The sequence below is a fragment of the Amblyraja radiata genome, chromosome 18 (assembly GCF_010909765.2).
Source record: "Amblyraja radiata isolate CabotCenter1 chromosome 18, sAmbRad1.1.pri, whole genome shotgun sequence".
NCBI lineage: Eukaryota > Metazoa > Chordata > Chondrichthyes > Rajiformes > Rajidae > Amblyraja > Amblyraja radiata.
In genome coordinates, this window is record NC_045973.1 from 33,355,450 (window position 1) to 33,626,337 (window position 270,888).

At 42.6% G+C, this 270,888-nt stretch overlaps 1 protein-coding gene across 1 annotated transcript; it reads right to left on the bottom strand.

Moving 5' to 3' along the window:
• Positions 1 to 1,827: 1,827 nt before the first annotated feature.
• gnai2 (G protein subunit alpha i2) lies at positions 1,828 to 208,643 on the bottom strand. The gene is made up of 9 exons (XM_033037082.1): positions 208,113 to 208,643; positions 108,249 to 108,291; positions 106,033 to 106,174; positions 92,734 to 92,894; positions 57,735 to 57,863; positions 25,315 to 25,444; positions 22,396 to 22,549; positions 9,939 to 10,149; positions 1,828 to 5,035 (listed from the first exon to the last, which is right to left on the bottom strand). Exons 1-8 carry the CDS (start codon positions 208,228 to 208,230, stop codon positions 9,959 to 9,961), a joined length of 1,068 nt encoding a protein of 355 aa, XP_032892973.1. The 5' UTR covers positions 208,231 to 208,643; the 3' UTR covers positions 1,828 to 5,035; positions 9,939 to 9,958.
• Positions 208,644 to 270,888: the final 62,245 nt, after the last annotated feature.

The window sequence follows — 270,888 nt, forward strand, 5'->3', positions numbered from 1 at the left end:
TCCAAACTAACCTAAGAGCGTGTGCAAGTTTCCTGAATGTGGGTTTTAATGAAGCATCAATGAAGGCAGGTACAGGATATTGAGTTGGATGATCAGCCATGATCATATTGAATGGCGGTGCAGGCTCGAAGGGCCGAATGGCCTACTCCTGCACCTAATTTCTGTTTCTAAGTAGACGACATTTGACATATTTCGCTTGGGCAGCTTACAACCCAGCAGTATGAAAATTGATTTCTCTAGCTTCAAGTAACCCCTGCAACCCTCTCTCTCCATCTCCCCCACACCGTCATTGTACTCTCTTCAGTTATCTTGTTGAGTCTCATTGTCTGTAACTTTCGATATCGCCGTCTATAGCTCTCATTTCCCTTTCTCCTGACTCTGTCTGAAGAAGGGTCTTGACCCGAAACGTCACCTATTCCTTTTCTCCAGAGATGCTGTCTGACCCACTGAGTTACACCAGCTCTTTGTCTTTCTTCGGTTTAAACCAGCATCTGCAGTTCCTTCCGCAACATTTGAGAGGACCCAGGTGAAAGAAAACATTTACATTAATCGCCTTTCACTTTTCTTTGACTTCATTCCTGAGCACACGAGGCAGTGAAACATTTTAAGTACAGTCACTCTTGTAATTTGGAAATTATCGTAGTCAATTTGTGGGAGCAAAGCAAGCTCCAACTAACAGGTAAGATTTTCTTTAGAAAGATACATATTGCAGAGGCCACCTGGGATAACTCGATTCCTCAGTTTAATATTTGAAACCTGGACATAGGTCGATAGACCTTGGTTTAAGATCTTATTGGCAAGCTAGCCCCTCACCCAGTATTGTTCTTTAGTGGCAGCCTGGGTTTGTTCTCGTGTCTCCAACTTTAAACAGCAATGTTCCAACTCGGAGGGATGTGCGTTGCCACAGTGTCAGAATGATATTAGTGAAGTCTTGGAACTCACAGCTCAAAGTGCTGGAATAACTCAGTGGGTCAGGCAGCATCTCTGACGAACATAGATAGGTGATGTTTTGGATCGGGACCCTTCTTCAGACTGCTGGTGGGGGGGGCAGATAGTTGGGCAAAGACCCCGAGGTAAAAAAAATAGGTGTGAGACAAAATAATTGAAGAAGTGTGAAGCTAGAGGAAGTAATGTAGGTGAAAGGGGAGGTGTGAGTCTAGGTGAGGCTCATGGGAGAGGGCAGGGGAAATAAGGGGGTGGGGGTACATGGGGAAAGAAGGTAGTGGGGGAGGGATTTGTAATTACGTAAAATTGGAGAATTCAATGTTCATACCATTGGGTTAGAAGCTACCCAAGTGAAATATGAGGTGTTGCTCCTCTAGTTTGCGTGTGGCTTCATTCTGGCAAGGAGGCGGCCCAGGACAGAAAGGTCAATATGAGAATGGGAAGAGGAGTTATCAATCAGGTGATCCAGTAGGCCTTGGTGGACTGAGCTCAAGTGTTAGGCGAAACGGTTGCCTAGACTATGCTTCGGCTCGCTGAAATACTGGAGACCACGCCGGGAACAACGAATGCAGTAGATGTGGGTGGACGAGGTGCACTCGAACCTCTGTCTCACCTGGAAGTACTGCTGGCTCCCTGGATGGAGGTGAGCGAGGAGGTGGAGGGACAGGTGTTACATCTACTGTGATGCAGGTGAAAGAACCTGGAGAACGGGGTGGGAAGGCATAAGTGAATCAAGGAGTTGCGGAGGGGACGGGCTCTGCAGAATGTATATCGGCAGATTAGGAACGGGTACAATGTGTGGGGTGGCAACCATGAGAATGTTCTTCAAACGGGAAACATCCCAGTGGAACAACAGCAGTAAACAAGACACAGCCGCTGCAATCCTACTAAAAAGTACTTTATTAATTTGGTCTTTTATTTGTTTTTACACCAGGTAACATATTGTAAGAAACAACGTGGTTGCAATACATTTGGCCTCAATACAAACTAAACTTAAATGTGGGTGTGTGTAAGTAACATTAAATGATGACAAGTAATAGTCAAATATTGTCAAATTGCAACCATTAGCCCACCCTGCCCCACCCAGCCTGCCCTGTGCCCAAAATGCTTAACATTACCATTAGGAAAGATGGTTGCATGTCATCCGAGTTAACACAACCCAAAAAGCTTGGCAAATATAACAAAACATTAAATGTTCTTCAACCTTCCTTCATGTACTTCAGCTTTCTCTCAGAATACACATTTTCTATTATTATATTACCGAACAATTTCTACAGGATCTATAACGCAAGCTAAGAATTACTTCATTTTTAAAAAACGCAATAAGTGAAATGAAGGCCAAAGACAGAGTTAAAAGATTTTTCTGCACAGTAAAGAATTACACATTGGAATAAAAATCAATGCATTCAAATTCTTTAAAACTGCATCACTTATTAAAATTATACTATTCAAAACCACCAAACATCTCAGACACAAATACAGTAATTCCTCTCTCCAATCAAGACTGTGGTTTTGAATTAAAATGTATTTTGATGAGTCCACAATCAAATATGCTCCTTAAATTAGCTGCTCAAACTGCACCGTCTAATCGCACATTTAATAATGAAAGCAGTACGATATTTTGCCTTTTGGATTGAAACGGTGGTGATCAGAGTTAAACTTTGAAATCTTTTGTTAAACAGAACAGAAATATTTACTTAGTATCTGGAATGTTAAAAGTGCTGCCATGTGAGGGATTTCATCTGGGTTTCTGATAATCTGTTAATCAGTCCCAATTTTGTGCTTAAATGGATGACTTTACATTAAACTTAATTTCATTAGCTACACATGACAGACTAAAATGGAATCTTTAAATCTAGAAACCCTAATTACATCCAAGTGAAGCCAAGCCGAAAACCTTCTTCTCAATTTACAGAAGTGAAACACTTAATGTTCATTTGTAACTAACAAGGAATAAATAGAGCTGGTTGCAGAGTTGGAATCGCCTGAGGAACCATGCTGAAACATCAAAAGCCCAGTATTAGTACTTACAACATGAAAGACATTTGCATTGTCTATGAAAGTTAACTGTCACAAAGAAAGCTTTTAGAAAGTTTACACAAACCGTTACAGCTGCTATCTATCTGCAGATCAGGGTCACAAGCATTTTTAATTATGCTTGGAGCTCAAAGCAAAGATTATACACAACACGCTGTAAAATGAGCAGGCAACTGTCAAGTAAAAGGCCATTGAAAGCTTCATTTTTTCAGGCACTGGGTATGATCACAGTATATGCAGCATATCCCAAATTGGTTATTATTTCAGAGGATTGCCAATCACACGATCTGACAATGATTCTGATAAATTGAGCGGTTGCAGGCAAAAGTAGTGCTCAATTGAACAAGAGGGATTAATGAATAATGACGGAAATATCTGTGAGCAAGAACTGTTGAATATCTGATATAAGGGAGCGAATTATACACAGAGGCACCCTTTGAGTCTCAAGCATAAGTTACAGCAAACAACAAACTGATCTATTACTATCATCAATTTGGAAGCAAAAAACAGCAAAGGGGTTTTCAATTTAAGAGTAGTTCATGTGATGAGGAATTTCATCTATAGGACACCTATTGAGCTTGTGTATCATCTGACAGTGTGCATTGACATTATTGTGAGAGGTAGTGGGGGAGAAAAAGACCACTAAAGAACATTTTGCTCCAGTAATTCGATCTGAAACGGTTCAGATAATGGTTGTGTGCTGGCCAGAAGGCAGAATGCAAGGCCATTAGTTGACATCCATAGTGTTATGAGCCCTCAAAACCAGTCCATCTTCAGATACTTACTCCATTAACTGACAGACAGGCGAGATGAAACTTTACACTGAAGCTACCCATTCCAACTATCGAAGACGGGGAGCAGACAACGGAAACCGTTAAGATTGGTCGCTAGAATAAGGAGAAATGATTTTGAAGAGAGCATTCCATGTCTGAATTGAGGATGAGGATCTGGCAGTGGTCAAAGACACAAATACAACAGAAAATTAACCAGATCAATGGGTCAGAATGGAAGTAGAATGGCATAGACGGTAGCTCGGCAATGGACTGACTAACCTCGTGAAAACAAATGGAGATTTGGGGAGGTTTTTTGAGATAAAAAAAGAACTTTGAGAAGGGAGTTCATCATTAAATCATGTATAAGAAATTTTTCTGCATTTAAAATCTAGACCAAGGACAAATCCGTCTTAGCACTTGGAGTTAATGGTGTAAACAGAAATTTTATTTGGGACCAAACATTCTCACGTATAAAGTGAATAGACAAGCATCTAACAGGTCCTTTGCTCATAACACCTGTCATTTGGACAAGCCAAAATAAAGTGAACTCTTCCTATCACAACTTACATGGGACAGGGATGAAATAAAAACCAAAATAAGCAGAACCAAGTTTCAACTGTAAACAAAGTTATATTCAAGGCACAAAACTTACTGCAGCAAAATTCATATCAATACATTGTAGGTTACTTACATTTTAAATATATGTTAAATGAATTTGCAGCTTCTTAGCTAATAGAGCCTTTCCCAAGCCATTTCTTAAAACACTTAAAATCATTAAGATAATGTATGCTAGTTGCGCAAATGAAAAGAAGACAGCTATAATTTACATGCAACTTGGCTGACAAACTAACTCTCTCACACACACAGGGATTTTTATTTGTGGACAGGAACACCAGTGGATTCATGACTTGTTTCTTTTTGTTAAGCCATTGTGTTTTATGCTTGAAAGTGAACCATACTTAATTTCTTACATGCTCTACACAACCAAAATGCCCATTTAAACACACGGCATTCATATGTGACATAACTGAAGAATGGAGCATTGCAGCGGCACCAGCAAATATTTGCCAGGTGATACACCAAAACAAGGCATTTTTGTAAAAATAAAATTAATTAAATAGTACAAATGTTGCATTATCAGGGGATAGAAAGATTGGATAAGATTTTGATGCATGTATGGTCTTAAGTCTCTGGAAAAAAAAGCAGTTAAAAGCAGAAAGCTGATTTTATTGATGCAGTCCTTCCTCTAGAATCCTCCACACCGTGCAGTTCAAGTAACTCTGAAAGAAAGCAAAAACATTAACTGCAAAGAGATGCAAAGTGGTCCAGTTTCATGGAGAATACATCATGCTTGTATGATACACCTGCGCAAACGTTTTTTTGCGCAATGAACTCCGTGGAAATTCCCAGCTTCAAACTCTACGGCCCAACAAGATGCCAAGAGCACTAGATTTACATAGCCCTGAGCAACCCAACAACTCGGAAAGGCCCACAGACGTCTTATGATGCAGACAAATTAAAATGGGAAACATTCTATCATATGAATAGCACAAACATCTCCAACGTCGTAAAGCAAATGTTATTTATCTCATTCAGTAAATGTAAATCTAACGTGACTGCCAAGTTCTGCTTGTGCATCACTGGCCCTGAAACCACTTGATTTATTTTGCAGGGCCAAGTATGTAATGAAGAAACAGTAGGCAATATGAACTTTTCACTGCAGGGAATGCTTTATTTTCAAGGGTTCCATATTTCAGGCTCAAGTCAATAATGCTGTTCATACACAAGCACCAGCAACATTACTTGTCATTGAGCTGAACGATTTCCCAGAGATTGTGGCTTAAAGCCCTTTGTTATTGGGGTTAAAATCTGATGTTTATAATTTCCACCTTTAACAAATAAATTGTGATGACTGTCACAGCTTCAACTAAATCTACTGAGACTACAATCCTGGATGGTTATTCACAGTGGACAACACAGTGGTGCAGCGGTAGAGTTATTGCCTTACAGCGCCAGAGACTAGGGATCGATCCTGTCTACAGATGCTGGCTGTATGGATTTTGTATGTATTCTCTGTGACTGAGTGGGTTTACTTCGGGTCTTTCGGTTTTCTCCTACATTACAGTTTGCAGGTTAATTGGCTTCTGTAAATTTTAAATGGCGTAGGATAGATCTAGTGTATGGGGTGATCGCTGGTCGCCGTGGACTTGGTTGGCCGAAGGACCTGTTTCCAGGCTGTATCTCTAAACTAAACCACTGTTGATTAATCCCAACAATCCTGCTCCACTGTACACTTCAGATGCCAACACTGATCACTGCTCCGCTGGCATCAGTGGAATCATCAATCTTGTGAACGCGTGGGTTTTCTCCCGGTGCTTCAGTTTCCTCCCACATCCCAAAGCTGTGCATGTTTGTAGGTTAATTGGCTTCTGTAAATTGTGCCTCGTGTGTAGGATAAAACTAGTGTACCAATGATCATTAGTCAGTATGGACTCAGTGAGCCGAAGGACTGTTTCCACACTGTACCTCTAAACTAAACTGAACTAAGAGAGAAGTGTTCAAAAGGGAACTGCAGATGCTGGAATATCGAAGGTACACAAAATTGCTGGGGAAACTCAGCGGGTGCAGCAGCATCTATGGAGCGAAGGAAATAGGCGACGTTTCGGGCCGAAACCCTTCTTCAGACTAAGAGAGACATGGCTATGCAGGGAATGGAATGATATGCATCATGTGTAGGCAGAAGGAATTATTTTATTTTGGCATCGTTTCGCACACTAGCACTATCCTACACACTAGGAACAATTTACATGTATACCGAGCTAATTAACCTACAAACCTGTATGCCTTTGGAGTGTGGGAGGAAACAGGAGAAAAACCACGCAGGCCATGGGGAGAATGTACAAACTCGGTACAGACAGCTCCCGTAGTCAGGATCAAATCCAGGTCTCTAGCGCCGTAAGGCAGCAACTCTACTGCTGCGCCACCTTGCAGTAAGGAAGTCCAAGTCAATATAGAGAAAGTTGAAGTTTTGTGCCTATCTTCAGTACTTGATGCTAACTTGTTCTTTGGTATACGAGAATATGCATGCTTGTTAAAAATATTAGAACTTGGCTTTCCAAATGCCAAAATCAGATAATTAAAATGTTACCGCTCAGAAACAGGTCATTTATTCAAAATCGGGTATGCGTTCAGCAGCTAAAAACACACCATCCTGCACATTTTCCTTTCCTCTCTCCCATTCTTTAATATTCCATTTAAAGCACTTTTTAAAAAAATGTTGAACATTTTATTTCAACTGCGATATAAAATTACAAATTACATCCATCTCATGTGAACATTAATCTAATGTAAAATTATTTAAATTTTATACTGCCTCCATATAGCAAATTGTTATCAACAATCTGTTAAGTACTTTGTCATAATCTTAAAGACATCGTTATATTTCCACTGAGAAAAGTTCTAACATTTAAATCTTTTTCACCACTTTTACTAAAGATAGAGCACAGCAAGCATTTCCAACACATTTTTAATACCTTTTATGAAAGTAATCAAGAACTACATAAAATATGTCCACTGATCCCTACCCAAGAATTATAACATTAGTTTTCTGCATTATAGAATATTTTAAATTCTCATCCAAATTCTCCTTTGCCATCATGCACTCTTCCCAACTCTGTAACCTCAGTCAAAACATAATGTCCACTTCAGAGCATTACAAGAATGAATCATTACAAACTATAAATAGACTGGCACTGCTTTATAAACTCCATGGAATAATAAACTATTTGCCAATTACTTAGGTTTCAAGATCACCAAAGTAATTACGCCTTCATGTTCACCATGGTACCAAGTACCACGACCAATTTACATTTATTCTCTGCTGCATACTATGCCTTTTTTTCATTCATTCAAGGGAAGTGGGCTTCAAAGGCTGAGCCGATATTTATTTAATTGCCCATCACTAGTTGCCCTTGAGAAGGTGGTGGTGAGCAGCTTTCTTGAACTGCAGTCCTTGAGGTGTGGGTATTTCTACAATGCTGTTAGCATATATCTCCAAGTCAGGATGGTATGGGACTTGGAGGGCAGCTTCCAAGTCATGGTGTTTCTGCGTTCTTGCTGCCCCTTGTCCTTCGAGGTGCTTGAGGTCGGGGTTACGGAAGGTGATGTTTAAAAGGTTGAGTTGAATTGCTGTACGACGTGCCGTAGACGGTACAATTGTGCGTCAGTGATGGACTCAGCGAAAGGTTTCGATGGGGTGCCTATCACGTAGGCTGTGATGACCTGTATGGTGTCGAGCTTTCTGAGTGTTGAATTTTGGAGTTATTGAAGGTGCAGTCATCTACACAAGCTGAGAGTATTGCATCACACTCCTGACTTGAGCCTTGTAGATGATGAACAGGCTTTATAGACAATAGACAATAGGTGCAGGAGTAGGCCATTCGGCCTTTCGAGCCAGCACCGCCATTCAATGTGATCATGGCTGATCATCCCCAATCAGTACCCCGTTCCTGCCTTTTCCCCATATCCCCTGACTCCGCTATCTTTAAGAGCCCTATCCAGCTCTCTCTTGAAAGCATCCAGATAACCTGCCTCCACCGCTCTCTGAGGCAGAGAATTCCACACACTCACAACTCTCTGTGAGAAAAAGTGTTTCCTCGTCTCCGTTCTAAATGGCTTACGCCTTATTCTTAAACTGTGGTCCCTGGTTCTGGACTCCCCCAACATCGGGAACATGTTTCCTGCCTCCAGCGTGTCCAAACCCTTAACAATCATATATGTTTCAATAAGATTCCCTCTCATCCTTAGTGTAAACTCCAGAGTGTACAAGCCCAGCTGCTCCATTCTCTCAGCATATGACAGTCCCGCCATCCCGGGAATTAACCTTGTAAACCTACGCTGCACTCCCTCAATAGCAAGAATGTCCTTCCTCCAATTAGGGGACCAAAACTGCACACAATACTCCAGGTGTGGTCTCACTAGGGCTCTGTACAACTGCAGAAGGCTTTGGGGTGTTAGGAGTTGAGTTACTTACCATATGATTCCTAGCCTCTGACCATTATATGGCTACTCCAGTTCAGTGTCTTGTCAATTCTAACCACCAGGATATCCATAAGTTATAGGAGCAGAATTCGGTTCAAGTCTACTCCGCCATTCAATCATGGCGGATCTATCTTTCCCTCTCAATCTCGTTCTCCTGCTATGAAGCCTGACACCCAGACTGATCAAGAATCTGTCAATCTCTGCCCTAAAAACATCCATTGACTTGGGCTCCTCAGCCTTCTTTGGCAATGAATTCCAGATTCACCACCCTCCTGACTAAAGAAATTCCTCATAATTTCCTTTCTAAAGGTACATCTTTTTATTCTGAGGCATTTGGTCCTCGACTCTCCCACGAGTGGAAACATCCTGTCCACATCCACTCTATCCAAGCCTTTCGCTATTCGGTAAGTTTCTTAGAGGTCCCCCTTCAGTCTTTCCGCTGACTGGGTAGTACGCAACAAAAAGCTTTTCACCGCACCTCGGTGCATGCGACAACAAACCAAACTAACTATCCCTTCCATCACTTTGCGGACGATTGAGATGCACTAAAGGGGTGGCAATTTTCTGTTTGCTCTGACATCTTACAAACAGTTGGAAACTTATTGAAATAAGTGAAAGCGAGAGAGAATATTTTCCCGGTTTCCACACCCCTAATAACCTCTACCTGCAGAATGTCAGATGTGTTGAAAGGTCACTGTGAAACTTCATTTCTTTCTCCACGGATGCAAGCTGGATCTGCTGAGCTTCTCGGGCATTTTGTTTTATTTTGCATTTCCACCCTTCAATTTTGCATTCAATTTCTTCTTGTCATTTAAAATAAAAATTAATTACAGCCAAGGAGCTATCTGGAACAACAGCCGAGTCCAAAAGTGCAGGGAAGCTGAGACGTCAGTTTCAATTAGTTCTTTCCTACACATCAATTATTAACACATCCATTTTCGGTGACTGATTACAACATAATCATTTATCACCATAGCAGCAACGTACATACACTTGAAGGGGCAGTTCCCTGACTGGAATCACCAAATATTCAAGTGGCTGAAAGGATGTTGAAATTAACTGGAAACAGTGATATTTCTTTTTTGAAAGCTTGTGGGAAAATAACTAACCCGATCTGGCAGGCGTAAGAATCAAGAAGCTCACCTTCATCCTCACTTAAGTTCTTAGAAGAGGCCACAATCCTTCAAGTTATTCTTGATAATGACATCGGTGACGGCATCAAAAACAAACTGCACGTTCTTTGTGTCGGTGGCACATGTAAAGTGTGTGTAGATTTCCTTGGTGTCCTTCCGCTTATTTAGGTCTTCAAATTTGGTCTGGATGTAACCAGCAGCTGCATCATACTCATTTGCCCCTGCGTTCAAAGGAAAGAGTTAGTGAGTCACGTGTAAAGCAGTAAGGGTCAAGATGTCTGAAATCCATGACCTCCAGGTTCAGGAAAAGTGTCTTCCCACCAACCATCAGGCTATTGAACACTACTGAAGAAGGGTTTCAACCCAAAACATCATAATTCCTTCTCTCCAGAGATGCTACCTGTCCCACTGAGTTACTCCAGCATTGTGTGTCTATCTTCACTGCTAATGCAAACTCGATTTCAAACTACAAACTGCAATGGTTGCACAAGGGACATCGGGTTTGTATGCTGTCTTGCACTGATAATTGTTTTTTTTAATTTACTGAACTTTTTTGTTTGTTTTATTCTGGTATCTATAAAGTATTGCCTTTACAACCCTGTTGTGCTGTTGCAATTTAAGGATGTTATCGTTCCATTTTGGTAGTGATGTGGGATATTCTGAAAAATTATAGGGAAGACGAGTAATTTATGTTGTCAACCCAAGAGATTATCCACAGGGAAGCACAATGGGGAAAAACGGCAACACTGTGAGGAGGATGTTAGGAGAGGCGATAAATAGATTCATTAGGTGTAAATTCCGCATGGGTCCTTTATTGCACCCATTTGTTAGGTAAATGGAGGAATTGTTTTCCAATGACAAGCAACTGGAGGTTGCAAGTTGATCAATGGCAAATTGTTTCAAAGATGTAAAATCCACATGTAACCATTGTGTTGTGGGAATATAAAAATGCGGTGGGTGTTACCAATCTTTGAAACACTTTGGGTTCTCCCAGAGCCACTGTTAGGCCTTGAATAAACATACTTGTTTGAAAAACGAACCACTGCCCGATGAGATGTTGAGTGTGTTTGTTCCCATCTCAGCAGTAATTAAGAGGGCAACTGGGTCCCACGAGAAGCAAGATTCGGGGTTCAGGTTAAACACAAAATTCCCTCCAACAGTATATATGACAATTAAACACTATTGACTCTTAACATTTGCTTCAAATCTCAAAGTATCCCTCAAACACAATCTGGAAAATTATTACTTAACTCTTCAAAGTGTCCGGTTTACCAGCAATTGGGCACACATATCTGAAACTATTTTGGAAAAGAGCAAGTAGGAGATTCTGCATGTTGCTGAATAGCTACATTAAAGATCTACAAGTGGACGGTGGAGAGCATACTGGGCACACCATGCTCTAGTTCAGTAACTCAAATGCCTAAGACTGTAGGAGGTTGCATGATGTGGTAGACAATGCTCCTGTCCAACAAGGGCATTGACGTCCCCACCACCAAAGGGATCTATCAATTCAAGAACCCAGCTGATATCAAACTCTCGCACTGCCCTGGCCACACTCTTACTTAGCTGCTACCATCGTGAAGGTGATACAAGAGCCCAAGAACCATTACCTCTAGGTTGAAGAGCAGCTTATTCTGATCAACCATCAGGTTTTGAACCATAGTGTTCAACCCACATCTCAGCACTAAGCTACTATTGACGGTACAAGGGTTGCACTACCTGCTTTGGCTTGCGTTATTCTAGTCTGATTAGTTCAAGTTTAAGTTCGCGTTTATTGTTACAGTGAAATTTGAGTTATCATACAGCCATGCTAAGTGAAAAGCCACATAAAATAAACATAAACATCCACCACAGTGGAATCCACATTCCTCACTGTGATGGAAGGCAATAAAGTAATCTTCCTCCTTTGTTCACCCATGGTCGAGGCCCTTGAACCCCATGCAGTCGCCACTGCCGACGGTCCGATGTTCAAGCCCTCTCGTCGGGATGGTCAAAACTCCGGAGTCGGGATGGATCGGAGCATGGAGCTCACCAGTCGGCCTCTTCTTACCGGAGTCCGCGACTTCACGGTGTTAAAGTCCACAGGCTCCGCGGTCGGACTCCACTGGCGACCCTCGGCAAAGGATCGCAGCTCCCGATGTTAAAGTCCGCGCCACGCCCGCGGCTTGAAGCTCCGGGCTTGTCTCCAGAAAAGGCCGCACCACTCCACGTTGTAGGCCGCAGGGGGGGACGGAGATGCAAGATGGAGAAAAATCGCATCTTCGTTGAGGTAAGTGACTGAAAAAAGTTTCCCCCGATTTCCCCCCCCCCCCCAAAACCCCCCACATAAAACAAACCAAGAAACATTCAATCATACTTTTAAATACTTAAAGTAATAAAAACAGAGTGGGGACTGACAGACTGTTGGCGAGCATAGCTGATAATTTATTGTATTACTGTTTATCATTTATCTATTTGTCGCATTGTTACATTAATATGTCTGTAAAGGTTGCAGCAAGATTTCCATTACCCTGTTTTGAGTAGATAGTAACCACTTGACTAAAAAACCGGAACAATTAAATTCTTACTCACTGCACAATTCCTGTCACATTATTTACACCAACAACAATAAATGTACAGGTACAACATCAATTTTCCTGCATCCTTGGTTCCAGAGCCTTGTAGGATTATCCATTTTGCCAGACCAACATAATAATAATAATAATTCAACAGTGCTCTTCTAACCCCTCCCATGTCTACAAAGCACCATGGAGTGCTAGAAACGTAAATAAAGAATTAACAAGTAACAAGGAAGTAAACAATGAACTCTTTCAGGACGGAGGCCCATGTCCCAAAATAGCGGGTACCACATGCAATGCTCTTGTAATTTAGTCCGGATTGAAGGAGGTGCCAAACCACCAGTTGCTGGAAAATCAGTTGACTTTCAAGGAGGAGAAAATGCGAGAGATTAAGGGGCACAGAGGGGTTGATAAATCCCCTGCGTCGGATGAGAACTCGCCAGGTTGCTAAAGAAGGCAGGGAAGGAGACAACAGAGGGAAGACTGAGATTTTTGCATCTCTAATAGCCACAAGTGAAATGCCTGTAGATTGGAGGAAAGCTAATGTTGTTCCTTTATTTAAGAAAGGCAGGATAAACTAGGTACCTAAAAGCTTTTCCTTCAGTTGCATCTATCCTGCACTCCAATTTTCAGGAGAAATGAAGATGCATAAAGTTGCGTCCACTCAGCAAAAAATGAGGCTTCAGATTGAACATCTACTGTTCAGTCTGAAGGGTGCAAACTCGAAACGTCACCTATCCATGTTCTCCAGGAATGCTACCAGATCCGCTCAGTTACTCCAGCATTTTGTGTCTTTCCTTGGTAAACCAGCATCGACAGTTCATTGTTTCTACATCAGAATTTCAAGCAATTACAATAAATGGGGCCAATATAGATGTACGGCTCAACATAGCGACACTGACCCCATTAGACAAAAGCAGTGAGATGGTATCTGACCATGGTAACTGAGAACTGGTATGCTTTGTTGTGTGTTTTGATAAATGAGGCTTGTGCCAGCGTTATGTGAAGCAACACAATGCAGGCGGTGAAGTAGTGCCAAGCTAAATGGCGGTGTAGTCGTACCAAGCTAATACACTGCAGCTATTCTTCAGGTTCAGAGAAAGTCACCTCACATCGCCACAACAAGAATCAAGCTCTGCTCTACATAATGAATAACCCTGCCTGTCTCCCCTCCTTCCAGCTGAATTTTCCTTTGCAAGCTTGCAGAGTTTGACCCTCTGAAGCCTGAAGCCAAGTACACACATGGGATTAATCACAGACCGAACTTTTAGATTACTTCAGAGCAATGTCACAAGCTGTTTCTCAATTTCATCTCATTCTTGTCACCAAATGGAAGCTTCAGGTCACCAAATTAATCCACTTACTGGATATTTACCCAAAGACTCATTTATTTTTCATTTTGACAGAAGCTTCAATTTAAAAATTAAGCGTGGTCCCAGGATTGTATCGAACCTACAAAGGAGAACAGGAATAGCCTTGCACACCACTGTGCTTGCTCTGCCATTCAATAAGATCACGATTGATTAGCTTCCTCAGCACCACATTTCTGCATCAACCCTCAATTCCCTTAAAATCTATCGATCTGTAGCTTGAATTTATGCAGCAACTGAACTTCCACAAACCTCTGGGATAGAGAACTCCAAAGATTCAGCGATCTCTGGGTGAAGACATTTCTATACACATTAATCCTGAATAGCCCAATCCTTATTTAGGTACAGACACTCCCTGTTTCCAGACACAAGTATGAAAAAGTCTGAAGAAGGGTCCCGACCTGAAACATCACCTGTCCACATCCTCCAGAGATAATACCTTACTTCAGCAGCCTGTGCTCCACATATGCAAGGAAAACATGAATTCCACATCAACCCCATCTATCCCTGGGAGAGGTCTGCACATTTCCACAAGATTGCCCTCTGATTTTCTAGACTAGAAAGTAAAGGCCGAGTCTGCCAAATCTCTCCACACAGGATGGACCATCCATGTCAGAAATTAACTCCATAAACCTTCATTCCAGTCCCTCCACCGCAGATTTTCCAATATGTTGTCTCACCTGGTCCCCACACAATTCCAAGATGTCTTCTTATGTCCTCAAATTCTCTTTCAATAAATCAAACACATTAAATAATTGCTGAACGTGCATGATAATTTATGACTTGGGCACAAGGCCACCAAAGCCTCTCTGAAGACCAACATTTTAACAACCTCTCACCACATCAGGACAACGGGCCTTAATGGCCAGGTTAAGAACTCTGCGCTTACAACAAATGGGACTTGAAAATGCCGCCAAACCTGGCGACTCTGCTATACCGTCTCAGTATACTACTTCTACACACTTGTACTGTATCTTAGATATATTTGTGTACAGTAATACTTGTACTGAACCGATTGCAAAAACAAATTTCACCGTACTTTGGTAACTATATGGAGACATAAGGCATTACAGGCTCAATCTTGCTGGATTCTTCGGTACAACACAAAGTGCTAGAGTAACTCAGCAAGCCACGTAGCATCTGTGGAGGGATTTGGACAGGCAATGTTTTGGGTCGGGACCCTTCATCAGTGCACAGCGTTTTTATGGAGTGAGCCAAATTACCACCGCAGATCATTTTGGAGAGTTGCTCACATAATGGTAGAAATCCTGAACTACCTGAGAAGACCTTGCTGCTATCATTCTAACTGCTCTGACGCAAGGTTCTGTCAGCTGAGGAGCCACATTTACCAGCAGTTTTGCTGAGAAATTAGGGTACAAATTCAGTGATTAAATTCATTTCAATGCAGAAGCAACTCCAAGGAAAATGAAATGAGTCAATTCAAATGTGCTTAACTCTTAAACTTCCGTTATTTTTGGGCAGTATATGTGGAGGGAATGAGCAGACGATGTTTCGGGCCGGGTTCCTTCTTCAGACTGAAGAAGCGTATTGAGCCAAAATGTCATCTGTTCATTTCCCTCTACAGAACCTGTAGGGCATAAAATGATGTTGTTAGAAAATAAATAAGTGTCTTGCACTGGCAGAATGGCTAGAGGTGATGAATGGTTTACTCCTGTATTAAAGCCATTTCCTTTTCACCATACAGGAGTGGTGACGTCAACATTATACAACCAGTGGGGAGCAGACAAGGCCACAGTGCTAGTCTTTATCCATTGTGCATCTCTACACACAAGCTTATATCCATCCACAGATCAACTGCACAATGTGAACACTAAGCAGCTACTACCACTGTGCATTGTATATTATATTAATATCAAAGACTTCCAAAACAGGCTCTTAGCCAGGTGCTTATGATGACACTGCAACAATTAGCCCTTTTCCAAAATGCAAACTATTTACATTAGTGCACAAGAAGTTATTAACGATTCTATTATGCATGGGAGATAGAAACTACCCTATTGATCCAATGATTTTTAATAATGCTCATCTAATAGCGGCTGGGTAATGTTGCTCATTATTAATGATGCAGAGATATCATCTGACTAGCATAGCTGCATGAACATAGTGCCTTCAATGCAGATTAAGAATATTTTTTGGTACAATTCATAACATATAACATATAACAATTACAGCACGGAAACAGGCCATCTCGGCCCTACAAGTCCGTGCCCTTAGTCCCACCTACCTGCCTGCACTCATACCATAATCCTCCATTCCCTTCTCATCCATATGCCTATCCAATTTATTTTTAAATGATACCAACGAACCTGCCTCCACCACTTCCACTGGAAGCTCATTCCACACCGTTACCACTCTCTGAGTAAAGAAGTTCCCCCTCATGTTACCCCTAAACTTGTCCCTTAATTCTGAAGTCATGTCCTCTTGTTTGAATCTTCCCTATTCTCAAAGGGAAAAGTTGGTCCACATCAACTCTGTCTATCCCTCTCATCATTTTAAAGACCTCTATCAAGTCCCCCCTTAACCTTCTGTGCTCCAGAGAATAAAGACCTAACTTATTCAACCTTTCTCTGTAACTTAGTTGTTGAAACCCAGGCAACATTCTAGTAAATCTCTTCTGTACTCTCTCTATTTTGTTGACATCCTTCCTATAATTGGGCGACCACAATTGTACACCATACTCCAGATTTGGTCTCACCAATGCCTTGTACAATTTTAACATTACATCCCAGCTTCTATACTCAATGCTCTGATTTATAAAGGCTAGCATACCAAAAGCTTTCTTTACCACCCTATATATATGAGATTCCACCTTCAAGGAACTATGCACGGTTATTCCCAGATCCCTCTGTTCAACTGTATTCTTCAATTCCCTACCATTTACCATGTACGTCCTATTTTGATTTGTCCTGCCAAGGTGTAGCACCTCACATTTATCAGCATTAAACTCCATCTGCCATCTTTCAGCCCATTCTTTCAAATGGCCTAAATCACTCTGTAGACTTTGGAAATCCTCTTCATTATCCACAACACCCCCTATCTTGGTATCATCTGCATACTTACTAATCCAATTTACCACACCTTCATCCAGATCATTGATGTACATGACAAACAACAAAGGACCCAACACCGATCCCTGAGGCACCCCACTAGTCACCTGCCTCCAACCCGACAAAAAACCATCCACCATTACCCTCTGGCTTCTCCCATTCAGCCACTGTTGAATCCATCTTGCTACTCCTGCATTTATACCCAACAGTTGAACCTTCTTAACCAACCTCCCATGAGGAACCTTGTCAAAGGCCTTACTAAAGTCCATATAGACAACATCCACTGCCTTACCCTCGTCAATTTCCCTAGTAACCTCTTCAAAAAATTCAAGAAGATTAGTCAAACATGACCTTCCAGGCACAAATCCATGCTGACTGTTCCTAATCAGACCCTGTTTATCCAGATGCTTATATATATTATCTCTAAGTATCTTTTCCATTAATTTGCCCACCACTGAAGTCAAACTAACAGGCCTATAATTGCTAGGTTTACTCTTAGAACCCTTTTTAAACAATGGAACAACATGCGCAGTACGCCAATCCTCGGGGACTATTCCCGTTTCTAATGACATTTGAAATATTTCTGTCATAGCCCTGGCTATTTCTACACTAACTTCCCTCAATGTTCTAGGGAATATCCTGTCAGGACCTGGAGACTTATCCACTTTTATATTTTTCAAAAGTGTCAGTACTTCTTTTACTTTGAAACTCATAGTATCCATAGCTACTCTACTAATTTCCATTACCTCACATAATTCAATATCCTTCTCCTTGGTGAATACCGAAGAAAATAAATTGTTCAATATCTCCCCCATCTCTTTTGGCTCTGCAGATAGCTGTCCACTCTGTCTCTCCAATGGACCTATTTTATCCCCCGTTTTCCTTTTACTATTAATATAGCTGTAGAACCCTTTGGATTTACTTTCACCTTACTTGCCAAAGCAATCTCATGTCTTCTTTTAGCTTTTCTAATTTCTTTCTAAAGATTCTTTTTACATTCCTTATACTCCTCAAGCACCTCATTTACTCCATGCTGCTTATAATTATTGTAGATCTCCCTCTTTTTCCGAACAAGATGTCCAATTTCCCTTGAAAACCAGGGCTCTTTCCAATTTTTACTGTTTCCTTTCAACCGAACAGGAACATGAAGATTCTGTACTCTTAAAATGTCCCCTTTAAATGTCCTCCATTTCTCTTCTACCTCCTTCCCATAAAACAAAATGTCCCAGTTCACTCCTTTTAAATCATTTCGCATCTCATCAAAGTTAGCCTTTCTCCAATCAAAAATCTCAACCCTAGGTCCAGTTCTGACCCTCTCCATAATTATATTGAAACTAATGGTATTGTGATCACTGGACCCGAAGTGCTCCTCAACGCATACCTCCGCCACCTGTCCCGTCTCATTTCCTAACAGGAGGTCCAACACTGCCCCTCCTCTAGTAAGTACCTCTATGTATTGCTGCAAAAAACTATCCTGCACACATTTTACAAACTCCAAACCATCCAGCCCATTTACCGGATGTGTTTCCCAGTCTATGTGTGGAAAGTTGAAATCTCCCACAATCACTACTTTGTGCTTACTACTAATATCTGCTATCTCCTTACATATTTGCTCTTCCAATTCTCGATCCCCATTTGGCGGTCTATAATACACCCCTATAAGTGTTGCTACACCTTTCCCACTTCTCAGTTCCACCCAAATAGCCTCCCTAGATGAGCCCTCCAATCTATCCTGCCAAAGCACTGCTGTAATATCTTCCCTGACTAGCAAAGCAACACCTCCACCTCTTGCCCCTCCAATTCTATCACACCTGAAGCAACGAAATCCTGGAATATTTAGTTTCCAATCACAGCCCTCCTGCAACCATGTTTCACTGATCGCCACAACATCATACTTCCAGGTGTCTATCCAGACTCTAAGCTCATCCACCTTTCTTACAATGCTCCTAGCATTAAAATATGCACATTTAAGAAACCCCCCGCCTCTTATTCTCTGTTTATTTCCTTTTTTTTCTTTCTCCTCTTGTGTCCGAGTGCTTCCCTTTTCTGCTTCCTGCCTCCCATTCTGTCTACTAGCTTTCTCTTTTTGAGTCCCTCGCCCCAACCATTCTAATTCATACATGATAACTGCATTTATTCAGTCGTTTTCAGAATAATGACATAATTGAAACTAAACACAAAGGCAAGTTCAAGGGAAAGATTAAGCAATCAGTGAAAATGCCGATGCATTCAGAAGTTGCTGCATTTCCTGCATTGCAACACTTTTTAAGTGCTTACTTGCACATATACCACTTGGGACTCCAAGAGCTTGTGCGAAGGGCTTTATAAATATAGTACAGTTTTAAAAAGAGCAACATTAATGAACATAGTGGCAAACAATGTATGTATGTATGGAGAGGGAGGAAGTGACCCCGTCTATGCCGGTAATACCATTGGCATCGAACACACAGGATGCAGAAGCAAATCTATCTCAACATAATGCAGGTCCACCATCAATGTTCTGGCAACTGATTGTCTGACACCTTCTTTCATCCGTACAAAATTACAAGACTTACTTGAAATCCTGCCCCTACAGACCCCCTGAAAATCTGGCGCCTAGGCTGGGTGAGGTGACCGATCTCAACCTCATCGGCATATGTGCGGCTTATCGGCGGGTTGAATTTGCCGTTCCCATAGCCTACTTCCGAGACCGACTTTATGGGCTGGTATCTCGGGTCCACGGCGGACCGCTCTGGTACAGTTCGACTCCCCTCTGTGTTCGTCACCTCAGTTGGTCTGGAAAAACGGATAATCCCGAAAGGCTCTGGAACCAAGGGTGTCGGAAAATCTGTGGTGGACCTGCACTTACATTTAGATTATGCCATTCACATCCCCATGTTTAGTTTAGTTTAGAGATACAGCGCGGAAACAGGCCCTTCGGCCCACCAAGTTCGGACTGACCAGCGATCCCCGCACATTAACACTATCCTACACACACTAGGGACAATTTACACATACACCAAGCCAATTAACCTACTTACTTGTACATCTTTGGAGTGTGGGAGGAAACTAAAGATCTCAGAGAAAACCCACGCGGTCACGGGGAGAACGTACAAACTCCGTACACACAGCACCCGTAGTAGAGATCAAACCTGGGTCTCCGGCGCTGCAAGCGCTGGAAGGCAGCAACTCTACCGCTGCACCACTGTGGCCGTGTCTCCCTAAAACTACCACTAGCTGTGACTGTAGAAACTCTTAGGGCATGTGGATAACATTATGACCAACTAGTTGTTTCAGGCCAAGGAGGTCCTGCCTGGCCTTGTTGGAAGACTTGCAATTTCTTTTGTGTTAATAGTTTTGCTATTTTGAAAATGGACACGAACCTAATTCAGATGAGGTAGCTCGGACTAATATGGGATGCCTCTTAGTGCCCACAAAGAAGCGTCTGTTTATTGCAAGTTCAATAAGAGACCTATTAACTGCTAGAATTAAGGTTAGCCACGAGTACTTCAGGTCAGGAATTCACTCAAATGGAAGCTTGGTTTCAATAGCTCTTGGCATTAGAAAGCCCGATCCAGACAATAATACAGCTTATTGCAATTTAACCCACTCTGTACAAATCCTGAAATCAGAAACTGCACAATCATGAATTTAATTAAATTGCCAGCGCTGAAACCAATCTCAAGTTTAAAGTGGTATTGATTGCAAATTGCAGGCAATAACTAAGATAACCAGAAGCAAAAGTACAGTGTAAGATCTGTGGGAAAGTGACACAGCCAACTTGTGCATCACACAGCAGCCACATGTTGTGTAATAGGTGGTTCACTGCTTGATGGCCCTTAATGATGGCAGCTCTAAGTTTCCATGGAAAAGGTGGGAAAACCATAGCCCATTGGTGAATCAGTATCTTTAACTGAATGCAACAGTCATGTGCATTGTGGACTCTTACAGGCACAGTGGTAGACTTGGTGCCTTTTAGCACCAAGGGACCCGAGTTTGATGTTGACTACAGGTGCTGTCTGTACAGGGTTTGTACATTCTCCCTGTGACCTCGTGGGTTTTCTCCGGGTACTCCAGCTTCCACTCACATTCCAAAGAATGCAGGTAAAATGCAGGTACTATTGCAACGTTTCAGAAACAGTTAGACAAGTACATGCATAGGATTGCAGGTCAAGCAGCACCAACAGAAAGTTAAACTGGATCAATGCTGATTCATTAAACCAAAGCATCAGCTGTTTCTCTCCACACTGAGGCCCTTGACCTGCTGAGTGCTTCTTGCATTCTGATTAATTGTTTAGATTCCCAGCGTCCACAGTTTCCAGCGGCAGCCTTATGGAGAGACCTGTGCGACAGTTACACCATGACCTACAACTCTTTCTGGAACGATGATGGACGGAACAGAATGTCGTTTTTCAGATTTACCCATCACAATGTGCAAGTATAATTTGAACATTTACAAATTAATCCCAATATCAACCGAGCATAATTTGCAAGGGGTTCTATTGTAACTGTGCAAGGTATTTTTTCTATTTGAATCATCATTTAGACGTCAATTTAATTTTGTCAATTGTGTGGCCAGTTCTTTCCAAAGAAATGTTCAATGTAAAAATGTATTCGGTATTTCTACCAGATTATGAATTGGTGCTGGGAGGTGCACTGGTTTCTACCAGATTATGAATTGGTGCTGGGAGGTGCACTGGTCATAAATAATAACAGCAGAATTAGGCCATTCGGCCATCAAGTTTACTCCGCATTCAATCATCTCTCCCTCCTAACCCATTCTCCTGCCTTCTCCCCATAACCTCTGACACCCGTACTAATCGAGAATCTACCCATCTCCGCCTTAAAAATATCCATTAACTTGGCCTGCAATGAATTCCACAGATTCACCACCTTCTGACTAACGGAATTCCTCCTCATCACCTTCTTAAAGGAACTTCCTTTAATTCTGGTGGAAACATCCTCTCCACATTCATTCTATCCAAGCCTTTCACTATTTGGTAAGTTTCAATGAGGTTCCCCTTTCATCCTTCTAAACTCCAGCGAGTACAGGTCCAGATCCGTCAAACGCTCGTCATATGTTAATCCACTCATTCCTGGGACACTGGGTGGAACAAATCCATTTACAATTGAAAGACCGGCCATTTACAGTTTCACTGCACCTGGTACACGAAGCATAATATCCGTACTTCTGGAGGGAAGGCAAGCATTAAGATCACTTCCACTGCATCTCAATTGTTTGTAATTTGAAACATGCCAAGACAAAGGCACACTTGATATGAAAAAAACATGAGTAATATGAAGCAAGAGCTGGAAATGTTAACATCAATCAGAAACTAAAATACAAGCGTAAAATCTTTTGCCTGCCGTCTGATGGGAGATAATTAATTTGATGGATGGTGACAAATGCGACTGTTCCTTCTAAAGCTGATCAACTTTGGCATTGCAGATTCTCTTATTCTCTTTAACTAAATCCACACACGACCACATACCTGAATATTCAGGGAAGCAGATAGACAAAGGACTCTTGGTGATCTTCTCTTCAAAGAGATCCTTCTTGTTGAGGAAGAGAATGATTGAGGTGTCCGTGAACCATTTGTTGTTGCAAATACTGTCAAACAGTTTCATGCTCTCGTGCATGCGGTTCTGGAAGAGGAAACAATTTTTATTTCATTCTGGCAACCACCGATATGCTGAACATGACACCCAATAACCAAAAACAAGCTCAGAATGCAACCGCATATTCTGGGTCCCTATTCAATTATGCTTATCTGTGAAGGTCAATGGATAGTTTTACGGTAGTGATTGATAGATTCTTCATTAGTACGGGTACCAGGGGTTATGGGGAGAAGGCAGAAGAATGGGTTTGAGAGGGAAAGATAGATCAGCCATGATTGAATGGCGGAGTAGACTTGATGGACTTAATAGCCTAATTCTGCTGCTATAACTTATGAAATCTTGAAATGATTTAGAGTCCTCTGCAAAATGGTGCACTTTCCATCTCTGAAGGTCAACATCAAGCTCTTGGACAAGACTACCTCCACTCCATATGCATTGGCCTCTAACTCACTTCCAAATGCAATGAGGCAATTTATATTTGCAAGCAAGAGACGCAGGCTTGTATCGAATAGAAATTTGAGTGACGTTCCCTACAAGCTGTAATGAAATTACTGACTGAAATCTACTGCAAATGATAACTTTCCAGAGAAAATTAGGATCCATGAAGTGCAATAAATTGAATCTGCTTGTTGCAATATATTTGATATTGCCATACATGGAGTTGGAGTGGGAATAAATGAGAACCTATGAATCTGGAGCAGGAGTAAGCTATTTGGCTATGCAAGCCTGCTACTCCTTTTATTAAAATCATGGTTGCAATGCCTTGAAAACATCTCTCTGCATTCTATTTCCCAAATTTCACCACCTCAGAGATTTACCAGAATTATTCTCACTTTTAAAGAGCATTTTAGAGATCGAGAGAATAACCATTTCCTGACGAGTGCTTGGGGCTAACAATTAAACCTACACCTAGCTGTTTTTGTGCAAATGTTCCACAAATCATTGATCATACCCTACTTACTATACATGAATGCTAATTTTGCTGACTAAAGCAAGTAAAATTGTAGCATCACCCCTTGGAATTGGGATCAGCTCTGCCAAGATCGCAAGAAATTGAAGAGCAGTGTAGATGCAGCCCAGTCCATCACACAGACCAGCCTTCCAACCATTGACTCCATCTACACTTCACGCTGCCTCGAAAAAGCTGCCAATTTAATGGAAGACTTGTCCCACCCTGGTCATTCCTTCTTCTGTCTGGCAGAAGATACAGAAGCATGAATGCACAGCATCGGACTCAGGAACAGCTTCTTCCCCTCTGTTATCAGGCTTCTGAATGGTCCTTCCATAAGCTCAGATACTGTCTGATTCACTTATACCCCTCGTTGAAGGTATTGGACTTTGTCTATGGAATAAGCTACAAATGCACTAAATGCTGAGAACTGTATCTTACACTCTGTATCTTCCGCTCTACTCAATCTATTTTGTTTGACTTGATTGTATTTATGTATATCTGATCTATAGAAACAAGGAAGTACAGATGCTGGTTTACACAAAAGAACACTAAGTGCTGGAGTAACTCAGTGGGACAGGCAGCATCTTGAGACAGAGAGCATGCATAGGGCGACTTTTCGGGTTGAGACCCTTCTTCAGATTGATTGTGGAGATGGGAGAGAGGAGAGGCAGGACAGAGTGACAGGTATCAACAACCCCCTTCCAAGACAAATCATCCCTTCCCACCCAAACCACCTCCTCCCCAGGTACTTTCCCCTGCAATCGCAGGAGATGCAACACCTGTCCCTATACCTCCCCCCTCAACTCCATCCAAGGACCCCAACAGTCTTTTCAGGTGAAGCAGAGTTTCACATGCACCCGCCCCCTCCCTCAACTTCATCTATTGTATCCACTGTTCCAGGTGTGGACTCCTGTATATCAGCGAGACCAAGCGTGGGCTCAGTGATCGTTTTGCTGAACACCTCCATTCAGTCCGCCTAAACCTACCTGAACTCCCGGTTGCTCAACACTTTAATTCCCCCTCCCATTCCCACATTGACCTTTCCGTCCCGGGCCTCCTCCATTGTCAGAGTGAGGCCTAGCGCAAATTGGAGGAACAGCACCTCATATTTTGCTTGGGTAGCTTATACCCCAGCGGTATGAATATCGACTTCTCTAACTTCAAGTAGCCCTTGCTTTCCCTCTCTCTCCATCCCCTCCCCATCCCAGTCTTACTGACTCCGACTACATTTTATTACTGTACCGCCCACTCCCCTGACAACAGTCTGAAGAAGGGTCTTGACTCGAAACGTCACTCATTCCTTCTCTCCAGAGATGCTGCCTGTTCCGCTGAGTTACTCCAGCATTTTGGGTCTATCTTCGATTTAAACCAGCACCTGCAGTTCTTTCCTACACAGGTAATAGGTAGATACAGGGAGGAGGATTTTTGATAGGCAGATGGTTGGAGCAAAGGCCAGAAGTTAAAACAGAAGGTGTGAGAGAGACTGAAGAGTTTTAGCCAGAGCAAGGTGCAGGGGAGGGGGAGGGGGGAAGAAAAGGTGCAAGTGCAGGTGGGGCTATTTGATCTGTAAAGATAGCATGCAAAGCAAAGCTTTTCACTGTACCTTGTGACAATAATAAACCTAAACCTCACTTTTTTTTCTGCTCACAAAGTTATTTATCTGTGAATGCTAGTTTGGCATGAACGACAGTTGACTGAAAACAGGCCAGATAAAATGCTCAATTATTGGTGATTTGTCTATACCATGCAGTTAAATATTGGAATTGGAACGGCCTTTGGAATTTAGCTCCTCAATATTTATTCATCGGACAGAGAATGATGCAACTTTCAAATTGCTTACCATCTCTTCATCCTCAGCAAGGACCAAGTCATAGGCACTGAGAGCGACACAGAAAATGATAGCAGTGACACCTTCAAAGCAATGGATCCACTTCTTTCTCTCAGACCTTTGCCCACCAACATCAAACATCCTGAAAAACAAAATTTTAAACAAAATATTGACACCAGCCCTTCATTTATTTCTACAACATCTCTTAAGAATATATTTTTTAAGCAATCTGTTTATGTGACAAAGATTCACTTCAGTGTGTGTGTGTGTGTGTGTGTGTGTGTGTGTGTGTGTGTGTGTGTGTGTGTGTGTGTGTGTGTGTGTGTGTGTGTGTGTGTGTGTGTGCGTGCCCGCCCGCGCGTGTGTACACATTATACATATATATCTTTGATTTATAGTTTGGTTCAGAAACTGACATCGTAAATGCTGTTTCCAATCATTTGTTAATCCCCAAGAAGTGAAAGTTCGATCTGAATCAACACATGTAAAATACAAAAGCAACCTAACTAAAATTTTGGATATCCATCAACTTTACTTTTGAAATGTAATGTGGAAAAAGGCTCTTCGGCCCATCGAGTCTGCGCCGACCAGCAATCATCCTGTACACCAGCACTCTCCGACACTCAAGGGACAATTTACAGAAGACAATTAACCTGTAAACCTGTATGTCTTCGGAATGTGGGAGGAAACCGGAGCACCCGGAGAAAACCCACGCTGTCACAGGGAGAATGTACAAAGGTCTATACAGTCAGCACCCGCAGTCAGGATCATATCCAAGTCTCTGATGCTAGAAGGCAGCAGCTCTACTGCTGTGCCACTCAATAAAGATCAGTGCTATACAAGTGCAAGACACACTCACAAGATTTTATTTCCAGGTTCTTGTCATACTGGTATAAAAGTCTGAGTCGAAAGAGGTCATCTCTATTCCATTGTCTTGGGGAGCAAAATAAGTTGTCTTGGTCACATAAAAAGACCACTGGGCTCAAGGTCGGCAAGAGCAATCCCCGTATAATGCTAACGGTGAACAGTAACAAGGACTACAAGCATCAACACTCAGTATCTTTAATCTAGCTTGTTTGATACTTCTCCACACAAGGGCCCGTCAAGCTGGGATAAATAATTCTGTCTTTCATTGCATCATCAGTTCATTTGTCTCAATTTAGTTTTGCAACACAGCTGCAAGCCAGAATCCCATGGAGCAGAAATACCTTGCTTACATTTGTTAAACAATATACATTCATATGGCATCTTTAACATTGATAACCAGCCCAACGATACCAAGCAAAACCACACAAAGACTGCCAGTTTAAGGGAGAGTTGAATATCACACTGCTTTGTATTTCAATTTGTCTGTAAACTTGTAACTTAGCCTATTTTGTGGACTGAGCCCAAATGTATATACTAAATATAATAAAAAGTAACTGCAGATGCTGGTTTTTACCAAAGACAGACACAAAATGCTGGAGTAACTCAAAGGGTCAGGCAGCTTCAGATTGAAGAAGGGTCCTGACACGAAACGTCACCTATCCATTTCCTCCAGTGATGCTGCCTAACCCGCTGAGTTAGTACATTGTTTTGTGTCTATCCAAATTATTTAGTGCTAGCTTTGCTTTCCATCTGTCAATGAGATGAATAGAATATGGAAAGCATCATATTTATCATTCTGGTGCATATGGGTAGCAGCATATGGGTGAGGATATACTAATGCATGCAATTGATTTACTTATTTAAAAGCGTTGTAAATCTTTCTGTGAAATCTATCTTAATTGGGTGAGCATGAATAAAATTAACTGATTATAGCAGTCTGAATACACCACTGGTAGTGGTTATATTGTGGTAGCATGTGATAAGGTATCTCCAGCAGCAAGGGTGACTGTAAAACCAATGAGTCATTAACATAGAAACATAGAAATTATGTGAATGAGTAGGCCATTCGGCCCCTCGAGCCTGCACCGCCATTCAATATGATCATGGCTGATCATCCAACTCAGTATCCCGTACCTGCCTTCTCTCCATACCCTCTGATCCCCTTAGCCACAAGGGCCACATCTAACTCCCTCTTAAATATAGCCAATGAACTGGCCTCAACTACCCTCTGTGGCAGAGAGTTCCAGAGATTCACCACTCTCTGTGTGAAAAAAGTTTTTCTCATCTCGGTTTTAAAGGATTTCCCCCTTATCCTTAAGCTGTGACCCCTTGTCCTGGACTTCCCCAACATCGGGAACAATCTTCCTGCATCTAGCCTGTCCAACCCTTTAAGACTAAGATGTCGAGCAGATCCCAGGCTTGGCTTTGATTATTTATTACTCTCAGTTCAACAGCATGTGTCCTGATAATGTGCTCTCTTTGAGAGTTCACACAGTAAGTCATCTCTGAAAGGTCACTCATTTTTAAGCAACCTTCTGCTGTGTCACTAAATGCTTATTCCCTGTGCAAGAACGAAGGCAGGATGCTTCAATTACCAATATCATTCTGGTTTCCATCACTACAAACCAAAGTTGGCCTTCATGCAGAATATAACTTTGCAGCCACCATCATTGCAAAGTGTTTAAGATCTTGAAACCCAAATTGTTCCTTTCTCCACTTCAGAAAGAATGGCAGAAATACGTGACAGAGATGAACTGACTCAGTAAACAGCTCGACATGTCATTAAATATTTACCTCACTGAAGCTTAACATTCAGTTCATCATGTCTGTGACAGTTATCTCACACATCCATACCTTCAATATGGATGAATTGAATCCATCCATACCTTCAATATTATTAAAGAGTACCCCACGTAGCACAATTTTTCCTCCCATAAAGAAATTGCGAATGCAAAAATATTAGTCTCAGAATCATTGTAATTTAAGGCATAGGGGAGCAGTTGTTCCATCATATTCACCGTATCGGATTTCCATCTCTGTAACTGAGGACCTGCAGATTCGAGGCCTTCAATTACCCATCCAGGTACTTTTGAACATGCAGTGTTTCGGCCCACACCACCTTTTCACCAAAGAGTTCTAGATCCCCATCACATTTTGGGTGATCTTTCTTAAAACAACTATCAATAGTCGCTGCTGTCACAGGGTCCATGCTGTCAAGGGAAAGGGATCCTGCATGTTCATCCTGCCAATTTTATATAACTTTACTAATCTCCTACCAGGCTCCTTTATTTCAAGGATATCAAACCAAACCTAGCTGTATTTCCTCAGTAACTGAATCCCCTCAGCCTATCAAAATGTTCATGTTTTTCCATTGCACTGTTCAAGGGTTGTAACTGTACGGAGCACTCCAGAAGTTCAGTTTTATAGCTTGGACACTCGGAAGCGAGCAATATGCGGAGTCAAACAAATTTCTTCCACTGGTGCCATCTGACTTTGCTTAAGAAATAGCAGTTAATTAAATTGATGTATGATCTTGGTTGAAGGTGATTGAAAATTCCATCATGTCCCACTTTCAGTGCAAAGTACACTAACCTCTGCTAAACCAAACAGATTTAGGACCAATGTAATAAAAAGGAACTGCAGATGCTGGTTTACAAAAGACACAGTGTGGGAGTAGCTAAGCGAGTCGGGCAGCATCTCAGAACAACATGGATAGGAGACATTTCAGGTCTTAGTTTAGTTTAGTTTTATTTTAGATATACAGCGTGGACACAGGCCTTTCGGAACATCCTCCACGCCGACCAGGGACAATTTACAGAAACCAATTAACCTACAAATCTGCACTTTTTTGGAATGTAGGAGGAAACTGGAGCACCCAGAGGAAATCCACACGGTCACAAGGAGAACGTACATGGAGCAACACCCTTGGTCAGGATCGAAGCTGGGTTTCTCACGTTGTAAGGCAGCAACTCTACCGCTGCACAACCCCAAGGGCTAAAGGGTCCATGCCAAAGAGTTGGGAATCCTTTGGATCCAGGAGCAAATCAGCTAATATTGTTCATCACCTTCTCACAGAACAACTTGGAGTGTGTTACAAACTGATACCCACAAGGTACACAAGACCGCGGAACACAGCCCACTCTCCGCTGCTTCAGGTTTATTCTCGGTGGCTTCTCGGACGGGCGGCTTCTCGAATATTCTCACGGACTCAGCCCCGCCTCTGGGGATTTATTCTCCTGCGGGTACCTTCATGGTGACTGACAGGCGAGAAGACAAATCTGCTTATCATTTTTAAACCTTCATAACTTTTGTAATCTTCCACCGATCGGAACAAAACTTAATGCGCTTGGAGCCGAGGAGAACGGTGAATACGGTGGCGGGAAAAATCCTAGCTATAAAGGGTACCGTTTTTGCGCAAATAAAAAAGCAAACCGGAAGTGGTCAAGATGAGAGTTTTTAGTAATAGTATAGATGAGATGACCAAATGTAATGCAAATTTGATAACACAAAGACTGGTTGGGTTATCAAGTTGGGGCACAACTTGCTAAGGGGGCACGAGTTAACCAGTTGGTAAAGGAAAATTAAACAGAGCAAAATTAATTATATAAATGGCGTGAGACCTCAATGTTTGCATTGCAAAATAATCTGGCAGTCCTGGTTTTATGGAACAAAGGGTTCGCATGCAGGTACAGCATGTCATTGGGAATGCTATTAGAATGTTGTGTTTTATCACAAATGGAGAAGATAATAAGAGATTCTGAAACAAAGTGCACTTGGGAGCACTGTGTACAATTTCGGCCTCAATGTAAAGAAGGAGATATTTTCATTTTAAGGCAGCAGAGAGAATGTATGGTGTTAATTCCTGGATTGAAAGGTTTATGTGTAAAAGGGAATTGAGACTATACTTATTACTACTTGAAAATTGAGAAGTAATTTTATTGAGATACGAGATTTTCAGAAGTATTGACAGGACAATCGCTGAGAGGATGTTTCTCCTAACGAGAACTAGGAGGTATATTTCAGAGTAAGGGTCACCCATTTATGACTAACAAGAGTCATATGTTCTGAGGGTTATGACTATCTGATAAAGCTATGGAAGCAGAGCCACTGAACATTTTTGCAGTGGAAACCAACAAAGATTTGAACTATGAGGCAGTCCAGCGGTATGGCAAGTAAGAAAGTTTCCATTGAGGCCAAATTGGATCAGCCTTGACCTTACTGAATTGTGGAGTAGTACAAGGGGCTGATTAGCTCAAGTAATGTTCCATGTGATTTGAACTCCCAGGGAAAAGTTTCTATGACTGCAATGGTCAATTATGGGGGCAGCAACAAATAACCTCACAATGGAGCTCCAAATGATGTTAAAGAAATTGAGCATGCAACTTATGAAAACAAAATTCTGGTGATCAGCTGGTCGTATATTTAAGCAAGATAGACAACAATCCAGTGCAGCCCATGTGACAACTTAACAACTTGTTGTAATTGTAAAATTACAACTTCCAGTTCCTCAATTGGTTTAATAACCCTAATTTCTGCACAACATTGCTAAATCAAATTCACTTTGCTCTGGAACTGTATTGAACTAATACTATTTTTTTTTAAACATAAGATGTCTGTGTTCATTCCAAATGAGCAACATCTGGCAGAAAGTCATCCGTGACTCAACATCTGCAACCTGCTGACGTTCATAAACCTTTGAAGTTTCTGCTTCTAAGTCTGCAGTGGCATCAGCTGAATGAAATTACAGGCACTGCTGCACTGTCAGCTCTTCATTGATCAAATAAGCAAGGCAGTCTTTGAAAGCTGCATGGAAATTGCAGCATGAGCTGTCAATTATTTCCACAAGAACCTGTCGAATGCAGCAACCTCGACAATAGCCAGTGATTCAGGTCAGCCCCAAATGTAAGCCAGGGTGCAGTGATGTTTGAATTATCAGAAAGGGTGTCAAAAGCATCTGTATTCAAGATAGACATAAAAAGCTGAAGTAACTCAGGAATGGGTGACCGTTTGGGTCAGACTGAAGAAGGGTTTCGACCCGAAAGCTCACTCATTCCTTCTCTCCGGAGATGCTGCCTGTCCCACTGAGTTACTCCAGCTTTTTGTGTCTATCTTCGGTTTAAATCAGCATCTGCAATTTGTTCCTACGCATCTGTGCAAATCACGTGCAAAGATTCCCTTATAGTGCCATTGTCGCAGTCTATGTACCAGCTATGGAACATTAACCCAGATAATATCATCTCCCTTCCACCACTAACTGAATCAGCTGCTTGGACCATGTTTTATGATACAAGCCTCTTTTCGTTCACATGCATTTTACGGAGTATAACTTGATTTCATTTAAAGGTATTTGTAAATGCTCTAAAATTTAATACAATTACATGCAACTTATCAAGGAAACTTTGCGCCCTATAACTCCACAACTGTCAAGTAGTTATCAAGAAAACTATTTGTGCCGTGTGAAATGTACACGGGAACAATGTGTACTTAAAGCTGCATTTTGTGAGCATCATTACTTCTGTTGCACTTTGAGTTTGATTGGGTCGATAAAGGAATAAAAGGTCCTTTCTTATTTAACGTACTCAAACTGGTCTTCTTCATTGATCTTACTTGGCCTCGGGCAGATCATCTCCACCAAAATCATGCCCTTTCAAAGGATAGGCTAGACTTCCAACAGCACAACATGAGCTGTCATGGCATTTTAGGAGCATCAATTCTAGACATCAATTCTATTGGCAAAAGGCAATGAAGTGTCAAATGGTCAATATCGTGCCACTGCATGTGGAGAAGGACTAAAATTATCCAACAATTATTTGAAATTTACACAATGCTCTACAATCATACGTCTGAGCAGAGCGAGTATGTTTTTAAAACTTAGTTCTGTCAGGAGCACTTTAACTTGTTTGAGGATGTATGGAGAGGGTGGAAGATAACAATTCTTGAGTAAGATCGTGGGAAGTTATTTACAGTATCGCAGTGGAAGAATAGAAAACTCAGCTGCAATCAGATCCTACAATACAGTCGTGAGCAGCAAATGGAGCAGTAACAAAATACAAGGTTGAAGCCAACAATTGAAGATTAAGTGTCACAAGTTTGGCTCCCCAGCAACGGTAGCAAATGGGTGGATCATAGAAATTGTGTGATTGTTACATTTGACAAAGGAGTTGCATTTTTCAGTACCTACACTTGCCAGTGGCCCCTTCTCACTGATCGTTATTTGTTAAAATAATAACAACCTGCATATCTTCTCTGCTTTTGAAGACACAGGATGCCTCTGAAAGCTTTGCAGATCACTGGGAGAATACTGGACGAACAAGCTAATAAAGAGGAAAGCCAAGATATGAAACTAAATTTATGGTCTCAGATGACGGTGCATTTTAGAAAGCACTGCGCGTTTAAAGGGCCATGCAACATCCTCTCCTAAAAAACAAAACAAATTTCACGAAATAATTGGATTTGTATAGAGAGCATTGTAAGAACATAGAACAGTACAGCACAGGAACAGGCCCTTCGGCCCACAATGTCTGTGCTGAACATGTTGCCAAGACCAACTCTTATCTGAACATAATCCTTGTCCCTCCATATCCACATGCTTCTTCACACCACTATCATATTTCCTCATCCACCATTCCCGGCTGCGCATTCCAGGCACGCACCATCTTGTGTAAAAATAACTTGCTTCTTTAAACTTTGCCCCTTTAACTTTAAAGCTATGCCCTCACTGGGGAAAAGGGACTGACTGTCCATCCTATCTATGAATCTCATCATTTTATATACATCCATCTGGCTTGTTCCCAACCTCTGGAATCGCACAGAAAACAATCCAAGTCTGGCCAACCTTCCCTTGTAGCTAATACCTTCGAATCCATGCATCATTCTGGTAAAATACAGACACAAGGAACTGCAGATGCTGGTATTATAGATTCGAAACGCCACCTTTCCATGCTGCTTGACCCATTGAATCACTCCAGCACTCTTTTTGTGCTTTTTTTCTAATCATTCTGGTCACCCTTCTCTGCACCTTTTGAAGAGCTTCAACATGACGAGTCCGAGTGCAGGAGCGAGATTAATATTCTGTTCAAGTGGTGCTCGAACAATAATCTTGTTTACAAAATTACCACGTCAACGGAGCTGATTGTTGACAAGGAAAGGAAAGAAGAGAGCCGGTGAACCAGTCTTCAATGTGGAGAGGCAACAGGTTCCAGTTCCTGTGCGTGCACATCTGATGATGTCCTGGCACCAGCATATTGATGCATCCACAGAGAATGCTCACCAATGTCTCAATTCCTCAGAGATTTGAGGAGACTTGCCACGTTGCTGAGTGCTCTATTCAACTTCTACTGATGGAGAGCCTGCTGACTCGTTGCATCGTGGTCCAGTTCAGTAATTCAAATGCCCAAGAATGAAGGCGTCTGCTGAAGGTGATAGACACTGCCCAGTCCATCACAGGTATTCACCTCTCCACCTTCGAAAGAACACACAGGAAGCACTATCTCAAGAAAGCAGCTAGTATCCAACACCCTCACCACCCTAGCCAAAGTCCCATCTCTCTCTCTCTCTCTACCACCAGGAAGGTGGTACAGGAGCCAGAGAACCATCTTTAGAAGCTTCAGAACCATCCTGTATTCCAACCACATCCCTACCTCAGCACAAGGTACTATAAAGTCTAAATACAATTGTACTGCATACTTTGGCTTGCACCATTATGGTCTGGTTAGCTAGTATAGTACCTAGGTACCTTGTATGATTGATAAATGTACAATAAGCCATGCTCATGCTGTGGACGTATAGTTTAGAATGGTTGTAAGCCTTGCCCTCCGAAATTGAATACAGTTCCTTTCTTCTCTCCCTGCACGTTCTAATTCCCAAGTATTGGCAGCATTCTGGTTTTCTGATGGGTTTTTTGTAGGTTTCTGGCAGTCCTGTAATTAGCGATTCAACAACCCTATAACATTGAACCTACTGGACATCTGAAACCAAAATGCTGTCAATGCTTGGAAATCAGGGCAGTATGTGTGAAGAGAGAAGAGTTAATATTTTAGGTCAATTACTTTTCCACACAACTGGCAATATTTCTACGCAAATCTAAAGATAGAATGTGGGAAGTACTGCAATAATATTTGAAAAAGAGAGTAAATGATAATACATAACAGGTCAAGGAAAATATGGACAAATAGAGAAGAAAATCTGAGCCCAAACTGTAAAATAAAAATGCAGAATTATTCAAAACTATTAATCTCAATTTCGAGTCCAGATGGCTGCAATGTGCCCAATTGGAAGATGTGACATACAAGTTAATTAGAACAGTTAGGACCCTGAGGACCGAGAAATTTGAGTGAGTTGCACAGGGAATTAAACTGACTGTTCGTCATAAGCTCAATGTAAGGTTTATCTTTTGAATGATGTACTCTGCAATATAATCAGTAGATGTTTATGCGCTAAAAATCTCTGAAATAGGCAGGCAAAAAAGCATAATAAAATTACAAAAAAAGCATGAAAAAGGCATATATTGACAAAAAAGGCATAAAAAGGCATTTATTAAAAAACGAAATATAAAGGTATACTACATTAAATGACCAAAGTTGCCTGGTTGCACATTACTACCAGCATTTTTTCAAATTATCCGGTGTTACATAGAAACATAGAAAATAGGTGCAGGAGGAGGCCATTCGGTCCTTCGAGCCAGCACCGCCATTCGTTGTGATCATGGCTGATCGTCCCTTATCAATAACCCATGCCTGCCTGCCTTCTCCCCATATCCCTTGACTCCACTAGCCCCTAGAGCTCTATCTAACTCTCTCTTAAATCCATCCAGTGACTTGGCCTCCACTGCCCTCTGAGGCAGGGAATTCCATAAATTCACAACTCTCTGGGTGAAAAAGTTTTTTCTCACCTCAGTCTTAAATGAACTCCCCCTTATTCTAAGACTGTGGCCCCCTGGTTCTGGACTCGCCCAACATTGGGAACATTTTTCCTGCATCTAGCTTGTCCAGTCCTTTTATAATTTTATATGTTTCTATAAGATCCCCCTCATCCTTCTAAACTCCAATGAATACAAGCCTAGTCTTTTCAATCTTTCCTCATATGACAGTCCCAGGGATCAATCTCGAGAACCTACGCTGCACTGCCTCAATCACAAGGACGTCCTTCCTCAAATTAGGAGACCAAAACTGTACACAATACTCCAGATCTGGTCTCACCAGAGCCCTATACAACTGCAGAAGAACCTCTTTACTCCTATACTGAAATCCTCTTGTTATGAAGTGTTATACTATGCCGTCTGTCAGACAGAATATGCTACAGTTGTGAAAAATGTCTTTCTACCCCAGCTGAGGTCACTGGTGCATACCTGAAACAAGCTACAAACTCTACATTCATGTCAATATCTTGTGCATTACAACTACCTTTGAGAACTTTAGCTATGTTTTGTATTTCTTCAAGATCTTTGTTAGCTAAAATCACCGTCTGACATTTTCCTTGTATGTCTTCGCCTACATCGCCAGGAACTTTAAGTGAAGATGTAAAAACCTGAGCAATAGTTCAGCTCTTTGACTTCTCCAATACTTCCGATGTCAAGAAATACTCCTTTGTTGGTTGACCTGCCTCCAGTGTACCAATTACCACATTGGCAACAATTCTCCCCACAGCATCAGATCTCGTCTATTGAGATCCATATTTTGTTGCATGCAACTTCATCTCTAATTTTCTGCACAACAATGTTGAAGTTGCTGTCAACATACTTTTTCCGTAATGATGACTCGCTTGGTATATGTTCCTCTGTGTATTTCCCTAAAAAACCTCTGAGAGATTTGTTTTCCAATTTCCACGGTGGAATTCCAGCATCAATGAATGCGTTGCACAGATCACTCGAAAACTCGGATTTGCGATTGGAGCCAGCAGTAAATGTAAATTTCCTACGTATTTCCTTGCGTATTTCCTACCTTCCTGCCTTCTGTTTCTCTGCCACCAACTTGTGTTTGGCTGTCTGTACATGCATGGAGATAAAATATTTTTTCTCACAATTCACTGCTTTCTCACATGCGTTGCAAAACAGCACACAGTTGTCTGTAGATAATATATCACTCCCGTACACGCTCACCAAATCATTCAGTTTTTTACAAGGCGTTGACTTGACTTTAGGCATTTTGACGCTTGCAGGGGTAGATCCGACAGGAGCGGGGATACAGACCTCTACAGGCAGGCCAAGTACAAGCTAAGAAGAGGAATCAGAGCTGCCAAGGAAAGGTACTCTGAGAATTTGAGGAGCAAGTTCTCAGCAAATGACTCTTCTTCAGTGTGGAAGGGCTTGCAAGAAATCACAAGCTACAAGAGGAAAACCCCCCACTCCTTGGACAATCGTCAGCTGCCCAACGACCTGAACGAGTTCTACTGCAGTTTAAACAGAAACTTAGCCCTGGTCCCCCAACCATCACTTCACACCTACTCACAGCTTAACTCCAGTTTGAAAAGACCGGACCCTTCCCCACTTACTCCTCCCCAATCACCACTTCCCCAGTGGTGTGAATTTTCATGTAAGTTACGTTAAAACGGCAAAAAAAAGATTTAGGCACTCAATCGTGAAAAAGGCATTATTTTCCTGAAATCATCAACAAAGGCATGAAAAGGCACTTATGGCAAAATCCTGGCTCTAGTAATCAGTTGGTTGCATTTGGTAAGGGCTGAGGGCCCAAATGGCAAATAGGGAGGGTTTGTATCTCCTACTCGTGTGTGGGAAGATGCTGTGGGAATAGAAGGTAATTAAGTGGGTGTTCATTCTAGGAGGGGGAGAATCAGGGTGGCCCTTTTAGAATAAACAATAGAAAGGATAGGGCAAGAAGCTTTTTTTTGTGTGCTTTATTTTGTGGCATCACAGAGATAAATGGCAGATGATGATGATCCACTTGTGCGCAAGCAAGAAACCTAATGAAAAATAAATAAAACTGCAGATGCTGAAATCAAACAAAACAAATTCTGGAAGAACTGAGCAGTTGTTGTATATATGGAAAAAGACACCAAGATCTTCGGTTTCCTCCCAAATTCCAAAGACATACAGGTTTGTAGGTTAATTGGCTTGGTAAATGTCAAAATTGGCCCTAGTGGGTGTAGGATAGTGTTAATGTGCGGGGGTCGCTGGTCGGCACGGACCCAATGGGCCTGTTTCCGTGCTGTATCTTTAATCTAAACTAGACTGATTGCAGCATTTTGATCCAGTTTGAAGAAAGCTAATTAACTAACAGTTGCAGGTACTATCGTAGCATTTGGATAGTCATGTCAAGTCAAGTCACTTTTATTTCTATAGCACATTTAAAAAACAACTCTCGTTGACCAAAGTGCTTTACATTGGTGGAGGTACTAACGTTATACAACATTGGTTCATAGATTAAGTACATACATAAATACATACATATAGCCCTCACTCAGAGGACATCAAGAAAGGCTTGAGAGCAAAGATGAGTTTTACGTCTCAACTTAAAAGAGTCGATAGAGGGGGCAGTTCTGATGGGAAGAGGGATGCTGTTCCACATGGAATAGGGTTAGAGGGATATGGGCCTAATGCAGGCTGGTGGGACGAGTGTAGGTGGGATATGTTGGTCAGTGTGGGCAAGTGGGCCGATGGGCCTGTTTCTACATTGTAGGACCCTATGACTAAGAGTATTCAGGCTTATCTCTACTCCGGTATACTGATATTGTGCATCAGGGATGTATGGCAAAGGCTATACTGCCGTTCCCCATGACAACCCGAGAGCCCAATGAACTTTAACTGTTCGAATCAATCTCCATATGAAGCAGACCCACAGACACACACACTCACACACAAAATAGGTTTCATATCAATATTATTCATCAGGATAATCATCAATATTACAGGTGCACAACCTTTTATCCGGAGTTCCGGAAACCGAAAAGCTCCGAAAACCGGACATTTTTTCCAGGATGTCGTCTGCGCACCAAAGCTCGCGTTTGGCGCCAAACTTGACCCGAAACGACCCACGGTCAACCCAGGTCTGTACTACTGTAGCGGCTGCCTCCTCCCCGGAGACCGGGGAGACACTTAAACATCTGTAAATCATTGCTTAAATGTAAGTCAGTTAGTTTGGAGTGCTTTTATGTGAAGGGGGGGGGGGGGGGGGTGAAGGGGGAAACTTTAATTCTTAGTCCCCTACCTGGTCGGAGAGACGGGAAGCGGGCAATGCCTTACCGGGTCGCTGTGCAGTAAGCTCCGGAGCGCTGTGGCCGCCGACTCCCAACATCGCGGAGCTGGGGCTGCGGGCATCTGGCCGCGGGCGGCGCCGGTTGGAGCTCCGACCCCGGCAACTCTACCCCTGGCTGCGCGGCACTCCAAATCCAGCGCGGCCCGCGGCCGGACGCCTGCAGCCCCAGCTCCGCGATGTTGTGAGTCGGCGGCCACAGCGCTCCAGAGCTTACCGCACGGAGACCCGGTAAGGCATTGCCCGCTCCCCGCTGGTATCCCAGCGCTGCGATGCCGCCGACTCCCAACATCGCGGAGCTGGGGCTGCGGGCGTCCGGCCGCGGGCCGCGCTGGATTTGGAGCGACCCGGTAAGGCATTGCCCGCTCCCCGCCTTTCCGACCAAGTAGGGGACTAAGAATTAAAGTTTCCCCCTTCACCCCCCCCACCACATAAAATCCCTCCAAACTAACTGACTAACATTTAAGCAATGATTTACAATGATTCCCCGGTCTCCGGGGAGGAGGCAGCCGCTCCAGACATTTCAAGCCGCCCGCGCTACCTACCTAATCTACGCTAAAAATCTTCTTCCGAAATCCGAAAAATTCCGAAATCCGAGAAGTGTCTGGTCCCAAGGCTTTCGGATAAAAGGTTGTGCACCTGTATTGCATTACATGGAGAATTCAAAGGACATTTGCTCTTCTGTAATTGAACGCACAGTTGAGAACATCTGACATTCCCACACAAAAATCATTAGAGTTTTACGTCAGACTGTGCGTATTTTAACATGAACATATATTCACAGAACTGAAGGTTCTCATCATTTTCTTCAGGCACAAGTTTTTTTTAAAGAAAGTTGCACTGGAGAACCAAAGAGATAACATTATGCTCCATCTATGTTGCAACAGGTCTATGCTCATTCGACACAACACTGCAATAATTAAATGGCTTACATATTTTGCACGCTATCTCAGCAAGGAATACATGCAGATTAGAGTGGAATTATTAACAAATAACTTTTTGGTAGAGGCAGAATTATATACCACAGAAACAGACCCTTTGGCCCATCTTGCCCATGCCACCTAATTCAGTAATCTGGGCTAGTCCCATTTGCCTGCAATTGGCCCATATCCCTCTAAACTCTTTCAATCCAACTACCCTTTTCCTATCTGACTTCCCATCAATAGAAAATACATATTCTTTCTCCTTGCTCTTCTCCCCTACCTCCCTCCCTAAAACACATGCGTGCTCCCACACCCGCCATATAAAACAGCCTTCATTAGGTGGAATATTTTACTGATTGCAGCAGGAGCAAATTTGAAGCCACTCCATGCATTAGGGCATTGACCGCCGTCCTTTTTCTGCTCCTTCCTTCCAGAGTTCCCCGCACATCAAATTCCGAGAATGTCATGGTGGGGTGAACGATGGAGGCCAACGAGCTGACACATGCAATAACAATCAAGTCACTGAAATTGATCCTATACACTAGGATACGGCGGCAGGAGGCCACTAAAGGTAGGACTCCACAGGAAGAGAACTAGCCTTGTGTTCACTTCCCCGGGCAGATTAAAGAGGAGACACATACACCCAAAATGGTTCTTTGATGCTAAATTTTAATCTGTTTACTAATGCTTTTTAGTTTCTGCTCTTCATCAAGCCTCTTTATTTAAAACTGCAGATGGATACAACCAGAGAACAATTTAGCAAAACCTCCTATCCATCTCTTCCCACTAGACTTCTACCTCCCACTGATAGCATAAATCTGGTTAATAGATTGGGGTTCAATTTCCACACTCTAAAACTGCCTTTAATCAGGAGCAAACATAAAAACAAAGTGACAAGGAGCGGTTAAGACCTTGATAATTCAACAGATGCCTTTGTTTACAACACGTACCGTGGAATAATTCAATATTCTATCTGAAAACCTTTAAAGGTGTAAATTAAACCGACGCATTCTTATTTCATGCTCCCAAAAGTAAATATGTCCCAATTCTACTGAGCCTTTGCATTAAAAACTACAGATTGTAAGATAAATAGCCGAAGCCAACGACCATATGATATGATTTAAAGTAGCCATGAAGTTGATCCTGCTGTTTCTCTTGTTTCTTCCCCCTCCCCCCCCCCCTTCAATTTCTCGCCCCCATGCAGACCCTTGTGTCATTTACTCGCCTTTCTGGCTTTGACTGAAATCCAATCCGACTTGTGCTGCCAAAGCAGGGGTTTTTAGTCATGTTACAAAGACTCAATTTTAATGATTTGACCTTGCTACAGAGTTGAGAAGTCTCCTGCAATTAAGGCACACTACTCATGAACTAGTAATAACACAAATATTTCCTCTGGTCCAAATTTAAGACTACAGGGCACTGTGCTGTAGCAATATCAATTGTCACAGGTGCTGGCTACAGTTCAAATTTCCTTTGCTCAGTCACACTTGTTTATTTTTCAACACTTCACAAAAATTCACAGTAAGACCAACAAATTTGGAATTTCATTTTTTTGTACTTTTTAAACAAAGTGGGAGGCCATTTGACCTACCCGGTTCCTACTGGCTCTCAAAGCATTTTGACAAGTCTGATTCCCCTATTTATTTCCAAGTAGCTAATTCCTTCTCACATGCTCATTACTCGATGAGAGAGAAAATCCACAGCCACATGAAGTACCGATACATAAAACGCCACACATACAGTACTAGAGGTCAAGATTAACCAGGCGACTGAAGTTGTGCAACAGCAACAGAAGTGCCATCCCATATCTAAAATGAAACTTCTGAAGCCCCAAGTATTCCTGGAAGTTAACTAAATAGAAGCCGACACCATGCAGTTCAGAAGCACAAGGCCAGCATTGTAAATAAATTAGACAGAGTGCCAATTTATCCAACCACCAAACATTGGGACTGAATCCAGACTGTAAATTTTAAATTCAGGACCATTTTAAACCAAATGGCTCAAAAAACCATGACATTTTGAATAGCTTATCTTCATTCTACATTCTTCAACATATGAATAATTTCCTTGGGTTAGAGAGAATCTAGAGCTCTCTGCCATGCAGTGTGGTTGAATCACATTGCATTTATGAGCGGAGACATCATGTACACATGGCATTGATGCCGTGAGATGGTGATGAGGAATTAGTGTACAGTGCCCTCCATAATGTTTGGGACAAAGACCCATCATTTATTTATTTGCCTCTGTGCTCCACAATTGAGATGTATAATAGAAAAAAATCACATGTGGTTAAAGTGCACATTGTCAGATTTTAATAAAGGGTATTTTTATACATTTTGATTTCACCATATAGAGATTACAGCTGTGTTTATACACAGTCCCCTTATTTCAGGGCACCATAATGTTTAGGACATGGCTTCACAGGTGTTTGTAGTTGCTCATTATTAAATCGTTGAACACATTAGCGACGCAGTGGTGCTGGTTTCCGACAGGCACGGTGACGGACGCACCACACATCTCTGTCCTCCATGCAGCTGGAAAGCTCCTCTTTTGTCTCTACACATGCGTCTTCCATCAACGTCTCCAGCATTGTCTTGATTGGCCGTCCCGGGTCACCTCTTCCATGGGTGGGTGGCGGTGGCAGTGACCAGCGAGCCTCATCCTTCTCGACCTGATCTCCTCGGTCAGAGGTGGAATTTCCCCGTAGAGCTGGGCGTTGGTGATGTGGTTCCTCCAACTGACATTTTGAACTTTTCTGAGCATTCGGGTGCAGGTACCATCAAGAGACTTGGACAGTGCTCGAGTGAGAGTCCATGCCTCACACCCGTACAATAATATGGTCTCTATAGTTGCATGGAAGAATCTCAGTTTGAGACCCTTAGACATCCGAGACGTTCAGATTTTTCCCATGTTATTGAGGGTTTTCCATGCCAGCATTTTCCGGACCTTGATGTCATTCTCCTAGCTCTGCATCCTCGCTCCCAGGTACTTGGTCCTCCACTTTCTTGAGAGATGCACCGCCACTGGTCTTGAGAGGCTCTTGGTCACCAACATTGTACGCCATGTACTCCGTCTTCTTGGCATTGAGGTGGAGGCCCACTTTCTCGCACTCTATCCGACCCTGCCCAGTAGCTCCTGTGCATCCCTAATCTGGTCTGACAGCAGGCCGATGCCATCAGAGATTCTTCTCAAACGCCTTGGGGTGATTGTGAAGCCGAGGTCCTCATGTTCCTTGAGCGCCTGCCTCATTGCATAATCAAGGACAATGACAAAGAGAAAGGGTGCCAGCATGTCTCTCTGTAAGACCCCCGCGAGGATCTCAAACACTTTGCTCTCGCCATCCAGGGTGACAACCCTGGCCGTGGTGCCCAAGTGCATATCCTCAATGGCTCTCAGGAGACGAGGAGGGATACCGTAAGCCTTCAAAATCCTCATCAATTCGCATCGGTGAATCGAGTCAAACACTTTCTTGAAGTCTATGAAGGTTAGAACGGCCGGCAGGTTGTTATTCTCCACCTCCTCAATGATTCTTTGAAGGGCAAGGATCTGTGTGACCGTGTTCCTCTTCTCTCTGAAGCCGTTCTGATTGTAATGTAGCTTCGGGTCGATAGCAGCCCTAATCCGTTTTAGAATCTAGCGGTTGTAGACCTTGACCAAGGTACATGCCACGATAGTTGTCAGTCTTGTTCAGGCTCCCAGATTTGGGGACAGGGATGATGTTGGATTGTGACCACTGTATTGGCTAGTCATTCGTCATTAACACTGTGTTGCAACACATGAGCATGATGTCGTTGCTCAGGTGTGTTTAATTGCCTGCTTAATGCAGACATAAGAGAGCTCTCAGCACCTAGTCTTTCCTCCAGTCTTTCCATCACCTTTGGAAACTTTTATTGCTGTTTATCAACATGAGGACCAAAGTTTCCCCAATGAAAGTCAAAGAAGCCATTATGAGACTGAGAAACAAGAATAAAACTGTCAGAGACTGTTGAAGCCAAAACTTAGGCTTACCAAAATCATTCTCCCTGTGACCGCATGGGTTTTTACCGGGTGCATCAGTTTCCTCCCATTTTCCAAAGACATACAGGTTTGTAAGTTAATTGGCTTTGATAAAATTGTCCCTAGTGTGTAGGATAGTGTTAGCGTACAAGGTGATCGCTGGTCAACGCCATCTCGGTGGGCCGAAGGGCCTGTTTCCACGCTGCATCTCTAAAGTATAAAGTTGAAGATGAAACACAGTTTTCATTACCTGCTTTGGAACTGTTATGAACTAACCCTTATTCTGAAGGGTTAACAATGACTGTTGTAAATTGGAGGCTTAGTCTATGGGTTAACAGATAACATAGCATGTTTACCTTGTAATAATAATAATAATAATAATACATTTTATTTATGGGCACCTTTCAGAACACCTTACAGTTAAAACAAGCAAATTACAAATATATAAATAAAATGAAACAAAACAACATATCCATTAATTTGATTTTAAAAATTGGAGTTACGTGGGATAGGCCAGTCTGAATAGGTGAGTTTTGAGGGAGGTTTTAAAGGTGGGGAGAGACTCTATGATACGGATGGATAGTGGGAGAGAGTTCCAGAGGCGAGGAGCAGAGGCGTGAAGTATCTGAGCCCCATCTTGGACAGGCGGGCAGATGGAGTGGAGAGCAGGGAGGAAGAAGAGGATCAGAGAGTTCGGGATGGAGTGTAAGGCTGGAACAGTTCAGAGAGGTATGGAGGAGCGAGATTGTGGAGGGCTTTGAAAGTGAGGAGGAGAAACTTAAAATCAATGCTGTATTGGACAGGGAGCCAGTGCAGTTGTTTGAGGATGGGAGTGATGTGTTCGGTGGATGGCGTTCTGGTGATAATGCGGGCAGCTGAGGTCTGGACCAATTGAAGTTTATGGATGGACTTGTGGGGTAAACCGGAGAGGAGAGAGTTACAATAATCAATACGGGAGGTGACGAGGGCGTGGATGAGAGTAGCAGTGTTGTTAGTAGAGAGTGATGGACGAAGACGGTGGATAGTGCGGAGGTGAAAGTAAGCAGACCGAGTGAGATTACTGACGTGTTTTTCAAAAGAAAGTCTGCTATCAAGGATGACACCCAGACTTTTGACCTTGTGACAATCACTCAAATTTTCTACGGATATTCTTGTTTATTTTGCAGAGGTTATACATTTGCCCAAGGCTATGGTGTGAACGCGTTCAGCAAAAAGCAGATGAATAGAAATTAAATAAATGTACTATTTAAAATTCAACACCATTATACAATTCAATCAGCTGTTAATTGCAGATGCCATCAGAAAGCTACTTTCCTTTAAAAGATGACAACAGAAGGATTGATGTATTTATGACCGACTGTAATTATTAACGGTCATGATAAAAAAGGTAATTATGGCTGTTTATCTCTATTAGCAGACATCACACTGTCAGTGGAAGCCTACATAACAGTCACACATGGCTTAATTGAAATTTCTTGTGAAAAAGCGGTAGTCTGAATATCGAGAAAGCAGACTCAGACGTGCTTGATTCAACACAATCACTGCCATGAGGGGAAAGTCATGAATGGAGCATATAGGGTTCACTGGCAATATGACCAGGGAAAGGAAATCATTGACAGAACAAGAAGCAAGGAAGCTATCAGTTTTATTATAGCGTTGCCACTTTTGCTTCCTCACCGAATGGTGAGTTTGCAAAGTTCCATTGACATTAACTATTCTTCCTTCCCGTGAACCTACAGTGCTCTCCACAAAGACAAATCATTTATTTATTTGCCTCTGTACTTCACAATTTGAGAATTATAATAGAAAAAAAAATCACATGTGGTTAAAGTGCACATTGGCAGATTTTATAAAAGGACATTTTTATACATTTTGCTTTCACCATGTAGAAATTACAGCTGTGTTTATAGATAGTCTCCCCATTTCAAGGCACCATAATGTTTGGGACACATGGCTTCACAGGCATTTGTAATTGCTCAGGTGTGTTTAAGTGCCTCCTTCATGCAGGTATAAGAGAGCTCTCAGCACCTCGTCTTTCCTCCAGTCTTTCTATCACCTTTGGAAACTTTTATTGCTGTTTATCAATATGAGGACCAAAGTTGTGGCAATGAAAGTCAAAGAAGGCATTATGAGACTGAGAAACAAGAATAAAACTGTTAGAGACATCAGCCAAACATTAGGCTTACCAAAATCAACTGTTTGGAACATCATTAAGAAGAAAGAGAGCACTGGTGAGCTTACTAATCGCAAAGGGACTGGCAGGCCAAGGAAGACCTCCACAGCTGATGACAGAAGAATTCTATCTATAATAAAGAAATATCACCAAACACCTGTCCGACAGATCAGAAACACTCTTCAGGAGTCAGGTGTGGATTTGTCAATGACCACTGTCCGCAGAAGACTTCATGAACAGAAATACAGAGGCTACACTGCAAGATGCAAACCACTGGTCAGCTGCAAAAATAGGATGACCAGGTTACAGTTTGCCAAGAAGTACTGAAAAGAGCAACCACAGTTCTGGAATAAGGTCTTGTGGACAAATGAGACGAAGATGAACTTATATCAGAGTAATGGCAAGAGCAAAGTATGGAGGAGAGAAGGAACTGTTCAAGATCCAAAGCATACCACCTCATCTGTGAAACATGGTGGTGGGGGTGTTATGGCCTCAGCATGCATGGCTGCTGAAGGTACTGGCTCACTTATCTTCATTGATGTAAAGGATACGCAACAAAATACTAAACGTGACTACTTCCATTTACACGACATTGCTGTGAACCAAACATTATGATGCCCTGAAATGGGGAGACTATGTATAAACACTGCTGTAATTTCTACATGGTGAAACCAAAATGTTTAAAAATGGTCTTTATTAAAATCTGACAATGTGCCCTATAATCACGTGATTTTTTTTCTATTGCAAATCTCAAATTGTGGAGTACAGAGGCAAATAAATAAATGACGGGTCTTTGTCCCAAACATAGAGGGCACTGTACATAGAGAGGATTGGCAGTGCACTTTACAGTGGGGGCATCACAGTCAATGTTGCTGTGCCCTTTGAAGTTTTGAGCATAATTTTAGTTGGACTCTGGAACAGGATTGGAAACTCCACCCAATTTCCCCTTTCCTACCTAAACCAGGGAATCTAGGTCTGTTAGACAAAAGTGCTGGAGAAACTCAGCGGGTGCGGCAGCATCTATGGAGCGAAGGAAATAGGCAACGTTTCGGGCTGAAACCTTTCTTCAGACTGATCCAGGTCTGTTAGGTTTGTTTTGAGCGGATGTAGCAATCTGAAATAAAACTCAGAGTCCTGAGAAATCATATCACGACTTCTGGGGGGAAAAAAGACACGCATGCTCGAGTAACTCAGCATCTCTGAAGAACATGGACAGATGACATTTGGGGTCGAGTCTCCTCTGGTAATGTTATGTGGAGAAAAAAAAGTAATCTTTCTGTGACGACCAGATTGTAATCATGCTTAGTCTTTCCGCTGACTGGCTAGCACGCAACAAAAGCTTTCCACTGTACCTCATTACACGTGACAATAATCTAAACTAAAACAACAGCAAGGGTGTTTACAGAGTACTGTGAGTACTATGTTTACATATCTGTTGTGCTGTTGCAAGTAGGAATTTCATTGTTCCGGTTCAGGACCTATGACAATAAAAAACACTGCACTCCAGCATATCCTTGTGTGCAGGAACAGGTTAATTTTCCACAAGGTAAGGAACTCTGAATTTCTTTTCTGCTTTAACAATCAGGGATAATCACAGTCTTCAATATGCAAGGAACATTCAGACGGGCTGTGAGTTTTAAAGATGAACAATGGCATCTCTGTTGGGGACGGAAAACTTTGATCCACGATCAATTTATTTTTTACACAGTCAGTGTTCTCTGACGTCAAAGGTTACGGGGTGATTGGGATTGAGAGGGAAAATGGATCAGCCGTGATCGAATGGCGGGGCTGACTCGACGGGTCGAATGGCCTAATTCTGCTCCAATGTCTCATGATCTCCACCTCCTGTATTTCCCTTAGGCTAAGATTATCAATCAGACGCTCTTCAGCCATTTTCCGTATGGGGCATGATGTTTGACGCTGCCTATTAGTGGGAATTATATTCCAGCATCACGGACCACAGTACCACACTGTGACCAACTATTACATTTCAAATCTCCAGGAACCAAGTCATGTCAGGCCAATAAATTCCACAACCAAACCAGGTTTGCCATTTGCCTTTAATTCCTCTAGCGTGTTCAAACAGTTCGACATAAGGTGATGGGATGCAGAATTCAAGTCTACTCCGCCATTCAATCATGGCTGATGTATCTCTCCGAACTCCATTCTCCTGCCTTCTCCCCATCAACCCCGACACCCATACTAATCAAGAATATCTATCTCTGCCTTAAAAATATCCATTAACTTAGCCTCCGCAGCTTTCTGTGGCAAGGAATTCCACAAATTCACCACCCTCTGACAAAAGAAGTTCCTCCTCATCTCCTTCTTAAAGGAACATCCTTTAATTCTGAGGCTCTGGCCTCTGGTCCTCCCACATTCCCCCAATTTCCCCCTAATTTTCACTTCAAAGTCCATCACAACATGGTATGCATCAATGCCCACTTATCAACCGTTCTGGTACACTAACAATGCATGTCAATGATTACATCAAAATATCCAGAGAGTGCAAATAGCAGTAATTGGCCAGGCCAGACGGCAGTCAAGGTTACCGTAGTGAATTGCTGCTACAGGTGAGGTTTAAGTTCAAGCTTTTACTGAAGATCTAAAAGCAATTCTTAATGCCAACAGGCTGGGGATGAACATTCTAAATAAGCTTGATCTGCTAGAGGAAATAAACCTGCCAAAAAGAACAGCAGAGTTTGTTGGAAAGCTCGCATACAACAATAAATAATGGCACCAAGTTAAAACAATGAAAAGCGTGGTGCTAGATGAAAGTTGTGCAAACAGATCAGGATTCTAATTCAGCTTTGCAAAGTAAAATACGAAAGCTTCTGGAAATCCTAAAACAGCAATGCTGAAAATAGACAGTTGGCTGGGCAGCATCTCCAGAATTAGAAGCAGAATTTAATATTGCAAGGTGATGGTCCTTTCTCAGAACTTCAACCACAAAATATCAAACCAAAAAGTCTCAACCCAAAACATCGCCTATTTCTTCGCTCCATAGATGCTGCCTCACCCGCTGAGTTTCTCCAGCTTTTTATCTACCTTCGATTTTTCCAGCATCTGCAGTTCTTTCTTAAACAGACCAAAACATTAGATCTGTTCAAAATATTACGTTCTGAATAACTCAGTGGGTCAGGCAGCATCTGTGGAGGGAATTGATAGACTATGTCTCAGGTTGGGACCCTTCTTATGACAAGAACCGAAACGTCGCCTATCCTTTCCCTCCACAGATGCTGCTTGCCCCGCTGATTTACTCCAGCATTTTGTGTTTTGCTCAATTGCAGCATCTGCAGGTCCTTATGTCTCCACGTTAGCTACAGATGCCATCTGGTTTACTCAGTTTTTCTAGCATTTTCTGTTTAATTCCAAATTCCAAGTCTGCCATGTAATCGTTCGTTTCATATTGCTTACTCCATTTATCTCACTACCTAGAACTGAAAAAAGGCAAACAATTCAGAACTGCAAACACTGCAAAATGTTACTGTGTAATTTCCATGCAAAAATTGAGAATTTATTTTCAGAAACTATTGCACTTCGAAAGGAAACGGTTATGGCCAAAGATGACTTTAGCAGAGTGCATCCGCTAAACACACCCACCATTGAATACTTGCCCTAATCTCAGTGCGCAGTATGAAAGCAGGCTCAGTTAGTTCAGATAGTGGACTGGCTGCACATTGATTAGAGTTCCCTTACATGTGTCCCTCATACGAGCAGAAACAAACGAAGCAGAGATCCATTATGGACATATGCCAAGGAGGCATGAGGGAAAACATAACGTTATCCAAACAAGATGAGGAAAACAGCTTGCACAGCATGGAAGTAGTTCATGCAATGCCATGATCAGGCCATTTTGGCACTTTAGCTGCTTGTAGAAGTCTACTAATCAACAATGTCAGATCCACATTGAATTACAGCTGAAGCAGTAAAATAGATGAGCAGAAGAATCATACAGCATTCAGCCATTATGCCAGAGCCAGACCTTTGAAAGAGCTATCCTACCCATTCTCTTTTCCTTAAGAAATGGAATTTTAAACATACAAATCTAATTCACAGAGATGTTGCCTCAATTGGAATTATGTGTAGAAATTGCCTACGCCGAGTTTTCCCTGGTACAAAGGGGGCCAAGGGGTAACCTGACAGAAGTACCGGTATGTAAAATTATGAAAGGAATAATCTGAAAAGGGTATCAAACTGAAATGTCACCTATTCCTTACCGCCACAGATGCTGCCTGACCCGCTGAGTTACCTCAGCATTTTGAGTCTATCTATAGATAGGATAAATGGCTAAAAGTGTTATCCCTTGGCAGGGTTATCAAAAATAGGTCATAGGCTTAAGGTGAGTTGTAAAGGGGATGTGAGGGGCAAGTTATTTAGTAGCAGGAATTGATATCAGGAATATGCTGCCAGAGGAGGTGGATACTATTTCTCATTTTGGAAGCATTTAGACGTGGGATTAGTGTAGATGGGCAAAATGATCAGCATGGACTTGGTGTGCTAATGGACCATTTCAGTACTATAAAATTCTACCGGACATTCTAAAATCATCAGAAGTTCTGCAGATTATGTTGTAGTATCACTAAACTTTCCATGCATTCTAGATCATCATAATTCAGCATGAAATAAAAGTCCCTTAATTTCAAGTCTGGAAAATTTGCAGTCCCAGTGCTCCAGGTAGATCCCACTTAAATAAGTTTCAATTACCAAGAAAAATAGGCTTTTCACCCCTGGAAGGAATTCAGAGCAAATCCACAAGGTTAATGGGTTAGGGTGGCTGTGGTTGCATAACTGGATGATGGATCTAGTGACATTAATTCAAAACCTACAAGAGCATCTGGGGATCTAAAAGAAATTAAACAATTTGGAATAAAAGCTTTGATAAGAATTGATGATCAGGAAACTATTGAATTTTTAACATAAACTCATGCAATTTACCGAGGAGCTTTCAGGAAGGGAATCTGCTGCCTTTCCTCTCTGGCTTACGTCAGACTCCAGGGTTATGTGGTCGACTAAACTGCCTTCTGGAACAGTCTGGCAAGCCACTCGTTGAGGCTGAGAATGGAACATTAAATAAAATTTGACGGAGAAGCCTACATTCTAAGAAGGTTCATTATTTGGCCAGACGCCACACAATTCTTATTAAGAATGAGCAATGTGTGAAATACACTCCTAAATTAAAATAGGAGCTGAAAGCCCTCTCCACCAGAAGCCCGAGGAAACAGAAGACAAAAGAGACGGCAGATGCCAGATCCAGACTGAAAACAAAGTAATGGAAGAACTAACTGTTTAGCAACATCTGTGGAGGCAAAAGGTGTAAGTCGACATTTTGGGTCAAGATGCCATCTCAGGATTGAGAGGAACATAAAAGGTTGGCAGTATGTAGAAGAATGAAGGGGTTGGGATAGAACTTTACTTTGCAGGACTTCATCTTGCACTAACGTTATTCCCTTTATCACATATCTGTACACTGTGCACGGTTCGATTGTAATCATGTATAGTCTTTCCACTGACCGGTTAGCACGCAAAATAAGCTTTTCGCTTTACCTTGGTACACATGACAACAAACTAAACTAAACTAAGGTGGTAGGCGAGGGTATGATGAGCAGATGGAGCCAGGTGGGGAAGGGGATGAAAAGATTGAATAAAAGAAGAAAGCTAGGTGGGCAGCTTTCGTGGGAGGAGAGCCTTGTGAAATACCTGATTGGAAATTTTAATGTTCATTGGGTTGTAAACTATCTAAGCAGAATCAGAGATGTTGTTCTTTCCAATTTGAGTTCAGCCTCTGTAGAAACGTAGAAGGCCGAAGACAGGCAGGTTAGTTGGGGGTGTGAAAGAGTTAAAAGGACATGAAACCAGATGTCGCAGAGCACAGTGCACCACGTTATGTACACAGCACAGTGTTCCACAGAACGGTCACCTCGTCTATGCACGGTTTCTCTGATGTGCAGAAGGCCACATTTTGAGCACCAAATCCAGCAGGCCATGTTGGAAGTGCAGGTGAAACTTTACCACACTTGGAATGGCTCAGATATCTGGATGGTGGTGAGGGAGAAGGTAAAGGGACAAGCGTTATACCTCCAGCAGTTGCAACCTCTCCCGATATCTTTAGCCCACAAACCCATGTAACGTCCCGGTGAATCTCTCCTGCACGCTTTCCAATTTAGTGACATTCTTCCTGTCGCTGGGCACCCAGAACTGCACACAGTAATCCAGGTGTGGGCTCACCAACAAGAGAAAGAAAGCAAGCAGACAAAGGGACAGGTTAAAGCTGTGAAGTGCATGTGTCAGAAACCTGAAGCAAAGAGGAGATTGCTGAAAATGGCCAGCAGATAAGGTACTGTCTGCGGCAAGAGAAACATTGAGTTAATCTTGCAGATAACTGTGCAGCAGAACTGGCTAGATCTGATATACAGGAAAAGGGAGTTTGCTGAAATTGGTGAATTTAATATTGACCCCTGAAGACTGCAGTGTCTAGACAGATAATGTAGTACTATTCCCCAAACCAACATCAGATTGAGGAACAGTACCTTATCTTCTGTCCAAGCTCACTGTTGCCTTTAGAATGCAACGTCACATTTAGCAATTTCAGTTGCACTGGTACCTATGGTACATGTGCTTGTGAATACATTCCCAAGGGCATGTGCTCATCAGATCAGTGCAGCAAAAGGGACTCAATGCATTCTAGAGATGCATCACAGACAGCTCTGCTGTGCCAGGAATACATTGCAAATCCATGCCCGACACATTTCTGTGTATTGTTGTAAACCTCTGCTCTCCTCTGGCACTTTCTCGCCAATAAAATCCACTCCAAGTGTTTATGCAAGAAGGCTAATTGTGACGGGTGGTGTGTGTTACAGTTGCAACAATGGAGAGGTAATGGAGTCACCACTAATAATGCATCAGTCCTAATTCCTAACCCAGTTCTTTAAACAAAATGCTATAAACTCTATATTAATCCACTGGAAATATTTACATTTAATCTGCAATTTAAGTCAGCCATTTGCTAAATTCTTCTGAATTTTACTCACATTTTTTTGAAAATCAAAATAGTGCTGATTTAAGAAAATACAATATTTTTAAAAACAGCATTAACAAGTGATGCACAGAAACTGTACCCGATTTAGTCAAATTTCTAATAGCCTACTTGAAAATAACCCAAATATATACACACACTGGTCACTAATGATTGCATCCCTACAAAAACCTTCCGAGTGTTTCCCAATCAGAAACCTTGGATGAACTTTGAGACTTTGAGATCCGCACTCTCCTGAAGTCCAGACACAGGGCATTCACCTCCAATGATACAGTGGCCTACATGAAGACCAGATACGACCTTGGTAAGGCCATAAAAAAAGGCCAAAAGGGACTTCTGCTCCAAACTGGAGGACGAGACAGATGTTCGGCAGCTGTGGCAGGGTCTGAATGCAATCACCTCCTACAAGGCAAAACCAGGAGGCAGCTCGAATGCCGGTGTAACATCACTCCCTGACGAGCTCAATGCGTTTTACGCACGCTTTGACAAGGAGAATACTGATGTGCCTTCCCGATCCCCCATTCGCTGTGATGGCATTTCAGTCTCAGTCACAGAGGCCAATGTCAGGAAATCCTTCAGAGGGGTGAACCCCCGAAAAGCACCTGGACCTGATGGTATACCCGGCCGTGTTCTAAAAACCTGTGCGGACCAACTGGCGGGAGTTTTTACGGACATTTTTAACCTCTCACTTCTGAGGTCTGAGGTCCCCACCTGCTTTAAAAGGGCATCAATTATACCGGTGCCCAAGAAGAGTAAGGTGACATGCCTCAATGACTACCGACCAGTGGCACTAACGCCGGTGGTGATGAAGTGCTTTGAGAGGTTGATCATGGAGCAAATCAACTCCTACATCGACAAAAACCTGGACCCACTGCAGTTCGTGTACCGCCACAACAGATCAACGGTGGATGCGATCTCGCTGGCCCTCCACTCCGCACTGGACCACTTGGACAACAAAAACTCATATGTCAGGCTGTTATTCATTGATTACAGCTCGGCATTTAACACAATCATCCCCTCCAAACTGGTTACCAAACTCGCAGAACTGGGTCTCTGCGCATCCCTCTGCAACTGGATCCTCGACTTCCTCGTCCACAGACCACAGTCTGTTCGTATTGGTGGAAATGTGTCAGCCTCAATAACAATCAGCACGGGAGCACCTCAAGGCTGCGTGCTCAGCCCCCTGCTGTACTCACTCTATACCCATGACTGCGTAGCGAACCACAGTGCGAACTCCATCATCAAGTTCGCTGACGACACCACTATTGTGGGGCGTATCACTGATGGGGATGAGTCAGAGTACAGAAGAGAGATCGAGCAACTGTCCATATGGTGCCAGCGCAATAACCTGGCCCTCAACACCAGCAAAACCAAGGAACTGATTGTGGACTTTGGAAGGAGTAGGAGGGGGACCCACAGCCCCATTTATATCAATGGGTCGATGGTTGAAAGGGTCAAGAACTTCAAATTCCTGGGCGTGCACATCTCTGAAGATCTTTCCTGGTTCGAGAACACTAACGCAATTATCAAAAAAGCTCATCAGCGCCTCTACTTCCTGAGAAGATTACGGAGAGTCGGATTGTCAAGGAAGACTCTCTCTAACTTCTACAGGTGCACAGTCGAGAGCATGCTGACCGGTTGCATCGTGGCTTGGTTCGGCAATTTGAGCGCCCTGGAGAGGAAAAGACTACAAAAAGTAGTAAACACTGCCCAGTCCATCATCGGCTCTGACCTTCCTTCCATCGAGGGGATTTATCGCAGTCGCTGCCTCAAAAAGGCTGGCAGTATCATCAAAGACCCACACCATCCTGGCCACACACTCATCTCCCTGCTACCTTCAGGTAGAAGGTACAGGAGCCTGAAGACTGCAAAAAACAGGTTCAGGAATAGCTACTTCCCCTCAGCCATCAGGCTATTAAACCTGGCTCGGACAAAACTCTGATTATTAGCAACCACTTTCTGTTATTTGCACTACCAGTTTATTTATTCATGTGTGTATATATTTATATCATGGTATATGGACACATTTATCTGTTTTGTAGTAAATGCCTACTATTTTCTGTGTGCTTAAGCAAAGCAAGAATTTAATTGTCCTATACAGGGACACATGACAATAAACTCACTTGAACTTGAACTTGAACTAATTTAAACCTCCTTTAAGCAATAAATATCTCTTGTTATGGTTTGATTGAAAAGACACAACAATTGATAAATGATTTGGGACAATCAAGCTACACTGGTGAATTTTTTTAAATGCCATGGTAATAGTTCTCAAGTTTCCTTTGTATTCCACTCCAGAGTCCTTAATTATTCTGAAAACTGAAGACGACCCACAATGGCAATGCAAGTTTAGATAGATCCTGCAATTACAATGAGTTGCCAGCGGGTAGTAAATGTATTGCATTATTTGCAGGACTTTACTAACTGCACAGTATTGGGAAGGACACTGGGCATTTTACCCCAGCTACTGGGCAAGGACATTACTTTGATAAAACTTCCCTCTTCTAAACATTGAGTCCCTTTTCTGCAGTGACATTTGATAATATACCCTTTGAGCAATCAGCAATATTGCTTTCCCCTGGTTCAATTATATCAGGGGCCATTTTTGTGAAGCCATTCCCACAATTGAGCCCTACTCAAACATTTGACATTATCATACCATTATTATTGAAAGAGGCCTTTTGGTAATTGGGTAGCAATACTCAAATAGAATAATTTGTTGCGAATACCGGTCCACCACCGATTTTCCAGAAACTGATGGTCCGGTGCCCTCTTCAATCTGAATAAATTCATGAGAGCGCACCTGAAATCCCCCCGAAAATGTGACGCCTAGGCCGGGTAAGGTGAGCGATCCTGACCTCATCGGAACTTCCGCGCTGATCGGCGGGTCGAATCTGTCGCTTGCGGCCGGGACTCAGGACTTCCGGCCCGGCCAGAGCTGTACCCATAACTGACATCCGAGGCCGGGCTGCTCAACACCCAGCTTGAGATCTAACTATTTCTTTGGTTTACGTTTCATTCGCAAGAAGAAGACATCCGAGGCCGATTTTGCGGGCCGGTATCTCGGTCCATTAGCGGCTCAGGTGGACTGTTCCGATAATGTTGTACTCCTCTCGGAGGCTGTGACCTCTACGGGTCCGGCAAAATGGATAACTCAGAAAGCCTCAGGAACCAAGGGTGCTGGAAAATCAGTGGTGGACCTGTACCTATTCTCTGGATATCTCTGGATATAAAACAATAATCACCAACCTGATGAGATACAGGTTAACAAGACCAGATTTAATGTATGTTGCTTTTGAAAAGGGATAAACATAAATCTTCCAACATTTGAACATTTTGATATTTAAACAAATGAAGGGAACGCCTGTCCGCCCTGTCATACGTAAATACCTCCTGTGAACCTACCAGTATTCAGCTTTTACAGGATATTAAAAAAATGAGGCAACTGACATGCCTCGGGGACAGAGGCGAGTCTGAAAACAAAGACACAATAGGGAAGATAAATATATGCAAGCGGTGAGATACTATAAAAGTTGATCCTGCCAAATTTCCTCAGGGATTTTTCATATTTCCATAAAAAGGACATCCAATCCAATTAATTACCACCCAGTATCCCAAGGTGGGAAGATATCTTCTACATAGCAGCTATATAGGCCAATTCTGTTTCGGCAGATGATTTTCAAGCACCACATTAGCAAGGAATTGGTGTCAGATAGTAGCCAGAGCAGACAAGGCTAATACATTTCCTTCCCTGATGGACATTGGGTCTTTAGGATAATCTGATAGCAACCATCTACTTTTTTTTCCAATCCTTTAATCTACCGAATTAAATGTTTATCTTCTGTACTCAAAGGATCAATGCTTAGGTGAAAAGCAGCTTTGGCAAAGACCTACCAGTGGTTTCTCTTTCACCCCTTTCGGCACAAAATTGTCCCTGACCAAGGAAGATTTAGGAAGGCGTGAACATTAAAACAAACATTTTCCAACATAAACAGCTGTACAAAATGTTGAGCAAATAACTTAAGTTAAGCAATGACAAATGAACAATGATACTTTCCTAGAACCAATGACACGCTCCTTAATAACCATTCAGATCTTGCTTCAAGGCAAGGCAAGGCAAGGCAAGTTTATTTGTATAGCACCTTTCAACAACAATGTAATTCAAAGTGCTTTACATAAAACATTATAAGCATTGGAAAGAAACACATATGAAATGACATTTAGATGTAAAACGATTATTAGATTATTCAGATAAAATAATTACAAAATTAAAAGCAATCAAATAAAATATTTTAAATAGAATAAAACCAGGAATAGAAGTTACAGTGCAATATAGGTAATTAATAAATTGTATTGTTTACTGAAAGGCAGCGGCAAACAGAAAAGTCTTCAGTCTAGATTTAAAAGAGCTGAGAGTTGCAGCAGACCTGCAGTTTTCTGGGAGTTTGTTCCAGGTATGTGGTGCATAAAAACTAAATGCTGCCTCTCTCCATGTTTAGTTCTGACTCTGGGGACACAGAGCAGACCTGTCCCAGACGATCTGAGAGGTCTGGGTGGTTCGTAGCTAAGCAGAAGATCAGAAATGTATTTTGGCCCTAAACCATTCAGTGCTTTGTAAACCAACAGTAGTATTTTGAAATCAATTCTTTGAAAGACAGGAAGCCAGTGTAAAGACCTCAGAACTGGAGTAATGTGATCTACTTTTTTGGTCTTAGTGAGGACTCGAGCAGCAGCATTCTGAATTAACTGCAGCTGTCTGATCGACTTTTTAGGGAGACCTGTAAAGACACTGTTACGGTAGTCGAGCCTGCTGAAGATAAATGCATGGACAAGTTTTTCCAAATCCTGCTGAGACATAAGTCCTTTAATCCTTGATATATTCTTTAGGTGATAGTAGGCTGACTTTATGACTGTTTTTATGTGGCTGTTGAAGTTCAGGTCTGAGTCCATGACTACTCCTAAGTTTCTGGCTTGGTTTGTTGTTTTTAGCATTACCATTTGAAGCTGGGTGCTAACTTTTAATCATTCTTCCTTGGCTCCAAAAACAATTATTTCAGTTTTTTCTTTGTTTAATTGGAGAAAAGGCATGCGAGACCATGTATCTATCTTCAGGCATGCGAGACCATGTATCTATCTTAAATATATATATTTTATTGATTTGTGCAGGGTTCTTTTGTTGTTAATCTAATCAGAAACATGAGGATTGGCGGCAAATTTAATAACGTGATTCTTACTTGAAATGTAGGTCCTTAAAAGTAAAGTGGGTCTCGACAATGCCTGTAGTTTTGACTCTTGTTCGCAATACATCTTGCTGGGTGGGGATGTAATCAGATCTTGCTATCCTTTCAAGATCATTCAGATAGCTGTAAGAGAAAAGCCACACGTTTAAGTTAATTATCCAGCGATCATGAGGCAGCATATAATAAAATAACACTCCCCATGTTTCAGAATAGGCTAATGCAAAAACAAGTTCAACAACATGATGTGTCACATGCAAGCTACAAATAACACCACTGTAGGATTGGTGGGTGGAAGAAGAGTAATTTTTCACAAGGGATTAGTCTCTTGGCATGACTGACCCACTCACTCTCATCTCTGATAATTCCAGTGCTAGCTTCTCTAACATTGGAGGCCAGAAAGGATAATATGGCCTCAACCCATTGCTCAAGGAAGTGAGAAAGGCATGGGGTCTCAGGAAAAGTCTGTAGTCTAAATTTTCTATTACCTTCTACAAGTGTTGCTTCTCAAATACCCCTTTTCATAGCTGTCCATTGGGTTAGTGAAGTAAGTGTGTGAAACAGCATTAGCATATAGTGGAAGAGTGTCCATTCTCTTAACTGTAACATCCAGGCCAATAAGAAAAGGATTGAGCAAAGATGTGCATGCGTGTCTGTACGAGTGCATGAGTATACAACGACATTTAAGATATAATTGAGGCTATTGCAGCCAGATTAGCCGAGTTAATTCCGACTCTTAAAATGGAAAACAAATCCAGCTAATTCCCACCCAATCAGCCCATATTTCTAGGGCAGTGATGAAATGTGTCATCGACAGTGCTTTGAAGCTGCACTTCCTCACCAATGACTGCTCAGTGACCAGTGCAGACTTGTAAGGACTAGTCAGCTCACAACATCATTGTAGTCTTGGTCCAAACATGTACCAAGCAACTGAGAACATGAGAAATAAGAGCAAGAGTTGACTAATTAACCTAAGTATTCATGAAGATCGAGGCCGTTATTGACACTACACCTAAATTATTGTGTAGAATTAGAACACAGGAGCAAGGAAGCTATTTAGATCACAACTGAAGCACTGTATGCCATAGTACAGCAGAGGAAAAGGCCCTTCGGCCCACAATGTCCATGCCAAACAAAATAGTTGCCAGTTGCCTCCAGAATCACCTTTTTGAGGAAGTTAGTTATTTTTCAAACTAGCTCCAATAATGCCTGTATTATCGTGATAACTTTACTTCAATACTGAATGGGCTGTGAAACGCTTTAGGATGTTTAGTTTAGAGATACAGCACGGAAACAGGTCCTACGGCCCACCGGATCCGTGCCAACCAGCGATCCCTGCACATTAACACTATCCTACACCCACTTGTTTTACATTCTGGAGCGCCCCTCCCTATACATTGCAATGGTACATAACTTCACAATCGCCTCCTCGTCATTAATATAAGCTCCCCAGCACTATTTCCAGGAGTGTGAGAATTATTCCCAGTTCACTTGCTGCCAGGAGCAAGCTTAGCATCCAGCATTAAATTGCAAGCGTTGGCCCCACGTAGAACAGTGGCTTTTCTTCACCTCAAGAGAATATCAAGCATGTACTAGTATCTAATCAGTGTTGTACACCAATGCAGATTAGTGTTGACACACCAATGCAGTAATCTGCAGTGACATTGTGTGCTGCAAAGCTGGCAAGGCTTTGAAACTAATAAAAATGAACTGCAAATACACCAGAGAGAGAGAAAATGATGGAGTAACTCAGCAGGTCAGGTAGCATCTCTGGAGAAATTGGATAGGTAACTTTTCAGGTTGGGACCCTTCTGCAGACTATTCTTTTTCTCCAGAGATGCGGCCTGACCCATCAAGTTACTCCAGCATTTGATGTCTATCCAGGGTTTTAAAACTGCTCATTAAACAGAGCAGATTCCTGCTAAAATAACAGCATAATTCAAGTCCTTGCTCGGCAAGTAATCAGACCATGAAGCCAGACTGAGTTGGGTTGTGGAAGATCACTTCCCACTCCTCTTCAAAGTGCACACCAGGGTGGAGTGGACTCCGGCCTCTAAGCCGCAGGCTCCCTGACGAGTCAACAATTTCTTAAACAAATAATCACACTCACTTTCGCATAGGACACCCAGTCAGCTCTGAGACGCCACCCCCTAGTCTCGCCCCTCCCTCCCCTGCAAAAATTATAATAGGTCTCAGCACCGTGCTGACTGCTGCCGGGGGCCCATCACGGTTCACTGGCTGAAAAAGGAATCTCGCGGGACAGATTTCACTGATTGGGGAGTTCCGGACAGTTTACATTTACTGCAAACTGTTGAGGCACTGTGCCAGTAAAAGCGCTGTCCGGTTCCTACTGCTTTCATTCTGCCTCCTCGCCCAGCTTCACAACAGCGATACGTGCTGAAGAAAGTACTTTTTACAAATTTGGAACATGCCAAGTAAATGGCGGACCGACGATCGTAGGTGAAAGTGATCTCACTGTTTTCATTGCTCATTGTAAAAAAAAATCACATTCAGGATAGCCTGACAGGCACGAGGTGTACCGATGTGTCTCACGAGAATAGCACTAACTGGGACTCTGGGTTCATTGAGATTAACAGGCATCTCTCGCAGTGCACGACTGACCTCATCGTGGAGACTGGGCTACGTGCAGTTCCCCTTGCCTCGGAAGGAGCTGTAGCTTCATCACCATAGAAACGCCCAGAATGGGAAGAGAGAAATAAAACAAATCTACACAAGCCAACGATTAACCAAATCACTGACTTTGTAGCCTATTTCTCATCCTGTCGTTTAGATGAAATACCCTTCCTTCATCTAAATTAGCCAGAAACTATCTGGAGCATTTTAACAAGTTTTGGAACTGCATTTGTATGAAGTATTTGATTATTCAGTCCAACAAGTTTTTAAAGAGATGCATCTTGTTTATATTCATACAGAAACAGGCAGCTAATTGTAAATGCAAAACATTCAAATTACATTGAAAAAATAGTAAACACTGTGTCTAATCTGATATATGGATCCATGTTTCTTTAAGACTGATTTTGTGCCACAGGCAAGGGCCATGTTTACATGTTCCTCAAACAGTGTTGGTGATGAGAGACCCAGAACTACTACAGTAGGCAGTAGGTTTATAGTAGATGTCGGTCAATAGTATGTTTTCTGTGATGGAAACGGTGAGATCTAGAAACGGTAGGGAGATGTCGGAGATGGTCCAAGTGAAATTAGTGGTGAAGTGGATGAAGTCTGAGTTCTGCATGGGTGCAGGACGTAGCACCAATGCAGTCGTCAATGTAGCGGATGTAGAGTTTGGGGATAGGGTGTACGCCTGGAAACGCTCTCTCTGCTACATTGACGGCTGCATTGTTGCTACCTCCTGCACCCATGCAGAACTCACTGACTTCATCCACTTCACCACTAATTGCCATCCTGCACTCAAATTCACTTGAACCATCTCTGGCATCTCCCTACCGTTTCCATCACAGGAAACAGACTATTGACCGACATCCACTATAAACCTACTGACTCCCACAGCTATCTTGACTGCACTTTTTCACACCGTTCTTCTTGTAAAGACTCTATCCCCTGCTCCCAATTCCTCCATCTACGCCGCATCTGCGCCCAGGACTTGTTTTTCCATACCAGGGCATTGGACATGTCCTCATACTTTAGGGAATGGGGGTTCCCCTCTACCATTGTAGATGAGGCTCTCACTAAGGTCTCCTTCGATATCGCGCAGCTCCGCTCTCACTCCCCCTCTCATAACAAGGACAGAGTCCCCCTTGTGCTCACCATCCATTAATGGAAAAAAGAGGAACAGCACCTCATATTTCGCTTGGGTAGTTTACACCCCAGCGGTATGAACGTTGATTCTCTAACTTCAGGTAGCCCATGCTCTCTCTCTCTCTCTCTCCTTCCCCTCCCCATTCCCAGTCTTCCCACTAGTCCCACCGTCTCCGCCCACTTTCTTTCTTTGTTCTAACCCCTCCCCTGACATCAGTCTGAAGAAGGGTCTCGACCTGTAACGTCGCCAATTCCTTCTCTCCATAGATGCTGCCTCACCCGCTGAGTTTCTGCAGCATTTTGTATCTACCTCCGCTTTGTACAAGATGGTGTCAAGCTTCAATAGTTGCTGGAGCTGGAGAGATGAGTTCCATTGTGTTTCAGACTGGTGCCCTGTAGATATACCTTGGATGTTAAGAGATACAGGCCCTATGGCCCACCAAGTCTGCGCCGACTAGTTAACAACCCGTACACTAGCACGATCCTACACACTAGGGGCAACTTACAAATGTATCAAAACCATTCAACCCACACACCTGTACGTCTTTGGTGTGTGGGAGCACAGAGAGAAAACCCACGCAGACACAGGGAGAATGTACAAACTCCGTACAGACAGCACCTGCTATCAGGATCAAACACGGGTCCCTGGCGCTCTAAGACCACATCTCTACCACTGTACTGCTGCCACCCATAGTAGATAGGCTTTAGGAATGTCAGGAGGCAAGAGTTACATGCTTTATGATATACAGCCTCGACCTGTCTCTCGTAGCCATGCATTTATATGGCTAGTACAGTTGAATTTCTGATCAACGATAAGGCGCAGAATACTGAGGGTACGGAACTTGAAGATAATGCCATTTAATAAAGGGTAGGTGGTTGTAGCTTACACTGCTCCATTATTCCCATCTAAATATAACCACACATCTACACATTAAATATTGGCTCCTTCAATCTGCATTCCATTGCCGTCATCGTATCCAATTATATAACTTAGCTTTGTATTAATTGTAAATGTTGAAATTCTATCTGGTCTGCACTTGCAGATTAATATTATGCACAAAGAGCAGCAGTCCCAAAACTATCTTTGGGGATTGCAATGAGCACCTTATCCAAGGGAAACAAACATTCATCATAACTCTCTGCTTTGTCCCAATTTTGCATCTATGCTGCCATTTTCCATTCCATTTCCTTTCATTTTTAAAGAACGTTTATTATGAAGTCCATTCAAAGTATTTTAAATACAGAAACCACATTTTATAGTACATTATCTCCAATACCTCTCAAAAAACAAGTTTAACCAACACAGTTTGCTTCTAACAAATCTGTGCTTGTTAAATCCTTTTTCTTGGTCAGTAACTCTTCCTTTTGTGAATCTGGTCACATTATCAGTAACCTATTGTGGAGTGGGAGTATGCAGCTAGAATTCCTAACTTTACTTCATTGGCAACATAGGATGCATTCCATCTTAACTTTCCTTCAAGTCCTGACATGCTTTTATGCGCCTTTTTGCAAGGTGTTTGGCGATGCATCCCAGAACTGGCATTAATATGCATCCTATGGTCTTGTACATATTCAGCCAAGCCCTGAAGTCCCTTCATTGCTTCCACACGACGTAACTGTCCCGTGGTATCAACAGATAGCATTTCAGCCTCCAAACTGAAGAACATCATGTCCATCACAAGAAGATGCCTCCAATTTACTGGACCGAATGAGGCAGTTACCAATAGATCTTTCTGGCTGAAAGTTTCTGTTCAATATATGCATCTGTTTGTCAACCACAGCAACATCCAGCCAGATAACAAAGGTGACAAAAGCCACCCAATAAAGGTCACAGTTTCTCCAGCATTAAACGCACAAAATTCAGCAACACAGCACCAAAACAGGTACTTCACCATTCCTTAACCGTGTCCTTTGCCATACCTTAATATTGGCCATGTCCCATTCGCCTGCATTTGGTCCAGTGCCCTCTAAACCATTTTTATTTGAAGAAATAAACGAGAGAAACTTGACAAACTGGTTTGGATTAAATAAAAATACGAACAGACAAATCATGCAAAGATAAATACAACAACCAGCCGCAGAAAGGATTCAAATGAACCATCACAGGATGGTCAGCTCATGATGACGAGAGAAAATATCCAGCAAGGAATTTGGAACAAGCAATGATTCTTGCCCAACTTCTTTGAAGGAAAAAAAAAAAAAATCTAGAAAGTGTACAGAAATGCTGGAGAAACTCAGCGGGTGAGTTTCTCCAGCATTTTTGTCTACCTTCGTTTTTCCAGCATCTGCAGTTCCTTCTTAAAGAATAGGAAGTGTACATGCTATTTTGTGCACATAAGAAAACCATTACCAAAGTGCCATTTTGACATCTACCACGTCAAATGACTGGGACTGGAACTGCAGGAAAACAGCAAATGGAGAGTTAGTCGGGATAAATCATATTAAGAGTTAATGCAGAGTGATTGGAGACTGAAGGTGCTGTCTCACAGAGTTCAATTCTAAGTACATCACTGTTATGGAAATGTTCACAGAGGGAGCAAGTAGAAAGTAACTTCCTCAGTAGACAAAAATAAAATTATAAAGTGATACTGATAATCGCAGAATGGTCACTGGGCATAAGGAGACAACAGGGCCAAGCAAGTCCTTATTAGTTACTAAATCGGTTAGTATCACTCCCATACAATCTGTTTCAATTCACAGTTATCCCGTTTCCCTTTGAAAGATAAAACTGAATCTGCTTTAACAACCCAGCAGTGAATTGAAAACTGAACCGTCAGCCCCCTCCTTCCCTGGCTTGACCTGCCCTTCGTTCTCAGCAACTTCTCTGTCCACCAATCTCCTCTTGTTTCCTCACTGCCACTCCCCTCTTCGCACCAAGTCCTGATGCAGGTTTTAACTTGAAATACTGGTCATTCTTTCCCCACAGATGCTGCTCAACCTCTCCCGAGTTCCTCCAGCAGATTGTTTGTTGTCTTTTCTCTTCCAATGAAATAACGTTGACCTGAAACACAATCATTTCTCTCTCAAAATATGCTGCCTGACCTGCTGAGTGTTTCCAGTACTTCATATTTATTTCAGATTTCCAACACCTGTGGATTATTGCCATTCTATTACTCAAACTTTCACTTCAATATGGTGTGACAAGAGGCACAGCCTACAGCCTTCATTCTGCACACAAAGGAAGGACCCAGGTGCATAAGGACGATGACCGCAGTGCTCCTTGGATGCACTGGACTGACATGTGTGCATTTTGATTGCTTTCTTTTTAATCCTAGGAGCTGGCAGCTGTTAAAGTGGGTGGCTTAACGTTTCCTGCTTCTTCACCTCCTGGAAAAGTGGATTGCAGAGATCAGTGAGTTAGGTTCCTGGGATGTCACTTCTGTCACAAATCGGAAAAGTCCAGTGTGTTTGTTTGGAGAATGAACAAATTTAATGAGGCATTTTAAATGCATAGAGGGTACAAAATCACAAAAGGATGTTTCCCTGGCAAACAAATCCAGATCTAGAGGTCTCAGCTTCAAGATAAACAGGCATGAAGAATGCCCTCACACGGAAGATGGTGAATCTTTGGAATTCTCTGCAACACCGGGCAGCACGGTAGTAGAGGTGCTGCCTTACTGCGCCAGAGACCAAGGTTCCATCCAGACTATGGGTGCTGTCTGTACGGTGTTTGTATGTTCTCCAAGGTTTTCTCCGGATGTTCCGGTTACCTCCCTCACTTCAAAGGGGTGCACACTGGTTTGCAGGTGAATTGGCTTCAGTAAAATGGTAAATTGTCCCTAGTGTGCACTCACTGGGTGATTGATGGTCGGAGCAGACTCAGTAGGTCGAAGGGACTGTACCCTCTAAAGTCAAATGGCAGGCACATTGCTAGGAAAGGGTTTGAGGTCAATGTAGGCCAAACACAGGCAAAGAGTTGCTAAGGTAGATGGGGCATCATGGTCGTTGTGGACCTGTTGGGCCAAGGTCATCTGTGCTATATGACTAAGACAGGCTTCAGCGGATGTCCTCCATTGATTGCATTCAAAGCAAAGTACTTTAGGATATTAAAGGAATCAAGGATTATGGGAAGTAGGGCATCAAAATGGTGTTGAACCGATGATCATGGAGAAGCAGAGCAGACTCGCTGGGGTGAATGGCCTACTCCTGCTCCCATTTATGTTATTATGATTTGCACATTTTCTCTTGCATGCTAATTGCGTGGAATAATGAAGCTCAATTAACACTGATCTCATTACTTAAGAGAAATGATTACTAGTTCACTCCCTGCAGATTGAGTTAGTTTACTCACCCCCAAGGCAGGAATAAATTCCATCACCTGCTGATCGAACAACTATTTATATTCAAGACAGACAGAAACCCCACCATCACTCGCAGGGAGAAGACAGCTCAATTTAATGTCTCAGGGAAAAATTATATCTGGAAATAAGTCACTTGATAGCAGTGAAGCAGAAGGATTAATTATTTCCATTTATAAAGAACAACAGCATACGGCTGCACACACACACTAGGAGCAATTTACAGTGGCCAATTAACCTATCAACCCACTTCATTAGGAAGTGGAAGGGATCAAGAGAACCCGGAAGAAACCCATGCAATCACAGGGAGGAGAAGCAAGCTCCACACCCAAAGTCATGATTGATCCTAGATCCCCGGCATTCTAGGGCAGTGGATCTCCGATCTGTGCCAGTGTGCTTCCATGATTGCCCCTGCACTTCAAAATCATTCTTGGTTCATTGGAAAAGATAACCAAAAGGTGCTGTACAAATGCAATGTCTTCTCTTGCAGTCCCTTCAGTAAAAGTGCTCTGAAATTGTCTTGTGGCTGCTTTCAAAGGGATCTGGAGGCATGTCTGAGAATAGTCCCGGATGCAATTTGCCACCTGATAAACAGACAACTATTGCGACCGGCCTTGCCATAACTCTCATCGAGTGCGGGTGGGCTTTTGCAGGCAGGCCCACTCTCAGGCCTCGCATTATTAAACCATTCCCAGCCCTGTGGGGAAAAGTGACCTTAAAAGAAAAGTACACAGTTAATCGCAAATTAATTCCCTTGGGAGTACTTTGCCTCGAGTGCTGCGAAATTGGTCTTCAGTGAAACTAGGTCAGATTCCACAGCATTTTCAACCAGAACAAATTGAGAACTGCTTTTATCTGAAGCACAGCTACACTGCAGCTAGAGGCCTCTTGTAGTACAGTTTGTCAGGGATTTTGGACGAGGCCAGTCATGATTGATCCCAGCATGAAACGGCACAACTCATCCATGCCAACTGAGATATTCCATCTAAGCTAGTCCTCTACGTTGGCCAATTCCTTCTGAACCTTTCCTATCGTTGCACCTACCAAACAAGTCTGAAGAAGGATTTCGGCCCGAAACGTCGCCTATTTCCTTCGCTCCATAGATGCTGCTGCACCCGCTGAGTTTCCCCAGCAATTTTGTGTACAAACAATTTTTAAATGTTGCTACTGTACTCAACACAACTACTTCCTCTGGCAGCTCATTCCATATATCGACCACTTTTTGTGCAAAACAATTGCCTGACAGGTTCTTATTAAATCTTTCTCACCTCTACCTAAAGACTGTATTCACCATTATATAAGATCACCTCTCAGCCTCCTACACCCCAAGGAATAAAGTTCTAGCATGCCAAAACTCTCCCTATAGACCAGGCCTTTGAGCCCCAACAACCTTCTCGTAAATCTTCTGCGTACTCTTTCCAGCTTCATGGCACCTTTATTATAACAGGGTGACCAAAACTGAACACAATACTCCAAGTGCAGTCTCACCAACACCTTGTACACCTGTAACATAATGTCTAAACTTACATACTACATTCCCTGATGAAGGGCTGTGCCAAAGCCTTCATCACCATCCCTATCTACCTACGACGCCACTTTCAGGGAACTAAGTGCATGTACTCCTACATCTCTCTGCTCTATAACACCAGAGTCCTACCATTCACTACGAAGTTCTGCCCTGGTCTGACTTCACAAATTGATTGGGCCACATTTGACGTATTGTTTGAAGCTCTGGTCGCCCCATTGCTGGAACGATGTGCAGGCTTTGGAGAGCGTGTTGAAGTCTACTAGAATGAAGCCTGGATTAGCGGATATTTGCTACAAGGAGAGTTGGACTAACTTGGATTGTTTTATCTGGAGAATTAAAGGTTCAGGGGAACCCTGATAGAAGCATATAAAATGAGGGGCATACATATGGTAAACAGCCAGAGCCTTTTTCCCAGGATGGCAATGTCAAAAGACTAGAGGGCCCAGAGTCTTAAGGAGGGAGGGGCTGAGTGTAAAGGAGATATGCAAGGCAAATCTTTTTGGTTACACAGAGGATGTCGGATCCCTGGAGTGTGCTGCCGGATGTGGTGGAGGCGACAGATACGATAGTGGTGTTTAAGAGGCTTTCAGAAAGGCACATGGATCTGCAGGGAAAGAAAGGGATATGGTTCATGTGCAGGCAGATGAGATCAGTTTATTTTGGCACTATGATCGGCACAGATGTTGTGGGCCGAAGGGCCAGTTGCTGCACTGCACTTTCTATGCATAACTTCCAAACAACCACATTTCAAGGAATTAACTATGACAGTGCTGGTGCATAAACAATATATGCACTGTTTTTTTTAATTAAAGTCCCTTGTTCCTTTCCTAAACCAAAACGTTTAGTTGCATTAATATTTCCACATCTTCCATATCCTTATTTTGAATGCCCTTGAAGAGTTAATTTTTCTTGTGTATTGAAGACATTGCAGATTTAATCTTGCTCATTGATGACATCAAATAGCATAACAGTGTACCCTTTGTTGACTACTGTTTACGACCTAATGCATGAGATGCAATTTCTGGTGATTTAGTAAAACAGCGGGATCATAATCAACACGGCTTGTCCAATATGATGTGGTCCATTCCTTAAACGTCAAAGAAAGACCGCCTTGTACAACGGGCATCTTCTCCATCTCCAATTTTTTACCATGCCGTATAAAAAAGTTTGACATTTCCAATGAAAATGATACTCTAGTTACACAACACTCTAGTCTTTATTAATAACCTCATCCACACAATGTACACAAACTTAGGCAAATCTGCTAAGCAACTCAGCATAGTATTTAAAAAATATGACAAATAAGATGTGCATTTTTTGGCTACATGTTTCACTACAATTTTCATTTCAATTTCTCGCATATGAAATTCATTGAGATAGGCTTTCAAACAAAGTGTTTTGTGCACACCACTTTTAGTTCAAGTAATCGTCCCTTTAAAATGCTTAAGTCGTTCTTAAAAGCATCGTTTCAGTGTTATGAACTAGCGCATGTGTAATCAGTCAGGGTGTATTATGAAGAACCTTTCATTAAATAAATTAGCCACAGTCATAATGAGGCAATTTCTGGCACTGCAACCTTGTAATTATAACAGCAAGCTTCAAAATGTCAAATCCCTTCATACACTGAAATCAACAGCAGCAAAAGTACAAGTTTAGAGCTGCCTGCTCACACAAGATAACTCACCAGTCAAGATATATTACACTCACTCGCTAATTATTCTTGGGATCAGGAGAAACTTGTTGAGAAATGTCAGTCTCGGTGGGATTTTTCTTCCCCTTTCCTAAAGGTATTATTACTGCTCCACATGCACTGAAAGTAACAAAGTTTTTAACGAATTAAACAAAATAAGTACAGGTCATTACCGCCATTTGGAGAATGAAACAAGGAACTGCAGATAAACACAAAAAGCTGGAGAGAAGGAATGGGTGATGTTTCAGGTTGCAACCCTTCTTCAGATTGATTTTTGGTCAATCAAAGCTTGCGAGAAAGGAGAAGCAGGACAAAGCAGATATAGGAGAGGTGTGGGGGGTTGATAGGCAGATGGTTGGACATAGGCCACAGATAAAAGCAGAAGGTGTGAGACAAACTGATGGAAGAGTTGCAGATTATAAACCCAGAGGAAGCAATGTAGATGGGTGGAAGGGGAGAAATTGGTTGAAGTCCGGGTGGAGCACAGGGAAGGGGAAGGGGTGGGGGAGAAATATGTTAGAGGTTACCTAAAAATTGGAGAATTCGATGTTGGTACTATTGGCATGTGAGCCTGCTCAGCGAGACAGAATTCATAAATTACGACCCAAGTATTTGAGATATGAAATAAAATTAATTCATGGAATTTGTGGAAAAAATAAACAAGCAATATTTTAAATTCTTGATAGATTCACAGAAAACACAGCTCCACATTACAGAAAATTATGATGCAGACTGCATTTTCCTGAAACCCAGCTCCCCACCCCAGGAAGTGGGAGTTGACTGTAAATATGTTCTCACTTTCCAAACAGGTTTCAGGAGTTCCAGCCCACACATTCAAAACAGCTTCTTCTCAATTAGTTCAATGAGTAAACTTTCATCGTGTTTATTTGATAGGATTGTAATCTTTAACTTTCCCTATTTTTAAAATTCTGCTGAGCAAATGTGCTTATAATCAGGAAAATGTTAAGTTTCTCTGATGGTGCAAATGAAATTTTTTTTTTTTTTACTCATACAGATTGCCAGGCAAGCAAACATTCATGACCAACCTAGACAGTGCTGTGGACATATTAAAAATCACCACAAAATGTGAAATGGAGTCCCATGCAGTGCAGATGGTAGAATTCCATTCTTGAAGGATGCGGATGAAAGTTTTTCAGTTTTGCAATTCTTCACCAAGGGATTATAAATCAATCTCGTGGGCATCAGTGCAATGAACAATATCAATCCTTACTCCAATTTGAGAGACTGTGTGCCAACCTCTTACCCTTGATGGATTAGTTGATTGATTGGCCTAACTTGTTTTTTGGAATTTAAACCACTGAAGGAAAAGGAAAATACTTAAGAAAATAATCTAGGATGCCGTGACAGGAATGTGGAAGGTTTTTCTTTAGTCAGAGGGTGGTGAATCTGAGGAATTCTTTGCCACAGCAAGCTGTGAAGGCCAGGTTAGTGGATATTTTTAAGGCAGAGATAGATAATTCTTGATTAGTACAGGTGTCAGAGGTTATGGGCAGAAGGCAGGAGAACACGGTTCGGTGGGAGAGGTAGATCAGCCATGATTAAATGGCGGAGTACACTTAATGGGCCGAATGGTCTAATTTTACTCCTTTCACTTATGACATGACCTTATGGCCAATGAGTCTTCTGTACTTACCATTTATTGTATGCAACAGTTTTATTAGGAAAGCCATTAGCTGCCTGGAATCCCTCTCAAAATGTATCTCCCAACACTGACGGAACTGGTAGATCCACTTCCTCACAGCACCAGAGACGTGGGTTGGATGCTGACCTTGGATGCTGTCTGTGTGGAGTATGCATGTTCGCACTGCGACTACATGGGTTTCCTTAGGTGCTCTGTTTTCCTCCCATATATCAAAGACATGCAGGCTTATAGGTTAATTGGACTCTAAATTGGCCCTACTGTGTAGGAAGTGAATGAGAAAGTGGGATAACATAGAACTAGTATGAACGGTGGTTGATGGTTGACATGCTCAGTGGGCCGAAGGGCCTGTTTCCATGTTATATCTTCCAATCCAATCGAATTTTCTACACATTTTGGCAATATTCATTTCCATATGCAAGCAATTTTGGTTTCAAACCTTCCCACTGACTTTACTGGAGAACCAATATTATACTTGAGCTTTGTAAGCACAATGGAGTTTGCCTTGGAAGAAAGATTTTAACAAGCATGTGGATGTCGTTACATGTCCATAGAGATATCAGTAATAATGGTTTTAAATCAAAAATGTGAGATGAATCTATTTCTGCATGAGTGAAACAGGCTAGTAAGAGAATGGATCATTACAAAACCATGTGTTCACAGGGAGAACAGACAAACTCAGTACAGACAGCACCCATAGTCAGGATTGAAGCCGGGTCTCTGGCGCTGTAAGTAAGGCAGCAACTCGACCACTGCATCATTGTGCTGCCACCCTTATAGAAAGTGCCAAGGATTTGTGTAGTGAGAAGCAATTCACTATAGCTTCCGATATGCTCTATCGTCACAGTTGTGCGGCCACTCCAGTTATATCTCAGATCGATGACAGAAGTCGTGTGCTTAGGGGCCAATCAAGCAAGATCCAGGCTGATCAAGCATCAGCAATATATCTTTCCCCATGAAACAGACACGATGACTGATGATTGCACAAGGTTCAATTCCATTTGCCGCACTCAGATAAAGAAGCAGTTCTTGCCTGCAAGTGGCAAGGCACAAAGCATGGACTCACAAATGGCAAGTAACAAACAATTCATGACTTACTATACATCACAAAAATAACCAGCATAGTTGCTGAACGAGCATTAGCATTCAGGTGCTGTTGATCTTGCAACTTGGCTTTAGGTGCCAGCTGAATTCAAAGCATTTTTCTTCCCCAGTTTTTTCATTGCCTATTTTCTATGATCTTGAAATTATGCTGTGGGACATGAACATCATTTTCTCAAACAGTCAGCAACTGCATTCACAGCACTGAGAGGCAACCATTGTGGTTGCAGCCACGAAAATAGCAGAGGGATTTTAGAAAAACATTCTGTGGCTATTATTCCATTAAATTATTTCTTCATGCATAATTTTGCAGGCCATGTAATTCTATGCAGCCTACTGACACAAACACTGCTCCCAGAATTTCCAGTAATGACCAGATTATTCACTGATTAAACTTGCAGAAATTACATCATAATTAGTTTTCTTGCGCAATTATCATCATTCAGCAATGTTACAGAGTGCACCGTGTTCCTGTATTACAATGCATCAGTCTCCTCCCGTCTACTAAACAATCAACATCTTACTAGTTTGCATGGTTTGCCTCTTGTGAAATGATATTTAAATTGAAAAGCTGGCCCTAAAATATTTGCTAAAATTGAAACCATAAGGCATAAACTGTGCGAATTAAAGAACTCGTGTTCAATCTGATTCGCGCTCTGATTAGCCTCCATCAGCTAGGATGGGGAAATAGTGTTCCAATCAGACTCCCCGCCAAGTACCGAATATTTCAACTCAGCGCTCTTGTGATGTAGGATTAGAACAGGTTAGCATAGAAAGTAGGTGCAGGAGTAGGCCATTCGGCCCTTAGAGCCAGCACCGCCATTCAATATGATCATGGCTGATCATCCAGAATCAGTCCCCTGTTCTTGCTTTTTCCCATTTCCCTTGATTCCATTAGCCCCAAGAGCTCTCTTGAATACATCCAGTGAATTGGCCTCCACTGCCTTCTGTGGCAGAGAATTCCACAGATTCACAACCCTCCAGGTTAAAACGTTTTTCCTCATCACAGTCCTAAGTGGCCTACCTCTTATTCTTAAACTGTGACCATTTGCCATTTGGAGGCCATTTGGCCCTTCGAGCCAGCACCGCCATTCATTGTGATCATGGCTGATCGTCCCCAATCAATAACCTGTGCCTGCCTTATCCCCATATCCCTTGACTCCACAAGCCCCTAGAGCTCTATCTAACTCTCTCTTAAATCCATCCAGTGATTTGGCCTCCACTGCCCTCTGTGGCAGGGAATTCCATAAATTCACAACTCTCTGGGTGAAAAAGTTTTTTCTCACTTCAGTCTTAAATGAACTCCCCTTTATTCTAAGACTGTGGCCCCTGGTTCTGGACTCGCCCAACATTGGGAACATTTTTCCTGCATCTAGCTTGTCCAGTCCTTTTATAATTTTATATATTTCTATAAGATCCCCCCTCATCCTTCTAAACTCCAGTGAATACAAGCCTAGTCTTTTCAATCTTTCCTCATATGACAGTCCCGCCATCCCAGGGATCAATCTCATGAACCTACGCTGCACTGCCTCAATCACAAGGATGTCCTTCCTCAAATTAGGAGACCAAAACTGGACACAATACTTCAGATGTGGTCTCACCAGAGCCCTATACAACTGCAGAAGAACCTCTATACTCCTATACTGAAATCCTCTTGTTATGAAGGCCAACATTCCATTCGCTTTCTTCACTGCCTGCTGCACCTGTTAAGTTTAGGTTGTGCTCCTCATCACACGGAGGCTCATACATGAAGCTGTGGAACCAGATCCAACATTAATCAATGTCTGCAGGACCAGGAAGAGGGGAGCACCAAAACAAAATGTCATGAAGAACTGGCGACCATGCCAGCTACTAGCTCTGAACAGGAAAATGATGGATTTTGCATCTTACATTCAGAGGGAGCCCCAGGGATGTCAGGTTGTTTGACTGGGTAAGCAATCGAGAGGTGTAAATTTGCATTTTCACCCTGTTTGATCAATCAGTCCCTGCACTACCAGGCAAGATGGGCAGCAACAACTTGCTTTTCATTTTACATCACCAAGGCTGTCCAGGACAAGAAGTGAAGCTGATGCATGGAAGCTCCACTGTGTCCAACACACCACCCTGACAGGGAGATCTTTCACTGTCACTGGTCAAAACCCTGGAACTTCTTGCACAGCAGTACTACAAGAATAGTACTTGGAGAGTCTAGGACTAGTGTCACACCCTCAGAATTAAAGGACGTTCTTTTAGGAGGGAGATTAGGAGAAATGTATTGTCAGAGGGTGGGTGAATCTGTGGAATTCTTTGCCACTGAAGGCTCTGGAGGCCAAGCCAGCAGATATTTTTTAAGGCAGAGATAAGATAAATTCTTGATTAGTATGGGTGTCAGGGGTTAAGGTGTGGAGGCAGGAGAATGGGGTTGGGAGGAAGAGCGAGATCAGCCATGATGAATGGCATAGACTTGATGGGCCTAATTCTACTACTCCTTAGTAGTAGAATGGTTAGCCAAGGATGCCTGTCAGCAACACCACATATCATACAATTTAACTTTAGGTAATACCATTTACAAAACTGATTCCAATGAATATTTCCCCCAAAAAGGGATGGAAGCACATTTTCTAAAACCTTCATTTAAAAACTCTTATTTTAGAATCCGCAAGAGTTTGCATATTCAAGTTGCCCATTACACTGCTGCAAAGCAAAAAAGGTGAACTGCACCAAGACTTCAAGCTGAATGCAAAAGCAAATTCAATCAACTACATGAAACAGGAATGCAGAATGGAAAAACTGAAATGTAGAAACAAACAACGGAATATGCTGGTTTATACCAAAGATTGACACAAAGTGCTGGAGTAGCTCAGTCTGAAGGTGGTTTCCTACCCAAAACGTCACCTATCATTTTTCGCCAGAGATGCTGCCTGACCCGCTGAGTTACTCCAGCACTTTGTGTCTACCTTTGAGAAACTGAAATGTTTTCTTTACATTGAAAATCAAAATATTTCCATATTGTTCATCGATATCTGGTTCAGGGACAGAAAAAAGGACACAGAAGACGATGAAGTTCTATCCCTCGTAATATTGCATACTTTCACCTCAGTCAATGTTGACACTCACTCATACATACTGGTAATCCCAAGCCACACCAATGTGTATTTATATTGATGACTAAATGTGGTTTGTGTTTAATAGTGGATACGTATCTCTGGCGCCTTCGCTGTCCTTTAGATGATCTGATGAAGGACAACAATCCTCTATTGCCAGTCATTCAGTGATTAAGTTACTTGTGTTGCCAAAGGAACTGTCCAGTAGGTCTTTTTTACAATGAGGATAGGAATGTGTTGGCAATATGTTAGCTTAGTTCAGAGATACAGCATGGAAACAGGCCTTTCAGCCCATAGAGTCCATGTCAACAATGGATATGAACGTGGACACTGCTCAAGTAAAATTCAAATGTTGTATGTCGAAAATAACACAAATAACAGCACTGCCAGAGCAGTTTAAAGACAATTCAGAGATATAGCAGGGAAACAGGCCTTTCAGCCTAGGGTTCATGATGACTATTGCTCACCCATTCACACTAGTTCAAAGTTATCGCATCTCTCATCCACTCCCTACACACAATAGGAGTAACTTAGAGGCCTATTAAACTACAAACCAGCAGGACTTTGTGACGTGGAAGGAAACTGGAGCACACGGTGTAATCCCATGTGGTCAAGGGAGAACATGCAAACTCCACACAGACAGCACCCAAAGTTAGGATTGAACCCAGGTCTCTGGCACTGTGAGACAGCAGCTCTACTAGCTGGGCTGCCTGATAAGCAGCTAAAGAGCTGAGCCATCAACGAGACAAGTTAGAATTCCACCACGACGGTCAAGGAATTTATCTTGGAAATATTGCATGACCCAACTTGTAAAATGCAGATCCAACAACATGTTTGGTCGCCTGACTAGGATTCAAGCCAAGTTTATTGTCGTTTTCACACCTTACCCCTCCATATATCTATCCCCTGACAGTCTGTGGAAGGGTCTCGATCCAAAACATCACCCATTCCTTCTCTCCAGAAAAAATGCTTGTCCTGCTGAGTTACTCCAGCATTTTATGACTATCTTCGGTGTAAACCAGCATCTGAAGTTCCTTCCTACAGTTTTTTTGTCATATGCCAAGTACAGTGAAGTATAAGTACAAAAAGCTGGAGTAATTCAGTGGGACAGGCAGCATCTCTGGAGATGTTGCCTGTCCCGCTGATATACTCCAGCTTTTTTTATTCTATCTTCGGTTTAAACCAGCATCTGCAGTTCCTTCTTACACAGTGAAGTATAGGTACAATGAAAATCTGATCACAGGCTCAGACAACACACAAAACACAAATTAATCACAAATTACACAAATTTTACAAGAAATTGAAAAGAAAACGTATGCAAAGAATGCAAGTGAAAATATACAATTAGATATCAAGAGGTGGTCCATACTCTTCCATTGGGGAAATTGGATTATGGTTATGCAAGTGGATACAAGAACCTGATAGTTTTAAGAAAGAATCTGTTCCTTCAGGCTTTTGTACCTCCTGCCCAGTGGCAGCAATGATAAGAGGGCCTGGTCCAGATAATTGTGATCCAGATGCTATCAAGACTTGTTACCCATCAAACCGATCACCTCCCTGGATGGGAACAATAAACTGCAGTTCACCAATGGATGTGCTGTGGGGAAAAAATATATAATAGCGACCACAGTAAAACCTTCCAGAGATATAACGTGAATTAGTGCAAGGTTAAGTCTAGTAAGTCTATTAAATTCTGATTAAAGATAGGCCGAGGGTCTTCAATGAGGTAGATAGTAGCTCAGGACCGCACTCTAGCTGTTGGTAGGATGGTTCTGCTGCCCGATAACAGCTGGGAAGAAATTGTCCCTGAATCTGGAGGCATGCGTTTGCACACTTCTATACCTCTTGCCGGATGGGAGAGGGGAAACTAGGAAGACTGGGGTGAGACTCAAAAACAGCAGGGACTCACTTATTGTAGCATACGAGAAGATGGATTTTTCACTGAACATTCACTAGACCAAGTCCTTTAACAACCTGCCCACCAGTCTGACTAACATGGGACTTCAGATATACCATTGGCTGACTCTAAAGAAAATTCCTTAGTTTAGGTGCATGAAGGGATGGAGAGAAGGGATGGTGTGGCATGGTGCTGTCTGTCTGGAGTTTGTATGTTCTCCCCCTGACTGATGCTCCTGAGTGCCCATGAGTGAATAAAACAGTACTACGATGTTTTAATAAAGGTCAGATGGAATTAGTGGGCGATGGTTTACTGAGCATCCACCGTATGGAAACCCAACTCCATGTTGAATAACCTTCAATCCCTGCAACTAGCAGAACAGCAAATCAGATGTTGTCCAACAGAGTGCAGGGACTGCCACCCTAAACCTGCACTACTGTGCCTTCTAACCACAGTTGGGTGCATGAGTAGAAAACATTATAGAAAAGGTATATTATAGGAAAGTATAGAAAAGGTTAATTTTCAAAAGTAAAAGTGATATGAATAATCTAAGTGCAATCTGGCATCTGCGTTAGTTGGCTGATCACCATGTTAGCACACAGCTTGAGGCAAACACCATGGGAGTCTGAATTTTTTTTTTAAAGCTGTAAACTTCATGTTCGGTTCTCAGTGCCCAGTTACAGAGCAGTGCTAATTAGTTACATGGACAGATCATAATGCCTCATGCAGGGAATATGATTAACTATTTCAAGGGCAGTGGAGATCAGAAAGGCAAATGGTAGAAGTAAGCTGGCAAATACTGAATGGAGGACATTGGAGTGGCACAGTGGAGCAGCGGTGTAGTTGCTGCCTTATAGCAGGGTTCGATCCTGACTACGGGTGACGTCAGTGTCGGTTTGTACATTCTCCCTGTGGCCTGATGGATTTTCGCCGGGTGCTCCGGTTTCCTCCCACACTCTAAAGACGTACAGGTTTGTAAGCTTCAGTGAAATTATAAATTGTCCCTAGTGTGTAGGATAGTGCTCGTGTACGAGGTGATCGCTGCTCGGTGCGGACTCAGTGGGTCGAAGGGCCCGTTTCCGTACTTTATCTCTGAAGTCTGAAAGTCTAAAGACATGTTGGATATGCAAAATTTAAAAACATGGCTTACAAAACACCATTAATTTTAACATGCATCAATAAATGAAATCTATATCACGAGAAGTAAAAGATTACCTAGGTTATTGAAAGTGCACATGAATTCAAAGTGTTATTTTATGCCATGAGTGAATAAGACATTTAAAGAACCCGTTTTAAACTTATGTTGTAATGCAGACAGATTGTCAATCCCGGAGTAAGTAATATTAACGTCGTCAGCATAAAGCTGGAGGAACTCAGCGGGTCAGGCAGCATGTCTCTCGTGTCTGCACTGACATTGTTAGGACAAGCATGGGTGTTAAAGTTTAATGTAGGTGAATTGGTCAAGCACGAACAGAAAACAAAATGAATGAGACAAGATCTGAATCTGACAAATAATCAAACCCACTTTTCAAAACGAGCCCGTCTGATGAATCAGGTGTTGAGAGTGGAATTAGTCATTTGGAAATCTTGTCCTAAAGCCAGAAAGTTTCTGCAAAGATGCAAGATCCGAAAATTGGCCTTGACATCCACAACACAGAATATCCATGCATTTCACAGAAACTGGCAGGAGACAAGAGTGACAGATCAAAAGCTGCTGGTATGGCAAAAGTTGTTGTGGTGGCGATGCTTTCCTTGAAAATGGATGGTGACTGAGCTATGTTTTTCAATGGCTGAAGTTTTATTTCATTCTTATTTTCTGATCTGGGAGGATGCTATTCTAGTACCAAGAGGTTGATCAGAATGAAAATAAAATAATTCTCATTATTCTACAATTAGTGAATGGCAATTTCAAACAGCTATGTCGAGAACAACATTTTCATTTACACGACACTGATAAACTACCCTTTTGCTGTCCATGTATCATTAGTGCTCATCCAGATTCCTGTCCACACCTCTGATCTCAGCAATACAGAGGTGTTAATCTTAACAACATTCCTATTTTGCTGCTGTCAAGTCTCCACCATGGAGCTGCAGCTGCCTTCATTCACAGTGTATAATCCTCAGCAGGTTTGTCTCTATGGTCACATTGCAGGAAGATTATAAGAAAGAAAGACCTCAAGGGGGATAGCCCACCAAGTACAAGTAGTATTCAACTTCTCACTCAAATACAGATGCCAAACATGACAAGTTGCGGTACTGCCACCTTTGCGGATGCCGAGTTCACCAGCAATTTAGTGCAGATTCAGCATTAGTCAAAAGAGCAATCAGATTCTTGGTTTGGATAAGCTCTTTCCAGATTCAGGCTTCCCTTGACGTATTTGCTTTTGGTGAATTATCTGTGGATTAATGCTAATGTCAAATGTATTGTTTTTTTTATTTTTATCATCTGAACAGTAGCGATAAAGTCTCTCTATCCTTGCACTCAGGAGACTCTAGGCAAGAACTATCAGCCCCCTGACAATATTCAGAGGAAGTCCAAGTGAATGAAGCCACTGAGCATTGGTGACATTCATGGTGCTCAATTTATTGGTGACATTCATCTTAATTAATGGGTCAGACTGTTTTAGCAGATTTTAACAGTTGGAAATCACTGATGCAAATAACTCTGAATTGATTTTAATTAGTTTCCATGTCTTGCTGCATTGAATAAGACATCACTACACAGCCACAAACTGTATTTATAAAATAACATAACATATTTTCTTCATTTTTGGAATGTGGGCATAGCAGACAGAACCAGTTACCGTCCGCAGCTGAATATTCAATTAAAGAGACGGATTGATCAGAGTGGATGTGGTGTTTCCACTAGTAGGAGAGTCTAGGACCAGAGGACATAGCCTCAGAATAAAAGAACGTACTTTTAGAAAGGAAATGAGGAGCACTTTTTTTTAGTCAGAGGGTGATGAATCTGCACAATTTATTACCGAAGACAGCTGTGGAGTCCAAGTCAATGGATATTTTTACAGCAGAGATCGACAAATTCTTGATTAGTAAAGGTGTCAGTGTTTATGGGGAGAAGGCAGAAGAATGGGGTTGAGAGGGGAAGCTAGATCAGCCATGATTGAATGGCGGAGTTGACTTAATGGGCCGAATGGCATAATTCTGCTCCTATCACTTATGCACTTATGAACATCAGCACCCACAGATATCCTCGTGGCTTAGAAACGCATCACCACTCCATCATGGGATCATGATCCTTCTACCCACTGGGAGCTCAGCAAAACGTAGCAGTTCAAGCTGACTGTTCATTGCTGCCTTTTCATGAGCAATAGTTGCTAGCCCTGCTAAAACTGAGTTTCGCAAGGCAATTAAGAGTCCCGTAATCAAACCACATCAACAATAGCAAACTTCCGTCTCTTGCAAATTTCTAAGGACACCATTGAATCAGATGGATCTTTATGGACTCTGGCAGTTATGTAGCCAACATACAAGCTTTTTATTATTTTAGCTTTTATTTAATTACTTCAATCTAAATCCCTCAATAGTCGTTATGAGATTCAAACGTCCCAAGACATTGATAGAAGCACGAATAAAACCCAGGACTGACCTTTAAAGAAATAATTTGAAAGTGACTAGAAACTCGGTCATAGAGCTATATATTAAGAACTCTCAGGAGAGAAGGGTAGGGTTGCAAAAAAATTAAAAAATAAATAAATAAAAAATTGCAGATGCTGGAAATCTAGAACAAAAACAATGCTGTAAGTGCCAAGCGGCACTTACAGTACTGTACAGGCCAAGCGGCATAAGTAGGGAGAGAAACTTGTAATTTTGAGACTAAACCCCTTCAGAGATGAAGAAGTGAGAAGATAATTTTTTGTGAAGTTGCTGGGAAAGAAAAGCAGAAAGGACAGCATGTGATATGGTGCAAACCAAAGTTGCCATCTAACAACTAATGTTAACAAAAAAACAGCTGGGATACATTGATACGGAAACAATTTAAAACATGAATTTAAATGGGAAGTGTGGCCACATCTGCAGAAGAAATAAATGGGAGTGGGAGGTGGGGGAGGGGAATAAAAGTGGGGTTGTTATCCCAAAATGTTCAACTGAATGCTCAGTTCTAAAGATACACACACACACAATGCTGGAATAACGCAGATCAGTCAAAATCTCTGGAGAAAAAGGATGGGTGACATTTAGGGTTGGGACCATTTTCACACTGCATTACCCATCCTTTTCCCCCAGAGATGCTGCAGTTACTCCAGCACTTTTTGTTTGGCTTCTGCATAAACCAGCACCTGCAGTTCCTTCAATACATTCAGTTCTGAAGGTTGTAATGTGTCTAATCTTGAAAGCAGGTGGTGTTCCTCGAGGTTAAATTTGGGGAAGGAAACAGAAAGATGAGAGAGCGAGTGCGACAGAGCATTTGGGTGACAAGTGGGTCATGGGTAAGGTCACCTTTGCCACTATCCGAGATTTGGTTTCTCTGATATGGAGAAGACCACATTCAAGTGGAAGCAAATCACTGCTTTAACTGGAAGGGTTGTGCATTTTTTTTAGACGGTAGGGAGAGGTAAAACATAAAGTCTTCCACTTCTTGAAATTGCATGGGAAGATGCCATGAGAGGCGATGTGTTTGGCAATGGAAGAGTGGAGCTGGTAGTCTAGGAAGGAAGAGCCTCGTTGAAATGCTAAATAAGGGAAAGGAGAGGAAAATTCATCTGGTGGTGCTGGAATTATGGAGAATGATCCATTAAATGTGGAGGCTGGTGGGGCCTTCACACTAAGCCACAAAAATAAGACAATGGAAGCAGTGTTTTTTGTAAAGTTCTGGTGAGGACAAAGTGAGAGGTTGGGAGTTGGTGTTTAGTTTAGAGATACAGCATGGAAATAGGCTCTACAGCCCACCCAAACCACACCAATCTTTGATCACCAGTTCACACTAGTTCTTTGGAAATTTTAATTGGAATCGTGAAGCTTTGAAGTGCTGGGACACTATCCTAGGTTGTACTGCGCCTTTACTTCTCTTTCCATCAACGTGTCAGTAACCATCAGGTGAGCTAAAGATCTCGTAAAACCTCTCCTGCCAGGTGCACACTGCTCCTCAGGATGTCACACCAGCATCCCCAACAGCTTAATTACCTGCAGCTACAAGTGCATTCGCCATTTTTGGCTCAGCTTCTATCTTTGACAGGCTCCCGTATTGTATAGGGCTCTGGTGAGACCACATCTGGAGTATTGTGTACAGTTTTGGTCTCCTAATTTGAGGAAGGACATCCTTGTGATTGAGGCAGTGCAGCGTAGGTTCACGAGATTGATCCCTGGGATGGCGGGATTGTCATATGAGGAAAGATTGAAAAGACTAGGCTTGTATTCACTGGAGTTTAGAAGGATGAGGGAAAATCTTATAGAAACATATAAAATTATAAAAGGACTGGACAAGCTGGTTGCAGGAAAAATGTTCCCAATGTTGGGCGAGTCCAGAACCAGGGGACACAGTCTTAGAATAAAGGGGAGGTCGTTTAAGACTGAGGTGAGAAAAAACGTTTTCACCCAGAGAGTTGTGAATTTATGAAATTCCCTGCCATAGAGGGCAGTGGAGTTCAATCACTGGATGGATTTAAGAGAGAGTTAGATAGAGCTCTAGGGGCTAGTGGAGTCAAGGGATATGGGGAGAAGGCAGGCACGGGTTATTGATATGGGACGATCAGCCATGATCACAATGAATGGCGGTGCTGGCTCGAAGGGCCGAATGGCCTCCTCCTGCACCTATTTTCTATGTTTCTATGTAAAGAAATTTCCATTCTTCAAAAAAAAAAATCTAAAAAACGATTTCACTTTGGAAGTTAACAGACTTACGCATGTTTGAGTCTGGTCCTCTAATTGGACATCTCAAGCACCATACAGATATATACAGCAAACAATGCATTCTCAAACTGTATGAAATTGCAAGAAAAATGTTGCACACTGTAAGCCACAGAAATAAGACAGAAAACAGAAATATTTTTAAAGTTCTGCAGTGTTTATTTCAGGAGTAAATTTTGGTTGGTGCACAGGCAAGTTCCTTCTTTCAGATGCATATTAAACTGTCTAGTCGCTGCTTACAAATGGATGCTAAGGTTCTTACAAACTACTTCAAAGAGCAGAAAGTTATTCCTACTTATCGCCAATATTTGTTTGCTGCCTCGCATCTAAAACAGGTTATCTTTTCATCATTTCATTTTCATATTGACGCTTGTGAGAGTTTAGGAGGCAGGATTTCAGTGTTTGACCATTTAGGATGGAAAGGAAATAGAGTTTCTTCTGCAAGGGGCTTAATCTTTGATTTGACCTGCTGTTTTCCGATGAAGAGAATTTCAATAAGAACATTTAAGCCCAAGGCAGATAAATGGTTGTAATGAGATGGAGAAAAGTTGATCTCTGTAGCCTTTTGACTCAGGGATTCATGCGGCCAGGCATTCTGTTCAAAGGTAAAAGGGTTCCGTCCAGAAATATAATCTATCCATTTTCTCCAGAGATACTGCTTGACCCGCACAGTTATTCTAGCAAATTGTGTATCTTTGGTATAAACCAGTATCTGCAGTTTCTTGGTATTGCATTCTGATCATGGGGTTGGGGAGCAAAATACAACCCAAGCATTCTAGGCCTCATTACTTTAGACTTTAGAGATACAGCGTGGAAACAGGCCATCCGACCCAGCAGTCACCCGTACACGAGCACTATCCTACACACAATGGGGACTATTTTCAATGAACAGAAGCCAATGAAGTTAAAAACCTGTACGTCTTTGGAATATGGGAGGAAACCAGAACACCTAGAGAAAAACCACGCGATCACAGGGAGAACGTACTAACTCCACACAGACAACACCCGTAATCAGGATCAAACCCGGGTCTCTGGTGCTGCAGGGCAGCAAGACTGCCACTGCGCCACTGTGCCGCCCATTTCTCGACAGCAACAGTTACCATCAATGCTCAAGTACATCGGAAAGGACCCTATCATTCTGTCAGCGATATCCAAGATCTAGTCGAGTCGACGAGTAAAAATACCTATGCAAAGACTTGGCTTATATCCATCAGCAATGGGCAAAAGAACATTCATATAGTTAGCATTGTTAGTCACTCAAAATGAAACATGTTCACGTTTTATTTTTAAATTACACCCCTTTCCACAAGTGTATTGTGTTCCAAAACACATAAGTAGCCATGCAAACACTGCTGCACAACTTAATGGTGAATTTATCTTCATTAATTCAGATCTCCAGTTACTTTATCATCATTGGGTCAATGTACAGAATTTCTAGAGTAGTTTGTAATTTTATTAGACAGTTCTAGTTGCAAAACCATTAAATACAAAGCAATTCCATCTATCAAATATTCTAGACTTCTAAAAGGAAGAAAGTGATTAACCAAAGACTAGTAAGGACTGCATTAATAGTAAAAAAACATATCCTGTTAAGGTCATTGCCACTTGGCACTGATGGCCATATATCATGAACTCAGTTCCTAATGTCCCTTCACTACTGGAAGGCAAATTTTTTGTTCAATTTCTGTTTAACCGAGCAGCTGTAAAACCACTTGAGAAGATGATATTAAGCGCATGAAATGCAATCTTTCCTGAGCCAACACAATTTGGACTTGACCCAGAATACTCAATGTCCTGGAAAGGCTTTCAATATTTACTACCCATGCCCGAAAAGAAACTCGGGCAGTAATCCACATCAGCAAACGAATCCCAGATCAGGTCAGGAGTCACAGAATCAGTTAAATCTTTTGGTCGAACAGCGCCAGGACTGCTGAAGGTTAAGAACATACAGGCCCGCTCCAATGTTTGATAGCCATCTCTGGCACCAACCTTCGTAGCTCAGATCCAAAGGACCACTGAAAATTTCCTCTCATGTCAAGACTTCTTTTTGGAAGGCAAGCACTATTACATTGAAACATCAATCAAGGTCGGAGTTTGAAAAAGGAGAAAAAACACAGGCAAAACACAATGAGGAAACATATCAAGAGAACGGGGAAAGCACAGTAGCAACAGCATTGGGTAGCAACGATTAATGAACATTTGAATCAGGCACTGGAGTTAATTTGAGCAGCAGGCAGTGACACAATTCTCATTTCACTGAAGAATGGAGTATATTATTTTACTTGGCTGACATTTTATTTATTTCTATGCATGAACTGAATTATTTTGCCAGAGTAATTATATTTCCCCCCCTTGAACATTATTTATTGCCAAAGCTTTTAGACGCAGCATTATTTAAGTAAATGTGTCCATTGTTTGGAACAGTCTGATTTTATGATCCAGCAATTTGAGGAGAGGGATTATTTGTTATTATTGAAACAATGACAATTTTCCTGGAAAAAAAAAATTGAGACAGGGTGGATTAAATGCCGCCATTTGTTCTCATACAAAATGGATTATATTTATTTACTGTGCATCTGATACAACGACACTGTGATGCAATGGTAAAGTCGCTGCCTTACAGCTCCAGGAACGCAGTTTTGATCCTGACTACGAGTTCTGTCTGTACAAAGTGTGTATGTTCTCCTTTTGACCGTGTGGCTCTTTCCAGGAGCTCAGGTTTCCTCCCGCACTCCAGACGTACAGCCACGAGTTAATATAAATCTAAAGTTTAAAGCTACAAAATTAGATCCGATTACTGTAGATTTAAGATGGTGGTCAAAAGCTAGCTATGAACGTCACAAACACTGTGGGAGTGCTTTCTGCAATTATCCAAGTACATCATTTTGGTGAAGTAGTTACCAACATTTAACATAAGAGAAGCCACTGTTTGGATAAGCGGTGACCCAACAGTTTGCATGTACTTAGAACCTTAGCTCACGAAAAAATCTTGAAGCACAGAATTAAGCACACTGTTGACAATGAACCTCAAGAAAGATGCACTGGCTTAGGAGGGAGTACAATGCTGGGGCAAAGGCTAGGTTGTAGAAACTCAGATTGTAAGACCGAGAGGTTGATATCTTTTGGTTCCGAATGGTTTATGGGATTCAACATAAATTATGACAGGAATATGGAATAGAGGGCAAAATCAGGAAGTAACCTATACAGAAAATATGGCACAAATTGAAACCATCTCAAATTCCACCCTTCGTCATCCCTAACTGCAGATTCTTCATACTTCCATTCACGATGAACTTAGTTTGAAATATGTAGAATAAGGACAAATTTCACCAAACCTTCAGCAGGTTACAAATTCAGGAAAACTGAAATATCTTTCCATGCATATCTTCAAGCACATCTTCCTCTGAATGATACATTTTCCCAACAACCTGCCATCCATTTAAACTGGAATGTAAAGTTGAAGACCAAATAGACCATCAGACTGAAGCACATTATTCTATTGACACTGGAAAAAGAAGAAGTGTAACATATTATATGGCATAGTTGAGCAGAATTGGTCTATACTATGTTCTGCAATGCAGATTGAAACGTAATCTCATTGAAACTCGAGTCTCTTGTGGAAAAGTATTGAAGTCTTGGAGCCAGCCCTTAACTCAATTAGGATAAATTGTAAGTGACCAGCTAAGTATAACGAGCTATCAATGGGCCCCAGAGCCTCAGCGGAAGACAGAAGAGCAGGCTATTGCCATGATAATAAGGTATAACTAGAGGCCTAACTAAAGACAGATGAGTAGCTAAATGAAAGGCCTGGGCATTGGATCCGTGTTGTGATAAGACCGTTGCATTAATTGTCAATGACACTTTCCTTTGTGCCTCACTGGCTCAGTACCGATAATTATGAAGCCACTTATTACTTAAGTGGCAAAAGGAAGATGATACTTTGGCAACCAATGGTCCATCTGCAACAGGTGGAAGATGGCTATAACAGGCTAGGCTTGGTCTGGACTGTTCATGTGATACCGTCTCACTGGAGAACAGAAGGGATAGCAGGATTTATATTCTTATTTTGAATGTAAATCTAGGATTTACATTTGAATAAAGGCAAGTATCATCGTCCAGAGACAAGATACTGCAGATGCTGCAATCTGAAGTAACAAACTGCCAGAAGGAAGAAAAAAAAAGGTGCTGGAGAAATTCGGCAGGTCAGACAGCATCTGTGGAAGGAAATAGAGTCGATGTTTCAGAGATCCTTCATCTGGGCAGGAGAAGGGTTTTGACCCAAAACATTGACCATACAGATGTTGCTCAATCCACCAAGGTGCTTTGCAAAGGTGGACACAAAGTGCTAGGCTAACTCAGCGGGTCAGGCAGTATCTCTGTCATTTGCTCAGCAAATTGTCGTTAAACATTTCATCAGTTGTCAGCAAAACATCTTGCAGGCAAATGTGAATGTGGCTCAACACAAAGCTATGATACAAAAGTTCCAACTCTAGAAGGTAAAGAGTTAATCACTGGCACAAGACACCTCTTATAAAAAAGCTCAGTGCTATTTCACAGCACTGTTCAATCAGTACAAAGTGCTGTCTTACCCCTTTCACAGCCAATTTCTCATCATCATCGCTCAAAACTGAACTATTGAACTGCTTATCATCATCACAGCTCATTAACCAGTTTATCATAGGAGCAATTACACACTATAAACTGCCCACAAAAGTACCAACCATTTCCAACAATCATTACATATGTGATCACTGCCCCTGAAAGTGAAGATGCAAAAACAAAGAATCAGAAAGATAGCAGTGCAGAACCAATGGGCGACTGTGGTGGGACCTTCTCACGTTGTGACAGATCCTAACAGCCAACAGCTATAAAATGAGGTGAGAGCTGTTAAAACTATGGTTTGGCAACCCAACTAATCATTGACACTGCAACATTGACGGCCCGCAAAGTCGGCCGCAGAAGTCAGCTATGGAAATGGATCCGCTGGCACCAGCCGGGCCGGAGTTCCAGAGCCCGAATCATTGACATTGGTGTCCAACTTCCAAACTCGAAGTTTTCTAAAAACTGTGCGCTGGTTTGACTCGTGCATCAATTATAACAATCTAATTACTTCTCATCAGAAATGACAAAGGAAAATCACTCAAAAAAGGTCAATGTTACAGAAAATTTATGAAAGAAAAGGTATCCATTTGTCCCTGTCTGTGGTTGTTGCAAAATAACTTTTATAATATAACTTGACCCTCAGCACTAGGTCAGTAGTTCTTAAGTTTATATGTATGCGTGTGTGTATATATACACAGGTCCACTGCTGATTTTACGGCACCCTTGGTTCCAGCGACTTTTTGGATTATCCGTTTTGCCGGACAATCAGTGGTCAAAGCCTCCGAAAAGAGTCCAACGGCACCAGAACGATTTGTCCAGGCCGCCCAGGGGCCAAGATAACGAACCACAAAGTCAGCAATGGAAATGGATCTGCTGGCCCCAGCCGGGCCGGAGTTCCAGAGCCCTGACCACAGGGGACGGATTCGACCCGCCGATCGGCCGCGAATGTCGGCTCTGGGAAAGGAACTGTCAGCTCTGGCCGTGCCGGAATTCCACAGACCCGGCCGCAGGGGGGGGAAATTCGATCCACCAATCAACGTGGATGTCCCGATGACGTGAAGATCGCCAAGGGACCCGAGAGGCAACATTTTCACACAGAAGTGATGCGTACACGGAAAGAGCTGCCATAGAGGTAGGTACAATTACAACATTTAAGACACTTGGGCAAGTGTATGGCTAGGAACAATTTGGAGGGATATGGGCCAGGCACAAGGAATTGGGACCAGCTCATTTAGGCAAACTGGTTGGCATAAATATATTGCGGTGAAGGGCCCATTTCTGAGCTGTAGAGCTCTATGACTATGAACTGTCTTGTCCACTGCAGAAAGTAGGCCAAGGCCATGAGGTACATAGGTTCAGCAATCATACCTACATTTTGTGTGGCACACCATCATACATTGGAAGCAAAACAATCTCTTATTTGTCAATCACCATTTTGGAACTCGTTAACAAAAGTAGCCGTGGTACCTCACTCAGAAGACTGCCGCAGCTCAAGAACACCATCACCACATTCCTGGTGCAAAGAGGATAGCAACACCAAAATTAAATTATTGGACTAGCTGTAGCAGCATCCTTGGACATTTATCTCTAAGCCTACTAGCAATTGATTTTTCCCAACAAAACTCATGAGCACAAATAACTATCAAGGTTTGTAATACTTTTCTTGGAGCTAAAGTTATTTAAAAGGCTGAAATACAAATGCAAAATACTGTTAATGCCGGAAATCTGAAAATAAACTTGCTGACTATGTCCAACGTTTTGTGAAGAAAGCACAAAGCAAGTACAGGGGTTGTATTAATTTCTTGAATATAGAAGAACAGGGGATGATGTTTTGTTAATTCAGATAATTCGGAGAAATTGACCCTCTTGTGGAAAGCCCTGTACAAAAGAGCTTAACCTTCAAGTTAGGGCTTGGCTGTCCAACTGTGTGTTGCGATCGAGTTGGGCCCAGTATTAACTTTGATAATACATTCAGAATTAATAGCAGGGCAAGTAAATCTTTTATATTGGCATACATATCCTTTATATTATGCTACAGACTGCATGTTTGCAGCAGCGGAAGACAGATACGAGGCATAATATAGAAGACATTTTACACCAAGTACACCACTAAATAGGGGGCCGGGGTACATACAATTGCTCAAGGGATGTATCTATTCTTTTGCTTCTTAAATTTACCTTTTATAGCACGATCAGATAAAACATATTTGACTATTTTACTGTACAGATGACACAATAATATTGCCATTACAGCACATTATGTTCATTAAAATGAGGTCAACTTTATATTACCTCGCATATCAACCAATTGGTTCCTTTGCGAGCACCATTCTATTACAGTAACATATGTCTGTAATCATGGGTGCCTCTCAATGGAAAATTGCTGCTTGTTAAGTGGAATTAGAAACCTATTCTGGCATAAACAGGATAATTCACTGAATTACTGTGTCCTACTTACGACTCGTACAGAGCTGCTGTTACCTGGATACTCAGCAGCAAATAACACTATTGTTTCGTTTAAATCATCAGTACTTTATATTCACAACGCTGTCTACATCCGAGCACCAACATTGGGGCTTCAGAATAACACGTTGCTGATAAAGTCTACCCTCAGGAAAGTGAATCAACAAATTGAAAAAAATGGTCCGTTGACCATCAAAGGGATTGAGATGAAAAGATGGGGGAAGCCTCAATTTAAGCTCTTCTCTGCCACCCAAACCCCTACCTAGCAAGGTAATCCTCAATAGTAATAAAGGCTCTACGATGTGCCCCGCCGTGGCAGAAGGCACCCGGGATGTGCCACAGAGCCGAACGACCGGTGGGCTGCCGAGAGTGACCCGGCAGGGGGCCGCCAAAACTCAAGAGGGACCCGACATGCCTCACCAAGAATAGAGGGACCGGACCCGACGTGCCTCACCAAGAATAGAGGGACCCGGCAGGGGGCTGCCAAGAACCGAGAGTTACCCGGCAGGTGGCCGCATGTGGCCATGTGCAGCAGCAGGCCTGGTTCGTCGCTGCGAGTGGATAAGACTGCACTGAGAACTTGCCGCCTTGTTGGCGCCAGAAATGTGGCGCCTCAGTGTACTGCCCAGATGAAGTCTGTTGTACGATATCACCGGATACACAAAGAATCTCACTGTACCTAGGTACATGTATCAAAGTCTCATTGAATCATTGCTTATTAGTACCACTGCAGAAAGGCTATAAAATAATATTTTCAGTGGCAAGAGGGGGAAACAATAAGCACATTTAAACAGTATAGTGGGACAGATGGCTGAATTTATGCTTCATTAATTCTGCGTGGAAAACTACCAGTGATAGTGGCAGTGCATCTTCCAGTGTGCAGATGAAAACTCCTCGCAAAACCAGAATGAGTCACCAGCCAGCCAATTCTCAGAGTTTAAGGCAGTGATCCAGGTGGTATAGCGAAGCTGGGTTCACGTATCGTACCCTGTGGAACATTTGTGCATTCTAATGCACATTGCCAAGTCTCAGCAGAATGCTGGATGCTCATGCTCATAATTACTACAGAGCAAGTTTATAATATATTTTTTAAAATAATGTACAAGCGGCTTAGATGATGCATGTCGCACTGATGAGGGATGAGAGAGTGTAGAAGAAAGGGAGAGTAATGCGAGTGTAAACCTTAAATGGCTTAATGACAAGCCAGGCAAAGTATCCCTACCACACTAAAGCGAGGAGATGCAGTCATGTAACAATTTAGCCATCCTATTGACCTGATCTTATTCTAGCGTCCCATAGCTGAAAGGAAAACAGATGTATAAGCTTTTTGCAAACTACATTTGAACAACACAACCTTGCGTTCACAGCCTTGGGCAAAATCACACAACAGCCCATTTCTCGGAATACAACCCCTCATGACACGGGTGGGGGGGGGGGGGGTGGCATTGCAACAAAGAACACTGCCATTCGTCACAATGAGAATCATTCTTCAAGTTCAAGTGGTTAACCTTGCTGCAATTGCCGGCCATCCACTGTTTATTGCAATTTATCTGGGCATTTTCATTTCTCCGAATTAATTTGAATATGGATTGCTGATCTCATCTGTCACCCTCGACACCATGCTCAAACAAGCTACTCATCTCCTTCATTCCAAGTGATTTGTATTGCTGGAGAACAATACAACACCTCACTCAAATGCTTCTTCATGAAAGCCCAGGTGGTGAGAGTAAACAGGTCTTCAGCTGAGACAGACGCAAAGTGCTGGAGTAACTCAGTGGGACAGGCAGCATCTCTGGAGAGAAGGAATGGGTGATGTTTCATGTCGAGACCCTTCTTCAGACTGAGAGTCAGGGGAGAGGGAGTCTAGAGATATAGAAGGGCAGGGGCCAGTTTAAGAATAAGGAGTAAGCCATTTAGAACGGAGACAAAGAAACACTTTTTCTCACAGAGAGTTGTGAGTCTGTGGAATTCTCTGCCTCAGAGGGCGGTGGAGGCCAGTTCTCTAGATACTTTCAAGCGAGAGCTAGATAGGGCTCTTAAAGAGTCAGGGGATATGGGGAGAAGGCAGGAACGGGGTACTGATTGGGGAAGATCAGCCATGATCACATTGAATGGGGGTGCTGGCTCGAATGGGCGGAATGGCCTACTCCTGCACCTATTGTCTATTGGAAGGGTTGAAAACGACAAATCAATGCAGACGATGATAAAGAAGTGTCGAATGGTTCATTGTTGGCTGAGGGGAAGGTGACAAGGAGGCAGTAAATTAATCAGGACAGTGAAACTAGCTGAAGAACTAGGTAGGGGGAGAGATGGAGACAAAAGGGAAACTGAGGATTACTTGAAGTTAGAGTAATCAATATTTATACCGCTGGATTGTAAGGAGCACAAGAAGCATAGATGCTGTTCCTCTGATTCGCATTGTGCCTCACTATGACAGTGGAGGAGGCACAGGACAGAAAGGTTAGTATGGAATGGGAGGGGTGTTAAAGCGCTTAGCAACCGGGAGATCGCGTAGGCCTAGACGGACTAAGCTGAGGGGTTCGGTGAAACGATTGCCGAGCCTGCGTCTGGCCTCAGCTGAGACTAGATCCAATGGAAAGCAACCCAGAGGAAGAATACCAGCCAAGTAATGCCAACATCAAAAATATACTTGCCTACCTTAACATCCAAGGTAGCATCCAAGACGCATCATACACTGCTTATACAAAACCCTTTAATTAGCAATCAGCTGTTTGTCAGCTTTTGACCATCTCTATGGTACAAGCCTAACAAAAGCCTTCCACATCTTAGATGCAAAGAAAACATTGATGTCTTTGCACATTAATGTAGAGGAAATTTTCACTACGGTTACGTACACCAGTTTCAGAATCATGAAAATGTGTAAATGAAATTCACAGCCAGAATTTATAAAGAAATTAAGTCTCTGTTCATACCATTCAGTTAAAAGTTATAAGCCTCCCAAAAGGCAGCTGATAATGTTTAAATCTGTGAGATCCCAACAAGGAGGAAAAGGAAAAGATTTTATGACTTACTATGCAGCAGAGTCATTAAGTTGGTATTCCCTGGATCGACCAAAACAAGCCTGAACTCCAGCATCAGCCCAAAGCCTCCTGATCACATTTGCCAGGTCTTCAGGCAAGATACCCTGTTCCTCAGCAGTCCCAGACAATGCAAACAACTGACGGGCATCATCCTGCAGAAAGAAAAGCAACAAACATTACAAATGTTCCTGTTATTATCAATTGTTATGGGTTTCCTTAAGCAGACAGAACACCTCATTTGTTGACATCCCGACATACCATCATGCTCCCATTTTATTATAGAGTATACTATATATTACTTCTGAATATTATAATATGGGATATGAAGATACATTTGTTCCTACGGATGCCAGAACGAGTTTTTCTTTCCACTTTTAGTTGGTCTTTATTAACAATCTTATATCATTTTGATGTCATTCACTATCATACTGTGAGAGGGACGAGATTTAATAGGAATCCAACGGTTTCGTTTTTCCACTCGGGAATAAGCTGCCAGAGGAGGTAGAAGCAGATGAAAGAAAACAGCATTTGAAAGACACTCGGATAGGGAAGGTTTAGAGGGATTTGGCCCAACTGCGAGCTAATGGGACGCTCAGGTGGGTCATCTTGGTTGACATGGATGAGTTGAGCCAAAGTGTAAGTTTACGTGCTGTATGACTCCGTATGGCTACCATATGGAGTGATTATCTTGTATATTCCAACTTAGACAAAATTGATTTATCAACATCTGTAAAAATGAAACCCATTTGGTTCTCGGGGACACCTGTATGCGAAAGTTTCTTCCTCTCCCCAACCAGCCTCAAGTTACACTTATTTTCCCAAGATCATCTTGACGTGCTACAGTATTAAGAAAAAGAGCCACAACCAAGCATCCTAAATCAAGAACTGCTCAGCCATTTGAAGATAGGATTGCTCCACCAAGAACATTGATGCTTTAATCTCAAATAGTGGTGCATCCTAACAATGCCATGATCTTCAGTTCATCAGATATTTTCTTTACCTCAGTGTGACTGCAAATTTAACTAGTAATTGAGACAAATTATGATCCCTGGTGCTGTATCTGACATTCAATCTCTCCAGAAACTAAATTCTGATTGTTCAATCCGATTTCCACTGTCTTTAATAGCCAATGGGGAAACGTGCAACATCACAGTCAAATTTTGTGTGGAATTCCAGACAAAATATTGAAGCTCCCTGCTTAAGAGAAGTGTAAACATGAAGAAACACACTCCATTACATTGAACGGTAAGAATTGTTATTTATTCGGGCATTATTAAACCATTGACTATTTTCTCCCTTTCATCTACAACTTTTTATAAAATTATTGTGAAAGAAAGAGATTTTGGTCACTGCAGATGTTAGCAGATATCTAACAGAATTAGTGACCTCAAACCACACAAGGAAGTCAAAAATGTTTAATTTCTCATCAAGGGTACACACCCAGAACATGACCGGTGTTACCCTTTTACCGGCTGGCAGACAACATTGTACATTTCATGGCACAATGTTTTTTAGCAGTTTGCTCTTATTTTGTAAGCAGCATTTCAACTAAAAGGTACTTTGACTTCGACAAATGAACTCTACTTCATAAATTTGTCAAGCTTACTTTTCATAATAGTCACACAAAATGTCACGCCTGAAAGTCTAAACTCCCCAAGAGATTCCTCAAACATTTGTACCGTTCGGAAACCTGGCACAACATCTGATTCAGGTTACGTGCCCTTTGTTCTGAAAAGGTTTGCCGTGCAGGAGATTCAACCAACATCACATTCTTTTGCATACACGCCAGATTTGACCATGGTTTTGCACAGGGAACTGGTATTTCCAACTTCACTATATTCACAATAAGAACAGGCAACCTTAATAATAGAATAAAAGAAAAATAGAACACAAAAATATTCTTTCTTCAGTCTTGTTCTGCTCTCAGGAGCATTGCTAATTTCCAACTTGTATGGAACTTTACCAACAATTGTGTTCAATTAGAATGAAGGACCAAGCACCTTTGTCATTCAGAAGTTAAACACAAATTAACTTAAATTCACAGTGGCACTGCAATGCTGTATGGGAAACAGACAAATGTTAGGGGGGGGAAAAGCTGACAGAAAAGACCACTGAACTATTTAAGCAGCTAGCATTGAGCAAGGGTAATTCGAGCAGTTAAAATGCTTTCCCTCATGAATTGCATATATGAACAAGTTTTTGAACATGTTTTAGCCCACTGCATTCTAGTTTTTATTAAATCACTTCACTTTTCGCTCATTAAGGTGAGAAAATGATTTAAGAATGGTTTAACAGCCACTGAGGATCAAATTATAATCCTCCTAAACCAGCTTGGATTTTAATAGAGCTCTAAGCAATTAGCCAGCCATATTTCAAATGCGGTCTACGTCTGCTATTAGAATAATTGCTGGATATTATTTTGTCATTGTACTCGGGCAAAATAAAACAATAAATGCAACAAGTAACGCAAATGTCAAAGATCATAAGGTATGCTGAAACAGAGCTCTCTCGGAGTAAATGGGGCAGGGTATGTTTTGGGGAGTGATTGGCAAAGTGGCAAAGTACGACAGATCCTGGAATTGATAAATTGAACAATTGAATTCAAAGCAAGGAATTTAGCCAAATTTCTGTACAATACTGTTTCAGCCACAGGTGAATTTTAGTCGTAACACTTTAGCAAGGATTTGAAGGTACTAGCTAAGGTGCAGTAACTATTTCTCACATGTTCTTAAAAGAAAGGAGGCCAATCAACCCACTGTGTCTATACTGGTTCTCAGAACAATCCCACTTGGTTCCTTTAACCCAGATTCTCTCATGCCTGATTCTCCTCTCAACCACAGGCACTAGAATTTACTTAATAAAGTAAATTGTTGTCAGAATAAAGGAGGCACGGTTGGGCAGTGACAGAGCTGCTGCTTTTCAGCGCCAGGGACCTGGGTTCGATCCTGACTGCGGGTGCTGTCTGTAGGGAGTTTGTACGTTCTCCCCATGACCTGCGTGGGTTTTCTCCGAAATCATCGTCTTCCATCCACATTACAAAGATGTAGGTTAATTGGCTTGATATAAATGTAAATTGTCCCTAGTGTTTGTAGGATAGTGCTAGTGCATGGAGATCGCTGGTCGGCGTGGACTCGGTGGGCCGAAGGACCTGTTTCTGCGTTGTATCGCCAAAACTAAAATAATGGAGTTTTATTTTCGAGGATGAGGGATGGAGGTCCAGGGATCCCCAAATCAGAAATGCAGATTCCATTTAATCTTTAAATATAAGGGTTTTAAAAAAGCTGGTGATAGGTTGCGATCAACTTGCGATGAGTTGGAACGGGGGGGACCCAGGAGAAAACCATGCGGTTACAGGGAGTACGTGCAAACTGCACATAGACAGGACCCAAGGTCAGGATCAAATCTGGGTCACCCAGTGAGACAACAGCACAGACTGAAGGAAGCATCACTGTGCCGTACTGCTGTTCAAGGATGGGGATCCAAGGAAGAGGGTACTTGATCATGAGATCAGACTGGAGAATCTGAAGTCTCTGGAGGATCCGGCAGTGGTAATTAAATTAATGAGGGATTTAGAAACAGTGCATCGGGTGAAGTATATTACATAGGCAGAAGGGTTCAATCTAATTGACAGAGAACGAAGTTGATTGCCAAAAGAACCAAAATAGACACAAGGAAAACATTTTATACAGTGAGTGGTTCAAGCCTGGAATGCACTGCCAGTAATAGAGCAGAGGCTGTTTCAACTGTAGCACTCAGAAGGGAGCTGGGTAATTATCTTAAAGAATTTACAAGACTTTGGGAGAGGAACTAGTTGATTGTTCTTACACAGAGTTGGAATGGATTCAACAAAATGCATGCCCTTTTTCTGCGCCATACCCTTTGAGGGTACCTCCAATGTGTACTTAAATTTGAAAAAAAAAGTTTCTTAATGCTTATCGGTTGGTTGCCAGAGAACCAATACTTATTACCAAATGCTGAATTTTACATCTTGCAGCACACAAACAATCACAGGTTGTCAAGGGATCAGAGAGCATCTATGGAGAGAGAAGCGTTAACCTTTCAAGTTGATTTGATTGAAACATTTTCCTGAAATTGGTTTCTTGCTCCAGAGATACGGCTCAATTTAATATTTCCAGCATTTTCTGCTGTGGTTTCAGACTTCAGGCAATGGCAGAATTTTTACTTGATTTTGTTCAAAGATTTCTCAACCCTACAAAAGATCAATCAGAAGCTGGACGTTCACTGGCAAGCATAATTGACATGGACTTACATAATTGATCAAATTTGCTGATATAAAACTGGACCAGGCTGTGGAATTAAATTTTGTTAGAACCATTTGGGTGGAACGCGTGGCAGAGAAAAGTTCCACACAATGTATAAAGCACTGCATACGTGAAACATCAAAGGGTCCATTGATGGAGCTGAAGGGCCCTGACTCAAACACCCATGATGCTGACATGGCTTGGGGTGAAGTTGTTCGAAACCCCAGACTCACTAATAGGGTGCATTAAGTTTTGAATCCATACCAGAGTTACCAAAGTCAATACAAAATCAAAACATTGCAAAAACTGAAAAACAACAATAAATACTGAAAACATGAGAAGTACCCAAGTCAGATGGCATCTGTGGAAAGAGGATACATAGACACATAGATACATAGACAATAGGTGCAGGAGTCGGCCGCTCTATGTGATCATGGCTGATTAACCACAATCAGTACCCCGTTCCTGCCTTCTCCCCATACCCTTTGATTCCGCTAGCCCAAAGAGTTCTATCTAACTCTGTTTTGAATGCATCCAGTGAATCGGCCTCCCCCACTGCCTTCTGAGGCGGAGAATTCCACAAATTCACAACTGTGTGGATTTTTTCCCCCTCATCTCAGTTCTAAATGGCCTACCCCTTATTCTTAAACTGTGGCCCCTGGTTCTGGACTCCCCCAACATCGGGAACATTTCCTGCATCTAGCGTGCCCAATCCCTTAATCATTTTATATGTTTCTATAAGATCCCCTCTCATCCTAAATTCCAGTGAATACAAGCTCCATTCTTTCATCATATGATAGCCCCGCCATCCCGGGAATTAACCTTTGAACCTACGCTGCACTCCCTCAATAGCAAGAATGTCTTTCCTCACATTAGAAGACCAAAACTGCACACAATACTCCAGGTGTGGTCTCACCAGGGCCCTGTACAATTGCAAAAGGACCTATTTGCTCCTATACTCAACTCCTCTCTTTATGAAGGCCAACATGTCATTAGCTTACTTCACTGCCTGTTGTACCTGCATGCTTACTTTCAGTGACTGGTGTACTAGGACATCAAGGTCTCGTTGCACTTCCCCTTTTCCTAACCTGACACCATTCAGATAATAATCTGCCTTCCTATTCTTGCCTCCAAAGTGGATAACCTCACATTTATCCACATTATACTGCATCTGCCCACTCACCCAACTTGTCCAAGTCACTCTGCATCCTCATAGCATCCTCTTCACAGTTCACACTGCCACCCAGCTTTGGGTCAACTGCAAATTTGCTAATGTTACTTCTAATTCCTTCATCCAAATCATTAATGTATATTGTAAATAGCTGCAGTCCCAGCACCGAGCCTTGTGGCACCTCACTAGTCACAGCCTGCCATTCTGAAAGGGACCCTACTCTTTGTTTCTGTCTGCCAACCAATTTTCTATCCATGTCATTACCCTACCCCCAAAAACCATGTGCTCTAATTTTGCCCACTGATCTCCTGTGTGGGACCTTATCAAAGGCTTTCTGAAAGTCCAGGTACACCACATCCACTGGCTCTCCTTTGTCCACAGTAACCTTTTAGGTGAAAGGCAGATTAAAGGTCAAGCTGAAATGTTATTTCCGTATACCTCAAAAATGACTGCTTCAGTTATTCTGTAGTTCCAGCATTTTCCGCCTTTATTGCACAAATCCAATCATTTACAAAATAGTTAAAACTGTAGATTGCAAATGAAGTTCGAGCTTCAAACGCACTCTGGGCTCCTTCCTAATAGTATCCTTATCTTGTAAACACTACACTGCAGCAAAAGATTCACTGGATTTAATTCTGGGATGGGAGGGTTACTGTTTAAGGAGACATTAACTAGGCGGCTGCACTTTCTTCTAAATGGAAAGGAGAGAGCTAAAATGACACGCGCTGGACGAGGAATTAAGCATTTAAAATTGATGGGGTGAAATAGCTTCACTCAGAGGTTCTGAATTTTTGGGATTCATTGTAAAGGATGGTTTGATTTTGAATTATGTTGCATGTACAAGCCAAAGAATAATAGATTTTGGATTTCAGGGGATTTGGGCTGAAGTGAAAAATAAAATTGCCATGATTTGAACAAATACCATACAGGAATGACGGACCTTGGTGCTTACTCCTACTTTTTGCTCTCAAGAACTGGCCTTAGAAACACATGAGCATTTTGCAAATATGAAAGACAAACCTGAAGAATAACTCTGAAAATCCCTTCACTTGCCCTATATTGGTATTTTGTTTAAATCAGATTTAGTACTAATATTAACAATGCTTCCTTCATGCAAACCAACCGAAGACTGGATTTCTGAGTGAATATTGGAACATTATGTTACAGTTGTACAAGACATTGCTGAGGCCGCACTTTGAGTATTGTATTCAGTTTTGGTCGCCCTGTTATTGGAAAAATGCCATTGGGCTGGAAAGAGTGTGGAGAAGATTTATGAAGATGTTGCCAGGACTCAAATAAACACGATGAAAGTTTTAATGATATATGTGGATCGGCTATTGCATGCTACCAATCATAGTGCTTGTTAGTAGTAGCCCCGCCTAATACATACTTTATAATATTGAGAATCCGCCAAGGTAGGGCAGTAGATGTAGCAGCTCGGAGATGCAACGTACTGCAGATCCTATGCTGTGTTGTATCTTTACGTGCGTTTGAGTCTTGTAATTACAATACATATATAGAGAAGAGATGGGCTAAATGCAGGCAAATAGGACCATTTCAATATGCCATCTTGATCAGCATTGACAACTTGGGCTAAGGGTCTGTTTCTGTGCTGCGTAATTATGGCTGACGCAAATAAGGCAATAGTTATGAAATTATAGAAATTATTGGATAGCTGAACAGATAAGATGAGTTAAATTAATTTCTTTCACAATAATTATCTTATAAAGATCTGCAAATAATGACAACGCAGGTTGGCAACATTTGGCACAAGGGGCAATTTACTGCTTTTGCAATCCTGCAGATCAGTCCAATCAACAGCTGTGCAAAAAAAAAAAAAAAAAGCAAATGTGCCTTCCAACCTTTTCAATAACAGCTTGCCACCAGAGCAAATGGAGTAATTTCTGCATCATCAGGAACTTCAGAATCATTTGCGGACTGTGCAAGATTCAGCTATTAGACACTTAACCAAGCGCGGTAAAACTGCTTGCTCTTTCCTACCAACATTTACTTCACTTTGGTGAACTGTCAACCAAGAAAGATTTCAGAATTCCCAACAGAATGAAATAAATCATGCAGTGGTAAATATATATTCCATAAAATTAATTAATTAATAACTTAGCTTGCCGTGGTTACTTTAGGTTTAATTGTCTTGTGACACAAGCATTATATATTAGGAAATATCACTGCTATTTCATCCTAACATCCTCACACGATTTCTTTTTGGGGGGGGGGGGGGGGGGGGGGGGGGGAAAGAAGGATATAGATGGGAGAATGTTTTTTATTTAAAAAGCAGCTGCCCACTTAGCCTGACAAATTCTATCTTGGGGAAACTGTGAACAGGTTCCATTTCAAACGACATGATTCAACAGCGCTGGCAGATGGTTCAATCCTTCTGATTTTGTTTCAAAGGGCTGGCACGTAAACAGAAACGGACAATTTCCTCTTGTGCATTTTCCCTCCACCACCTGACCATTCACCCACCTCAAACATGTCTCTTGGTCAAAGACATCCCACCACCAACATTTTTGTTCCCGCTACTCAGACTTATACAATAATACAGAGACAGACTTTTTGTGAGACCTTCCCTGAGATAGTACTATTTGCATAAATTTGGTCCATATATCCCTCTAAACCTTTCCTATTCATCTACCATCTAAATGTAATTTAAACATTGTATATGAACTTGCATCTGCCACTTCCTCTGGCAGCTTGCTCCATTTACATACCACCCTCTGTGGAAAAACCTGCCTCTCAGGTATCTTATTAATTTTACCCCTCTCACCTTAAACCTATACCTTTTAGTTTTAGATTTTCTTACCCTGGGAAGGCTTATCTATGCCCCACATGGCTTTATCAACCTCTAAGATCACCCTTCAGCTCCTTTGCTCCAGGCCACCTCGTCACTCCTGACTAACTTAAACCCACCAGTCCCAGCAACATCCTTGTGAATCCTCTCTGCACTGTCTTTACTCAAATCCTTCTGTCCCAAAATAGACCATTTTCATGCTGGCTATGGAACAGAAACTTTGATCATACGGCTACTTTTCCTTTATAAGTCGTGCTAAGTGCCAACTGGCCAGATCACGCAGAGGTAAGATTCTTAAATTCTTGAACTACAGAATAAACATACAGTGCCCTCCAGAATGTTTGGGACAAAGACCCATCATTTATTTGCCTCTGTACTCCACAATTTGAGATTTGTAATAGAAAAATCACATGTGGTTAAAGTGCACATTGTAAGATTTTAATAAAGGCCATTTTTATACATTTTTGTTTCCCCATGTAGAAATTACAGCAGTGTTTATACATAGTTCCCCCATTCCAGGGCACCATAATGTTTGAGACGCAGCAATGTCATGTAAATGAAAGTAGTCATGTTTAGTATTTTGTTACATATCCTTTGCATACAATGACTGCTTGAAGTCTGCGATTCATGGGCATCACCAGTTGCTGGGTGTCTTCTCTGATGCTCTGCCAGGCCTGTATTGCAGTCATCTTTAGCTTATGCTTGTTTTGGGGGCTAGTCCCCTTCAGCATATAAAAGGCATGCTCAATTGGGTTCAGATCAGGTGATTGACTTGGCCACTCAAGAATTGACAATTTTTTAGCTTTGAAAAACTCCTTTGTTGCTTTCGCAGTATGCTTGGGATCATTGTCTTGCTGTAGAATGAACCGCCGGCCAATGAGTTTTGAGGCATTTGTTTGAATTTGAGCAGATAGGATGTGTCTATACACTTCAGAATTCATTATGCTACCATTAGGTATGTTGCAAAGCCTACCTGAAGCGTCTTTGAAGATCTGCTGCTGAGGGTGTGCGCGATTTTGGCGCTGTTTAGAGGGGGCGGGTTTAAAACGCGATTTTCTCTAAGCTGTTCAAATCGAAGATGTTCAGCCTAGTTAATTATTAACGAAAAATCGCTGGAAGACCCCGTCGCAAAAGCTATTATTAGGTTTAAAGGCCTCGTATAATAGTTATAGTAGTTTAAAAATCAATCTCTAAACCCGCGACAGCCAGCAACCGCAGAGTCTCATAAAGCAAATAGCAGAAGTTAGGTTGTATATTTTTACATTAAAAAGGGCTTCTAAAGATCCCTTTATACAAAATTTACTATTGCGAGTAGCTCAATTTGGCCCCATTATATCGCGCAGTATTTTTCTCGGCATTTGGGGCACAAATCTACCGCAATGTGAACGTTCTAAACCAGCGCGTTCCACAGGATCCCACTAGAAAGCTGATTTAAATGGGCATTTATTTACAGCAATTGAACACTGAATTCCTTCCATTTGGCCTATTAATTAATGTAAATGAGATTTCAAAATCATGTTTTATTGTGAATTATTTGTGAATATTATTTGGACATTTAGGCTATTTAAAAATGTTAATAATTTATTAAGAAATGGATAGATGTTTAGATCTAGTAATTGAAGTCTGAAATTAGCTACAATTAGGTAACTAACTAATTATATGCTTTAATTTCAGGTCATCCAAGTAAGATTATTTTATATTTGTTTCAGAATGCTTCAATCTATGATAACTGAAAATTTCATTCAGTTCTCTTAATTTTTAAGAAAGTTATGGGCTTTTGACTGTTCACGATCACAACTTTTTTGTTATGTCCATAGAAAATCAATAGGGAACAAGATGCTCATTTCCGAGTATGAAAATGGCCATAACTTTTTAAATACTTGAGATATGAAAGTGAATTAGGTGTCAAATTAAACTTATTTTTATGCTTTATCTGATGGGATAAATTACAGACTTGATTTTTAAAATCTCAAAATTTTGTAACATTGCTACTACCATTATCAGCAGTTGTATCATCAATGAAGATAAGTGAGCCAGTACCTTTAGCAGCAATACATGCCCAGGCCATAACACCCCACCACCGTGTTTCACAGATGAGGTGGTATGCTTTGGATCTTGGGCAGTCCCTTCCCTCCTCCATACCTTGCTCTTGCCATCACTCTGATAAGTTAATCTTCGTCTCATCTGTCCAAAAGACCTTTTGCCACAACTGTGGTTGCTCTTTTAAGTACTTCTGGGCAAACTGTAACCTGGCCATCCTATTTTTGCGGCCAACCAGTGGTTTGCATATTGCAGTGTAGCCTCTGTATTTCTGTTCATGAAGTCTTCTGCGGACAGTGGTCATTGACAAATCCACACCTGACTCATGAAGAGTGTTTCTGATCTGTCGGACAGGTTTTTGTGGATTGTTCTTTATTATGGAGAGAATTCTTCTGCCATCAGCTGTGGAGGTCTTCCTTGGCCTGCCAGTCCCTTTGCGATTAGTAAGCTTACTTTCTTCTTAATGATGTTCCTAACAGTTGAAGCCTAAGTATTGGCTGATGTCTCTAACAGCTTTATTCTTGTTGCTCAGTCTCATAATGGCTTCTTTGACCTTCATTGGCTCAACTTTGGTCCTCATGTTGATAAACAGCAATAAAAGTTTCCAAAGGTGATGGAAAGACTGAAGGAAAAGACTGGAGGCAAATTTATTTCACTTGCACTTTATGTCATTTTATGTGCAAGTGACAAATAAAACTGATTGATTGATTGATTGGAAAGACTCGATGCTGAGAGCTCACTTATACCTGCATTAAGGAGGAAATTAAACACACCTGAGCAATTACAAACACCTGTGAAGCCACGTGTCCCAAACATTATTGTGCCCTGAAATGGGGGGACTAGGTATAAACACAGCTGTAATTTCTACAAGGTGAAACCAAACTGTATAAAATACCCTTTAATAAAATCTAACAATGTGCACTTTAACCAAATGTAATTTTTTTTATTACAAATCTCAAATTGTGGAGTACAGAGGCAAACAAAGAAATGATGGGTCTTTGTCCCAATCATTATGGAGGGCACTGTACATCACTCGGATATATTCACACTAACTACCAAAGAATCTGGATGGATCTTGGGCCTAGAGCACTGAATACAGAAGATAACGAGGTCCGTAATGTCTGTGCCGAACACGATGCCAAGTTAAACTGTTCTCCTCTGCCTGCACATAATCCATATCCCTTCATTCTCTGCATATCTGTGCACTTTTCTAAGAGTCTCTGAGATACCACTATCATATATCTCCTTCTACTACCAACCCTGGCAGCATGCTCAGGGCACACACCATTCAGTGCAATGACAATTTTGAAATGAACAGAAAATGCCTGAACAAAGAGCCACTAAAAATGTCAAGTATAGAGGCACGGAATTTAGTTCAAAGATTTTTCAAAAAAAATTAAATTATATCCAACAGCAAAGGCGTTTTAACTTGCAGCCTGTACTTCGGAATAAACAGCTAAAGGGTGTTGTGCGTTGGCTGCAGATAGGCAGATATGTATATGACCACAACAATCATACAAGACCAAGCATCAATTAATGTTTGATAGCAAATACTGCGGTGATCGTTTTTTTAGAGTGTTGTTGTATAGTAATTCAGTCTTGGATCGAATGTGGCCTTCTCGTATTCCATGCCAAAAATGCTTTCAACAGTATTGCTCTATCTGCTGCTTTTTAAAGAGAAGGAGGAAAATTAAACATTGTTCAGCAAGCAACAGTCAGCAAAACAAGAGGCTGTGTGATGAACTGATCTCAGGGCCAGGATAGATCAGCAATGAGAAGGACCTCATGACTGAACTATCCTGGCGCAAACTGGAGTTGGCTTCTTTAAGAGAGCCAGAAAAGATTTGATTTAAGAACAGAAAATGATGGGAGATGCAGAAATATTGAAAGACAACATTTCGGGCGGCACAGTGTAGAGTTGATGCCTTACATCGCCAGAGAACTAGGTTTGATCCTGATTATGGGTGCTGTCTGTACAGAGTTTCTATGTTCTCCCTATGATCGCATGGGTTTTCCCCAGGTGCTCCAGTTTCCTCCCACATTCCAAAGACATGCAGGTTTGTAAATTAATTGGCTTCTATTCACGTCCCTCATGTTTAGGAACGAACTAGTGTATGTGTGATCGCTGGTTGGTGTGAACTCGGTGGGTTGAAGACCCCGTTTCCATGCTGTATCTCTGAACTAATCTAGAGCATAAACTGAACAGCATGGAAATAGGCCCCTTCGGCCCACCAAGACCACACTGACCATCGATCATCTGTGCACACTAGTTCTGTCATCCCACTTTCTCATCCACCCTAGACACTGGGGTCAATTTACAGATGAATGGTTGAATGGGTTATTCATAATGCTGAAAGATTTTCATCTTAGCCCCTGCTCAAAATATTTGTAACTGCTCTGAGACATGACATTTTAAAAAAACCCTGCATATTCAAGGTGTCAGTCTGCCAAAAGGCTAGCAAATAAAAATGGGTTTAGGGGAAAGGATCAGAGCTCAAGAGAGAGTTTTGTTTCAAACAAAGGTATGAAAGAAAAGAAAGAAACAGAAAGGGAAGATAATAGGAAAGAATCATGCTAACATTTCACATTGTCAGTAATTCTGTGTTCCAAGTTCATACCTATTCAGGAAAAGCCTCCAAGAAGCACCATTATGGATTCCATATTTATCAAAATTTAGCTAGTAAACAAGGTATCCCCATGTTATACCGCTTGGGTTGTAGAAATTAACTCTTACAGAATTCACAAATCACTACCCAGAAATTTGACATCTGGAATAACATTTGCTCTCATGGAATTTTTGTGGGGAATAAAGTAAATATATCAACAGTTTGATTTTTTTCTCATTTTGCGTTTCTTGATGCATGCACAAATGACGTGGTTTTGCCTTATAAAAATCTCACAGACCATTGGCAACTTCTGCTTCCCCCACTTTCCCCACTACATTGCAGTTTGGGAGGGAAGAGTAGTCACTTGCACAAGAAACTAACGTATCCTTTGATTTTACTTACAGCTCTGCTGGACTCTCCAAAGTCAATCTTCAGGTTTCCCATTGCTTTGATGATGGCCATTATAGACTGGATGGTGTTGCTGTACACCACAGCTTTGTACTGCCTACATTCTTCTTCCGAGTATCCATCTTCATGAATAATCCTATGAAATTCATAAGAACAAGCCTTTCAGTCCCTGCTCATAGTCACCTGTTGAACAACAGATCTGGAAAGAAAATCGTGCCCCACAAATTCACTGCTTAACATCCAAGCATCTGTTATAACAGAGCTACTGCAAATGATTCATGGCAGTGAATTAATTCAAAACAAGCTATGAAGGTTGAGTGATGTAGCTGGAACAAATCAAATTACAGCTTTTTATTTTAAATCATAGATTTAGATTTCAATACTGCTCTGCACTATAGCAGTTTCTTGGAATAATTCGTATAAGAGCGCCAAACAGGTGCTGAGAAGTATAACATGATTTTGGACTAAACAGGAACTGTTACTTCTATGAATGCTTCTTTCTTCAATAATCCAGTGCAAAGCAACACTCAGTTATCATTCCAAACAATATCAAAACAATATTAAACATTCACAAGAGTTGGAAGTAAACTAGCAACATTTCTATGACTGAGCTAAAAAATATTGATGTGCTGAATTATCTTATCTGCTGAGTGAGCGCTCTGGGAACTAGGGTAGACTCCACCTGTGATCCCCAGACACCAACCTCAGTGTCACTGGAGCTAATCCCATGGCCTGTGCATCAATAAGTGGTCCCTTTCAGCAATCCAGGCTGCAGTAAGTTTTCAGATGCACGTGGATCCCTAACTAACATGACAACTCTGACCAACTAAAACCATCGGGAAAGAACTACTGGGATTTAGGTTGGGGATCAGGGTCAAGGAAGAATGGGTGCAATGGGTGCCAGGAAAAAAACACAGCACCGAGCTTTGGTCTTGGTCGGGTTCCAGAGGGCCAGTTGGTAAACTAGTGGTAAATGTGGCTGCAAACACATCCGAGAACCAAGGACCAAAGGAAGACCATGTCAGTTCAAAAGGTGTCATTACAAATCATTTGCAGAGGAAAAAAATATTTGCACCTGTAATTATGCATTCATGTCGAAAAAAGTTCATTATTTTGGGCCATTACTTAATACTTTAACAAACAGAATACTGCATGAACATTTATATGGCTGAGTTGTATAGTGTGGGAAGAATGAATACATGAACACAATCAATGATCACTGCCTTCAGATACATTGTCATCTCTTGCAGATATCATAAATTACGAAACTCGATCTTAATTTTAAAAACTAATTCAGTGACAGCTGGTTAAAAGAAAACCTACATTGGTACGATGGGAAATGACCTCCCAGTTGGCCTGAAGGTAAATAGAGATTCTTAATCTCTTGCCTTAAATCCTTGCACAAGAATTTTCCATTGGACTCATTCTGATTCCTTGCATCACTGGCAGCTATCCCTTCTGCCTCTGTAGCTTTAAACATAGCTGTAGCGTGGTCAGATTCCCCCATTTTAATTGCAGTTTGCTGTGTCGTTGAAAAGTAATTTACAATGCATGGAGGCCCACCTAAAATATACTCTACTCTCAACCAAGTGAGGAGACTCACCACCGGCATTCATGGTCAGCCAAGCCTCTAACAATAATTCATATTTGCCGCCAAAAATCACTTTAAGGCTCCTTTTGCTTCTTTCTGACCAACTCCAAGTACTCTATGCTTATTTGTTTGTGTATTAAACTAAGGTCTTGCCCAAGCTAGTCGGCATCTTGAAGCAATACTTTGAGCACCGATGATTATAAGCAAGCCCGTCATGTTACTAAGGATCAAATAAGGGCGACACAATAGCGCAGAGGTAGAGGTGCTCATTTACAGCACCAGAAACCTGGGTTCCATCCTGACTACGGTACTGTCTGCATGGAGTTTGTTTGTTCTTCCTATGATTTTTCTCCGACAGCTCCGGTTTCCTCCCACATTACAAAGACCTGCATATTTGTAGATTACTTGGCTTCTGTAAAAATGTCCCAACTGTGTAGTATAGAACTAGTGTACGGGTAATTGCTGGTCGGCACGGACTCAGTGGGCCAAAGATTCTTCTTCCACGCTAATCTAAAGACCATATTACTGTCAACTATGCAAGCACAGAACATCATTGTTGAAGGTCACAAACAGTTCATAGGCACAAGAACTCATGATTCAAACAGCAAATAATACTTACTTCATCTGTTTCACAATTGTGCTTTTCCCTGATTCTCCAGCACCTGAGAAGAGAAAAATGATAAACCGATTTCAAAGATCTCCAATTTAATCATGAAATATTATACAACTTGTTGAAAACCATACTGCAGTTAACATTTAGCAGTAGGCTCTGCTTGTATTGATTGAAGAACACTTAGGAAATGATGAATTGCACTAAATTTAATTAACTGTCTCCCCATTCCACATTCATGTTGAAGATCTAATTCTATTATAGATCAGATTACAATGTTAAAGATAGGGGGAAAAACGACCTGCCATAATCACAAAGGGCATCATATTTTCTTAAATTTGACGTTATAATGTGCATTTGGTAAATGGCATGCCATCGAAATGTTCATTGTACGGGTGAAGAAAATTTGAAACGATTTATTGGAAATTTAAAAAAAATGTAATTATGGAAAAGTGGAATAATGAAATATCTTGATAAATGAAACATTAAAGCTACCACTTTCGTCCCCAAAAGTATAATAAATCTTTCCATTGGTAGCTAAATATTAGCTTCTAACTGATTAATTGTTTCTTAAAAAAGCACAACAACATTAATTTCTCTATACCTCAAATGAATATCAATTCATACAAATCAAACACCAGGTCTCACACAATACACGCTGCAAATGTTGCTTGCTATGCTGGACTGGTGAGATGTTTTCTTCTTGTTGGACAGTGTCTTGGGCTGGAGGCTGACTTGTTTCCCTCTAATTCTTAGAAGCTAATGACTGCATGGAATTCCATTAACATGGAGGAACCATTGCATGCCAGCTAACAGTCTGATCGGAGTGAGGTCTCGCTCCAATGACAAGGAGATACATATGGCTTTGGCCCACCAATGTAGCACACACATGCTTGGACACAGACAAGATCATGCACTCACGCCCCCTTGGGCCCCTTCCACTCTGATGACCTTCCTCCTTTGGCTATCCTTCCCTCAGTCACCTTTTCCGAAGCTTCTCCCTTCCTGCTTCCTCCATCTTCATTCTCAACCTTTCTTCCCCCTTCAATTCCACTGCCCTCTGCTCATTCTCTGCTCACTCTCCCCCAGAGCAAGACTGCCCATGGCAGATAGTAATCTGTGCCCTTTGGACGTTGGTCCGAGTATTTGATTTCCTGCCTGACCAAGATCGATTCACCTTGCGGACTCCACAGCATCTTCCTCTGTACCAGAACAAGGAGGAGGAGGCCATACCCCCTTTCAAATGTGCTCTGCAATTAATCAAGACAATGACCAATCTTGTATCCCAGCGCCATTTTTCAACATAAATCCTATATCCATTGATTCCTTTAATGTCCAGAAATTCATCACTTTAATGACTTAACTCCGATATCCATCTAGAATAATTAATTCCAAAGGTTCACCACCCTCTGAGTTAAGAAATCTATTTTCAGCCTTAAACAGCCTAACCATTATTCGGGAAATGTTGTTCCTTAACCCGAGACTTCTCAGTCAGGAGAAACATCTTCCCTTCAAGTCAGTCAAGCCCTTTAAGAATGTTGCACGTTTCAAATCCTTCCAAACTCTGGAGAAGGCAATCATACTTTACTCAATCTATCCTCCAATGGCAAATCTACCCTCCTAGAAACAAATCTAGTGAATATTCACTGCACTCTTTTAAGTACATTGTTTTTCTAGCCAAGGAGACCAAAACTGTACACAATACTTCAGGTGCACTATAATAAATCCCAATTATCTTTTGTAACCCACGTTTTAATAACAATGGGGCGACACAGTGGAGCAGAGGTTGAGTTGCTGCCTTCCAGCATCAGAGACCCAGGTCTGATCCTGACTAAGGGTGTCGTCTCTACGGAGTTTATACCTGTGACCGCATGGGTTTTCCCTGGGTGCTCCGGTTTCCTCCCACACTCCAAAGACGTGCAGGTTTGTAAGTTAATTGGCTTTGATAAATTGTCTCTAGTGTCTAGGATAGTGCTAGTGTACAGAATGATCACCGGTCAGCGCAGATTAGCTGGTCTGAAGGGCCTGTTTTCGTACTGTATCTCTAAAAACTAACCAAAAAAAACTGCGTGGAAGTTGGATGTCTATTACTCCCCGAATGACTCGTGTTAAATGTTTTACTCAGTAAAGTATGGCCTAAATGGGAAAGGCTCTCGCAAATCCTAACAAGATCCTAACATTTTAATCAAGTTTACTCCTTAAACAACAGGGTGCCCCAAGTTACCATGAATTGTAGTTCATACCAGTGGAGAAGTCATTTTACCCCTGTTGGGACTTTCATTCTTTGAGAAATTCCTTCTTAGGTTTTTGATACATTAAAACTTTTTCCCTATATACTTTAAGTTGATAATGGAAGAGATATAATTCTAATTTTAAAACTGTCACATCTTACTATGTTATTGTTATTTGAAGCAAAGATGAAAATACAGATAAGCGGTGCAACTCTGATAATCTAGCATGCGCAATACTTCACTAATGCCTGATTTGCATGTTTTCTGACCTACTGGATATTATTTGTGTTAATATACCAACACATTAATTATTTTCAAAAAACATGTTATACAGCATTATTATAAATTACCCAGTGAACCAGATAACTTAAAAGGAGCACAAATGACAATACACAGCGAGTCAGATCCAAACCATAAGGATTTCCAAATGGTTGGACTTGGATTGAAGTAATTGTACTGCAGTATAAAATAAATTCAACAAGTTATACTAAAAAACAGTGTATATGTTTCTATTAGCAAGTGGTTACCCCGACTCAAAATTCCAGAAAGTGGATATTCTGTTTTTTTTTAAATAAACTGTATTAATTAGAATGTGGCAATTGTGCTTTTTGCTCAAGAATTCAAGCGTGTTAAATTGTCATATGGACCTCGGGTTTTTAGTTCACATCCATGAACTGGAACAATGAGATTCTTACTTACTGCCGGTTTACATGTACATTAGATGCACCAACAATAGCTATACAATAAACCTGACCACAATAGTGCAAACATGTACGCAGAGCAATAATAGCCATGCAAAGTCCATAATAGTTTGGTGCTGACAAAGCATTATGGTTTGGATTGCGTAGGTTGGCTCAAGATTCTGATAGTTGATGAGAGGAAGCGGTCTTTGAACCTGGAGGTAGCAGTTTTCAGGCTCCTGCACCTTCTTTCCATTGGTAGCAGCGAGAAGGGAGTGCGACCAGGATAGGGTGGGTCTTTGATAATATTAGCTTCCTTCCTGAGACAGCGTTCCTGTGGATCCCTCCAAAAGTGAAGAGGTCAATACCCATGAAGGACTGGGCAGTGAATCACTAGTTTCTACATCCTTCTTCATTATTGAGCATTCAAATTACCGAACCAGGCTGTGATGCAACCAGAGTGCTCTCATCTGTAAACCTGCATTAGTTCAAGGGAGTACTTGATGTCACAACTGATCTCCTCAAACTTGAGGAAGTAGAGGAGTTGATGAGCTTTTTTTGTGCTCGCGCCAACATGCTGGGCCCAGGCCGGATCACAGATCTGAAGAAGGGTCTCAACCCAAAGTGTCGCCCATTCCTTCCATCCAGACATGCTGCCTGTCCCGCTGAGTTACTCCAGCATTTTGTGTCCATCTTCAGTGTAAACCAGCATCTGAAGTTCCTTCCTGCAGGGATCTATGCTCCCAGGAACTTAAACCTATTGACTCCGCTGCCATCCTGCCAATGAAGGGACATGCATGATCCTTCAGCTTGCCCTCCCTAAAGTCAACAATCAATTCCTTCGTCTTATGTTTTGTTTCAATATAATGTGAGGAGATGACGAGAACAGTGAGCAAGGAATATTTGAGGGAGTTTTTAAAGAGCAAGTTTATAAAGATTCATACATGTTGTAGTTTGATTCAATGCAGCTGTCAAGCCAAGGATTACAGTCTTTTGTACAAGTCAAGCTGAAAGCCGATTCATTACTGCTCAGAATCTCTTCCCACAAGTATCTGCAAATCTTAACCCTTTGATTAATGGACCTTATAATTCATGAACTGTAACTGCCATATTGGAAGAGTCAGGAAGTTTTCCACTGAAACCCATTTTGTGCTTAATTTCCATTTGTTCTTATCTGCGCTGCAAACGTGAACATTTAATGCAGAGAGTTTTCTTCGCAGCACCAGTCTCTCGTCATCATTAACAAGTGCAGCAGTCCAAAAAAAAAAAAACAAGGAATTAACCAAAACAGATGAGGGACATTGGCGCAGTGGTAGAGTTACTGCCTCGGGTTTGATCCTGACCACAGGCGCTGTCTGTACAGAGTTTGCATGTTCTCCCTGTGACCGCGTGGGTTTTCCCCCAGGTGCTCCGGTTTCTCCTACATCCCAAAGCCTTGCAGGTTTGTAGATTAATTGGCTTCGGTAAATTGCCCCAAGTGTGTATAATAGAACTAGTGTATTGGTGATTGCTGGTCGCCGCGGACTCTGTGAGCTGTATCTCTAAACTAAACATGCCTCATCTCCTCCCATGATCATCATAGTGCTGATATTGGAATATCTGTCTCAACTTTCTAGATCCATTTGGACTGACAAATCCAAGCTGACAAGCAGTCCAGCGCAAGCAATAAATGATAGGTTTTACTTTCACAATGATACATTTTGTCCACAAGCAACTCAACAGAAAACATCAATATACCTAACTAATGGAAGTAGACCACCAAATAAAATATCCACCCACCAAAGCAGCTAGACACCTTCTTAATCACACAATGGCCTCACCAGGCACCTCAAAAATAAAACTGATGAAGCAAGTAATTCTTGATCCTAAGGGACTGCCTTAAAAGGAGTTATAGTAAACCACCAAATATTCAATTATTAGCTTCCCTTTCCAGTTTGTCATCTAGGCAAATCTTACTCCAATTACATGCTATTTTTGAAAGTGCTTATTGGCATTAGTTCAGTTGTCACGTCGACCAAGACAGTGAAAACCTTTGTGTGCCATTTTGGTCAAAGCATACTTTACATGAGCACAATCATGTCATACACAAGTACAACAGGTAATGCAAAGACAAAGACAAAGTGTACAGGATATAATGCTACAGCGTTATAGTTTAGGCAATGTTACCTCCATGCACAAGCAATGTCCTTCCATCCACTTGCGTGAATACGAGAGAGAGATTTTATGATATTCCCCCACCCCCACCCCAATTGACACGGGAGTTCTGCAAGAAAATTCATATTGAATCTGGTTGATAACTCCATCCGAGATTTCCCAGACTCTAAACACTCGAAAGACTGAATGCCATACTCGCCTCAGTAAATAGATTGTTGACTAATTACCCTCAAAAGTGGCCACTTCAGTATGAGGGACTATTCAGAGGAATAAAAAATATTTGGGTTATTAACCGAGTACTTGTTCAGCATTCAGTAGATAAGATGCTGCTTATAGGTACTTATAGGTTTTGAATTTTAACTGCAGTTCTCTTTTCATTTTAACATATGCTGACATATTTGCAAAAGACACACCAGTGTTGTAAAATACTGTAATATGCAGTTAGTGTCATGGCAGAAAAACAAGTTATTTCTAGTTCCAATTCATTGAAATACACATTTCCTCCAGCACAAACCCTCCAAGTGATGAAGGGTCTCGACTCGAAATGTCACCCATTCCTTCTCTTCAGAGTTGCGGCCATGTTATGCCAGCTTTTTGTGTCCATCTTCCATCCAAGTGACTGCTCAGTACTTAAAGCTCTGGGTATAAACAATATCCACTTCACGCTGCTCAGTTTCATCCATTTGAATATGCAGCTCTCGATTTTCTTATCTCCATTGTTTGCGCTACAAAATTAGCTAAACCTTTTGTTTGTGCATTTTAAATTAAACCAAGGTTATAATTTTCAGATTACAGGGAGTAGCCTTTGGCACAAAAGGAGCGCATTCCCTGTACCATTCAGGGAAGGAAACCTGCCATTCATGGTTTGCCGAGATGTGACTCCAGATTTAAAGCAATGTGTTTGCCTCTTAACTGCCCTTTGAAATGAACTGGAAAGCCATTCAAAGCAAAAGGCAATTTGAGATGGGGAAGAAATGCTAGATTTTTCAGTGATACCCATATCCAATGAATTAATTATCTCGGTCAATTAAATAAATTATGTTTTGACCTGCACCTTAAAGTTTTTTAATACATCCTTAAATCAAGATACAATTAGTGGCAAGCAGCTAAGACTGTCAACAACATTGATCAAAATACATATAAGGTGCAATATAATGGACCAGGGAGCGGGACATGAATAGCCAGTAGTAAATAAAGCCATTCCTCACAAGGACAGAGGAATGAAATAATGATAATAAACTGAAGGAACTCAGTGGGCTAGGCAGCATCTGTGGGTGGGGGGGAGGGGTAGAAGAGTGGACAGATGATGCTTTGGGTTTGGACTGAAGGGTCCTGACTAAAAAGGCATCTAGCCTTCCTCCATCCCCCCTCCTCTAAACCCCAGATGCTGCCTGCACCTTATTGAACTTTTTAAGATGTGACCAAAAAGGTCGATGAGGGCAGAGCTGTAAATGTTGAATACATATATCAATGATTTGGATGAGAGCATAAACGGCAAAATTATCACATTTGCAGATGATACAAAAATGGGTGGGTTTTTTTAGATAGTGAAGGTGATTGTGAAACATTGCAGCAGGATTTTGATCGATTGGCCAGGTGCGCTGAGAAATGGTTGCTGGTATTTAATACAGAGAAATTAGGTGTGGCATTTTGGGAAGTCTAACATGAGCAGGACTTACACAGTGAATGGTAGGGCTCTGAGGAGTGTTGTAGAGCAGAGGGATCTAGAACTGCAGGTGCATGGTTCCTTGAAGGTGGAGTAGATTGGGTGGTCAAAATGGCTTTTGGCACATTGGCCTTCATCAGAGAGTATTGAGTATAGAAGTTGGGAGGTCATGTTACAAGATGTTGGTAAGGTCACATTTAGAACATTGTATTCAGTTCTGGGCACCAGGCTTTATGAAAGATGTTATAAAGCTGGAAAGGGTACATAGAAGATTTACGAGGATGTTGCCAGGACTAGAGGGTGTGAGCTATAGGGAGAAGTTCATAGCACTATCTACACACTAGGGACAATTTTACAATCTTTACCAAACCCAATTAACCTACAAATCTGCACAATTTGAGTGTGAGAGGAAACCGGAGCATGCAAGAAAAACCCACGCAATCACAGGGAGAACATACAAACAGCACCCACAGTCAGGATCGAAGCAGGGTCCCTGGCACTGAAAGGCAGCATCTCTACCCTGCATCACTGTGCCGCCCAAAATATCATTTCTAGATGATATTGCATGAAGTGAGTCAAACTGGCTGAAGACTAGCTTCTGTGATGGGGGGTATCTCACAGAGCAGCCAGAATGGATTATCAGCTTAGCACATCCAGCTCAACAGGATTGCATATGCTTCAGTCTCATTTTAGCACTCACACGCCGGGCGGGTCACATCATGATCAAGGGCAGAGAGGTTTTTTCATCCCGTTTGGTGTTTAATTGTTCACCACTGGATGTACTTGGACTGCAATGTTTCAATCTGATTCACTGGCTATGAGATTACTTGACTGTCTATTGCAGTCATTCAACTATTTAGTGTTTAGCATGGATTTCATCCCATATAGCAGCTTCACTAATTTGGCATTTCATTTTTAGGTATGCCTGGCACTGCTCCTGCCATACCTTCTGCACTCCTCATTGATTGCTTCTCTATCTTGATAATAATAGGTTTGGAATATTACAAGCCATGAGGTTAAAGATTGTGGTGGTGTAAGGTTCTACTGCCACGTGGGAAACTCATCGTAAATAAAAGATAGTCACAAAGAGCTGGAGCAACTCAGCAGGTCAGTCAGCATCTCTGGAGAAAAGGAATGGGTGACGTTTTGGGTTATGACCCTTCTTCAGACTGGTCTGAAGCGACTGCTTTGATAGCGAAGTATAGTGAATGTCTTATATAATAGTAGCAATTAAATTATTCCAGACTATTGCTATGCATGCATCATGGATCGGATTTTAACTCAGTCATGCAATCACCTGTGCCCACTTGCCATGCAGGTCAATAAACTGACCTTCAATGTGCAGAACTTCAATAAGTTTAATGCTCAGTGAACATTTTTCGCCCAAACCAATTGGAGCAATGCTAAACTCCTAACCCATTGCAAATAAGTCAACCAAGCAGTTATAATTTGTCATAACAGTTTCACCACATTAAATACAGCTAATCATTGATGACTAACAGTTTGATCAAATTGAAAGTGGAGTACTGCAATCACTGGATCATGATAAATGAAAGCAATTATCAAGTCAACTTACTGCTCAGTATATTAACAGCTGAAATTTAATGTCCAATAAAAAAAATTTTTTTTAATGGTTCTTTATTGTCACGTATGCACAGCACAGTAAAATTATTTTGCACAACCACAAATGCACAGTTGCAATATTTTGGCGCCATTTCTAAAAAAAAAAACTGTCCATCAAGTCCGGTTTACGTTTTAGAAGTACTGGAGCGACCCCGTTCTAGGTAAGCCGCAGGCTGCTGCAGGCCCGCGATCAGACGTCCTTCTCCTCTGACGACTGCCTCCGTAACTCCGGGGAAGCCTCCTGCAGCTGACCTTGAAGGTGCTGGAGGCAATATCCTCGTCCCTCTCCTACCGGCCTACCCCTCCCGTCCATCGCCATCAGTGGCTCCCTTATCCTCGACTCTCCAGTCTTCGGGGCTTCAGAGCTTCTGCAGACAGCGGCCTGCTGGGTCCTTCATCGCACAGGCGAGCCAGGCCTGCCACCACACATGGCCGTTTTGTCCTCATTCTCAGCGGTCGTGGGTTCAATGTGCTCTTCGGTCCATCCTCGGCGTCTAGTCGGCTGCTGGGTCCGTTCTCGTTGGCCACTGGATATTCGCGGCGACCACTGGGTCCGATCTCACATGGCTCCACAGTGCTCACCGTGAGCTTCCCTTCTGCAGAGGACATGCTGAGCAAATAGAGACCATCGGTCAGAGTTACAGGATTATAAAGCATGGAAACATGATCTTCGGCCCAACTCGTCCACGCTGACCAAACTGTCCACCTGAGCTAATCCCGAGTGCCTGTGTTTGGCCTATAATTCCCAAAATGTTTCTATCCATGTACCTGTCCAACCTCAATCTTCCAATTTTATTTTAAGACTCAGAACTATACAGCAGGGAAACAGGGCCTTTGGCCCACCTTATCCACGCTAACCAAATTTTCACACTGAGCTTGTCCCATGTGCCTGCATTTGGCGCATAATCCTCAAGCCTGCTAATCCATCCATCTGTCCGAACGTCTTTTGAAAGTCACAATTGTTTTGACTTCCATAGCTTCCTCTGGCAGCTCATTCTACATATGGACTATCCACTGAGTGATAAGGGTGCCCTGAGGTCCCTCTTAAAATCTCTCTCCCCGAGCCTATGCATTTATTTTTTTTAAGTTGTTTGCAAAACAGCCACTCACTTACAATAAGATTTTGAAGTCTGGTCTGCATTTTAATCATTAGGGTATAAATTCATCCATTGTTCTATGTGCATAGTAATATTTCTGGAGCCGAGGGAATCTAATTCCTGAAGCAGACATCAATAAGCAAACATAACCAGATTCATAAATACAAAAAGGACGCTATTCTGTCATACAACTTATCTTGACAAATGCTGATGCCGACTTAATGGCTACCAGGATTCTGCTTTGTTTACACACTAAAATAAAACGGCAATGCAAGAAACTGGTCCATAGAATACCTCTCACATAGAACATAAATTCTGAACATCAAAACCGAAAAATTCTGTTCCAAATCCCCTGACACAAACCTTCAGCAGGGCGCAATTAACAAACTAAGACTTTTATAATAATTTAGAAATAAAATATTAATATCTCCATGCAGGTTTTTCAATATTATAATAATGAGGTTTTAACTCGTGTAATGAATAATATAAAACATATGAAAACAAAACCATGCATAAAGAAAGAAATTATGGACATAATAGACATTACAATAAAAAGCTCAAGGATATAGGGAGTAAATAGAAATATAGTTTTGAGATAGAAAATCAGCAATGATTGTATGAAATGGCAAAGAAGGCTCAAATGGGCCAGAGTCTGCTCCTGGTCACATTTTCTCTGAGCATATTATTCTATTAATTGGCAGAATGTTTGCATTAACCCTCCCGAGGCACACATCAATCCAATTTTGATACCTATAGTTGGTCCTTTGTCAGTGTCCAATTCCTGAGACTTCTTACTCAATAGCACTGAGGAAGTGGCATAGTCTGAAGGAATAAAACAAATCAAGAATGGGCCTTCTCAACGGAAATGTCAATAGGCAATAAATGAGCGTGTATTGCTTATAGCCATTTCAATTGAGGAAGTGTATCCTTAATGCTCGCCTCGCCAACACCTATAACCAACAGATGAAGAGAGGATTCGCAAGAGATAAAATTCTCTCTTATGGTACAATCAACCCAAAAACATCAGTGGTGGTTGTGGTGGTGGACGTTTACGAGAATTATCTGGTTAACTTATGATGAGCACCGGGCCTGTACTCGCTGGAGTTGAGAAGGTTGAGGGAGGACCTCATTGAAACTTACCGAATAGTGAAAGGCCTGGATTGCGTCAATGTGGAGAGGATGTTTCCACTAGTGGGAGCGTCTAGACACAGAATAAAAGGACGTACCTTTATAAAGGAGATGAGGAGGAATTTCTTAATGCCATCTCCCGCTGACAATTTCTTTAGTCAGCGGGAGGTGAATCTGTGGAATTCATTGCCACAGACGGAAGTGGAGGCCAAGACAATGGATATTTTTAAGGCTGAGATTGACAAATTCTTGATTAGTGTGGGTGTCAGGGGTTATGGGGCGAAGAGAGGAAAATGGGCTGCCTTAGAAAGATAGATCAGCCATGATTGAATGGCGGAGTAGACTTGATGAGCCAAATGACCTAAATCTGCTCCTATAACTTATGGGACAATATAGTAGACCTGTTAAACGTTTTCAAGAGCTTTGAAATGGAAACCAGTTTCTAGCTACACAGAGATTGCTAACCAGAGCCTAGAGTCAAATGCCAGAAGGGAAATACGCCGATTTTTGTTTTTAAACAACACCGATGGTCCCAATCTAGTTCCTGAAAGGATAGTTGTAACAAAATTAGAAGTAACTGTCACAAAGGATATTGCATAAATACTTGAAAGGGAAGTGATTGCCGAGAGAAACGACCGAGGAATGTGACTCATGGCCAGCGTGGGGCTCATGGACTGCTCCTGTTCTGCATCATTATTTGTGCTTGCTTAAAATGCAAGGAGTCACAATATCCCCATCTAATTTCGGATACATAATGAATGTTGTACTTGTGGACCCTTCAACAGACCACAACAGCTGGAGGCTACATCCCCTGCATTAACATGGCTGCAGTACCAATTGGTCATGCAAAGTTCAATTAGTAAATTATAAATGTCCAATGACAATTCGATCAATAAATTGAACCAAGAGACGGATCTGAATATCAGGAACATCAATAGCTACAATCAATGTTCCATCTCAGACAGGAAACATGAAGCAAAAAAATGTAGATTTGAAATAATATTTACTGGCAAATTGAGGCAATAACATTGGACTATATCTTATCTGAGTGATGAGGTAGGCATCAAAAGGAACAGTACAAACGCTACACAGAATGAGATTTCTGTTTTAACTACATATATCAGAATAGTTGATGTTTTTTTAAATGGTCTTAACAGATCTTTGCATTTATCAAGGTTGTAGCATTGACAATGGGACGGAAGAAATCAACAGATAAAATGGTTTAATGCATCTCCCATTAACTCTAAGACCTACTTTACATCAATGCACTTTTCCATTCAAGATTCATTCTCCACTCCCCGCTGGTGATCAATGCTACATCGGGCTCACCGATTTTTCCATTTTAGGGGCAGCTAAAGCTAGGTCATAAATACAAGATGCCATAAATCAAAAGGGGAAAAAAAACCTTCATCCTCTTAATAATGTGGAACTTATTACCAGGGGTAGCATTTGAAGTAACACGAATATGTTCTTGGGAAAGCTAATAAAGCACAAACGTAAAGCAGCAGGACATTGCAATAGGTTAAATACCATGGTTTGAGCAGTCACTGGGACCAATCGGAGCAAATGACCATTTTCTACACTAGTGAGGTAATTTTGTGATTTAATTCTTATTGGAGTCTGCCAGGCTGTGGATGACATTAAAATCCAATCTTAATGTGTCCTACAATTCCACGATTACTGAGGCAGATGAAAACATTTCTTGCTGCATGGTTTCTCCAGCATCAGCACCTAGCCCTGTATGATATTGCTTCTCTGTTGCCCCTATAAGTAACAACTGGAATTAATTCTTAGCATTCCAAATTTGCAATGACACTGAGCAACAATTTTCTACAATGGAAATGCAGTTAGATAGAAGAAATAGACCAAAACTGCAGATCAATTGGAATTACAGGATCTTAAAGATGATAGTCTTAAATAATAACTTACAGATCACTAGGAAGTGGCCACAGACTAAACTACCAACTAGGCATTAGATGGAAGCTGAGGATCAAAGCTGAATTGAAGAAACTTCAACTGAAATCAACCGCCACACAGCTGCTGCTTTTAAATTCTATAACAGAGAGATTATGGTAAACACACCTCAAATTTGTTGCTGTATTAAGTGCATTATACAACAAAATCACTGAAAATAAAATCATGGTCCTGATAAATTAGAAAAAGATCAATTGGAGGTTGTTAAACCATCCTGTGTTTTCCCATTTTAGGCTACTGTAGCATTTTCTGACAATTATCCTCTGCTATTGTCCCTTCCACTTCTCTTCCTTATTTCTTTACCCATCTTGGCCTTTACCATCTGTGCAATATCCTTGATTTTCATCTAATATTTCCAGCCATCAAACAGTGTCCATTTTCCAAAGCTGCACTGCACAACATCCACACACACGCCTGAACGTTATTGTTTGCATAAGTTACAGACAGCTTTCTGAATTTCATGTACCAGGGATCATTTTCCTCCCTATAAAGTATTAAGGCCGGCATGATGGAGCAGCTAGTAGAAGTGTTACTTCACAGCATCAGGAACCAGAGTTTGATTCCAACTTTGGGTGCTATCTGTGTGGAGTTTGCATGTTCTCCCTGTGATTGTATGGGTTTTCTCCTGGCGCTCCAGTCCCAAAGACGTGCAGGCTTGTAGGTTAATTAGCTGCTAAAATCGCCCCTATTGTGAAGGGAAAGGATAACATAGAACCAGTGCGACGGGTTATTGATGGTTGGCATACATGTAGCTCTAAAAACTAAAGCCTCTCCACATATGCTGCGTGACCTGCTGTGTACTTCTGGCAATGATTGTCTACATAAAATACCAAGAAACTTCATTGCATCATTACCACCCGACTCAGCAATTGCGGACTCAAAATATAAACAGGAAATTGGGTGTCAACTTCAGCATGCTCCATCAAGCCAACAACTGTTTAAAAGCAGAGGGGTCTGCTATAGTGTAAAAAAATAGATAGTCCATTTAGGCTGAGTAACTTTTTATACTTAACCAAACCATCATGGTAAACAGCAATGGAGATCGCGCAGGTAGGTCTAAACAGGGCTCTCACCTAACTTTTTTCCCCTGTTGCCAGCCGGGCAACCTTGGCAGCTTTTTAGGTTGCCAAATGACCGGTTAGGCGGTCATTTAAGACGGCTTGCAGGACGCGTGCGATAATGTGTTCGGACGAAGTGTGTAGTTACCAGTCGGAATTATGCTCAATGAAGCATTCACATATTATTTCTGCTTCAAATAAAGTCACAAACTAAACATATTCACCAATCAAGACATGATATATACCACAATGACATGCAGCAAAATTATAATAGTGTCTCAACTCTTTTTACACATTGCAATTAATGCAATTTCTATTAGTTCTTTCCACTTCCAAACAAAAATGTGGTTGGATTATTCAGCGTATGATCAACCTGTGTCAATAAATCCTGGACCATGGTAACATATATGCTTAACCATGCACACTACAGATTGATGCAAGCATGTATTCTGTGACGGACCGAAAATTACCATGGCATGGCCATAGCATGGGTCGTTATTGGTACAGAAACACTCTCGCTTCCCACATCATTTATCCATAACAAAATATACAGGTTGCAAGGTGGATAGATGACGGGGGGGGGGGGGGGGGGGGGGGGGGGGGGGTTGAGAAGGCACTCGGTGTGGAATGGATGGATTGAGGCAGGTGAATTAGTACGTGGTGGTTGGAGTATGTAAAATTGTGAGGGGGGAGCACGGGGGATGTCAGTGGTGTTGAATGGGGGGGGGGGGGGGTCAGTACAGGATGGATGGGGGGGGGGATCAGTACAGGATGAATGGGGTAGACAAAATTGCTGGAGAAACTCAGCGGGTGAGGCAGCATCTATGGAGCGAAGGAAATAGGCAACGTTTCGGGTTGAGACCCTTCTTCAGACTGTTCCCCCATTCTTCTTGAATGGGGAGATCAGTATAGGACCGATGGGGGGGGGGGGGGGGTGATCAGCGCAGGATGATGGGGGCATCAGTACAGGATGAATGGAGGGGGAGGTCAGTACAGTGTGGATCGGAGGGTCTCTGCAGGATGAATGGGGGGGGAGGTCAGTACAGTGTGGATCGGAGGGTCTCTGCAGGATGAATGGGGGATCACTACAGGATGAATGAGGGGATCAGTACAGGATGAATGGGGGGGATCAGTACAGTATGAATGGGGAGAATCAGTACAGGATGAATGGGGGTAGACAAAAGTGCTGGAGAAACTCAGCGGGTGAGGCAGCATCTATGGAGCGAAGGAAATAGGCAACATTTCGGGTCGAGACCCTTCTTCAGGCGGTTCCCCCCATTCTTCTTGAATGGGGGAGATCAGTACAGGATGAATGCGGGGATCAGTACAGGATGAATGGGGGGGAATCAGTAAAAGATCAATGGGGAGATCACTACAGGATGGATGGGGAGGATCAGTGCAGGGTAAATGGATGGTGGGTCAGTACAGGATAAATGAGGGGGATTAGTACAGGATGAATGGAGAAGTGCAGGATGGATGGGAAGGGGGGTAAGTACACGATGAATTATGGACCAGTGTAGGATGGATGGGGAGTTACAGGAGAATCAATGCGAGGTGGATAGGGTGATCAGCGCAGGATGAATAGATGGGGGTGGGGGAGCACAGGGGATGTCAGTGAGGACTGAATAGAGGCGGGAATGGGGATCAGTGCGGGTTGGAAAGGAGGGGTCTCAGGATAGGAGGGGTGGAGGGGGCGCGTACAAGAGAGAGAGAGAGAGAGAGAGAGAGGGGAGGAAGGAAAGATCAGCGCTCCTCAGGCAACATCGCCCCGCTGCCTTGGCCGTCCCTGTCCACCGCCAAAGGGGGAGGCGGTTGGGATCTCCTCGCCACCGCCTCCCCTCCTCCACCAGCAAGGTGCGGGGCCGAGCGGAGCAGCTCAAAGATCCTATAGACGGTAGAAAGAGGCCTCCCCCTCCCTCCCAGCCTCGGCGTGCGAGATGGTTTGTTTTGAAAGCGCCGTTGGCAGAGTGGCAGGCAGCAGCTGCTATCAGGGCGGGCGGGGTGCAGGAGGAGGAAGAGGTGGAGCCGCTGTCGCGGCCGCTGCTGTGCGGGGCCCATCATTCGCTCCGACCCTTCGTCACCAAGCACCTAATATCTTTGCCCCGCAATACAGCCGTCGCCAACACGAAACGTCACGTTCCTTTTCTCCAGAGATGCTGCCTGACCCAGAGTTACTCCAGTTTTCTGTGTCTATCTTCGGTATAAACCAGTATCTGCAGTGCCAAGCCGGGCAAAATGACTGCGTTTAGGTTGCCCGGCGGCACTTTGGGTGGTCATTGACACTCGGGCAACCGTTAATTTCCAGCCCTGCTAAACTGTGGTGTTAATCATATCAAACTTCCTAATACTTTGGCCATTCAGCATCTACAAGCACAAGAATTTAGGGGGATGCTCACCGTACGCATAAATTAATTATGCATCATCTACAGCTGCTCTGCAAGTTTGAAAAATTGTATATATTTTTTTTTAAGTGCTGGAGCACTTACTTTCTCCTATCTTTCCCCTGCCCTCCTCACCACCCCGATGTGCACACATTTCTCCTGCCTCCCTAGTTACCCTGCTCTTCCGTATTCTCATCTCCCAACCCCGCGTGCCGCATTTTGCCTTCATCCCCTCCCCCACTCCGTTTCCACACCCACGACCCATTCCAATCAATCCCTCCCTCCAGTTTCATTTTTCACTCTTCTTTCCTTATCTGACACCCTTTTGCATCCTTTTCAGCTCCAGCCTTACTACACCTATATCCACCTATCACTTTGCCAGGCTTTGCTCCACCCTTTCTCTTTTCTCGGTCTCTCCCCCACCCCTGCCTGACCTGCCGTGTTCCTCCAGCACTTCAGTTTTTGCTCAAGATTCCAGCATTTGCAGTCATTTGTGACTTGCTCCTCCCCGTTGGATTGCAACCTTGTCGTGGTCGGGGAGCTTGTTTGTCTCAGTGACCCTTAGAGTTATGCCAGCGGGAGATTCGTCTCCTGTTAGGGTCTCCCATGCTGGACAGGTCGAAGGGTAGAGACGAGTCGAAGAGCGATCCACTGGTCCTCCAGGTTGGAGGTTGAGCACATGGCTAACAACTCTGTCTCGTAAAACAAATATGTTATGGAACGTTAGGTCACGCTTGCTGCATGCAGGCGCATGCTGGTGGGACAGGCCCTTAAGTGACTTGCTCTAATATATGGAACACCAACATTACAGAGGTGATTGTGCTGCTAGAACACCCATTATTTCATGATATTCTGTACCAAACATTGTACAATTAAAATTTCTCTATCCTCTATTTGTGTTTACTGAAAAAATTTCACAATTTTTTAGTCTAGCAATTTATATGCCCGCTTTCAATAAGATAATTAATAACTAAAATAGCTTTGCTGCAAGTCATAAGCCCAGAACCCCATTGACTCATAATGTAGTCAATAGAAAAAAGGTATTGTGCCTTGTGGTGCAAAAAAAAGGGAAATAAATCAAAACATTGTGCACATTCAGCAAGTCAGGCAATGTAAAAAGTGTGAAAACTATCTTGATCAGCAATTTTCAGTTAAAGCTCAGGCTCTAGTTATTTTTTAATCGAAAAGGTATGGCCTGACATAAAGGATTTCCAAACGTTTCTGGTGTAGATTGGAGTATAATACAGGGCAACCAACTGCACCTAAAGATAGAACAAAATCCAATGAAGGGAGAAAAACAAAACTTCACATTAAAAAATCCTTTCTCCATACTGGATGATTAAAAATGTTCCATACGTTACTCACCACACAAACCTAGTGCCAAGAACAGAAGATAGTCCAAAATGTTGTCGGAATCAAAAATTTACATTGCATGTCCAAAATAAATGTGTTAAAAGGTCAAAGGAACTTAAGATCCTGCCCACAGTCATCTTTGAATGGCCCTGACCCAAAAAGTTGTCTATCCATGTTCTCCAGATGATGTCTGAGCTGGCAAGTTAACTCTAGCACTTTGTGTTCTACACAATTCCAGCATCTGCACTTCCTTGCGTCTCCAAAATCATCTCCATGTTTACAGCTTATGCAGCACAGCTCATTGTTCCAGTCAGTGCAGCTTCTGCCAGTTCATCCCCTTTTTGCCACATAGACCCAGAGCAAAACATGAGTAGGCTATTCCGCCCCTGGGTTCTATTCCACCATTCAATACTTTGATGCCTAATCATCTCTCACACCGTTTGATCCCTTTTATTTCCAAAGAGATCAACCTCAAATATATTCTGACACCAAATTCCATCCCTCTACCTCCACTTCATCCTGTAAACCAGGCATAGCTCTGGCAGTGATTGTGCTTTTGAGGTTTATTTGCTCCTGTTTGTGGAGCTGTGGGTTACAGATCTTTTGCATTTGGAAAGTAAAGCAATAACTCACCATCATGGCCGCTACACTTTCTGGTTACAAATTTGCAGAGTTAGAGAATAACAGTATTCAGCAAAATAAACACGTCCTGAAAATCAATCACGGAGCTGTTATAATAAAACTAATTTATTATGGAGATATCAAACAGAAAGCTTGCACTTTTAGGCAGAACTGTCGCTGACATTATTACTTTTATGTTTCTTTCTCCCCCTTCCCCCATCAATTTGGAGAATAAAGTTTTTTGCAATGGGGCTGCAAATTCTCTTCCCAATTCTTATTCAGGATTCTAGCCACCAACAGCTCACAACAACAAAACCCCCCACAATCTGGCACTGAAACTTTGTTTATTTGAGCTGGTTTATCTGAGATGCTCAATGTTCAGAAGTCGAATACAGTGATCAATATTTTATTGTTGTTATTTAGCGTTGGGCTTAGCATCATGTTCGTCATGGACACTTTGGCCAAAGGGCCTGTTCACATGCTGTTGAAAAAAAACACAATTCCAGTGCCGTGTAGTGTTTGCACATTATCCTTGTGACCGCATGAGTTTCTTACGGATGCTCCAATTTCCTTCCACATCCTAAAGACGTGTAGATTGATGGGCTAATTGGCCACAGTATTATGTCCCTACTCTGGGTGGGCAGAGCAGCTGTGTGAGGTAGAGAGGATATGGGGGGGAAAGGGGTTACAAGCAAAAATTAGAAGGGCTGCTCTGTTGAGCTGGCATAAACTCGATGGGCTGAATGGTTTTCAATATCACAAGGGAAAATTGGAAAATTTCTGCAAATATGATCTATATTACCATTTTGATTTGACTTGGGGATTTAAATCATATTTGCACAAATAAGTTGGAAATTAAAGTCAATTCAACACGGGTTATACCACAATTGAGATGGCATAAATGCTCCTAGCATGTCATTTGAACAGATCAGTGGAACGGTCTAAATTTATGGCAATAAAAGGGGATCTGAAATGACAAGAGAAGCAAAGGGAATAGATGTACAAACCACTAATATAGAGTTGCAGGTTAATAAAGTCACACAAATACAAACTAAATACTGTTCATCACTGCAGGGAGACACTTAAAAAGTAGAACGCTCGTCACGGAAATGCTACAGCCAGGAAATGGCCGTTTGACTCCTCGTCCAATTGGTTCGAAACCAAAGCAACTCACTAGTTCCATCTCCCTGCCCTGTCCCCAGAGTCTTACCATTTTTTCTTCACTATGTACTTATCCAATTCCCATTTGCCTCCATCACATCTGCAGGGAATGCACTCAAGATTCCAACCCCACACTGCATAGAAGCATTTTTTTTTCCTTCGATCACTCTTAACTCTCTTTCCCTTCATTTTATAACTATCTCATCTCCCCTCACCCATCAGCCAAGAGGTACTGAAGTGTGAAAATGCTTCGCTCCAGTTTCAGGGGGAGTTTCTTCCCAGCTGTTATCGGGCAACTGAACCACCCTATCACCAATGAGAGCAGTCCTGACCTACCTCATCTACATCATTGGAGACCCTCAGTCTATCTTTAATCAGACTTTACTGGACCTTATCTGGCACTAAACGTTATTCCCTTTATCCTGCATCTTTACACTGCAGACAGCTGGACTGCAATCATGTACAGTCTTTCCACGGAATGGATAACATGGACCAAAAACATTATTCAGTGTACCCCAGTTTTACTATTTTACAAATAGTAAAAATAGTAAAAACTGATACTAGAACTACAAAATTATACCCATCATGGAGTTCCCTTCCAATATTCAATAAAGTCTAAAATTATGCAAAACAGTGTAATAAGTCTAAGAAAAGATTCATTTGAGGTGTAACTAGACAAGGGGAAATGTAATGAAGGATTAGGCTTTATTACAAGATGGATGTCTCAGGATTAGGAGCTATGATTTCACTCTAAGGCTGAATGGGCCAAATACCCCGTTTCAATGTCATTCAAACCCCGAGAACACTTCAAATGAAATTACTTTCATAAATGAAGAAAAGGATCTGAAATTTATTTGAGAGCAATCCGCATCTTTATGTTGTTTAACTGCTGACACTGGTTTGGATTTGAATTTATATGATCACATATTGTAGACTTCCTCTTGTAATCTTCGCAGATGAAACGCTAAGCAACTCTGGTGTGGCACTTCCGTTGTGGGAGAAAACAAAGGCTTGCTGTTTAAACGGACTATTGTCACTAAACATTTCAAAAATGCAGATACTTGAATCTGAAATTAAAACCTAATCTGCTGTTGATAGCATTTTATGTGACATTCTTAGAAAGAGAAACAGTTGACATTTCAGGTCAAAAACCCTTCACCGGTTCAAACTGTTGTGGGGCAATAAGTCAAATGGAACTTACCACTGTGATGGAATTCTGGCAGCTAAAAAGGGAATTACTTTTTGTTAAATGAGGAGCATAAAATCTGGGCCCAGAGATAACTTACTCAATTTTGTAAATTTTCTGCAAATTTGTGTTTTGTCTGCAAAGTTTTTAAACTAGTCAAACTGCAAAGGATAGAAGGTACACAAAATTGCTGGAGGAACTCAGCGGGTGCAGCAGCATCTATGGAGCGAAGGAAATAGGCGACGTTTCGGGCCGAAACCCTTCTTCAGACTGATAGGGGGTGGGGAAAGAAAGAAGGACAAAGGGAGGAGGAGGAGGAGCCCGAGGGCGGGCGGATGGGAGGAGACAGCTAGAGGGTGAAGGAAGGGGAGGGGGGGAGGGGGGACAGCACGGGCTAGCCAAATTGGGAGAATTCAATGTTGATGCCAAGGGGACGCAAGGACCCCAGACGGAATATGAGGGGCTGTTCCTCCAATTTCCGCTGTTGCTCACTCTGGCAATGGAGGAGACCCAGGACAGAGAGGTCGGATTGGGAATGGGAGGGGGAGTTGAAGTGCTGAGCCACCGGGAGGTCAGGTAGGTTATTGCGGACTGAGCGGAGGTGTTCGGCGAAACGGTCGCCCAACCTACGCTTGGTCTCACCGATGTAAATCAGCTGACATCTAGAGCAGCGGATGCAGTAGATGAGGTTGGAGGAGATACAGGTGAACCTTTGTCGCACCTGGAACGACTGCTTGGGACCTTGAATGGAGTCGAGGGGGGAGGTGAAGGGACAGGTGTTGCATTTCTTGCGGTTGCAACGGAAAGTGCCCGGGGAGGGGGTGGTGCGGGAGGGAAGGGAAGAATTGACGAGGGAGTTGCGGAGGGAGCGGTCTTTGCGGAAGGCAGACATGGGGGGAGATGGGAAGATGTGGCGAGTGGTGGGGTCACGTTGGAGGTGGCGGAAATGGCGGAGGATTATGTGTTGTATTTGCCGGCTGGTGGGGTGAAAGGTGAGGACCAGAGGGACTCTGCCCTTGTTGCGTGTGCGGGGATGGGGAGAGAGAGCAGTGTTACGGGGTATGGATGAGACCCTGGTGTGAGCCTCATCTATGGTGGCGGAGGGGAATCTCCGTTCCCTGAAGAACGAGGACATTTCCGATGCCCTGGTATGAAATGTCTCATCCTGGGAACAGATGCGGCGTAGGCGGAGGAATTGGGAGTAGGGGATGGAGTCTTTACAGGGGGCAGGGTGGGAAGACGTGTAGTCCAGATAGCCATGTGAGTCAGTGGGTTTATAATGTATGTCGGTCAGGAGTCTGTCCCCTGCGATGGAGATGGTGAGGTCAAGGAATGGTAGGGAAGTGTCTGAAATCGTCCAGGTGTATTGGAGTGCCGGATGGAAGTTGGTGGTGAAGTGGATGAAGTCAGTCAGTTGTGTGTGGGTGCAGGAGGTGGCACCAAAGCAGTCGTCAATGTAGCGGAGATACGGTAACGGTGGCTCAGCACTTCAACTCCCCCTCCCATACACTGCAAAGGATAGAAGATCAGTTGCTGACATTTATTTACTACATTTAGTTATTATTCGTTACAACATTTTGGCAACCTTGAAATTTCACCTTTCTGGCTTCTTAACTTCCACCATTCTGTCACAAATTAACTCAAGATGCTCCAAGTGAGCAACAGATGGAAGGTAAATCTTTGCATCTGTTTCAACTGATGTAGCTAAATCCTTCCAATAAGGTTATTCTATGCCACAGTAAAAGACAATGCAGGACAAGCAAGAGGCATGAGTGGTTTACCCAAATATCAGTGATAACTTGGGAAGAAAGAACAAGACACATCTGCTCAATGACACAAAAACTGCAAATGAGGACATGCAGAGTCCAGCATGAACATTCCCGATACAACCACCACTTTCTTACAACTAGTACAAAAACAGGAATTATTTCCATCAAAATGTTCTTAGTTCAATTTCTCCAACTCCACAATTCAACCCCTGAGCAGCCCTAAAATACTTTCAGGAAACACAATAACCCCAACGTTAATTAATCCATCAAAATATATCCAGTTTTTCAAGTTTTTCAATATGTTAGCTGATTTTCTGGGGAAGTGTAGATAGAGTTATCCATGAAAAATGTGTTTTTGTTTCCTTTTCATCACCAGCCACATTTCATCCACAGCATAGAGCTGAAGGCTCCCAGGTCCCAACCATACAGAAACTAACCACTGGCAGTGCACTGCACAACTTTCCCTCAGAATTCTTCTCACAGCAAAGCAGCAAACTTCCACCACACACTTCCAAAAAAATCAGTACAGGAATACTTAGAACAAAATGCTGGCACTCCGTTTTCATGCCATTTTGTTTCTGCATCACGCAAGACCTTTCAGTTCCTAAACCAGTAGGTTGTGCAACATGTTACTGGGCTGCATCCTCCTGTGCAAATTCAATCCTCCCCTCCCCAGCAACCTCATAGCTTTGGTTGACCAAACCATGGACCATCCTGGCTTTTAGCCACAGTGAAGCTCTGTAGAAGAGTGCAGACAATTATGTGCGCCAGATTCCATTGCTCCTATGATAACTACACAAACAGTCTTGGCACTGAATGGACTGCACTAAACACGGTCAACATTTATTGTTAAACTGGAAGCCTCTGGATAAGTAAACTTATCATAAAGATTCTGTTCCATTTCAACTATTTTCCATTCACCAATACCGAAGTCTTAAGAAGGGTCTCAACCGAAACATCACCCATTCCTTCCCTCCAGAGAATGCTGCCTGTCCCGCTGAGTTAAGCCAGTATTTTGAGGATTTGGGGATGGGGGTAGGAGGGGAGAAAAAGAGTAGAAGAAACTAATAGGCATATATCGGTATGAAGGTACAAATGATCAGATGATTGATCAATCTTTCAATGATTAACACTATCACCTTGTTAAAGCTGAAAACAAAGGCAGCAAAGACCAGTCCCAGTTGATTCGATCCATGTCACATACACATTACCTGTGTATTATTTGAGGAATATAGGACAATAACGTCATAAAAATACTTGCTAATTCTGACACATAAAAATTTCATTGCATGGAATCCATTAAAGTCTAATATTTGGGTTAATCCCATTCTGCAATCTGCCATGTACTAATGAAAGCAAAACTATAATCTTTGCACAACACATCAGTACAAGTGTCAGAGCATTTTGTCATGTTTTTAGTCTCTCTATGCCAATTCCTTGAGCAACTCTGACAAACAATTATGGAATCATTGACATTTATGACCCAAGGCCATATTTATGACACAAGGCCACATGGTCCTTTGTATCTAAGGGACTCAATTAAGCCTTGATAGGGAGGCATTTCAATCTCTCCAGTTCAGTCCAAGCTCCCATACAGGTGCAGAGAAAAGGAGAAACTATGTTGTGATATCACACACTTCAGTGGTTAAATTACTGGACTTTTAATCTAGAGCAGAGATGAAAATAAGTCAGTACAATTCAAATGACAAATTGGCCAAAGCTACGTTTTCATTGTAACCATACCAGCGAAAACATTACATGATCATATCACTAAGAAATTTCTTACTTTCATCCCTGATAGAGGCACAACGTCAAAAAGTACTGGGATATTTATATTTAATTTAATAAATCTGGATGAACAAATTGGAGGTAGACACAAAATGCTGGAGTAACTCAGTGGGTCAGGCAGCATCTCTGGAGAGAAGGAATGGGTGACGTTTCGAGTCGAGACCCTTCTTCAGACTGATGTCGGGGAGGGGGCGGGACGAAGATAGAACAAGCTGGTATTAGTCATGATGAGCACAAAAGAATGGTTAAAAAATGGAGAATGGTAAAAAAAGACTTGTTTCTAGGAAGGATGTGCTAACTTTGCCCATTTTTTTGTTCAGTTTAGTTTATTGTCATGTATACCGAAGTACCATAAAAAGCTTTTGTTGCTTGCTAACCAAACAGTTGAAAGACAATGCATGATTATAATTGAGTCACCCGTTTTTGTTCCAGATCTATAAATGCAACTGACGTCATTGATCAACAAGGCACCCAGTTCAAAGGCAGACATCAAATCCTGGCCTGTCCTGCAATGGTCACATCCCAAGTAGGAATGTAATGAAGGAATTCCCTAGAATGTTTCCATTTAGCAGTTCAAAGGTGGGGAACTTGGAAAAATGGAAACCACCTCTCACTCCCAAACCCACCCCAACATTAATGCACTGGCAGTGGTTTTGCAGAGGCTAATGTTGCATCTTGCTACTCCAACAAATATATGCAGAAAACAAATCCACTTCTATTTCCAAGCTCAAATGGTTTATAGTATTTGCCTGCAGCTGCCAGTTTCAACAAATCAAAGCTTTTAATTTTTGTTTCCCTTTATTAAAAAAAGACAACAATCCTTTGATTGTCACAGCATGAGCATGTCTTTCATGCCACATAAATCTACCAGCAGTCAAGTAATAAACAGGGAGGTAAAGCAAAAACACTATTCCACTTTTGTCAACCAGTGAACAATGGCGCATGTGTTACTGATTTTTGCTAAAGGAGGATCTCCCCTCAGAATGATACAAAACAATCTATTTTAGTCCAAATATTATAATCCCATGAAGACATCTCAGGTGACTGTATGGTACAGAGCACCAGGTTATAGTGGACGATGTAGCTGCTTGAGATGTGAATGGAGCCAACTATGCAAATCCACAGGTTCCAATCAAGCTACAATTTTAACTAGATGGAAAATTGAAAGTGCAATGAATCCCATTTCTTATATAAACAGTGAAGTGCCTCCGAGAAAGGATTAGTAACACAAAATCATTGGGCACGAACGTTCGAGAACACAGCATGTCACATCTACATTATATCACCCAAACATCAAACAGAATCACAGACATTTTCAAGAAATTAACTGGAGGTCCTTTTTGTGTTTATGCTGATCTCAAAGAGCTACCTAGCTTATAGCCACCTGCATGCATTGGGTTGTAGCCCTGCAGATCATAACATTGTCCAGGCACATTAAATGGGGTCTGAAGAAGGGTTTCGACCCAAAACGTTGCCTATTTCCTTCGCTCCATAGATGCTGCCTCACCCGCTGAGTTTCTCCAGCATTTTTGTCTACCTTCGATTTTCCAGCATCGGCAGTTCCTTCTTAAAAACTTTAAATGTGGTGATAGTTTCTATCTCTGACACTTTTCAGGGAGGCAGTGGCGCAGCGGTAGAGTTGCTGCCTTAGTCACGGCACCACAATCATGGGTTCGATCCTGACTAAGGGTGCTGTCTGTATGGAGTTTGTAAGTTCGCCCTGTGATTGCATGGGTTTTCTCCGGGTGCTCTGGTTCCCTTCCACACTCAAAAGACATGCAGGCTTGTCGGTTAATTGGCTTCTGTAAAATTGTAAATTGTCCCTAGTGTATAAGATAGTGTTAGTGTATGGGGAGATCGCTGGTCGGCGTGGAATTGGTGGGCCGAAGAGCCCTTTTACACGTTGTATCTCTAATGTCTAAAACTAGTTCCAGACTCCAACTATCCTCCAGATGAAAATGTTTCCTCGTCTCCACACCCCATCCCTAATCCTTCCATTAAATTAATTTAAATATATGCCCTTAACGTTTTGACCACTCAATAGGTCCTTCCTATTCACTCTATATAGGCTGCTCAATTTTACACACCTCTATTATGTGTATCTCAGCCTCCTAGTTCAAATGAAAACAACCTTAACATGCATTTTTTCCTCTGAGCTAACATTTTCCGATCCTGGCAACAGCTAATGAATTTCCTCTGCAATGCAATCATCAGCACCATTCTAAAAATATAAGCTGCACCTTAAATACTTATTTTTTTAAGTTATCCATCACTCTGTTACAAGCTTAGAGTCTTGCCCTTGATATTTTTTTCAGCAGCTAGTTAGACATTGCCATGACTGTTTGTTTCTTAAGTTTAGGGAACCCATACACATAGCCAATATTTAACAACACAGAGTACAATTCACAGTGTTCCATTTATACAACACTTTCAAGGTGATAAGATATCCCAAAGTGCTTTACAAGATAATTTACAATAGACTCATGGCAAAGATGACATTAGAATGGATGACCAAACCCCATTTTCAGAAATGTCACAAAATAAGAGGCTGGGAGTTATTGAAAGAGAACACCAATGTTTGGACTTCAACATTCCAGCCACGGGAATAATATCCCCCCTGTGATTTAAAGCAAGTGCTGTTACTTGATTTTTCCAATGATAAAGCAAGAATAAATTTGGTTTAATTAAGTCCAGTACAATTCAAAAGTATTTTATCTCAATGTTAGTTTGAAATAATTTACTTTGTTCAGTACTACTCCCCCTTACGTAATAAAAATACTGAACAGATCACCATGTCCCATCAGTAAGACATGTTATTTGATAAAGATCAAAATGACATTTCACTATCAGAAACGCCAGTTTGGCAAATGTTTGCCTGGTCGCTTTCTTCTTCTTGCCTGGCGGATCTGGTTGACATTTCTGGACTAGGCTGATGCAATTTCTTTTTATTAAATCTTTATATTCAGAGTGTAAAAGAATTCATAACATAGAGTTCAGAAATACAGCGCAGAAACGTGCCCATCGGCCCACCGCGGCCACGCCGACCAACGACCCCCATACACCAGCACTATCTTGCACACAAGGGACAATTTACAATTTTTAATAAAAGCCAATTAACCTACAAACCTGTACGTCTTTGGAATGTGGGAGGAAACCGGAGCTCCCAGAGAAAGCATACACAGTCACGTGGAGAACATACAAACTCCGTACAGACAGCACCCATGGTCAGAATTGAACCGAGGTCTCTGGTGCTATAAGGCAGCAACTCTGCTGCTGCGCCACACACAGTGCAGCCCCAATTTCTCAGTTCATTGGTGCTAATCAATTACCTTGACAAGTTAAAGCATTAAAGTAACATCGGGTCTACAAAGAAAAACAAAACTAGTGTTTTAAACAGCAACATACTTGACATCTTTTAAAAATATGCAAATACAATTTGCTCCAATGAACACAGCATTTAAAAGTAACTCTTCTTTCCAAATCCTTTGTATGGTAACATGGACTTTAAAAAACTGTCAAAACATACCACAGGCCCAAAGATCACTAAAATAACCAATCAAGTATACTTCATGGGAAAATGATTTGGATACATATGATGCTTCTCAATTTCTTCAGCATTTTGATAGGCCAATCAACTCCTGCACCCGTCTGCAAGATCAGTTTACTGATCATGAATGCACTCCAAGAAAAATAGTGGTTCGAGCAAGTGCCCAGGTTCAGCCTCTGCACTAAGCAACCTCACACTGGCAGTTTTCTTTGCCCATTACACCGAGTTTACTATAGTTCTGTCATCACTTCTCCCTGTACGTAAGCTGCTAACCCACTCAACACACATTCACTTGAGTATGCTAGTCCTTAAGGCCTTGTGACTCACCATCAGAGATTGGCCCATTTCTGATCAATCTCTAAGCCCCAGACAAATCTCTTCTAACTCCAATCAGGGAGCCCTCTTTGCTACCCAAGCCTAGGTGTTACTGAAATGTCATCAGTTCACCTTGTCACGTTTTTCTTCCATTAAGTCCCCTAAAACTTGTTTCAGACTTAAGTTCAGATCATCTGCCCCCAAATCACCTGTACGATAATACATGATAGAACTTTATTTATCGCCGGAGAAACATTGATCTGCCAACAGTCATAATACACAAAATACATGAAATGTGAAATTTTACTTCGGAGTCACGTGAGTGACTACGTGAAGAACCCCACCAGGACGCATGCGTGTCAGATCGCTACACGCATTGCAACAAGTCACAGCAGGGGGAACGACGTTCCCCTAGCGGTAAAATTTGAAAGCCAGGAACAGCAGGTAAGGAGACTCTGCGTTCCAGAATTTGAAAGTCGGGAACAGCAGGTAAGAAGACTCTGCGTTCCTTTCCACTTACCTTTTAGGTGGAGACATGGACCGGATCCATGAAGGCTGCGGGAAAGCTGGCGGGGGAGAACCGCGGAGTAGCAGGCAGCCGGCAGCAGCAGCCAAAGGCACGCTAATCTCTCGTAATGGGAACAGCTGTGCCCGACTTTCGCTCCCGACTCGCTCCCGCACCGGGCCCGGCCGGGCGGGAGAGGGAAGCAAAAATTAATGTTCCCCGCGCTGGTTTCACAGGGGGGGAAGCTGGACAAAATAGTGTCCACAAGTGCTGCTAGGAAGCTGGCTGGGGAGGACCGCGAAGTTGCGGGAGCCAGCAGCAGCTGAAGGCACAAGCCCCGTAAGGGATCAGCTGTGCCGACTTTTGGTCCCGCGCCGGCCAGAACACCACGGCCGGGCGGGAGGCTATTTAAAGAGGGCCGTTGACTTTTGGACAAGTCAATAACGGCAGCAGACGGGGTGGAATGACGTTCACCCGTAGCAACAATTTCAACCTGGACCTGCAGGTAAGAGCTGCGGTCTTTTTGTGTTTTACCATGCTGATTTCAGGTGGAGAAACCAACGGGCTGCGACAAAGCTGGTGGGCTAGATGGGATCAGCTGTGCCCGATGTCGCCTCCACACCGGCCATATCCACTCCACGGAAGGGCAGTAAGAACAAAGCTGGAGAGGGAGGACTGCGGAGCAGCGGGCAGCCAGCAGCAGCCAGCGGCACTCGGATCACCGATAGTGGGATCAGCTGTGCCCGATGTCACCTCCGCACCGGCCAGATCCACGCGGCCGGGCGGAAAGGCTAGACACAAAACAAACAAGGTCGTGGACTCAGAGGAGTCCGACTTTGAACAACCGCGGGCCGCCAGCGCCCGAGAGCGCTGGAGCCGGAAGGAGCAGTGTATGGAGCTTTGCTCCAACGACTCCGGGAGATGGAGTCGGGTCACTGTGGGCCCTATGATAAACCCACAGCAGTACCTCTTGAAGGGCTGCACAGTGCTTCTACCTCATCAGAGGGGAGCACTGCGGGTCAGTTCTGGGCTGACCTGGAAGAGGGGTCCGCAGAAGGAAAGACAATTGTGCAGGGGGTGCAAGAACAAGAGAACCTACTGGAACCCACTACGGCCAAAGACAGCACCCCCACGCACCCACCAGCAGAACTGGTGCAAGCTCGAAGGTCCGGTACCCAAAACATGAGTCTTTTTAGGCCATGGCCCAGGCCGGCTTTCTTGGAAGATGCGGGGACCTCCAACGCCAACCAAACCGAAAATCCAAACCCCAGCGCGACAACAGCAGCAAAGAACCTACAAAAAGTAAACCTACCACTGGTAACTATGGAGGTAGGTGGGTCTGGTTCCCTACAATATACAGGGATCACGGAGGTTGGGTGGAGATTACACTCTTTCTGAATGCATGAAGCATGATAACAACCGATGCTTACATCTTAAGCAGTATCCAGTGATATACAATAGAGTTTATACACAAGTACAGCCCTCCAGTTCAACATATACTGAACCGAATGTTCGTGCCTTCTGATAAAGGAATATCAAAAGCGCAAGCTGAACTGAAGCGGCTTTACATAAAAGGTGTAATTGAGAAAACTCAACACGAACCATTAGAATTCATGTCCAATATATTTATCAAAAACAAAAAAGATGATGGTTATCGCATCATCATAGATCTGACAAAATAGATACCTTTGTTACTCCTTAACAATTAATTTCCAAAGGTTACTTCAATGGCCAGCATCGATTTAAAAGATGCTTACTATTCAGTGCCTATGCGAGGTGAGCACAGATGTTACTTAAAATTCAACTGGATGGGACAACTCTGACAGTATAAAGCACTGCCAAATGGGTTATCATCAGCCCCAGGCTGTTCACAAAAATTTTGAAAACAGCCCTAGCGTTTCTACGGAAACGTACTCACATGGTCATGGCATATTTAGATGACATACTCATTGTGGGCAAAACTTTGGAATTGGCCAAACAAACTGTAACAGCCACAAAAAAAAAGTTATTTGGAAAACTGGGATTCATTTTCCATCCAGTTAAATCTAAACTAACGCCTTCCACTACTATGGACTACCTGGGGTTTCACCATTGACTCAGTTCACATGTCGGTGACTCTGCCTAAGGGAAAGGCTAGAGATTTAATAGAGGCTTGCAATAACCTCACTGACATCAGCAAACCATCCATCAGATTGGTAGCAAAGTAATTGGCATAATGATGGCTGCCTTTCCAGCCACACAATTTGGACCTCTACATTACCAAAACTTACAGAGAGCAAAATACAAGCACTCTAAATTATGCAGGTCACTTTGACAGATCTATGAAACTACCAATCAAGCTAAAATGGAACTAAAATGGTGGATAGATAACATCTGGCTTTGTTCCAATCCAATCATTGTCAGTAACCCTTCCATGGTACTACAAACTGATGCCAGTGCACTTGGGTGGGGAGCCACCAATACCATCAGCAGCTGTGGAGGTAGATGGGCTGCCCAGGAGGCATCATTATTACTCACACTGGGCATAAACTACCTGGAAATGTTGGGGCATTACATGGCCTAAAGTCATATTGTACTGGGTCATATCACCAGCATGTTAGACACAGATAGACAATACCACCGTGGTAGCATACATTAACCACAGGGTGGAAACAAATCGACATCATGTGACAATCTGGCTATACAATTTGGCAATGGTGTATCCAGAGAGATATTTGGATATCAGCCACTTACCTACCAGGAACACTAAATTCAGTGGCAGACACCAGGTCACGCAAACTTAATGAAAACACCAAATGGATGTTGAATAAAATAGTATTTGCTGATATCACAGCAAAATATGGAACACCAGTTATCGATTTATTCGCATCTAGACTTAACCACCAGTTATCAAATTATGTTTCATGGGAACCAGACCCTGGGGCAGCGGCGACAGATGCATTTTCGCTGCATTGGGGGGGGGGGGGGGGGGGGGGGGGGGAATAGTTTATTTACGCATTCCCTCCTTTTCCTGTCTCATCAGTCGGGTATTAAGGAAATACAACAAGACTCTGCATCTGGTATTGGTAGTACCCGATTGGCCTACACAACCATGGTTCCCAGTGGTATCAAACATGGTATTAGAACCATGTATCACCATCCCTCATAGACCAGATTCATTGCTACAGTCTATATCAGGGAGTGGGCGATGCTCTGCCATAAAAACAACATCACCTACAGAGACATGAACATCCCGTCTGTTCTGGAATATCTGGCAGGCCTCCACTATGATGAGGGGCTCAGTTACAGTGCCATCAACTGCGCCAGAAGTGCCCTATCGACTTACCTATGGCAGGGGACAGAGCATTACACTGTTGGGACTCACCCACTGGTACAAAACTTATGAGGGGAATTTTTAATACTATCCCCCAAGAACCAGATACTCCCAATTATGGGATGTAAGAATTATCCTGAAGATGCTCAGGAATTGGTCTCCAGCAACAGTTCTGTCCCTACACAGACTGACATTAAAACAGTCATGCTAATGGTATTGGTCACGGCACAGAGGATACAGTCACTGCAAAAACTAGACTGGACAACATGACTTCCTCAACAGAAAATATTACGTCTCATATTTATGAGTTAGTAAGCAGAACAGAAAGGGATCAGCAGGCCTCAATATACAATTAGGTCATACCCAACAGATGACCGTCTGTGTATAGTAAGACATCTGTCGTTATTCATGGAGAAAACGAAAATCCTAAGAGGCAATGAAAAGGCACATTTTGGTCAGCCACTAGCAACCACACCAAGAGTGACGATCCAGACCATCTCAAGATGGCTGAAACAGGTGCAAACACAGGCTGGGGTGGATACTAATATTTTAAAATCTCTTTCCACCAGGGCTGCAGCCACATCGGCAGCGATACAGTTGGATGTACCAATGGACCAAATCCTCACGGCAGCAGGATGGTCTAGGGAAAACATTCCAATTATTTTATAATAAACCAGTAATGAAACCTGGAACGTTTGCAGAAACAATTTTAAGTTCTGTAAATTAATTTAAACCCATAAAAAGGGGTTATAAATTTGTGTTAACAAATTTTATGATTTCAATGTCGAATTCATGTCCAAATTATGTTAACACAATTCCTCCTACAGTCAAGGCAGACGTGATGCATGGACTCGTTTCCACGGCATGAAATCACAGAGCTTTAAAATCTTCACGTAGTCACTCACGTGACTCCGAAGTAAAATAGTAAGATTAAACGAGAACTTACCAGTTTGAAGTTTGATCTGTATTTTATGAGGAGTTACGATGAGGGATTACGTGCCCTCCGCTCCCACCCTGGATCATATACTTAACTGGTATCTCTTCTCTAATCTTACTATGTTTAGTCATTACAGTTATCTGTGATTTCACACCGCTGCTTTGAAGAATGACACGCATGCGCCGTGGCGGGGTTCTTCACGTAATCCCTCATCGTAACTCCTCATAAAATACAGATCAAACTTCAAACTGGTAAGTTCTCGTTTAATCTTACTATTAAAGTGACGAGTGGAAAGGATTGGAGATGTGCAAAGATTGGGGGGGGGAGTCAGTCTACCCCACGACAGAAGGGAAGAAATATTGTTGCTCACCAACATTCTTGTAATGCACCACAGCATATTTTGCATTTATGTTAAGAGCTGTTCCTGCTATGAAGGAAAAAACAAGTCCAGAGCAATTCTCTACTCCATGAACCCACTTTTTCAGGTTCTCAGGCAAAGAACTGTCAAGGACACCAGAATTTCTAGTAAGACTATCCTTGATTTACATTTCTTTTGGCAGTTTCCTTTTCATCCAGTGGTCACAAGGCCATCTGTTTCATCTTAAGTACATCAAATCGGTTCTGGAAACCTGAGTAGGGGTGGAGGAGTGATCGGGTGGGTGGAGAAGGGGGATGGTCTGGGACGGTGACATATTAATTAGAACTTCCGCTATGGATTAATCTGTTGTATTATAGCTACAATTCCTATAGTATTTTGCTCTGAAAGCAGCTTTTTATAATTTATCTCGGGTTACATTTATACTCATTGAGCCTTTGCTTTGATACACTTTTAAATAAAAATCATCATGGCCATTCAAATAGGATATAGTTCAATAATCTTTTAATCTCCCTTAATCACCATCAGCTGAGGCAAAAGGTCAATGCCTTCCAAGTAAATATAAAAGCAGCTTAATGCATTAGAAATGGCCAGTGCAAGTTTTACTAAATTGAAAAATGTCATAACTTCGATGACATAATTGTCTCACATCACATTATCTTGATCAATGCAATGAATGCCAGACAAAAACAAAAGTACATGATTCAGGGAACACTACACTTTTCTTGTCAATCATTGTTCTAACCTTGAACCACAGGATGCGCCCAAAGGGCCAGGAACGAATGTAATGCCTTGCAGACAGAACTGACCCAAAATCAAATGATCACCCTATACACCAGCACTATCCTACACACTAGGCACAATTTACACTTGTACCAAAACCAATTAACCTACAACCTGCACGTCTTTGGAGTGTGGGAGGAAACCAGAGATCCCAGAGAAAACCCACGTGGTCACAGGGAGAACATACAAACTCTGAAGGTAGCCACAAAATGCTGGAGTAACTTAGCGGGACAGGCAGTATCTCTGGAGAGAAGGAATGAGTAACATTTTGGGTCGAGACCCTCCTTCAGAGATGCTGCCTGTCCCGCTGAGTTACTCCAGCATTTTGTGTCTACCTTCGATTTAAACCAGCATCTGCAGTTCTTTCCTACACATACAAACTCTGTACAGACAGCACCCATATTAGGATCATACTCTGCCGCTGTCAGGCAGCAACTCCACCGCTGTGCCATTATGCCTCTCCATTCGCAAGTAAAACGATTTCTCCACCTTTGCAAGTAAACTTTTTCTGAAGAATTGGCATTTCCATTTGAACACATTTTTTCAGTGAGCTGATGTTACATGTTATCACACATAAACATGGAATAATTCTTACTTTCTAAAAACATTATCTGAAAGATAATTTTAAGAGTTAAGTTAGTTAAATTTAAAGCAAATCGATTTTTAAAGGAATTCCAAAATTAAGATACTTTGGAGTTTCATAATTGATCATTGCAGATATGATAATCACACACAAAAAAACTTTACAATATGTGAAAAGTAAAAGCTTCAACAGATTAACCCAAATTTAACCCACACTACATCTTCAGGGAGTGCCAATTTACAAAATGTCTGGACTATCCACAAACAAGGTGAATTCAGCAAATGTTCAAGGGAAGTCTGTGCAAAGCCTTCACATTCCACATCCATACAGTAGTTAAAATAACAAGCATCCCGGGAGCACAGGGCAGCCAAGGCCATTCAAACACACAGATCTTTATGCCATCGTATATGTTGAATAATAGTTATCTGTACTGCATTAAGGTGTGGCCCAAGTCTGTGCTAATGTCTGGAAGCCAGCACTATTCTCCCCCCCCCCCCCCCCCCCCCCCCCCCCCTCCCCAACCTCAAGATTAAAAGGGAATCCCAAAAACTGAACAAGACCTCTGGTACGCAACAGATCATTTGACTAAAGGCCCACACTCAATATATTTCACAGTACATCCCTCCAGCCTTGACCAAACAATCATTTGATCATATGATTTAATTCCCTCAGCAGATTCAACACATGGCTGCGATTCAAAATATGACGTTATTTTAATAAGCTCCATGAGAGAATGGGGGTTAGTCGAACTGTATACATCTCAGAATCAAGAGTCATTCTCTCCACGATATTTAACCTCTCCACCACTAAACTTTTTCAGAACTCCCCCCTCTTTCGGACACGACCTGATCTCTGCTGTATGTGTTGACTGCACATACAAACTCCTGGAATGGAAAAAGTTAGCTGCGATCAGACTACATTGTCGGCCGTATAAAGCAGTCCAGGACATTCATAATTTGATCATCTTGTTTTACACACCAGAGATACAAGGGAATGCAGATGCTAAAACCAACCACTTTATCTGGAGAAAACGTCTCTCATGATACAAAATTTTAAGATATGGAATAAAATTAGCTCCAACAGAATATGTGATAAGGTAAATAAATAGAATTTTTATTAATTTCTTGATGCTTGTGCAGATGGTGTGACTTTGTGTTAAGGCAAATAGCGATACAACGCAGTGGTCGCCTGCACTGCTCATTTCACTCCAGCTGAAGAGAATGATCAGTGCCTCGGCTGGTTTTCCTGACTAAAAAAGGCTGACAAAACATAAATTTGTAGCGGTGAAATACTGGGGGGAAGGAAAGAGGAGAAGAAAGCACATCAGAAGATAGGGGGAGTAGCAAAGCAAAAGTAGAAATGGCTGTGGGACCAGGTCAGGAGAGAAGGGTCTGTGGCGGGTATGGGATGGGAGAAGAGGGATGGCGAACTCTGATTGTGATCAAGTCTCAGGCCAGGACCAAGTCCAAAATAAAATAAAAATACTGGTAAAAATCTGAGGTTGCAGCAACTGTGGAAAGATTCACAGTTAACGGTTCCAGTCAAAGATCCTTTTTCAGAACTGAGGGAAGAGCAGTAGTCTTTGAACAAAAATATTAAAACATTAATTATTTCTCTATCTGCAGATGCTACCTTCCTACTGATGGTTCTCTCCTGATTTATCTCTCCCTCCTAACCCCTTTCTCCTGCCTTCTCCCTGTAACCCCCGACACCCCTGACGTACGTCAACTAATTGAAATCAGAACTAATCAAACTATATCAAGAAACCTGACAGTGTACTTTTAGTTCATTTCTACCAAATCTTGTGAAAAATTGGTTGCCCGGAGAATTCACCATCTGCCCGATTATATCTCAGCTCTCATACAAAGGAACTCCATCATTCCAATTATGACAACCAATCATTTGAACATGCATTTCAAACTTCAAGATAATTATTCTATCAGATGTGGGTTGTGACTAACCAAAGGAACCCCCCCCCCCCCCCCCTTTCATTCTATTCTATGTTTTTGCCTTATTTTAGGTCACTTTTAAATACCATTTATGTTCTGTTTTATTCACTATATGATGGTTCATACATTTCCTCAACTTTATTTGGCTTCCTTACCTGCTTAAACATTATTAAATAATGTGCACCTGTCCACAAACACAAGAAAACCATTCACAAGAGGCAAGATTAACAAAACTAGCTTAAAGGCAACCTTAAAATGAACCAATGCAATGCAGACTGTAGGTACACAAAAATGCTGGAGAAACTCAGCGGGTGCAGCAGCATCTATGGATCAAAGGAGATAGGCAACGTTTAGGGACGAAACGTTGCCTATCTCCTTCGCTCCATAGATGCTGCTGCACCCGCTGAGTTTCTCCAGCATTTTTGTGTACCTTCGATTTTCCAGCATCTGCAGTTCCACAGTGCAAGTATTTTGATACGGTCTAAAAAAACAGAAGTATGTGACCACAGTTGAGTGACATCTGTTTCCCCGAGTGCTCAACCCACTAAAAGGCAAGATCACGTGATGAGTTAAGTATCAAAGGGTCTCAGAATATGAGGGGGAAAAAAAGATATCTTATGTTGAAAACATTATGTGCATGTGATAATGTCACTCTGGCAGTGTAAAGCATTTCAGTGTTGACCTGGGGCCATGCTGGAACAGCGAGGGATATTGAATGTTTTTTTGTTTTATTCGTTGTACAAACTACCCTATTTCCATCAAGCCTCCCTCACTAAGTAAACATTGCAACCCAAGTCAGGTAATTTAAGCTGCAGTTTGAGTTAGGATTAGATTAGGTAAAATTAGTTTTCAAATTCTACTTTTTGCTTTTGCCTCCAAGTACACCTTCAATGGGTTGCACACCAAATGGACAGGAACACATGTTGTTTAGCAAACAGACCCGAGAGGGTTCCATCTCCATCATTGTTGAATAATGCATTTATGGATCACCCATCACGTTCTCAGGTCACTGTTCATTCCAAACCCAACAAAAGTAGGTTTAAAATATAACTCGCGTCTTAAAGTCCATTTAACTTAATGGAAAAGATAAACGTTGGCCAGGGATAAATGGGCTTCTTTTTATGCACGGTATAATTAGCACCCTGAAGATGGACAGAATTTCATGTGCAGAACACAGACAATAAAGCACAGGAACACAGGAGCACAGGCCTCTACGAGGCCTATCTTGTGTGCAATGGTCTGTATCTTTCCAATCCCTGCCTTATCACATGTTTATCTAATTCTAAAGCCTCTTAAATGTCACGATCATATCTGTTTCTATCTTCACTTTTGGTGCTTTCCAGGCACCTTTCTGTGTTTAAAAAAATCTTGCCTCCCATATCTCCTTTGTACTTTCTCCTTCTTACCTTAAACCTGTGCCCACTAGTACTTAACAATTCCACCCTGGGATAAAAAACTTTCTATCCTGTCTATGCCTCTCAATTGTATATACTTCTATCAGGTCCAATTCATCTTATACCCTACTGCATCCATTGACAACCTTCCTCATCTGCCAAAGGCTTAGTTAGCCAAGATTTAAGTGTTGGCATTGTCCAAAAACGTCATTGGTCACTCTGAACAGGGAAGGAAAAGCATCAAATTGACTTGGCGAAAATGTATCACAGCTGTCATTTTCCCTCCCTCCATCAGTCTGATATTGCGGAAAGAGAAAGAGTGTATTGCATTACACAAATTAATGCTTTATTCACCACATGGTTAACGTTAACAACTGCAGAAAATCCACTTCATCAAAATGCCATATATTCAATATCATTATATAAAAACCTAGTTTATTGGGTAACAGGATATTATTTTGCTGCACGTATTGCCTCATAATGAAGGCGCCTTCATTGAAAGTTACTGTGAAATCATATCTTTCTTTAAAATAACTACATTTGTGAAATCTTTCCACTTATATTTCACTAATTAAATAAATCCAAAACTCTAAATAGATTTCCAGTTAAGCCTGTGTCATAATTGACTGTATCTCTCAGATGTTGAGCCACTGGTTCCCAGGAGACACATATAGCATGTTAAAGAGTTCTATCAGTACACTGCAGAACATCCATTCTCCTGCTAGATTTTGCAGCAAGTCATGGTCAGCCTTCATCATTAAATGAACCAGAGGAAAGCTTCCAGGACATCAAAGGACAATTTCACCTCCAATTGTATATCCCATCTTCACCAATATCTCTCATTCTTTGCTGCCAAAGACTTAGCCAAGCATTTGATGCACCGAGCTTTTACAATTCCGTATCCCATTCCACAATTTTCCACTCATCCGAAACACAATTGCCCAAATCCCGAACTGCAGTGAAGTCTTGCTCACCCATTGACCCTTTATTCACATGGCTACACAATCTGACATTAAATAATGCATTTGTTGGAAGTGCCTTGGAACATTTGTGCACATTTGCTGGGCAATAGACAAAGAGCATGGGAATAATATTTACGGGATTCCACTTCAAGGAGCTGGCAATGACAAAATGGCTGAATTACCGCCAACTTTGCCAAAACAATTCTATAATTAATAGCAGTACATAAATAATTTCATTTTGCAGATTTGCTCCAACTTTACAAGTGTAGGCAGATGTTTATAGACTGCTATTTGAATTCACGAGAGGCCAAAACAATTATTCATGTTTAATATGACCATAACTTGCATTGCACACTTCAAGCGTGAGCTTATCTCAGTTCCTGTACGTATTCCCCATTTAGACTGCAATTAAATTTATGCCTTTCAATTAAATTTAGGCCTGTTCAATTTTTCACCGTACCAACCAATTCAATTCAAACTTTAATCAAAATATACTTTTGCTAAGAATGGAATTTTGGACGAGAGAAACGTGGTATATTTTATTTCTAACCTGTTCATGTCCAAGGTCATTTGGCTTCTTTCAATAGGTATTTCAGCAGAGATTTCATGAATGTACTTGCAAAGAGGCGAATTTGTGTAATTCGCAGATGTTTAGTTAAGAATCTTGTTGACCCCTTCTTCATGTTCAGTTGTGGCAAGTTAACTGCCACATTGATCTTCCCACCCAGCTGCTTTACAGCTGGAATTCAAATATTGAGTTAGATTTCGCTCAGCTGCACGGAGGCGGAGAGGAGAGCTCTTCAGCGCGTCGTCCACAGAGCGCAGAAGATTATTGGGACACCGCTACCAGCCTTGGAGGGCATCTACCACACATGGTGCCTCAGGAAGGCCGTCAGCATCCATAAGGATTCCTCACACCCTTGTAATGGACTGTTCGAACTACTTCCCTCCGGCAAACGTTACAAGGCCTTCTACGCCCGCACCTCCAGACTCAGGAACAGCTTAATTCCCAGAGCTATAGCGGCTCTGAACCGGCCCTGCTGAGTGCCCCCCACTCCCATAGACTGTCTCCCTCGGATGGTCACGTCGCACAAACACATCTGCACTTTAGTCTGTTTGAACTGTTTTGACTATTTTACTGTTGTAATGTTCTTTTTACAAACCATGTTCTCGGGGTATCTAAATCTAAATTTTATTCGTTATTTAAGTTATGACATCGGATGGAAGCTGCATACCAAATCTCGTTGCACTTATGTGCAATGACAATAAAATATATTATTATTATTATTATTTAGCTCTTAGGGCGAAAGGAATCAATGGATATGGGGGAAAAGCAGGTACTGATTTTAGATGATCAGTCATGATCATACTGAATGGTGGTGCTGGCTCAAAGGCCTAATGGCCTACTCCACCTATTTTCTATGTTTCTATGTATCTATTGCTAAATTTATAAATGCTTCCATAGCTTTATTTTGATCAGTATGATCATCAAATATGGATAACAATGAAATAGAAACAAGAATAAATTTTGGATTGGGATCAAGGATTACATTCAATTTAAGAACATTTGGCCATCTTCTGGAAGTGCAGGAATCCAATTGTAATAGAAGTGATTTGGGAGCTACTTTAGAAACTACACACAAAATCAGGTAAGCCACGCTGAACATTCAAATTAGGAAGGTTTGCATGATAACCAGAGACAAAGAATTTGAGATAATTTAAATTTAAACTATGTAGCGGACAGAGATTTCATGATGCAGTTGGCCAGCTGATCAAGTAACATATATTCTCCTTGCTCACTCCACATGATAATTTTGACTTCCTTTCTCTACGTAAGGAAAAGCCTGACCTTGAAAACACAAATTGCTACACTGACTAATAGCCCTGTCCCAAGGTGCGAGTTCATTCCAAGAGCTCTCGAGTTTAAAAAAAATCAAACTCGTGGTAAGCACGGAGAATGAACGTAGCGGGTACGTCGGAGCTCGGGGACGTCTTTTAGCGCTAACGGAAGACTCGCTAACGGCAGGTAAGCACGGGAAGACTCGTGAAGAATTTTCAACATAATAAAAAATGTCCACCACTCTCTGAGTTCGAATCAGGGCAAACTCGGGAGAACTCTTGGAATGAACTCGTACTGTGGGACAGGGCTTTTAAACTAACACAGTGGACAAGAATAGTCTTCCCTTATGCTCATAAGCAGCCAATTTTTATCACCCTTTAACATTGCAATAGTTGGACGGCAGTACAAATGCAAATAATTGTTATTGAAGATGGACTGTTCTCACCTAAAGTTAATTCCATCTCCGGAGTTGAAGTTTCTACAAGTCTAAGTCTTTTAATTTCTCTAATACTCACGATCAGTTTTCCATACACCAGCCTTGACAAATAAATGCCATTCTTTGGCACATTATTACCAAGCTGTCTTCATTCTGTTGTCAACTTTTTCAACAGACAACGTGGAATACAATGCCACAGGAGATCAGTCAGAAGCAATAATCAGATCTGAAAGTGTGGCTGTTTTCTCACTTAGGAAGGTCTCAGCCATCCTGAAATAGGGACATTTAAAAAAAAAAGAAATTCCATTGATGAAAATCCATCGTATCCTATAACTTTCAAGAAAAACATTACTAGCAGGCACAAAATACAGCAGGAAGCTGTCATTAGGAAGGTTCATAGAATCAACGGATTTGTAATCGGCATTCAATGAAAATCCAACAGACCTGAAAAAGCCATTTTAAACATTGACACTTAAGATTCCAGATTTAAAAAATCACAACTCACACTGTTCAACACGAGTGGTGTGACAGCCCATTCAAACAAGTTTCCATTCTAATATTGACACCAAACTCTCAGTTTTGCTACCCAAAGTGGATAAAGTCATTTGCTAATCTCCTTCTGAAAACCTCAAACTCTGAAACATTTGCTCTACTCGCCGTACTGCAAAACCAATTTAACTATACCCAGCTAATCGGCAGCTGCAGCTTTGTTCAATTTCAAACTTGGCCCAACCGCATACACAAATTCAAATATAGTCCTTATTACATGCACACTAGGTGCACAATGATTCACAGGAAATTACTCTTTGCAAGACAAAAAATTATTGTCCATCTGTCTATGACCCACATACAATAGAAAATGCTGGAAGATCTCAGCCAGTCAAGCAACATCTGTAGAAAGAGAAGCCATGTTTCAGGTCAGAGACCTCCCACAACTGGGCGAGAGTGTGGAGGGGTTGCAGTTTTGAAAACAAGACTGGAGACTGGAAGTGGAAAACAAATCGTTGAATAACACTAGGTGGTGGCAATGAATCACCATCTTGAACCAAGCGCAACAATTCTAGAACAACTGAGTGCCCAGATCACACATTTCAACAGCAGCAAATCTTAATAACACTGTGGATTTGGAGTCACATTGGAGCTTGTTTACGAACAGATTTGCTTCCCAGAAAGCGGTTTGTGAAGATGATGGTTCAGAACAATCCAGTCGTTTCAGATAGCAGCTATTTCTTTCCAGATCTATTTTGTAGTAGCACAAGATGGTTGTTGCATACTTAATATGCAATTAATGGCAAGGTGCTTCACAGCATTGATGTACAGAGGGATATCACAGTTCAATACAATGGCTCCATGAAAACAGCTACACAAGTAGAAAGAGTGATAAAGAAGGCATGTGATACGCTTACCCTCGTAAGTCAAGGTAACAAGTACAAGAGTCAGGAAGTCACGATGAAACTTCATAGGACTTTGTTTAGGTTGCATTTGGGGTATTGTGTGCAGTTCTGGTCACCTCATTTTAGGAAGGATGTGGGGGCTTTGGATTGGGTGCAGGTGCTTTACCAGAAATGGTGCCTGGATTTGAGGACAGTACCGATAAAAAAGAGGTTAGATAAACTTGGATTGTTGTCTCTGGAGCATCGGGGAGGCTGAGGGGAGACTTGGGGTGGGAGATTGCAACCTTCACGTGGTCCGCCCTGTTTCGACGAATGCAATCAACTTGGTGTGCACAATCAAATAAGATCAAATAGAACATGTCCTACAACTTTAGGCTGTGCACGCCATACGCAAGAAGAAGAAGGGGAGACCTGATAAATGTTTATACAATTAAGAGGCATAGATAGGGTAGGTAGTTGGAATATTTTACCCATGTTGGACGTCAAGAACTAAAGAGCATAGATTTAAGGTGGCGGGGGGCAAAGTTTATACACCAGAGTGGTGGGTGTCTAGAACATGCTGCCAGAGTTGGTGGTGGAGGCATTTAAGAGACTTAGGATATTTAATAAGGCACATGGATATGCATGGAATGGAGGGATATGGATCATGTGAAGGCAGGAGATCAGTTTAATTTAGCTTCATGTTTGGCAAGGCAATTGTGGGCAGAATGGCCTGTTACTGTGCTGTTCTGTCTAGGATGCCATTTGCCATTTTCTTCATATGCAACTTAATTTTCATGCCACAAGAACCTCTCTGCAGGCATGCAAATGTTTCCTCAATGTATATTTATCCAACTCCCACCAAGGCCATGACAGAACATTCCTTCATCACATCAGTAGACAGTGCATTCCTGATTCCTACCACAGGCTGCAGGGAAACATTCTTTATGTCACTCTTAAGCCTCCTCCTTTTTCTATTATTTCAGAGACTTCTAGTCCCCGACTGCTCCAAAGGGATTAGCCTCCTACAATCCACTCTTCGCAGATGCCTCATCTTTGTATATTCTTCTATTAAATCTTCCCTCAGCCTGTTTTCCAGAGAACAGTCCTTCAAATCCATTTCTGTAATACTTCCCTATGTAGGAACTGTTCTCCATTCTTTTCCCCCCAAACTTGTCAAATGCTGTGAAAACCTTCCTATAATGAGGCAAACAGAATTAAAGAATGCCTCAGCTGAGGCCAGATCAGTTTTTTGTAAATTCTCAGCAGACCTCCCCAACTTTTGCACGCCAAACTAAATATGCTTTATTAACCACTTTGTTCCAACCTGCTCATTCAGTAATTTGTGCACCCATACCATCAGATCACTAGTTTTGTACTCCTTTAAGAGCAATATCATTTCCTCCATATTGTTTCTCCTCATTCTTAGTTCCAAAATGTACCACTTCTCATTAATGCCATGCATTTGTCCAATCCACCTATATATATTTTACAGCCATTTATCACTATGTCTCTGTCACCATAGGTTAATTTACATCAGATATGAAAATTACTTGTGCAAATAACACAGCTAGCTGAGATAATGAACACTGAATTCTCTTAAAATATTTTATGCTATTTATAAAGCCTTAAACAAATTTAATTCAGAAATTCAGTAAGCCTTCTGAATTGAATATGACAGCATGAGGCTGGTTTGCTGATGTGATGGGCTGCATTCACAACTCTGTAATTTCTTGTGATCTGGGGCAGAGCAGTTGCCAAACCAATCTGTGATGCATCCCAACACGATGCTCTCCTTGGTGCATCTATAGAAATTGGTACGTGACAGTTTGGACATGCCAAATTTCCTTAACTCTTCTGAGGAAGTAGAGGTGTTAATGTGCTTCCTTGGCCATAGCATCAATGTGGTTGAACTAGGAGAAATTATTGGTGAGATTTACACCAATAATAATAATAATAATGGATGGGATTTATATAGCGCCTTTCTAATACTCAAGGCGCTTTACATCGCATTATTCATTCACACCTCAGTCACACTCGGTGGTGGTAAGCTACTTCTGTAGCCACAGCTGCCCTGGGGCAGACTGAAGGAAGCGTGGCTGCCATTCTGCGCCTACGGCCCCTCCGACCACCACCAATCACTCACACACATTCACACACAGGCAAAGGTGGGTGAAGTGTCTTGCCCAAGGACACAACGACAGTATGCACTCCAAGCGGGATTCGAACCGGCTACCTTCCGGTTGCCAGCCGAACACTTAGCCCATTGTGCCATCTGTCGTCCCAAAGGAAGAAGAAGCGCTCGATCATCTCCATTTCAACACCATTGATGCAAACTAGTGAGTGTATTCAACCAACTTCCTGAACCTTATGACTAGCTCATTCACTTTACCGATATTGAGGGGTTGTTGCCTTGACACCTTCTTACTAACCTCTCTATCTCTTAAATCATTGGCTGGCTCACAGCATAAGTTCTCAACTTCACCATGGCTCTTTTGTGAATCATCTTCAATTCTTTGTCCCCTGGTTATCAAACATACTGTCAATGCAAGTATTTTCTCCGTATCTAGACATTCGCAATTTTCTACATTTAAATTCCTCCCTAATCACTGCTCTGAAGGAAAATCAAGTGCCCACCCTCTATAAATAACCTCCTTCTTCCAATGGTAACATTCCAATAACTCTTCCACACCATTCTAAGACCTTGAGATCCTTCCGTTCCGTCGTGTCCTGAACTGCGTGTTACTCAGAGAGCACAACTGATAAATGAATTTTTTAAGTACCGTATTTCCCGGCAGAGAAGATACTGTTTTTTACCCGAGAATAGGCCCAAAAACTTACCTGCGAAGTAGAAAACTTGGCTGGGCCGCCAGGGGTAAAGTTGCGGGGAGGGCAGGAGCGTTGAGAAGGAGGGGATCAGGGATCATGCCAGCAACTCACTCAGTAGCTCGGGTGGCTGCGAGCGGCCACCGGGACCGGTCAGCGGAACCGGCCGCCGCCTCAGCGCCTTCTTCCAGCCCGCTTGCCAACCATCCACGGTGTCCTTCGGCACAGGCGCAACCTGTGGAGGTGGTGGTTGGCGGGTAGCTACTGGGCTGCTCCATCCCGGGCTCGCTCGCTTTCTCCCCGTTTTGTGATCTCCCTGAGCCAGGAAGTCCCCGTCCCTCAGACCTGAACCGTACAGTGCATTGTGGGACAGGAAAAGATGGAGGCTCCCCTGTCCTCACTGCCTCTTTGAAGGTGTATCACATCTTCCTTTGTACTGACTAAACCAAACCCTTGATCCTGTCCCGCCAACCTTTTTACAAAATTTTGCAACTCAAAATGGGGGTGCGTCTTCGAAGTAGGTGCATCTTTGACGCAGGTGCGTCTTCATTGCCTGGAATTACGGGTACTTACCTTGGTAACGTAAAAACTAACGATCCCACGTTTTTTCCCCCCCCCACTAAAACTGACAACTTGCTCTGCACCCTACTCCTAATTAAATTGTATTCTTTCACAATATAAACACCTTGGGGTAGGTATGCTGGAGAATAGACTTTCTCACCATGTACATTTGCAGAATAACTTTTTTTCTATTTTTAGTTTAGAGATACAGCACGGAAACAATGTACCTCGGTGACTGCCAATCACCCCCCCCCCCGGACACTCCTCCCACAGGAAAAACACTATGTCTGTATACATGTAAAAATATTTATTTATTGAAATCATATTCTATGTCGCTCTTCCAGGGAGATGCTAACTGCATTTCGTTGTCTCTGTACTGTACACTGACAGTGACAATTAAAGTTGAATCTGAATCTGAAACAGGCCCTTCGGCCCACCGAGTCCATAACAACCTGCGATCCCCGTACACAAACACTATCCTACACACGAGGGACAATTTACAATTCTACCCAGCCATTTAATCTACAAACCTGTACATCTTTGAGTGTGGGAGAAAGCTGGAGCACCTGGAGGAAACCCATGCAGGTCACGGGGTGAACGTAGAAATTCTATGCAGACAGCCTCCATAGTCCAGATTGAATCCAGATCTCTGGTAGCAAATCTACCACTGCGCCACCATGTCATCCACATCTGACATAAGTAGTAAAGTTTCCAAACATAATTTAAACTCCATGGGGCAAGTTAGACGTGGGCTCAAAATGTAAAATGATTTTATTCTGTTGCATTATACATTGGGCTGAAACATGTGGGCAGCGAGCCAATGGCTCTGCAGAAAAGTGCTTGATCCCTGCAATGCATATTAGCACGTTGCTGAATTCTGTGCAGAACAGAAGATCAGACTGGGGGTCAGATGGTGATGTATCAGAGTTCTTGAACTCAATGAATCTGGGAGCAATTACAGAGCTGGACAGATGCATTTTCAATCTGATAGAACAGATCCACATAATCATGGCTGGCTCAACTCAATTAGGCCTCTCGTGTTTAAAGGGGGTCACAAAACCTTACGTGAAGTAAAGACTTCCGTGTTTTAAAATTATTTAACACAGTCACAGAATGTTAGCATGGCTGGGAACACCCGATTAGAAATGACTGTGGCCAGGGCAAGTGTGATCATGTTCACTGTAAATCACACCATCCACACAATGGAAAACTGCAAGCCTACAATGGCGGCCACAACATTACATTCCCAGAAGCATTCCATTTCATGATTTTCTGTAATGTGTCCTCCGTGCATGCGTTAAGAAACAAAAATTGAATAAAGATAAATGTGTTGATTTATTTATTTTCATTGTGTCTCCATTTTTGGGTAGCAGTGTACTTGCAAAATCCACAAGAGCGAATTCCATATGGCAAATTATAGTAACCCAGAGCCATAACAACAGGGCTGCTTTCACTGTTAAAGCAATTCTAAAAACCCCTTGCATAAACGACGATGCAAGATCCACCACAATGAAGTATGCATCTTAAAGCACGAACAGAAGCCGTGATGTTTAGCTGCGGAGATACAAGCAAAAGATTGGTTTATCTGAGTTGTGACCAAGATGCATTTATTTTCTGTTTAAGAAGGAACTGCAGATGCTAGAAAATCAAAGGTAGACAAAAATGCTGGAGAAACTCAGCGGGTGCAGCAGCATCGATGGAGCGAAGGAAACAGGCAACAAACTTTTCGGGCCGAAACTCTTCTTCAGTCTGAAGAAGGCTTTCGGCCTGAAACGTTGCCTGTTTCCTTCGGAAGGGTTTCGGCCCAAAACGTTGCCTATTTCCTTCGCTCCATAGATGCTGCTGCACCCGCTGAGTTTCTCCAGCATTTTCGTGTACCAGCCTCTATTTATCTCTCCTCCTCCACCCATTTGCAGCAGAGAAGATAACTCACCTCAGGGGAGTTCAGATTTGACTGTGCTTTTTAAGGTAATCTTGTCTATTGCAATCAATGTGGCAACTAGTATTTTGTTAAAGCATTGTTATTGTAGCAGAAGAGGCAGGTAAGCATTCTTAGACATTGAGTTCTGATAGAGTGGACAAAAATTAACGGCAAGGCTCTATGCAAAAGAGAACAAGGAGTCATTTTGAAAATGAGATTATCCCCAGCAAAGGTTGGGGACACTGCACACATTTTACAAATTAAGTCCATGCTTTTGGACGTAAACAAAAGGAGCCTGGAAATGAGGATGTGTCTAATATTGCTTGGAAAAACAGAAAGCCATTGATTTTTTTGGAGTAAACATCTGCAAAATAAGGTTGTCTTGGAAACAATAAAAATCTCAAGGTCAAGAAAATTCTACTGGCTTTTAAAAAACAGAAAATGGAGCATAAACAAAAACAGATGGTGGCCATTGGCTCAGAGGGCCAAATGGTCTCCTCCTGCACCTATTTTCTATGTTTCATATACCCACTCTGCCATTGAACATCATAGGTGAGATTTTACCACTGTGCACTTTCCAGTTCTCCCCGTATCTCTCAATTACAACATCAATAACCTCTGTTGCCATCCTGAATATACTCGGCCAGCCTGAATATATTTCCAGAGCCCCCCTTGGGTTGAGAATTCCAAAGATTTATTCTGGGGAAAAAAAAGGGATTTTTTAAATTTTATATAAAACATGGATATCCGGAAATTTTCCCCTGCATAAGAATTTGCTGGCGTTTATGTAAGGTGAGAAAGGGAAATCATGGAATAAGTAAACTACCTTAAAACTAGACAAGGAACTGGGAAATGCCAGTTTAGAAAACAAAGACAGTGCTGGAATAACTCGTAAAAATGCAAGTTACTCCAGCCCTGTGTGTCTTTTTTAGCTTAAAACTAGAATCTCTAATTAAGGACAGAATGACTGAAGTTGAAAATCTTCATGTAATCAGAGCAGAAAGAATCTGTGAAGAGTATTGATGAGTCCATTTAAAATAAAGGCTAGTGGATGAGGCCAAGCCCATTACATGGACATAAGGCATTTAAAATCATTCACAATAGACCATTAGCTACAGTTGAAGTCAGCAGAAGCCAACGCAAATTATTGACCTGGCGTAATGACCCTGGTTTTATGGCCAAATTCTCAAAATGGCAAAATACAACTAGTTGTTGCTTACACCGATCTGTATTGGAGCCACAACTATCCTCTGAATTGAATCAAACTTGGATGACAGCATGAAAGGTCATGCACCCTGTTTGTTGAGGATGCAGCGGCAACACTGCGCCATGGAATGTCATGCTTCCATTTACAAAATTATTAATATGCCAAACAAACCACAAACAGAGCCATAGAGTGATACAGTGTGGAAACAGGCCCTTCAGCCCAACTCACCCACACGGGCCAACATGTCCCAGCTACACTTGTCCCACTTGCCTGCACTTGGTCCAAACCTGTCCTATCCATGCAACTGTCGAACTGTTTCTTAAACGATGGGATAGTCCCAGCCACAACTACCTCCTCTGGTAGCTTGTTCCATAGACCCACCACCCTTTGTGTGAAAAAGTTATCCCTCGGTAACTATTAAATCTTTTCCCCTTCACCTTGAACCTATGTCTTCTGGTCCTCGATTCCCCTACTCTGGGCAAAAGACTCTGTGCATCTACCCGATCTATTCCTCTCATGATCTTATACACCTCTATAATAATAAGTCAGTAATAAATGGACCAGCAAAGGGCGCAACACTGCACTTCCTAAATGGTGAAAAGCCAGAAGCAGTTAAGATCCAAGAGTCGTGGTACCCCATGTTGATTGATTGTTAAAATATCAAGCGTTCAAAACTAGGGTCAAAATGCTGCTGAAATACTGGCCTTTCAATCTTGAGTACAAGTGCTGGAAAATATACTAAAGTCATGCAAAGATAGTTATTGGTGTTGGATTACTATCACTTTAAGGGCGGCAAGGTGGCGAAGCGGTAGAGTTGTTGCCTTACAGCGCTTGCAACGCCAGAGACCCGGATTCGATCCCGACTACGGTTGCTGTCTGTACAAGGTTTGTATGTTCCCCACGTAGGTTTCCTCAGAGATCTTCGGTTTCCTCCCACACTCCAAAGACGTACAGGTTTGTATAGTATCTGTTTTCCATTTATTCAATCATCAGGATAAGGGCATCTCTGGCAAGATCTGTATTTATTTTCCCATACTGAACTGCTCTTGGGAAGGTGGTGGTCAGATACCCTTTTAAATCACTGCCAGGATTTCAACTCAGAACTGCGGGTTAGACAAATTTGAAATCAGTGTGATGTGCCACCTGGAGAGGAATCTGCAGAAGATGGTGATCATACGTGCCTAAGGCCATTGTCATTCTTGGTGATGGAAGTTGCAGGGTTTAGAAAGTCTTCTCTGAGAACCCTATGCAAGCAATTGCAGTCCAGAGGAAGTAACCGTTTAATATGGTAGGTGGACTACCATTAAAACAGCCTGCTTTGTCCTGGTGACTTCCAGCTCCTTTATTGTTGCTGGAACTACAATCAAACAAGAGGATGATCATTCTATCATACTCATGATTGGAGCCAAGGGCATGCTGTGCCAAGAGGTGGGTTGCACGCTGCAGGATGTCCAGCCTCTTGGAGCTGTACAGCATAGACACATACCTTTCTTGTCCACACTTCTGAGCTAATCCCATTTGTCTGTATTTTCCCCTTCACCATGCAAACTTTTTCTGACCAAATATCTGTCCCAATGTCTTTTTAATTGTATCTGCTTCTTTAGCAGCTTGTTCCAGATACAGACTAACAGTGAAAAAGTCCCTGTTATTTCTCCTCTCTCACTTTAGAAATGCCTTCTAGATTAGAAACCTCTACCCTCAGAAAAAGAGTGTTCACTTTATTCCAGCCCCACAAAGCCTTGCAGCTACAATGTTAGTGTGGCTGGTCCAGCTGACTTTCTGGTTAATAGTGACCTCAGGATGCCGACGGTGGGTGACTCAGTTTATATCAAGCGTAACGATTAGATTCTCTTTTCTATGGAATGACCATTGTCTGGCACGTCAGTGGTGTGAATATTGATGTTTCCACAAGTGGGAGTCTAGGACCAGAGGCTATAGCCTCAGAACAAAACGACATACCTTCGGAAATGAGATGGAGGAATATTTTTAGCCGGAGGATGGTGAATCTGTGGAATTCACTGCCAGACAGTTGTGGAGAGGGTCATTGGGTATTTTAAGTCAGAGATTGACAGACACTTGATTGGGAAGGGTGCCAAGGGTAATGGGGGAGAAGGCAGAAGAATGGAGTTGAGAGGAAAAGATAGATCAGCCATGACTGAATGGCGGAGTAGAGCTGATGGGGCGAATGGCCTATTTCTGCTCCTATGATTAGGTCTTCCTGCATAGATTACTTCATTTTACGAGTTCAGAATGATGAATATTATGTCAACAATTGCCAAAATCCCTGTATTGGACCTTATGTGGAACTGAAGATGGTTCCAGAACAATGACCCGAGCAACTCCTGAGGTGATGGCCTGGAACTGGAATGATTGACTAAAACAAACCCAACCATCTTCCTTCCCCAAAGTATGATGGCAAGCATTGGTGTGCCTTTCCCTCGACGTGTATAAAAATTTGTTTTAGAACATTTTAGATTTTTGGAATAAGGGTGTTTATTTTATAACCAAAAGACATGTACATCATTGAAGAGCAAAAACTGCAGATGCTGTGAAATCAGAAATAAAAACAGCAAATGCTGGAAACACAGGTCTGGCACCATTTGTAAAAAAGAGCCGAATTAATGCATCAGATTGATGGTTTCCATCAGAAGTGGGGAATATTATAAGAAGACATGATTTTAGTAAACGGGGAAAGGTTTTTGAGAGATCGAAGGTAATGTCTAAAACAGGATGTGGACACCCAGAGGGAAACAAGTTTTTGATTCTCAGTACACGCTATAATAAACCAATACCAAGTGTGCAAATGGCATAGCTGCTGGCAGAGAAAAGGTGGTGAAAGATATATTATTCAAAGCTGTTCTCTCTAGAGAAGATGTTCATAGGAGATACGCAGGGACAGAGAGAAAACAATATTGGAATCTATACAAACCATTGCTGGAATTATGAAGTTTAACAAGAAATCACTGCTGGAAATATCTGCTGTGGAAAGTAAAAAATCTGAGTTATCAAGTAATGATCTTTATTAGAACTGGCCAGTCAAGATAAACTGGAAAGGATGGTGAACCAAAACAGTTCAATTCAGGTTCTGAGGGTTGTAATGTGCTCGGTTGGAAAATGAGCAGACAGTTCCAAAGCTTACATTGGGCTTTTTTGGATAGTATGATAGTCAGGGATAGGTCAAGCAGGGAGGGAGCAGATTAGAGAATTAAAGTCACCATTAAAGTAACGACAAGCTCAGGGTCAAATAAAGTGCTATTCTGTAAAAGCAATACAAGTCTGGATTTGGTTTATCCACTGTCGAGGCCATTGTAAGCACTGCAAGCTACTTGCAACATTTGAAGTTCACCTCATTGTTGCTTCACCTAGCAGTGTTGAGGTCCCTAGACGTTGGGAATGGAACAGATGAAAGAACAAGTGTGGTAACCCAGTTTCATGGAATAGTGATATGAAAAGTGGGTTCTCAGTCAAATTAAAGAATGAACTGAATTCTAGAGTAAACAATCTTTTGAAATGTTGATCAAGAGTCAGGGAAGGCTTCTCTGGTAATGGTGTTCCTTTTTTAAAAATAGCGCAAATAACAAAACAATCCACTGAATACTGAATATGCTAAGGGCAAGGGAATATTATCCTTGCTCTGGTTCAGAGGAGTGGGAACATGCATGCAGGAAATAAAACAGATGTGCTCTAGAGGGTCTGTAAACTATGGTGAGAAGACAAAATTTAAGTAAAAGACAATCCATAGGGGGTGGGGTAGGTGATGTACACCGTGGTTTGAATTATTTTATTATAGCACAATTTTTCACATTAATATATGTTGACATCTATAAAAGGCACACCACATTATTGGAAAATATTGCAATATACAGTTACAGTAATATGGAAGTTAATACTAGTTCAAAGAAAAAAAACACTGAAATACAAATCTACTCCAGCACAAATCCTTCAGTCATTTGGGAGTTTCCAATGTTGCAGATACAAATTATTTCGGCTCCAGCCTGGAGCTTCACAAATATGAATGTACCACATGAACTTGTGCTCTTCATCACGTGCACTACAACAGTAGTCGGCAACCTACGGCGCACGGGCCGCATCTGGCCTGTAACCCAAAATCATCCGGCCTGCAGGCGTTTTTCTTCTCAATTAGTTTTCACAACCTGGGAACTGCAGCCAGACCCGGGGCACGCAGGCGAGCTGGGAACTACAGCCAGTCTCGGGGCACGGAGGCGACTTGGGAGCTGCAACTAGCCCCGGGGACGTGAGGGACCTGGGAACTGCCGAAAACTAATTGAAAAACACGCGAAAGCTAATGCGAAAAACAACACCTAATGTCACACTAGTTAGTATGGATTAGTAGTATGTATTATTAATTTATGCATTATTAGTATGTATTATTACTAATTAAGTTAGTATGTATTGTTATTACCTCCATTTATTATCTATGGCGATGGATGTGGCCCGCCATCTGCTCACAGACATGGGTCCTGGCCCCTATGAAGAACAAGGCTGCCAACCCCTGCACTACATTTTGCCACACCTTCAGACTTAAACACTTAAGCATTAATTAACTGCCTTTAGTAGAATATTGAAGTCAGGCAGTCGTTCACCAGTGTCCATAAGGGACAGATGTTTGTCTAAATGCAACTAAAGGCAATTCCAGACGTCCTGCATTGTCATCACACTTGCCCTCTGAAATGGCGATTAGTAATGGGGAAGAAATTATTTAGAGGGGAATATTTAGAGATATGCAGATCCCATTAACTACTGTATTTCCCGGCAATGAAGACGCTATTTTTTACCCAAAAATAAGGCACAAAAAATCACCTACGTCTTGGTGGCCGAAGGTTAGGTTGTTAGCAAAGAAAGATAGACTTGGCTATCCCTCAGTATAGCAACATCAATAACGATGTTGCTGTACTGAGGAATAGCCAAGTCTATCCCTCATTGCTGGCAGCTGATGGGAAGCGGCTGTAAAGTGCGAAGCGGCTGCAAAAGGACAGCTCTGCTTGGGGGGGGGGGGAAGAGTTCCTTTCACAGTGTGTGGGGAGTCTGGCCCAGGTCAGCACTGGCAGGAGCGTTGAGAAGGATGGGTTTGGGGATCATGCAAGCAACTCACTCACCGTTGACAAGGCACTCCGGACGCGAAGCCACCGCATTGTTGCCGGGGAGGGAAGTAGCTCGGGTGGCTGTAAGCGGCTGCCAGGACCGGACAGCGGAACCGGCTGCCACCTCAGTGCCTTCTGCCGGCCCGCTCACCTCTGGCAGTGCTCTCCGTCTGAACACTTCGCTCCTGTCGCTCGCCGGCCTCGCTCATGTCAACTGCTTCCCACAAATTCTTAAATTCCGACTGCCGCAGGGGAGGGAAGTAGCTCAGGTGGCTGCAAGCGGCCGCTGCGACCGGACAGCGGAACCGGCTGCCACTCCAGCGCCTTCTGCCGGCCCAGGGATGCTGCCTTGTCAACAGACGCAGACAAAAGCAGTTGGTATTAGTTTTGAAATTCTCGTTATCCCTATTATTGACCTGGCTCGGAGACCGGACAGTGAGGGGACCAGCTCAAGAGCAAAGATGATAGAGAGTAGCGGGTCAGCGGGCGATGGATAACAGGACAGCGGGTGGTGGAACTCACTCCTGTGTCAGGTCACTTAATCTCGCTGACATTTAAGGATTTGTGGGAAGCAGCTGACATGAGCGAGGCCGGAGAGCGGCAGGAGAGAGGTTCAGACGGAGAGCACTGCCAGGGGTGAGCGGGCCGGCAGAAGGCGCCGAATCTTTACCAAGTTCGTTATAATTTGTTTGCAAAATTCAGTTACAAGTGTTTGAAATGGGATTTGTACTTAACATTTTGTTTTAATATGTACTAGTCTTGCAATATTTGTGCATTGATCTCTGCCTCAGAAATTGTATTCACCCGACTCCAATATTGGAATTCATGTTTTAACCAAGATGCCCATCTATGCTAATCCCCTTTCTATGCATTCAGCTCACATCCCCTTAGATCTTTCCTGCCCCATGGACTTGTCCAAATGTCTTTGAAATGTTGCAACTGTACCTGCCTCTATCACTTCCTCTGGCAGCTTGCCACACCGTGTGAAAAATTAACCCCTCAGATCTCCTTTACGTCTTTCCCCTCTTACCTACACTTTGTTTTAGGTTTTCCTACCCTGGAAAGACATCTGACCATCTGCCTTATCCATGCTCTTCATGATTTTAAATCACTGTAAGGTCCCCCGTCAGCCTCCATCGTCACAGAGAAATCAGTCCCAGCCAATCCAGTCTTTCATCATAACTCAAGCCCTCCAGTCCCAACAACATCCTTGTGAATCCTTTCTGTATGTGGGATGATGCAAGTTCCCAGCAGAACAGTGGGAGGGCAGGGGTTTGTGCACTTGAATCACCCGAATGATCGCACTCCAAGGCTACATCACATCAAATCAGTGCTCTGTGTAGTAACATCAAGGAGGACACCAAAGACATGTATGAAGTGCGAGAGTTTACCTTTGAACAATATTTCTCAACTTGGATAGGCACATGGATAGGAAAGGTTCGGAGAGATATGGGCAGGTGCATCCAATTTGGACTAGCTTGGTTTGGCGACTTGGTCAGCTGAGACAAGTTGGACTGAAGGGCTTGTTTCTATGTTGTTTAGCTCTATAACCAACACCTATACACAAGAAATGGGTTGCGATGTGAAGTAATAACATTTCCATATACTTATTTAATATTAGCAATAAAATTTCTTCAAGGTTTCTTCATTTTGTGTGCTTCATACATAAACATAAAAGGCCATGTAGAGGTTACCTGGACATACAACAGCCAAAACAACCGACCTAAAAGAAATGATAAAGAATCACTATGCAACAACACAAAACAGGTTTCACTGTGTTACGAAGATGTCACAACTTAAATGTATCATAACAATGCAAGGACAAAGGTTTGTCCTCTTCAGTTCTTGCCTCATTCTGCAATTATAGCCATGGCTAATAAGATTTGGATGTAGTTAGATATTTTGCTTCCAGTAAAAGAGTACAAACAGTCAAGTACAAATCATTGTCCAATACATTCAGAGAGAGATTACGAAAATCAAAAGGTCACAATTTAGTCTACCTGCAATAATGATTTGCATCAGTTATGCCTCTTTGCGGGATTACATACGTGACCCACAAACACATGTGGGGAACACCCGAAGAATTGAAATCCCACTGTTGGAGAATGGACTCTTCCTTACATATTGAAACTCTGAAGGGCCTGTCCCATGTGGCGATTTTTTCGGCGACTGCTGGCGTCATATCAGTGTCGCCAAAAGATTATGAACATTTCAAAATCCAGCGGAGACAAAAATGTTGCGACACTTGAAAAAACACCGCACGTCATACGTCATCACGCCGCATCACCGCTGCGTCATACGTCAACACGCCGCATATTTTTCGGTTATACGTCAGTCAATGATGCCGGCAGTCGCCAAAAAATAAATAAAAAATCACCAAGTGGGACAGGCCCTTTACCATGGTAAACCACAGTTCACAAAGACATGGAATTACTTGGCATGTGCATAACAGCGAGGTTTGAAGGAAAGACTGCAAAACTACCAGGCAGCTGTTCAAGAATAGCCAGGGTCTGGAATAAAAACTCCACTAAACCAAAAAACTATACTCTCATGACTGCATCCCAGCCAAACCAACAAGACGACACCAACTGTGGTCAATGATCTACAGTCCAGATGCATATGGGCAGGAACTGTATCGAAGGATGTGCTAGCATTTTCCAACTAGCCATCTTGAATCAGCTGTAAAGTACACCAGAAATAATTTCAGCAATGTCAAATAAATTCAGCTCCCTTGAAGAATTAGTTTTGGAAGATTGAAAATCTTTTTTTTTTTTTGTTTAAACAGTGCAATGGACTGTTGCGTAGAACCTGAAATTGTGTGTTGTCAGTAATGGACAGCAGAATGGTTGGTACTATGCACCAGATCATAAATTCTATGGAGACTGCAACATGCAAAGGATGCACTACATAAATAAACCACACACAAAAGAGAAAAATACAAAATCGATAAATGGAAACTATTAAAATGCAATAAGCTTGGAGATTCAGACTGCTAATCCATCAGAAAAGACAGCACTTTATAGCCATTTGGAATCAATGTGGAGGTCTAGTTTTGCTTTTATGCGACTAACTGTTCATTAAAAATGTTTACAATATGCATCGGTGCATTACAGCTTCAACACAAAACTAATCAATCTTCTCTGACAAATCATTAAAAAAAATTAAGTGTTAGCAGATGTATAAAAGTGTAACAACCTCGTACTACAATTAGCCATTTCACCATCCAGCAGTCAATGAAAATGATGGCTCGGTGAAAGTGGGTCGGTACTGAGCAGTGAGATATTTCAACTCCAAAGATTGAAGCACTGAATGAAATTAAGGCAGTCATCTGTCTCACTGGGAGCTTAGTACTTTATAGCCCTGCCCTTCCTGTTGATCTATCATGCAAATTTAATCACAAATGTAATCTTAACTTTTCGAACCATTTCGGCTGCAGCTCAAAATGGAATCACAGCACAACCTAATATAGGCTAGGGTTATAACATATTATAGAGTCAGAGTCAAGCGAGTCAAGAATATTTCATTGTCATATGTTCTGAAAACAGACCACTAAAATTCTTACTTACATCAGCAGAATAGATCTGTAAACGTAGTACTCATATATTTTTTTAAAGTTTACATTTCAGTGCATAAGAAAATCTCAAATCCCCTGTGCAACCCAGACAGTCCGTAGTTCAGCTGGTGTTTGCGTTCAAGAGCCTGATGGTAGTTGAGAAAAAGTTATCCATAAACGTGGAGGTCACGGCTTTGGGATTCCGACATCACCTTCCTGATGGCAGGAGTGAAATGAGAGCATGGCCATGTGGTGTATGACCTTGACGATGCTGGCTAATTTTTGAGGCAGCACCTCCTATAAATCCCTTCAATGGTGGGGAGGTCAGTCCCTGTGATGGACCAGGTAGTGTGGCCACAACTGTTTCCTAATCGTCTTTTGATCCTGAGCATTTGATTTGCCGAACTAGGCCGTGATGTAACCAATCACTTTGCTCTCTACCATAGACTTGGAGAATTTCAAAGGAATACTCATCGCACACCGACTCTCCTCAACCCTCGAAGGAAATAGAGACATTAGTGTGCTTTCTTTATGATTGCATCAATGTCCTAAACTCAGGTCAGATCTTCAGAGATATATACACCCCAAAACCCGATGATCTTGACTCTTTGCGCCACTGATATGTCGTTGAAACCTGGTTCATCCAGCTCTATAGTTGTACAGTATGGAAACAGGCCCTTCAGCCCAACTCATCCACACAGATCAAGATGCCTGCTGAGCTAGTCCTATTCGCCTGTATTTGACCCATATCCCTCCAAGCTTCCTAACCACGTACATATCGTCCTTACAACCCGACGATATGATCATCAGCTTCCAAAGGTTTTATTAACATCCCCCATCCCTGTGTACACCTCTCAACCCCCCCCCCCCCCCCCCCGGTGCTCCCAACATCCCCCCACTTCCCTTTCCATCGCTACCCCTTCCACTCGCTCTACAATTCACTCTTCTTTTCTAATATGGCACCCTTCTAACTTCTTTTCATCTCTAGCCTTCGCCACTTACTCCACCCATCTGACAATCAATCCCCCACCCACCTATTACTTGCCCCGAGCTTTGTCCCGCTCCCACTTCTTTTTCAGCTTTCTCCCCGCTACTACAATCAGTCTGAAGATGGGTCCCAACTCGAAACATCGCCTATCTATTTCTTCCACAGATGCTGCCTGATCTATATTACTCCAGCACTTTGTGTAGTGGATGTGGTAATAACTGTTGCCTTCTTAGTCAGTTCCTCAGGATCAAGGAACACTTGTGTCCACTTGGTTTTGAGATTTCCACAATGTCCATTGAAACCAATGTGTGAACCACTTCAACAGATCCGGCAATAAGGTGATCTGTTTCCGGTGGTGGTGAATGAGACAAATATTGGCAATTATTTGAAAGATAACGTCCCAGATTTTCTTCAAAACAAAGATAAAGGGATGTATCTCAACCACTTTGGAGATGGGAGCTTGGTTTATTGTTTCATTCTGAACTTGCACATTTCAACAGTGGTTAATTCTGGTTGTTGATGAGACGTTTGCCTGTCCACAAGCTCATTTATTCTCTTTTATTATCCTGTTGTGTTTCTCAGTACAACAGTGAATTTACGAGAGTATGACCACAGAGATTTCAGTGACTTCTGGAAGGGCGCAATATTCTCTGGTATCAAACTGCTAAACTACTGAGGGAGAGTCAGCCTAGGCTTTGTGGGGAAGTGTGTTGGCAAAATTACTGTCATTTCCCCAGCGAACACTAATGGGATTTCCATTCATGTGCACATAAATGCAGAAGTCCCAACCTTGCTGGTGGGGGTTTCCTGCTGTTTCCCCCCCAAATGGTCTTCAGGATGTTGGATTGCTCATGAACTTCAGCATGGGTAGGGGAAGTTGTGGATATAACCCATGACTTAGAGGATAAGCAGCAGAACCCTGCTTCACTGAATGCTTCCCATTCATATTAATGGAAGGCCTGACTGTGAAGGCCTAAATATTAGTTTAGAGATGCAGCATGGCAGCAGGCTGCATCTAGTCGACCCACCTAGTTCCTGCCGACCATTGACTACCCATTCACATTAGTTTTATGTTATCCCACTTTCTCCTGAACTCCCTACACAGTAGGGGCAATTTACAGAGGCCAGGTAATCTGCAAACCCGCATGTATTTGTGTTGTGGGAGCACCTGGACAAAACCCAACGCAGTCACATGGAGAACATGCAAACTCTCCACCGACAGCAACCAAAGTTAGGATCGAACCCTGGTCTCCTATGCTGTGAGGCAGCAGCTCTATCAGCTGCGCTACTGTGCACTTGATTTATTTTAATGTGTTTTGATCGATTTCTATTTTAATTTTAAATAAATTAATGCGTTGAGTAACTTCCCAAGAAAGTCTGAAACAAGTGGTTCGTCTACTTGAAGAATAATAAATGCTGCCCTTGCCAGAGACGTCAACATCATATAAATGAATATTTTAAATATTTTCAACCTGTTGATCCAACTCGGATGTTAAATACTGTTGGTATATTGTTTGATTTTGGGGGGGAGGGGAGGGGGGGGGGGGGGTTCCTTCTTACCATGTATTCTAATTACACTATCCCACATTGCTGGTCATGCTAATTTTTGTTTCTCTGGAGGGGGTGTGGGGTGAAGAAAAACTAATTAGTTGAAAACCTTGCATATGCCTTAAACAGTCTGAACCCATTCTACCAGACTCCGTGTTGAAGAGGAGATGGATATTGTGCCAGAATTGAAATTAAGCTTAATAAAACATGTTTACAGATCAATTAAAAAGGGCTTGTTTTTAAGAAAACCTATGTACCAAAATGAAGCTAAAGCCTATTTTAAGAAAACCCATGTACCAAAATGAAAGTAAAGCTTTGAAATGTAGCAGGCTTCTCTTTTGGATCAATGCAATTCACTTGAGCTTGTTCCCAGACCAAAATACAACTTCCGAGTGAAGTGGACATAATACTACTGAATTTGTGGGGGTGGACAAAGTGAGGTGAAGGGAAAAAGAAAGCACAAGGCACACGCACACACATGCACAAAGAGAGTCAGGAAATGAAAGATAAAAAAGGGAAATCTTGGCAACGTTGACCATGGTGTAACACTGTGGCGAGTTATAAAAGACTGTATTGCAACACAAGCAGAATTCTTATTTTGATTCTTTTCCTATTTGTTAGGCAGCCATTATTAGGAAAAGTTTGAAAGAGTCGTTGAAGCCACAGAACACGACCAAGCCAAGTCGCAGCCATTTACAGAGCACTGGATCCACCACCATGCATCTCAATTACACTGTGCGCATGTTAACTATAATTCAGTTTGCCAATGTGTTTGTCATGAGCATTGTACAATATTTGGAAAGTTGCTGAGAAAAGAAATTAGCCAAATCCTTTGATTATAGAACGTCTAAACTCAACACACTTATTTGGCCTATTGTGTCCATATTATTCAAAAAAATATAGGCTAACCCCGATTTCAAATTGTCAGTCTTAAACACTCAGTTTGGCATCCTTCCTCTGCTTATCATTAGACCCAACCACTGATACTAATTTCAAGTAGACCCAAGAAACTGCAGATGCTAAAAACTTGAGCAATAAATAAAATATTGAAATAAGTCAGCAGGCCAGACAGCATCTCTGGAGAACATGAATAGGTCAGGACTCTTCTTCAGACAGTCTATAATATGGGGGAGAAAGCTGGAAGAGAGGTGGAGGCAGGACAAAGCCAGACAAGTGACAGTGGAAAAAGGTGAAGGTGGTTGATTGCCAAATGAGTGGACAAAGGAGAGCAATAAAAGGCTATGAGAAAAAATGTGAATTGTGAAGGAGGGATGCAGACTTGAGAGGACAGGAGAAATGAAAGCGGAAGATTAGAAGAAATTGGTGTGCATCCAGGTGGGGCACAGGGAAGGGGGGGGGGGGGGGTGTGCTTGGAGAGAAAAATGGGGGGTGTTGGTTAATTACCCAAATAGGAGAATTTAATGGTGGGTTCATTCATACCATTGGGATTTAAGCTACCCAAGCGGAATACGAGTCAATGTTCCTCCAATTTGCATGTGGCCTCACTCTGCAACGACAGAACGCAGCCTGCCAGGTAAAAGGTGGATACAGGTGAGTGGGGGGTTTAATAGGTAGATTGTAGGACAAAGATCACAAATGAAAAAAGTACAGGTATGAGACAAAACGATTGAAGAGATCGGGGGCGGGGAGGGGGTTGGGGGGTTAAATGGTTGGCAACTGGGAGATGCAGCAGGCCTTAGCCCAACGTGTTCAAGTGTCCAATGGTGGCTCTCCTGCACCTCCTGCGACCAAGGAGTGAAGAACAAAGATTGAAAGGAAGAATGACTTCAGTGATTTTAACGGTATAGGCACCATGGCCAAATGAACACATGGTATGACATCAGCAATACCTATTTTCATAACCGCCTCAAGTAGATTTGGTCTCCAACATAGTCAAGGGACAATGGCTGACCTTGTTCTTAAGTCACTGTTTTCATTTCTATGCATTCCCAAATATTTTTTAAATGTTTAGGTATTAATGTTTTCATCTACAAGCATTTGTTTTCAAAATTAAAATGTACTGCAAACACAACTCCTGCAAATAGCAGCTCTAAACCATGGAGTGGGATTAACGTAAACTTCACAGGAGGTGGAGCGGAACAGATATCACACGTTGCAACTGCAAGCAAAGCCACAGAATGCTTCAGCACCCTGGACGGCACAGATATAACCTGCCCATTCCAAAGCAAAGAGGCTCTTTTCTATCAATCACGTCACTGACCATCTGGAGATCTGCATGGGGGAATCATCCTTCCTGCACACCCCTTCCAAAGAGGGATAGGAAATCATTAAAAACTAGATTGATTTAATTCAAATACAAAAAAAATGAACTGCAGATGATTTATACTAAAGATAGACACAAAATGCTGGAGTAACTCAGCAGGTCAGGGAGCATCTCTAGAGAAAATACACAGGCGATGTTTCGGGTCAGAACCATTCTTCACACTTTTCATTTGTAGAAAGGTCCCAACCTGAAACGTCACCTATCCATTTTCTCTAGAGATACTGAATAGTGAAAGGCTTGGATATAGAGTGAATGTGGAGAGGATGTTTCCACTAGTGGGAGAGACTATGACCAGAGGCCATAGCCTCAGAATAAAGGGACATTTGGGAATGAAATTAAATTTCTTTAGAGGATGGTGAAGCTATGGAATTCATCTCTACAAACGGCTGCGGAGGCCAAGTCACTTGATATTTAAGGCAGAGATTGATAGATTCTTGATTAGTAAGGGTGTCAGGGGTCATGGGGAGAAGGGGGTTGAGAGGGAAACATAGATCAGCCATGATTGAATGGCAGAGTAGACTTAATAGGCCGAATGGCCGAATTCTTCTCCTAGAACTTGAGACAAGTTGCATTCCCAAGTCACAACATTCTGAAATTTCCTTCCCCAAAACCCATCTCTCTGGCCAACCTTGATCAATGATTGAAATATTGCTAGTCTTAATTTTAATTTTAAGCTGGTGGCACCTCAAACATTTCCGTTCAGTTTCACATGTTTATAAAGTTGCTTAATTAATATTTACAACATTAAGAGACATTTGGTACATGGATAGGAAATGTTTAGGGTCAAACATGGGAAGAGCATTTTAGTCGGCATGGAAGAGATGAGCCAAGGGGCCTATTTCCATGCTGTGTGACTGTGACTCTTTTAGATATTATTATAGTCATAGAGTGATACAGTTTGGAAACAGGCCCTTTGGCCCCACTTGCCCACACCAGCCAACAATGTCCCAGCTTCACTAGTCCCACCTGTCTGCGCTTGGTCCATATCCCTCCAAACCTGTCCTATCCATGAACCTGTCTAACTGTTTCGTAAATGATGGGATAGCCCCAGCCTCAACTACCTCCTCTGGCAGCTTGTTCCATACACCCACCACCCTTTGTTTCAATTTATGTTTCAGAATTAAATGACTGTAAAAGTCATTATGTTAGATAGAGATTACCCAAAGTTATATACTTTACCTAAAGTTATACATTGCAAATTCAGAGCAGTTTTGGGCATGAGTCTAACAATTCAAGTTTTCCTTCATTTCAAAGGCTTCAAGTATCAACAGCTTCCAAAAAAAGCACATTACTTATTCTAATTTTCAAGATTTAGTTATCAATGCAAAAGTCAACATCCTATGGGCCGAATAAATAACATGCTTCTCACACGTACGTTTGAAAAAAAAGTCCATTCAGAACTGAAACAGGAAGTGTGACATTTTCCACTGTACCCCACATGGCATCAAGTGCACATCATTGCACTTTATCTCTTACCTCAGACATGCAAGGAAACCACACTGGAACAGCAATTGGAGTCATAGGCCAGGAAATAATTTGAATTCTAACTCACATGAGCAAAAAATAACTGTGCTATCTGCCACTTACTCTTCACATGCATCAATCTTAAACTCATTGCAGGCAACTGACACAATATTTTAAAGCCAAGGAAAGCAAAACACTGACAAGCCCAGTAACTGCTGTGGCAATTGTGAACCAGAGGCAACTGGGTAAGAGACCAACACTTATGCACATGGGGAGAAAGGGAAAACAAGTGAACAGATCAAGGTCATTCTTGCGTACATCAAGCTGTTATTCAGGCAGATCTGCTTGAGCTGAAACCGCACCAATCCTGCTGCCCAGTTCCCCTTCCCACCCCATCATGGCAAAGTGTGTCATATCCACTCTGCAAAAGTATTCCATAACTTCTTGGGCAGTGTTGCCAACATTTTCACCTCTAACTGAAGAAGGGCCTCAACCCGAAACATCACCCATTCCTTCCCTCCAGAGATGCTACTAGTCCTCCAACTTGCCCCTTATTGTCAAAACACAACAGACCGTTTTGAACTGGAAACATGCCCATTCATTCGTGGCCACTCTGTCAATACCCAGGACCTTGTTATCCAACACAATACTGCAATTCCAAGCAACAGCATTTTTCAAATCCAGAACCATCTGGTGAACAATAAAACCCAGCCTTCCCAGCGATTAAATGCCTTGGCGGGCAAACAAAATGTTTGAAATGAGATTGATATTTGGAGATCAGGAATCCATCCGTAGCATATTAGTAGATGTCTGTTCAAGAGTGTGATAACAGCAAGGAAGAAGCATAATCTTAAAACTGCTTTCAAGCTTGTGTATTCCATAATAATGGGAGGGGTGAAGAGAAAATGGCAGATGTGAGAGTAGTCCTTGATTATGTTGGCCACTTTCCTGAGGCAGCGTGAAGTATAGATGGATTCGATTGTGGGGGCGGGATGAGGCTAATTGGCTTAAAAATGAGCTGTGCACACAACTGCAATTTCTTAGGCATAGCAGTTGCTATACAAAGCTGTTATGCATCCAGACAGGTACACAAGATTGCTGGGGAAACTCAGCGGGTGCAGCAGCATCTATGGAGCGAAGGAAATAGGCGACGTTTCGGGCCGAAACCCTTCTGGATGCTTTCCATATAAATTGGTAAGAGTCACTGGAGACATTCAGAACCTCTGGCCTTCCAAGTGTTTCCATGGCCATGGCATCAGCGCAATTGGACGAAGCCAATTATTTGGTGATATTTACATTTTGGCACTTGAAGGCAATCCCACTTCAGCACCATTGACAGAGTAATTCATCCTCGATTCAATTGTTGTGGCACACATTGCTTTCCCTCGTGCCCATTTGTTTTTTTACAAAGGTTTAACGGAATACGTTCTACAAGTAACCTGCTAAATTGGCAGCGAAGTTAACGTGATCTCTCACGCACTTGTTCCTGCCCTTAGAACATTTACATATTTAATGCAAACTGGCTACCCACAGTAATAATTTAGAACAATTCCTCTCCAACAGCTGCTCAGCTTCTTAATAGGCATAATTTGAGAACACAATGGGACCACTGTTTGGCATATATTCAGCAATAGAAGTGCATCACTGATTCAATGGGAATCTACAGATAGATGGTGTGGGAAAGTGCAAACTTCACTCTGATGTGGCTTAAGGCATTCTTTTCAAGTCAAGAATAGTCAATGCGGTTTTGTCAGTATGCTAAAGAATTTTACTTGGCCAAGTACAGCATGGAGTTTACTACCAACCCCTCATCCCAGTGATAGAATTCTTGCTCAAAAGCACAAATATTTGGGATTGAGTTTCTGTATACTCTCATCATGAAATAGTTCAACTCTATAAATATGGCCTCTGGAAATAATTGTCAACTTGGCGATCCACATGTTGAGTTAAATTTTGGAGATGCACAACCCAAGACACTTCTTCAGACCATGGAGATAGGTCATTCAGTCCTCCACGACCATGCCAACCAGTGGCCATCCGTCCTTATTAATCTCATTTACCAGCACTTCCCACAACCTTCGATGCCGAGATAATTCCAGCACTCATCTTGACCATTTAGTGCTGTCAGAGTCACAGTCGACAAAGTATTCATTGCTATCACAACTTTAAACATCATGTTCATTGATTGGGAGGTTTATCAACCACAATTACATTGATAACAATAAGCCAAAGTGATCTTGTCACAGAACAAGAGAACAGTACATACAGCTCTTTGCAAATGTGTTGGATCCTTCCTCCCAAGATATAATGATGCACATTGTGGTATTGAATGGTGTTTCTCTCTCAATACAATCAGCAAATGGTAATTAAACATACAAAAATCTACTACGCAGTGAACAAGCACTAATTGCACAACGATGCATCCACCCAGATTCTGGTCCCAGCCAGTTATCACATAGGTTATGCTCGGACTGTAGTCGTAAACTGCAAAGTTCAGATAACTGCTTTCATACTAAGATGTACAGACTCTGAAGTATCTCACCCCATTGAGCAATGGAAATTAAACCATTGCAAATGGTCAAAACATTAAATAACAGAAAATATTAGAAGCACTCATGTCAATTGGCATCTCCAGACAAAAAGACTGGCTGATGTCAAAATTAAAGTTTTAATCTGAAGAAGGGTCCCAACCCAAGCCGTCACCTATTAGTGTTTTGCAGAGATGCTGCCTGACCTGCCGAGTTACTCCAGCATTTGCCGTTTTTCGTAAACCAGCATCTGCAGTACCTTGCTTCTACAGCACAGTGATGCCAAGTTGTTGGAAGCATTATCTGTATGTTTGTACATGCACGCCAAATCCTCCCTCCCTTTCTCCACCCCTCCTGCCCAGAGTTGTAACTCTCCCATGTAAGGGTCTAGGTCTCAAAACGAACTCAGCCTTTCACTGAATTTCTGGGACCTCCTTCTGCATAAACTGTGGCCCATAAATGGTGACTACACAAAAAGAAATCCAGTTAAATGGCTGCAAAGCTGTATGTTTAAAAAATGCAATGTATAATTATAAACCGTTTTTCTGCTGCCCCCTCTCTCATTCAGGGTGCCCTTAAGCGGTCTCATCTCAATACTGCGAGTTCTACTCAAACATTAAATGTACACTGTAATATAACAGGACATTGTTTGAGAAATTACAATTTTAATAATTTGATTACAAATAATTTTACTTTATATTAAAACACATAACATGAATAGCCATGCTCACTCATTTAACTCAATAATAAATTTGCAAATTGATGTTAATGGAGTTCTTTTAAAGGTTTTTTTTCCTGGCAGCAGCATGAACACATCAGTGCTTGTATTTATTCCCACTTCAAAGACAAATCTACAGCATATTAAATACCTCGACAATTAATGACAATCTGTGACTGGTGCAATTTTCTCTCATGCGTACATAAACACTGCAGTATTCATTTTAAAACTGTAATGTCATCCAAATTTCAAAGTTATAAAAGGTTTCTATTTTTAAGGAACTGCCATTCTGAGTAATTACTTGTGTTCAAATGCACTGCGTCCTGGAGTGGGTAGAATGCACATTCATCCATTTTTTTATTAAAATAGTCAATTATAAAGTAAAGTAGAAAACACAAAGGTGCAGCAGTGATGTCACACTCAGTCCTTATGGAAAGTTAAATTTGAGACACAGGAAACTGCAGATGCTGGAGATAGACAAAGTGCTGGAGTAACTCAAGACAGTTAAGAATCAAGATTTACCTGTGTCTTGGAGGCCGAAGGTTAGGCCGAGCAATGCCACTCTCGTAGCGACTGCTCCGCGGAACCTGCCACGCCTTTAACCCTGGAACTGTGTGAAGGGGGAAGCGGCTGTAAAAGGACAGCACCGCCGGGGGGGGGGGGGGGGGGAGAAAGAGTTTCTTTCCTCAGCGTGTGGGGAGTCCCACCCGGGCTGCACAAAGTGGCGGGGAGGGCAGGAGCGTTGAGAAGAAGGGATTGGAGATCATGCCAGCAACTCACTCACACAACTGCCGCGATGCGGAGCCACTGCATTGTCACAGGGGAGGGAAGTAGATCGGGTGGCTGCGAGCGGCCACCAGGACCGGACAGCGGAACCGGCCGCTACCTCAGCGCCTTCTGCATACCAGCCATGGTGTCCTTTGGCACAGGCAAAACCGGTGGAAGTGGTATGAAGTTGGGTTTCGGCCCAAAACATTGCCTATTCCCTTCGCTCCACAGATGCTGCTGCACCCACTGAGTTTCTCCAGCATTTTTGTCTCCCGGTGGAGGTGGTGGTTGGCGGGTAGCTGCGGGGCGGAAGACTGGCTGCTCCATCCCGGGCTCTCTCTCTCTCTATGAGGGTGCGTGTTCAGCGCAGGTGCATCTTCATTGCCAGTGACGGACTGGACAGTGTGCACAACCTTTTGCAGTCTTTTCCACTCCCGGACGTTCAAGTTGCCGAACCAGGCAATGATGCAACCAGTCAATATGCTCTCTGTGCACCTGTAGAGAGGTTCAAGAGAATCCTCTTTGACATACCGAATCTCCGTAATCTCTTCAGGAAGTAGAGGCGCTGATGTGCTTTCCTTATAACTGCATCAGTGTGCTGGGTCCAGGAAAGATCTTCAGATATATGCACGCCCAGGAATTTGATGCTTTTGACTCTCTCCACCATTGATATAAACAGGATTGTGGATCCTCATCCTTCCTCTTCCAAAGTCCACAATCAGTTCTTTGTTTTCACTGATATTGAGAGCCAGGTTGTTGTGCTGGCACCATTTGGTCAATCGGTCGATCTCACTTCTATACTCTGACTCATCATCATCTGTAATTCGTCTCACAACTCAGCGGATCAGGTAGCATCTCTGGAGAAAAAGGACGGGTGATGTTTCTAGTCGGGACCCTTCTTCAGCCTGAAATTAAAGGGGAGGGAACTGGAAGTAAGAAAAGGCCAGAACAAAGCAACAGATGACCAAGGAAGGGCAGAGCCCATAATGCCCATTGTTGGCAGGGAAATAGGTGATAACAAAGGGATAAAATTATGTAAACAGTGGAGTTAGTAGGATGACAAGGGTAGTGAGAAAAAAGAGAGGGAATACTTGAAATTAGAGAAACTAACGTTCATACCGCTGGGTTGTAAGCTTCCCAAGCGAAATGCAAGGCAATGTTCCTCCAATTTGTGTATGGCCTAATTCTGACAGTGGAAGAGGGTCAGAACAGAAAGGTCAGTATGGGAATAGGAAAGGGAATTAAAATGTTTGGAAACTGGGAGATTGTGTAGGCCAAGGTAAACTGCAGAGGCAGATGCTGGAATCTCAAGTAAAACACAGGAGAACCTCAGCGTCAGACGGCATTGGCGGAGAAATGGACATTTCAGGTCAGAACCCTTCATCCAGCACTACTTTGCTTAGGAAAGTTGCGTAAGATTGCTTGCCAGGCAAGACAAGTTCCAAAAAGCTTATAGACACAAGGAGGTGTAGATGCTAGTTTACACAGGGCACAAAAAGTGTGGAGTAACTCAGTGGGTCAGGCAGCAACTCTGGAGAGCATGGATAAGTGACATTTCGGGTCAAGACATTTCTTCAGTCTGAACATTTGTCCTCAGCCAAAACGTCACCTATCCATGTTCTCCAGGGATGCTGCCTGACCCACTGAGTTACTTCAGCACTTCTCCCACACCCCCCACCAAAAAAAGCAAGATATTATCTGTTCTGTCAGAACACTCACCAACATTCAGTTCATAAGGCTGGTATCGAACAGTGAATTTTAATTGACCCGTTAACATATCAGTCTGACCATCTTGGAGTTCACACTCCCTACGAGCATCAGATGACCCTGGCAACATTCCAACTTTTCCAGAATCTACTAGGAGTGAAGTCTACTGACCTTAAACAAGCAGGGAAATCCAAAATTATAATGATTCCTCTAGCTTGTTTCAGAGCATCAGGCCCAATAATCTCATAACCTGATCTATCTGCAATTCTCTTCAGTACATTAGATACCCCGTATCCTTTTTCTTGTTGTCAACCGATTTCTAGCCTGAAGCATTGAATGAGTGCTGCCAATTTTTCAGTTTCAGAGAACAAATTTTAATTTATAAACCTCAAATACAAAGTTCTATTTTATTAATTTCCAGGTTTTAACACACAAAACAAATCCTTTGGGATGCACCAAAATGTGTTTTTCAGGGGCTAACTTTATTTTACTTGAAGCCAAATGAGATGTCAAAATGAAGAATGAAATGGACTACAGCCAATTCAGTGGAGTTCCTGCAATACGCACTTGTGTTCCATTGAGTACAATATCAGATGGAAGCAGACAAGCTACACAGTTTTTCCCATGATCAAAAAGGGAATCATTATCCATAAACATTTTTTTTTGCTTACTTCCCATCTGTTAAAAAATCCATGGTTGATGTTAAAGGCAGACACCAAAATCTATCAGCTGATTCCAATTGGTCAACCTGAAAATTACACCAAAAAGTCAAACTTTCAAGAGTCTTGAATGCTTACCAAGATGGCACCGAGCGTGGCGACTTTGCATGCTGGTCCCAGACGACTACCTGCTTTCACACGTTACAACCATACTTCCAAACAGTGGGCTCCAATATCGTTTGGGGGGAAAAAACTCTCAAAGCCTTTTGTAATAAGGGAGGATATATCTGTACACTTCAATTCTAATGCTATATCTGCCTATTTGTTGTGCTGCTGCAAGTAAGAATTTAGTTGTTCTATTTCATAAATTACAGGAACAGAATTATGCCATTCGGCCCATCATGACTGATCTATCCTTCCCTCTCAACCCAATTCTCATGCCTTCTCCCCTTAACCCCCAACACCCACACTAATCAAAAATCTATCAATCTCCACCTTGAAAATATCCATCAACTTGACCTCCACAGCCTTCTGTGGCAAAGAATTCCACAGATTCACCACCCTCTGACCAAAGAAACTCCTCCTCATCTCCTTTCAAAAAAAGGTATGTTCTTTTATTGAGGCTATGGCCTCTGGTTATAGCCTCTCCCACTAGTGGAAACATCCTCTCCACATCCACTCTATCCAGGCCTTTCATTATTCTGTAAGTTTCAATGAGATCTCCCCTCATCCATCTAAACTCCAGCGAGTGCAGGCCCAGTGCTGTCAAACACACATCATGTGTTAACTCAATCATTCCTGGGATCATTCTCGTCACAGAACATATGACAATAAAACTCTCTTGACCAGATGATCACCAGTTCCACAGCTCAAAACCTACACAGTTTCTCACCACCATCAATTGGAACATAAAAAAGCATTCAAAATTGCAAATACATTTTTTGCTACATTAAGAATTACAGCAAAAAAAAATGCAAAAATTACTGTAATTTTACCAATTGTCAGTGCATCTTTAAATTGTGAAACGCTGCGTTGATGCATGTCTTCCCAGTAGAAGTGCGAACATGCTCCTCTCATGTTCTTTCAATATTTACATAAATGTTTCAATGTTAAATATGGATACATTTGGTAACAGGCCCTTTAGCCCACCGAGTCCGCACTGACCAGTGATTCCCGCATATTAACACTATCCTACACACACTTGGGACAATTTACACTTATACCAAGCCAATTAACCTGCAAACCTGAACATCTTTGGAGTGTGGGAGCAAACCGAAGATCTCAGAGAAAACCCACGCGGTCACGGGGTGAAGGTACAGACCAACACCCGTAGTCGGGATCAAACCCGGGTCTCTGGTGCTGCAAGCGCTGCAAAGGCAGCAACTCTACCGCTGCGCCACCGTGCCGCCCCAATGTTGCGTGCAAAGGCAGAACAAAAAGCAGACAGGTAGGAAGATTCATGGACAGCAAGTGTGCCACATTCAAAATTAACATACACACACACAAACCTTATATCAAATTATTCAGCTGCAGAGACCCAAAACATAGAAACTCCACGAGTCGATAAAAATACGGATTACAGTATCTTTTAGGGAACTAATGCCTTCAGTGCAGCAATTTCAAAAGATCCTTCGATTTTGGCTAGCTGCTGTATCTGAAACAAAAAGAGACTGCTGGAAATATGGCATCTATAGAGGGGGAAGAGAGCTCTACTCGTTTAGATCAATGATCTTCCATCATAACCGGTTAACCACACGCTTTCCAGAATTTAAGAGTTACTTGAAATTAGAGAAATCAAGATTCTATCACTGGGTTGAAATCTGCCCAAGCAAAATATTAGCTTCCTTGTTTCTACTTAGGTTACTTCTAATAAATCAACTTCACATGTGGCTTTGAAGCAGTTTTCCTTCAACGCAGAATGTTATAATATGCGATGCTTTCAGCCCATCACCTTCACATCTGCATTTTACCAGATCAACCAATTTTCTCAGCCATATTATAGTCATGAAGGCAAAGGCAGAACTAGCTCCAACACACTGCAGATAGCAACAATATGGGGCAATGCTTCTTCTTCTACTGTCATTCTTTATTCTATTCACCTCTACACCTGGGATATTTCTTGTTTGGACCCCTCCCTGCTCGGAACAATAGCACCTACGTACAAGGAAAATGGACTACAATCTTCAATTTTCCCATCAATTCCATCTCCCATATGAGCTTACCAGGGTAATGATTGGCATCACTGCATAAAATAACTTGCACACTTTAATTCTGTTTGGGCCAACTGTAACCTCTTATTTTAGTAGCTATTCACTATTGTGACGTTCCTTTCTGATCCAATCTGGAGAGATCATTTATTTCCCATAGCTAAAGAAACACAGGCCAACATTGTTTGAACAAACCTAATGTATATCACCAGATTGCTCGCAGGCATCAATACACAAGATTTATTTCAAGTAACATTATTGCAGGATTAACAAAGTAGTCGATGACTTTACAGGATCTCTGATACCATATGTACACAAAGAAAATGATAAATAAATCATGGAAACCTGGTTTGATAAAGTTACAATGCTGAGTTAATACAGAATTTCTGGCTCTGCCTCACTGTTTTACAAAAACATTGTGCTCACTCAAAACTAATTTTACTTACTGAACACCATACAATGGCTTTATAATTACCTGCCAAAATAATCCATTCCAAACTTTCTTAAAAAGTTTAACATTTCAAATTTGCAAACAATCCAAATTTTCATCCACTTCAATTGACAACCACAAGCATGATTTCATCTTTCCATCTCCTGCCAATATATCCTGAGTCGTCATCCAATTTCTCTGGACCCACGTCTTGGCTCCCATTGTCAATTTTAAATCATTTATCCCCCCCCGCTGCCTATTCAGTCAGAGTTCTTTAAATTTAGATGAATATCAGGCAAATATAATGAGGCCATATTTTAGACTAGAGATACAGCTTTGAAACAGACCCTTCGGCCCACCAACCCCACGCTAACCAATGATCACCTGTACACTAGTTCAATCCGACACACTGGGAATAATTTGTAGAAGCCAATTAAGCTACAAACGTGCAAGTCTTTCTGAATGTGGGAGGAAAGAGGAGCACCCGGAGAAAACCCATGCAATCACAGGGAGAACATGCAGACTCCATACAGACAGCACCCATAATCGGGATCGAAGCCGGGTCTCTGGCGCTATAAAGCAAGTCACTCTGCCGCCGCTCCACAGTTCAGTCGGATCTTGTCATTTAGATGAATCTCATGTTTTGTAATTGCCTGTCAAAAGCCATCTAGCTCTTCCTTCCAAGATGCTGCAGATAAACCTACCTCAGTGACCCAAACTTTGAGTAACCTAATACGTACTCATGTGGGTTGGAAAAATGTTCTTGTTAAATACCACTCTTAAGGGGTCACAGGACATTTACTTCTTCAAAGGCATAATAAGAATTGTTGGGACTTTAGCTGTTAGCATTAAGCATACTCCTGGAAAGTCATTTAACGTACAATAAATATATAGACCTTTGGACAATGCCAGCTGCAATTTCACCCAGAACAAGCGGCACGTCCCTATATAATGGTACTATCACTTCATGTCATACAAGTCGACCACTGATTTTCCTACAACCGTTGGTCTGGCATCCGCTTTAATACGATCAAAAGTACGAGAGCACACTTGAACTTCCCCCGCCCCCCCGCCCCCCCCACAAGTCCTTCTGAAAATGTTGTGCATTAGCCGGGAGGGGCAGCCAATTTTGACCTCATCGGGACTTCCGCAGCTGATCAGGTTTGACCTCTGTGGCCAGGACTCTTAGACTCCGGTCCGACCAGAGCCGGCGAATCCATACCAGACATCGCAGGCGACTAAACAGATAATCCAGCAAGGCCCTGGAACCAAGAGTGCCGGAAAAAAAGGTGGATGACCTGTATTAGAAAGTTACCCAGTAAAGTTGTTTTTATAATATTGGGCACAGTGCAATGACTTGTTTGAATGGAGACTTTAAATTCAATTGAGTAACTGTAGGACTGAGATATGCATAAATAGCATTTTTACAAAAGAACAGTGATTATTACTAATCACAAGAAATTCATAACAAAATCAGAGTAAATTTCACAGTAAAACACAAACGAAAGCCAAGTAGCTGGAGTAACAATGAGAGACCTGCAATTGGTCTCTCTCTGCCTTGGGACGAGGCGACCTTGTTCAACTCTTCCACTCAATTCCTGCTATACAATATATACACATCTGCTGAAGATAGACCTGGCCTGTTTGGTGGTGCTGGTCCATGGAAACACCCATGTGCCATGGGACCTGATTGCAACAGTGTTGCTGACTTGGCCAACATTGTTATTGTCTACCCCTAATGGCCTTGAAATGAGTTGGAGTTGCAGTTAACAGGCAATCGCACTGCTGAGAGAGAAACACTCTGCCAGATCAGATAATGCTCGGAGAACAAGATGAGCCTTTACAACACTCGACCAGATCCATGGTCACCATATTCGATGCCTCGTTTCATTCCAGTTATTTACTTAATTGATTGAAAATATCCCCAGAAGCCATGAAGGGACTCATCAAGAATCCAAATTTATGGATGGTACTCCAGTATCCTTTTGTGCTCCAGAACCTTGTATACCATGCAGCGTTGACTAAATATGCCACTTTGTCACTCCCTCTTTTATTCTACATTTGATTTTTTTTTTAATAAGAATGGACTTAAAAATAAGGCCTCTGCCAGTTCAATGAACAAACAATGCAGCTTTGCTCATATCCCACAGCACAAATGCTAGGAATGTAGAAAATGATGCATCTACCACTAAACATCCAATCAATTTGCAGAGGAATTGCTTCAGCCTCTCTTTGTAACGCAGAATGCTTAAAGCTTGCAAGTGAAATACATCATTCAGATCCCACTCAGCTATTCATTTGATAGATAAGATCTGAAAAATCTAAGATAGCCTAGAAAGAATAAACAATAAACTCCATATCTGTTGGAAGAACTGCTGACGTTAAGAGCAGATTTTGTAGCCCAACAGGCTCCTTACAGTTCATTATACTAAATCAACCACAGAATACCATAGTCACACAAACTCATTAAAAAAGATCATCTCCGTTCAGTGGACAGTGAACTAAAAAAAATCTGATCCATGTGTCAGTATGGATTTGTAATTGTTAGGTTATGTCTAGCCAATCTAATGCAAGGACAAATTACAATATTTATATGATTTTTTTTTAAAAGGTGCTTGATAAGGTTTCACACACGAGACTGTAAAAATGATGGCTCATCAAACTGGAGACTTGGTCATGGATTAAAATGTTTATGGAAGGAAATAGAGTGATAGGGTACATGCTCCAACTCACTCGCAGTAGCATCTGAAAGAGTTGTTCTTGGTGTTTCTACATTGATTAATGGACTAGAATAAGCAGCAACATGTTGTGAACTCTTGATGGTGCAATATGTGGTGCACATGAAGCAGCAAGCTGCAAAGTAACAATAAAGTGGGCAAAATTGGAGCCTGGTGTGGAGAAAAGTGATTTCAAACTCTTGAGAAGCTATTAACTAAGCCAATTTAGGAACACCAACACTCAAAAATGGAATCCAATTCTTCTCACCAACAATGTTTCTAAGGGCAGGAAAAATATATATATATATCTACAGTATTTCCTGGCAATCAAGACGCACCTGCTTCGAACACGCACCCCCATTTTGAGTTGCTAAATTTTGAAAAAAAGGCTGGCAGGACATAGAATTTCTCACACTCAAAAAAAAAAAAAAGAAAGAAAGTAACAACTCAATTTGCCCAAGGCTTCCAGATCTCCTCCATTCTGAATGACTGAATGGGTGGGGGATGGAGGGTGACGGCAAGTGGAGAGATGGTGGGAAAAACGGGAGCACACCGGGACAAGTTGATTCAGTTGTGATCTTATTGAATAACAATATTAGTTCAAGGGACCAATTGGAGGGAGAGCAATTGGAAGGAGCGAGCTATTTACCTCCCCGGCCACAATGCGGTGGCTCCACACCCGGAGCACCGTGGCGAGTGAGTGAGTTGCTGGCATGATTCCCAACCCCCTCCTTCTCAGCACTCCTGCCCATGCTGACCCAGGACAGACTCCCCCCACGCCCCAGCAGCACTGTCCTTTTACAGCCGCTTCCCACTTTACAGCCGCTTCTCATCAGCTGCCAGCAATGACGGATAGACTTGGCTATTCCTCAGTACAACAACATCGTTCTTGATGTTGCTGCACTGAGGGATAGCCAAGTCTATCTTTCTTGGCTAACATCCCAACCTTCGGCCTCCAAGGAGCAGGTATATTTTCGTGCCTATATTTTGGGTAAAACATAGCGTTTTCATTGCCAGGAAATACAGTATACAATCAAGATAGTAAATAGACTTGGGCACCGAACAAGCATGATATAATTGGCAGAACAAGGTCCTGTTCTTATCGAAAAATATCAGCCATTATATCTGCACTATGCCAAAATAATTTCCAATTATTTCATAATACACTAAAAATGCAATTGATTTTGGAAGGCTGCAGGATAACTAAGATGTCCTTAATTTATATGTGATGGTCATTAACACAAAATGCCAACTCTTTCTCTCTTCACAGATACTGCTTTGCCTGCTAAGTGTCATCAGCAATCCCATTTTAATTTCTGATTTCCAGTATCTGCAGTATTATGCTGTGGGCCGAGGAGCTTTTTCGTCCAAGGTTGTGACCCAACTCACAGAACTACCTGAATTTTTAAAATATTATATAAATCGTACCTGAAACTCGTCAAGACCAAAACCTGCACATTTTTTTGAAATATGGGAAAAACTTCCAATTTTCCGAGTAGTAATTGTCCAATCAATGCACGTTTGACATTGGTCGATTTGCGTCGGACGGCAATCCCGCGCTTTGTTTTATGGTCGCTAGACAGCGACGACCCTGGGATCATGGCTGCCTCCTAATTACATCAAAACAATAACAAGGTTTTCAAGGATGAAAAGTAATGCTAACCTTGCTGATAATTTTGTTTTTTAATTATCTTAATAAGTTATGATGTGAACTGTTAAATAAAAATGATAAATAACAAATGTAGAGCTAGGATTAGGATTAAGATTAGAGTCAGGGTCCATCGGTAGATGGTGCGAAGGGTCGGTCGGGCTGTCGGTAGGCCGGCGGATGCTGCGAGGGGTTGGTCGTGCTGTCGGTAGGCCGGTGGATTCTGCGAAGGATTCGTCGGGCTGTCGGTAGGCCGGTGAGTGCTGCGTGGGGTCGGTCAGGATGTCGGCCAGCCGGTATTGCAGCGAGCGTGCGGGCGGACTGACGGAGCCGGCGCTATGGGGGTGCTGAAGGTGGCCCGGGCGGCTTGCAGGGCAGTGCTGCTCCCCACCATCATCACCATGATGATCCAGAAGGGCATGCTGGCCGAGGTGGACTCGCTGAGTGGCCACACGTACGGAGCCTGCAGCCGGTCCCAAAGAGGTTCCATCTCTAGTATTGGGCAGCTCTGGAAGGGGGGGGGCAGTTAGGGTTAAGCATTTTCCTCTCAGTGGAAGATGCCTTAGCCTTCCCCCAGCCTGGAACTGCCCCAGTCCCACTCTGGCCTTGACCCCCCACTCTGCACACTGGCAGTCAGTGGGGTTCAGTAGACGGGGAAGCCCAGAAGAACTGCCCTCACTCATTAATTAGGCTGGTTCAGGAGCCGGACCTCTGCGGCAGTCTCATTCAAAAAACACTCACAATTATATTCATTATATTATTTTTATATAATACACGTATGTGTGCATGCGCGTGTGTGTGTGTGTGTGTGTGTGTGTGTGTGTGTGTGTGTGTGTGTGTGTGTGTGTGCGTGTGTGTGCGTGTGTGTGCGTGTGTGTGCGTGTGTGTGTGTATATATAAATGTTATTTATTTAGCGAATGCAAAGTCCTTTAGCCAAGCAGTTGCCTCTTGATCTGCTGTATGAAGGGTGACAAGTCCTCCTTTGAGTCTTTGTTGAGGGCATGCTTCAATGATGTGTTGCATTGTTTGCTGCTCTCCACTATATATAATATATATATATATAAATATAATATATATAAATAAATAGATTACACCACGGAAATAGGCTCCCAATGGTGTAATATGGGCATTGGAGACTAGATGGCGCTTACTGCTTCGGTCTCATATTCTAATTAGTTTAATTAATAAATGTGCAACTTTTGGCACTGACGAGTTATGACTTCCTTCTCAATTATATTTTATCTAAATCTGTGCAAAATTTCATGTAGTACCGAGACATGGGTCACGAAAGTTGATTTCTAGACATATTTTTGATGCTGGGCCCACAGCCTATATTTTGATTTTCAACTAAAATCACTTGGGTATCAGTCTGAAGAAGGGTCTCGACCTGATACGTCGCCAATTCCTTCTCTCCATAGATGCTGCCTCATCCACTAAGTTTCTCCAGCATTTTGTGTCTACCTTGGGTATTAGTTGAGCTGCCTACATCAAGAAGACCAAGTAATTGAAGAAACATCCCTTAAGTTAAAAACAATCTGGGTGAGCTTGGCCCCAATATCTTGCAATAATAAATATATTTATTACATCCTCATTTCGGGCTTAACTACAAATCGTTCAACCACAGATCCGCAGATCTTCATGTCCATTTATCATTCAATATGCAAAGAGGTTAACTGCTCATGTGTTCAAGCCTTCCATGCTAGGATCGCATTTACAGATCAGCACGTTGAACTAACAAAAAGGTGGGTGTAATTAATCCCAAGTGAAATATTTCAAGATACAAAAACTTGGATTGATGAACAATCCAGAACAACGTCAGCATATTTAACAAGCAACTGAAGATACTTTTTTGTGCCACACACCCATTCCATTGAAAATGCAGTCCAGCTGGAAGTCACACGGACACCCTCGTCCCCGTTCCAAAAAAAACATCAATTAAATTCAGGGGAGAGAACAGCTTCTGTTTCTTCTCAAACTATTTAGCCAAGGTCCCCTGCTAAAAGCTGGACCGACATCCTGACTCTGCTAAAATAATCACACATCACATCTTCAAAAGTAAACCGGGGGAAACTCATTGTGAAGGGCAAGCATCGGATTTCTAGAAACGTCAGAAAAAAAATTTGAAGGAAGTGAGTCAGTGCTACACAGGAAGGCAAAATAATTGCTCCCTCGTTTTACAGCAGTTTAGTCTCTGCAAGATGCAGCTTGTCTGCTCTGTTACCAAAAGTAATCAATTACAGTTGCAAGCCATTTACACCTTCGTCAATAATTAATTTTTGCTTAAAAGCATTACACTGTAAATGCAAAAGGTCAGATATAGATTAGGTTGTTAGTATTGTTATAGCCATGTATCCATTTTTTCATTATGGGCAGACTGCATTGAGAATCTCATTTGCAAATAATTTGAAAAATTATTTTATTCCAGTGTTCAAAGCACCTTACATCTTATGCAATATTCTATTCAAAATATATCAATTATGGAAACGTTCTTTAAAATTCTCTCCATTAATGTTGGATGATAGAAAAATGAGCCTCTGGCTAAAAGCTACATTTGTATTACCCAAGTGCTCACATTTAAAGTGCTTAAATACTTAAAAGGGATGTTGGATAGTTTGAGACTCTGATCACGAGATCTCAACGTGTACAAGTGGGTCTATAGGGCAGGATCAATTTAGATCCCTCCACTGATTGAATCATCCTTCCAACCTTCTCCAACCCACAATCTTCTACGATCTCTACACTCTTACAATTTTGGAGCCTCGTATTTTGATTTTATTCACCCCCATCTCCAACAATTATGCCTTCCTGTTCAAACCCCACAGTTTAGCATGCCCCTTTAAACTTCAAAGCTTCACTACCCCTTTCCTTTAAGATGCTCCTTAAAATTGATCTTTTTCTTAACTTCAATCTATCTCCCCTAATTTCTGGATCTAGCTCAATAACTGATTTTGTACATTTCTGGGAAACTCAGAATTTTTGCAATATTGAAGAAGTGATATAGAAACTTGGTATTTCTAGACAGACTGAGGTTTCATAATGAAGCCGCTAGTGTCAACGGTCTGGGCTGTCAGTTGGCCCGGTGGCGGTTGAGCTTCTTCTCCGCGCTGGCTGTGGGCCTGGGGCTGCTGATGTCGTCGGTCCGGGGCTGACGGTTGGCCCGGCTGGGGTTGGCTGAAGAATTCCATTGCCTTGAAATTAGCAGAACAGTAAAATTCGACTCAGAAACTATCATTGCGCTCCAGTCTGGAATACAATAATTTTCCTATAATGTAACCATGCAGCACCCATGTTCCTCAGATTAAATATATTTTTACACATAAATTATGAATAAAAATAAGAATTTATACACAGTTTCTTCAGCTAGCACTTCATTCGCTTTTTCTTTACAGTGAATGACCTTTGACAAATCTTATGATCCCTTACGGTTTTCAGAATATCAAATTTGCTTATACTGATAGAATATATTTACTGACAAATTCAATTCAGGAGCCCGTTACTGTATTCTTTACATATACAGACCTCTGTGTAAACACAAGACCAACAGTTTTACTTTATATCCTCAATTCAAAGATTTCACTCTGCAATCCATGAATCCACCTTGGCATCACAAAACCAATGCAAATTAAGTTCAAGTGCTCATGAGATCAGATCCCTCCTCCCACAACTAGCATAGTCTTTTCTTAATCAAGCTACCATTCAAAATGCTCATCAGCCGTTTAATTACAGCAAAACCAAATCCGCATCTCTCCTCCCCTTCCCCCCCCTTTAAAAAGGCAGGAAACATTATTTAAGGACAGGAATTTAAATTAATCTAAAATACTTCCAGATTTTGCATTACTACAGGGCTAATGAGACAAGCAGAAGTAAACAATTTTTGGAGCAAACTTTTCTCTTTACAAAGATTGCTTCTATTTGGGTGGAAAGATGTCTCGGCAGTTCAAGTCTGTGTTAGCAGCATCAAATTCATCTTCACCATTGACTTAATACAACTTCTGCAGAATGTCTCCACCAGCAGTCATACACACTTTCTAATAGCTACATCATTCACCTTTGCAGGCCGTTGAGCAATAGTCATAATTGCTAACTTATGTTGCTGGTAGTAAATCCTCTGCCCAGAATCTAATTTCACTTTGTATAATTAGCATTGGAAAGGACCGGTTTCTTCCCACTTACTTCAGCTGGAAGCGTGCCACAGTGCTAGCAGTGAAAGGGCAGTATTCAAAATACAATGCAATGGAAAACTGGCCCCAGGAGTCAAGCTGCACTAAAACAGAGACGTTACTCAAAAAAAGGAAGAGCCAGCTAAAATAAACACAAATTTAATTTAACAAAAGATTGCATATGCTGGAAATACTCTGCAACATCTGGCAACAATGGTAGAAAGGGAAATGGTTAACATTGTACTTTTAAGACAATAGTGCCAGAACTGAAGATTTGCAGCTCCTTCAACACCTCCAGATACGAATCAATTGCCGGTGCTGACAAAGCAAGCTGATATTATAATAAGTGCTTTAAGCACCTTTAGTTATTATAAGCATGGCCCAATCACCCCGTCAACTCCACGCCAGTTCCTATATGACAAACTATTCAATCCATTTCCTCTGCAGTGGCCTTCCAATTCCCCTTTGAAATCTCTGATTCGTTCAATACCAACTTATCTGACGTGTTTGCCTACTTCCTCAAAATGTGCCAGTACTCTTCATCACCCATATTTAAGTAGTCTTAACTAAAAAGGGCTGAAATATTGGACTGTACAGACAAACCCAAGGTCCTAGTAGGGTTTAGAAGAATACAATTGATCACCTTTCTCCAAGTTGAAAATCCACAAGTCACAATTATCATTTCATAATAGACAACAGACAATGGGAGCAGGAGTAGGCCATTTGGCCCTTCAAGCATTCAATGTGATCATGGCTGATCATCCCCAATCAGTACCCCGTTCCTGCCTTCTCCCCATATCTTTAAGAGCCCTATCTAGCTCTCTTGAAAGTATCCAGAGAACCGGCCTCCACCGCCTGGCAGAGAATTCCACAGACTCACAACCCTCTGTGAGAAAAAGTGTTTCCTCGTCTCCGTTCTAAATGGCTTACCTCTTATTCTTAAACTGTGGCCCCTGGTTCTGGAATTCCCCCAACATCGGGAACATGTTTCCTGCCTCTAGCGTGTGCAAACCCTTAATAATCTTATATTTCCTGTACTTAAGTATCGCCCCTTCCTACGCAGTCTTTCCATGATTAGCGTATCAAATGGCACTTACCAAATACCTATTGCGAGCCCTTTTATAAAGAGCACAATCCCTTCATCAACCTATTCGCCTCTAAAACTCAATGGTTAGTTAAAGAAGTAAGATTTGCTTTAAATAAATCTCTTCTGGAGTTTATTAAATGCTAATCAATATTAATCATTTCAGCCCTTATTGTTTCTATCTTATATTACCCTTTTATTACTCATATTCGTATACAAGAATTACTTTATCAATTTGACGTCTGCTCTTAGTCTTGGGAATTTTTTTTTAAATGAAAATATTCCCGCAGAGCTTCCTATTCCTGGAATAATTCTACTATGTAATCAACCCGACATGTCTTAAATCCTCAGTCACATCATCAAGAACCTCAGGATTTGATTGTCCGAACTTCCCATTCAAGGTGAGAATGTACCGACTACCTTTCGTTCTCCCTGCCAATCTGTGCTTCTAATTTAACCAAACATTTTCAACTCACTGAAACTGGCATCCTTCCAATCAACCACTTTTACTCTAGATTGCCCTTTGTTCCATTTCATTATAAATCTAAACCCAGTGCTATTGTGATCATTTCCCAGAACAGATTCAAGAAATCCCTTTCTTTGGACTTAAAACATAATAGGCTTCTCCTGGACTAGTCAGAAATATCTCCCGCACACCAACCCTACCACCATTGCTACCACTTTCTATAAAAGAACATCTACTGAATGGTTTTACACCTTAGTATCATTCAAATATGAAGAGCTGGTCATAGACTGCCGCAAGCAGGGCTGGAAGGCAAGGTGTATGCCCATCGAGGTTGGCTGCAGAGGTTTTGTAGGGCAATCGCTCTACAAGGCCTTGAGTGCACTGGGCATCAACGGAGTGGCGAGGAGAAGGGCCATCAAGAACACCACAGAGGCAGCGGAGAAGGCCTCGAGATGGCTCTGGATCAGGAGAGGAGGTCCATGGGGAGGAGCGAATGCCACCTGAACACAAGTCGTGATCTGATCAACCACGGCTGGGTCGCCTGGGTGAGGGTGTCTGATGTTGAAAGACCCGAAACACCCAATGACCCCATGTTACATCACTGATAATGTGTTCAGGAGCATCTATCGATGTATTTGTATCAATCACTGTGCTGGTGAAACCAGTGGCGACCAGGAATAGACTGGTTGACAACCAAGAATAGGGTGGTGACGACTGGAGAGACAGTGGACAGCTCGGAAAGATGGCAACCGGGGTGGGGCGGGTTGGCAGCCCAAACCGCATCCTCTGATGATGTGTTCAGGAGCATCTATCGATGTATTTGTATCAAACACTATCTGTCAGCCTGTAGCATCTTTTGCCAGCATCACAAAGAAAGCGTGGATGTTTAAAAGAATCCCAGAGTCAGCACTGCAGAGGATGACCGCTTTTGGCCATTGAGCCAATGCAAATTCTCTCATGTACCCCATCCTATTTCCCAATGACTTTTCATGCTCTAAGTATCATTCCAATCCGCTTCAAAATAAAACTGCTTCCACCATCCTTAAGCAGATCACTGCTCTTTGTTTACAAAACTGGTAGTCCCCCCCCCCTCCTTTAACTTGACTTTAAAATATTTCTGCTATTATGCATCCATCATAGGAAAAGACAGGGTGCAGAACGCGTTTGCTAATGCTACTATCCACCCACACCCTCAAAGGAAGAAATCTCTGTTACTGAAAATTAAAACTAGCACAAAAGTTGCCAGGTGAAAATCATCTCAATCTGAGAACATTGCTGCAGAACCTCCTCAGGTTCAACCATCATCAGCCTGATTTATAAACCACTTGCACTCCTTTGGTCAGAGACAGAGCTGGACACAACTGCAGCACCCAGCTTAATTTGCAACTCACAAAAAGAAATAGCCCATGCCTGCATTCAGCACAACATCGACAATCTGCAGCAGTGGCCTGCTAAATGGCAAGTAACATCATCACCACACACGACTGGCTGAGACCATCTCCAAGAGGAGAAATTAACCAACTGCACATTAAATTCAACACTACACACTGTCAACATCCCAAGAGCTCTCTATGGTCAGCAACATAACTAGATACGTTCTAAAAATTCTAGGCGTGCTGGAACATATTGCAGAGAATTGTGGATGCAGCCCACACAAACCAATCTCTCTATCAATGGCTTAATCTACACTTCACGCTGCCTTGGCAAGGCCACCAGCATAATCAAGGCTGAATCTCACTCCCTCTTCCATCAGGCTAGAGTTACAGAAGTGTGAAAATGCACACCTCCAGATTCTGAGTGAGTTTCTTCCCAGTTGTTATCAGGCAACTGAACCATCCTAGTAACAACTAGAGAGCAGTCCTAAGCTAACATCTACCTCATTGAAGACCCTCAGACTATCTTTAATCGTACTTTACCTTGCACTAAACATTATTCCCTTTATCATGTGTCTGCACACTGGGGACGGCTCGATTGTAATCATATATAGTCTTTCCACTGATTGGTCAGCACACAGCAAAAAGGTTTTTCACTGTACCTCAGTGCACATGACAATAAACTAAACCAAACAAGAGAACAGGCAATCCATAGTGAGCTTGGATTCCAAATCTCCAAAGCTCTGCCTACTCGGCAGGTTAGGAACCTGGTACAAAACTCTGCATTTGTCTCAATAAAGGAAAGCTGCAGCATTCAAAATGTTCAATATTTTCCAGATTTACTTCAGCCACTCCACCATCTATACCCGGGAAACATGTACAACCTGCAATAGCAATAGGTGGATTTGTTTCCCCACTCAGGTGCACAATTCTACCATTGTCACTGGGTCAAAGTCCTGCAGCTCCTACATAAAGGACTATAGCGATTCCAGCAGACAATCACAGAACAAAAACAGCACAGCACATGAACTGGCCATTCGGCCCACAATGTTTGTGCCGAACATGATACCAAGTTAAACTGGTCTCATCTGCCTGTACATGATCCATATCCCTCTACAAGCGAGTTTGGTATTCCGACTGCGCAGGCCCAGGTCATAGCTCACTGGAGATAAACATTGGAGTGTGCGGATCTGCTGTGTGTTATCTTCGGTTATCAGACCTTCATTTCTCAGTGAGTGCTCTATGCTTCGTGCTGCTCTGTGGGGTCGGGGGCCATGGTCGGGATCGGGCGCAGGTCTCCGGCGCCACAGAGTCGCCGCAGGGTCGTCCCCGTCCAGAGGCTGTCGGAGGTGTCGGGCCGGGCCCAAGCCCGGGGGCGGCTCGGCGCCAGCTCTGCCTGTCCAGTGGCCATTTGCCCCCGCCGGCCACGCATCTCTCCCTGACCAGTGGCCGTCGGTTTGCCGGAGGGCATGTCATTACAAATAGTGAGTCACTCAGAGCTGGGATAGGCAATCCGTTTCACTGGAGCTGCTTGTAGTCTTCCAGCATCAAAGGCCCTGATGGTGGAGGGTGGTGTGACTCAGACAGAGAGGTTTGGTGGCGGCAGGCCCCGGTCGCCGGCCACCAGCTAGGGGCGCCACGGCGGGCAATGCAACATCTCCGGAAAAAGGTGTCGAAACGTCACCCGTTCCTTTTCTCCGGGGATGCTGCCCGTCCAGCCGAGCCGCCGCAGCACCCTGCACGCACCCCTATCGACGGCCGGCACTCAAGGCGCGCCCCGGACGTCTCCAACTGCCGATGGGGATGGAACAACCGGGGAGGGGGGTTCCAGGGAAGGCTCGGCGATGCCCAGGGCGCCGGGGACGCAGGCTCAACCCGGGCTACGGATGAGTGGTGGGTCTGTGCGCACTCTCCCCTATCACCCACTGGCATCTGCCCCCTCTCTCACTGTTACAGCCACTCTCCCGCTACCTGGCATCCCCATTCCTCAGATTCAATATATTTTTACACATAAATCATGATTAAAGATAAGAATTTACATACAGTTTATGCAGCCAGTGCTTCGTTCCCTTTTTATTTTATATAGCCAGTGACCTTTGACGAATCCCATGATTCCTTTAGTTTTTCGGAACACCGAACTCGATTATTCCTTGCACTTCCATGTGCCTATCGAAAAGCCTCTTCCGCCCCTATCGTATCTGTCTCCATCACTAACCCTGGCAATGTGTTCCAGACCCCACCAAATCTCTATTAAACTTTCCCCCTTTCACCTTATAGGAAAGATTGGTGGGCTATTTAATCTCCCATGCTAACTCCACCTGTCAAAAAGGCCATACCAACATAATTTTCCTATAGTAACCCAAGGCCCCAACAGTCCCTTAAATACAAAAATCTTTTTATAGGCAATAAGTATCACACTGCCACAGATCATCCCATCTCCGGTATTGATGTTAGGATTCAATATCCACATCTGGATGCCGATTTTTTTTTCAACTATCAATTAAATTTCAGGTCAAGCACTACAACAGGAAAACGAGAGATAGATTGCATCAAAGCACTTCTGGCAGCCGTACCACAGCTTATTGTTCTTGAAGTAATTCAAAGGCAGTGCAGAATGAAGTAGCAAAGAGCCCCGGAAGCAACTGAAAAGTGAAACTGTAGAAAATGGAGTAACAAGAGATGTTGAACTGGACTTAATTACTGCTCCTACAGAGCTGAAGAATATAAAATGGGAGAGGGAGAAAGGATAAAGCTTGGGGCAGAGACTTACAATTTGGATCCGCACCATCCCCAGAGTTGTCAGAATGTTTAGAAAGGAAATGCAGATGCTTGCATATACCAAAGATAGACACAAAGTGCTGGAGTAACTCAGCTGGTCAGGCAGCGTCTCTGGCGACAAAGGATGGGTGACGTTTCTGGTCAGAAGGTTTCCAACCCGAAACATCTCCCATCCTTTTTCTCCAGAGCTGCTGCCTGACCCACTGAGTTACTCCAGCACTTGGTATCTACTGTCAAAATGTTTATCTGATCTCCTAGACAGGTAGAGATTTACCCTAACCTACAGGAAGATCAAATCTATCATTTTCACTCCACTGTATGACCATGCCCTAGCTACCAACCTCTTTGCTTTGGAAGTGATTCAGAGTTTACCCACATGCCATCTTAGCTTCCTCAAAACTGTTACTCAACCTCAGACTTTGCTTATTCCAACACCACTCTGGCTAATCTCCCACATTCTACTCTGTGGAAACATGAGATTATCCAAAATTAAGTCTTTGGTGTTCCCCATTCACCAAGTGTTTCCTGTTCTACCCCCATAATTTTAAAATAGTCATTCTTTCTTTTAAATCCTTCCATGAGCACAACCTCCACCTCCCCATCTGCACCCATGCTCCTCGTGCCCTTCAATACCTGTACTACACGTTCTAAATCTGATCTCACTCAACAATAGATTTAATTGCCTCACTGTTGATCCAAATTTAGGAATCCACTGCTCAAACATTTCACACCCTTTCCTTCAAGGAATTCCTCAAAAAACATTTTTATCAAGCTTTTGGTCATCAATTGAAGCTTTGGCTAATGCTCTGACACAATGACTGATCGGAAACCATGACAAGATTGTCTTGCACTTGCTTAAGATCCACTGAAACAGTGTGTCACAGGGACTCTCCACCAATCTAATACAAATCAAGTTAATAGACCAAAGTTTTTACACTGCAGAGCAGCAATGTGGCTTCTGCATATTCAGCTTTGAGTGTGGATAGGTCCAGAGGTGAGTGAGAGCGCAAATAAAAAGCAAAGAAAATATTAATTTTTTCCACATTATATTTAGCAACATCCTTTTGCAGTTCAATGGCCGATTCTGAATACTTCTACTTCTGGGTTATTTTTTAACAGAATCCACTACATACAAGTTCTCAGGACACCTTAACAGGTATCATCACAAAGGCATGGCGTCTCACAATTCTCACAAAGGCATGGCGTCTCACCAAGATAGAGATGCTGGTGGGATGATTAAAATCAGAAGACCTCAAGACATCTGAATTGGAGCAGCAAAGAGATTCACAATGTTTGTACAGGGCGAGTGAGTCCCCGCACATAGTTTGAATGAGCACAAGCTTGGATCGGGTAGAAAATAGTGACCAGAGGGGTAAGCCAGATATCCAAACATGGCTTCCAGTAGAGAAACTTCCTAAATAGTTTTGATTGTTGTTTCCTGTATTTGCTAGAGATATTTTCTGTGGGTGGGGTGTTTATAATTTAGAGGATTAAGACAATACTTGAAACCATTGATGATTTAAACTTTGACTCAACTCACACATTATCTTCCCTGTGGAAGTCACTCATTTCACATAAAAAATTCATCCTGAAAAAAGATGATCGATTGCTAAAAACCCTTATCCTAGCAGCTAAGTGAACTTTGACCGTGGCTGATAATATAAATCTGCACTATAGCCCAGTTTCCAATTCACTCATTAGGCATTCAACAAGGGAAGTTCACAATTCTGGAAGAGTGTAGATAAAGGTTAGTGCATCAATTAAAATTAATATAATTTGGAAAGCAATACATATTGAATTGAATTGTGTTCTTGGAAAATAACATAATTTTCTATGGATCAAATAAAGGAATGGTGGAGCTGCAATTGTCATGGGAAAAGATAAGGCACAAGCAGAAACAAAACCATCAATTATATTATTAGTCGGTTTGCATTAACAAACTGCCGTATGCACACCAGTGTTAATTATTTACATTAATAATTAATTATGTTTTTACGGCACTATTCAGTCCGTGCAAGAGGCACAGAGGCAGTGCCACACAGCTGCAGAAGCCAAGGGTAGATCGTCAGAGTGGCTGGAATTTGGGGTCTAATTGTTTCTCCTCAGCAGTAAAATCCAACCTTCGGCAATTAAAAGTCACAACTGTGGTTGCCAATCAACTGGATTGTAAATAATTAGGCAATTTGTGAAATAGCAAAAATTCATTTCTATTCTCACCCACCAAGGCACATTATTATTGCAAGGACAGCATGGTTGTCCTGATAACAGTGTAGGAATCAACATTCTTCACTAGCCATCAAGTACTTCAACCATCGAAATGACAAAAGAAACCGAAATTTGTTCACACCCAACACTAATTCTCAATTCCAGGCCATCTCAGCAATCAGGAGCTAATTTGCTCCACTGGCATAATTTATGGACATTGATTTGCTCCCACCACCACTCCGACAGTATGCTACCAACAAATCAAACGCTCTTCCTCCTCAGTCATTTACCAAAAAATGAATCAGCCCATTTTAATTTCAGCAAAAGCACTTTGTTCCCTTATCCATGAATGCAAATGACATTAGGCATGAACACTTAATTTTTAATTATACAAAATAGAAAAAGTAATCTTTGTTTTTTAAAATCATACACATTTGATATTATATGGTAAATGACCATTAATTCATTAAGAGAACACTATCAAATGAACATGAGCAATATTTAGTGGCGGTATTATAATCGTGTACGGTGTACATAGAGGAAATTGTACATTGTCATGGGCACTTCCCTGACTAGAGAGACTTGCATTATAGTCCAGCTTTCATATCCACTTCAGGATGTTGCAAAGCTTACAGAAGGATTAAAGAACTAAGTGTCGTCAGTCTGTACAAAATGTGGAAATCAGCTCCCACAAATATTGAGTTAATAACCCAGAGAGGGTGGGCTATATTTGTTTTTATCAAATTGAATTCCTTGAATTTTCACCTTTACAGCTAAAATAAGCATTAACATCTGCATTCCTACACTGATAAAACCGTTATTATGCAGATCATTATTTATTGGGTGCTTGCCTGACTGGCAGGTGCTGATGAAACAACGAAAAGATCAGCCGAAAAGGCAGTGCTGACAATGAAGTAGGGGTAATGAATTTCTGCAGTCATTTATCTAATGCTTCAGCAATCTGGTCATTTCAACTCTACGTGCTACTTCAATTCTTTCACACTTGCAATCTCAGAATTATTGCTCGTTGTTCAATCCAAAGGTTTAGGCTTAAATTAAATTCAATTACATTTTGCTGATGACACCACTTCCAATTTTATAGCTTTTTAGTTCAGTATCCTTCTCCTCCTGCTGCTGACTGCTTGCTTCGCATAATTATTCGAGGCAGTTGTGGGAAAGAACTGCAGATGCTGGTTTAAATCAAAGGTAGACACAAAATGCTGGAGTAACTCAGCAGGGCAGGCAGCATCTCTAGAAAGAAGGGTCTCGACCCGAAATGTCACCCACTCCTTCTCTCCAGAGATGCTGCCTGTTCTGCTGAGTTACTCCAGCATTTTGTGTCTACCTTTGATCATTCCAGGAAGTCAAGAACCTTATGGGGCATGCAAACAGACACATTTTAAATAGACTATACATTCTAGTGAGTGGGTACAGTGACTAGTGGGGTACCGCAAGGTACTGAGACCGCAGCTATTTACAATATACATCAATGATGTGGATGAAGGGATTCAAAGTAACATTAGCAAATTTGCAGATGACACAAAGCTGGGTGGCAGTGTGAACTGTGAGGAGGATGCTATGAGAATGCAGGGTGGCTTGGGCAGGTTGGGGGAGTGGGCAGCTGCAAGGCAGATGAAGTTTAATGCAGATAAATGTGAGGTTATCCACTTTGGTAGCAAAAACAGGAAGGCAGATTACCATCTAAATGGCGTTAAATTGGTACAACGGGATCTGGGGGTCCTTGTACATCAGTCTATGAAAGTAAGCATGCAGGTACAGTTGGCAGTGAAGAAAGCGAATGGCATGTTGGCCTTTATAACAAGAGGAATCAAATATAGGAGCAAAGAGTTGTACAGTTCTGCAGTTGTACAGAGCCCTAGTGAGACCACACCTGTAGTATTGTATTGGTCCCCTAATTTGAGGAAGGACATTCTTGCTATTGAGGGAGTGCAGCGTAGGTTTACAAGGTTAATTCCCTGGATGGCGGGACTGTCGTATGCTGAGAGAATGGAGCAGCTGGAGCTGGGCTTGTACACTCGAGAGTTTAGAAGGATGAGAGGGAACCTCATTGAAACATATAAGATTGTTAAGGGCTTGGACATGCTAGAGGCAGGAAACACGTTCCCGATGTTGGGGGAGTCCAGAACCAGGGGCCACAGTTTAAGAATAAGGAGTAAGCCATTTAGAACGGAGACGAGGAAACACTTTTTGATGGTGAGTGTGGAATTCTCTGCCTCAGAGGGCGGTGGAGGCAGGTTCTCTGGATGCTTTCAATATGTGGAGAAGGCAGGAACGGGGTACTGATTGGGGATGATCAGCCATGATCACATTGAATGGTGGTGCTGGCTCGAAGGGCCGAATGGCCTACTCCTGCCCCTGTTGTCTATTCCCTCGCCACCTGCAGTTGTTTGCTGAAGGGATTACAAAAAAGTCCCAACCTTCTATATTTCCTCTTTAAAAGCTGTGCACTCTGGATATTTATAACTTAGCTTTCATGAAACCAACCACGAAGATCACTGAGAAAGGAGCCACATGTCATTGAACAGCGGTTCCTCTCACACCGAGCAAGATGTCAGAACAATTAATTTACTGTACTCTTGCTTTTTTAGGCGGGGGGTGCTCCAAACCAAGAACCATGCAAAGTCTATCAAAAGCAGTACTCGTCTGACAAATTAGTTGGATTGAAATTGACCTTTATACCTTTACCACTATTAAATTGTTTACCAAACCAAAGGAAGGAGTAAGAATTTATAGATAACTGCTTTTGCATGGGCACATTGAACACATATAATACACATTAAACATTGGTTACGAATTATTTAGGGTCATATCCTTTTCATTATCCCCGTTTTTGCACACCCAGCCAAGCAATATTCTTTTCAATAGAACATTGGTGACCATTTCAGACTGGAAGTCTATTCTGGGCCGATTGCCTTTTGCCATCTCTATCAATACTTCGAATGAGAATGTACAAGACACGATTAGCAAGTTTGCATGTAACACAAAAATCGGTGGTTTCGCAGGGTGAAGCTGGTTATCAACGATTATCAGTGGGATCTTGATCAGCTGGGCAAGTGGACCGAGGAATGACAAATGGGAGTTTCAACTCAGGCAAGTGTGAGGTGTTGCATTTTGGGAAATCAAACCAGACCAGGACCTTCACAACGAACGGCATGGCCTCAGGGAGTGTTGTACAGCAGAGGAGTTTAAGAGTACTGTCAAAGTGATGTCCCAGCTAAATAGGACAGTGAATAATGCTTTTGGCATGCTGGCCCTCAGTCAGTGAGTTGATAATTTGCACAAAATGATAATGTGTTCGATTTTGGTCATCCTGTTATATGAAAGATTATATTAAGCTGAAAAGATTGCAGAGAAACTTTTGAGGATGTTGCCATGACTTGAGGGCTTGAGCTGTAGGGCGAGGTTGGGCAGACTAGGACTTTATTCCTTGGAGCGCAGAAGGCCAAGGGGTGATATTATAGATGTGTATAAAAGGCATAGGTTTAAGCCGAGAATAGAAAAAAATTAGTAGAAATCCAAAGGGGCAGCTTTCTCACAGGTGGGAATATGAAAAGAGGTGCAGACAAAATACATGCACAGGAAGGGTTTATTTTAGAGGGATATGCACTAAATGGATTAGCTTAGATGAGGCATATTGATCGGCATGGTCGAGTTGGGATGAGGGCCTGTTTCATGCTGTATGACTAATTCAAACAAATGTGAATGTCAGAATAATAAAATGTCAGGGTAATATTAATATTTACTTTTCCTACTAGATAAAGAATTTGAACAATCTATGTTTCACTTGAACTGTTCAGGTTCCATCCTTAGTTGTGGAGCTGAAATGATTTTGATAGAAGAAGAAATGTCACAAATCATATGTCGCTCAACCAAGTATTTTGAAGTTCTATATTTAAACTATCAAATTTCACTTTGGCAAAGTTGGGCTTGAAAATTATGAAACTGAAGCTGAGACAAGACAACTATAGCTCAAATGAGCTACAGCTAATTGATGTTTCAAACTACTGATGCTGCCTGATTTGCTGAGCACTTCTAGTGTTTTGTATCATTTAGATTTTCAGCATCACTGGCACTCGGCTTTCATTGGATAGTATGATTTCCCTCAATTTATAATCTCAGTTGGTCTAAATTGCAAGTTAGATATCCAGGTAGATTCACAGCACTATAACACAAATGGCAGTAATTTCCATCAACTATTCCTCAAATTTTGTGTACGTGTTTAATTACTGTACCAATTTTACTTTGAAAACTAATTTGAGAACCTACAAATGTAAACTCAACCACACAAGAGAATAATTAGCTGCTTCTAACTGCACTGGAAACAAACCACAAAGGAATATACAGCCTCATTAAATCCATCCCTTACATCTCTTTAGTTAATTAAGTTCATCCATTTATCAAATTAACATGTTGTAAATAGAAATTGTAAAGAACTAAATGGGATTTGCAAGTTACTCACAAACACCAATTAAATGATGCACAATTTTGAATTCATAATAGCTATAGATTTAAAATATTTATTCATGAGACGCGAGTTACCGACAAAGGCAATTTTTTTCAAGCTTAATTACCCTCGAGAAGACGATGCAAGTCACCAAGTTGAATTACTTTTAAAAATATGCTATTTAAAAAAACTGAAATAAAAATCTGAAATAAAATATAAACTGCCTTCATGTGCAGTGGAAGTTGTGTTAACCAAACCAATAAGATGACAAGGATGGGGTGCCTATTATGCAGGCTCATCAACAAAATAAAATCAATCAATAATATGGCAAAGACAAGAACCATGCCCCACCCAAGTCTATGTAGTTCACAGCTTAGTTGGAGGTTGTAATGTAGTTCACAGCTTAGTTGGATGGTTGTCAGGAAGAAGCTGCTCCTGATCCCGGATGTTAGTTTTCATGCTCCTATGCCTTCTTCCCAATGGTAGGAAATGAGTGTTGTCAGAGTGGTGTGGGTCTCTGATGATGCTGGCTGTCTTTTTGAAGCAGCAACTCCTGTAGATCCCCTTGATGGTGGAGAGGTCACTACCCGTGGTGGATGGGACAGTGTTCACCACTTTTTGCAACCCTTCATTCCTGGGTATTTGAGTTACCAAACCAGGCCATGATGCAAACAATCAATATGCTCTCCACTGAACACCTTTAGATGTTCAAGATAGTACTCATCGGCCTACCAAATCTCTTCAATCTTCTAAGGAAGAAAAGGCATTGATAGGCTTTCTTAATGATTACATCAATGAACTGGATCCAGGACAGAACTTCAGAGATGTGCACGCCTAGGAATTTGAAGGATTTGACTCTCTTCACCAGTGTCCTGTCAATGAAGACAGCTACGAGGATCCTTGGCCCCTCTCTTCTAAAAATAATCAGTTCCTTGGTTTTACTAACATTGAGTGTAAGATTGTTTTTCAGGCACCAATCGGTCAGTCTATCGACTCATCCAGGCAGGTTGAGTGTTTTCCATCCCATTCCAGACTGGTAGAAAGGCCTTGCGGAATAGTACTACTCCTAGTAGTACTTTGGAGGCTGCTCCACTTAAGTTTTGGCTATTGGTGACCCCCTAATGTAACAATTCTGAGAGATTCAACAACGCTGAATGCAAAGAGGTGATAGCCAGACTCCTTGGGGATGTTCACTGCCTCGCAGGTGCCTATCTCAAACATAAAAGGTGCCCTCAAGATCCCAAAATTACCAGCATTCTCTCTCTTGAGATTTTGGACATACTCATTTAAAATCTGCCATCATCATAACTTCAAAATAATTTTTAAATCCTTAATCCTTGAAAAACATCTGTCCTCACCAACAACCACTTATAACTTCCCTTCCCATTCCAAAGTCCTTGCATGTGACCTCATCCATCATATCCGAGCATATCTTGCTTGCAATTTTATCTTTAAATCCTTTCAATCTGCTGAAAATGCTCTAATCAAATCCATTCTTTGAAACAATAATTGTGGTTCACACCACATTCTTCCCAACCTATCTACCTTAAATAATACATTTCCTTTATTGAGATAGGAATTGGTTTTGTTTCAAGATACAAGATACATTTATTTGTCACATATGCCAGATGGCACATTGAAATGAGATAACCATACAGCCATACAATAAAAATAAAGAACACAACACACAATAGAATTTAACATAAAACATCCCCACACAGCAGAATCAAAGTTTCCCACTGTGAGGGAAGGCACCAAAGTCAGTCTCTTCCTCCAATGTTCCCCAATGTTCCCCAATGTTCACCCGTGGTCGGGGCCTCCCTGAGCCCTCTGCAGTCGCCGCTACGGGCGGCCCGATGTTCAGGCTCACACTGCCGGGGTGATGTAAGTCCGACGTCGGGGCTGGGGGACGTTCTCAGCGGCCTGGACAACAGAGTCGGCCACCTCCTACCGGAGTCGGCGGCTCCCAAAGTCCGCAGGCCGCGCTGGGCGGAGACTCATGCTGGCGGCCCTCTGCAAGGAGCCCCAGGACTCCGCGATGACTGTCATCGCCGCCCGCGTTGGAAGCTCTCCCAAACCGCAGCTCCACGATGTTGGAGCAGTGGCCCAACGCTCCGGAGCTCCAAACAGCGACCCAGGTAGGCATCGCCTGCTCCGCGGTGAATTCAGCGCTGCGCCGCCACTGTTGTAGCTCTGGTCCGGTTCCCGGTCCCCGGCAGGAAAGGCTGCTCCGATCCAGGTGATAGGCCGCGAGGCGGGGGGCGATGACACGACTCAGAGAAAGTCGTGTCCCCGCCAGGAAGCGACTGGGAAAGTTTCCCCCTTACCCTGCCCCCTCCCCCACATAGAAAAGTTAAAGTTTCCCCCCAAAACAGACATTAAACTAACTGAAAATTTAAATAAAGATTGAAAAGACGAACAGGCTGTACACAGAGGCTGCCACCAATGCAGCGCCCCTGGTCAGGTTCTTATGTAATCGAACTGTAACTAGACACTTGCAATGGCTTCTTTTCTTAACTGCTAATAACTCCAGAATCGCTCAAAACTTTACCCTTGGCCTCTCATTAGTTAATGGGAAACTGTTCTGATTCCACCCCAAGACATCAGACACTCAGTGTATGCTTGATGGTATACAGCACTCTCCCAAAGCATATCAGATTTGTTAGACTGGATCAGAAGTTTCCAATAGCCTAAAAAGCATATTTGAACATAACATCCAGCCATAAATTGTTTTTGGCAAAACTCAATTTGCAATCACTATGGCTGCCTATTTCCAGCCTTGCTCCTGCCCTGCCTCAGCAAATATATTGGTGGAACTATTAATCTTGCCTTGTGTTATATTCAGGCAGGACTATTCAGAAAACACTCACCAGCCTCCCATATCCATCAACATAAATGTGGTTGTCAATAGTTTTTGCTCCAATTAACTCAAAGTCTAATTTGGCCTGGGGGCAAATGTGGACTCCTGTTCTGACAATGCCATTTATGTTGATTCCAAATTACTAATGCCCTTGGCCAGAACCCTCTTCTCTGCAACCTTTCCCAGCCCTGCAAGCCTTCTAGATTTCCGCACTCCACAAAATCATGCCACAGTAGATTCTTAGTTGTGATCCGTCCATCACCTGCTGCCTTCAAGGCATAAAGCTCAATAATGCTCTCCTTAACTCTCAACTTCCCCATCTTCAAGATGCCGATTAAAATTCACCTCAAGTACATAAAGTACCAGGAAAACCAAGACCAATACATTTGGCCTCCAGCAACTACAGCCTATGATTCGTTTAAGAAAGAACTGCAGATGCTGGAAAAATCGAAGGTAGACAAAAATGCTGGAGAAACTCAGCGGGTGAGGCATCATCTATGGAGCAAAGGAATAGGTGACGTTTCGGGTCGAAACCCTTCTTCAGACTGAAGAAGGGTCTCGACCCGAAACGTCACCTATTCCTTCGCTCCATAGATGCTGCCTGACCCACTAAGTTTCTCCAGCATTTTTGTCTACCTACAGCCTATGATCTTATAATTCATGTGAACAGCCTACGGTACACTATAGAGGATCAAAGCTCCAATAAGCTTTTGTGCCTTTGAATTCTACTTCTCCTGAAAATGAATCCCAGTTCTTTGTTTACATGTTTTATGAGTTTTGTTATTCTGTGTTATTACTTTGGGCAAAATGCAAGTCTGTAAACCCAGAAGCCTTTATTTTTGAAACGTCATTTAAACCTCTCACTTTGTAAAATATACAGTACAATTCACATATCCATCCAGATACAGAACAATTGGAGGTGATGTAGCTGCTGCAGACCAATCATCTTGGTCCAGGATATCCTGGGACTTTTACAATGTAGCCGTGATAGTGGTGCAGCTGGTAGAGGTACTGACTCAGGGCCAGAAACCCGGGTTCAAACCTGACCTCAATGCTGCCCATTTGGTGTTTGCACGTTCGTCTTGTGACCACGTGGGTTTCCTCCAGGGGCTCCGGCTTCCTCCCACAAAGACGTGCCACTTTATAGATTAATTAACCTCTGTAAAATTGCGAATAGTGTAGGGAGTGGATGCGCAAGTAGGATAAGATAGAACTAATCGGCATGGACACATGTTTCCGTGCTGTACTCCGAACTAAACTAAACTCCCAAGGTGTATTTTAATCCGTTTATTGAAGACCAAGACAGACAAGATAACGAATGATATATTCACTATATTACCTAGTATCTGTGTTCAATGCTGATGACATTTGACTTAAGAGTTACATTAAGTCCCAGTGTATCCTTTTTTCTCATTTTGGTTTTTGTTACGAGTGAATGCAAATGCAATCAGAAAGAAACGTTCAAAACAGGAAATCATACAACGTACTGTAGCACCACAAACGTTACCTCAACCTCTGAACCCAAACCAAAGCATATTTTTCTGTTGATTAATTAAACTCAGTTTTATACTTCCAAGATCCATTCCTGACATATAATCCAAAGCCCTAGGACAATTACACATAATGGACAATATTCCTTTGGTAGATCTATAATACCCTCAGTAACACCTAGTTCTACACAAAAGAACAAATAACTAATTTTTAAATGATTGCTTTTGATGGAAATGCAAAAAATGGGGGGAAATGGGAGAAGTGAAGGGTTTAAGCAAACTAGGGCTCTGCAGTTTTACAGGCCCCTAGTGAGACCACACCTGGAGTATTGTGTGCAGTTTTTGTCTCTAAATTTGAGGAAGGACATTCTTGCTATTTGAGGGAGTGCAGTGTAAGGTTAATTCCTGGGTTGCCAGGACTGTCATATGCTGTCATGTGAGAGAATGGAGCAGCTGGGCTTGTATACTCTGGTATTTAGAAGGATGAGAGGATATCTTATTGAAACATATAAGATTATTAAGGGTTTGGACATGCTAGAGGCAGGAAAAATGTTCCCGATTTTGGGGGAGTCCAGAACCAGAGGCCACAGTTTAAGAATAAGGGGTAAACCGTTTAGAATGGAGATGAGGAAACACTTTTTCACACAGAGAGTTGTGAGTCTGTGGAGAGGGCGGTGGAGGCCGGTACTCTGGAAACTTTCAAGAGAGAGCTAGGTAGGGCTCTTGAAGATAGCGGAGTCTGCAGGAATGGGGTACTGATTGTGGACGATTAGCCAGGATCACATTGAATGGCAGTGCTGGCTCGAAGGGACGTATGGCCTACTCATGTACCTATTGTCGATTGTCTCATTGATCAGAAAACAAACGTTAAATATTTGAATGCAGTTTTAATTGAACAATTCTGCTTTGACAACTGGCAAATTTTCACTTTGCGTAATACAAGAGACCCATTCTTTTACAGGCATTTTCTTCTGAACTAAGTTGCCCTTTTAAAGTGATTTTATTATGACGTAATTACATGTTTCAATGGAAATTGAACATTTTTTATTTTGCCAAGTCTGTTATTAAAGCAACAAGCAATGCAAGTACATTGCTGAAATAAACAAGATACATCAATCAACAATCCAATTTCGTCCCCTTGAAATATCTCCCTCCTCCATCCTATTGAAAGCGCTGCAATTTCTAACATATCCTTCTCATAAGAGGATCTAAAATGTGTTGCTTGTTGGCTTAAAGCAAGGTTCCGATCTTCCTTAAAGAATTATCCCATACTAAGGTTTTAAATAGGCATTAATGTGCAGGGAATAGAGGGACATGGATCCTATGTTGGCTGTTCTTATGCTGTACTATTCATTCCACCATCCTCCCTGGATGCACGCCACATCAACAATAGGAAGCACTGAAATGGCCATCTAGACTCTTACATTATTTTACATCACCATAAATAAGCCAAACGGGACAGTTAGGAAAATCGTGATCATCACTACGTCGGTGGGAAATCCAGCTTCAAAATGTATAAGATAAATTAGTTCATTCGATCTTAAAATAAGTGGAAGAGTCGGGTTGTTTGAGTGAATTGTTAACAGTCCTAATATTAAAAACTCCCATGAGTGCTCACAAACCTGGATAAAATACCTACACGCATTTGAAACTACTTAGACAGAAGTGGTTAAATAAAATAGCCAGTTTCAAATTACCTCCTCGCTAGAAAAGGGAGTTTAAGAGTAAAATGTTGAATGGTGCGAGAGGCCTGCTCTCTCCACATAACTTCCTTTATTCCGTTATAAAACAGTGTTGCATGCTTCAAAAAGAAATCACACCGACTAGTGGCACCCATTGAGAAACTTGTTTCGACGACGAGCACGGACTGATGGGGATAAGCAGGCTGGCAAGGAGTCTCTTGGCGCTTCTCTCTCTCTCTGTGTCCCCCCCCCCCCCAACAACAACAACAACAAACTCAGCACCAACTTACCCAACAACAGCAACTTCACCTCCCGGGCTGCTTTCTCACCGTCCTCCCGCAGGTTTTTATCAATCATTTTCGAGCGCTCGGCGGCCGCCTTGTCCTCAGCGCTGATGGTGCAACCCATGGCCACTTCTGAGAAGATTAATTTGTTTTTTTGTGTGTGTTTGTGGGGGGGTAGGGGGAGAGGGGAGGGGGGCTGTTGTCTGTTAGTTATACGTTGGAAAATAAGTTATCTTTAATCCCGATTCCAACCTCCCAGAAGAAATAAAGAACCAGCCGACGTCTCGGTTGAAACTTCTCATGTAAGAAATAAAGAGGAAATGAAAATGTTTTGTTTTCTTCACGCCGTTTTCCTTTTTGGGGGGTGAAATGCAACAGACTTCTGTGGTGTTCTCTTTCTTTTTTCCCTTCCTTGGGGTTGTTGGTGCTTCCAATCCGCCGCACAGCTCCACTCCACTCCGCCACACCCCGCACCGCACCGCTCCAGCCGCGGACTCGCAGCTCTCGTCGCCGAGCCGGATGGGACTGCAAGTGGCACTGCGCCCTCCCGCCCCCGCCCTCCCGCCCGACGCGCTGCCCGCCGGGAACTGTAGTCCGCAACCTTCCTCCCTCCTACCACTCACGCGTGCTACCAACTACAACCCCCGACATGCCGCAATAATTGCCGCCAGCCCGCCCTCCCTCCCTCCACACGACGATTGACAACGCAGCTTTTCTTTTTGGATGCTGCACATCCAACTGGTTGGTATCACTGGTCATTGCATTCAAACGCAATGCAATTTATTATCTCCCATTTAGATTTACATTGCTTTTGATTGACTTAAATAACATATCATTTTATAATAGGCACGTTTCTGATTTTACTTTGTGTGTGCTTTTCCACCCGTTTACTATTCATTGCACTTTCATTTTACTATGGTGTGTACTCATTTGTTCTACTCCATCTCAAGTGACTTGTTGCTAAACAACGGCATCCTGCCACTGTGCGGACAACTGGAGGGTCCAGAAATCCCCACAAATCAACAAAATTCAAGTAAGAAACGTTTTCACCCCCCGAAATGTGGAGGAATTATACGAGCCAAACCAGATGAGAACAGTGCACAAACACACTACACACACTCTGAAGGCGTGTATTAAAAATAAGGGATCGCCGCCCTTAAGGGAAAACTGATTACATTCGGTTGCTGAAATATCTTATTGTCCCCCTGTTATGATTTTCGTCGCACAGTTGCCGTTGGACCGTTAGAAGAAGGTTGCAACAAAAAAGGTAAGTTGGTGCAGTGTAGGAAGAACATAAACATAAGATGAATTAAAATGAATACAAATTCTGATGACTGCCGTGATTTACATTTTAAATAAATAAATACTTGCATTAAAAAAAAAAATCCAAGTCATGGAAGGATATTGTTCCATTGGTGGAGTAGAGCCAAATTGCCTGGAATTTAAATCACCTAGCTTCTTTTTCAATTTTAGGTGATTCTCTCTGGAGTTTATCACTTCCAATTATGGATTATCCAATCATGGCCGTTTCCATGTAAGTGATTGATGGTCTTTGTGGGCTAAAGGTTCTGTTTCCATTCTGAATTTAAGGTGTTTCCTGTTATCAGGCTTGCACACAATGATGTTATTCTGCACGTAATACTAATTTCCATACCAATCTCAACGGGAGCTAAAGGTTCCACACACTGGGCTTCATATACAATTTAAAGAAGAATCATGTGTCTTTAAGAACTAAGTGCAATATGAATAACAAACTTACCACACTTTTATACCAGTGTACTCTGCTCGGGTCACATCAGCTGCCTGCAGTAAAGATTGTTCTATGTTCTGTAGCCCAGTCTAGTCTGTGTGATGGTACAATAGTTTAAGCTACACTTAAGAATAATTTAAGCACTCGTGGGTAGGATTGCAGGAAATGGACATTTGCGATGCTTATATTCACCCTGAATGTGGATACCACGGAGTTGATCCTTAAGGTGAACATCATCAATAAAGTGGAGACACATGGAACTGCAGGTGTTGGAATCTGGTATGGTACTTTATTTGTCATATATACTGAGGTACAGTGATATTAATTTTTGTACAAAATTCAAGATTCAAGAGAGTTTATTGTCATGTGTCCCAGATAGGACAATGAAATTCTTGCTTTGCTTCAGCACAACACAAGGAATGAATATAGAACAGATCAATGTGTCCATATACCATTGTATAAATATATACACACATGAATAAATAAAACAGATAAAGTGCAAATAAACAGATAATGGGCTATGATGTCTTTGGATTGAATTCTGTCTTTAATTTGTGTACTGGTGATGTCTTTACTATTTATTTCATTCCGCTTACATGTTTTTACTCTATTTGCTAAATTTTGTAAGGTGTCCTTGAGACTCTTGAAAGGCGCCCATAAATTAAAAAAATTATTATTATTATTATTAATGTTCAGAGTTTTGTTTGAGTTGAGTTCAATAGCCTGATGGCTGTGGGGAAGAAGCTGTTTCTGAGCCTGGACGTCGCAGTCTTCAGGCTCCTATACCTTCTACCTGAAGGTAGCGGGGAGATGAGTGTTTGGCCAGGATGATGTGGGACCTTGATGATGATGCCAGCCTTTTTAAGGCAGCGACTGCGATAGATCCCCTCGATGGTATGGAGGTCAGAGCCGATGATGGACTGGGCAGTGTTTACCACTTTTTGCAGTCTTTTTCGCTCCTGGGCACTCAAGTTGCCGAACCAAGCCATGATGCAACCGGTCAGCATGCTCTCTACTGTGCACCTGTAGAAGTTAGAGAGAGTCCTCCATGACATACCAACTCTCCGTAATCTTCTCAGGAAGTAGAGGCACTGATGTGCTTTCTTCATAATAGCATCAGTGTTCTTGGACCAGGAGAGATCTTCAGAGATGTGCACGCCCAGGAATTTGAAACTCTTGACCCTTTCCACTATCGACCCGTTGATATAAACGTCCCACAACAATGGTGTAGTCAGCGAACTTGATGATGGAGTTCGCACTATGACCGGCTACGCAGTCATGAGTATAGAGTGAATACAGCAGGGGGCTGAGCACGCAGCCTTGACGATCAGTGCCGGATTTAGATGAAGAGAGGCCCTAAGCTGTTCCACTTGTGAGGCCTCCAACGACCGGACAGCCATGGCGGCCAAATCTCCCACAATTCAAAGCGAGGGAGAAAGTGCCCAGCGCCGACCAGTTGCCGTTGCAGTGCGCATGCGCAGGGCGGCCGATGATGTGCTGGCCGTGGTTGTGCGCATTTGCAAGGCGGCCTGCCGTGCCGGCGGATGAGGAGCAAGCGGAGCCCGGCGGCCCGGACATGGATAGCGGGGGGAGATGGAGAGAGAGAGATAGAGAGGGGGGCCGCCCAGAGTTGAACGATAGGTGTTCTGCCTTGGCCGGAGGCCCCTCTAGACCTCGAGGCCCATCAATTTTTTCGGGGGGCCCCCTAGAAAGTGGGGGCCCTAAGCTATAGCTTATTTAGCTTATACGTAAATCCGGCACTGCTTGACGTGCTCCCTTGCTGATTGTTATCGAGGCTGTCACTTTTGCACCAATTTGAACAGTCTGTGGTCTGTGAATGAGGAAGTCGAGGATCCAATTGCAGAGGGATGCGCAGAGACCCAGTTCTGAGAGTTTGATAACCAGCTTCGAGGGGATGATTGTATTAAATGCCGAGCTGTAATCAATGAATAACAGCCTGACATATGAGTTTTTGCTGTACACAGTTTAGTACAAGTATCACTATAAATAAACACTTGGATACATATTAGATAAGTATCTCCGATACAGTTCAAGTGTATAGCAGTGGTACACTAATACAGTATACAGCGTTGCCAGTTTGGCACTATTTTTCAAGTGCCAGTTGTAAGTGTAGGGATATTGATCTGACCATGAAGGCCCGATGCCTTGGCGGCGTTGCAAGTTTGGCCTGGCCAAGCATAGCCGTGGTGTCCTCCGCCGCTTCCCACTGCTGTAAGCCGCCTCCGGTCCACTTGCTCGGCCTCTGGCATCATTCCTCAGACTGCCACAGGGCCTCCAACTGTCGAGGCTGTGCGCTTGCTCCCACAGCCGGTCTGCTTGCCAGCCTTCCAGGCGGGTTCTGCTACGCTGCGTGGGTCTTCGGTGGGTTAGTCGGGCCCCCTGTGCGGGCGAGTCCTCAGTCTCCAGTGGGCAAGCTGGACCTTCTGGGCGGGTCCCCAGTCTCCCTGGGATACCACAGAATCTAGAACAAAACACAAAGTGCTGGAGAAACTCAGCAGGTTAGACAACACCTGGGGAGGGAATGGGCAGGCAACATTTTAGGTTAGGATCCTTCTTCAGACAAACATCAATAAAAGTGCAGGGAGGACATAGAACAGAGATACACCTTGCTGTGAGGAAAGGGGGGAGGGGGTGATAATTCATGCTGCTGTGGCATCAGAGGCATATGGAGTGTTGATGAATCAATTGGTATCATAAACTATTGTCGATGTATATGTTGGACACGGCTCAAGACTATGAACATTAACTGGCGTTGTTGATAGAAATCTAGAAAAGATTCTTACTAAAATATTGAAGAGTGGGTGCCAGATTGCAACAGCCAGAGGAACGATGAGTCAGAAGTTGAGGGAGTTTTGCACAGGGCATATTCTGAAATGCAAACAAACAACAGGCCCACACATCCAGTAATGGAAACAGCTTTTGTCATCAAGTCCAGCTCATGAGGTGGCTTTAGACCTAGCTATGTTTTATGTTATCCATGGGTGACTATGTTCCTATCCATTGCAGATAACAAGGGAAGTGGCATTGGTAGGACATCAATAAGTCACAAGTTTGAGTTTGAATTTAGTTTATTGTCATGTGTCCTGAGTTACAGTGAAAAGCTTTTGTTGCATGTAACTAGTCAGCTGAAAGACAATACATGATTACAATTGAGCCATTCACAGTGTGCAGGTAGATGATAAGGGAATAACATGAATACGCTCAATGCAAGATGAAGCCAGTAAAGTCCAATCAAAGATAGTCCAAGGGCCTCCACTGAGGTAGATAGCCATGGAGACTTTATGTAAAGGACCAAAGCTTCAGGAGGTCAGGGAATTCAGGAGGTGGTTCTACTTTGAAGTGTGCAGGTCCTGCCCAAGCAGATTGCTGGTCAGGTCAGCTCTTGAGAGGCACCAAGAAGTCTGTTGCTCACACGGTGGCAGACTGGACTCACAGTGATGAATTCAATGAAACCACTGGAGGAAGAGAAAGAGATTCAATATATGCAAAGTAGCTTTTCAGAAACTAACAGAATGTTGACAACATCTTAATGTGTTTGGCAGATGTAAAGCCTTCACATGATCAAACTAAATCGTCATCAGGAAAAAACGAAAAGTTTATAAATTCAGGTAGCTGGTCTTTGAAAACTCGAAGGTCAGTCATCAGCTGAACAGAATAAAAATTAATAAGTTTCAGGCCTTCCATCACAGTGAGGAGGAGATTCACTGTGATGGATGTTTGTGTAAATAGTGTTGTGTCTTGGTTCTTTTTCTTGTGTGTGTGTGTATGACTGCAGAAACCAAATTTCGTTTGAACCTCAATGAGGTTCAAATGATAACAAATAAAAATTGTATTGTATTGTATTGTAAGACTTTCCTTCCAAGTGAAGTAAGACTAAAGCAAGGCAATGCTTCTGGGTGGGGAGCCCCACAGTTGATAGAGGCATTGAGGGGGAAGAAACTGCTTGAGAGGTTTCAAACTCAACTACTATCCAGAAACAAATAGACAAAGGCGCACAGCGGGGTAGCATAATGTTGTTGGTTAAAATTCTTCTGCAGGATTTCCAGGGATAACCCCAAAGATGCCCCAGCAATTATAATTACTGATCTCATGTTGGTTAGGATTGTGGTGTGTGATGATTATTGAATTTGAAAAGGAAGTGATTGTAGCATCAAGGTAGTCGAGGTATAGAAGTGGAGGATCAGTGCAGAGATGTCTATGGTGTGATCAGTAACATCAAAAGTAACAATACAAGCACACCACAAGGTTCAAAGATATTTATTGCACCTAAATGGCAAGCTCTGGTGCAATGGGTGGTATACTGAAGGACGCAGAACCAGTAAGGAAAAGATGCTGGAGCTTACCTTAATTTGTTGGTAATCGTCAAGCCATCCAGGACTCCAGGAATGGAAGCAGCGCATTCAGGAAATTTGTTACAGATTCCAACCACCATCTGGGTGAAAAAAATGTTCCTCAAATCCCCTCTGAATGTCTTCCCCCTTGTTCTAAACCTATGCCATTTAATTTATAGAGTCCTTAGCTTTCGTTTTTTAGTTTTAGAGATACAGCATGGAAATCGGTCCTGTGGCACACCGGGCCTGCTCCGACCAGTGATCACCTGTCCACTTTTTCTATCCTATGCACTAAGGACAATTCACAGAAGCCAATTAACCTACAAACCTGCACATCTTTGGAATGTGGTCGGAAACTGGAGCACCCGGAGAAAACCCACGCTGTCACAGGGAGAACGTAAAACTCCATACAGACAACTCCCATAGTCAGGATCGAACATGGGTCTTTGGTGCTGTCAGGCAGCAACTCCACTGCTGTGCCACTGTTCCGCCCCTCTGCTATACGAAAAGTTTCAGAGTATCTTCCATATTTATGCCCCATTATTATTCACACCTCCATCAAATCCCCTCTCAGCTTCCTCTTCCTCTCAAAGGAAATCAAACCCAGCCTATCCAGTCTCCCCTCACACTTGAAACGTTCCAGTCGAGGTGACGTTCTTTGAAATCTCCTCTGCACCGTCTTAAGTGCAACCACATCTTTTCTTTAGCCTGGCAAACGGAATTACATATAATATTCCGCTGTAGCCTTTTAACAATGTTATATAGTTGTATCATGACCTCCACGGTCTCATATTCTATGCCCCATTTAATGAGGGCCAGCAACTCATATCCTCCTTCACTGCCTTGTCTGCCTGTGTTGCTACCTTTAGGGATCTGTAGACCAAGGTCCCACTGTCCCTCAATATTACTTCAGCCCCTATATTCCCTGTGTTTTCCCTTTCCTTGTCATACATCCTAAAATGTCTCACCTCATTGTTATTGGATTTATATTAATTTATCATTGTTCCACTCAACTTAGCAACTGATCATAATTGTCATGTCGCCTAAAACTACTGTTTTCACTATCAACAACATCACCAATTTTAATTAACATTAATTGCATTTAATGTAGTTCGATACATGGGATATGTTTGGCTAAATGTATAAATGTGAATATAGGTTTCTGTAAATACATAAAATACATATAATTTCGTATGTATATAATAACTGGTGGTGAATTTAATGTATGGCAATTGTTAATATTTTAACGGGTAATCATGTTTTAAAGTGCAAGCAATTGAGTATTTAGTGGGGGTGTATCTTTAAGAACTGAGTGTACTGTTTGTTATAACCTTGATACATCTTTGTATCAAACACTGTTCAGATGAAAAAAGGATGTTCTGTTGTTAACTGTTCAGTTTGAGTGATAGTACATGCAGAAATAATAAAGAATCACACAGACACTAAATCAAGGAACATTTAACACACCACACAAGTTTGTTGCTTTCCTTGCTACTTAAAGGGACACTCTGTTGACATCAGCAAACTGACAAAAGCAGCTTTGCAATCGATTGCTGATTGTTCAAATATCGACCAAAGTCAAATGCGTGTGCTAACATTAACAAGGAAAGCTTTCTCCAGTATTTAGTTGCTGAACTCACTTAATGGGTATCTCAGCAGTCACACCGCTGACAACATTTCAACAAATGTTGATGCCTTTATTTAAGAGCATCTAGGATAAGCCACAGAAGCACAGGCCAGTGAACCCTACATCATTTAAGTTAATGCTACATAAGTTACTGGAGGAGATTCAGAGAGACAGGGTCTACCTGCATTTGGAAAGGCTAAGAGGAATTAGGAATCAGCATGGCTTTGTGCATGGGAAATTATACATCACGAGTTTGATTGAATTTCATTTAAAGTGGTGATCAAGAAAATTGAGGAAGGCCTACAAAAGACAGCAACAGAAATAGTTATCTGAGAGATTGTGAGAGGGAATGCCTGCAAGATATGGAATATGAAATATGGAAATGGCAAAGGCATTAAACGAGTATTTTGTATCAGTCTTCACCATAGAAGACACAAAAAATATTCCAACGCTGGATAAACAGGAGGCGGTAGGAATGGAGGAGCTAAATACTATTAAGATCACCAAGGAGGTGGTATTAGGGAAATTAATGAGACTGAAGGAGGATAAATCCCCTGGGCCTGATGGATTACATCCAAGGGTCTTGAGGGAGATAGCAGTGGGGATTGTGGATGCATTGGTGATAATTTTCCAAAACTCCCTGGAGGCAGGAACGGTCCCAGTGGATTGGAAAATGGCCAATGTAACACCTATATTTAAAAAAGGAAGTAAACAGAAGGCGGGTAACTATAGACCGGTTAGTCTAACATCGGTGGTGGGTAAAATGTTAGAGACAATTATTAAAGAAACACTAACGGGGCACTTGGATAAACATGACTTCATCAGACAGAACCAGCATGGTTTTGTGAAGGGGAAATCGTGTTTAACGAATCTGCTCGAATTCTTTGAGGAAGTAACAACCCGGGTGGATAAAGGGGAACCGGTGGATGTGGTATACTTGGACTTCCAAAAGGCTTTTGACAAGGTGCCACATAAGAGACTATTGCTAAAAATAAAAAATTATGGGATTGGGGGTAATATATTAGCATGGGTAGAGGATTGGCTAACAAATAGGAAGCAGAGAGTGGGGATAAATGGTTCATACTCGGGATGGCAACCGGTAACTAGCGGGGTTCCGCAAGGGTCGGTGCTGGGACCCCAGTTGTTCACAATTTATATAAATGATTTGGAGGAGGGAACCAAGTGTAATATATCAAAATTTGCGGACGATACGAAAATGGGAGGGAAAGTAGGGGATGAGGAGGATAGGAAGAGTCTGCAAAAGGATATAGATAAGCTAGGTGAGTGGGCAACAACTTGGCAGATGAAATTTAATACTAATAAATGTGAAGTCATTCACTTTGGGGAAAAAAATGATAGGGCAAGTTATTTTCTAAATGAGGAGGAGCTGCGTTGTAATGCAACGCAAAGGGATCTAGGGGTATTAGTACATGAATCACTAAAAGTCAGTATGCAGGTGCAGCAAGCAATCAGGAAGGCCAATGGAGTTTTGGCCTTTATTGCTAGGGGGATTGAGTATAAAAACACGGAGGTCTTGCTGCAGCTGTACACGGTATTAGTGAGACCACATTTGGAATACTGTGTACAGTTCTGGGGTCCATACTTAAGAAAGGATGTACTAGCCCTGGAGGCAGTGCAGCGAAGGTTTACAAGATTAATTCCTGCAATGAGGGGATTGACATATGAGGAAAGGTTAAGTAAGCTGGGGCTCTACTCTTTGGAGTTTAGAAGAATGAGAGGCGATCTCATTGAAACGTATAAGATCGTGAGGGGCCTTGATCGGGTGGATGCACCGAGGATGTTCCCAATGATCGGGGAGGCTAGAACTAGGGGACATAGTTGCAGAGTGAGGGGGGGCTCTTTTAAAACTGAGATGAGGAAGAACTTCTTCACCCAGAGGGTGGTTAGTTTGTGGAATTCACTGCCCCAGGGAGCAGTGGAAGCAGAAACGTTAAATATATTTAAGTCAAAAACAGATGTTTTTTTAGCTGCCAAGGGGATAAGGGGCTACGGGGAGAGGGCAGGGATATGGACCTAGGTATGGTTAGTATAGTAAGACCTGAGTGATCTCCTGGACAAGTGTCGATCGCCTGGATTGGGGTCGGAGAGGAATTTCCCGGATTTTTTTCCCGAATTGGACCTGGGTTTTTATCCGTTTTTTTGCCTCCCCCAGGAGATCACGCGGTTCTTGGGGTGGAGAGGGGTGATAGCGGTATAAAGGGGAGGGTAGTGTCTTGTGTTCTGTGTCTTGTGTCTACTGTTTGTGGGTAAGTGTGTCTGTTTAGTGTTCAGCCATGAGTGAATGGCGGTGCGGGCTCGACGGACCTGGTGGTCTACTCTCGCACCTACTTTCTATGATTCTATGATTCTATAAGAGATTTACAGTAAAATCAGAGGCAAGTCTACTGGGAATGGCCGTATTGGAGTGGCCTTTTTGAAAAGCAGCCGTTTCTGAGGTCAAATATGCAGTGACCGAGGCTATGTCATAAGTAATAGGAGTAGAATTAAGCCATTCGGCCCATCAAGTCTACTCCGCAATTCAATCATGGCTGATCTATCACTCCCTCCTGACCCCATTCTCCTGCCTTCTCCCCATAACCTCTGACACCTGTACTAATCAAGAATCTATCTATTTCTGCTTTAAAGATAAGGTCAAAGTGCAGATGCTTCAACCAGAGAGGCTTCAATGAGAAGACTGAGTAGCAAAGAAGGTAAAACAAGGTAAGCTTTTTACTTTTAACCCATAAATTATTGGAGGATTATAATGGCAGGCAGCCTCCTGTGCAATATGGATGATCAGGAAGAAGTAAAATGTCCCTGGCAACTATGTTTGCAGGCCGTGTGTTTCACTGTAGCTCCTCTCAGACAGCATGGATGGATCAGTTAGGAGTGATAGTTGGATTCACAAAGGATCAGAAAGGAGGTAGTAAGTGTCATACATAGAAGCCTCAGGGAGGTAGTCACATGGCAGCTTCAGTCAAAGAGTAGACCGGTGACCACCAGGAGAGGCAGGCAGGCAGTGCAGGAATCCCCTGGAGCTATTCCCCTTTTCAACAGGGTTGGAAACTGTTTGAAGGGGCGGGGGGTGCAGTGGGGATTTGTTGGAACAGAGAGGCACTCTCAAGGGAAAGGAGCACCAGGCAAATTGGTCATACTACAAATAGACACAAAATGCTGCAGCAACTCAGCGGGTCTCAGTAACTCAGACTGAAGAAGGGTCTCGACCCGACATGTCACCCATTCCTTCTCACTAGAGATACTGCCTGTCCCACTGAGTTACTCCAGCATTTTGTGCCCATCTTGGGTGTAAACTAGCATCTGCAGTTCCTTCCAAAGAGCTTTGCTGTACAGCAGGGAAGGACATAAGGTTAGCGCTAAGGCATTTGGTACACTTGCCTCCATAGGATGTGTTGAGTTTAAAAGGATGGGGAGCCATGATGCCATTGTATAAACTATCATTAGACCACACTGGAGTATTATGTACAGTTCTGGTCGCCATGCAACTGGAAGAATACAGTAGATTCACCAAGATGTTGCCTGGAATGGAAGGCTGTAGTCACCAAGAGAAAGTAGATAGGTTGGGTTTATTCTCATTGAAAAGCATGAGGCTGGAGGTTTATAAAATGACGAGAAATATTGATCGGAAAGGCAGTCAGAATCTTTTTCAGCAGTATTTTGATTTTAAGATTTTATTTCATGGTGACCAATTGCTTATTAATTACAGGTTTATCATATTAAAATCATTTTAATCCAGTTTCTAAATGCATATGTTTTGGTAGTGATTGGACAGAATTGGCCAAAACATTAAAAAATCTCAGCTCCTCAAAATAAATTGCCGTAAAATGTTTAGTTTCTCATTCAAATGAAAACAATTCTGACAATATTACGGTGTGTAAATCTTGAATTAAATCAGGAATGTTACCATTGTCACCTAGACTCATAGATTAAGTAATATCTACAAATCTGAAATTAAAAGATGTGTGCCCTCTTTGCGAATAAGGAAACAAAAGGTCCATGGGAACAGAATACAGATTCAATACCGAGATGTTTGAACAGCGAACACAAATACCACTTTCTCATACCACTTCTCATTTAATTATTTGTTTTCAGTTTGCAGGGCAACAGAAAGGGCAATGCTACTTTTATAATTCACATACAACCTTGATCTGAATATAGATTTGTTTTGCATTGTCACTTCTCTTGGATAACAGCGTGGGTGTTCCAGTATGTGACAACTTCATTACTTTTGAGCTTGTCAAGAGTTAATCTTCAGTAATAGTGGGCTATTTGAGATTGTTAACATCACAAGGATTGAATTCAGTATCTGCCAGATCTCTCAAACAAATTGAGGTATTCTCTTGAAATATATGGGAATGGTTTGACACAAAAATGCAGTTTCCCATCTTGTTTTTATCTAGCATTTGTTTCTTGATTTTGTTCTTTATATGTTCATTATTTGAAAAGCCAGAATGTGAAAATTGTAGGTGTTATTGATCTAGAATTTTGTACGATAGATACAAAATGCTGGAGTAACTCAGGCAGCATCTCTGAATAGAAGGAATAGGTGACGTTTCGGGTCGAGACCCTTCTTCAGACTGAGTCAGGGGAGAGGGAGTCACAGATAGAAGTGTAAGAGATCTCTGCAGTTCCCACACCTTAGCATCTTGTACATATTGACATAAACACTTTTGTCTAAAACTACTGTCCTTTTTACATACCCAGTCTGCCCCAGATTAGCTTATAAGAGTTTAAGAAGGAACTGCAGATGCTCGAATATCGAAGGTAGACAAAAATGCTGGAGAAACTCAGCGGGTGCAGCAGCATCTATGGAGCGAAGGAAATAGGCAACGTTTCGGGACGAAACCCTTCTTCAGACTGATGTAGGGTGGGGGGAGGGAGAAGAAAGGAGAAAGGAAGAGGAGGAGCCCGAGGGCCTAGGGAGAGCTGGGAAGGGTAGGAGACAGCAAGGGCTACCGGAAATTGGAGAAGTCAATGTTAATGCCGCTAGTGTGCAAACTGCCCAAGCGGAATATGAGGTGCTGCCCCTCCAATTTCCGGTGGTGCTCACTCTGGCCATGGAGGTAGAGGTCGGGGATGGGGCCCTGGTACACCTTGAACAAGGATTGTTCGACATACCCTACAAAGAGGCAGGCATAGCTGGGGCCCATGCTCGTGCCCATAGCTACGCCTTGTATTTAGAGGAAATGGGAGGAGTCAAACGAGAAATTATTAAGGGTAAGGACCAGCTCCGCTAGGCCTGGAGGAGAGTATCTGTAGACAGGAATTGGTTGGTTCTCCGTTCGAGGAAGAACCGGAGGGCTTTGAGACCCTCCTGGTGGGGGATGGAGGTGTAGAGTGACTGGACGTCCATGGCGAAGATGAGGGGATGGGGGCCTAGAGAATGGAATGCCTGGAGACGATGGAGAGTGTCTGAGGTGTCTTAAACATATGTATGGAGGGATTTAACCAGGGGGGATAGGATGGAGTCAAGGTATGTGGAAATAGGTTCGGTAACAGGCAGAGACAATTGGTCTACCAGGACAGTCAGGTTTATGGATTTTGAGGAGAAGGTAAAATCGGGCCGTGCGGGGCTGGGGAACGATGAGGTTGGAGGCTCGGCGGGGCAAGGAGCCGGAGTGGATGAAGTCAGTGATGATGCGAGAGATGGTGGCCTGGTGCTCGTCTGTGGGGTCATGGTCCAGGGGTAAGTAGGAGGAGGTGTCTGAGAGTTGGCGCGTGCCCTCAGCTTTGTAGTGATCGACGCGCCAGACCACCACGGCACCTCTTTTGTCGGCGGGTTTGATAACCCAGTTTGGGTTGTTGCGGAGAGAGTCGATGGCAGTGCGTTCAGGGGGGGAGAGATTGGAGTAAGACAGAGGAGTGGAGAATTGAGGCGGTTGATGTCCCGCCGGCAGTTTTGAATAAAAAGGTCTAAAGCCGGAAGGCCATGAGGGGGGGTCCAAGAGGAGGGGATCCGTTGGATACGGGAAAGGGGATCATCAATGGGGGGCGAGGACTCCTTCCCATGGAAGAAAGCTGTGAGGTGGAGGCGACGGTAGAAGAGCTCCAAGTCGTGGGGGGCGCGGAACTCATTGTGGGGACGGAGGGGGAGGTAGAGGTCGGGGACGGGGCCCTGGTACGCCTCAAATAAGGATCGTTTGACGTACCCTACAAAGAGGCAGGCATAGCTGGGGCCCATGCGCGTGCCCGTAGCTACGCCTTGTATTTGGAAGAGAGGTAGAGGCCTCCTGCGCCCACACACAACTGACTGACTTCATCCGCTTCATCACTAACTTCCATCTGGCACTCATATACACCTGGACCATTTCCGACACTTCCCTACCATTTCATGACCTCACTATCTCCATCGCAGGTGATAGACTTCTGACCGACATCCACTATAAACCCACTGACTCCTATGGCTATCTAGACTACACTGTCTATCTACGCCGCATCTGCTCCCAGGATGAGGTGTTCCACACCAGGGCATCGGAAATGTCCTCATTCTTCAGGGAACAGGGGTTCCCCTCCCCCACTATAGATGAGGCTCTCACCAGGGTCTCTTCAATACCCCGTAACACTGCTCTCTCTCCCCATCCCCCCCCCCCATTCGTAACAAGTGCAGAGTCCCCCTAGTCCTCACCTTTCACCTCACTAGCCGTCACATACAACAAATAGTCCTCCGTCATTTTCTCCACCTCCAACGTGACTCCACCACTCGCCACATCTTCCCATCTCCCCCCCTGTCTGCTTTCTGCAAAGACCGCTCCCTCCGTAACTCCCTGGTCAATTCTTCCCTTCCCTCCCGCACCACCCCCTCCCGGGCACTTTCCCTTGCAACCGCAAGAGATGCTACACTTGTCGCTTTACCTCCCTCCTCGACTCCATTCAAGGACCCAAGCAGTCATTCCAGGTGCGACAGAGGTTCACCTGCATCTCCTCCAACCTCATCTATTGCATCCGCTGCTCTAGATGTCAGCTGATCTACATCGGTGAGACCAAACGTAGGCTTGGCGATTGTTTCGTCGAGCACCTCCGCTCGGTCCGCATTAACCAACCTGATCTCCCTGTGGCTCAGCACTTCAACTCCTTCTCCCATTCCGAATCTGACCTTTCTGTCCTGGACCTCCATGGCCAGAGTGAGCACCAACGGAAATTGGAGGAGCAGCACTCACCTTGGGCAGTTTGCACCCTAGCGGCATAAACATTGACCTCCAATTTCCGGTAGCCCTTGCTGTCTCCTCCCCTTCTCAGCTCTCCCTCAGCCCTCGAGCTCCTCCTATTCCTTTCTCCTCTCTTCTACCCCCCACCCTACATCAGTCAGAAGAAGGGTTTCAGCCCGAAACGTTGCCTGTTTCCTTCGCTCCATAGATGCTGCTGCACCCGCTGAGTTTCTCCAGGATTTTTGTCTACCGGCTTAGTTTATGTTCGTCTGAAACCCCCATCCATGCCTTTGTCACTTCTAACATTGACTCTTCCAGCACACTCTTGGCCAACTTCTCACATTGCAATCTCCATTAATCTGATATCATTAGCTGTGCCTAAGTACAAATTCATTCCAAATTATGCTCATCCATCACCATCTTGCTCACTGATCTTAATGAGCTACCAGTCAAGCAATAAATCTGTCTCATAAGTCCACTTCAAACCCATCCTTAACCCTCCCAATCTAACTCAACTTCTCCAAACTTCCCCAAACTTCCGAGTCATTTGCATACTGTGAATCAGCCTCATCGGATTTTAATTGCTCCACTATTGGCAGCTGAAGTTAATAAAAATGATTTTCCTACATTGCAGAAGGTAATCACAAAAACTCATCACATTAAATATTTCAGATAGCTCAATAAGTTCACTTTATAAAAGTGCAATAACTTTAAATCGACAGGCAAATCGCTCAGAAACTGGCCCATTGGCCCACCATACCCCTGCTCATTGTTTATGCCCATTACACTTATACCATTTGCCCAAATTGGGACTGTATCCTTCTATGCCTTGACTATCGAAGCATTTGTATAAATACTTCTTAAACTGAGTAATTGTATTTAATTCCACTTCCTTCTCCATCAGCGTGATTTCTAAAATCCTTTAATCTTAGATCCCCTCTAAAACTCCCTTTTTTCGATACCCCTATGATGGCAAAAAGATTCTATCTACCCTATCCATGCCACTTATATTCATCTATTAGGACCCACCACCCCAGTCTACCCAATTTCTCCCCATAGCTAAAGTCCAGTTTAATCCTTGCTACTACAGTGCTGCAACCAGAATTACACAAAATACTGCAAGTGTGGCCCAACATGTGTCTTATAAAGTTGCTACATAACATTGTTTTATATTCTATGTCCTGACATCTGCCTTCTTCACCATCCAACCCTCTGTTACCTGTGTTATCACTTCAACGGAACTATGGACTTGGACCCTTACATCTCGCTGTTCACTGACATTCCTTTATACTCAACCACTCATTTTAGTCTGAAGAAGGGTTTTGGCCCGAAACGTCACCTATTTCCTTCGCTCCATAGATGCTGCTGCACCCACTGAGTTTCTCCAGCATTTTTGTGTACCTTCGATCTTCCAGCATCTGCAGTTCCTTCTTGAACACTCATTTTAGGTCTAGGTTTACTACTGTCACGTACACAGTAAAAAGCTTTGTTTTGCATAATAATCATATACTACACATAAATACAATCAGACCAAACTCAAGTACAATAGGTAGAACAAAGGGAATTATACAGAGTGTAGAATATAGCATTGTAGCGTGACAGTTCTGGAGACAAAGTCCAATGTCCACAATGAGGTCGAGGGGACTCAGACTGTACTCTAGCTTATGGAAGGACCATACAGAAGCCTGACAACTTACAATGGACAAAACTGTTCCTGGGTCTGGTGATGCACACCTTTTGTGTCTTCTGCCCAACAGAAGCGGGGAGAATGAATGATCAGGGTGGGAAAGGTCTTTGATTATGTTGGCTGCTTTCCTGAGGCAGCATGAAGTAATGGCAGACAATGGTGGACGGGCTACATCACATTCTCTGCAATTTCTTGCCGTCTTGGGCAGAGCTGATCCCAAGCTATGATGCAACACAGCAGCACGTGTCTGTCCTATCCCTATTTAAATTCCCAAAGTGCCTCACCTCACATTTGTCAAAATTAAATTCCATCTGCCAATGCTCTGCTGGCAATTTGTTTATACTTTGATATCCTCAAAAATCTGTATTACATTTTATGGCAGGAGTATGGATTGGGAATGAGGTGGAATTACATCCATCTAAAATAAATGTATTTATTAATTTTGTACAGTTAGTAATGAAAGGCATTTATTTTAAAACAACAGCTTGCACTTTCATTTACAAAGTTAGGGATTCTGATTTAAATTAATCAGTTAATTATGTGCTTTTCTTCAAATCACAGATATCATAATTGTTCAATATAACCATTATTTAGTGTATATTGGTGTCAAAATTGAAAAGTCAATCAATTAATAGTTCAATTAGCAATAAGTGGTATCACAAATCCAAAATTAAATATTTAATTGCATCAATCCAGCAACCGCAGGGTCTCATAAAGCAAACCACAGAAGGTTGGCTGTATATTTTTACATTAAAAAGGGCTTCTAAAGATCCCTTTATACAAAGTTTAATATTGCGAGTAGCTCATTTTGGGCCTATTATATCCCGTAGTATTTTTCTCGGCATTTGGGGCACAAATCTACCGCAATGTGAACGTTCTAAACCAGCGCGTTCCACAGGGACCCACTGGAAAGCTGATTTAAATGGACATTTATTTACAGCAATTAAACACTAAATTCCTTCCATTTGGCCTATAAATTAATGTAAATGAGATTTTAAAATCATGTTTTATTGTGAATTATTTGTGAATATTATTTGGACATTTAGGTTATTTAAAAATGTTAATCATTTATTAAGAAATGGATAGATGTTTAGATCTAGTAATTGAAGTCTGAAATTAGCTACAATTAGGTAACTAACTAATTATATGCTTTAATTTCAGGTCATCCAAGTAAGATTATTTTATATTTGTTGGTTTACATGACTTTATTTTATTTGTATACTGCTGCTAATTTGGGTGATTAATTAATGAACCGATACAGGTTTATTATCCTCCATCACAGCCATATTTAATCACAATCACAATAATACTTTATTAGGCAAGTATATTTTGCAACATACGAGGAATTTTATTTACCAAGTCAGTCATACAAATAAAAAGCAACAGAACACACAAAACACATTTTAACATAAACATCCACCACAGTGACTCCTCCACATTCCGCACTGTGATGGAAGGCGAGAAAAAGTTCAAATCACTTCCCTTCTATACTCTCCCATGGTCAGGGGCCTCGAGCCCTCCGTTGGCGGGACAATCTTGACTCGCATAGCTGGTGGCGTTTGGGCCCTCTGCATCGGGGCGATCGGTTCCTGCATCGGGGGGATGTCCGCTCCCCCACTCTGGCGATCGGACACCGGGTCGGGACTGGTTGAGTTTCTGCGTCGTTGGAGCTCCTGACTAACCTCTCCTGAGACTGCGAGCTCTTGACGGTAAGTCCTCAGGCAATCCCAGGCAAGGGATCAGCTCCGATGTTAAGTCCACGCCCCGCAGTTGGGCTCAAGTCAGTCCGAGGAGGCCTCCAGCTCCATCGATGGTAGGCCGCAGAGCGACCAGAGATGCGACCTGGAAAACAAATCGCATCTCCGGCAAGGTAAGAAACTGAAAAAAAGTTTCCCTCGACCCCCTCCCCCACCCCACACATAAAACAAATCGGAGTGCATTTACACAAACTATTAAAACACACTAACAATTTTTTTTTAAACGAAAAAACAGACAGACTGTTGGCGGGGCTGCCAATCATGCCACGCCCCTGGTGATGTGGACTAATCAATTAGTTAACATATCAGATACCTTTAGATGTAAATCCTAAATTAATCTCATCAATGTATAACAATTTTAAGATAATAATCTCATCGGTAAATTTGTAATCAACAGATTACCCAACCTATCAGGCAGCATCTGCTCCACTTTCAAATGAGTCTGTATTGGCCCACGTTGTTCTCATAAGCATCTCAGAAATTCCAGAACTGGTGCGGAAAAAATATTCCTCGATTTCATGAGCCGGCTAAGAAGAAGAAAATAGGCAACAACAATGACACAAGGGACATTAACTTTGATTCTAAATTTCATCAGAATGTCTGAGAAGAGAGGACAAATTTGTTCACTCTGGAGTTTGAAAAGGGAGCTATGTTCCAATGAATCGTCATTGGTGCTACTTCTCTACCTTTTCCAGAAATGTCACTTGCAGTGGGCGCTGCACAGTGGCGCAGCTGTAGAGTTGCTGCCTTACAGTGCCAGAGGCCCAAGTTCGATCCTGACTTTGGGTGCTGTCTGTACGTAATTTGTATGATCTTCCCTTGACTCCGGGTGCTCCGGTTTCCTCCCACACTCCAAAGACATGCAGGTTTGTAGCTTAATTGGCTTCGGTAAAAATTGTAAATTGTCCCCAGTGTTTAAGATAGTGTTAGTGTACGAGGACCGCTGGTCAGTGTGGACTCAATGGGCCGAAGGGCCCCTTTCTGTGCTGTGTCTCTAAATTACACTAAACTAAAAGTGTAATAACCTTGGTGTTTTTTGCAAGTGTGAGATTTATCTGATAAAACAAAATCATCGAGATACTTATTCCCAGTTGAGTATCTTGAGTATCTGCGTGCTCAGCCCTCTGCTGTACTCACTCTATACTCATGACTGCGTAGCCGGTCATAGTGCGAACTCTATCATCAACTTCGTTGACGACACCACTGTTGTGGGATGTATCACTGATGGGGATGAGTCAGAGTATAGGAGAGAGATCGAGCGACTGTCCATATGGTGCCAGCATAATAACCTGGCTCTCAACACCAGCAAAACCAAGGAACTGATTGTGGACTTTGGAAGGAGTAGGATGGGGACCCACAGTCCCGTTTATGTCAACGGGTCGATGGTTGAAAGGGTCAAGAGCTTCAAATTCCTGGGCGTGCACATCTCCGAAGATCTTTCCTGGTCCGAGAACACTGATGCAATTATTAAGAAAGCACATCAGCGCCTCTACTTCCTGAGAAGATTACGGAGAGTCGGTTTGTCAAGGAGGACTCTAACTTCTACAGGTGCACAGTAGAGAGCATGCTGACCGGTTGCATCGTGGCTTGGTTCGGCAACTTGAGCGCCCTGGAGAGGAAAACACTGCCCAGTCCATCATCGGCTCTGACCTCCCTTCCATCGAGGGGATCTATCGCAGTTGCTGCCTCAAAAAGGCTGGCAATATCATCAAGGACCCACACCATCCTGGCCACACACTCATCTTCCTGCTACCTTCAGGTAGAAGGTACAGGAGCCTGAAGACTGCAACGACCAGTTTCAGGAATAGCTACTTCCCCACAGCCATCAGGCTATTAAACTTGGCTCGGACAAAACTCTGAACATTAATAGCCCATTATCTGTTATTTGCACTTTATCAGTTTATTTATTCATGTGTGTATTTACTTATATAATGGTAGGTGGACACACTGATTTGTTTTGTAGTCAATGCCTACTATGTACTGTTGTGCTGAAGCAAAGCAAGAATTTCATTGTCCTGTCAGGGACACATGACAATAAACTCTCTTGACTTGACTCTTGGTAAAGCTGACAACAGGCATCCATGTGGCAAAATGGAAAATCCCTGAAAATCTCATCAAGATTTATTCATTCAATAGTGATTGAATAGTTTCCACCTGCGTGTCCATGAGTTGCCATGTGTGTGTCTACCTGTGGATAGCAGAAATTAGTTTTCCCAGTACTTCTTCATTATTGCCATTGAAAGTGTTGCTTAGTTAAATTCTCCAAACCCATTTTCTTAGGTTTGTAAAACTGTCAATTTTGCCGTTAATAATTTAATAATACAATATTTTTCAATTTCATCAACATTTTGGGTCTTGACAAGTTGAATTTTGCAAGTTTATCTAATATCGTCCAGTATAGTATTTGTTTTAATATATAGAATTTGTAGGCCAGTAATCCATATTGATTCTGAATTACTTGTGTATACCAATTACAAAACAATGGGATTTCTGATGTAATTTTAAGCATTTCTTGCATCTATCCTCCCTTCAACTGTTAGTATATTGACCTCAGTTAAAGAGTTATTTGGACATTTTGCCTTCTACAAGAAAGCCTGGGAATTTCAAATAGCTTTTTATTTTCTCACGTCAACAAATTGGTAAAGTGATCCCATGATGCATAATACCCAAATATATTGCCAGTGTGTTTAAGATTAGCTACCTGGAGTGCTAGAGTTGCCTGAAATGTTCATTCCCCACCCACATTTTGGAAAATCTAACCATATTGCAGTTCCTGAGCCTGAAAATATCTTGACTGTAACTCTCCTGCTTCATTCACTTACCACCACAACAATTGGACAGCAGATGCAAACTCTTTTCTGTGTCATTTGGACACTAGGAAGACATAGGTATGTGTAGAGAGGAACTGCAGATATTGGTTTACACGGAAGATAGACTCAAAATGCTGAAATAACTCAGCAGGTCAGGCAACATCTCTGGAGAAAAGAAATAGGTGACGTTTTGGGTCGAGACCCTCTTGTTGACCCATCTATTATGGGAAGACATATGTTGTTCATCAATTGCAGCTCAGTGTTCATCATCATCGTCCCTTCTAAACTCATCATCAAACTCAGGAAACTGGGTTTTTGTTCATCCTTCTAAAACAAGATCCTCTACTTTCTCATTGCCAGACCTCAATTATATATTGGCAGCAATAACTCCTCCTCATTTACCTCAACACAGTGACACCATGGGGCTGCATGCTAAGTCCTCCCTGTATCACCATGACCATGCAGCCAGACACAGCTCCAATGATGGACATTGCACGGACCACGACAGGCATTCAACACCCCACTATCCAATGGATCTAAAGGAAGTTCTGACTTAACGAGGCAGCAAATAACATCAAAGACCTACATTACCCCAGTCACATCTCTTAATGCTACTACCATCAGGAAGAAGGTACAGGAGTCTGAGAACCTTTATCTCCAGATTCAAGAACAGCTTCTTCCCATCAACCGCCTGCCACAACCCAATTCACAATACCTCAGCACTGAACCACTATCAACTTTGCGATGGTGTTGAATGCCGAGCTGCAATTGATGAACAACTTGTGTCTTAGATAGACACAAAAAGCTGGAGTAACTCAGCGGGACAGGCAGCATCTCTGGAGAGAAGGGATTGGTGATGTTTCGGGTCGAGTTTCAGATGTCTTAGTACAGTTTCTCTACATACTATCTACATGTTTTTTCCATTATCACGTCCCGGTTTACTTTGGATAACTGATACTTCTTGTGCATTTGTTGTTGTTGTGGATGCATTCAATGTACCTGCAAAGTGCAACAAATATGCTTAACTGTGCATGGATGACAAATATACACTTTTGAACTCTCTTGTACTCTATGGTGTATTTATGATCATGTTTTGAGGTCAAATAACATTCCATAACATTTTACTCGTACCCAGAGCTGAATCAAATGTAAGAGTAAATCTGGAGAAACAAAAGCAATAGAAAAAAAACCCGACTTTAACAAACTTTAAAAAACCTTAGGCTTTCTGATGAGGTTTGGATGTTAATCCACATTCTTCATGCTGTTGGGCTCTATTAGTCTAGCTTCCCTGTGATGTCATCAGAACTCACTACAAATTAAACAGAATAAAAGATTTATAATAAACAACAGCGATGTTAAAACGGATGATCAGAATCCCCCTGTTTCGACGAATGGAATCAACCTGGTGTGCACAATCAAATAAGATCAAATAGAACAAGTTGTCCTACAACTTTAGGCTGTGCATGCCATACGCAAGAAGAAGATCCGAATCCTGGTCAAGACTTTAAGATGCATCTTACAGCGGGAAACAGAAGGGAAGAAGCAATAATGTTTTGGGATGAATTCCAGACTTTAGGACGATTGTAGCTGGAGGTGTGGCTTCAGGTAATGGAGTAATTAAATTCAAGGACAATGCAGAGGCCTGAAGTAGAGGAGCACAAATATCTCTGAGGTTGTGCTGGAGATGATTACAATGATGTGCAGGAGCAAGGCTTATGGAAGTATTGAAAATAAGTTTGACAATTGGAAATTTGGGAAATAGTTAAATAGGAACCACGGTAAATAAACATGCACAGACATGTTGTATAGGACTTGGAGTAGAATGCACTGAAATTACTGAGTTCAGGGGTAAGGTTGAGGGTAGGCTGACAGTGTCTTGATTACATCATTACCTTTACTTTTGTATGTTAAAAGAGTGGTTCCAAAATGAGAGAAATGTTAGTTTCACTAATAACAAGGGTAGCTTAAAGCATACGTGTTATGATCATCCACCAACACCTGCGTTAAATCAAAGATGCACTGTATGTTAGACAATAGACAATAGGTGCAGGAGTAGGCCATTCGGCCCTTTGAGCCAGCACCGCCATTCAATGTAATCATGGCTGATCATCCACAATCCGTTGTACCATCAAGAAGCAACTTTGATGCACTGGTGTTTTCTCGACTTGGCGTATTATCAAAATAGAGGAAAGTAGTCGAATTATTAACATCTGTGGCGTTGTTTCCCAACAAGAGTCAGAGGAGTAATTTTTAACTTTACCACTTCAGTTGCATCTGGTAATAGATAGAAACATAGAAGTAGGTGCAGGAATAGGCCATTCAGCCCTCCGAGCCAGCACCATCATTCAATATGATCATGGCTGATCATCCAGAATCAGTACCCTGTTCCTGCTTTTTCCTCCTATCTCTTGATTCCGTTAGACCTAAGAGCTAAATCTAACTCTCATTTGAAAATACCAATTTCTTGGTGTTATACATTGAAGACTGAAATCTTGGCTGAAATCAATGGAATAAAAATGGGTCATGTTGTATAACAGGGAGTATAGGTGTGCTTCCAGGTTAAATTGAATACCCCCCTGCTTTCAAGAAACATGATGTAAAAAGTACATTAAAAAAAACATTAATAGACACAAAATGCGGGAGTAACTCAGCGGGTCAGGCAGTATCTCTGGAGAAAAGGAATTGGTGACGTTTTGCAATCTGAAGAAGGATTCCGACCCAAACCGTCACCTATTCTTTTTCTCCAGACATGCTGTCTGGCCCGGTACTCCTGCATTTTGTGCCTATCTTTGGTAGAAACCAGCATCTGAAGTACCTTCCAGACACATTCACAGAACCATTTTTCACTGTAGACTCTGAAGAAATCCTGGTTCCTAATTATTTCCCTTGTCCTTTCTTAGGAAATATTATTTACTCCTTGTAAATGTTACACTAGAGAATGTAGCAAGTATAATGCCATAATCATTTACAGTATATTTACATTCTTTAATAAGAAAAATATTCCTGTTAATATGGATCCTGATTCTAAGCCTCAGTAAAGGTTAATTTAGAAAATTGATTATATAAACACATTGATTTATTTATTTAATATAAAATATTTTGTATGATGAAGGGAAACACTTTACTAGCAATGTTATATCATTTTTTGCACCAAAGTGTCATTATTGAGCATTTTCATTTAAGAAGTGCCAAAATACAGATACACTTTAACTCTCTCACTACTCTTCTTAAACCAACCAAGACCATATGTCGGTGAGGGAATTACGCACTTATTTCATACCCAGACAAGATTCTTCAACTCTTAACTCTAAAGGGAAACCTTGACAACTCCCCACTCAACTCTCCCCATCCTAATATTTTCCCAGTCCATTTCCTCACCCTCCAAACCCATGAAAATGGGTAAATAGGTCTAATAGTGCGCAATCAATTTAGGAAATAATGTAATAAAAAGGAACTGCAAATACTGGTTTATACCAAAGAGACACAAAATGCTGGAGTAACTCAGCGGGTCAGGCAGCATCTCTGGAGAAAATGGGTTGGTTTGTTTTTCGTGTCGGGACCCTTCCTCAGATTGATTTTGGTGGGGTGGATCAATTTATGAATCTAATTCCCTTTGATTAAGAAAGGTTGTTTCTACCAACATCGCCAGGCTGCACTTGGAGGACCAGAATTTATTTAACCTATGCCAATGTATTCCATGTTGAAGGTTGTTTCGATTCCCTCTCTGAGGGACCGTGAGGTCATTGTTTTCCAGATAAATATATTTGTATTTCCACAGAGCTATTCAAAATCTCTTTGATAACTGATGGTAATTGCCATGCATGGGTCGTGCTGCGCACTCACCTAACTAATCTTTATTACTGTTATACAAATACCTCATGGTAACAAACAGTATCATTTAACCTCTGTGACATTGTATTCCTTTGATAACTCAGTTGGTGAAAGTGCCGCGCTGGTATCAAGTTGTGTTTAACAGATACAGCCTTTATCCTCTAATCTTGCCGTCATTTGTTTTTCTTGGTTTCTTAATACAGTTAAGCAGCATCAGCTAAAGCTCTTTAGCTGCTGGTATTAATATTGAAGAAGGAAATAGTGCAATTCTTTCAGTGAAATGTACACACCTATAATAACAAGAAATTATTACAAATGTAAATTACTTAATTATCTGCATGGCTCTGTGCTAAGATTCATAACCCTAGGTCAGAACGTTCCAAGTTCCAATCCCATGTCTGGAAGTTATATAATTTAAGTTTCCTAAGTACTGCATTGTTGGAGGTGCAAGTTTGCAGCTATTAAGTTGAGGTCCTGTTTGCTTGCTCAGGTCAGTAATAAAGATCCTATTATGCAACTGAAAGAAAGATTTTGGAGTCGTACCAATATTCTGATTAATTCTCATCCCTCAATCAACTTCACCACAACCGATTAACTATCTGATTTAGCGCAGAGGCGACCTACTGGAAGAACTACTGGAAGAACTCAGCAGGTCAGAAGAAAATTGGACAGACTACTTTTCAGGTTGGGACACTTCTTCAAGACTGAAAGTTCATGTCACAAAATATTGTCCATCCATTTCCCTCCAAAGATGTTGCTTGACCTGCTGAGTTCCTCCAGCAGTTTGTTTTTTAATCTCATTTAGCTTTTGTGAGTTCTTCTTGTGCACAATTCCATTGCTGTATTTGCCGACATAAAATCTAGATTACACTTCAAGATAATTATTTGTACAGGTTTTTTATTGAACACAGAAATTTAGAGTAAGTGTAGACCACTAAGCACTTTAAACCTGTCATTTAAAACGATGGTTGATCTGGTTGTAATCTCAACTCAGCATTCTCTTTCAACCTCTTGCTTCTCTGCCTATCTATCCACCTCTGCCTTAAAAATATCCTGAGTCATTGTTTCCACCTTTCTTTGAGGAAGAGTATTCCATGAACTCACAATCTTCTCAGACAAAATAAATGTTGGTTCAGCTGTTTTTAAAACGGAGAACAACACCTTACCCCAGTTCTAGATTCTCCCACAAGAGCAAACATTCTCTCTACATCTACGCTGCCAAGACCCTTTAGGACGCCATATGTTTCAATCAATTCCCTCTTAATCTTGTAAACTCCAGCAGGTACAACCAAACTTTGCACTGTCAGGCATTACTCTATTTTCCAAAGCATTATATTTGTCCTTACAAATAAGGAGACCAACAGTGGATGAGTGCCAAATTATCTTTTACATTCAGCTGAAGAGGGTAGGCAGGGCCTCTGTTTAACATCAAAAAGACAGATACAGTATGTGGTAGTGCCTCGGCGCCGTGCTGGACTGTCAGTCCATATTATGCACATAATAAAGACTTGAGCCTTGATATCATAACCTTCTGACTCAGGGTTGTTACTGTGAACCCTTGCCCCAGGGCTGATGACTAAAAACAAGTTTGACGATGTGAGGGAGCATGTGATTTAAGGTTCTGCAGATGTTTAAAGGGTTTCTGATGACAGATTAAAGAAAATAGTGATTTACTAAGGTGGTGAATTAGTTGAATAAAAATAGGTTGACAGAGACTTAACAAAGGACAGAGTGGTGCCCTGCGGTGAGTGGCTACTTCTGCAGCACCTATTCTAATTTGTGCGGTTCCAGGTTTCTCTCCTCTCTGCCTGAAGGCCATAGCTGTTGCTGGGTTACAGCTCCACAAGAGTTGGCAGTATTCCAATAACTTATTGAAACAACTACTCTCCAATTTTGAACAAATAAATAATGTTAGTAGTGTTTCATTGTGGAGGGCATCATCGTTTATTTTATTCTCTGTGATTTTGAGAATTTTCAACAATTATCGAATAAACTAATAAAACAGAAAACACTAAACATTCAGCAGATCAGACATGATCTGTGGAGATAGCAGTAGAATTAATGTTTCAGGTTAATGTTCTTCTATCAGCTGGTGAATGGCAAGGAAAAGGAATGTTTCCTCCAGCTTCAATGAAGCTCTGTAACATTTGGTTGGACACCTAGCCCCATGTTATCCAATTTCATGTGGACCACTCCTCCAACCTCATGAACTCTGATTGACCACAATGCCTGGGCACTACAGAATATCCCATCCCAACACCCGACGATGTCTACCACCTCCTTGCAATCTCCAGCCCCATGTCCAAACTCCCACTATATTGGCCAACTCATCCTAATGTTCAGCTGACCAAGGAGGATGCGGTAACATTTGAGAAGGTCCAATGGAGAAATGTAAGCAGATTGCCAAAGCCTCATAATTATACAGAAAATGGAAAGATTAAACAATCTGCAGCTGTTTACCGTGGAAGTGACAGGATATTTAACTGTTTGTGCATTAACTTCTAAGTGGCGCAGTATAGGAAAGATCCATTTCCCCTTGCAAGTAGTCAACAACTACATGAAACAGAGTTACATGAATTGATATATTCATGAATTATAGGGGAGATGAGTAAAATTATTTTTACCCAAGAAGTAGTGGTTTACAACTCACTCCCTGAAAGAGCAGTCTAGATAAACGTCCACGTAACATTTAAAATACTAATTACTGAAAGGCTAACAATCGACAGATCAAAAGTGGGCAAGTGTGAGTAATCCACACAGCTTTATTTTTGGTTGGCATGGACATCATGAGTCTCCCTCTGTTGCTGCAAATTTCAATTATTCTACGTCTCATGGTGGCCTGTCACAATTTTCTAGCAATGTCTGTGCGCCCTCAGTCTGAACTTCCCACAATATGTGACCTCTTTGTCAAGCACAATCCCCGTTATTCCAACACACTGCCTTCTCTGTGATTTGTGAAATCAGCTTGCTATTCCTGTTCTTTAAACCCTACGGTCGAACAATCCGATTGGCCATCAGAAAGGAAACTTGCCAACAAAAATCGAAAACACATCCTGTGATTTATTTTGTGTAGGAAAGAACTGCAGATGCTGGTTTAAATCGAAGGTGGACACAAAATGCAGGAGTAATTCAGCGGGACAGGCAGCATCTCTGGAGAGAAGGGTGACGTTTCGGGTCGAGACCCTTCTTCAGACTAACTGACAGTCTGAAGAACGGTCTCGACTCAAAACATCACCCATTCCTTCTCTCCAGTGATGCTGCCTGTCCTGTTGAGTTACTGTGTCTACCTGTGATTTATTTTGCCTGGAGCTATAGGAACATTTCCAATCTGTCTTGCAATCAAAACTTCTGCCCTGCTGTTCTGCCTCCAATATACCACAGTCTAAATTTTGACTGATTTCTCTCTACAAATCCACAGATTGAGTGTAATATCGAGAGGGCAAATATTTATGATGAGTGGAGAAAGATTTAAAGGGCGGCTGGAGGGCAACAATTTCACACATAAGGTGGTGCATACATGCAACGAACTGGCAGGGAAAGTGATAGAGGCAGGTACAATTACGTCATTTAAAAGGCACTCGGACAGGTACATGGAGAGGAAGGGTTTGCAAGGATTTGGGCCAGGAGCAGACAAGTGGGCTAGCTAAATTAGGCATGGGCAAGTTGGGCCGAAGAGCCTGTTTCTGTGTTGTGTATCTCTGACTCTATGAAATGAATTATTAAAAATAACAAAACTATTATTTCAACTGCCAACAATAATGATGAACTGATCTCTGGATTCTTGTTGGAAACCAATATCGTTTCTCTCCTAAATTACGACCTCATTATGATGTATAATTTTTCTACACTGCACATCTACCAGTGATGCCCAAACATAAATCTTTCACCTTTGTGTCGATGACATTCTTATATTTTCCTCTTCTTTAGTAATGGCTGCTCTTCCAAAGCCTCTGCTGTTATCTCTGCTGTCATCTATCCTTGTGACCCTTCCAGTTAGATGCGGCATAGTGGCGCAGTAGTAGAGTTGCTGCCTTACAACACCAGAGATCCGGGTTCAATCCTGACTATGGGTGCTGTCTGCATGGAGTTTTGTACGTTCTCCCTGTCTGAAGAAGGATCGCGACCCATAACATTACCTATCAATGTTCTCCAGATAATCTGTCTGACCTGCGAAGATACTCCATCACTATGTGCCTTTTTTGTAAACCAGCATCTGCAGTTCCTGTGTCAATTTTCCCATAGTTAGGGTGTGTATAACGGGGAATCATGGTCTTAAAATATAGAATTGTCCATTACAAGTTGTTGAGAGATTCTGTAGAGAGGGACCTGTGGGATCATGAGATCTGTCTTGAGAAGATTCGACTTGAGTGTTTTAAGATAGATTTTGATTTTTAGATTTAGAGATAACAGCGCGGAAACAGGCCCTTCGACCCACTGAGTCTGCACCGACCCCCGTACATTAACACTATCCTACACAAACTAGGAACAATTTTACATTTACACCGAGCCAATTAGCCTACAAACCTGTACGTCTTTGGAGTTTGGAGGAAACGGAAGATCACGGAGAAAATCCATGTGGTCACGGGGAGAATGTACAAACTCCGTACAGACAGCACCCGTAGTCAGGATTGAACCCGGGTCTCCGGCGCTGCAAGCGCTGTAAGACAGCAAGTCTACCGCTGCGCCATCGTGCCGCTCTCTATCTCAACAGATATATTAATCAAAGAATTTGGAGTAGCCAGGAAAGGGATGCAGAAATAAAAGATAAAAAAATTATATAACCGTTGGGTCCCATGTTCACACGGGAGGGCTGGTCCCTCAACGCAATATTCCACCTCTCCACCAATTCCAATATTGGTGGCCAGTGGGGGTGGGGGTGGGGGGGGGGGGGCTTTCTGGAGCGCTAGTATGGGTATTGTGGGCTGAAGGGACTGGTTTCCAAAGGGCTAGTATGGACATTGTGGGCCAAATGGATTCTTGGGGTGACAGCTCGGTCACTCAAGCCTGATGTGCTGGCAGCTCACTCACGGCTGGTAGGCTAGCAGTTGACTCACGGCTATTCCTTGAAATTCCATTTCAAGCAGGGTGCAAGGCCACCGAATTCAAGTGCGGTTTCCTACCATTTCAAGCAGGGTGCAAGGTCACCAAATTCAAGTGCAGTTTCATACCACTTCAAGTAGGGTGTAGGGCCACCAAACTCAAGTGCAAATTCCTACCACTTCAGGCAGGGTGCAGGGCCACCAAACTCAAGTGCAGTTTGATGCCACTTCAGGCAGGGTGCAAGGCCACCAAATTCAAATGCAGTTTCATACCATTTCATGCAGGGTGCAAGGCCACCACATTCAAATGCAGTTTCAGACCATTTCAAGCAGAATGAAACCACCATAAAACCACACAAAACACCACATAAACACCACACTTACAGTTCAGTAGACATTCAGTGTGTTCACAGCTCAAACAGAGTCGTGACCTCTCCCTCCCCCATTTTGCAGAGACGGAGCCACACCCACACTTCTGGGTTTTATAATCCCTCCCCCTTCCCACCGGAAGGGGCGTGGCCTTCATGACGTGATTGACAGGAGAGAGATTCTCAACATTTCTTTAATCTCTAATAACACTTTTATTTTTCATTGATGGGAAGTTGTGCAGTTACCACCAGCAACAACCATTTGCAGTGCAGCATTTCAAAGCTGTTACCACCACCAACAACCATTTGCAGTGCAGCATTTCAAAGCAACCACATTTTCATTTTCAAACCACATTAAGGGCATTCACAGTTGAGTAGACACGTGTTCAGTGTTATTCACAGCTCAGGGAGATGTGACCCTCTCGCTTCCTCCTTCTTGCAGAGACTGAGTGAGGCACAACACTTCCGGGTTTTATAGTCCCTCCCCCCTCCTACCAGCAGGGGCAGCAGAGAGAATGTCAACATTTTTTAAACATTAATAACTCTTTTATTTTTCATCGATGGGAAAAATACTCTTGTCCTGTGCAGCGGAGGGGGACTGAGTAAGATGGTCAAAAATCACAGCCGTAAGTGGCAGTGTTTTTTCAAAACAGAAAGTGGTCAAGATCTTACTTTTAAGTAATACTAGACCAAGTGCAGACCCGTTGGGTCTGTTTCCCCAACGGCGTTTGCGGGGGGGGGGGGTTCGGCATCACACTCACATTAACCACCCCCCAAACACACAGGTGGGGGGAGGGGAGGTGAGAAGAGGGGAGGGAGGGGAGAGGAGGAGGAGGAAACGGGACAGATTTGGGAGGGAAAGGAGAGCGGGGTAAGAGGTGAGAGAGGGGGATGGGGAGAGAGACGTGGGGGAGGGGGGGATGGGGAGGGAGGGGAGGAAGGAGGGAGGGGGAGAGGGGGGGGGGGAGAGAGGGGAAGGAGTGGGGAGAGTGGAGGGGGAAGGGGGGAGAGAAGAGGAAGAGTGGGGAGGGAGGAGGAGAGGGGTAGGGGGAGTGATGGAAGAGGGGCAGAGGGGTAGGGGGAAGGGGCGGGGGGAGAGAGGGAAGGGGGGTGGGGAAGAGAGGGAAGGGAGGTGGGGGAGGGATGAGGAGGGGGAGAGGAGTGGGGAGGGAGGGAGGGGTAGCGGGAATGGTGGAAGAGAGACGGGGGAGTGGTGGAAGAGGAACAGATGGGTAGGGGAAGGGGTGGGGGAGAAAGGGGAAGGGAGGGGAAGAGAGAGGGGTGGGGGAGGAAGAGGGGTGGGGTAAGGGGAGAGAAGTGGAAGAGTGGGGAGGGAGGGGTAGGGGGAGTGGTGGAAGAGGGACAGAGCGGTATGGGGGAAGGGGGCGGGAGGAGAGAGGGAAGGGGGTGGGGTAGAGAGGGAAGGGGGGTGGGGGAGAGAGGGATGGGTGGGAGAGGGAGAGGGGTGAGGAGAGGGAAACATAGAAATTAAGTGCAGGATTAGGCCATTCGGCCCTACGAGCCTGCACCACCATTCAATATGATCATGGCTGATCATCCAACTCAGTATCCTCTACCTGCCTTCTCTCCATACCCCCCTGATCCCTTTAGCCACAAGGGCCAGATCTAACTCCCTCTTAAATATAGCCAATGAACTGGCCTCAACTACCTTCTGTGCCAGTGAATTCCAGAGATTCACCACTCTCTGTGTGAAAAATGTTTTTCTCATCTCGGTCCTAAAAGATTTACCCCTTATCCTTAAACTGTGACCCCTTGTTCTGGACTTCCCCAACATCTGGAACAATCTTCCTGCATCTAGTCTGTCCAAACCCTTAAGAATTTTGTAAGTCTATAAGATACCCCCTCAATATTCTAAAATCTAGCGAGTACAAGCTGAGTCTATCCAGTCTTTATTCATATGAAAGTCCTGACATCCCAGCAATCAGTCTGGTGAACCTTCTCTGTACTCCCACTATGGCAACAATGTATTTGAGCATTGGGCATTGTGACATCACACGATGGAACGTTCACAAGGGGCTGGGGCTGCTTCTATGGGTGAGAAGCCAGTATATTTTGAAATATTGGGGGGGGGGGGGGGGAGGGGGGGGGAAGAGGGCTGCGGCATCACACTCACATTAACCACCCCCCAAACACACAGGTGGGGGGAGGGGAAGTGAGAAGAGGGGAGGGAGGGGAGAGGAGGAGGAGGAAACGGGACAGATTTGGGAGGGAAAGGAGAGCGGGGTAGGGGGTGAGAGAGGGGGATGGGGAGAGAGATGTGGGGGAGGGGGGGATGGGGAGGGAGGGAGGGGGAGAGGGGTGGGGGAGAGGGGGAAAAGAGTGGGGAAGGGGGGAGAAAATGGAAGAGTGGGGAGGGAGGAGGAGAGGGGTAGGGTCTGTGTGAAAAATGTTTTTCTCATCTCGGTCCTAAAAGATTTATCCCTTATCCTTAAACTGTGACCCCTTGTTCTGGACTTCCCCAACATCTGGAATAATCTTCCTGCATCTAGTCTGTCCAAACCCTTAAGAATTTTGTAAGTCTATAAGATACCCCCTCAATCTTCTAAAATCTAGCGAGTACAAGCTGAGTCTATCCAGTCTTTATTCATATGAAAGTCCTGACATCCCAGGAATCAGTCTGGTGAACCTTCTCTGTACTCCCACTATGGCAACAATGTCTTTGAGCATTGGGCATTGTGACATCACACGATGGAACGTTCACCAGGGGCTGGGGCTGCTTCTATGGGTGAGAAGCCAGTATATTTTGAAATATTGGGGGGGGGGGGGGGGGGGGGGGAGGGGGGGGAAGAGGGCTGCGGCATCACACTCACATTAACCACCCCCCAAACACACAGGTGGGGGGAGGGGGAGTGAGAAGAGGGGAGGGAGGGGAGAGGAGGAGGAGGATACGGGACAGATTTGGGAGAGAAAGGAGAGCGGGGTAGGGGGTGAGAGAGGGGGATGGGGAGAGAGATGTGGGGGAGGGGGGGATGGGGAGGGAGGGGAGGAGGGAGGGATGGGGAGAGGGGTGGGGGAGAGGGGAAAGAGTGGGGAAGGGGGGAGAAAAATGGAAGAGTGGGGAGGGAGGAGGAGAGGGGTAGGGTCTGTGTGAAAAATGTTTTTCTCATCTCGGTCCTAAAAGATTTATCCCTTATCCTTAAACTGTGACCCCTTGTTCTGGACTTCCCCAACATCTGGAATAATCTTCCTGCATCTAGTCTGTCCAAACCCTTAAGAATTTTTTAAGTCTATAAGATACCCCCTCAATCTTCTAAAATCTAGCGAGTACAAGCTGAGTCTATCCAGTCTTTATTCATATGAAAGTCCTGACATCCCAGGAATCAGTCTGGTGAACCTTCTCTGTACTCCCACTATGGCAACAATGTCTTTGAGCATTGGGCATTGTGACATCACACGATGGAACGTTCACCAGGGGCTGGGGCTGCTTCTATGGGTGAGAAGCCAGTATTTTTTGAAATATTGGGGGGGGGAAGGGGGGGGGGGGGGGGGGGGGAGAGGGCTGCGGCATCGCACTCACATTAACCACCCCCCAAACACCCTGGTGGGGGGAGGGGGGGTGAGAAGAGGGGAGGGAGGGGAGAGGAGGAGGAGGAAACGGGACAGATTTGGGAGAGAAAGGAGAGCGGGGTAGGGGGTGAGAGAGGGGGATGGGGAGAGAGATGTGGGGGAGGGGGGGATGAGGAGGGAGGGGAGAAGGGAGGGAGGGGGAGAGGAGAAAGAGTGGGGAAGTGGGGAGAAAAGTGGAAGAGTGGGGAGGGAGGAGGAGAGGGGTAGGGTCTGTGTGAAAAATGTTTTTCTCATCTCGGTCCTAAAAGATTTACCCCTTATCCTTAAACTGTGACCCCTTGTTCTGGACTTCCCCAACATCTGGAACAAACTTCCTGCATCTAGCCTGTCCAACCCCTTAAGAATTTTGTAAGTTTCTATAAGATACCCCCTCAATCTTCTAAAATCTAGCGAGTACAAGCCAAGTCTATCCAGTCTTTATTCATATGAAAGTCCTGACATCCCAGGAATCAGTCTGGTGAACCTTCTCTGTACTCCCTCTTTGGCAACAATGTCTTTGAGCATTGGGCATTGTGACATCACACAATGGAATGTTTATCAGGTGCTGGGGCTCCTGCAAAGGCATATGTAAATGGATCCATTCCGATTGGACATATGTGAACATTGGGCATTGTGACATCACACAATGGATCGTTCACCAGGGGCTGGGGCTGGGGCTGCTTCTATGGGTGAGAAGCCAGTATTTTTTGAAATATTGGTGGGGGGGCTGTGGCATAACACTCACATTAACCACCCCCCAAACACACAGGTGGGGGGAGGGGGGGTGAGAAGAGGGGAGGGAGGGGAGAGGAGGAGGAGGAAACGGGACAGATTTGGGAGAGAAAGGAGAGCGGGGTAGGGGGTGAGAGAGGGGGGTGGGGAGAGAGATGTGGGGGAGGGGGGGGGTGGGGAGGGAGGGAGGGGGAGAGGGGAGAGGGGAGAGAGGGGAAAGTGGGGAGGGAGAGTGGAGGGGGTGGGGGGAGAGAAGTGGAAGAGGGGAGGGAGGAGGAGAGGGGTAGGGGAGTGATGGAAGACGGACAGAGGGATAGGGGGCCGGGGAGAGAGGGAAGGGGGTGGGGGAGAGAGGGATGGGAGAGGGAGAGGGGTGAGGAGAGGGAGGGGGAGGAGAGAAGGGGGAGAGAAGTGGAAGAGTGGGGAGGGAGGGAGGGGTAGTGGGGTAGCGGGAGTGGTGGAAGAGGGACGGGGGAGTGGTGGAAGAGGAACAGAGGGGTAGGAGGAAGGGGTGGGGGAGAGAGGGAAAGGGAGGGGAAGAGAGAGGGGTGGGGGAGGGAGAGGGGTGGGGTAAGGGGAGAGAAGTGGAAGAGTGGGGAGGGAGGGGTAGGTGGAGTGGCGGAAGAGGGACAGAGAGGTAGGGGGAAGGGGATGGGGGAGAGAGGGAAGGGGGTGAGGTAGAGAGGGAAGGGGGGTGGGGAGAGAGAGTTGGGTGGGAGAGGGAGAGGGGTGAGGAGAGGGAAACATAGAAATTAAGTGCAGGAGTAGGCCATTCGGCCCTTTGAGCCTGCACCACCATTCAATATGATCATGGCTGATCATTCAACTCAGTATCCTGTACCTGCCTTCTCTCCATACCCCCTGATCCCTTTAGGCACAAGGGCCACATCTAACTCCCTCTTAAGCTCCGATTGGACATATGTGAACATTGGGCATTGTGACATCACACAATGGAACGTTCACCAGGGGCTGGGGCTCCTGCAAAGGCATATGTAAATGAATCCATTCCGATTGGACATCTGTGAGCATCGGGCATTGTGACATCACACGATGGAACGTTCACCAGGGGCTGGGGCTGGAGCTGCTTCTATGGGTGAGAAGCCAGTTTATTTTTGAAATATTGGGGGGGGGTGGGGGGGAAGGATTTGATTAAAAACGTGTACTTAAACACGACGAAATGTAATGAGGAGCGGATACTTAGAAAGAAAAGTGAAATCTCTACCGAAATGGAAAAGATGTCGGCGATTCTGCGTCTGGTTTCGGAGTTGCAGTGAATCAAAGGAAAAAAGGCGGCCAGCAGCCGTCCATGTAAATGGATCCATTCCGATTGACATCTGCGAGTATTGGGCATTGTGACATCACACGATGGAACGAATCAAAAGGAAGAAAGGCAGCCGGCAGCCGGACGGACGGCAGGCGACAGGCACACAGTTTTATATATTAATAGAAGATAGATAGATTGAATGATGGAATGATGAACAAGAGCTACGGGCCAAATGCCTTCTACTTCCATTTTTATGCACAGTTTTATACACAGTTATGGGTTACTCACGCAAAATCAATTTAAACCAGCAACAGTATTTGCAAGCAGAACCATTTCTAGCCCACTCGTATCTCCATTGTCAGAAATCTCATTATGAGTTGTATATCAGCAAGAATAGTGAGAAAAATAATGAAAAAGATTCTGAAGGTCATGTGGAATTGGAAGTCATGAAAAGATCAAATCAAATTTTGTCTAATGCCAGCTCTATAAATATTATTTTCCAGTAAATTTCTTGCCAATTATAAAGCAAGGTTAAAGACATTAACAAATCCACAACATGATCATTACCTTTGTGAAATGAATACATTTGTTACAGTCATATTTAATAAAAATGACCACTGAAAATTTTCAGTGAAATGATGTGTCCAAAATATGTGATAACTGCCCAAATAATTCAATCATTTTTTATTTCCTCATTCAAATTATGCATATAATTTATGCAAGTTTTGCATACAACAAAAACATCAAAGATTCATAATATGATATACAGCAGTAGTACCTCTTCTATGTCAACTATGATGTGTATCTACTCTGATAACATTTTCCTGCATTAGGCTCATATCCCTCTGTGCCTTTCACATCCAAATATCTGTCTCTGTCTTTTAAAAGGTATAGTTGTATCTGCCTCTACCATCTCCCCTGCAAGCTCATTCCAGATAACCACCACGCTCCGTGTGAAAAACATACCCTTCAGATCTTTAAATTTCTCCCTTCTCACCTTGAAACTGTGCCTTCAAGTTCTGGACTCCGCTGCCCTGGGGGAAAAAATTGTAACTGTCCACCTTAACTACTCACCTCATGTCATCCGTAAACCTACCCCTCAGACCAGGACAAGACACAGTTCTGCAGGGGTCAGGCAGCATCTCTGAAGAACCTGGATTGGTTTTGGGGGGGGTTGTCAAGGGGGAAGAAGAGGAGAGGCAGACAAAGTCTAGTAAGCAATAAGTGGATACAGGTGAGGGAGGGGGGTTTGATTGGCAGGTGGCTGGACAAAGGCCAGAGATGAATTGACTGAAGGTGTGAGACAAAATGATTGAAGCATTGCAAATTGTGAAGCGAGAGGAAGGAATTTAGGAGGAAAGGGAGGCGAAAAATTGCTGTGAGGTACCACAAGATAATGGGGGGGGAGGGAATGATGAAGTTATCTACAATTGGAGAATATCAAGTTCTGCCGTTATTTCACTGAAAGATGATATAGGTTGGAATGACAGTATGATTTTTTTTCCTGTCACTGTATAAAACACCCGGTACTCTCCCAATTTCTCCAACTGATCGAACAAATAACGTCTATATCACACTTCTTACAGAACAAAAGTAAGCAAAAATGATTGAAAGCTGGATTGCGATGAGAGAATAACTTTAATTCATCAATGTGCTGACTCATCTAGTGATGGAGAATTGCAGCAGCTTGGTGCCTGTGAGCATTTACTAAATATTTGGTCTACCACAGAAGAGACCACTGGAGAGGAAAATGAGGCATAAAATTTGCGAAGGGTGGAAAAATGGATTAAAGTATGATTAGGAACAGATAACAGGAGTTAAGCATGATTTATCAGAGAGGATAGCAAGTGGTTTCGCAATGTTTCGTTCCAGCATGGTGTCTGTTTAATGTGTAGGAATGATTCAGGTAAAGGATAAGGAAATAACCTGCCCACATTTTCTGGTGATATGATGCATGTAAATAATTCTATGAGTGAAAAGATCCTTTCAATGGCTTTCATAATATTTGTGGGCAAAAGAATGGAAAATGAAAATCAATGCCAATAAATATCAGATTTTGTTTATAGAAGAATAATTACATTTGAACCGTGGGCGGCCCAGTGGCGCAGCAGTAGACTTGGTGCCTTACAGTGACTGAGACCTGGGTTCGATCCTGACAACGGGTGTGGGAAGTCAGGGGCACTGCTGGTGTCTCTGACCACGACACCTGTGGGAACTGTGTCCAGATGCAGCTCCTCAGGGACTGAGTTAGGGAACTGGAGCAGCAGTTCGATGACCTTGCGGTCCATCCAGGTTGAAGAAAGCTACCTGGACAGGACCTACAGTCAGGTCGCCACTCCAAGTGTACAGGAGGTGCGACTGGTTGAGATGGAAAGGAAGCAGATGAAGCGCATGCTGGAGACCTCGGTGGAAGTACCTCTTGAAAACAGGTACACCCACTTGGGAGCTGTCGGGGCAGCCGCGCTTCCAGTCCGAGAGGCGGAGAGGTCTGTGACTCGAATCCTGGCGCTGAGGCGAGACCGGCGAGACCGACGCCAGGCAGAGCCATAGTGGTGGGTGACTCTATTGTCAGGGTGCGGACAGATTCTCTGGTGACAGGTGAGACTCGACGTTGGTGCTAGTGCTACACGGTGGGTTTAAACTTAGCAGTAGGGGGGTGGAGTCAACAACATGGAAGCCTATGCGTGCAGTTAACGGGAAAGAGAGTGTAGAAAAGGTCTTGTTTAAACTAACAGGGCAGGGGGATGGGAACCAATGCAAGACTTTGAAGATATGGGATGGGAATTGGCTCGGATACACTGGCAAATTATACTGAAAGGGTTGACTGGAGGGTAGCCAATGTAACTCTACTTTTTAAGAAAGGAGGGAGAGAGAAAACAGAAAATTATAGACCAGTTATGGGCCTGTCCAACTTAGGCGACTTTTTAGGTGAGTGCAGGAGACTCTGAGCTCGCCACATGGTCGCCACATGTTCACTGATGGTCTCCGGTGAGTCTCCTTCATGGTCGCGAGGAGTTCCGGCATTCTGGGAACTAGTCGCGGCCTCAGTATGGTCGCCGCAAATTTTTCAACATGTTGAAAAATTTTCTGCGACCAAAAATTGGTCGCCATGGAGAAAATCGATAATCCTGTAGTCATAGGTGCAGTTGTAGTGGGGTCGCCATGTAGTTTTGGGTAGTCGAGGTAGTCGTAGGTAGTTTTAGTTAATCGCCTTTGCTGACTGGACATTTTCATTGGCTTATTGGGGGGAAAAAATGCAAGCAAGAGTTTTCAAACCAAGGATAACTGACCGGTAATGTTAAATCTGTGTATCTCTGGCTTATTAAAAGTTGTCTGGCTTCTTAAAAGTTGTCTCCACTCCTTCTCCCCCCTTCTCCCCTCGTCTCCTGCCCGTCTCCCCCCTTCTCCCCTCTTTTAAAGGACTTACCGTACACTGTGCTAGCCGCCTCAATTACAGCGCCAACCTTCCTGTTCATCGCAGTGTGTGTCTGTATCACCTTGGCTTTGCACCGTGTGAATTTCAGACAGTGCTTCCCCGTTTGCCCTGGCCCCTGTCTTTGCAATGTGTTTGTGTGTGTGTGTGTGTGTGTGTGTTCCCCTCTGACAGTCGCCGTTCCAGTTCCCAGTTTTTCAGGCGACTGCCGGCAACTTGACAATCGCCGGCAGGCATCTGAAAATTCGCTTAAGTGGGATGTGGTGCATCTGGATTTTCAAAAAGCCTTCGACAAGGTCTCATACAAGAGATTAGTGTGCAAAATTAGAGCACATGGTACTGGGGTAGAGTATTGACATGGATAGAGAACTGGTTGGCAGACAGGAAGCAAAGAGTAGGAATTAACGACTCCTTTTCAGAATGGCAGGCAGTGACTAGTGGAGTGCCACAAGGCTCAGTGCTGGGATCCCAGTTATTTACAATATAGACATATTACGATATAGAATTAGACTAGGAAATTAAAGGTGACATCTCCAAATTTGCGGATGACACAAAGCCGGATGGCAGTGTGGGCTGCGATGAGGATGCTAGGGGGCTGCAGGGTGACTTGGATAGGTTGGGTGAGTGGGCAGATGCATGGCAGATGCAGTATAATGTGGAAAAATGTGAGATTATCCACTTTGGTGGCAAGAACAGAAAGGTAGATTATTATTGGAATGGCGTCAGATTAGGGAAGGTGCAATGAGACATGGGCGTGCTTGCACATCAGTCACTGAAAGTAAGCATGCAGGTACAGCAGGCAGTGAAGAAAGCTAATGGCATGTTGGCCTTCATTGCGAGAGGATTTGAGTTTAGAAGCAAGGAAGTCCTACTGCAGGTACACAAAATTGCTGGGGAAACTAAGCGGGTGCAGCAGCATCTATGGAGCGAAGGAAATAGGCGACGTTTCGGGCCGAAACCCTTCTTCAGACTGATGGGGGGTGGGGAAAGAAAGAAGGAAAAGGGGAGGAGGAGGAGGAGCCCGAGGGCGGGCGGATGGGAGGGTGGGAAGAGACAGCTAGAGGGTTAAGGAAGGGGAGGAGACAGCAAGGGCTAGCCAAATTGGGAGAATTCAATGTTAATACCATAAGGACGCAAGGTCCCCAGACGGAATATGAGGTGCTGTTCCTCCAATTTCCGCTGTTGCTCACTCTGGCAATGGAAGTCCTACTGCAGTTGTACATGGCCCTGGTGAGACCACACCTGGAGTATTGTGTGCAATTTTGGTTTCTTAATTTGAGGAAGGACATTATTGCTATTGAGGGAGTGCAGCGTAGGTTCACCAGGTTAATTCCCAGGATGGCGGGACTGACATATGATGAAAGAATGGGTCGACTAGGCTTGTATTCACTGGAATTTAGAAGGATGAGAGGGTATCTTATAGAAACATTTTAAATTCTTATGGGATTGGACAGGGTAGATGCAGGAAAAATGTTCCCGATGTTGGGGGAGTCCAGAACCAGGGGCCACAGTTTAAGGATAAGTGGTAGGCCATTTAGGACTGAGATGAGGAAAAAGAAATTTCACCCAGAGAGTTGGGAATCTGTGGAAGTCTCTGCCACAGAAAACAGTGGAGGCCAATACATTGGATGTTCTCAAGTGATAGTTAGATTTAGCTCTTACGGCTAAAGGAATTAAGGGATATGGGGAAAAAGAGGAACGGGGTACTGATTTTAGATGATCAGCCATGATCATATTGAATGGTGGTGTTGGCTCGAGGGGCCGAATGGCCTACTCCTGCACCTATTTTTCTATGTTTCTATGTCTGTATGGAATTTGCACATTCTCCCTGTGACCGCGTGGGTTTTCTCCGGTTTCCCCCCCACAATAATTAACCTGGAAATGTTTATTCAAGGATAAATAATGGCCAGGACATAAAAAATACTTTGCTTGTTCTTCAAGAAAATAGTGCCATAGGCTTTTTTCAATCAATTTATCCAAAAGATTCTTCCTCTGAAACCGTTGTATTCCCTTAGACCTTCACATCTTTTGTACTCAAGTCTTGGCATTAGATCTGGTATATGCTGACTAGGAGGTAATATGGCTGCTTCGTAGGCACGTTTCTGATCGCTATACTAATTGTTTCTAAAGTTTGGTCGAATTTTGTGCCTCATATGTGTCAAGCTCCATCGAGATACATTTTTCTGGTTCAGCGACACGATTGGGAGGAAGGGCATGAGACAAATGATATGTGTTTCAGGAAAAAGTATGAAAAATTAATTGTCAAATGACCACTCCCAAAATTCCCACTGGTAAATCTTAAAACGAACAAGTGCTCGATGAGTTAAACACAGAGTGGCTTTCAAACTGTCACAATTTTTGTTTAAATGTTGCAGTAGATAGGGATGCTGTCTTCCAACTTGAATTGTTTTGTTATTACCCAACAGTGAAGCCTCATCATATTTTCTTACCACTAAAAGGCACTTTATAAATGTGATAGATTGTCGTTTCATCACATCTTGGGCAGAATGTCAATACAGTTCGTGTAACCTGGCACTTTACATGGTTTACAGTTTTCTTGAATTTGACTGCTAATGACAATCTTCAAAGAAATTGCTTCTCTGTCAGAGAAGATTAACGTATGAATTTTAAGTCTTGTGGGAATCATCTGCTCTGCTAATTGTACCGTTACATTTTAAGAGGTGTTTCAAATTTGAATTCAACTGCTTACAAATCAGCATGCCATTTTTGTGGGACCGAATTTTATCTTCAGCTGTAGATTACTGCTGGGTGGTTAGGAATTGGTGCAATCCTCCTTGATGGGGCCAGATGCTGATATTTATTTCCCCAGTTAGCTTGAGGTATTTATGAGGAGGATATCCTCACGAAAGGTCTGCATTACATCAAGCAGCAAACGACAACCATCTGGCTAACTTTCAAACATCACATCAATGATGAGACTTGAAAATGTTTCATTAAAGGATATACTTTAGGAGAGGAGAATCATGAGAGGTTATGTATTAGCATCAGGGCCACAGAATGGTCCGGCAGCACGAAAGGTACATTAAATTGTCAATGCGTAATGGACAGTGGTTGTGTGTTTGGGGACTCACAGAACAAAATCCTGTGGCACAAAAGGTCAAGGTACTGTGTATAATAGAATTGGCCTTGCACACTCTGCATACAAAGGCCTCTCCTCAGCTATCTCCTTCTTCTTGCGTGTGGCGTGCACTGCGTAAAGTTGTAGGACAACGTGTTTTATTTGATCTTATTTGATTGTGCACGCCAGGTTGATTGCATTCGTCGAAACAGGGCGAACCATGTGAAGGTTGCAACCTCCCACCCCCTCAGCTATTTGAGAAGCAAAGTGGGCCATAGGTTATAGGAAACCAAAGGGGTTTATAAGTTCATAAGTTCTAGGAGCAGAACTAGGCCATTCGGCCCATCAAGTCTACTCCGCCACTCATTCATGGCTGATCTATGTCTCCCTCTCAACCCCAATCTCCTGCCTTCTCCCCATGACCCCTGACACCCGTACTAATCAAGAATCTGTCAATCCCCACTGATAAAATATCCATTGATGGCCTTTTATTCTGTGGCTATTATTCTGAAGGATGGTGGGGGTTAGATCCTCACAAGGGGTGCAGGAAATTAGGGCATTGATACTTGTAACTCAGCAACTGGTCAATTTTATTTAAAAAAACTATTAAGAAACGCCTCCTTCAGGCTATGTAATATTTATTGAGTGATACAGTGTGAAAACAAGCCCTTTGGCCCAACATGTCTCAGCTACACTAGTCCCACCTGCCTGTGTTTGGTCCAAATCCCTCCAAACCTGTCCTATCCATGTGCCTGTCTAACTGTTTCTTAAACAATGGGATAGTCCCAGACTCAACCACCTCCTCTGGCAGCTTGTTTCATATATCCACCACTCTTTGTGTGAAAATGTTACCCCTCAGATTCCTATTAAATCTTTTCCCCTTCACCTTGAATCTATGTCCTCTGGTCCTCGATTTCCCTACTCTGGGCAAGAGATTCTGTGCAGTTACCTGATCTATTCCTTTCATGATTTTATACACCTCAATAAGATCACCCCCTCATCCTCCTGCATTCCAAGGAATAGAGACCTATTCTGCCTTGGATATTCTTTTGAAAAGATCTGTGCTGGCAATCATTCATGTAAACGAACTGAGCACCAGCATATGTTCAAAAGTGTGTCTGTAATATACAATTGCATTATACTGGACCTTAACTAAACTGTACCTTTTTCGCTTATGTCCTTAATCTTCTCCAATCTCTTCAAATTTGCATTCTGATGAGATCTTTAAATCTTTAAGTTTTGTTATTTTCTAATCGCTCAGACAATATATATAATAATTCAGTCAGAATTCATTCATCTCACAATCACCTTTGTACTGTAAGGGGACAACTGATTTGAATCCCACCGTGCTGCTGGAGAATTACAGTAAGTTGATTCAATAATTCTGTTAAGGAAAGGTATTATCAGCAACGGTGACCTGTAATCAATATGGTTGTCATAAAATCCATGTGGCTCATGAGTGAGGTGAAGAAAATCTGCCGCTCTTCCAACCAGCGAAACACGATTGACTCAGGGAAGGTAATGCATCCGTGGATAACAAGGTAGTACATCCGTGGATAACAAGGGAAATCAGGGATAGTATCAAAGCGAAGGATGATGCGTACAAATTAGCCAGAAAAAGCAGCATACCAGAGGACTGGGAGAAATTCAGAGACCAGCAGAGGAGGAAAAAAGGGAAAACTGGCAGGGAACATAAAAACTGACTGCAAAAGATTTTATAGATATGTGAAAAGAAAAAGATTAGTTAAAACAAATGTAGGTCCCTTGCAGTCAGAAACAGGTGATTTGATCATGGGGAACAAGGATATGGCGGACCAATTGAATAACTACTTTGGTTCCGTCTTCACTAAGGAAGACATAAATAATCTGCCGGAAATAGCAGGGGACCGCGGGTCAAAGGAGTTGGAGGAATTGAGTGAAATCCAGGTTAGTCGGGAAGTGGTGTTGGGTAAATTGAATGGATTAAAGGCTGATAAATCCCCAGGGCCAGATAGGCTGCATCCCAGAGTACTTAAGGAAGTAGCTCCAGAAATAGTGGATGCATTAGTAATAATCTTTCAAAACTCTTTAGATTCTGGAGTAGTTCCTGAGGATTGGCGGGTAGCAAACGTAACCCCACTTTTTAAGAAGGGAGGGAGAGAGAAAATGGGGAATTACAGACCAGTTAGTCTAACATCGGTAGTGGGGAAACTGCTAGAGTCAGTTATTAAAGATGGGATAGCAGCACATTTGGAAAGTGGTGAAATCATTGGACAAAGTCAGCATGGATTTACGAAAGGCAAATCATGTCTGACGAATCTTATAGAATTTTTTGAGGATGTAACTAGTAGCGTGGATAGGGGAGAACCAGTGGATGTGGTGTATCTGGACTTCCAGAAGGCTTTCGACAAGGTCCCACATAAGAGATTAGTATACAAACTTAAAGCACACGGCATTGGAGGTTCAATATTCTTCTTCGAGTCCGTTGCAATCTTAGATGTCATTCTGCCAGTATCTGGCGCAGGTCACAGCTGGTCGGGTCGGTTCAGCCAGGTCCTGGGGGCTGCACTGGGGGTTCAGTATTGATATGGATAGAGAACTGGTTGGCAAACAGGAAGCAAAGAGTAGGAGTAAACGGATCCTTTTCACAATGGCGGGCAGTGACTAGTGGGGTACCGCAAGGCTCAGTGCTGGGACCCCAGCTATTTACAATATATATTAATGATCTGGATGAGGGAATTGAAGGCAATATCTCCAAGTTTGCGGATGACACTAAGCTGGGGAGCAGTGTTAGCTGTGAGGAGGATGCTAGGAGACTGCAAGGTGACTTGGATAGGCTGGGTGAGTGGGCAAATGTTTGGCAGACGCAGTATAATGTGGATAAATGTGAGGTTATCCATTTTGGTGGCAAAAACAGGAAAGCAGACTATTATCTAAATGGTGGCCGATTAGGAAAAGGGGAGATGCAGCGAGACCTGGGTGTCATGGTACACCAGTCATTGAAAGTAAGCATGCAGGTGCAGCAGGCAGTGAAGAAAGCGAATGGTATGTTAGCTTTCATAGCAAAAGGATTTGAGTATAGGAGCAGGGAGGTTCTACTGCAGTTGTACAGGGTCTTGGTGAGACCACACCTGGAGTATTGCGTACAGTTTTGGTCTCCAAATCTGAGGAAGGACATTATTGCCATAGAGGGAGTGCAGAGAAGGTTCACCAGACTGATTCCTGGGATGTCAGGACTGTCTTATGAAGAAAGACTGGATAGACTTGGTTTGTACTCTCTAGAATTTAGGAGATTGAGAGGGGATCTTATAGAAACTTACAAAATTCTTAAGGGGTTGGACAGGCTAGATGCAGGAAGATTGTTCCCGATGTTGGGGAGGTCCAGGACAAGGGGTCACAGCTTAAGGATAAGGGGGAAATCCTTTAAAACCAAGATGAGAAAAACTTTTTTCACACAGAGAGTGGTGAATCTCTGGAACTCTCTGCCACAGAGGGTAGTTGAGGCCAGTTCATTGGCTATATTTAAGAGGGAGTTAGATGTGGCCCTTGTGGCTAAAGGGATCAGGGGGTATGGAGAGAAAGCAGGTACAGGATACTGAGTTGGACGATCAGCCATGATCATATTGAATGGCGGTGCAGGCTTGAAGGGCCGAATGGCCTACTCCTGCACCTAATTTCTATGTTTCTATGTTTCTATGACTCTTAACTTCCCTCTGCCTGTAAAACTATTCAATCCAATTCACAGAAGGGTCTCGACCCAAAACGTCACCCATTCCTTCTCTCCAGAGATGCTGCCTGTCCCGCTGAGTTACTCCAGCATCTTGTGTCTACCTCACAACTCCATGCAGACTGCAGCATGTCGAGAGGACCTCATCAACAACATTGCAAAGTTAATATGGAAATAGGCAGTAAACACTGTCCCAACTAGCAACACCCATGTCCCATGAGAGAATAATATAATAAAAATAGCAACATCTTTTTCTTATAGAGACTGGTGATCAAGCTGTTTCACAACTACTGAGCAAAGAAACTTTGATTTGATGGGGTTGTCACCACCTCCCTCTCACTAAACCCAACTGTTTACCCAGTTTTCATAGACTGGAGCTATGGTCTTCTGATAGCTGAGGTGGGTTTGGGTGGTGCAAATATTTCTCACTGGATGTTAACCCAATGTAACCCTTGCATTCCCTCTCTCTCCACCCCCCTCCCCCACTCTAGTTCTCCAACTACTTTCACTGTCCCTCTGATTAATTTTACTGTTTGTGTGCCTCGTTGTCAACTTCTCCACAGCCAACAATAAACCATTCTACGTTTCCTTGATCACCATCTGCTTTTGTTAATATCAGGAATTTTGGCTACTTGGGACAATGGAGGATGCCTGTTTAATAGATCTGTAAAACCTGTTTGACATCTTTTGCAAAAAGCTGCAGGACCATGAGACATGGATGGCTCCAGAAAGTCTGTGGCCTGGGAAGGGGTTGACTAAAGATTGCTGTCCAGATCAAAGATCCTATAGCAAGCAAGATAGATCACTCGACGAAAAAGACGTAGTACGGTCATGGGCAGATTCATGGGTAATTTTCGGCCCCATTTCTGTAAACGGCTTCCGTCTCCGCACCAAAGATCCCATAGCGGAGCAAAGATAACTAGTGCGGAGACGGAAGCCGGTTACGGAAACATCCTCGTAAATATAAAAGTTATTTGATAAAAATCTTCTCCTCATTTTCAGAATTATAATTTATTATCACAAACTGTTCCCCCGCAACGTTGATTACACGGGTCGGGTTACTGAAATGGATGAAAAAAAAGGCCCACGTTCCTCTCCGTTGCCTACTACACATCAGCCCATTGCATTTAGAAGGCGTGGTCTATCTTGCTTGCTATAGGATCTTTGGTCCAGAGTTGTTAATATGTATGAGATTTTACAGAAGGAGCTAGGTCCTGTTGCAAAAGCATGCTTGGGATTGGTTGGGGAAATGTTGGGTTACGATTATGTTGCAGAGTCTTCCCGCTGCTAATTGTGATTGGTCCAAGAGAGGGGCCTCACCAAAGATGTTTCTTTACCTCGTGATAATGTTTCTTTACTTAACAGAAGTGTTTCCCCCTAAGTGCTTTGTGTTGAAACTATGTTATGTGCTATTGTTTGATTGGGTTAGGGAACTGTCATTCAATGTATTTTGCATCCTGTATCGCTAATTGGCTTGTCGGGGTGTCGTCCCCCCCCCCCCCCACCCCCTCCGTGTATTTTCGCACCAAGGGTCTGTAAGGGTATAAAAGAGGGGGCGCACATTGGGATGTGCCAATCTTCTGAGGTTTGTTCTATTCGCGCAAGGCTATTGGGCCCGAATAAGGATCGGATCCGCGGTATTGGTATATGTATTGTATTGGTATTGTGTACAATAAAGGAGTTGGATTTCCAGTGCTCATATTCTGTATTTGACTGAACCAGAGTGGGGGGTGGGGGGTAAGTTTTAGACTGGAATCTACACTTTGATCTGTTGTTTTCACACCTTACCCTTCCATATCTCTAGTTTCTCTCCCCCCGCCACTCAGTCTGAAGAAGGGTCTCAACCCAAAATGTCACCCATTCCTACTCGCCAGAAATACTGCCTGTTCCGCTCCACCATTTTGTCTATATTCGGTGTAAATCAGCATCTGCAGTTCCTTTCCTACACTATAAACTATTTGTTGGAGGGAATGGTTTTATTGGACCAAAGCTCACTTCCTCCTTCACTATACCCTCACTAAGTTAATTGCACTGTATTGTATTTTGCCTCTCCTATGGGTAAATTTAATTATTAACTAAATTGATCGGTTATTTGGCCTACATGTAGAGGTCTAATGCTGCAGTTATTTTTTAGTTCCCTTGTCTTTTCCAGTTCCCCTAGGCTCCCAACATATTCTCCAGTAAGTAGTTTATCATGATCAGGGTTAATTGGTTGACTCAGGCAATCCTAACTTAATGCATCAGAGAATAAAGGTCTCAGTTTATGCGACAAGCAGCCTGCTTACCAGCCGGTGTGTCAAAGGGCCAAACCAAAATACTTCCCCTGACCCTCTCTCCTAGGAGATAGACCTCAGCCCTTGGCGAGAGAACTGTATTCAAAACAATTTTCAAGGATGCGGTTCATAACACATTGTTTTTATAGGGCATGATTAACATTTGAGGTAAAGTAGTCACGTGAAGTCTTAAGGGCCTGTCCCACTTAGGCGATTTTTTAAGGTGACTAGGCTTGTTGTAGCTTGTCCACTCCTGATGTAGGTGCTGCCGTAGGTTATCGTAGGTTGTCGCCAGGTGACATAGGTCGTCGCCGTTGCTGACTTTGGTTAATTCCATTGTCGTAGTCGCCGGCAGTTGCCTAAAAAATCGCTTAATTAGGACAGGCCCTAAAGTTCTTCGAAATGAAAACACGGTAGACAAGCTGCACAATATTGAAACAATCATTTTGAACAATAATTATTTTGATTTATGTAACAATTTATGGAAATAAATTTCTCAAAACTGTGGGTAGAAAAATTGGGAATGATGAACTAAGTTATTGACTAAAAAGTCTTTTCAACACACGGTGAAAGAAGGAACAAGATGACGTTATTTCCAACTGCCAACTGTGGAATGAAGTGGCAATGCCATGGCTGAGGGTGATTTCACAGCCATGCAACATTTTTGTGCCAAGATGCAAGAGGCCACTATGAGATTTACAAATGAGAATTTTGAATTATATTAAAAATATAATTTCGGGACAAAAACAACTTTCAATTACATAATACCCTTAATACAATGAACATGCATTCAGGTGTTTCACACAAGGATTATCAAACAGAGAAGAATGGAAAATAAACTGAATTAAAGCGGCAGAGCTTTTTGGTCGATTTGGGCTGAAAGTTAGGAAGCCATCCATAGGGAATTGGAGAATTTGAAGCTGCTCTGAAAGTATTAATTGGGATGCACAAAACAAAATGTTTCAAGCACACATGTTCGAAAAATGCAACAGAGGCCTTTGCTGATTGAGTTAACCAATTGGATTTGGAGGCACTGCAGCACAGCTCGCCTTCATGCTGCCTCAGAATAGCAGAGACCTGGGTTCAATCCTGATATTCCTGTATGGACTTTTCATATCTTTTCCATATGACTACATAAGCTTCCTCCGGATGTTCTGGTTTTCTCCCACATCTGAACAACATGTGGGTTAGTAGGTGAATTGGCCACTGAAAATGGTCCTCAGTGGGTAGTTATGTGGTTAAATCTAGGGGGAATTATAAAGAATGTGGAGAAAATAAAAGATGGAACCAATATACCGTCGTGCAAGATGGACAGTTCATTGTCTGTGTGGACTTAATGGGCCAATGGGCCTGTTTCCATGTTGTGTTTCTCTATGATTCAATAAAAGTCAGGCCAAATAAGAAAATGTATAAACCAGACAGGATTTTTAGTCATCCTTAATAATGCTGGTTCTTTCTGTTCCAGATTTGAATTCACTTGCTGTTATCATGAGACTTGAACTCTGATCTCCAAATCCATAATCCAGCTCGCTCAAACTAAAATGTGAAAGGGTTCAGCAGCAGTAGAACTAAGGCAAGCATAGAAGCAGGAGAAACGTGGAAAATGGCAATGTATAGTTTTCACAGAAGGTTTTGGCTTCACTCTGTGTCCCTTTGATGTAAGTGATAAAAAAAAGTGTACATACTGGGAAGGCCAGCGCGAGACAGGATCTCGTCATTGGACACTCTGTCTTGCCAGGATATGCCCAGGGTACGGCGGATGCTTCTCAGGTGGAAGGTGTTGAGTCTTCTCTCCTGCCTGGCATATATAGTCCGTGTCTCACTGCCGTACAGCAGCGTGCTGTTGACACAAACGTTGTAGACGGCAATATTTGTCTTCACTGTCAGCTTTGGGTTGGTCCACACTTGAGTTGTGAGGTGAGCGAGAGTTGTAGCTGCCTTCCTGATCCTCTTATCAATCTCTGTGTCCAAGGAGAGGTTATCAGTGATGGTGGAGCCGAGGTACGTGAACTGATGGACGGCATCAAGCTCGAAGTCGTCGATGGTGATGACAGGCGGCGCCTCTGAATCCTGCCGCAAGACGTTCGTCTTCTTCAGGCAGATGGTCAGCCCGAAGTCCTTGCATGCCTGATAGAAGCGGTCCATCAGTGACTGTAGTTCTTGCTGGGTGTGGGACACAACATATATATAATAAAAGCCTTCTGGACTTTTTTGCTGTTAGATTTAGAGCAAACATCCATGATCTAACCGTTTAATCCTGTAGCTGCCACTAAACATCAGCCTTGTCCAAAGTCCTTCTTAGGATGGTTTACAAATCATGAAGAGGATTTCAAAGTCTTTTAAAAATCTAGCACAAAATCAGCATTGTGCCTTGAACAGAAATGGTCTTTACTTGTACTCTTGGAAGTCCATCAGTGTAAGCAAAAAGGTAAAAAAAAAAGAAAATGGGTCCTGTAAACAAGTTCATGAAGTCCATTATGTGCAGATGATAGGGTCATATCTCAGATAGACAGGGAGAACAGAACATAACTGTGCTTCTATGAAAGACAATGGTTGTATGTTCTTCGGGCTGCATCATTCAAATTTTGGAATAGATTTGAAACAAGGAATCCAGTTCAAATCTGCACATAGTGGACATTTAGAAAATGACATTTTGAAGTGTATCACACTGGTCATCCCCTGTCTCAGGTAATTCTGTAATATACAGGGAGAGATACGGGCAAGATTAAGAAACCAAGATGCATTAGAAAATGAAAGAGGTGGAGGATGGTGTTCATCTTCAGTGCATTACAAGATTATAAAGTACCAGATCATGAAAGCACAAAGAACCATGGCCTTGTAATTGTTCCATCTCAGGAAAGGCTTGTTTGTAGTGAACAGCCACATTTGTAGTTGGTGAAGTCATGGCTTGCTGCAAATTTCTATTGTTTATGAAACCCAGTGGTGTACAATCGGATTTACCTTATACAGCACATTTAACACACACAAAGACATTTCATCTATTCACTATGCCACTTCCCAGTGGTGGATGCTATTGTTCATGTCAGGGCGTTGCTATGTGTTAGTGGATCAAATGCTCGGAGAGACAGGAAGGAGCATAGCAAACTACATAAAGAACACAGTAAGTCTGTAGCTGGCAAAGCTACCTCCTGGCATCCAGTTACTTTTTTTTCCAGTAAAATTCTAATGTACGGCGACTCTAACTATTAACCTAAAGAATATAATTTCTAGGCCTTGAGTTTTATTGCCCCCTTCTCAGTTTTTTTTCTGTTTTGACCAAAGATTTTCACTAAAATCAGGTTACAGTTCCGCAAGCCGATTATTTCTATGGAGCTTCACTGAATGCACATGTTCTAATTAATTTGCAGGACGTGTGCATTATTTGAAAGACTCCAGTTTACTGGCCATCACTAATTTCCTTTGAAGTAAGCAACTTTCCCCATGCGCACACATTGGTGTACGTCCGGAGGCTCAGGCAGGCCAGATTGTGCAGGAATAGTTTAGACATGTTTAAAACAGTTGAGTTTTCATGGAAACCCTTGTACTTTTCCATAAAATCCCAGAATACTTTTAATTAACTGAGTTTAAATGCTTCTGGTTGGAGGGATGGTAATAACTCGTGTCCCTGGATCATCAGTCTCGGCATTTAGATTTCTAATCTAGTAATGTAACTACTATAAACTACAAAAAACTGTGTGTGAGAGACAGCTGGAGGCTGAGGCACAGTGGAAGCAGATGGCAGCTCTAAGACTGGACTCAAGAGATCTTTGCTTGATACAATCTCTGGAGCTTACTCTCTGACCTTTGGTTAGTCATAGGTAGGGATCTGGGATGCAAATAAAATAAGCAAATAAAAAAAATCTAAATATAACTGTCCAAGAGTGGTAATTAAACATTGGTTGGGAGAGCTTTACTAAATATCACAGATAAGTGAAGATATAGCAGAGAGAGAAAAAGTAAGGATGCTTTCCTTTGATCTATTGTGAAAGGTATTTCAGTAGAAAGACACAAAATGCTGGAGTAACTCAGCGGGTCAGGAAGCATCTCTGGAGAAAAGGAATAGGTGACATTTCGGGTCGAAACCCTTCTTCAGGCTGAATTACTCCAGCATTTTGTGTCCATCTTCAGTATAAACCAACATTTGCATTTCCTTCCCACATGTTTGGTAATTCAGAATGCAGCTACAATTATGGTACCAATATCCACACACATCACAACAGAACATAACAAATCAGTGTCCTATTTTATGCAGCAATATTTGGAATTTCAATTAATATTAAGACATTTCTATATTAACTAGAATGGCACATTATTAGCAGGAAGACAGGGCTAAGCTTTATTTACTGACTTCACTGTCCCTAACAGCTGTATAAATCCCTTTCAGGGACCATAAGCCCAGTTTTATTCAGCAGCACAATGGACAGATTTACACGGTTAAATGAATACTTAAATGCTAGGATAAATATCTTTATGGTGCAGTTTTGTACATAATAATAGTATATTGTGAAAGAATGATCACCACTAGAAGAGGGTATTAATGCAACCAATGCAATCCTAACCTCAGAGAAATTGATTTATAACTGATGCTGCTGCAGGGACTTCAATATTCCCCGTCCTTTGGTGCCAGTGAATCAGTCTTCTCTCTGTCACAAATATTTTGGAATATTGTAGTCACTGGGTCTGTAATATGATTTAAAAAAACACACAAGCTGGAGTAGCTCAGGATAGGTGACGTTTTGGGTTGGGATCCTTAAATAAGCAGGGATTGAATTTCATCTGCTTTCCATTCTTGTAAAGAGTTTATATCCTTTTGAGGAGTATTACCATCCATTTCACTGTAAACAATTTCACCTGTTGCATAATCTACAAATTTGCAACTGTGGTACATGCACAAATCCAAGCCTTTTCATATCAGCAAGAACCATGGTTCTGGTACAGATCCTATATCAGCTATCTTACTCCAGTCCAAAATGAACCAACAACATAGGAGCAGCAATAGTCCATCAGACCCCTCAAGACTTCAATGTGATCATGGCTGACCTGAACTTGCCTTCTGATCCAGTTCCCCATAACCCTCAATGATCATTCAGTTATCTCTCCTCCTTAAATATATCCAATGACCTGGCCTTCACCACTCTGGGGGGCAGAGAATTCCAGAGATTCAATACTCTCTGAGGGAAAAGATTTGTATGCACCTCAGTTGTAAATTCATCCTCAGTGGATGAATTTAAAACTTGGGGGCAATGTCTCAGTCTCAGGAGTCAATCACTTAAGGTTGAGATGAGGATTTTCTTTCAGAAGCTTGGAGAATCTGTGGAAATCTCCAGCCAGCCACCTGTGGATACCACATGATCATGTAGGTTCAAGGCTAAGTTAAATCGTTCCTGTTTCTTATGTCAGAGGTGATTCCAGTTAATTACTTCAAATTGAACTTCAACGGTAGAGTGAAGGTACACAGATTGGAGGGAGTAATGGGCTATAGAATTGATCAGGACGTTTTTCAATAAGTATCCAACCTCTTGGGATGCAGTGGTGTGGACATAAAGTTTAATTAAGAACATGTCCATGAGGAATCTCTCAAACTTCTGTATATGCACGATAGAAAGTATTCTGATGGGATGCAACTAAACATGGCATAGCGATTGCTCTGCTCTTGACCAGCTGAACGTGCAGAGTGCTGAACACAGTCCGTTCCACCACAGGTTCCTCACTTCCTTCCATCTAGGCCATCTTCAAGGTATGTTGCATGGTATGTAGGCTAGTAGTATCACCAAGGGTGTAGGACAGTGCTTGTGTATGGGGTGATGGTTAGTCAGCATGGACTCGGTGAGCCAAAGCGCCTGTTTCCACGTTGTATCTCTAAAGTCTAAAGTAAAGTCTAATGTAAAGTCACTTCTACCAATCACCTCATTCACACCCCTTCCCAGAGGTGCTGCCACAGATTCCTACTCTTACTCAACCTCATTTGGATATTCTGTTATTGCTTTAGTATTGTTTTGGCACTACTCGGACTAGAAGGGCCGAGATGGCCTGTTTCCGTGCTGTAATTGTTATATGGTTATATGGTTACTCAAGGTTTACATAGAAAATAGGTGCAGGAGTAGGCCATTCGGCCCTTCGAGCCTGCACCGCCATTCAATATGATCATGGCTGATCATCCAACTCAGTATCCTGTACCTGCCTTCTCTCCATACCCCCTGATCCCTTTAGCCACAAGGGCCACATCTAACTCCCTCTTAAATATAGCCAATGAACTGGCCTCAACTACCTTCTGTGGCAGAGAGTTCCAGAGATTCACCACTCTCTGTGTGAAGTGTTTCAATACATTCTTCACACCATTCTGCTGTTTTGGTGTTGTATATATTAATGAATCTGTCACGATCTTGTATATTGTTTATGAGCTTCATGCAAACAAGAATTTCATGGTGTATATGACAATGAACTCATTTGAATCAGAACAAATTGGATTCCATGATGGGAAGAGCAGGGATCTCAAAGGTATTTTGAAAGCATAAGTTTAAATAAAATGAATGGCTTTCCTCTCTTCAGCCTTTTTCTTGTGATCGAGATTACCAAGGCAGTTGTGCAACCATAGCGTTTAGACTATATCAAGGTCAATCAGTTATGCAGAGAAGTAGTCTGCACTGTCACACTCAGTCACAGAGCCACAGGGCTAAGCTATCAGTCAGTTAGAGTTTCCAAAATCTATACAATCACCAAGCCATAAAAGCCAGAGAGTCTGCACACTACTGCAAAGTCAGTCGCTCAGTTAGAGAGCAATGGGATCATTCACACAGACAAAGAGTTTGCACTCACAAGGTTCGTTGGCCTGTTACATAGCAACCAGCAGTTACTATCTAAGTGGTTGATGATGCCAAATGGACCCTTTCCCTAATTTCTAACTCTGCCAAGCACAAACAGACAACATTTGTCTTCTAACAAATTGCTTTGTTCATGAACAGGGGCATTCCATACATAGAATCGTTTTTGTACGGTAATCATTGAAGAACTCTTGGACTTTCCAAGGTATAAATGTATAAATATATTTATTCACGGTGTGTGGACATTTTGGCAAAGAGGATGTTCATCCCTAATTGCCTGTGAACTGAGGAGGCAGTTAACAGTCAACTGCATTGGAGTCACATCTGAGGCTGAAAAATCTTCTTTCTTGAAGGACATTGGTGATCCAAATGTTTTTTTTCGGACAAGTTTATAGTTTTGTGTGTACTGTCACTGAGACTTTAATTCAAATTTTATTCAGCATCTTGTATTTAAATACCCCGGGCGCTACATTAGAATTTGAACTGGATTAACATTCCAGGACAACAAGATCTAATTTGAGAGCCTTCAACATAACAAATATTGTACATCCACTTGTTTCGGTTTATCCATTGGGAAGTGGAAGGAAATACAAAATACTTTAAGAGAGAGTTAGATAGAGCTCTAGGGGCTAGTGGAGTCAAGGGATATGGGGAGTAGGCAGGCACGGGTTATTGACAGGGGACGATCAGCCATGATCACAATGAATGGCGGTGCTGGCTCGAAGGGCCAAATGGCCTCCTCCTGCACCTATTTTCTATGTTTCTAAGCCCGCACAGTCACAGGGTGAACGCGCAAACTCCACACAGACAGGTCACGGTCAAACTCGGGTTTCCGGCGCTGTGAGGCAGTAGCTCTACTGCCCCCATTGATTATTAATTTTTCAGACATTTTGTCGAGTATCATTGGCAACCTGATTAATTATTGAAGATTTTGTAAGTGACAGAAATATTTTATAAGCCAGGTATTATGTTTGTGAGGGACCATAACTACAGAAACTGTTGATGTGCACTATGCATCCAAAATAAAAATAATCACTTCTGAAAAATGTCAACATTTTCAAGGTGAAGGAGAGGAAACCGAGACACAGAAAATAAAGAATATGACATATGAACCACCTTTAGGCAATGAGAGAATCAAATGAATTTCTTGCAAAATTCTCTTTTGTTCAAGTATGTTACAGGCTTCTTAACTGGTTTGGTGTTGCCACCTGCTGGCTGAAACTGGGCCAAAGAACTGGAAGGTGTGGCCAGTTTCAAATGTTTTCTTACCTAATGGCAGTACATTTTTTGTGATAGTGCAGCATACTGGCACCTCTAAAAAGTTAAACATCATTATTTTGTTTTCCGTACAAGTTTCACGCATGTTTATTAGTCATGCGCATTAACACTTACAAGAATGATCCCAGGAATGAATAGGTTAACCTATGATGAGCGTTTGTCGACACTAGGCCTGTACTCGCTGGAGTTTAGAAAAATGAGGGGGGACCTCATTGAAACATACAGAATAGTGAAAGGCTTGGATAGAGTGGATGTGGAGAGGATGTATCCACTAGTGGGAGAGTCTAGGACTAGAGGTCATAGCCTCAGAATTAAAGGATGTTCTTTTAGGAAGGAGATGAGAAATTTCTTTAGTCAGAGGGTGGTGAATCTGTGGAATTATTTGCCACAGAAGGCTGTGGAGGCCAGGTCAGTGCATATTTTTAAGGCAGACATAGATAAATTCTTGATTAGTACAGGTGCCAGAGGATATGGGGAGAAGGCAAGAGAATGGGGTTAGGAGGGAGAGATGGATCAGCCATGATTGAATAGCGGAGTAGACGATGAACTGAGTGGCCTAATTCTACTCCTATCACTTATGACTTTATAATTGTATACAAAAAAATCGTGACACCTAATAGTTCAAATTGGTTCAAATGATTAGGGCCCATGGGAGCAGAGCTAGTTGGCAAAAAAATTGGCTTGGCAATAGGAATTAGAGGATGATGGTAGATTTTCTTTTGCAGTTAAATGCCTTTAATTCAGGTATATTACAAACTGGAAGGGTCCCCGCACAAGGATTGGTGCTGGGACCCTTCCAGTTTGTAATATACATGAATAACTTGGATGTGATGTGGAAGGGAGTCTTTAGCTGCAGAAGAACATAAATGTGACAGTGTTGGTGAAAAACTGCAGATGGATTTTAATCCAGCCAAATGCGAGGTGATGGATTTTGGGAGTACTAAGGATGCTAAGACAATCATCATGAATGGAGGGCAGACAAAAAAGCTGGAGAAACTCAGCAGGTGAGGCAGCATCTATGGAGCGAAGGAAATAAGCGACGTTTCGAGTCGAGAACCTTCTTCAGACTGATGTGAGGGTGGGGAGGAGGGGCTGTGGGAGAGCTGGGAAGGGGAGGAGAAAGCAGGGACTACCTGAAATTGGAGAAGTCAATGTTCATATCGCTGGGATGTAAACTGCCCAAGCGAAATATGAGGTGCTGCTCCTCCAATTTACGCTGGGCCTCTCTCTGGCCATGGAGGAGGCCCAGAACAGCAAGGTCGGATTCGGAATGGGAGGAGGAATTGAAGTGCTGAGCCACCGGGAGATCAGGTTGGTTATTGCGACCTGTGGAGGTGTTGGGCGGTTGTGGGGTCTCAGGGAGTATTGAGGAACAGAGGGATCTTGAAGTCTAAGTCTGTAGATTCTAGCAACACAGATAGGTAACGTGGTTAAGAAGGCTTATGGGTACAAGATATGGGGCATTGAACATAGAACTAGGTAATATTTTTAAAAGATCAACAGAAAATGTGAGAGTAACTCAGTGGGTTACTACAGGCAGCATCTCTGAAGAGAAGGAATGGGTAACATTTCAGGTTGAGACACTTCTTCAGACTGTGAAGAAGGGTCTTGACCAGAAACATCATCCATATCTCCAGAGATGCTGCCTGTCCCACTGTGTTACTCCAGCATTTTGTGTCTATCTTCGGTTTAAACCAGCATCAGCAGTTTCTTCCTGCACAATTAATATTTCACCTTTACAAAACCTTGGTCAGATCTCAGCTGGACAACAGACAATAGACAATAGGTGCAGGAGTAGGCCATTCGGCCCTTCGAGCCAGCACCGCTATTCAATGTGATCATGGCTGATCATCCCCAATCAGTACCCCGTTCCTGCCTTCTCCCCATATCCCTTGATTGCTATCTTTAAGAGCCCTATCCAGCTCTCTCTTGAAAGTATCCAGAGAACCGGCCACCTCCCTCTGACGCAGAGAAGTCCACAGATTCACAATTCTCTGTGTGAGTAAACCTAGCAATTATAGACCTGTTAGTTTGACGTCAGTGGTGGGCAAATTAATGGAAAGGATACTTAGAGATAATATATATAAGCATCTGGATAAACAGGGTCTGATTAGGAACAGTCAACATGGATTTGTGCCTGGAAGGTCATGTTTGACTAATCTTCTTGAATTTTTTGAAGAGGTTACTCGGGAAATTGATGAGGGTAAAGCAGTGGATGTTGTATATATGGACTTCAGTAAGGCCTTTGACAAGGTTCCTCATGGAAGGTTGGTTAAGAAGGTTCAATGGTTGGGTATTAATGGTGGAGTAGCAAGATGGATTCAACAGTGGCTGAATGGGAGATGCCAGAGAGTAATGGTGGATGGTTGTTTGTCAGGTTGGTGGCCAGTGACTAGTGGGGTGCCACAGGGATCTGTGTTGGGTCCACTGTTGTTTGTCATGTACATCAATGATCTGGATGATGGTGTGGTAAATTGGATTAGTAAGTATGCAGATAACACTAAGATAGGTGGGGTTGTGGATAATGAAGTAGATTTTCAGTCTACAGAGAGATTTATGCCAGTTGGAAGAGTGGACTGAAAGATGGCAGATGGAGTTTAATGCTGATAAGTGTAAGGTGCTACATCTTGGCAGGACAAATCAAAATAGGACGTACATGGTAAATGGTAGGGAATTGAAGAATGCAGGTGAACAGAGGGATCTGGGAATAACTGTGCACAGTTCCCTGAAAGTGGAATCTCATGTAGATAGGGTGGTAAAGAAAGCTTTTGGTGTGCTGGCCTTTATAAATCAGAGCATTGAGTATAGAAGTTGGGATGTAATGTTAAAATTGTACAAGGCATTGGTGAGGCCAATTCTGGAGTATGGGGTACAATTTTGGTCGCCTAATTATAGGAAGAATGTCAACAAAATAGAGAGAGTACAGAGGAGATTTACTAGAATGTTGCCTGGGTTTCAGCAACTAAGTTACAGAGAAAGGTTGAACAAGTTAGGGCTTTATTCTTTGGAGCGCAGAAGGTTAAGGGGGGACTTGATAGAGGTTTTTAAAATGATGAGAGGGATAGACAGAGTTGACGTGGATAAGCTTTTCCCACTGAGAGTAGGGAAGATTCAAACAAGGGGACATGACTTGAGAATTAAGGGACAGAAGTTTAGGGGTAACATGAGGGGGAACTTCTTTACTCAGAGAGTGGTGGCTGTGTGGAATGAGCTTCCGGTGAAGGTGGTGGAGGCAGGTTCGTTATTATCATTTAAAAATAAATTGGATAGTTATATGGACGGGAAAGGAATGGAGGGTTATGGTCTGAGCGCAGGTATATGGGACTAGGGGAGAATACGTGTTCGGCACGGACTAGAAGGGTCGAGATGGCCTGTTTCCGTGCTGTAATTGTTATATGGTTATATGGTTATATGGTTATAGTACCGTGTGAATTCTGGTATCCATGCCAAAGGAAGGATATGATAATGCTGGAGAGGGTGTGGAGATTCATCAAGATGTTGCCTGAGATGGAGCAGTCGGTTATGAGGTGAGATTAGAGAAGCTGGGCCTGTTCTCCTTGCAGCAGAGGAGATTAGCAAATGACATGACTGAATTATATTAAAATATGAGGGGTACGGATAGGGTGATCTGTGCTAAACATTTCTTCATAACGGAGATAGATAAAATTAGAGAACATAGATTTAGGCTAATGGGTAAGAGATTTAGAAGGGATATGAGGGAAACCATTTTTCATTCAAGGAGCATTAAGTACCTCAAATGCACTGCCCGAGAGAGTGGTTGAATATTGATTGAGAGATGAACAGTGGTTGAGAGATGAGCATTTTAATTGATTAAGCGTAGAAGGCTGCAGATCAAGTACTGGGAGATAGGATTAACACTGAAGGGCACCTACAGGTCAGCATGGAGAAGTGTGGGCCAAATACCTGTTTTCATGCTGTACGATTCTGTGACTGTCAAGTGCAGGTCCACAAAATATTGGAGTGAGGTATCACGTAATGGCTGCCATGAATCTCAACCCGGCTATTCCAGTGAAGACAGATTAGTACATTAGAAGACGGCTGCTTCTGTGGAAAGAAAGAAATCCAGTCAAATGATCACTGTACGCTTCCTCCATGTAAAACAAACCACGTATCAATAAAACTGTCTGCCCACTGTCAGACTAAAAGGCCAAATGCAAAGCAATTGGCCCATTATCAATCACTGATTATCTAGTTTGACAAATTGGAAGGCGAGTCATGGTCAGCTGACCTTTCTGGGTGGTTACAGTTCAGGTTGGGGGAACAACAAAGTATGGACAATACAATACACTGCAGGTCAAATAGATCAGCGTATATATACTTTTGCATTATCAAACTTGCAGTGATTTGCATTTTTATAAGAAAATTCAATAGCAAATGTTTTGATTTATTTTTCATTCTGGTCAAAGTAGTATTTAATACTTTCTTTGTAGAGCATCTTTTATTTAATTTTGTCCTGTCAAATTGTTTTCATTTTGCCCTTTATTTTATTGCTGCTGGAATTGGATCTATAAACAAATATCTCCCTCAAATGGTGAAGAACAAAGAAATCCATTGTTTATTGACCATGGAGAGCATCCCAACTAATCCTCAGTATGTACTTACTTGATACTGTGCAGGTGTCACTGGATAACAATTAGCAATGGGATCAATTGCTGATTGTTTTCGACTTAGTCTAACATTGCTCAGGCAAACATTATCACAGATGGAAGTAACTAAGTCAGTTAGAAATCTATATCTATCTTCTTCTATCTATCTATACTGTTATTAAAACTCTCATCTTGACCAGTTCTGGTCTGTGTTGTAATTGAATTTGCGCAAAAACACTACCCTATATCGCTAGGATTTTTTCACCACTTTACTCACCGTTCTCCTCTACTGCAAGACACCAAGTTTTGTTCCGATCGGTGAAATATGAGAAAAGTTACGAAGGTTTAAAAAATCGTGAGATCAGCAGATTGGTCTTCTCGCCTGTCAGTCACCATGAAGGTAACGCCCATTCTGGCACCTGCTGGAGAATAAACTCCCGGAGGCGGGGCTGAGTAAACAAGCCGTGGTAATTGAGTCCGCAAGAGTGGAGTCGGGAAAGCCGCTGTGTGGAGTCGGGAAAGCCGCTGTGTGGAGTTGGGAAAGCCGCTGTGTGGAGTCGGGAGGTGCTGTGTGGTGCCGCAGCCGGTGGCCACTGAGTGGAGTCCCTTCCCCCCAACACCCCCCCCCCCCCCCCCCCCCCCCCCCCCCCCCCCCCCCCCCCCCCCCCCCCCCCTCCTCCCCACACCCCCCCTCCCCCTTCCACCCTCCTTCCCACACACCCCTCCCCCCACACCCACAAGCCCCCTTTACCCGTCCACCACCCCATCCCCCCCACACCACCACTCCCCCCACACCACTTCTTGCCCCACACCACCTCTCCCCCCTTACCACCCTCTCCCCCCACACACAAGCCCCCTTTACCCATCCCCCACACCACCCCATCCCCCCCACACCACCTCTCCCCCCACACCACCTCTACCCCCACACCACCTCTCCCCCACACCACCTCTCCCCCACACCACACCACCCCTCCCCCACACCACCCCTCCCCCACACCACCCTCTCCCCCCCACACCGCCCCCTCCCCCCACACCCCCCCCTCCCCCCCACACCACCAGGGGAAATGAGCCGCACCTGCGCAGTTAGGGGCTATGGGTGAGTGATGGAATATTGCGTTGGGGAACGGGTTGCGTTGGGGGAACGGGTGAGTGGTGGAATATTGCGTTGGGGAACGGGTTGCGTTGGGGGAACGGGTGAGTGGTGGAATATTGCGTTGGGGAATGGGTTGCGTTGGGGGAACGGGTGAGTGGTAGAATATTGCGTTGGGGAATGGGTTGCGTTGGGAGACCAGGCCTCCCGTGTGACTGGGACCCAACGGGTCCCACTTAGTCTAGTAACAGTTAAACCTGGAACAACGTGGTTTTAGTATAAACTACCGCACAGGAAATGGGCTGTCAGAAGCACTCTATCATTTTAGTGTAATCAATTTAGGTGTCCATTATAATTCTGTGTGCACATTTAAATTAGCATAAAAACACAGAAAGATAGGAGCAGGAATAAATTAGTTGATTCTTTGGGCCTGCTGCACGATTCAATGCAATCAATATTGATGGCCTAAATCAACACATTATTCCATCTGTTTCCATATCCTTTGATGCCTTCTGCCTCTGGAAGTTTATCAGCGATTTGGTCTCTGT

What these genes read in the sequence shown, in the direction of transcription:
- gnai2 (XM_033037082.1), bottom strand. Translation starts at nt 208,230, where the DNA reads ATGGGTTGCACCATCAGCGCTGAGGACAAGGCGGCCGCCGAGCGCTCG. An exon ending in GGTGAAGTTGCTGTTGTTGG is followed by an intron (nt 108,292 to 208,112) that starts GTAAGTTGGTGC and finishes TTCTCTTCTCAG; the next exon opens with GTGCTGGAGAATCAGGGAAA. An exon ending in CTTAATGACTCTGCTGCATA is followed by an intron (nt 57,864 to 92,733) that starts GTAAGTCATAAA and finishes TTTCTCTTACAG; the next exon opens with CTATCTGAATGATCTTGAAA.